The sequence below is a fragment of the Lagenorhynchus albirostris genome, chromosome 1 (assembly GCF_949774975.1).
Source record: "Lagenorhynchus albirostris chromosome 1, mLagAlb1.1, whole genome shotgun sequence".
NCBI classification, from domain to species: Eukaryota; Metazoa; Chordata; class Mammalia; order Artiodactyla; family Delphinidae; genus Lagenorhynchus; species Lagenorhynchus albirostris.
In genome coordinates, this window is record NC_083095.1 from 48,533,217 (window position 1) to 48,790,369 (window position 257,153).

A 257,153-nucleotide genomic window follows, 5' to 3' on the forward strand; every position below is an offset into this window, starting at 1 on the left:
GCAGCCAGAATCTTGAAGCCAGAAACCTGGACTTATCCTTTACTCCCTCTTACTGAAGTTACAACATCCACTAGTTCATTGATTTCTGCTGTTCTCTCTCATGTCTCTCTCAAATCCCTCATCTTCTCCCAACCCCAATGATGCTGCCTCAAATCAGGCCCTCATCATTTTTGCTTACTCTGATTGTCTGATTTCTTAGGTCCAGTCTTGCCTTCTCCAATCCATTCCCCCACACAGCAATGATACTGATTTTCTAAAACAAAAACCTGTCCATAACAGTTTAATGCTTAGAATCTTTTAGTGGGTCCTCGTTGCCTTCTAGTAGTAATCAAAACTTTTATTTAACACCCTTTCGGATCCAGTCCCATCTGCTTTCAGACACTGGAGAGACAACAGTGAGCAAGACAGACCAAGCTTCTATTTTCATGAAGTTTAAAAGGCCCTTGAGGGAAAACAAGCAATAAACAGACACACAGACACACTCTTTTGCAGTCAAAAGGGTAACTTGTTTTGAGGGAAGAGGATGTACAAAGGGAAGGAGTGAGCAGCAGCACGGCCCAGAGGGGCTAGAGCTTATGGGAGCTGGAGGGTAGGAGAGAATGACAGCTGATGAGACTTGGACAGAGGCAAGGACCCGATCAAGAAAGACCTTTCATGCCACACTAAGGTAAAAAGTGGGGGAAAGCAGCTTTTCAATTTTATTTTCTGGAATTGACTCTTTAGTGCAAAAAACTAAGTTGTTTGCTCCTAACCATGTCTATTTCAGGCCCAAAGTTATGAGCCACTTGAAACTCTGGTCATCACCACCAGGTGTGAGAAGATTGGAAGAGGATTCAGGCACAGAGAAGGCTGCAGGGACCCCCAGACTCGAGCAGGGGTTAAAGCTAATTTTGGAAAAGACGTATAGCAGATTATAAGCATTCAACTCCTTTTTTATTTACAAACCATTTTGTCTTTTTTTCCTGCATTTGGCCTACCTTGAATGAAGTGTCCAACAAGAAGTGAATCTTAGACAATTCCATTTCTGAAGACCGAGCCCTCTATGTATTTACGTCAAGAAGGGGAAGTAGGGGCTTCCCTGGTGGCGCAGTGGTTGAGAGTCCGCCTGCCGATGCAGGGGACACAGGTTCGTGCCCCGGTCTGGGAGGATCCCACATGCCGCGGAGCAGTTGGGCCCGTGAGCCATGGCCGCTGAGCCTGTGCGTCTGGAGCCTGTGCTCCGCAACAAGAGAGGCCACAACAGTGACAGGCCCGCGTGCCGCAAAAAAAAAAAAAAAAAAAGAAGGGGAAGTCGACTTTTATTATCAGATGACCTGAACTCCAATCTAATAGTTGAGCAGGGGGTTGATAGGTCATTAATCCATCTGTTTAATTATTCAACAAAGTTGTTCAATATTGTCTGTGTGCCAGGCAGTCTTCTAGGCATTTTGGATGCACCTGTGAACTTTTACACAGAAACCTCTGCCCTCGGAGAGCTTGCCATCTGGCAAGGGAAGATGAGCAATATAATTATAAATAAGTAAATTATTTCATATTTTAGAAGGCAGTAAGTCCTATGGGAAAGTCATAAGATAAGAGGAATAGGAGGGGAGGTGGGGACAGTGGAGGCAGTGGGAAACGATGCAGCTTGCAGTTTTCAACAGGATGGTCAGGTTAGGCCTCATTGAGAAGGTAAATGTAGAGACGTAAGGAGGTAAGGGAGTTACCCACATGAATAAATGGGGGAAGACAGTTCTAGTAGAGTACTCAGTGTAAACGAGAGATGGGGAAGGTTTATATATTTTTAAATAATTGAAAAATCAAAAGAATATTTCAGGACACATGACAATTATATGAAATTCAAATTTTGTGTCCCTAAATAAAGTGGTATTGGAACATAGCCACACCCATTTGCTTACTGACTGCTCTGGTGCTATAAGCGTAGAGCTGAATGGCTATGACAGAGACACATGGCTCACAGAGCCTAGAATAGTTGCAAGAGTTCATATGGTTTCAGAAATGCAGAGGAGGCAATGTCAACATTATTACCAGGCCAACGCATTATCAAGTCAGACAACAAATCAGAGATACGGGTTGCTCTTTGAGGTTATTTTCACAACTTGCAACATTTTTTTAAAGTCTTAGCAGTTTTTACTAGACCCCTTTGTTCAAATTATTCTTCCGAAGACAACAGAATAAGTTGGTAACAAGTCTCTATCACATAGAAAGACAAGTTTGATATTCTAATGAATGCTGTCAATTTAATGCCCCATTAAATCAGATCTTTTTTAACAAGATGTAAATGCAGAGAGGTCTTTATTCTTCCTTGGGAGAGAACATCTCCTTCATCTCTTTCTGAGACTCTTCTGTTAATTATGAAGACTTGCACCTTTTTTTTTTAGGTCAGGCTCTGGAATTTCATGATTTAACATTAAAAGCAAAAAGCAGGCCAGTGAATCTCAATTTTAATGGTAGAAATGGAATAGGAATGAATAGGAATTTCCTTAGTCCTATACAGGGAGCATGAAGGATTCACCTTCCATACTTGATACTCAGGAGAAAAGCTTTCCTAACAATGAAAGCAACACAAAGAAAACAGAGCCAAGAGGTAGAAAAAGATAATTCCTGAAAATGTCTTGCTTTTCAGATATGTGAGCCCATAAATTCCTTTGGGTGCTTGATCCAGGTTGGGTTAGGGTTTTGTCGCTTATGATTGAAATAGTCTTAACATGAGGACAGAGGCCAGAGAGAGTCAAAAGAAACAATCCAGAGCTGATGGGACTCATCATGGGATAAGCCGAGGATGGCTTAAAGGTGACCTCGGGAATGTCACACATCAGAGAATTGAAGAATGGTGGATGCAGGCATAGAAGCAGGAGCATCGGTACAAATGACCCAGCTGGGGAACATGAGGAATCACGTTCAGGACCTACTGAGTTTGAGGTGATGGTTGATGTAAATGTGAAGGAAACCAGAATATGTCACCGCCAAATAGGTGTACCTCTGTGACATAAAAATTATTTTGAGCTGAAGGCAATTGAGAAGCAACAAACCCAGAAAAAGCTCCCCTTTTTTTGCCTAAAGGCAGGTTATAAATTCTCCTTTTACTAGAGGTAGACTCTCATCAGCCCAGAGATGCAACAGAGAAATCTGCAAACAAACCTTACTCCATTAGTTTCCTCCCATGTATTTATCTTCCCTCCTTAGCTGGCTACCCTTGGAAGACTAAAACTGCTCTGTCCTGTTATTTCTCTACAAATGTACTGTTCTCTGTCGAAAATGCGCTGTAAGCTGGAATTCTAAGCTGCCATTTTGAGTTATTTTTGGTTTAGGTTCTCCTGCATGATGCGTGCCGCACATGTTAATAGCTGGATTGGTTTTCTCTGGTTAACCTGTTTTTGTTGTTGTTGTTGTTACAGGGGTTTCAGCCAAGAACTCAGAGGACAGAGGGAGAACTATGATGTTTCTTCGCTTACACCCGTGAACACTCCTGAGATTCAGGAGTGAGCTTGAGTGAGTGGTCCAGGCTAGAGATGTCAACTGAGGAGCTGTCGGTATAAAGCTGTAGTTGAACCGTGAGGATGGGCTCCCTGAGAAACCACGGAAAGAATAGAGGGTGCTGGTGACTGCATCCTAGGAAAACCCGGTATTCATAGTTAAGTGGGAGTAAGAGAGAAAGTCACAGAAAAGTGAATTTCATGAGAAAAATGGTTGGAAGGAGAAAGAAAACCAGGAATATGTCACGTCCCAAAAGGCAGCGAGGAAAGGGTTTGGAGAGGCAGGGTTTGGAGAGGAAGCGTTGGGAGCAGGGCAATGGAGATCAACATTTGCGTTGACAGAATTTTGACAAAGCTTCCCCTAAACATTATAGAAGAGCCGATTCTGAATGCTTGAAAGCAGGTAATGAATAAGGCAGAGCTTATGATCTCATAGATTAACATATAAATTTAAATAATCTGCTTTCCAGATCTCCTGTGGACACTGTTATTCCCTCTTTCCTCTCCTCGGCACCCCAGTGAACCCTCAGGTAGATTTGCTAACTCTCTGAATCACCCACAAAGGCGTAGTCATTTCCCTTTTTTCTAATTTTTTTTTTTTTTTTTTGCGGTACACGGGCCTCTCACTGCTGTGGCCTCTCCCGTTGCGGAGCACAGGCTCCGGACGCGCAGGCTCAGAGGCCATGGCTCACGGGCCCAGCCGCTCCGCAGCATGTGGGATCTTCCCGGACCGGGGCACGAACCCGTGTCCCCTGCATCGGCAGGTGGACTCTCAACCACTGCGCCACCAGGGAAGCCCCCTTTAATATTTTTTAATTATTATTATTTTATTGAGGTATAGTTGAACTACAATATTATATGTTTCAGATGTACAACATAGTGATTCACATTTTTTAAAGATTATACTACATTTATAGCTATTATTTAATATAGGCTGTATTCTCTGTGATGTACACTATATCCTTGTAGCTTATTTATTTTATACACAGTAGTTTGTACCTTTTAATCCCCTACCCCTATCTTGCCTTTCCCTTCTTCCCTCTCCCCACTGGTAACCACTGGTTTGTTCTCTATGAGTCTGTTTCTGTTTTGTTATATTCACTAGTTTATTTTTTTAGATTCCACATCTAAGTGATATCATACAATATTTGTCTGTCTCTGACTTATTTCACTAAGCATAGTACTGGCTAAATCGTCCTTTTTTCAAATTTCTGAGAACTGGTCTTTCTCCAGGATACTAGGAGTTGGGCAGGGGCTGCCACTACAGGGCTCCCTATGGTTTTGGGAAGTCAGGTTTCTCAAAGGCCCTTTGACCATCTTGTAAAGGGCATTGTCCTGACAAGTGGGCTCCAAATGCAGGCTTCACATTGGAGCCAGACTTCCCAGGATTCCTCTCTGCAAACCACAGCACTGGAGCTCAGCCTGCAGGCTGCAAAGAAGGGAGGAGATGGGGAACTCCTCCAGACTTGCCCTAATCCTACACTTGCTCTCAGATACGAGGACATTTTATGTAAAATTTTATTTTGGTGCAGGAACACAGGATTCTCTACCTTGTACTTCAAAGTCTCGCAGAACTATTCTGTGCTCAAATGACAGGTAAACCCCAAGTAACTCACAGTGGGTCAATCTAGGAGGAAGTCAGACCTGGGTGAGGGTGGAGAGCATTCATTCATTCATTCATTCACCAGATATTTATTGAGCATCTGTTCTGTACCATGCTAGATACTTGAGATATACTGATGATAAAGACAGATCTGATCTTTATCATCATGGAACTTATAGCCCAACAGGGAGACAGAAAACGGCAACAAGGCAAAGGAGATAGAGACAAACAGAAAGGTCTCTGATTTAGACAGGGTAGTCAGAAGAGGTCTCTTGAAGGTGGTGACCTTTGGGCTGAGTCATAAAGGATGAGCTATTACTGGATGTTCAAATGAGAAAAAAGGCAGAGAAAATAGTATGAGCCAAAAATCTCTTTGGCAGGAAGGACATGATACTGTGGAACCGAAGACAGAGCAGGGTGGAGGAGGGCGTGAGCAAGGTGGGTGGTGGGTATGTTTGTGTTAAGTGGGGAGGGAGTGATGGTAGGGAAAGGGCAGGTGATAAAGATTCTCTTCTCAGCCTACCTTGAGCCAGGCTCCTCGGAGCCCTCTCCTCGACTAGGTCTCAAGCTTGATCTATAAAGACTTGAACAAACACTAACATATTTTCTAACAGCTCAAGGCCACATCCCTAAGATAACCCTAGCCTCCCGCCCCCCTGCTTAAAGTACCTACCTAAGAAAACTCAAGGCTGTCAAAAAATTTGCTGTCTGTTCTGGCCATGACCTGAGGATAAGGCCTCTGTCTCTCAGTCTCTATTGGAAGATAGTATCCTAACTTCCATAGTGGCCAGCCAACAGACACAGCCAGTCTAATTGCACTTATACTGACTAGCGCTTTGTAATCTTGCACTTCCTTGGCAAATCCAGGTTGAGTTCCGTTCATGGTGGACTCTTTCTTGTTGCAAACTGTATTGCTGATTAAAATCTGTCCTTACCACTTTAACTAGCGTCTGGCTTTGTTTATCTTTGACACAGGTCAGCAGGGCCTTGGAGGCCAAGTAATCTGGATTTTCTTCTAAGTGCAAAAGAAAGCCATTGATGGTATTAAACAGAGGGTGACAAGCTGCGACTTGGGCTTTATGATCCTCCTGGCTGCCGGGTGGGTGGAGAACAGAAAGTAGCTGGTAACGCATAAGAAACTGGGAGGCCTGTTAGGAGGCTGCTGCAATGATTAGGGAACAGGGGCGAATTTCAGGGCAGGCTGTCTGGTATATTTTCATGTATATGAGAGGGGATTAGCTATTGCAAATTACCCTTTCCCCTCTTTTCAGCCATGTTTATGGATGATGGAGTGTCATCCCTATAAACTATTCACCCTCATAACTCCTGTTTATTACTCAGCATTGCTGGAAGAGCTGGAGAGACATTTGGATAATTTTTCCTTTATAGTAAAATACATTCTAAACAGCAAGAGCACATTAGATAGAAAAGGAGAAATACAGCCCCTGTCAGTCAAGACGTATTTCTCAGCTCTCCCATTTTGACTCTTAATTCAAACAGATTTTCCTATTTTCCAGTGAGATGCAGGCCCCAATTCCTCTCCTCGGCTCAGGAAAAGCTTTTTCTTTTGAAAAGCTCCCTGGAAAATATGGTAAATGTGCTACTACATTGAGGCTTAATAATAGAGGAAAAGTTTTGCTCTTCACTCTCATCCCCACTTGAACACTGTTTCTCTTTATTTTTCATGTTTGCTGCATCATTCTTACTTAGCTTTGGCCAATGAGAGCAGCAGCAGCAGCCTCCTGGGAACTCCATGTTCAGTGCCTAACATCCCATGCTGGGCACGGGTGTTAGCCTCCGGGACCGGCATTCTCTCTCATCCTTTCCTCTCCAGCTGTCATCACGAAATCTCCCCAATGGTGGTGTTGGAACCTGAGACCTGACCTCACTGGTCCCACTAATGACTATGCAGGAATAAATAATTTAGATTGTTAATGAGGGTTTGAGCTATTTCCCCAATGAACCCAACTTTCTGGCAGCCCTAGTCTTCAGAGTTCAGCAGAGTGTGTGTCTTTAAAAGTGCTGCCTTTTTCACACTCTTTCCTCACAGGCAGGAAGTATTTGGGATTTTTGCTTGTTTTTATAAATTTTATTTATTTATTTTTGGCTCCGTTGGGTCTTCGTTGCTGTGCGCAGGCTTTCTCTAGTTGGCGGCGAGTGGGGGCTACTCTTCGTTGCGGTGCGTGGGCTTCTCATTGCGGTGGCTTCTCTTGTTGTGGAGCACGGGCTCTAGAGTGCAGGCTCAGTAGTTGTGGTGCATGGGCTTAGTTGCTCCGCGGCATGTGGGATCTTCCTGGACCAGGGCCCGAACCTGTGTCCCCTGCGTTGGCAGGCGGACTCTTAACCACTGCACCACCAGAGAAGCCCTGGGATTTTATTTTTTTTTTAAAGTACAGATCTGCTTCTGACCATGGGCCTCTTTGATAGCACTCATGGGAAATAAAGTAGGTGCCAGCCTGTCCAATCCAAGCATTGCTGGAGAAAGTGAAATAAAACAGTTCACAAATGTGAACCGAATTTCTGCTTGAACCTCCTTTCCACTTGTGGTAGAAGCTCAATCACAGTCAACTTATGATATGGTGAGTCCATTATGATCTCGTTTCCAAAGGTTATGCCTAAATTTGGGGGACACTCAGAAATGCCAAGGAGTGGGTGGTGGATCAGTGCCCTCACAGACCACCCCCAGTACCCCAGGATGTTCTCATTTCTGCCCAGTCTTTGGTTGTTGGTGCACAAGTCACTGCTGGCCCCCTTCCTGCCCACAGCCAAGTCTCTAGGTTCCCTGTGCTGTACTGCCCTCAGTTGTTCTGGAACATCTCACTGCTCTTGCACCATCTAAGTGACAGAACTCCACTTCCATGGCCTCTGGGACCCAGGGGACTGCAGCGCTGATCCTCTGCTGCTGCCTGTTTAACTGAGTAACTCAGCCCCATCTGCCTATGTCAGACTGCAAACCAGTGGCCCACACGTGGTCCTCAGATATGTTTTGTTTCATCTGAACTACTACAAAATTACAATTAGATCCAACACTTAGAAGTCAGAAGATTTCACATATTTCAGATCCTCCTCCCATCCTTTCCTGTCTCCTTGCCTTCTCTGAGCCCACCAATAGACTTATATCACCTTTAAAAAGCCATCCCCTTCAATATGCCTCAAAATACCACTTCAAGCTTACTTTTTCCAGTTCTGCTTCACATTCGACACTGTATGGAGCTAGAGACTTGACATTCCCTGAACCCCAGTGCTTCTTAAACTATTTGTGGCGAAGGACCAATTTAAAAATTTCCAATTGATTGCAATAGTTAAAGATAAAAGAGTTTAACAGTAAATGAAAAATGAAATAAAAGGACATAAACACAAGCTCAATTTTTTAAAAAGTATTAGTTTGAGCAGAAAATTACTCCTTCAAATTACTATATAAATTTTTAAAATGCTTACTCTCAGTTTCTCTACTTAACTCATTGTAGATCAGTAGCAGTTGTCAGCACGGCCCTGAACAACTCCCAGATTTCTTTGCTTCTGTGCCTTTTCTTATGCTGTCCCTCCACCTTGAATGCTGTGCCCATTGCTGTCCACCCTCCCTGCCTTCCCTGGCCTTCAGTACCATGCTCTTCTTCTCAAGACCTCCTGATCTTCCAAGGCCCTTTCAAATGCCATCTCTGCTAGGAGGCATCTTTCCTGCTCTTTGAGCCCCCATGGAACACAGATTGACTGTCATCCTTTGGGCATTGTATTATGATCATGGTGTACTGGTGTCATTATACCCTGGCCTGATATTCCACTTCCTAAGCTTGAGGACTTTCTTTCCCATAGTACTAACACAGAGCCTTGTATCTAGTAAGCTGTCAACACATGCTTGCTGATTTGATACTTCAGTTAAAAAAAATAAAGATACCAGGACTTCCCTGGTGGCTCAGTGGTTAAAAATCTGCCTGCCAAAGCAGGGGACATGGGTTCGATCCCTGGTCCAGGAAGATCCCACATGCCGTGGAGCAACTAAGCCCATGTGCCACAACTACTGAGCCTGCGAGCCACAACTACTGAGCCCACGCACCTAGAGCCCATGCTCCGCAACAAGAGAAGCCACCGCAATGAGAAGCCCGCGCACCGCAACAAAGAGTAGCCCCCACTTGCCGCAACTAGAGAAAGCCTGCACGTAGCAACGAAGACCCAATGCAGCCAAAAATAAATAAAATAAAATTAATTAATTAAAAAACAAAAGAAAAAAACAAAGATCCACTGGGTTGCTCACATAGCATTAGTGGCAGAGGTGGGAACAAAACTCAGGCTCTTAGTTTCATTCTCAAGAATTCTCAAAAATATAGCCTTAAAACTTGAGATCTCTATTATAGAGGATCACAGAAAAATCTGATGAACAGAAGAAAACCATAGGTCTATTTATTATTGCCAAATGAAATTTGACAATCTGAATGTCTTACTGAATTTGAATGAAGGCTCAGGCACTTGAGGAAGCACATGAAAAGGCCCTGGAATTAGAATACACATGTTCACGTTCACCCAAGATTTGGTGTTCAAGAATCCACCTTGGTTCACGTTCACCCAAGATTTGGTCATTCCTGATTCTCTTTCCAGCTTAAAAAAAGGGGCGGGGGAGGGACTCCAGAGGACTGAGAAATCCAAAAGGGATATTACTAAGGGGGCTGCTGGCAGGAGTTCATCCAGCCTCAGAGAGACTGTTCTTGGAAAAGAACACCCTGGAGAGCTAGAACAATGAAGGAACCAGGCAGCTTGGGAGCGATAGCAAAGATGTGGAAAACCCTGCCTACCCTTTCAGGGCCTCTTTGAAGTTGAGGGAGGTCAGACTATTTCTAGTTTTTGAGGTTTTAGGTATGTTTTTAAAATCAAGGACCACGAAACCTTGTAAAAATTGTGGTATACATTAAATGTTTAATGTACAGCAAATTAACACTTTTTGCACACACACACACACACACACACACACACTCTCTCTCTCTCTCTCTCTCTCTCTCTCTCTCTCTCTCTCTCTCTCTCTCACACACACAGATAAGAAGATTGCATATGTAGCCTCATGTGGAAATTTAGCTCAATGTCTGTATGTAAGGCTGTTTGTGAGTATGAGGCCTGGGATGGGGGTTGAGGTTGGTGGTAGGAAGACCCACTTCTGATGGTTTATGACTGATTTCCCCTCCTTTCTGCCCCAAAGAGTTCAGATATTTGCCTCCTATTCTACCTTGGGAACCATTTGCAGCCATTTTCTCTCTCCATTCAAACATTCCCTGACAATCTCATTCATTCTTAGGGTTCGAACTGCCATGTTTGCCGACTGTCAGATCTATATCCTCAGGTCTGGCCTCTCTCCTGAAGCCCAGATTCTTGTATACAGTCTTTGTACCCAATGTCCACTGGACATTTCCATCCCTCTTGACACCTCAAACTCAGTGTTTCCAAAAATAAAGCCCACTCTCTCTTCCTTTTCCTTTCGTATTCCCCAATCTCTGATTCTGTGCTCCAGATCCAGTTGACGATGACAAGACCCAGCCTGGAACTTCCTCTCACCTTTCCCCGCCATTCCCCTTTGCCCAGTTCCTGCCTATGCAGCCCTAAGATGGCATTTCCCTTACTCCGGAAAGCTGCCACTAACTCCTTGGAACAGGCTGGGCCCCTGGACACACACTTTCATCCAACTGACTTGCTATTCTGTTTACTTACCACCATGGTGAGAAGTTAATTAATTGTGGACTTTTTCTTTTTATGACTGTTCCCACTGATAGCAGATAAGCCCCTTGACTGTATGTATCGTTTCTACCTTGTTTGCTGCTCTATTGCCAGGGTCTGGTATATGGTACCCAGAATGCTGTAGGCACTTAATAATTATGTATTGACCGACTGACTGAATAAATGAATCCTGTCTCTCCTCTGCTTAAAACACTTCAAGCTGGCAGTCTTAAAGTCCCATCCGTTCAGCATGGGGTCTGAGGCCCTATATGTCTGAAGCCTGTCTACATTCCTTCCCACCCTCATTCTGTTGGTCCTGGGTCCTGTATAGTCTAGTGGGTAAGAGTTCAAGTTTTATAATCTGATGGCCTGGGTTCAGGGATCCCAGCTGTGCCACTTACTAATAATTTTCCTTGGAATATTACTAATAATTTTACTACTAATATTTTTTCTACTTACTAATTATTTTCCCTGGGAAAATTATTAAAGCTTTCTGTGCCTCAGTCTCCTGTCTTTTTAAAATTATTAATTAATTAATTTTAATCAATTTATTTATTTTTGGCTGTGTTGGGTCTTTGTTGCTGTGTGCGGGTTTTCTCTAATTGCAGTGAGCAAGGTCTACTCTTTGTTGTGGTGCGTGGGCTTCTCATTGCAGTGGCTTCTCTTGTTGCGGAGCACGGGCTCTAGGCACACGGGCTTCAGTAGTTGTGGCACAAGGGCTCAGTAGCTGTAGCTCGCAGGCTCTAGAGTGCATGCTGACTAGTTGTGGCACACGGGCTGAGTTGCTCTGAGGCATGTGGGATCTTCCCGGACCAGGGCTCGAACCCGTGCCCCCTGCATTGGCAGGCGGGTTCTTAACCACTGCGCCACCAGGGAAGTCCCAGTTTCCTGTCCTTTAAATGAGATTAGTAATAGTACTTACCTGGTAGGCTGTGAAGATTAAAATTATCTTTATTCATCAACACATTACATATATGATACAGATATACACATGTGTATATGAATTTATATGTATCAACATATAATGCACACACATCGCATATATGTGTATGATATGTGCATATGTTAATAATATGTATACATGTATATTAATTCATTTGTGCATGTATGTGTATATATGACTTGATATGCAAAGAGTGTGTGTGTGTGTGTGTGTGTGTGTGTGTGTGTGTACACAGTGCTTGCAGCAGTGCCTGGCACTAAGCACACGCTGTGCTAATTTCCTATCACGCCCTCCCACACTCAGTGCTTGAACCACACTGAACCAATGTTGCTTCCGCAGTGCACCATGACCTCTCTTCTCTGCCCCTTTGCACTTGCTCCCCTCTCAGCCTGGAATAGCCTAGTATCCTTCCTCTACTTGGGGAAGTCCTCCTGGCCTTCACGACCCCGGTCAGGTCACCACCTTTGGGGTGCCTTGGACCACCCTCTTTCCACCTGGTGGTGTGCAACTTCCCTCAGTGCATCATGACTCCGTGTAATCATTTCTAGTCTGCTGCCATCAGTGACTGTGAGCTCCTTGAGGGTAGGGTTTGTGTTTCATTGTTTTGTATCCTGCATCTAGCACAGTGTCCTGGCTCCAGCAGTGCTCTAGAAATATTTGTTGAAAAGTGTAAACAATTAAAATGACTTATAGGCAGGACTTGTATATACATGTGTACACATGGGCCAGTGGAGGGCCTGTGGAGGCCTGGGTCATCCATAGGAGAGGAAGGAGGGCCCAGTGTAGGGCCATGGCACGAAGGAAGAAGCCCCTCTATTTCTGGGGGTGGAGGTTGTGTGGAAGGAACAGCATTAACACAGGAGTATGTCCAGCTTCGCATGTGAATATCCTGGGCACATTCTGCTGTTCTTACCTCTGCAGTGCTCTATATGCTCTTGTTGTAGCTTTGCTCCTAATTTGACTGTGATCTTGGGAAACAAATTCTCGAAACTTCAGTTCTCTCATCTATCAAACAGAGACCCAATCAACTGCCCTGACTGGGTTGATATTTATCTGCAGTCCCTTCTACGGCAGAACTGACTGCTTTGGACCATGTCTGTTCTGACTGTGCCGTGTCCATGCCTTTCTATTTGTTAATTTTTGAATATTCACCCTGACCCCTAACTACATAGTAAGTATAAATGTATGGTCACTTCCTTCTGATGTTCATGTTTACTAAATATTAGTCATCTGCGTACCACTTTCTGATTTACCCTGTATTCTCACTTTACCTACACTACTTTTTTGGCTAAGTATTTTTATTTAAATTTGACTCACTTTTTGCTTATACCCACTTTAGCCTTGTTCTAAACCAGAATATTCTTAAAATCATGAATTTTATAGGCACGTAGTACTTTTTAAATACACACGAAAATATATACACAACTGTTTCAGTGTGTAACATTCCCCTATATACTGTCTACCATCATCTTGGGTAAAGGTATGCACACTACCCTTTGGGGATTTCATAGACCAGTGGTTCTCAAAGAGTGATCCCTGAACCAGTAACATCAGCATCCCCTGGGAACTCGGTAGAAATGCACGTTCTCCAGCCCCACCCCAGACATACTGAATGCGAGTCTCGGAGGGTGAGGCTAGCAATCTGTGTATTGACAAGCCCGCCAGGTGATGTGCTCAAGATTGAGAACAGCTGTTGGAGATGTTTCTGGGCCGTCATGAGCTGACCGCTTCTACACAGGAGTCCCTCACTCAGACCCTTTCCTAAGCCTTGGCTCAGCCCTGCCTCCTTCAGGGCTATTCATCTGTCCCCGTTCAACAACTGCGACTGGAACAACCATGAGAGCACACACCTGCTTTTCCTGCAGCTCACACGGCTGGATCCCCACAGAGGCAGCTTCTTTTGGTACAATTTCCTTCCCACTTCTATTGTTTCCCAACCTTTCAAGCACTGAGTTGATCAACTTCAGGGGAAGAAACAGGTCACATCCTCTGTTCCATAAAAACTAATTACCTTCTCTGTCCTCCTCGTTCTGTCCTGTGAGATGTGGGAGTCCTTGTTCCTCTTTGACCCAGCTTGGTCCTCCATGTGGTTGATGGCCTTCTCACCACTGGGCAGGTGGTAGGAGGCCCCCAGATGTCCACAGATGCTCTAAGACACTTTCTTGTCCTTTGACAAGAGCCTCCGTCCCTGGAGGGAGAAGCATAGGACCTTATAAGGATCTGGCTTTGCTCAGCTCCTAACACTACAGCAGAGGTACCACTGTTTCCTTCAGGGTTTTTTCACTTCTGTTCTCCACTTGCACTCTCTGCTTTGCTGACTTCAGCTATTTTGTAGCTTCAGTTGTGAAGCCTAAACCTGTCTGTCCAATCCCCACCTCTCAGATAAGCTCTAATTCTGCATTTCCCAGGCTAGCCCTATCCTCTGCACCTCATAGCCAGCAACTGCAAAGCTGAACATTTCACCTTTGTGGGGAAAGAGAAAACCTCTTCCCTCTAGCCTTCTAAATTCTCAGCTGGGGCCCCGTTACAAAAGAGATTGATTAATGAGAGAAACACAAACAAGTTTATTCACAGGTATACCTCGTGTATACGTATATGGGAGACACCCAGGAAAAACTGAGTAACTCTCCAAGAGGTGGCTTAGAATTCAGGCTGAAATACCATCTTCGCTAAAAACAAAAAACCGGTGTGGGGAAGGCCAGTCACGGGGGCAATGACCAGGAAAAGCACGGTGGTTTGTTACGCAGATTTAAGTCCCTGCCTTCTCCATGGATAAGAGTGTCTTGTGATTTCGGGTCACCCTTCTCTTCCTGGTACAGAGAGGGAGACACCTTTACAAATGGAGAGTTCCTTTATAAATATAAACTTCCCATACGAAAGGGTAACTTGTCCTCTACTTTCAGAGCTTATCTGCTGTCTGCTGTTTTAAAAAACAATCAGCTCAAAATAATCCATATACCAAAGGGGCACTGTCTGCGATGAATCCACCTGTTCTCTTGCATTTTCCATCTCAGCTTACGGAACCAAAGTCTACTGTATCATCCAAGCTAGAAAACCTTCTCTCTTCCTCACTCCCACATTTAAGGGGTCTTCAAGGCATGGTGATTCTACCTCTTCATCCTGAATCTTGCCTCCTCTCCATCCTGAAGCCACTTTCTTAGTGAAGGCCCTCAATATGTTATTGCTATTTTGCAGGCTGGAGTGGAATTCTAAATAACAAGTAAAATCGCTATCTTATTTAGCACTTTGCTGCTAAAGCTTTTTCAGGGGCTCCGTACCACCTCCAGGGTCAACTTCAACACCTTTGCAAATAAGGCCCTCAAGCACCCGGCCCCAGACTTCTTTTCCTACCTTGATCCCAAAGCACACTGGACATGCTGGGAACTTTCTGGCCTCCTGGTCTGGGAGACTTTCCCGAAGCCTCTCCTTTCCCACCATCCCTGGAATCCCAGCTCTCATGTCAACCCTGTGCAGGTTCCTTGACTTTTCCCTGCATCCAGCCAAGCCTGGGCCCTGTCCTCGGCACCATCAGGATCTCTTCAGTGAGGGCAGGCCTTCTGCAGAGGGGTGGTCTCTCACTCACCCTGGCCCCCGCAGGGCCCAATGCATATACTCCTGTGAAACCAGCACTCAGCAGCCTACAGAGACCAACCCTCTTCCTGACAGGTGCTAGGAAGGAGAAAGCGTTCCTTCAGCCTCTTAGGGTCCCTGAATGGGTCTAAAAATTAAACTGACAAAGGCAGATTAACAGGAGAAAAGCATATGAATTAAAAAAAATTTTTTACATGTATGTAAGATTCCTCACAAGAGGATGAAGACTCAAAGAAGTGACCAGAGCAGGAAGATTTTATATTTCTTAGACAAAGAAACAATACATTTGTGAAGAATTGACAAGACAAAGGAGTTTGGGCTAGGGATGGTTCAACTAGGCCAAGGTAGTCCTTATCTCCCTCAACCCTCATCTTCCTTAATAAGGATAAGTGTTAGTTTAATTAGGTTTGTTTACAGATTCCTCCGGTGTCATCTCTGGGCTGATAAGAGTCTATCTCCAGTAAAAGGAGAATTTATTTCCTGCCTTTAGGCAAAAAAAGGGAGAGCTTTTCCTGGGTTTGCTGCTTCTTAATTGCCTTCAGCTCAAAATAATTTTTATGTCAGAGAGGCATAGTTTGGGGTGACATAGTCTGGTTTCTCTCACCAGCTCCCCTATAGATGCAGAGTGCCCACATCCAAACACGCAGAGTTATTAACACAGTTCCATTCACCCCAAACAAAACTGGAAGTCCAGAGCAGGCCCAACATTTTGTCTGAAGTCACCAGGGCACTAAGCCCACCTCCCATCCACACTAGACCTCTTAGACAACACTGACCATCTTAAGAAGTGTGAATGAAAAATGCCACCCGCCATATCAGTAAATGAAGACTGTGGCAGGCATCAAGCCAATATAGCCCCCCCAAAAGGGATCCCTGAGGGGACTCAGGATGGGAAAGAATAGGTTAGTGGCCCTACATAGCTAAGGTGCATATCAAAGGAATGATTTCAATGAGCCCAGACTCTCACATGTTCCCATACATAGAAAAGTGCTAAATTCATTAACTTGAGATATCTGGGTTTTTTTTGTTTTTTGGGTTTTTTTTTTTTGCGGTACAAGGGCCTCTCACTGTTGTGGCCTCTCCCGTTGCGGAGCACAGGCTCCGGACGCGCAGGCTCAGCGGCCATGGCTCACGGGCCCAGCCGCTCCGCGGCATGTGGGCTCTTCCCGGACCGGGGCACGAACCCGTGTCCCCTACATCAGCAGGCGGACTCTCAACCACTGCGCCACCAGGGAAGCCCCTGGTTGTTTTTATACTAACAATAATCTTTTGAAGTTCCAACTGCCTGGTCTTTGTTGCAAAAACTTATCCTGGCTTCTCCCTTACCTCTTTGGAGCAGTCCCTTAGAGCTATCTGAGAGGCTGCGTCCTGGGCTTAAGTCCTCAGTTTTGTCAGCCAAGTAAAACATAATTCTTAACTTTTAGGTTATTCACTGAACTTTTAGGTTCAGTCGACAGAACCTAGAACCCAAACTGGCGTCCCTTCTAACCTCCACAGCTTCCTGTCTACATTATGTCACTTTAATTCGCATAACTTTACTAGTCCAGAGACCCTTACCTTGGAAAAGCAGGTTGCAAATCTTTGTTTCATTGTAGAAATTTCTGGCAGGTCTCAAGTCATCAGTAGACAGTTTGCATTCCTCGACTCACCTTACCCTGTTGTATCCTCCAATCCTAAGCTGTTATACCACAATCCTCTCCCCATTCTAATTAGGCCTCTCTGATCTGCCTTAAACTAGACCTCAAAGTCTTAATAAATCAGACCTTGCCCTTCCCTTATCAAGACACTATCAGCCTTCCTTAGGGTGGCAAACAATGAACACAGCTTTGCCATAGTAACGGGTGGTTTGAAAGCCGGCATTCATTCAACAAGGCTGTGTGTACTCTCCTGCCTAACTAGGGATTGTTCGTTTGCATTCAACGAGAGTTTTGTTCCCTCACCAAGTTCAACGATGAATAAGTTCTATATCTTCAGATGCTAATGCCCATGTACTGTGAAAAACTTGCCCAGGCATGGAGACAGTAACCAAAATGCTTTTGTCTCTAGATCAAAACCCGCCTTTGGCTTCTTCCTGGCATCAAAACCCACCTGCAGCTGTAAACGTGATGATAAGGTGCCTTCTGAGAACTGACCAGCAGAGGGTGCTCTTGAGAAAGAAGAATCCTTCGGAAGCGTCTTCCTGTCAGGGACTGGAAAATTCCCACACAGGAGGCACCACTTAATTTTAATTATTGTAATTCACGGTGAATGCAAGCAGAGCTTCCTCAGGACATAAACCAGAACAGCCACGGAGTGATAGAGGTGCCAAAGGCGCGAAACCCAGCAGAAGAACCTACCCAAAGTGGTACTCAGATGAGAATTTGAAGCCTCCAGTAGGGTTTTGCCTCCTTAAAGATTCCTGCAATAACAGGATTTCCTCCCAAGTAATTCTGAAACCTGCCACATTTAGGTCATGCCACGCTGAAGTCCTTCGGAACTACTTACTCTGGGTTCCTGAGAAATTATTCTCAATATTCAAGCAGAAAGTCACTCTGAACCGAGAGCTGGCAAACTTTTTCTGGTACTAATAGGCGTTTTCACTTTTGCAGGCCATATAGTTTCTGTCACAACTTCTCAAATCTGCTGTTGTAGCTCACAAGCCGGTACAGAAAATACAAAGTGAGTCGGCGTGGCTGTATTCTAATGAAACCTAATTTAGGGACCCTGAAATTTGGATTTTATATAATTTTCACAGGTCACAATTTTTCTTTTGTTTTTTTCCAACCATTTAAAAATGCAAAAATTATTTTTAGCTTATAGGCCATACAAAACCCAGCCGGGTTTATCCCATGGACTGCAGTTTGCCAACTCCCACTCTAAGCTATCTCTCGACACAAACTTTTAACTCCATCTGTAATTTCTATATCTCTTTGAGAGAATATCCTTGTAAATTTTTCTCTCTGGGACCATCTAGAAATATTCAGCCTCCAAGAAAGATGAAGGAACCAAACATCTCTTTGAGGTCCTGCTATGTCTATTACTGAGCAAAGAGCTGTTGAAAATTCAGAAGTTATTAAAAACACATGATTCTCAAGGGTCACCACAACTACTTTTTCTGGTGTGAAATGGATTGTAAGAGCCTTTTGAGAGCAGGGTACACACCAAGTTCATCTTTTTCTTACTCAGTTTAGCTCAGTGCTTGGCATCCAAGGGGATCTCAGTTGTAGGGAAAAACCTGTGCTTCAGGGGAAAGTACACTCCTCTGAGTTATTCAGTTCTAGTTCCTGGGGGCTCTGTCCCTTTCCTTGCCTTTGAGCTACTGTATGACTGTGAGTTGTAGATAACTGATAGCACTGTGAAATAGCTCTTGGCTAGACAAGCAACTATGTTCTGTCTAGTGAAGGTTCAATTCGCTTCTCTCCCTCTTTGTGAAAGAGGCTAGTTTTACATCCATTTGCAAATCCACTTCAGTATTCCTGATCTGTAAATGTCTCTGCTGTTTGACTTTTTCTTTGTACCTATTGTAACACTTGCCTGGTTTCCTTATCAACAATGAGTTAAATCAAATCTTTGATATGTGTTTATTTTACACCTGTGTGAGAATCATGATTCTACTGTTTTTTTTGTTTTTTTTTTTTTTTTTGGTGGAAAATTATCTCCTAACATGCTGTTTAATTGTGAAATTGAATTCAGGAATGTTTTCCTAGAAGACATTTGAGCAGCATCCAAGGGGACAACCTAAAACACTTCTATCTTCCCCTTTCGAATCAAATCATCTTCTCTCCTCAAATTCTACTCACGACTCTGCCACAAAATATCTGCATGGTTTTAAATGCCGCTTAAATTTTCCCACCTGCCAAAGAAGGGGTTGGACTAGAAAACTATTGATAAAGCAGTATTTCTCAAACTTTATGGTCTAAGGACTCCTTTTCACTTTTAAAAATTATGGATAACCTCTTTGAATTATGAAGACTGGTTTAGGTGGATTGTATCTATTCTACTTACCATATTAGGAATTAAAACTGAAAATTTTTCTTAACATATGCATCTATTAATTCATGGAAAATAACAATAACAAACCCATTACACGCTAACATACATAACTATGTTGTCCAAAACGAAAAATGTATATAATGAGAAGAGTGGCTTTGTTTTACAATTTTGCAAATCTTTTTAGTGATCAGCTTAACAGAGGGCTGCTGAATTCTCATGCGTGTTTGCATTCGATCTGGTGTGACATCGATATCATTGTAGCCTCTCAAATCTCCACTCTACACACTCATGAATGAAAGCAGAAGGGGCAACTAACAACCTAGTATTATTATAAAAATAATTTTGACCTAGCAGACCCCCTGAAAGGATCTCAGGGACCCTTGGGAATTCCCGGAACACTCTTGGAGACCTGCTGTTGTAAAGTAAATGGAGATAACCTGCAGGTGGGAGTAGTGATGGGATGTACCAGTACCTCATGCTGACCCCTTTGTTAGGGTGCCAGTTTGCTTTTGCAGGCGCTCTGGAGCAGTAAGCTTTTCCTCCCGTGTGCGTGCATCGGATGCCAGTGCAGGGCAGCGACACCCGTTGATCTGTGCTGGGATTCTGCACTCCGAGCTTGAGTGGGATACTGCATATTCTTGGAGTAGGGACAGGAAGTGGGTTGGGGGTGGGGGAAGGAAATGAGCACCATTCTCATCCTTTCCCAAAGATGGACTGGGTGAGACCTTGAAGCTACATTTGCAAGAGCCTTTTTCCTGGGCTTCTTCCCTGACCCTTTTCGCCATTGAAACCCCTGGAAGCCTCCACTGCCACTCAGACTCTGCTTCTGACCCTCGGAGGGTTACTGGGCTCTGAGATCGCAGGGGAGCAGTTGCTAGAAAGGGAAGGGATTTTCCCCTCCCGAAAGTCCTGAAGGAAAAGAAACGCTCCGACCTTCCCTGTTAAAATCACCCTTCTTGCTTCTCCTTGCTCAGGCTTCTCGATACCAGGATATGTTTTCTGTGCCAGGTGAATACTTTCTAGGTACTAAATGACTACAGTGAAGAAAAGCTAAGTACTGACAAGAAAGAATTCACTGATTTCTTCATTCCAGAGAAGTGATTCGGAGGCTTGAAGTTTACAAACACTCTGCTTATTCTGTAGATAAGAGCAGATTCAGAATTTTTTTAATCACCTCCCTCTGATGCACTTGCATTCTAATTTATAAGATAGTAATTGGGAGTTAAGTTTTTAGAATCAACGCAGATTTAGGTTCATGTCCTCGATTTCCCACTTAATAGCAGTGGGAACTTGGGGGAAATGTCAGACGTTCTAAGTTTCAAATTCCTCGTCTATAAAATGGGGGTGAATTCGTTTGAGTCCCCTAATGCAGAGCCTGTATCAAGGACTTGGATGCAGGTAATTCATTGGGGCTGGTGATCTCAGAAAGCAGAAATGTAGGAGTAAAGAAAATGAAACAGATCCGGAGGAAAAAACCAATGTCATGTGTTATTGGCCTGGTTTTTATTCTGGTCGATTAAGACTCAGGCCTGCCAGAGACTATCCGAGAACCCCTACAAAACGCACCCCTAAATCAGACTCTGCAAGGCGGGCGCCTCATCCCTCATTGGTTGGGGATTGTCCCTGAGGGTATTCATTCTCCCCTCCCCCCCTCCCCCCTCTGGACAAGAATGAGTCTCTGCTGCCGCTATGGCTGAAATCAGAAGTGGGTCACCAGATGTGACATGAGGCAACAAAGATGTTTGCTACGCGAGAGCAGTAACATCCATGTCATAGAGTTACTGTGAGAATTAAATGCAATGACGTCTATGCAATGTTTAGCATCAGGCTTGACACATAGTTAAGTGCTTAATAAGTGTTCACTTTACTGTTGCTGCTGCTGTTATTATTATCATCATCATCATGATTATTATCACTGCACTTTCTTGAATGAGAGAGACAGGGGTAAGTTTACGGTTTAGAGGACTCTAGGAATGAACATAATCTACAGCCTGTCTCTTTCATACCGTCATTTACCATGACCTATGGCCCGTTGTTATGGTTATCATGGATTATTACAGTATTTTTACTTTCTCCCTTTGTGTGTGTATGTGTGTGTGTGTGTTGTCAAAATGTGGGTACAAGGAAAAGGCATATTCTCTCAGTTGTGTGGGATGGAAAAAAGTTGCTAACCATTGCTCTGGAGTAGCACTTGCCAATAGAACTTCCTGAATGATGGGAATGTCCTATGTCTCTGCTGTCCAATACACTAGTCACTAGCTGCACGTGGCTACTGGACACTTAAACTATGGTTAGTGTGGTATGTATAACCAAATCACTTTGCTCTACACTTGAAACCAACACAACATTGTAAATCAACTATACTTCAATTTTTTTTCAAAAGCCACATGTAGACACAGTGGAGGGCAATTAGAGAAAGTGTTCTCAGTGGAGAGTGGAATGGACCCCTCCCCGGGGCTAAAATTAAGGCGATGCAGTTAGCAGTGTTTCCTCTGGCCCCTGGGCCCACAGAGGCCCCCAAATCTCACTTCCAGGTTGGGAAGTGGTGGTATCTTCTAGACCAAGGGGCTGCTAGCTAAAGAGAATGAAGTCGTGGGGACATGGAGCTGGCACCAGCTAGAGAGGAGAGGCCACAGGCACCCTGAGACTTGGTCCATCACTCTGTGCACAGAGCCCGCTGCTGACCATTGCGGGGGGGGGGGGGCAGCTGGGGGCGGGGCTTCATTCTCAGGCTCACAAGACGGCTTTTATAGTTATGCCTCTTCCTTGTCCCATTTCTCTGCAGGCATTTGCCCTGTGCTCAATGCATCAATGATCATTGCTGAGTACCTCCTGTGTCCTCAAGTGCTGTGCTACACACTGAGGAGGATTAAAGAGAGGCCTGCTCAGCTGGTGTTCTCTGCTCCCTAGAAAATGACAGTTTACCCTGGGAGACAAGATTCTCATATAAGAAGTCATTAACTCCAACGTCACCTCCTCTGGCTGGCGATCCACCTCTGCTCTCCTCTGCCCCTCGGCTTCCTGTGTCCTAGAACTTCTCACCGTGACTGATAATTACTGTCTACTTGCATACTTCCTCCACTAAACCAGGAGCTCCACAAAGGCAGGGCCCATGGTGTCCACCTTAGCACAATGCCTCAGACTCAGTCAGATACTAGATTTTTTGGTGCCGATGACAAGGGCAACAGCAGTTGAACGAGGAAAGAGATGAGTATTCCCTGAAGTCATTCACAGACAGCGTGGAATTCAGACTGGGCTAGAAACCTAGCGACATTTGTTTACTTGAGGAGCTGAGTAATGGCATTCCCGAGGGGGTAACATCATAGGCAAAGGCATAGAGGTAGGGTTGAAGATCTTACATTTACAGGAGACAGGATGAATCAGAGGAGAGTTTAGAAAACAAAGTAGGAATAGTCGGGTGGGTTTGCCTCTCCAGGGCCTTGCCAGCCAGGCAGCTGCGTGTGGACCTGATGGGTTGATAAGAGCTCCGTGAGCCAGATTACCCTGGGTGGCTGCATGTGGGGAGGTCTGGGTTACATCAATACGTCAGGCAGGATGTGGTTGGCACCAGTTATTTTTGCCTTTAACCTTCAATCTCTGATCCTCTAGTACAAGTACTTCAACTTCCTTGGAACCACTGTCCTGCCCGTGTGGCAGAGTGATCTCTATGCCCAGGTTCAGGGATGGGTGGGCACATGAACCAGATCCAGCCAATAAGAGTCTTAGGAAGTGTTTCGGGGATACAGCCGGGGACTTTTGCTGGAGCTGCCATTATCTTTCTTCTGTGATGGCTAAACTGGTGGGATGTAAGCCTGGAGCTGCAGATACCATCCTGCTGCTGCAGGGGAAGAGTCTGTCTGAGAATTAAACCAGCACAAAAAAAAGCAGAGCCGAGGAAATGAGAGAGACATCTGATGACATCATCTGAGCACCTGGATCCAGCTGAGGCTGAATGGGCATCTGTTTCTGAGCTCTTCGGTTATTAGCCAGTTTCAGCTAGATTTCTGCCACTTGCCTCCAGAGGACTCCTGACTAATGAATGCTCGGGGGTAAGTGGCATGACTTAGAGTGGGAGGAGATGAGAGAGTGGCTACACCAGTGGGTGGACATGAGGCATTGAGGGTCTGAACCACAGAGCCCTGGGGTAGAGAGAAAAGGCAGTGAGTCAAAAGGCAAGAAGGAATGATCTGGATTTTTCCTCTCTTCGAAAGTTGTGCAAGCAGGGTCTAGTGATTCTTTATCACCTCTTCCTTCACGATGCACTTTACCTACTCTCTTTCATTTGGCTTAGACAACTGTGTGAGGCAAGTGAATCAGGTACACTGTCCCCATTTTATAGCATGGAGAGGTTAAAGGACTTGGCCAAGGTCACATGGAACTCTGGGGCCTTGTTCCTGTTCTCCAGCTCATGCTGGCTGGGCTCTTGCTTGCCTACAGTGTGAACTGAGGTCACCAGGCACCATCTGTCTGTCACCTTGGTGTGGAGGTACACCCCGCCTCTGGGCTTCTTTTATTATGGACATGGAGAAGCAGTAGGAGTTCTTACTGAGGAAGGCCCGGGAGCCCGTGACCCCCTTCATTAAAAATAAATTCTGCCTGAGTCTCCTGGTTCTAAATAGAAGAGAATGTAGATTTGGGGCAGAACCGAAGGGAAAGGGATTTCCCTTGGCAAATTATTTGCAATTTGTGGATTGGAGCTGACCCAGCTCCAATTCCCACGTCATTGTGCTGTGTAAAATGTTAGCAGCTTATTAAAGAACCAGAGCTGGAGGCAATCCTCCCCTGGGGGCTCAACAGAACAGGAGCAGAGTTAAAACCCACCAGCTTCCTCCTCTCTGCGTCGCACGTCTGGGAGCTGCCGAGATTCTCAGTCGCGGGTCACGTGTTCACTCCAGGGCAGCTACTTCCTGCAGCTGTGGGAATAAGAGCCAGCGTGTTGTCAATTAGTTTGTGCCTTTCGTGAGGCGTGATGAAAAGCCAGCAACGGAGTGCACGGTCTTAAGCACCATTGCTAGCAATTCTGAGTTAGTGGGGGGCCCAATGCCTGCCTTTTTCATCGGCATTCCAGGTGATTCTGAAGCAGGTGATCCAGGGATCACAGTCTGAGAAACAATGATGTAAGTGGACAAATGCACAAACTCCAAGTGGCCCCTTCACTGGAAGTTTAAAGATGCTTTTGTCGCAGGCACGAATCCTGGGAGATCCAGCATCTCCTTACTAACAGGCTCTGTTACTCACTGGCATAATTTGAAGGACATACAGAAGGGTATCTTGACTGAGAAATCTCCAAGAAGCTGTGAATCTAGAGTTCTAAGCCTTTATCTTCTCTAGTCCTCCTTTTAAATCATGAGCAGCTTATGGAGAACAGCATGTTTTCTGTTCAATGTTTTCTTTTTGTAGAGGAGGAATCCCCGTGTGGCATACCCATACCATGTTCAAGTGTGAATGCACCTCAGGTATCTTCACGGTCCAGCCTGCCAGAGCCTGGACTCTTCCCCATCACCTTTCTCTGTCCCCAGGCACTGTCCCCAGGGAGAAAGGCTTTTAAAGAGCCTCATGTGAGATGTTCCCTCCTTAGGTGCCTCTATTAACAAACCCCTAAAGAAAAGTCACGAATTCCTGTTTCCTCATCCATCTTGTTACGTGTCATCATCCTTCTCAAATTAACCATAGAATCGATGGGCGAGGTGGTCCACGGGCTTTCGCAATAAAATCGATTGCATATGAAATGAATCTGAAAATTCCATTTATTAAAACAAATACATTGTCCATGGGGGGATGAAAATGTACACATCACATTCAGGTTTTTCTGCTTTAACATTTCTGCATTTCCCTCTCTTTGAAAGATACACTCCATAGATCTTATATAGGAAAAATGTGAACAGTTCTAGGGCTGGGAAAACATTAATGTATACGTAACAATTCACCATTGCCAGGAGCAGCTAGAAGCAAATATTAAAAAAAAAAAGTACAAAAATCCCTTAAGACAGCATGCTTCTCAAAATGTCTTTTGTAAATATGAGTATATGGAGAAATGGTTTAAAACTTTTCCTTGGTGAGCAATCTCTTTCAAATATTATTAGCAAAATTAGCCTCAGTTCAAAGTACTTATTCACACACTCTGACTTAAATAGCACTTGGTTTAATATGGAAAGAAAAGAAAACAGATTTAATATTGAGGATGAGGCAAGATTGGTTTTTTTTCTTAATAGAGTTTGCATTCTAAATATGAGCTTTATTATTACTGTTTAAAGAATTCCATGGCAGATTTTCATTACTACCCAATATATTATATATGTAAATTAGGGCCTTGAATAATTAAGCTAAGTTTTCCTATTAGTATACCCCTTAAGATAAAATTATGCTGGTGAAAATGATTGTTAAATTTCTAAAAGAATTAAAACTCTTTAGAGGCATAAGTAATCAAAAGATTAGTTCCCCCTTAACAAGTAAAAATACCAATAAGTCAAAACTCATAGAAAAACTCTGGGATTATAATTCCCTTCTGTAGCACATGAAATTATGAAAAAGTCAAACATTTTTCTTAAATTTAATTTCAGGTGGGCTGTGTATTTTCTGCCTTCTTTCTCCTTTGATAAACAAGGTCACATGAAGTTTGGAACTTCCTTAACTTTTAATTACCAGAGCTGTATTCCTAAAAGTTTTAATTACATTTTAATTGCTCCAAAGACCTAGCTTTACATGAAAATATAGAGTCCTTCTGAGAAAAGTAAATGGTGTGGATTATGAAAAGCATCAGGGTCTTATAATGACGCCTTAATCACCACCAAAGAGTGTTTTATTCACAGTTGTTTTCATGTGACCACATATTCAATTCATATTTCTGCTCATTTAAAAATGTGGTTGGGTTTTAGCTGATTCCACAGTATTACTAAGCCAATGGTACAATACTGTAGTTTAATACATACTCTGCCAGGGTTTTTCCCCTCTAAATCTTCTTCAGTGTCCCACTGACTGTAGCAAAATCCTAAGGTTTGAACAGAAGTATCTGGTTATAGGAGTGCATTCATACACTTCACAATGTCTTAATATTCTCCTCCCCCTCCCCAGGCATGAGTTTTAACTGGATGTATTTATTCTTTTACCATCATGCCCATACAAGGAGCTAAGGAGAATGTTTATCAAGTCTGTTTCAAGATCTGTCCTTGGCATATTACATCTTTTTATCTTCTTTTTTCCCTTGCTTTCCATCTTCTTTTTTTTTTTTAGTGGGAGGAAGAGAATGGAAAGAGAATAAAATTAATTCAGAAATGGTCTTTCGGGATTTCAAAGCAAATAAGGAATTGTAAGAGAGCCCACACCTGCCTGGGAATGACACAGAAAGAAATGAGACAGACTTCCAGACCTCCCGTTACTGGTGGAGCCACAAAGAAAAATCACTTTCGACATCATTTCTTGGGAAGAGAGAGCCCGAGCTGCAAGGAAGGTTGTAAATAAGACTCTAACAAACAAAGCAGAGAACAAAAACAAAGAAAAGATTCTATTGAAAATTTTGGTGGGTAAAAAACAAAGGTGATTTCAGGGGCAAAAAGAGCCAGAACCCTTTCTGGTGGAGCTGCTGGGGGCAGCAGCTGCCCCCTTCTCCCTAGCCCCTGAGCAGCCAGGTTCTGAGAGTGGGTCTGGTCTGGAGTTGTGGGTTTATTTCTCCTGATACTTAAACAAACAAGGGCCACGTTTTTTCTTGTTAAGAACAGCACAGAAAGGCTTCTTTCAATCTAGAGTTTCTGTGATTCAGGGAAAAAGGGAATTTGCTCTGACTCTTCGATTAAAGCACTTCCCAACTCAGGGTGAATCCTTGCCTCTGTCACTTGGCCCTCCCTGTGCTGTCCTGGGTCCTGGATCAAACCAAAATGCTTTGGAAAATATGTGGAAGAGGTGTGGATGCCACTGTTAACTAGGAGGTATTTTAGGCATGGCTAAGGCTCTGAAGTCATCTCAATTTTCAAGATACTGAGTTTTTTCCTCCCCAGCTTCCTTTCTCTTTCATTCTTTTTCTAAAGTTTATAGTAAAACTTTTTCTTTACTGTATAGTAAAACTGAATGGATGTAACATGGGGACATTTTCATGCAGTATTACTCAAAAATTGTCACAAATATATGAAAGCACCAGTCACAACACATGATCTACTTTTACTTGCAGAATCAAAGCTACCATGTACAAATGTTAGGAACAGTGATAAAAGAATACAGACAACCGGCATTTGTTGTTGTTGTTGTTGTTACCATGAGGATAAACCACGGGGAACATCTCCTTAAACCCTTTGGGTGCTCATCCTTTGAGTTCAATCTTACAGACAAATCCAGCCTTATCTCTTTACTACTCTAATGGGGAGGGGTGGAAGGAGGGGTAGGGGAGAAGGGAAAAAGAAAAAGAAAGGCACAAAGACGAAATATCAACGCCATTAAACCGAACCGCACCTACACTGGACGACTCAGCTCATCAAAGGGTATTCTAAAGGCAATATTCATTCCAAGAAGGTCATACATATCTGAGCTCAGTACAGCTGTCTGTTTTATTTTTTAAATATGAAGCAGAAACATAAGGTTTGGGAGGGATAGCAGGAAAGAAATGACACCGATTTTATCTTTACATACTCCCCTCCTCCAGGCAATTCTGCAGACATCAGATCTCTTAACTCGGGGGTGTGGATCAGCTCTCATTCTCATAAAGGGGACCAGTTCTTTAAACATGCATAGCCTGGAGTCTCCAGGATGGTTCTCCTCCCTCTCTTTAAATGCTGTGGACTAGAAAGGCGCCCACTTTGCTAAAAACTCTACATCAGTGTCCCTGGAGCCCCGAGGCTCCTCAGGTTCCTCTTGAAGACTTAAAGGATAGCACAGAAAAACTTCTTCTCCCTAAATGGGTTCTCTGAAGCCGGAACAGGCGTCAGGAGGGGATCTTCCTTGGCATGCGCTTCACAGTAGGCCATCAAGTCTGCAGCTGCCTTGGACACCTGGAAAAGACGACAAAAACAACCAAAACTTGAGATGGGGCGTCGACGAAGGCATTGATGCAGGCGCAACGAGTCAAGGCTAAGGCCTGGGTGTCCAAACTGCCTGGGTTCAAGTGAAGCAAGATACTCATGCCCCATAAGCCTCTGTTTCCTCATCTGCGAAGAAAGGAGCTGATGATCTTGACCTTACAGGACTGTTACAAGCAGGTCCGGGATTAGGGTGAGGTGAGGCTCTGAGGGTACAACACTGAAGGAGGCGTTCAGGGTCATGCAAATATCAACCTTGTATTTGTCCAGCCCTGAGAGTGGGTGTCTCCTCAAATTCTGTGCCCCAGGTAGGTTGCTTCCCTCGTCCTAGTCCCAGCCCTGGCTGCAAGGATTAAGTGAGGTAATTCACATAAATCTTTTAGTGCCTGGAACATAGGAAGATTTCCACATAGGCTGGCCATCATTATCATTCTGTAGTCGTGTCTCTCTGCTTCAGAAATTGTGCTAGGGATGCCTAAAGCCATGTTGATTTCCTTTTTTAACAAACACATAGGAGATATTATATACTTATACATACACACATAACCTTATACGTTATGCATTTTTATATTTTATATATATTATGTACGATAAGATATTAATATGTTATCATTTATTACACATTATATATATTCCTTCAATCAAGCATTGCACCTTTTAGGGAGTCCCACTGGGAGGCTGGTCAGTGATCTCATCTCAGTGATGCCGTTGTTTCATAACACTTCTCACAACACTTCTGTAGCTCCTTGTTGGTAGTCTTCTGGAGTACCTTCCTTTGATCAGCTTTGACAGTGGCAAATTTTCACTACTTGAGAGGGGATTTAATTGGGGGTAGTGAACTAGAAGTTATTCGTAACCACAAATGATCCATCTGGGGAATGCCACTGGGGGTCAAAAATCATAAAGTCAAGAGTCAATTTCTTATGCGACCTCATACGTTTGCTCTGGAAATCACTCCAAACATTCTCCACATCACTGTACTACTAAAATAGCCTCTCAAAGTGACTACTGAAAGGATAATCCTCTGTAAGGGTGGGGAGATTGCAGTATTTCTGAAAAGATTTACTGCCCCTCCTATATGTGGGTTATACATACCCATACAATGGCATCAGACTTGCTCTGGCCAATGAGACGTGAGTAGAAGTGATGTGAGTCACTCTGGGGCAGAAGCTTCAAGAACCAATGCATAGTTTGCCTCTGCCATTTTGTCTGACTGAAATCATTTACTGTAAACCACCTTAATTGATTCAGAGGTTTTAGTAAAACATGGTGGCCCTACTCTTGATTTGTTCCTTGTCCCAGGATTGAGTTGATTAGAACTTTGTCACTTAAAGGCTTTTCAATATTATAGTTTACAGGTTGGAAATGAGAATCAATTTCATCTTCTAATCCCATAAATCTTTGAATGTTTGGACTCTATCTTCCATGTTTCTCATACCAGATAGAGGCAATATTCCAAGTAGAGGTTGCTTGAAGGTAACATGGTGTGGAGTGGCAGCTATCTGTGATGACATGTGGGTGAGAAGAAGAATGAAAAGTATATCTTTGCTATTGTAGCCTCTAAGAATCAGAGGAGAGAGTCTTTTTTTACTGCAACAAAACCGAGTCTATGCTGACTGATACAAAGAGGTATAGGTACTGATATGTGTGTTAGTTTCCTCTTTCTGGCTAAAGAAAACCCAATCAGGGTGGCTTAAAATAACAGTAATTTACTCCCTCAGTCAGTGCTAGAGGCTAGAAGGTTGAGATCAAAGTGTCTGCAGGCTTGGTCCCTACTGGAGCCTCTGATGGAGAAGCATCTGTTCCATGCTTCTCAATCAGTGTCTGGTGGTCGCTGGCACTTGGAGTACCCTGGCTTGTAGATGCATCATTCCACTTTCTGCCTCCACCTTCACATGGTATTCTCTCCTGTGTGTCTCTGTCCTCGCATGGCATTCTTCTCTTTGCCTATGTCCAAATATCCTACCCACCAGTCATCAGATTAGGCCCACCCTAATCCAGTATGACCTCCACTTAACTTGATTACATCTACAAACACCCTACTTCCAAATAAGATCATATTCTAAGGTTCTAGGTGGGCATCAATTTTAGGGGATGCTCTTCAACCCAGCATATTTGTGTAAAAGTCAGTCTCACTATTTTTAAATTGTAAATAATTTTTTATTTATCTTTATTCCAGCTCCACTGAGATATAATTCACATATAATGTTGTGTGAGTTTAAGGTATACGGTGTAATCATTTGATACACTTCTATATTGTGAAATGATTACCACAATATGGTTAGTTAACACCCCTAACACATCACATATTTGCCTTTTTCTTTAATTGTGGTGAGAACATTTAAGAGTTACTTTCTTAGCAACTTCAAGTATGTAATTCATATTGTTAACTACAGTCACCACATTGTACATTAGCTCCCCAGAACTTATTCTTCTTATAACTGGAAGTTTGTATCCTTTGACTGACATCTCCCCATATCCCTCACCACCCCCAGCCCCTGACAACCACCATTCTACTCTGTTTCTCTGAGTTCAGGTTTTTTAGATTCCACATATAAGTGACGATATTCATCTTTCTCTGTCTGACGTGTCTCACTAACATAATGCCCTCCAAGTCCACCCAAATGGCAGAATATCCTTCTTTCTCATGGCTGAATAATACTCCACTGTAAATATATAATACATGATACATCTTCTTTCTTTATTCATCTGCAGATGGACTTAGGCTGTTTCCATGACTTGGCTATTGTGAATAGGGCTGCCATGAATATGCAAGTGCAGATACCTCTTTGAGATGTTGATTGGATATATATATATATATATATATATATATATATATATATATATATATCAGAAGTAGGATTGCTAGATCCTATGATAGTTCTATTTTTAATTTTTTGAGGAACCTCTGTACTGTTTTCCATAGTGGCTGTACCAATTTATGTTCCCATCAGTAGTACACAAGGGTTCCCTTTTCTCCACATCCTTGCCAACACTTGTTATTGCTCGTCTTTTTTGGTAATAGCCATTCTAACAAGTGTAAAGTGATATCTCATTGTGGTTTTAATTTGTGCTTCCCTGATTAGTGATATTGAGCATCGTTTCACACATTCATTGGACATTTATATCTTCTTTGGAATAATGTCTATTCAGTTCCTCTGTCCATTTTTTTTTTTTTTTTTGGTGGTACACGGGTCTCCCACTGTTGTGGCCTCTCCTGTTGCAGAGCACAGGCTCCGGATGCACAGGCTCAGCGGCCATGGCTCATGGGCCCAGCTGCTCCGCGGCATGTGGGATCTTCCCAGACCGGGGCATGAACCCATGTCCCCTGCATCGGCAGGTGGACTCTCAACCACTGTGCCACCAGGGAAGCCCTGTCCATTTTTAAATCAGATTGCTTGTTTGCTATTAAGTTGTATGAATTCTTTACATTAACCCTTTATCAGATACAAGGTTTGACATTTTTCTCCCATTCCATAGTTTGCTTTTTCATTTTGTTGACTCTTTCTTTTAATGTGTGGAAGCTTTTTAGTTTCATGTACTTGCACTTATTTATTTTTGCTTTTCTTGCATGTACTTTTGGTGTCATATCCAAGAAATCATTGCCAAGATCAATGTCAAGGAGTTTACCCTCTCTATGTTTTCTTCTAGGAGTTTAACAGTTTTAGATCTTATATTGAAGTCTTTGATCCATTTTGAGTTAACTTTTGTGAGTAGGATAAGGCAGGGGTCCAGGTTCACTTTGCTGCATGTGATTATCCATTTTTCCCAACACCCCTATTGAAGAGACTATCATTTTCCCATCAAGCACTCTGGTTCCTTCGTCAAATATTAGTTGATGGTACATGCTAGGGTTTATTTCTGGGTTCTTGATTCTGTTTCATTGTTTCATGTGTCTATTTTTTATGCCATACTGATTTTATTACTATAGCTTTGTAATATAGTTTGAAAACAGGGAGTGTAATGCCTCCAGCTTTGTTCCTCTTTCTCAGAATTGCTTTGACTATTTGGAGTCTTTTGTGGTTCCATATGAATTTTTATGATTTATTTTTTTATTTCTGTGAAAACTTCCATTGGAATTTTGATAGAGATTGCACTGAATCTATAGATGGCTTTGGGTAATATGGACATTTTACAGATGTAGGGAAGAAACATATGGACACCAAGGGGGGAAAGCCATGGGGGGGTGGTGGTGGTGGTGTGATGAAATGGGCAATTCGGATTGACATGTATACACTGATGTGTATAAAATTGATGACTAATAAGAACCTGCTGTATAAAAAAATAAATAAAATAAAATTAAAAAATTAAAAAAAATTAATTCTTCTGACCCATGAACACAGGATATCTTTCCATTTATTTATGTCTTAATCTCTTTCATCAGAGTCTTATAATTTTTAGTGTACAGATCTTTCAACTCCTTGAGGAAATTTATTCCTAAGTATTTTATTTTTGAAGCTATTGTGAATGGGATTTTCTTTATTTCTTTTTCAGTTATTTCATTGTTAGTGTACAGAAACACAATTGATTTTTGTATGTTGATTTTTTATCCGGCTACTTTACTGAGTTCATTGATTAGCTCTAACAGGATTTTGTGGGGTTTTTTGGTGAAATTTTTAGGGTTTTCTCTATATAAGATCATCATCTACAAACAGAGACAATTTTACTTTTTTTGTTTCTATTTAAATATCTTTTATTTTTTCTTCCCTGATTGTTCTGGCTAGGACTTCCAGTACTATGTTAAATAGAGTCATGAGAGTGGGTAACCTTGTCCTATTTCTGATCTTACAGGAAAAGCTTTTAATCTTTTACCATTGAGTATGATGTCAGCTGTGGGCTTGATATATATATGGACTTTATTATGTTGAAGTACATTCCTTCTATACCCAATTTGTTGAGAGTTTTTATCATGAAATGGTGTTGTATTTTGTTAAATTTTCTTTCTGCATCTAAATGAGATGATCATATGATTTTTATCTTTCATTCTATTAATGTGATATATCACATTTATTGACATGCATACATTGCACTATCCTTGTATCACAGGAATAAATCCCACTCGTTTGTGGTATATGATCCTTTTAATGTGCTGTTGAATTCGGTTTGCTAATATTTTGTTGAGAATTTTAGCATTCATATTCATCAGGGATATTGGTTTACAGTTTTCTTTTCTTGTAATGTCCTTATCTGGCTTTGGTATCAGGGTAATGCTGGCTTGTAAAATAGTTTGGAAGTGTTCCCTACTCTTCAATTTTTTGGAAGAATTTGAGAAGAACTGGCATTAATTTTTTAAATGTTTGGTAGAATTCACCAGGAAAGCCATCTGGTCCTGAGATTTTCTTTATTGGGAAATTTTTGATTACTGATTCAATTCCTTACTAGTAATTTGTCTGTTCAGATTTTCTATTTCTTTCTTTTTTTAAAATAATTTTAGTTATTTATTTTTTATTTTTGGCTGCATTGGGTCTTCACTGCTGTGTGTGTGGGCTTCCTTTAGTTGTGGAGAGTGGGAGCTACACTTCATTGTGGTGCATGGACTTCTCACTGTGGTGGCTTCTCTTTGTTGCAGAGCATGGGCTCTAGGCACACGGGCTTCAGTAGTTGTGGCTCACGGGCTCTAGAGCACAGGCTCAGCAGTTGTGGTGCACGGGATTAGTTGCTCTGTGGCATGTGGGATCTTCCCAGATCAGGGCTTGAACCCATGTCTCCTGCATTAGCAGGTGGATTCTTAACCACTGCACCACAAGGGAAGTCCCCAGATTTTTTATTTCTTAATGATTCAGTCTTGGTAGGTTATGTATTTCTAAAAACTTATCCATGTCTTTTAGGTTATCCAATTTGTTTCATGTGATTGTTCATAAGTAGTCTCAGGATCCTTTGTATTTCTGTGATATCAGTTGTAATGTCTCTTCTTTCATTTCCAATTTTACTTATTTGAGTCTTTTCTTTTTTTCTTAGTCTAGCTAAAGGTTTGTCAATTTTGTTCCATCTTTTCAAAAAACACAGCCCTTATGTTTGCTGATTTTTTCTGTTGTTTTTCTGGTCTCTATTTCATTTATTTCTGCTCTTTGTGTTTGCTTCCTTCTGGTAATTTTGTGCTTAAGCTATTTTTTTCTAGTTCCTTGAGGTATACAGTTAGGTTGTTTATTTGAAATCATTTTTAGTTTTTTCTTAATGTAGGTGTTTATCACTATAAACTTCCCTCTTAGAACTGCTTTTGCTGCATCCCATACATTTTGGTATGTTTTGTTTCCTCTTTTTGTTTGTTTCAAGATTTAAAAAAAATTATTTTTTGTATTTCTTCTTTGATCCATTGCTGATTATTCACAAGTGTTTTGTTTAATTTCTGCATATTGGTGAACTTCTCAGTTTTACTCCTGTTATTGATTTCTAGTTTCATACAATTGTGATTGGAAAAGATTTTTGGTATGACTTCAAGCTTCTTAAATTTGCCAAGACTTGTTTTATGACCTATCATTTGACCTATCCTAGAGAATGTTCCATGTGCACTTAAGAAGAATGTATATTCTGTGGCTGTTGGATGCGATGTTCTGTATATGTTTGTTAGGTTAACTTGGTCTAAAGTATAGTTCAAGTTCAACATTTCCATATTGATTTTCTGTCTGGATGATCTATCCATTGTTGAAAGTGAGGTATTAAAGTTCCCAGCTATGACTGTATTGTCTATTTCTCCCTTTAGGTCTGTTAATATTTTCTTAATGGTACTAATGGTTAATATTTGCTAAATAGGTACTCTGATTTTGGGTGTGTATATATTTATGATTATTGTAACCTTTTAATAAATTAACCTAGTTATTATATAATGACTTTCTTTGTCTCTTGTTACAAGTTTTGACTTAAATTCTCACTCTTTAATAGGTATTACATTGCTTATAAAAATATTTTTATTGTGTTTCTATTTTGTTCCAGACATTGTTTTCTTTATTGATCTACAAAATAATCCTGAGATAGGAACTATTTTCCTCCTTTTTTTTTTTTTTTTTTTGCGGTATGCGGGCCTCTCACTGCTGCGGCCTCTCCTGCCACGGAGCACAGGCTCCGGATGCACAGACTCAGCAGCCATTGCTCATGGGCCCAGACGCTCTGAGGCAATAGCGGGATCCTCCTGGAGTAGGGCACGAACCCGTGTGCCCTGCATTGGCAGGCGGACTCCCAACCACTGCGCCACCAGAGAAGCCCTATCTTCCTTTTTTTTTTTTTTTTGCGGTACGCGGGGCTCTCACTGTTGTGGCCTCTCCGTTGCGGAGCCCAGGCTCCGGTAGCGCAAGCTCAGCGGCCATGGCTCACGGGCCCAGCCGCTCCGCGGCATGCGGGATCTTCCCAGACCGGGGCACAAACCCGTGTCCCCTGCATCGGCAGGCGGACTCTCAACCACTGTGCCACCAGGGAAGCCCTATCCTCCTTTTATAGATGAAAAATTTAGGCTCAGTACATTGCATGAGTGGTTCAATGTCATATAGCAAAGTACACAGCAGAAGAAGAACTTGAATGTTAAATGTTTTGCCATTAAGCCACAGCCATCTACATACAAACTACTCAAATGCAGGGGTAGTTCCAAAGGTTGATTGAAATTTTTTGTGCATCTTTATGAAATGGTATTATGACAGAACAAAAGGAAACAGCCTGTTCTTGTCTTAGCTCCTGTAAATGAAAGCAAAGAACAGACTTTCAGAATCTCAATTACCTCTTTTTTGTTTTGTTTTGTTTTTAATTGTTTGAGCTGTAGTCATTATTATGCCAAATGGGAGCTTAGCTGCAAGCAGCAGACACTGGACAATAGTAATATGTAAAACTTACTTGTTAACAAGAGATCCAACAGTATCCCTACTCATCTGCAATGCTCACATACAAATATGTGGCAGAAACTCTCAAAATCTTTTTATGGTACAGGAAGTACTATACTGGGCAAAATTTAATAGCTTAGAGTTGCTCATATCTTGTATTTGAACACTTGACTCTGAACAATTTCCTTCTAAAAATATATCATGTGTTTTATCATGTTTCCTCAACTAGATTGCAACCTCCTGTGGGTGATGGTCCAATACAATGTCAGAATCCTAGCAGTAATTAGAACAATTGCTAATATTTATCTGCCCTTGCTACATGTCAGAACTGTGCTGACCACTTTACATACAGTATTTTATTTAATCCTTACAACAACATTATGGGTCACAAGCTATTATTATTATCCTCATTTTTAATATGTGAAGCTGAGGCTTCATTAGGTAAACATTTGCCCTAGTTCTCACAGCTCGTGAGTACCTGAGTCATGAGTCTCAGTGTTCTTGATTTATTCTTTATGAATGCTCTTTCTTTCGAACCCATAGCTTCATCCTTGTTCCTTACTTTTCAGTGAGCCACAGCAATAGTCTGCCTGGCAAATCTTCTTGCTTTCTAACTATCCTTGCTAACATTGTGCATACAGATTCTTTTACGTTTCACATTCCTAGGCCTAGTTCTTCCATGAAGATTTCACCAGTAACTTTAGGTAATCTCTCCCTTTTCCATCCTGTTGATTCTTCCTACAAAAATATCTCAAATTTGGGAGGTGATCAAGATGGCAGAGTAGGAGGACCTGGAACTTACCTCCCCCCACAAATATAACAAAAAAACCACCTAAATGTGGAACAATTCTCACTGAAACCTAACTGGAAACTGGCAGAAAACTCCTGAACAACCAAGGCTGAAAGAAAGATGTACACGGAATTGGGTAGGAAGGGAAGAGAAGCAATCAGGTCAGGACATGTGGCCCAGGGAGGGAACTCAGAAGAAAAGGGAGATTATAGGGGTAGAGATCCTCCCTGGGGAGTGAATGGTTCGAGCTACCTATTGTAGGCTCCAGTCCTGGGGTCTGGCACAGAGAAGACAATTGGAGGGCTGATTGGAGGGCTGGGGGGGGGACTAACACAAGGGCTGTGGGAAGCCCGGACTCTGTCTGCTCGTGAGGAATGCACATGCGTGCTTGATTTCTCCTGAGGCAGAGCGGAGAGGGCTGACAAACTGCGTGGGTGGCTGGCTGGTTTCCCATGTCTGCCTGGTGCTCTCCAGCTTGAGGAGTGAATGCTCCAGCCCTGTTTACTTCATGTCGTAGCTCCACACTGGAGTGAGCGCTGCCATGACAGAAAGAACTCAGCTAAGAGACACAGAGGTGGCTCAGACCTGAAGCACTGTGTGAGCAGGGTGGGGGCAGCCATTACTGGCACTCACACAGGCAATGCATCAGAAGCAGCCTGGGACTCTCTGGCTGGACCACTGCAGCTTGTACCCTGTCAGACGCTGAGAGATCAAGTGGGCCCCTCTTGCTCCAGCACTGCTTCCAAGGGTGCTGGTGCCGGGAGAGGGGAGAGTTCACACTTAAAGGGAACAGAGCCAGCTCAAACCTGACCCTCAGAGCTTCTGCTCCAGCAACTTGGGACCTGCCCGCACCCCAATTAGGGCAGTAACAGCCACTGAGCAGACAGGAAGCCCTGGCTCGCACCTGGCTCTGGCCCTAGCCTCTCCACCTCCAGCCCCACCTCCTACCAAGGTGATAGCTGCCAGCACACCCTGAGGAAAGACATGACTTGTGTTCACGTCAAATCCAGCTCTCCCACCAAAGCCATTGAGTACATGCAGACTGTATAGGGATGCTCCCAGAAAAATATCTCAAATTTGTCCCCTTATTGTCACCTCTCTTGCAACTACCCTGGTCCAAGCCTCCATCTTCTTTTCCCACAATTACTGAAATAACCTCTTAAATAAAAAATTCCAAGGGATATTTTATAGACTGAATGTTTATTTCCCCCCCCACCCCCAATTCATATGTTGAAATCTAATCCCCAGTGTGATGGTGTTTGGAGTTGGGACCTTTGTAGGGTGACTAGGTCATGAGAGTAGAGCCCTCATGAATGGAATTAGTACTCTTATAAAAGAGACCCTGGGGAACTCCCTTGCCCCTTTAACCATGTGAGGTCACAGAGAGAAGGTAGCCTTCTACAAATCAGGAAGCAGGCCCTTACTAGACACCACATATACTGACACCTTGATCTTGGACTTCTAGTCTCAGAACTGTGAGAAATAAATATCTGTTGTTCATAAGCCACCTAGTGTATGGCATTCTGTTATAGTAGCTCAAATGGACTAAGACAGGACCCATGAATAGAATGCAGGGTGTGGTCTGTTAAGTTCAATGATTTAAAAAAAATTACATCTTTATTTTCACTAACCTGAAATGGAAATCTAACATTTCTTTCCATTATAGATGTAGACAACACAATTAGCATTAACAGTTTCTGTGACTTAGTCACCAATAAAAATCAGATCTTTTCCATCACATTACAGTTACTGCAGATATCTCAACATTTATTTATGTTCTTTTGCTTTATAAGTATAGACCCACTATTACATCCTATATAATCAGTTAATAAAGAAGTATATATATTTAGCTGTACCACAAATGTTTTCTGATAAACTATATTTTAATATAATTCATTTCCTTTGTAATTTAAAAGCATTATTCTGAGAAGGAGACCATATGCTTCGGCAGACAGCCAAACAGGTCTGGGGCACAAAAGATTTTAAGAATCTCAGTTGTAAATAACTTCTCTACTTTTACAATTGTGCCAGGAGTAGTACTCTCTGTACTACAGCTAGAAAGATATTTTAAAAATATAAATTGGCTCATATCACTCCTCTATTTAAAACTTTCAAGAGCTTCCCATTGTACTTTGTGGAAAGCCAAGACATCATAAAAACAGCCTGTGGGTCCTGCTTGCTTTGGGCCTGCCATCTCTCCAATTTCATGTTGTAGCATTTTTTTCCTCCCACACAGGTCTCCTCTCTCTAAGTTCGTCAAAGTTCCAAGTTCTTTTCTGCCTCAGAGCTTCACATATACAATTCCCTGGAACGGTCTTCTCCCCATCTCCTCACCAGGCTGGCTCCTTCTCTTCCTTCAGGGGTGAACTAGCATTCTTTGCAGAGTCTTTACTGACTACCTCATCCAATAATGACTTTCATTTTAGTCTCTTTCAGAGCATCCCATTCTTTTCCTTCACAGAAAAACATTTATTAAAATTTATAATTACAACCATTGTTTGTTTATTTGATGTTTGATGTTTCCCTTTTGGCATTCTGCTCTACGAAGGCAACAATCATATCTATTTTATTCACGACTGTGTCATCAGTGCCAGCACATAGGAAACACTCAAATAATTGCTGAAGAAGTTCTCAAATACAAGCTTAATCAACAAATATTCCATTCACCTAATATTTACTGAGTACCTAACTGACAGTCACAGTTCTGGGGGATTGGCATAATCAGGAACAAAATAAACAAGGCTTCCTGTCCTTGTGGAACTTATGCAGTATTCTAGACTTCCAATTCTGATGATGATGGAGGAACAGTAACCAATTAAACCCTCCTGCTTTAACTTAAAAACTGAAAAAAAAAATATGTGAACAAATGTTTTTTAAATAGTAGAGAACAGGCAGCAGAGGACAGTGATCCCTGAGAGAAGGAAGGCAAGAAAAGCCCCAAGAATGTTTCAGCAGTACTGCTTGAAAATGGTTTCTAGGCCACAGCACAGGGAGGAGCTACCCAAACAGATTTCATGAACCTCCTTGAGTTGAGGAGAGAGAGACAGAGAAGAAAGAGCTACACACTTACACAAACAAAGAGAAAGAGAGAGAGAGAGAGAGAGAGAGAGAGTGAGAGAGCAATCTGGAGGCCTCCAGAGGATTCCTTTTGAGTCTTTAGCTAATTACTGATCAGCACATATGTGGGAGAAAACTTCTTGAGGCTGTGCAAAGAATTTCAGAAAGGATCAAGTGAAATAATCCCTGGTGATCACACAGGGATGGAATAGTTTGTGTTTCTACTGGCTAGAGTACATAGATCACATAACACATAGGGGATTAAGTAGAGTCTTAAAAAGGGTGTGTTCAGTAGTGGTGCCAAGTAGGCCTTGGTTAAAGGCTGTTGTGGACCCACCTATCAAAGTTTAAAAGTAAGCCTTGAATAGATCAAAATGTTTCCAAATAACTTAATTGGACCACAGAACAAAACCCCCAAATATTTAAAGAAACAAGAAATTTCAGTTTGCCACAAAATAAAATTCACAATGTCTGGAATCCAAAAAAAAAAAAAAAAAATCCAGACATACAAATAAGTAGGGGGAATAAATCTATCCCATAATGAGGAGAAAAATTAATCCAAATTGATTAATCTCATAATGAGGAGAAAAAGACCCAGAACTGACATAGATGATAAAATTACTAGATAAGGATGCTGTTAAAACAGCTATTGTAAATATTTTCTATATAATCAAGAAAATAGAGGAAAGCAAAATAGGATTAAAAGAGACATGGAAGATATTAAAATGACCCAAATCAAATTTCTAGAGATAAAAAACACACTGAATGGAATTAGCACCTGATTAGACATTGCAGAAGAAAAGATTAGTGAACTTGAAGACAATAATGGGAACTCTCCAAAGTGAAGCACAGAGAGAAAACAGACTGAAAACAACAACAACCCCCCCCAATACAAAAAACAACCCCCTGCAAAAAAATCCCAGAACACACTGAGCTAGGAGACAACTTCAAGTGGCCTAATATATATATAATTGGAGTCTCTGAGGAGAGGAGAAAGATGGTGTATGGATGAGAGGAAAGAAAAAATATTTGAAGACTTAATAACTGAAAATTTCCAAATTTGATAAAAACTACAAACCCACAGGTTTAAGTAACTCAACAAAATCCAAATGAAAAAATATGAATCAAACTACACCAATGCACAGCGTAATCAAATTGCTTATATAGTATTTGAGTAGGAGGATGGAGAGAAGAAAATGAAACATAATAAATAGCTATAGAGAATGTTAGATGGTAGTAAGTTTTATAAGAAAATGAAAAGGAGAGAAGGGTAAAAGGGATTAAGAGTGTATATACGGGTGGGGGTCAAGGAAGACAGGTTGCAATAGTTAGGCTTAATTGAGAAGGTAATCAATCTTTGAGTAAAAACTTATACAATAAAGCTTATGGTAAGAGAAATGGGGAGCCATTGACGTATTTTAAAGAAGCATTCTTGATGCTGCTGTTGAGAATAGGACTCTATGGGAGTAAGGGTAGAAGTGGAGATTCCTGGAGACTATTGCTGTAATCTAAGTGAGAGGTGACAGTGGTTCAGAACAGAGAAATAGCAGCAGAGGTGGTGATGAGAAGTATAATTCTGGATAAACAGCATTTGAATCTAGAATCACAGGATTTTATGATGGATTAGAGATAGTGTGTGAATAAAAAATAAGAACTAAGGATAACTCTAAGTTTTTGGACTGATCTAATGGAAAGATGGAGTTGCCATCATTTCAGCTGCAGGGAGAGAAGATTTGGGGAGGAAGACTGGGAATTCAGTTTTAGAAAGGTTGAAATTGAAACATTTGTTAATGAGATATACAATGCTGGAGTTAGAAGCAAGATTTAGACTAGAGACATAAATTTGGGACTTGAGGCCATACAGATGGTACATAAAGCCTTGGGAATGAGCAAGATCACCAAAGGAGTACATTTAGATAGAAAAGAGAGGAACAAGGATTGAACCTGGAACAACTTCAGTGTAAGAAGTTGGGGAGCCTAAGAGGAACAGCAAAGGAAATTTAAAAGGAGTAGCTTGTGACAGTGGGGAGTACTGAGAGCCAAATGAAGAAAGTGCTTCAAGGCATAAGGAATCATCAACCATGTCAATAGGTCAAGTGAGATGAAAACTGAGAACTGACTACTAGATTTAGCAATTTGAAGTCATTGGTGACCTTGATGAGAGAAGTTTCAGTGGAATGGTGGAGTGAAATGGGTGTAGAGCAAATGGGGCCTCCTCCTCCTTCTTCTTTATGAACAATTCAATCTTAAAGGCTTAGGGTAGGACCAAGCAAGGTATTATAGTTTCTACAGTAGGTCAGGGGCCCGTGGTGGGATGTCAGAGCTGGAGCAATGTGAGGAGAGCATCTGTGCAGGGGGCAGCCTGGTGAGGCGTATGGGAGCCCAAGTGGGATGTGAAGGTATCTGCATCAGGCAGAGAGGTTATGGAGCGGGAGCTTGGTTCCATACATGGGAGTTGATCAAATAAGGATAACGGGAGCCAGGTTTCTCACCAACAGTGAGGGGAGTTACAAATATGGAAAGTAGAAAGCTGGAATGAACCCTGTGGTGTAGGATAGGACCCCATGGTGTCGATGTGAACTCATGGTTACCTATACACATATGTACAGATAAAGAAATATAGATATAAAAGTGTGTGTGTGTGTGTGTGCGCACACATGTCCTTGTGTGCATGTGTGTATGAATTCTCTAGCTCTGTCCACTGAGAGGACCCAGGAGCAGCAACTCTTCAACAATGAGCACACTTAGCATTGAGATCTTGATTTCTAAATACCATTCTCAAGGGAACTAGTGCTCTTGGAGAAAAGAATGATTCCAGGGCTGGGCCAGGGAAATAACAAGAGGACCCTAGAGAATCTTGTTGTGCTGAAAACTAAGGAAGAACTCAAAGAATGAGGGAGACATTTCAAAGGACACAGTAGCCAATGATTTAGCCTGTGCCAATTTAAACATAAAAAAATTAATGATGACAGTATCAGATTATAAATCATTCAATAAAAGAGGAAACCACAAGTGCATAATAAATTTAAAAAAATAGAATGTTTGATGAGGAATGGGATAGTTATATAGCCTCAAGATCCTTCCCTCAAATTCCAAATATTTCTTAACTACAAAGGAAAAAAGAATACCTTTACATGGAGAGACCTGGAAGACACCACCTTAATCAAGTGCTTAAGGTTAATATCACCAGTGACAATTTGAAATCATGTGCCACTGATAGAATGCAGTGAGATGGACACCCCATCAGTTCTCTGCTATTAATGTTTTGTTACTTTAATTAAATCATAAAGAAACAGCAGACAAACCTAAATGGAGTGACATTCTATAAAATAATGGCCTATAATCTTAAAAACTGTCAAGGTCATAAGAGTCAAGGAAGTCTACGGAACTGTGCCTGACAGGACAGCTAAATGCAACCCATGATTCTGAACTGGGTTCTTTTGCTCAAAGGGACATTATTAGGATGATTTGCAATACTTAAATGGGGTCTGAGGAGTAGAAGGTAGTGATGTATCAATGTTAATTATGCATGATGACTATATTATGATTACGTAGAAGAATGTTTTTACTTGTAGGAAATATTAAAGTATCCAGAGGTGATAGGGCACCTGTTAACAACTTTTCTCAAATGGTTCAGGGAAAAACAAAATTCTTTGCCTTGTATTTGAAACTCTTCTGTACCTTTGAGGTTATTTCTGGAGTAAAAATATTTTTTCTAAAGAAAGGGAAAAGAGATATTAGAAACAGTGAATATGGACAACTTTCTCAAGAAGTTACGTTGCAAAGCAGAGCAAACAAATGAGGCAGTTGCTGGAGAAGGAAACGGGAGGTTCAAGAGAAGAAATTTAAATTTTATTTAAGATGGAGAAATAACACTATGTTTGAATGTTGTTGGAAAGGATGAAATAGAGAACCCAAACTGGTGATTCAGAATGGGCAGTGAACTGCTGGAGCGCGTTCCTGATGAGGGAGATGAGATCTGATGTGCAGTGAAGGAATTTACTTTTGATAAGAGCAAGGATCTCCCTGGATTGACAACTGCTGAAACCCAGCTACCCAGCAACCTCACCAAACTAGACTGGGGCTGAGAACCAGGGAGTAAGGGGAGGGGGCCTCTAGACAGTCCCAATAAAAGCCACCAGATTGTGATTTTAGGTTCTGAAAAAATAGGAACCCATTCTAGGCAAATGCCCTGACAGCTTTAAGAAGAAGTAGTTGCCAGTAAGGATAAAAACCAGACCCAAGAATTTAACTGGTGAGTAAGTCTATAGCTCCGTCTTCATTACACCCTGAAATTGAAACACATCTTAAAATTAATGTTGCAAAATGCTTGCAAGCCACCAGACCAACAAGCACTGATAGGTCGTCACTGCCTATGCACGTGGGAAGTTGCCTGTGTGTTAAGGGTATCACTCCTTCAGTTGAGTTGCCTGCACTAATGGAGCCATCAAGGGTTGACAACTTTAAATTGATGCTTAAAAGGACTTGAAAGATCACGCTGGGACGGAGGCTTAGAATGAGAAGTTATTGTGAACATCGAACATTGCCTGCCACAAGCCTGGCAAGATAGCTGAAGGCAAAAGAAACTGCCACACCTCTGGGAAGAGATCATAAGATTTTCACACTAGGAGCGATTGACCTGATATTTGTCTAGAAAGATCTTTTTACTCAGGTCAAAAGCTGCTGGTTACTTTAAAGTCTTTGTTTTTCTTTGAATCATTAATATGTAATTCAAGTAAGGGAAAATTAAAACATCTAGTTTGATCCTTAGTAAATGCAGATGAAACATCCGTATTCTTTGCTATGCCTTGGAATTATACTGAAAATACAACAGGTGGAATGGTCAGCAAGATTAGTCATGCCAGAAATGGAAAGCACCATATCACCATGATGTCCTACATCACCAGGTGCCCGTATCACTGCTGGCGGCCAAAGGTGAGCCTAAAGGATCTCTCCACTATGACTGTGAAAAGCACCCAGGATCAAACTTTGACTGTGATATAGAGAAAGTATAATTGTATGGATAAATATCTACTATTTTAAATTTATAAAATAAAGTGAATATTCTAAATTATCTTGCCCTCCCTGTTCCTCCAAGGAGATATTAAACTGATGATACACATCAATAGGATTTTTTTAAAAAAGGAAATAGAAGAATTAATTTTCAAAACACGCATCAAGAAAAGTACATGATGGGCTTCCCTGGTGGCGCAGTGGTTGGGAGTCCGCCTGCCGATGCAGGGGACACGGGTTCGTGCCCCAGTCCGGGAGGATCCCACATGCCGCGGAGCAGCTGGGCCCGTGGGCCATGGCTGCTGAGCCTGCGCGTCCGGAGCTTGAGCGTCCGGAGCCTGCGCGTCCGGAGCCTGTGCTCCGCAACGGGAGAGGCCACAGCGGTGGGGGGCCCGCGTACCGCAACCACAACAAAAAAGTACATGATATTTAATTGATAAATCTCAATAAAGAAAAGACATGCAAAATTATCATCCAAAATCGTTATGTTTTTTAAGAAGGGAGAACTTTATCTGGCCTGAAAACTAGGCTATTCAGAAAACTACATTTCCTAGGGATTTTGAATTTTCAAGCTTTAACAGTACTGCTTCTCTAGCTCCTAGGTATAATGCACAAGGCTAAGAATATACTTGGTGCTTAACAAATATCTACTGAATTTTAAAAATTATATCAACCCTCATAAAAATGAAGTTTTATGCTCAATTATTAATGTATGCCTGGGTTCAAATCAAATTTTTTGCTCCACTTTCAGCAAATCAAATGAATTAGGACTGGATATCTTTGAACACAGCCTTTTCCTCTATAAATCCTAGACATACTATACCTATTTTATTAACCCTGAAAATACTCTCAATTGGCCTATAAGGAAGGTTGAATCTTACTGTTTCTAATAAGTTGAATGCAAGCATTTTAGGGAAGAGATGTTAAAACTTTCAATTCAAATGCTGGAAAAGTATTTGAAAAGTCCCAAACCTAAGATGTCTGTCCACTCTCTAGAATGAAGCATGATGTCTACCTGGCTTGTTTCTCACTACAGCTTTCCCTGAAGTTCAGTTCCAATGTATTATGAGTCAATTGTCAGAAAGATGATTTACTTATTAGAAACGTTTTTATTTGGTTCCATAATTACACATATTTGTCAGTTACGAAAATCGGTCTGTTCTTTTTATGTTGAACTGTTTTCGAAAGAAGGTATACTATAAATGCTGGCTACTTATAATCATACATTTGACATGAAACAATTTACTGTCTTAAAATGATCAATTATGCCCTTCTTTTTGGTATTTCACTGAATTTTATCCTGTTACAATGAGTTTTATTTGGCCAGTGACATCATGCTTGGAATTTCCCAAACTATAAATGTAATTGGAAATGTCATGCAAAATATAGTTCCTAATGTCTTGTTATATGACACTCTTAGTCTGTGAACTTAAAGCTATCCACTAACAAAAATGTTTTCTGACTGCCTGCATATCTCATCACCAAGAAGTAGACAACAATGTCTTCGACACTGAGGACTGTGTAGTCTAGTTTGAAAAATTATCTGATGAAGGTAAAATTATTTAGTAAATTGACTAGTAAGTAGGATCAGAATGGAAAAGGAGGTTCATGAACAAGTGGGGATTTAAGCTGACCTGTAAGAGAGGAGTAAGATTTGGATAATGCCCTAGTCTAGCTGGGCTGCCGTAATAAAATACCAAAAATGGGTGGATTGTAAACAACAGAAATTGATTTCTCAGAGCTCTGGAGGATGTAACGTCTAAGATCAAGTTGCCAGCAGATTTAGTGTCTGTTGAGGGTCTTGCTTCCTGGTTCATGGATGCCCGTGTTCTTGCTGTAACCTCACATGGTAGACGGGGCAAGGGAGTTCTCTGAGTCTTTATAAGGGCACTAATTCCATTCCGGAGGGCTCTGCCTTCATGACCCAATCACTTCCCAAAGGCCCCACCTCCAAATACTATTCCATCGGGTGTTAGGATTTAACATATGAATTTTGGGAGGGACACAAACATTAGGTCTATAGGACATAGGAAAAGAATAAGAGGGAGGGTGTTCTCAGTGAGGGATCCAGAATAACCAGAGAGATGGGAATCTGCAAAGCATATTCTTGAGATAGTGAGAAGAGCCAGTTGGAAAGGTCCATTGGAACCATTTGGGAGAAATGAGAAATAAATTTGACATTTTTATGTGCAATTTAAAGAGCATCCAACTAGATAAGAAGCAATCATTTCACCCAGGCTCCTGGCCTTGGCTTTCTTTTGCACTTACATCTACATTATTCATGATGTCAACAACACCCTCTGTTAAAGGGCATTCTTCTAGCTTACAATGATTCTCACTCCTCCTTAACTATCTGTCCCCTCCCCAACCATATGGGTGGGTTAGTTCCTAGGAGCCATGTTTGTGCAACGTGGTTCAATTCTAGCGTCAGTTGATTGAGGCCGCATGGCTCATCCTTGGTAGAACAAATATACCACTCTAGGAATATGGGAGTGAGACTAAAAGGGTTGACATGAATCTATCTCTTTCTTCATGGAGCTGAAAGTATGACATGTGATCCTCAGAGCCATGGGCAGCCACCTTGTGTCTGCCATATGGAATAGGCAGCTGAGAAATCTATTCCTCTCAGGAAAAGAAAGAGGCAGCTATACAGGGAGAAACAGAGGCATATCACAGAGCACTTGCAGTTCCCGCTGGCCTTCCAGCTCTCACTCCCCCTGCTTAATCAACTACATTTCTGCTCTTAGATTCTGAGACGCCCTGTATCTTTTATAATCGAGCCCTTCTTTCTGCTTAAGTCAGCTTGGGTTAGGTTTCTCTTATTAGAAACCCAGAGTCCTAACATAATGATGAATAAATAGATTTAACTGAAGTCCTACTGTCCTTTGCTTTTACACACGCTCTCTCAACTTGCGCTCTCAGGACAAGCTTTCTTTCACTGGCCTTTGCTCGACAGCAGTGTATCTTGTTGTTTTGTACATCTGAGTGTCACAGTGTCCACAACCTCTCTCTGCTCCTTTCCCCAGAGCCCTTCCCAGCTTTCTTTGGTTTCTCTTTCCTTTCTCTCCTTGAATGAAATGCTAACAAAGAAACACAGAGAGGCTGGGAGTATCATTTATATATGCCTGAGGCTTATGAACAGATAATGGGTTCATTAGTCCAAATCTCTCAGGATCTGTGATGCAAAGGGGTAGGAAACAAGAAGGTTTAAAAATGAATGTGTTATTCAGACCCTCTCAAGGTAGGGCCTCTCCAGGTTATTCTGGAGGCCACAGGAGGGATAAGGCCACCCCCTGCTTAAGGGACCTTTGACAGCTCCAGTGTCAGCTGTGTCCCCTTTTCCTTGTTCCTTTTTTAAAAAAAAATTATTTATTTATTTATTTTGGCTGCACTGAGTCTTACTTGTGGCACATGGGATCTTTAGCTGTGGACCTCTTCTTTGTGACATGTGGACTCTTAGTTGCGGCATGCATGCAGGATCTAGTTCCCCAACCAGGGATAGACCCTGGGCCCCCTGCATTGGGAGCACAGAGTCTTACCCACTGGACTACCAGGGAGGGCCCTCCTTTTCCTTGTTCCTTGTTGCCTCAGCTGTACTAGGCTCTGCCAGATGGACATAAAGCCACTGCCACCTTTATAGCTTGAAGAGGTCACTACTCTAATTGGAAAATCAGAAACCTGAGATCTTCAGAGAGAAGCCCCTTCTTGCTGACGGGATCACGTACCAAAAGTAGGTGGAGAAGCCTGACCACTCAGAAGCCTGGAAGGGACTCCAAAAGGCAAGCCCTAAACCAGCTGGCTGCCAACAGTGTCAACACAGTCGCAGTTTTACCCAAGAGCTAAACTAAAAATAATCTGACACTTCACCACAGCATGCCTGCCTGGCTCTGATGCGCAGAACAAATGCTGAGATACAGGCTGCCACTGCATTTCCAACAATTTCAGGTCTAATGACGTCAAGAGGAATTCAGAGATATGAAAGTGACGACCATGTAGGAAGGCAGTCACTCATTGTTCAGCTCATTAGGCTAATGCTTTGTCGCTCTAGAACAGATAGTGATTTATTTGGTGTCTTCAGAAGCAGTATTCAAAGGGAATCAGGGTGTGGTGTTGACCTCTTTCTCATGGTATTTGGTAATTATGCTTTTTGGATATCTTATTTGTGTTAATAATAGGTCTTGTTCATTTTTTGGGCAACCTCTTACCAGACTAGGAGATCCTTGAGAGCAAGAATCGTGTCTTCTTTTTCATCTAGCTCTATACCTCTATAGAGCTATAGAGATCTGACAAGGCCTGGCGATTTAGAAAGCTCTCAATAAAATATTTATTGGTTAAAGGAATAAATGAATAACCGAAAAAGAGCAAAAATCCAACCTAATGATGAAGGTTTGGGAAAGTGTCTTAAAGGATATAATGACTGAGTCTTCAAGGAGTCACTGGAGTTGGTAAAGCAGAAACGTAGAGAGGAGCAGAGTGAATGTTAAAGGCATTTGAAATAGCCATCAAGGGAATAAAAATGTTTCAGTATAGCATGTGGGTGAGAGGAAGGGGATGAAGCCGAAAAGTGGGGCAGGGGCTTTGCTATCGAGTTTGAATTTCATTTTCCAGGTGATGGGAATCATGAAAAGATCTTCAGTAAGAGAGGAACTTAATGAGGTTTTCTTGTAGAAAGCTGTCTGTGGCCACATGGAGAGTAAGCGACGGCAGGGATGGAGATGGGGTTGAGACGGGATTGCAAAGAGCAGCTAAGAGCACCTTTCAATCAGTAATTCAGGTGAGAGGTGATGAAGGTCTGACCTATGGCTGAAAAGGTTTGGTTTTTTCCTGATCTTCCCACTGTCAGCTTTTCATCACCACCAACACCATCACACCCTCCTTCAGGATGTGGGCCTGGGGATGCTGAGTAGTGACAGAAAATGCCAAACACGGCAGTGCTTTTCAAACACTTTTTTCTTTGTTGGGCCACGCCAAAAGGCAAGGTGGCATTTTCCAGAAGGTCCATGGGCAGAACCAAAAACAAACAAAGAACCGAATGACTCTTTTTGGTGCCACAATCTTTGGGCCACCTCACTTCTCTCAGCAGGTACTGTGCGCACTTGCCATATTATACTTTTTTTAAGAAAGGAAATAAAAAAAGAAGAGGCAAAAAAGGAGAAGAGCAAGGTAAAAAAAGCACAAGACAGATGGTGAAGACCCTTTATCATATTCATAAATAAAGAATTAAAGTTATTGCAAGAAAGAAGCTGTTTACATTTTGTGGTCCATTACCAGGACTTGAATTTTACAAAGCAGATTCAGGATAGATGGAAATTTGCTCAGTTTACTTATGGAGGAAGACCAGCTCTCCCTTCACACTCTAGCCCAGACCTGATGGGAGTTGTAAGGAGTAAACCCCTTCCTATAGGACCACGGTTCCCAACCTTAACTATACATTGAAATTAACTGATAATTAAAAGAAATACTGCTGCCTGAATCATACCCTAATAGACTCTAATTTAATTGGTCTACAGTGTGGTCTTAGAATTGGTCCTTTTATAAAATTCCCTGGGTGATATGAATATACAGGTGGGCTGAGAACCACGGCTATACACCAGTGGTCAGCAAAGTTTTTCTCTAAAAGGCCAGAGAGTAAAAATTTTAGGCTTTGTGGGCCACAGGGTCTCTGCTGCAACTACTCTACCCTGCTGTAGTGTGAAAGTAGCCACAGACAGTATGTAAACGAATGGGTGGGGCTGTGTTCTAATAAAGCTTTATTGAGAAAAACAGTCATTGGGCTGGACTTGGCTCGTGAGCCATAATTTATTGACCCTTGTTTTAGAAGCACATTCCAAAGGATGGCTGGATTGTTCAGATTGCTAAGTCAGGTATGGACGAATCTTCCAGTTTAAAAAAGGTATCTGAAAGAATGTTCTAATTTTAGTAAAATGAGATATGTTGCTGAGTTCCATTTCATAAAATGCTCAGGTCTTCTGGGAAAGTGAAGCTTTGATAGTTGACATAAATTTACTTTACTACCCTACAGTAGCTATCTGTGTGGGTTAATTTACATTGAAAATCTGCCAACAAAAGGTTTAAAGTCCTGGCTTAATATGTTAGGTCCAACTTAAGGCAAAGCTGTCAGGTTAGATCTGGGGAGTGAGAGAAAGAAAGAAGTGGAGTATTAAGTTCCATGAAACCTCTATGCTGTTTGACTTCTCAGGGAGACCACATGTGGTTTTTGTGTTCTGAAGAAAAAAACTCCAGTAAGGTATAAAGAAGAAAAAAAATAACATGCAGTGGTGGATAGAAGGATTAGACATGAAGATAGACACTAAAAATTAGAACCGACATAAGGGCAGAAAAAATTAAACCCAAGTGAGAAGAGGGTCTTGTACAAGGTCAGAGAAATGAACTGGTAGATTTCTATGTTTTATGGGTTTTCCAAATCCCTTGACTAGAATTCAGCCATGAGCCGAAGTTTTGTTTTGACATCCACATAGAGAACCAGTTTTAATTTATACTATCATTTTATTCTTGAGAAATCCAGAAGAGGCAAAGACACATTAGAAAAATGAACTTCTGCCTAACCATTAAGTTTCTCTTCCACCATCACTGGTTTCATCACTCTCTATAGAAAAGTAGCCAAATGACACGTGGCTGCAAGTCATGCTCCTGACAATCAAGGCTCGCTGGGCTGTGTGGGTTACGCCATCCTTACCTTTATCCTATCGATGTTGGCTTCCATCTTCAGCTGTTCTACCAGTTTCCTGGCTTGAGCTATGCTGGCGGTGTTGTTGCTGGCCATTGGAATGCTGGGTGGGTTTTTCAGACACACTGGGAAAGAAAACAAGGAGGAAAAATGCATCAGAGAATTCTCCAGCTGCCAAATGTGCAGATTCATTATAGCTGGGGGATCCCCCCAAAATGGCTATAGTCAGGCCAGGCTCCTCCAGCCATCTACATCCCCTATCCAGCACTGAGTTTGAGTGGCAGGCAGGCCAGAAGATGAGGTTTGCTTTTCCAACTCCCTACCTCTGCCCTTCCATCCTTCTTTGGGGGGAAAAAAAAAAGAAGAAAGTTCATCAAATCAGATAAGATATGCTGCCACATTAAGAAAGTTATTAAATTTATGTCAATTTATGAAATAAGTTCAAAATGGTAAGGGTGACAGTATGCATAATTACGGTTGTTATTTATTGGGTACTGCCATTGTTAGATACTGTGTTAAGTGCCCTCAGAGGATGAGGAATGAAAGGTGAGCAGAGGCAGGAATGGTAAATTATATAATCCCTAAGGACTAAAAACACTATGTTTACAATGTTCTCTTGATGGGCTCAAATGCTGACTCTCTGGTTAACTGTAAGCACCTCAGTCTATTATACGGCAGAGACAATGCAACAGAACTTGTGGCTTTTTTGTGTTATTTATCCAGCACAGTCTATTTGAAATATGGCTTGATTCACAACCAATTACTTTACTCATAATTCTTCAGGAACAAACTATAATGTCAAGGGGTAGGCGTTGCTATGTCTAAATTGTTACTTGCATCGATGAGTAGACCAGTGGTATTCTAAATTAAGTACAACAGACTTAATACTTTTATGAATATGGAATGGAACATAAATGTTTAGAGAGTGGAGTTCTGTACCTATGTAGATGGTGAGATGGTTTCTTTGTCTCTGGCTCTACCAGACCCACTCCCATCCTTGTCCCCCAATCCCTTCAAGTCCTATCCCAATTTCATTTCTCTTCTAATGATTTTTTGACCCACCATCTCACTTTATTCTTGTTGTTCATCTCAGAAAGTATCCTATTTATTTTGAGTACCCATTTCCCCCACATTCTCATCAGGTCTTGCTCCATGTCAAGGTGCCATATACTATTTCAGGGCCGTCGATGTAAATTTGCCCCTTGAGGTCTCTGACACCCAATAGTGAAGGAATGTCTGAGAGCTGCAATTTAACCAGAGTGCACGACCCAAGAAATGAGAAACATTAAACACTGCTTCAGTCACCACCAGTCATATCTTGTTCTGAAGATATTATATTAAAAACCGTGACTTCTAGTAGTTTTGGGAAATATTTTTATCGAGGGATAAAGCAGGATCAGGCTACTATGTCAAAAAGGAAAGAGGACACATAGAAAACCTACAGAAAGAAAAATAACCCATAATAAGTTCAGTACATAGGTTTTTACATATCCATGAAAATCAAGAAACAATTTTTATTTTAATTACTAAAAAAGCAAAAGTCTATAAATTATCTTCTTTGGTTCTTATTTCTTGACATTTAACTCTCTGTAACCAAAGAGGTCCCTTCATGGATAGTGTTATTTTATAAAGAATACTGCAAAAGCCAGCCCAACAACATTTATAGTATAAATTGGAGGATAGTAAACTGTTCCCTCAATTTATTTTCAAAGGGTTTGGAGACAATAAAATGGGAAGGAAGACTGAAAGAATTTTGAAGCCACAAAGATCTCTGAACTCTACTTTCAGATGCTTGAAGATCAAGGGAGGGATCCTGCATGCAAAAACAAACAAACAAAAAAGGAGGCTTTAACAACAACTGCGATTTCATCAGCATGGTTAGGGACCTAATCATCTTAGCCCCACAGGGAAATTATGTGCCCCCAAATCAAATGGACATCCACCAGCCTTGCAAAACTTCACAGGGCCAAGATGGAGTATTGACTTATCCAGTAGAGTAGCCTAACTCTTCCAGTGATCCAAGGTGGAAGGAGCCCTGGTCTACAGGCCTCTGGACACTGTTCTGTAAAGTTCATGTTTCCTCCAAACTAGAATTTATCACACTAGAATACAGACTATCACAGAATTTCCAAATCCTCATTGGGCCTGAGGGACCTCTGAGAGTCTGGTCAGCTATTCTTCTGCCCTTGAATCTAAACCAGATAACATAGTAACCTGTGGCAGAGACCACTGCTTGCTCCCAATACCCCTTTTCCTCTTCTTCATTAGTGATAACAATTTTTCTTTTCTTTTTAACAGAGACCACAAGAACCTTGAATTTTAGTTGGGGACATTTTGCTGAAAGATGCATTCTCAGGCTCCTTTGCAGCTAGGTGTCCTGATATGACTAAGTTTGGCCAATGAGACATAAGCAGAAGTGTCGTGAAGGGAAGGGGTGTGCCCTTTGCCTCCCCTTCTTCCTGTTACTGGCCTAGAAGATAGTCATATTGACCACAGAGCTCCATCTTGAACATCTGGGCTACACTCCAGGAGGAGCAGGAAGGATCTGGGTCCTTACTGATACTGTAGAGACACCATGCCAGCTGTGAACTGGCTGCCATCTATGTGAAGAGAAATAAGCACCTATCTTGTTTACGCCACTATTATTAAGGGTTTCTCTACTGTTGGCTCACAGGTCTGCCATTAACTGATTAAATAACCCATTATTTTTATTTGAGTATCCAGGAAAGTCTATGTCCTAATGCCTGTTAATGTTCCCTGGAAAAAGCTGTAGCTGTCCTGAGGAGGCTGAGATGGAAAGTGTATGAGTTTTCTATTGCTGCTGTAACACCTTACTACAAGTTTAGTAGCTTAAAGAATATAAATATATCTTAATAGTTCTGGAGGTTAGAAGTCTGAAAGAGATCCCACTGGGCTAAAGTCAAGATATTGGCAGGGCTTCATTCCTTCTGGAGGTCTAAAGGAAAATGTCTCCTTTCCTCACATAGCTTCTAAAGGTTGCCGGCATTCCTGGGCTCTTGGCTTTTTTCTTCATCTTCAAAACCAACAAAGGTGAGTTGACTCCTTCTCACTCTACATCACTCTAACCTCTTCAGTAGTCACCTCTCTCTCTGATTCTCCTCTGCCTCCTTCTTCCACTTTTAGGAACCATTGTAACCACACTGGGTCCACTCTGATAATACAGGTTAATCTCTGTATCTTTAGGTCAACTGATTAGCAACCTTAATTCCATTTGCAACCTTAATTCCCTTTGCCATGTAACATAACAATCTGCAGGTTCCAGGTCTGGGGACATGGACATCTTTGGGGGCCTTTATTCTACTTACAATGGAAGGAGACCTCTGTGCAGGTAGAGAAGGAAAGTGGAAAGGTGGGATGTTGAGGTGGGAAAGAAGAGGGATGGGGCAGGACGTAAGATTAGAAATGCTGGAGAGAGAACAAATAAAACCTAAATGGACTTAAGAAAAAAAAGTAGACAAAGACTTTGGTTTGTGCTTCTAGCTTTAGGAAGATCCTGTATGTTTTTCTTTCACCATATGACCCAACAAAATCTAGGGCCACTTTCAGAATCACTTAGTGCATTTTCCTCTTTTTCACATCCGGCTGCTTTCCCGTAAAAGCAATGAAGAAATCCCCCTCCTGAAAACTGAAAGAACTGTAGAGTCCTAGACCAGTGTTCCAAAGAAGTATGTGATATTGAGATTTATAAGAAATATATATATTTGGTCTTTGACCTATTCTTGGCACAGAGCTCCTAAAACCCTCGGAATCTCCTGTGGTAAGACCAATAAAGGTCTTTAGTTATGTTAATGAGGTGACTTTTGGAAAGCCCTTAGGCAACCTGAGGATGGGGGAGCTGTTTGCCACGAGAACCAACCATGTGATTAGAGGGTTGAAACTTTCAGAACTCACCCCCAACCCCAACCTCCTGAAAGGAAAAAAGGGCTGAAGGTTGAATCAGTTGCCAGTGGCCAATGATTTAATTAATCACGACTATGTAAAGAAGGCTCCATAAAAACCCAAAAGGACAGGGTTTGGAGAGCTTCCAGGTTGGTGACCGCATGGAGATGCTGGAAGAGTGGCCCACCCAGAGAGGGTATGGGAGCTCTGCACCCTTTCTCCGTACCTTGCCCTTTGCATCTCTTCCATCTGGTTGTTCCTGAGTTACATTCCTTTATAATAAACGGGTAACCTAGTATGTAAAATGTTTCTCTGAGTTCTGTAATAGTAAATTAATCAAAACCAAGGAAGAGGTCATGGGAATCTCTGATTTATAGCCAGTCAGTCAGAAGTACAGGTAACAACCTGGGCTTGCAATGGGGGGCCTGAATTGTGTTGGTGGGTAGGGGGAGGAGAAGGCAGTCTTGTAAGATCAACCCTTAACCTGTGGAACCTGATGCTATCCCTGGGTAGGCAGTGTCAGAATTAAGTTAAATTGTAGGACACTCAACTGGTGTCAGAGGATTGTTTATTGGTGTGAAGGGAACTGCCCCCCTCCACACACTGGGATTGGGTCCTGGAGCCCTACTGAAGTATGTATTTTCCTAAAAAGTGACTATGGTAAATAAGAAAAAGTTAGCTTATCTTCTAAGCTTGAAGCATTTGGACAATGCATCACACACACTCACTCACTCACACACACACACACACACACACACACACACACACACACACACCTCTTTTCATCTTACAAATCTGAAACTCTGTACCCATTAAACAATAACACCCATTCCTTTCTCCCCCAGCCTGGGAAACCACCATTCCACTTTCTGTCTCTATGATTTTGATTACTCTAGGTACCTCACAGAAGTGGAATCATACAGTATTTGTCTTTACATGACTGTCCTGTTTCACTTAGCATAATGTCCTCAAGGTTCATTCATGTTGTAGCATGTGTCAGAATTTCCTTCCTTTTTAAGGCTGAATAATATTACATTCTATGTATACACCATATTTTATCAATTCATCTGTTGAGGGACACTTGGGATGCTTTCACGTTCTAGCTACTGTGAGTAATGTTGCTGTGAATATGGGAGTACACATATCTCTTCAAGACTCTGCTTTCAGTTCTTTTGAGTATATACCCAGAAATGGAGTTGTTGGATCATATAGGGTAAGTCTATTTTTAATTTTTTGAGGGACAGCAATACTGTTTTCCGTAGCAGCTGTACCATTTTACATTATCACTAAAAGTGCACAAGGGTTCCAGTTTCTCTTCATCCTCATGAACACATTCTTTTTTTTTTCTTTTTTTAAAATAGTAGCCATCCTAATGGGTGTGAGGTGGTACCTCATTATAGTTCAATTTGCATTTCCCAAATGAGTAGTGATATGACTTTTCATGTGTTCATTGGCCATTTGGATATCTTTTTTTGGAGAAATGTCTATTCAAGCCTTTTAAAATCAGGTTTGTTGTTGAGTTTTAGGAATTTTCTATATATTCTGGATACCAATCTCTAATCAGATATATGGTTTGCAAATATTTTCTCCCATTCCACGGATTACCTTGTCACTCTGTTGATAGTGTACTTTGATGCATAAAAGTTTTTAATTTTCAGGAAGTCAAATTTTTCTATTATTTTCTTTGGCTGCCTATGCCTTTGGTGTTAGAGCCGGGAAATGACTGCCAAAACTAAAGTTGTGAATGTTATGCTCCATTATTTGGAAGGAGAAAAGAATATGCCACTCCAAGATATGTCACTATGGCATACTGGTTATTTTGAATTGAAGTTAGTTAAGAAAATAGCCAGTGCAAGAAGAATACCCTCACTCTCTTTGTCCCCCTGAAAGCAGGAAGTAAATCTCCTGTGTGAAGGCACCCTCCCTCTACCAGGAAGGTAGAAGGCATCCTTATTGCCAGAGACAGGAAATTCAGAGCCCAGAAGGCTGTATCGATAAACCTTGTTACTTCTTCAGTAATTTGCTATCCCAAGCCCAGGTCCATTCATCTTGTTGATTCCTCACAAACTTATTGTTTCCCTGTCTAAAAGGTATAAAAGCTGCCTGCTTTGGTCACTTCTTTGAGTCTCATTTCTTTATGGGCTTATGTATATGTACAAAATTAAATTTGTTTTTCTCCTGTTAATCTTTTTTTTTTTTTTTTTTTTTTTTTGCGGTACACGGGCTTTTCACTGTTGTGGCCTCTCCCGTTGCGGAGCACAGGCTCCGGACGCGCAGGCTCAGCGGCCATGGCTCACGGGCCCAGCCGCTGCGCGGCATGTGGGATCTTCTCGGACCGGGGCACGAACCCTTGTCCCCTGCATCGGCAGGCGGACTCTCAACCACTACGCCACCAGGAAAGCCCTTGTGTTCTCTTTTTAATTTGGTCTTTCCATAGGTACCAGTAAGACAGTCGTTTAGAATGAGAGCGCTCTTAAAAACTCTCTTTCTTTCAAATATTGCCAGTTCAAAGGATCCTTTGGCCATTGATGAGTAGGAAATAGAGAGGCATGTGGAAACACTTCCTTTAAAAGGCACAATAAACAGGAAGCAACTACAACTGGAATTAATTGCTTGGGTGGAAACTTCGTTCAATAAGTGAGCTAACATGGTTCCCTTTGTTTTTTTTTTTTTTTTTTGCGGTACGCGGGCCTCTCACTGTTGTGGCCTCTCCCGTTGCGGAGCACAGGCTCCGGACGCGCAGGCTCAGCGGCCATGGCTCACGGGCCCAGCCGCTCCGCGGCATGTGGGATCTTCCCGGACCGGGGCACGAACCTGCGTCCCCTGCATCGGCAGGCGGACTCTCAACCGTTGCGCCACCAGGGAAGCCCTCTCCTGTTAATCTTATGTCAATTTAATTATTAGACAAGCCAAAGAATCAAGAATGGAAGAAGGGGAAAGTTTTCCTCCTCTCCAGTTTTGGTGCCTGTACACAGTTCACTCTCGGGCTGCGGCAGCTGAGAGACCCTGGGAGCTCTGGTGGGTGCTGGCAGAAGGAAAGAATTCGTACCAAATCAGTCTCCCAGGTCTCTGCCTGCAAGGTCTCGTAGAAGTGAGAATGGTAAGAATCCTTTTCTTTTTCTAAATTCAGATTAGTAGGAGAAAATATTTTTATGAATTAGTTCCTTGGGTATGGCGACTTGTAAAGATACGTTGTGAGTACTCTTGTTATCTATTTATTCCTTTTCTCCCAGAGATGGTCATTGTTTTCCTTTTTCTCTGCCTTTTGTGTCATTTCTCATAAGGAGAAGAACCATAGGGCAGAACACAGGCATAGGTTCTAGAAGCCTGTTGTCTGATCTGGTTTCACACACTGGTGAGTTCACGGTTCTCAAGAGACTGGGAGCTATTTAGACAAACTTTGCTCTGGGTCCTCTAATGTAAAAACTGGGTGAAGTTTTCCTTTTATCTTGTTCTATGTCCTGAAAGCATAACTCTATGAGCAGTAAGAATATTCTCTGGTTTCTGCTAGCCGGAGAATGCAAGTAATAGTTTGCACTTGGTGGCCAGTTGAATAGACTGGATTCCAAGACATGAAGTCACAAGCAATGTTCTCTTTGTCCAACTGTGCTAGCTTTCAGGGAAGTTTGTCATAAGGGGCCTTTGTCATCTCAGCCTTCGTTGTCTTGCTAGTGCTGGAAAAGTCTCATTATATTAATGCCTGCCTGGTGTCATAGATTAGTAGGTCTGTGACTAGAGTGGCCTCATGCTCTTGTGAGAGACCAGAGACACTGTTTGCACTATACCGTTCTTACTACCTATGAAAACTTTGCTTTCTTAGGTTAAATATGGAATGAAGTCTCTGGATCTTCTGAGGACTATGTCTTTTGTACTGTCCTTTGTGATGCCTCTTGCGTCCATGGTTAAACTGTAAAAAGACTTACTGGTTTGAGTCTCTATTGAGATTAATGTAAGTTCCTACTCATCAATGGCCAAAGGATCCTTTGAACTGGCAATATTTGAAAGAAAGAGAGTTTTTAAGAGCGCTCTCATTCTAAACGACTGTCTTACTGGTACCTATGGAAAGACCAAATTAAAAAGAGAACACAAGGGCTTCCCTGGTGGCGTAGTGGTTGAGAGTCCGCCTGCCGATGCAGGGGACACGGGTTCATGCCCCGGTCCGGGAAGATCCCACATGCCGCGGAGCGGGTAGGCCCATGAGCCATAGCCGCTGAGCCTGCGCGTCCGGAGCCTGTGCTCCGCAATGGGAGAGGCTACAACAGTGAGAAGCCCGCGAACCGCAAAAAAAGAAAAAAAGAGAACACAAAGGAATATAATGTCTAGCCTTAGGGGCCTCTTAACAAGATGAAAGAAGAGACATTTGACTTAGAAAAAAAATTAAAGACCACATCCAACATAAATTCCCTTAGCTCCTCAAACTCCTCCACCTTCCCCTTAAACACCCAGCTGCCTGTTTTAACTTCCCATTCCCTAAAAGATTTATAGAGAGCACTCTGATCTCTAGGCCTCAAGTATACAGGTTACTCATGCAAATGCCGAAAGCTGGGAAGTAAATTTAACAGACGTATCCAGGATGGAGAGTAAGGCCTTCTTGGCTATTCCTTACAACTCCTCCTACTTTCCAGGGCTCCATAATCAGGCTCTGCCAGCTTCAGGTCTTTCTATACAATGTCCTTTGTAGATGTATCCTGGACCCCTCCACCCAACACCACTAAGAATTCATATCCCCTGGAAAGCAACAGACCTTTTAAATGACAAAGCCCTTTACCTCCACTTTCAGAAGATCCTACCAAATTTAAAGATGTATTTAAAAGAGTATTGGCCATTTACAGCCCTTCTCCCAGAGGAAACAGATGACCAGAATTTCTCCCAGGCCCTCCTATAAAATGGTCAGGAAATGGACCAGCTGAAGGCTGATGTTTAGCAAATATTACATTATATTATATATTAAATATTATATATGATATGCAAAGGTAGAGGCTTTCCCGCCCAAGGTGAATTGGTCTAAGGTTAAATTGTACACTCAGAAAAAGGAGAACATCCAAAGGCCTTTATAAAATGCTTTCAAGGGATACTGCATTAAGCCCTGAAGCCCCAGAATACAGAAATCTTTTAATTTCTTCCTTAATATGAAATTTTCTCCTAAATTTAAAAAGGCAAATTCAAAATAGTGTGCCTGGGTGAACTAATCAACCTCTAAGCATTATGATGGAAGCAGGTACCCAATTCTTTGAAGACAGATTGCAGGAGAAAAAAAGGAACTATAATCAACAATACTTGATTTGCAACTTGAATCTTCAGAAAAACAAAAGCAGAGCTCTGAGAGCAGCTCAAAGTCCACTCAGACCCTTTCCCATTTGCCTTCAGGTATTTGCAGATATAATTAAAAAATCAAGACATTGGAAGTACAATTGTTCTGACTTAAGAAAAAGAAGGAAAAAATTAAATAGTAATTACCTTAGACTTCTGATAATAGATATACTCCCAAATTCCTACATTCTTTCCCTGTCCCTTGAAGATGTAAATCTTATGTATTTATAAAGCAAACAGCTCAAGAGGTAAATAGAACACTGCTCACAATTGCCTGAGACAAAGATAAAAAAAGGAGGGGGGAGACTTTCAAAAATACAAACTACTATAAACTCACTGGCCTAAATCTAGTCCACAGCGTTCATAGGATTACTTGTCAAGGACAAACACAAATCTTAAAAGTCTCCTGCACAAACATTAGTAAAAAGCTTTAGCCATTTAAGAGAGTAAGCTTAACTTGTTCTGTCCTACAGAGATATAATTTGAATTCAACTGTTATTTATAAACTAGTGAGTGTTATTTTATTGTACCTCATTCATGGCTAAAGTTTTAGAACAAAAGCTATAAAGTCTCTGTGTCTGTCTGTGTGTTTACATATGTCTATAAATCTATGTTATGTATATGTGATATTTTTCTACCTCTGTATGGTATTGCCAAAATCATTTTGTAAATGAGCTCTATTTAACTGGCTTAAACTTAAGCTCTTATGAATTAAGCATTCCTAAAACTCAGAAACATAGAAACTAACTCAAATGTTTTTCAAGTTCATGTGATGTGGGATACCCTTCGCTAAATAAATGCTAGTTTAAGTTCGTTAAAATAGACATGTCTTCAGAGTTACCAGCATTAAATATAATGCAGACATGCAACTTTTATTCTACCTGGGTTTACTAGTCAAGTAAGCTCATGTTATCTCTGTTGCAAAATTTGTAAACAAGAAAAATAACTCAAAATGATGGCTGGCCACTTTGATGTCTTAGGAAATTTTCATGAGTGATCTAGATATGACTGTTGGGAACAAGTGAATTAAATAAATGTAAGTGGGCTAAAAATTTTTAAGTTAACCTTTCAATAATAATTATGTTTTATGATATATACTTAAATAGTTTCCCAACTCCCTTTGGTAACTTATACCCTTAGAGTTTTGCTAAGTTAAATTAAATGATAGAAATTTATGGAATATCTAGATAATTTCCAAATAAGATAAGACACAGAAACATTAATTATTGAACATGGGTTTATCCACTTTTGGTTTCTGATTACAGAGAAACTAAAGATATTTGGGTCTATTAGGAAATATTATGTACCACATTGAAAGGTTACAATACAAAGAAACATATGCTTTTAGAAATTATAAAATGTATTCATAAATTTGCCAATCCAAGAATGCTGGTATAATGTACAATTCACAACTGCTTACTTCTTGGTTTTTACTAGAGTTTAAGGTTTCTACAAATTAAAAATTCTAATTAATAAATGCAATTGGAACTACCAAAAATAATAAGAAAAACATTTCTGTGTAAGAAAAGTAGGTTGTGTTTAGGGTTAAAAAAGGTATGAGGGGGATTCAGGAGAAGATGGCAGAAGAGTAGGACGCGGAGATCACCTTCCTCCCCACAGATACATCAGAAATACTTCTACATGTGGAACAACTCCTATAGAACACCCACTGAACGCTGGCAGAAGACCTCAGACCTCCCAAAAGGCAAGAAACTCCCCACGTACCTGGGCAGGGCAAAAGAAAAAAGAATAAACAGAGACAAAAGAATAGGGACGGGCCCTGCACAAGTGCGAGGGAGCTGTGAAGGAGGAAAGGTTTCCACAAACTAGGAAGCCCCTTTGAGGGCGGAGACTGCGGGTGGCGGAGAGGGGACGCTTCGGCACCGCGGAGGAGAGCGCAGCCACCCGGGTGCGGAGGGCAAAGCGGAGAGATTCCCGCACAGAGGATCGGTGCCGACCGGCACTCACCAGCCCGAGAGGCTTGTCTGCTCACCCGCCGGGGCGGGCGGGGGCTGGGAGCTGAGGCTCAGGCTTCGGTCGGAGCGCCGGAGCGCCGGGAGAGGACTGGGGTTGGCGGCGTGAACACAGCCTGAAGGGGGCTAGTGCGCCACGGCTAGCCAGAAAGGAGTCTGGGAAAACGTCTGGACCTGCCGAAAAGGCAAGAGACTTTTTCTTGCCTCTTTGTTTCCTGGTGCGCGAGGAGAGGGGATTAAGAGCGCTGCTTAAAGGAGCTCCAGAGACGGCGCGACCCGCAGCTATCAGCGCAGACCCCAGAGACAGGCATGAGACGCTAAGGCTGCTGCTGCCACCATCAAGAAGCCTGTGTGCGAGCACAGGTCACTATCCCCACCGCCCCTCCCAAGAGCCTGCACAGCCCACCACTGCCAGGGTCCTGTGATCCAGGGACAACTTCCCCGGGAGAACGCACGGCGCGCCTCAGGCTGGTGCAACATCCCGCTGGCCTCTGCCGCTGCAGGCTCGCCCCTCATCCGTACCCTTCCCTCCCCCTGGCCTGAGTGAGCCAGAGCCCCCGAATCAGCAGTTCCTTTAACCCTGTCCTGTCTGAGCAAAGAACAGATGCCCTCAGGCGACCTACACGCAGAGGCGGGGCCCAATCCAAAGCTGAACCCCGGGAGCCCTGCGAACAAAGCAGAGAAAGGGAAATTTCTCCCAGCAGCCTCAGGAGCAGCAGATTAAATCTCCACAATCAACTTGATGTACCCTGCATCTGTGGAATACCTGAATAGACAACGAATCATCCCAAATTGAGGTGGACTTTGGGAGCAAGATAGATGATTTTTTCCCCTTTTCCTCTTTTTGTGAGCGTGTATGTGTATGCTTCTGTGTGAGTTTTTGTCTGTGTAGCTTTGCTGTCACCATTTGTCCTAGGGTTCTGTTCGTCCGTTTTTTGTTTGTTTTTACTTTTTAAAATTTTCTTCTTAATTATTTTTTAATATTTTAATAACTTTATTTTATCTTTATTTTATTTTATCCTCTTTCTTTCTATTTTTTCTCCCTTTTATTCTGAGCCATGTGGAGGACAGTCTCTTGGTGCTCCAGCCAGGCGTCAGGGCTTGCCACTGAGGTTGGAGAGCCAACTTCAGGACACTGGTCCACAAGAGACCTCCCAGCTCCACGTAATATCAAACGGCGAAAATCTCCCAGAGATCGCCATCTCAACAACAACACCCAGCTTCACTCAACGACCAGTAAGCTACAGTGCTGCACACCCTATGCCAAACAACTAGCAAGACAGACACAGCTTTATCCATTAGCAGAGAGGCTACCTAAAATCATAATAAGGCCATAGACACTCCACAACACACCACCAGACGTGGACCTGTCCACCAGAAAGACAAGATCCAGCCTCATCCACCAGAACACAAGCACTAGTCCCCTCCACCAGGAAACCTACACAACCCACTGAACCAACCTTAGCCACTGGGGACAGACACCAAAAACAATGGGAACTACGAACCTGCAGCCTACGAAAAGGAGACCCCAAACACAGTAAGATAGGCAAAATGAAAAGACAGAAAAACACACAGCAGATGAAGGAGCAAGGTAACACCCACCAGACCTAACAAATGAAGAGGAAATAGGCAGTCTACTTGAAAAAGAATTCAGAATAATGACAGTAAAGATGATCCAAAATCTTGGAAATAGAATAGACAAAATGCAAGAAACATTTAACAAGGGCCTAGAAGAACTAAAGATGAAACAAACAATGATGAACAACACAATAAATGAAATGAAAAATACTCTAGAAGGGATCAATAGCAGAATAACTGAGGCAGAAGAACGGATAAGTGACCTGGAAGATAAAATTGTCTACTGCAATATCTACTGCAGAGCAGAATAAAGAAAAAAGAATGAAAAGAACTGAGGACAGTCTCAGAGACGTCTGGGACAACATTAAATGCACCAACATTCGAATTGAAGGGGTCCCAGAAGAAGAAGAGAAAAAGAAAGGGACTGAGAAAATATTTGAAAAGACTATAGTTGAAAACTTCCCTAATATGGGAAAGGAAATAGTTAATCAAGTCCAGGAAGCACAGAGAGTCCCATACAGGATAAATCCAAGGAGAAACACACCAAGACACATATTAATCAAACTATCAAAAATTAAATACAAAGAAAATATATTAGAAGCAGCAATGGAAAAACAACACACAGGGGAATCCCCTTAAGATTAACAGCTGATCTTTCAGCAGAAACTCTGCAAGCCAGAAGGGAGTGGCAGGACATATTTAAAGTAATGAAGGAGAAAAACCTACAAACAAGATTACTCTACCCAGCAAGGATCTCATTCAGATTTGATAGAGAAATTAAAACCTTTACAGACAAGCAAAAGCTGAGAGAGTTCAGCACCACCAAACCAGCTTTACAACAAATGCTAAAGGAACTTCTCTAGGCAAGAAACACAAGAGGAGGAAAAGACCTACAGTAACAAACCCAAAACAATTAACAAAATGGGAATAGGAACATACATATCAATAATTACCTTAAATGTAAATGGATTAAATGCTCCCACCAAAAGACACAGACTGGCTAAATGGATACAAAAACAAGACCTGTATATATGCTGCCTACAAGAGACCCACTTCAGACCTAGGGACACATACAGACTGAAAGTGAGGGGATGGAAAAAGATATTCCATGCAAATGCAAATCAGAAGAAAGCTGGGGTAGCAATTCTCATATCAGACAAAATAGACTTTAAAATAAAGACTTTTACAAAAGACAAAGAAGGACACTACATAATGATCAAGAGATCGATCCAAGAAGAAGATATAACAATTGTAAATATTTATGCACCCAACATAGGAGCACCTCAATACATAAGGCAAATACTAACAGCCATAAAAGGGGAAATCAACAGTAACACAATCATGGGAGGGGACTTTAACACCCCACTTTCACCAATGGAGAGATCAACCAAAATGAAAATAAATAAGGAAACACAGGCTTTAAATGATGCATTAAACAAGATGGACTTAATTGATATTTATAGAGCATTCCATCCAAAAACAACAGAATACACGTTTTTCTCAAGTGCTCATGGAACATTCTCCAGGATAGATCATATCTTGGGTCACAAATCAAGCCTTGGTAAATTTAAGAAAATTGAAATCATATCAAGTATCTTTTCTGACCACAATGCCATGAGACTAGATATCAATTACAGGAAAAGGTCTGTAAAAAATACAAACACATGGAGGCTAAACAATACACTACTTAATAACGAAGTGATCACTGAAGAAATCAAAGAGGAAATCAAAAAATACCTAGAAACAAATGACAATGGAGACACGATGACCCAAAACCTATGGGATGCAGCAAAAGCAGTTCTAAGAGGGAAGTTTATAGCAATACAATCCTACCTTAAGAAACAAGAAACATCTCAAATAAACCACCTAACCTTTCCCCTAAAGCAATTAGAGAAGGAAACCAAAAAACCCCAAAGTTAGCTGACGGAAAGAAATCATAAAGATCAGATCAGAAATAAATGAAAAAGAAATGAAGGAAATGATAGCAAAGATCAATTAAAGTAAAAGTTGGTTCTTTGAGAAGGTAAACAAAATTGATAAACCATTAGCCAGACTCATCAAGAAAAAAAGGGAGAAGACTCAAATCAATAGAATTAGAAATGATAAAGGAGAAGTAACAACTGACAGAACAGAAATACAAAGGATCATGAGAGATTACTACAAGCAACTGTATGCCAATAAAATGGACAATCTGGAAGAAATGGACAAATTCTTAGAAATGCACAACCTGCTGAGACTGAACCAGAAAGAAATAGAAAAATGAACAGACCAATCACAAGCACTGAAATAGAAACTGTGATTAAAAATCTTCCAACAAACAAAAGCCCAGGACCAGATGGCTTCACAGGCGAATTCTAGCAAACATTTAGAGAAGAGCGAACACCTCTCCTTCTCAAACTCTTCCAAAATATAACAGAGGGAGGAACACTCCCAAACTCATTCTACCATCACCCTGATACCAAAACCAGAAAAAGATGCCACAAAGAAAGAAAACTGCAGGCTAATATCACTGATGAACATAGATGCAAAAATCCTCAAGAAAATACTAGCAACAGAATCCAACAGCACATTAAAAGGATCATACACCATGACCAAGTGGGGTTTATCCCAGGAATGCAAGGATTCTTCAATATAGGCAAATCAATCAATGTGATACACCATATTAACAAATTGAAGGAGAAAAACCATATGAGTATCTCAATAGATGAAGAGAAAGCTTTCGACAAAACTCAACACCCATTTATGATAAAAACCCTGCAGAAAGTAGGCATAGAGGGAACTTTCCTCAACATAATAAAGGCCATATATGACAAACCCACAGCCAACATCGTCCTCAATGGTGAAAATCTGAAACCATTTCCACTAAGATCAGGAAGAAGACAAGGTTGCCCACTCTCACCACTCTTATTCAACATAGTTTTGGAAGTTTTAGCCACAGCAATCAGAGAAGAAAAGGAAATAAAAGGAATCCAAATCATAAAAGAAGTAAATCTGTCACTGTTTGCAGATGACATGATACTCTACATAGAGAATCCTAAAGATGCTACCAGAAAACTACTAGAGGTAATCAATGAATCTGGTAAAGCAGCAGGATACAAAATTAATGCACAGAAATCTGTCTTTCATATACACTAGTGATGAAAAATCTGAAAGTGAAATCAAGAAAACACTCCCATTTACCATTGCAACAAAAAGAATAAAATATCTAGGAATAAACCTACCTAAGGAGACAAAAGACCTGTGTGCAGAAAATTATAAGACACTGATGAAAGAAATTAAAGATGATACAAATAGATGGAGAGATATACCATGTCCTTGGATTGGATGAATCAACATTGTGAAAATGACTCTACTACCCAAAGCAATCTACAGATTCAATGCAATCCCTATCAAACTACCAGTGGCATTTTTCACAGAACTAGAACAAAAAATTTCACAATTTGTATGGAAACACAAAAGACCCCGAAAAGCCAAAGCAATCTTGGGAAAGAAAAATGGAGCTGGAGGAATCAGGCTCCCTGACTTCAGACTATACTACAAAGCTACAGTAATCAAGACAGTATGGTACTGGCACAAAAACAGAAATATAGATCAATGGAACAGGTTAGAAAGCTCAGCGATAAACCCATGCACATATGGTCACCTTATCTTTGATAAAGGAGGCAATAATATACAGTGGAGAAAAGACAGCCTCTTCAGTAAGTGGTGCTGGGAAAACTGGACAGCTACATGTAAAGGAATGAAATTAGAACACTCCTCAACACCATACACAAAAATAAACTCAAAATGGATTAAAGACCTAAATATAAGGCCAGACACTATCAAACTCTTAGAGGAAAACATAGGCAGAACACTCTATGACATAAATCACAGCAAGATCCTTTTTGACCCACCTCCTAGAGAAATGGAAATAAAAACAAAAATAAACAAATGGAACCTAATGAAACTTCAAAGCTTTTGCACAGCAAAGGAAACCATAAAGAAGACAAAAAGACAACCAGGATTAGTCTCCAAAATTTACAAGCAGCTCATGCAGCTCAATAGCAAAAAAACGAACAACCCAATCCAAAAATGGGCAGAAGACCTAAACAGACATTTCTCCAAAGAAGATATACAGACTGCCAACAAACACATGAAATGATGCTCAACATCACTAATCATTACAGAAATGCAAATCCAAGCTATAATAAGGTATCATCTCACACCAGTCAGAATGGCCACCATCAAAAAATCTAGAAACAATAAATGCTGGAGAGGGTGTGGAGAAAAGGGAACACTCTTGCACTGTTGGTGGGAATGTAAATTGATACAGTCACTATGGAGAACAGTATGGAGGTTCCTTAAAAAACTAAAAATAGAACTACCATACGACACAGCAATCCCACTACTGGGCGTATACCCTGAGAAAACCATAATTCAAAAAGAGTCATGTACCAAAATGTTCATTGCAGCTCTATTTACAATAGCCAGGACATGGAAGCAACCTAAGTGTCCATCAACAGATGAATGGATAAAGAAGATGTGGCACATATATACAATGGAATATTACTCAGCCATAAAAAGAAACGAAATTGAGTTATTTGTAGTGAGGTGGATGGACGTAGAGTCTGTCATACAGAGTGAAGTAAGTCAGAAAGAGAAAAACAAATACCGTATGCTAACACATATATATGGAATCTAAGAGAAAAAAAAAGGTCATGGGATAGGGATAAGACAGGAATAAAGACACAGACCTACTAGAGCATGGACTTGAGGATATGGGGAGGGGGAATGGTAAGCTGTGACAAAGTGAGAGAGTGGCATGGACATATATACACTACCAAACGTAAAATAGATTGCTAGTGGGAAGTATCTGCATAGCACAGGGAGATCAGCTACGTGGTCCTAGAGGGGTGGGATAGGGAGGGTGGGAGGGAGGGAGACGCAAGAGGGAAGAGATATGGGAACATATGTATATGTATAACTGATTCACTTTGTTATAAAGCAGAAACTAACACGCCATTGTAAAGCAATTATACTCCAATAAAGATGTTAAAAAAAAAAGGTATGAGGTATGAAGATGCATTTTTCTTAAGGGAAATGAAGGTAACTTTATCTTAAAGTAAGGCTTGTTATTCACAATGGGAAAAAGAGAAACAAAGGACAAACTAAATGAAAATAGAAAGTTGGGAAGTGAGAGAGAAAGAGAGACTTTTACCTTGGGTAATGGAGCTGGCTAAAACGAATTGTTAATATAAGGGTTTAAAAATAAGCTTTAATATCAAGAGTGTGCTTATGTAAAACTAAAGTTTAATTTTCTGCTTAAAAGAGCAAGTTTTATTGAACTCTTGGTCTGCTCCTGATAAGAGATTGTGAAAGATTTTTCTTTATCTTGTAAGTAATCTGCCTAGGAAGCAAAGATTTTATGTTTTACTAAAATAATTTTCTGTGCTTCATGTTGTCTTTATCAGGTCTTTGATTACCTAAGTGAGCCTTAATAATAAGAGCTAAATTTTGCTTAAAACTATGTAACCTTCTGTATTTGCCTTTAAAATCTGTTATCATTTTAATTAAATAATTATTGTTTCATAATTATCTGTGATCTTATTTAGTCAAGTGTCCAAACCCTTTGATATTTTTGACAAACTTCCCCAAATCAAATTCTAAATGAAGTCTTTTGATCTGGAAGTAACTTGGGATTTTCCAGAGGTTCCCTGGAACATCTCAAAAGGTTTGTTCTCTCTACTTATTAAAAAAAAGGGAGATGTTTAACTAATTAGGCTTATTTGATATGTTAAATTACATGGGAAGCATTGTCAAATTATAAGTTAATACAGGCCTGCTTTATGTTATACTTGTATAGGTATATAAGTGTTCCAGAAATTATATGAAATTCCTAGAAATCTGATATGTCCAGGTATAATGTTATTACTAGTTATTATCTTAGAATGTATGTCACAGAAATAACTAAATTTCCTTGTTAATAGCATTGTAATGAGCTTTCATTAGATCTTTAACCCTGGACATTTTACAGTCTTTTGTCATTTATACTTTTTGTTTTACTTTGATGACTTTTGCAAATGTGTTTCATCTTCGGAGAAATTCATGGAAAGGACTCTGAGAAGTCCTGTGGAATACAGACTTCTGATAACTTTTAGATCATACCACTGAACTGGGTAAGGATTTATAGAACTCTAAGGAAAACTGGATTCACAAAACTGCTAACAAAAGACCAAGATCAACAAGAATTCATTATTATACATGGAATGCAATGAACTGAAGAGGATGATTATAATTTTTATGACTTTTCATTTGAAACACTGCTGGTTCTTTAATGTTTTGTTTTTCCAGATTTAACGAAAAATTTTTCCCTTTTCTCTTAAGCTACCCATGACTTAGAGCAATTTGGTAAATTATACCTCTGTGGACAAAGATGAAACATTTACTTTTTCTCCCTACTTTGTCCCTCAGGAATTAAGAAACTCTCAATGAGTATTCTTATTTTCATGGCAATATAATTATTTGCATAAGTTCAATAAGAATCTGTTTTCCTTGTAACAGGACACAATTGGAAACATTGGTCCAAGGCTTTGACTGGAATGTTGTATTTGAGAGAGACAAACATAGACTCAGATATGATCAGAAAGCTTTAAGGAACTAAAGCTGACTTTATGGAGCCAATAAAACGCCTTGGAAAAATCAGCCAACCCTGTTTACAGGGTTCCTGGCAGCCTTACCAGGTGAGTAAAGAACGTCACCTCCTGGCAGGTCTGGGAGCCTTAGGATATTTTGCTGATTTCAAAAAGAGAAAAATGCATCCAAATCTATAGGTACTGCAAGCAAAGTCTGACAGCAAATTCTCTGCTTCTCTTCCTAGCCTAGAGAGGCTTTTAAGAGTTTAATCTGAGATTTCTTATAAAAAGTTCCAGCAAAGCAAACTTTGAAAGAGTCTCTATGGTTAATCACTAAATAATCAGGCCAAGTTTATTGAAATTAGACTTAATTTGTGAACAAGTTAGTCTTATTGTGGTTATCTTTGTTAGAAATGCAGGTAATTATAGCAAAAAGTTTTCCTCTGTTACATTTTCTTCTAAGAGTTTTATAGTTTTAGCCCTTATATTTATGTCTTTGATCCATTTTGAGTTAATTTTTGTGTATGGTGTGAGGTAAGGGTCCAACTCTATTATTATTATTATTATTGCATGTGGATATCTAGTTTTCCCAGCACCAGTTGTTGAAAAGATTGTTCATTCTCTATTGAATGGTCTCATCACTGTTGTTGAAAATCATTCGACTATATATGCGAGGGTTTATTTCTGGGCTCTCTACTCTATTCCATTGGTCTATGTCTATCTTTATGCCTGTATCATAATTTTTTATTACTGTAGCTTTGTAGTGAGTTTTGAAATTATGAAGTGTGAGTCCTCCAACTTCTTCTTTTTCAAGATTCTTTTTGGCTATTCAGGGCCCTTGACCTTCCACACAAATTTTAGGATGGATTTTTCTATTTCTGCAAAAATTATTGCTGGAATTTTAATACAGATTACATTGAATCTGTAGATTGCTTTGAGTAATACTGATATTTTAACAATATTAATTCTTCCAATCTATGAACATGGGATGTCTTTCTGTTTATTTATGTCTTCTTAAATTTCTTTCAGCAATGTTTTGAAGTTTTTATTGTACAATTCTTTTACCTCCTTAGTTAATTCCTAAGTATTTTATTCTTTTTCGTGATATCAGAAATGGAATTGTGTTCTTAATTTCCTTTCCAGCTTGTTTATCATTAGTGTATAGAAATGCTAGACCACTGATTCTTAATGGGGAAGAGGAAACCTTTTGCCTTCCGCCCCTTGCCTGAGTTGAGAGTAATTGCACGCAGTGAGAAGTGCTGTTGAGGAGAGGGCACTGTACCTTGTGAACATAATGGGGCCAAGATAAAGTGTTGACAGAATCCTGTTAGATGCACAGGCTGTTTCAACAGGCAAGCACAGATACTCTTTGCTAATGTTTCTGTTTCATTTTACATGTAACCCAAATTGGGCTGAAATTATTTTTCTAAGAGGGAAGGAAATGGTTTAAATACACTGACAACTGAAATAGCTAAAAGAAAAAGTAAAATTCTCCGAAAAGATCATGTAGACAAAGCTTTAAAATACACACACATGCAGATACAACTCTCTTAAAAATAAACAAACCAAAAACACCCCTTTTAGTTAATAAGAAAGGGTGATTAATTTATGGACACCACTCCCCCTCGCCCCATCAGCCTAGTCTTTAGCCTGCTTTGCGATGCCCTGGAGTTTACCTTTGCAGTGGCCCAGACTGACAACCAAGTTACGGCACAGACTATGAGTGGTTATACATCTCTGAATTTGAATCAGGAGGTATAATGCTGCAGGTTAATTCTTTCAGAATCCTACAGCCAATATCTCATTTTAAAATTCTAAAGTCTACTCTCTGGAAATTCCAAATGGGGTTCAATTTATTCTCCAAGCCCCACACTAGAACCACCGGCAGCAGTTCTCAGCCAGGGGAGATATCACCCAATAGGAACCATTTGGAAATGTGCGGGGGTGGACTGAGTTATGACAATAACTAGGGGGCTACTGACATTTAGCGAGCAGAGGCAGGAACTCTAATGCCCTGCAGAATGCCAGGCAACAATGAATCATGCTGTTCCAAAGGTCCACAGTACCCTCAGTGAGAAAGGACACTGAAAAAATAGCCATAGAGCCATGAATGAAAAATCTGCTCAAAGAAAGTACTCCATAAGAAAAGGTTCAACACACTGGGCTTTTGTGCTTATGTCTTATGATCCCTATTACCTTCCCAGTGATGAATAAGTGTAAGTGCTCCTAATTCTCATTAGCATTATTACGCTTTATGGTTGCTTAGTCCATGTTCATTTAAAAAAAGGGCATAGTCTCTTTCTTGCAATGCACTGGTAGAATGAGATTATGCTGAGTTATATCTGCCAGCGAGGAAAAAAAAATTACAAACAACAGAAACCCCTAGAATAATCACAGAGCTTTTGTGTTAGAGATTGATGGAAGAATGTCCTAATTATCCCACCAATTCCAACCCATGAATAATAACAGAAGACATTTTATTATTTTCAACTGATGAGACTTGTTCCCCATCCCCCAGAATGAGGGACAGGCCTGTTATAACCATCAGATGAGTTTTCTTTTTCTAAAAATACATCCCGTATTTTAATTTCTTTCAGGAGGAACTTTTCTGTTAAGAAACCATACATTTTCTTGTCATTTAGTGTTGGGAATCAATACACAACCCCTTATTTCTGTGGCACAAAGATAAAGAAATGTTTTGATTGAGGGATCTTTGCCTTAGAGACTGTAGGTTAATTGTGGCGGATTCCATTCTTTTCATACTTTAATGGTGTTTTTAAAGTGTGGATTCAGGCAGGTTTCCCTATGGCCTTTCATTTTAATTACAACTGTGTGTTTCTCTGAACTACATTTTGATATTTGCAGTAGGTGCTGAGGGGGGTTGATTTATTTGTTTTGTATATTTCCAGGTTAGGATTACATTGGCAATAAAACAAACAATTTCTAGGTCTAGAAAACAAATTCGAGGTTTAGTTTCCCAGTCACTTGATATCTTTATTATTCTCATTTGTCAGTTAGCCCTAGCATAGCTGATTGGTTAGTAGCTCCTTTTATATTAGAGGACTAATTCCAAACTATTCCAATTTAGGATTCTTCAGAGTTTCTACAATTAGTCACCTGGAAAAATGACTTTGTTAACTGTTCAGACACACAACCCAAGTTTGAGCTTGGCCATTCTGCCACTCATTTTTTGATCCCCACTCTAATTTATTCTGCAACAAGTAAATACATCATCATCAAATGGATTAGATTCTATATAGGGAGGACATTTAATATCCTTTCCTGTGAAGGGCTTTCAGAGTCAGAACACTAGTAAATTTATGAACAGTGGCTACACTGTGAATCAAATAGGAATTGTAAAATAGCCTGCTAGCTTTCAGGGTTGTTTTTTTGTCAGGCATTATCCTCTAATACCAGTTGGCCATTTTGACTTGAAAATCCCAAAATAGCACATTGCAATCTCTACTCCTCAGCAAACATGAATTTCCTTTTGGTTCTCCAGCCACTAGGGATGTTTAAAATCCATAAGGGATTTATTTGTGAAGCTCGTTGCTTTTCCCTCAACACTTTCAAGGCGCAGGGCATCAGGGGTGGAATTCATCTTGTTCACTCACTTTTTTCCCAATCATGTGTTTCAACAATTGGAGACGTCACAAAGGTTTCTTTTGGGTGTCACAATGTCGTGGTTTCCTCGCTTGCCTTTGCTCATCTTTGAGGAGCCGTGTAGAGGTTAGAGATGGAGAATAAAATGGAGAGATGGGAATAAAATGGAGGAATGGAGAGCAAGTTGGGGGAATAGGCAGGGGGTAGGGTAGGGTATGTGCACATAGGCTTAGGAATGGAAGGGCTTGCATAGGATGGAGGCTGTGGAATGATCCAGGAGTCTAGGAGGCACTGGTGAGCATAGCAAGAGGGAGGGGAGCAGGGAAGGAGGCACGGGAAGGTATCCTCCCCAGGGAGCCTCAGGGAGCTCACGGGGGGGCCAAGAGGATGCAGACAGCCAGACACCACCACCATGCAGGCTAAGGTGACGAATTTGTAAACAAAACCAAACAGGAGCCTTCCAAGTGACTTTCCCCTCCTCCTATCTCCCCTCCACATCTTTGAGTGTTTCCCATTTCCCAGAACTCGATTTTCCAGGCCTAAAGCTCTGTTCTTTCAGCAGAGGACCAGGAACTCAGACTAAAAATGAATATTAGCTTATAAATCAAAGGCTTGCCATGTGTCAGGAACTGGGCCAAGCACTTTAAAGAATTATCCTATTTAATCCTCACAACAGTTCTAGAGAATTAAGCACCGCATCCCCGGTTGGAGGAGACTTAGATTAAGTCAGAATGTGAGCGAGAAGGCTGTTTCTGAAGCCAGGTCCCCAGGGAAAGATTTTTTCCTTTAGCCCACCTCAATTCATGTTTTTAGAGGCAGCAGACTGACCCTAACCTGGAGACTATGGCACAGGTTGGCCATTTTCACAAACATAATAGCACTTTTCACTGTCCGTACAGCTACAGGGAGAGCTAAGGCGAACGAGGGCTGACGTGGAAGCTGTACCAACCAAAAGTGCTCTGGGGCCAAGAGGGAGCAGAATGCACAAGGGGGCAATCAATCCATTCTGTACTATTTCCATGTGGTTTGCTGGGATGGTGCCACTTGCCAAATGGGAGAAAGACAAGATGATGTCTGACTTCCTCAACTCAGCATGGGGGCCGTCTAGGCTGTGTAGGTGGAGAGTAAGACACAACAAGCCTCCCTGTCTCACTTGCTGCCAGAAACCATTCGTCGAAATGACAGCTCTCCGCTTTCCAGCAAACGGTTGTTTTCAAAACAACACATCTCCACAGATACAGCTTCCTCTTGGAAGAAGGATCCTCAGTTAGCCGCTTTTAAAGACCTTGACAAACACATAACCCTGGAAAAATGTTGACTCAAAGTCATGGATTTCACGGATTTTGTAAAATGCCGCAGGAGTGAATAGGCCATGTTGCAGCTTAAGAAATGACATGTAAGCTTTTAGTTCTTATCTGAGCCTTGGACAAGGAAATGGCTTGTGTCCACAAATGGGAGCTGGCATTTTTAGATGTTAGATGGGCTTTGTTCACTCCAAGGAAACAAGATGATTATTTTATATGGCATATGTTGGGTTTTCTTTTTTTTAATATGGAAGCCCAGACCACGAATCAGTAGGGTTCCAACAAAAGAAAAATAATGAGCCTGTTTCCACAGAAATGGCTCTGTGAACCTACTGATGTCTAATACTCCACAACAAGAGGCGAGGCAGATCTGACAGGCAGCAGCCCTCTGCCTCTCTGTAGGAAATTACCTATCGGTTAATTAATTTCTTTAAAAAAACCCCACAGCCTTAATCCTAAATCCTTGGTGGATCTCAAGCCTTAGGCAGCCCCTGGAGTCCAGGAAGACTCACCTGCCCAAGCTGCCTCACCACTGCTCAGATGGCTCCTTAGGTTTACAAAATGGTAACACCAGAAGTCCCTTGGCTAAGCTCCCCAATACAGTCCCCCCAATAAGAATCGGACGTCCTCCATTCAGGTTAGTTTTTAATCACTGTGTTGTCTGGGGATATTCCCAGTGATGCAACTGAGAGACAGTACAAAAGTGGAAAAACAGGTACTAGGAGAAGACCTGGATTCTAGTCCGGGCTGATACTCCCAGCTGTTTACAGCGGGGAAATCATTTAATCGTTCTGGGACTCAGTGGCTCAGTTGTCGAGTGGGAATGACAACTCCCAGACTGCACATGTGTGTCTAACATTTGTAACAGTGTTTTGTAAATTCTGGAGTGCTATACAAGGAGCAGGCATGAATAGAGAATGACCACCACCATTTATTGAGCAACTACTAAGCACTGTAACCTGGAAGGAACATGGAAAGGGAATCAGGGACTAAGAAAGGCAAAGGGGAAAATCTACGATTATGACTAACTGTGACTATTAATCAAGACCTTAATAATAAGCAAGAACTCAATAAACAATCCAAAGAGTGGGGGAACCTTTTTTTGGGGAGGAGGGAGGATGGGTAATCTTTACCCATCTTTACCTCCAATTTTGAAATTTCCAATTTGTGTTGATAACCTTAAAGAGATTTGAATTTTTTGAAAATCAACTGTGATACAAAATTAGTTAACAAGGATTTATTGAACGTTTAGTGTGTGTGGCCCAGAAGCATGTGCACTTGTTACACATAGTAAGTTTCTAAGGAAACCGGCCACTGGGCGGATGTGAGCACGCTGTGGGCCACCTCAATAATTCTAGGACGGCACTTTGTTTCATTGGGATCTTCTGGAAGGAAAGGCCCACATCCACATACAGTGTTTGAAAGGTTCTCTGTGGTCACAGAATTAAACTTGCAAGCCTAGTATCTGAGGCCGACAGGCTTCTGCCTCCGCCTCAGGATGATTTAATTTCCTGTATGCAAAGCCAGCAGGTGTCCGTGCACACATAGCAACAATTTCCATCAAAATCTCCCCTGCCTGCTGCTCCTCCACATCACCAGCCCTAATCTTCAGCCAAATCAGCCTGTTCTCTGTTCTCCAAACACAGCTCATCCCTCAGCAGCCATGGCTTTGCCATCTCTCTCGTCCCTCACACCCATCTATATTGTATAGCCCAGCTCAAGCCTCTTTTCTGCCAAGGAATGTTCCTCGGCGACTATAGCACCCTCCTCAGCCCCTCAAGGCCACACCAGCCTACGAGCCTGTGCTATAATAATGCAAGCCAGGGCTTCCCTGGTGGCGCAGTGGTTGAGAGTCCGGCTGCCGATGCAGGGGACACAGGTTCGTGCCCCGGTCCGGGAAGATCCCACATGCCGCGGAGTGGCTGGGCCTGTGAGACATGGCCGCTGAGCTTGCGCGTCCGGAGCCTGTGCTCCGCAATGGGAGAGGCCACAACAGTGAGAGGCCCGCGTACTGCAAATAATAATAATAATAATAATGCAAGCCATTTCTCTGGCTTTAGAAAGTACAGCATGCTGACTGGTGTTATTAATTATCTTTATTTTATCCAGCCATTGTTCTCATAAGTATTTATTAAACCTGCTATTCTAGCTCCAAAATTGCTCTAAATCTGTCTGTCTTTACTGGTTAAACAGACTCAGCTAGGTTTCATCAAGGGGCCCTTGTACTTGCTGTCTCCCCTGTTTGCAATGCTGCAAGGCCCCCGGGTGGTGCGACCCATAGCTATTACTTTCTCCTTCTGGCCTATATTCAAACACCAAGTCTCCTCTTGATCACACTACCTAAAGGACCCCTGTCCAGCCCCTGTCATTCTCCTGCACATCACCCTGTTTATTTTCTTCAATGTATTAAAATAATCTGGAATTATCAAATTAATTTATTGATGATCAGCCTCTCTCCTCCTCTAGATGTAAGCTCAGAGCAAAGACCTCGTCTGTCGTGTTCATAGTAGGTGCTCAAGAAATAACTCTTAAAAGAATGAACGTCCTCCATAGCACCCCCAGCACCCCGTAGATCCTCAGTAAACGTTTGCTGCTTCTGAGGATGAGTACCTGGCACGCAGCATCATCCATGCCCCTCACCACAGCCCCACCAAACAGATGCTCCTGGATACAGATTGCTTACACTGGCTTTCGTTTGGTAGCAAATGGGCTTACAAAGTGTGTTCCCTGAAATGGCGCCTCCCAGACTCTTAGCTATATCTCATCTGATCTTCAAGTATCCCCACATTCTTGGGCCAAAAGAGAAGCTTGAGACCGGTGCACATCCTTCCCTCTCACCATTATTTGGTTGTTTTGGGCAACATCTACATCATCAATAACTTTTCCCAGGTGCAAAGTTACACACAAACGCAGTTTGGAAGCGTAAACATCAGTCTGATACGGAGCACTCCTTTGTAGCACTGGCCCCTTGACCAATCTGTGACCACTCATCTCAGACAGAATCCCACAGTCCTGAGAACATAAACCAGGAGGGCTCATCTCCTTTTAATTAGTTGAGTTTCAGGGACGGCAGGGAGCAATTCACTTTTTTAAATGTATTTTTTTCTTATAAAAGAAATACATAGCCATCATTGGAAGGCTGAAAAAAACAAAGATTCAGAAAACAAAAATTTCCTATAATCCTACCACCGAAAGACAACCAAGTTCACCTTCACAGTAATTTTCAAGTGCCTTTCTCCCACTTGAAGTGTTTATTTTTGGTGTGTAATATCATGCTGGGAAGATAATATTAACTAATATACATAATCATTTGGTGGGTCCTGCGTAAATGCTGACCTTCTGAGATGTTTTCTCATTATCCATTCTGCAAGATTTATCCTTTCCCTCTGCCCTCATTTCCCTCTTTCCCTCATTCTTAAGAAAATGAAGTTATTTTAATGTTTCCCCATTACTCAAGTGTCAAATTTTATATCACATCTTTTAAGGCTATTACACAGCTCTGATACATAGTACAGAGTCATTTTTTCTTCTTTTAATCAATATTGTTCTTAGAACTACTGCCCTAGGTGCATAAAATAAATTTCCATACCAACATCCCTTTGATTATATGGAGTGAATAGAAGAAAAATGTAAGAAATTAAAGAGAAAGGGACAAGTTTTCTTTTACTTTGTCATAAAGTAAGGACAGCTATTGCCCACACTGCTTCAGAAATACCCTGGGCTGGTGGGGAGCAGAATCAAGAAAGGGACTCTTCTCCCCAGGACAGCTATTTATTTGCCATCTCCAAAGGGTGAAAGGAACTGTCTGAAATGTTGACTTGGGAACCAGTCATCTTATAGATACTATTTTTTTTTAAGTCAGATTTATCAAGGGATAATTTATACACATTAAAATTCACCCTTCTTGCATGTGCTGATAAAAGGTTTTGACAATTGTGTATATATAGTCCTGAAACCACTTCAACGGTAGATACTATTTTTAGGAGCTATTTAACTACCTTGACCACTCACTTTATTCCTTTTCTAGCCTGCCCTCAGAATGAACACTGTTGAGACCAGTCCCCAGGTACTGAGAGCAGTTCTGCGAAAGGAAAGGCTGTGAACTTAACTCGCCTTACTTAATATACCATGGAGTTCATGGTGTTATTAAATCTCAGAGTTCAGCAGGACCCAGAAGCTACCTTGCAGAACCCTCTACCCAAAACAGAAATCTGTTTTATAACCACTGAATTAATACACTTTAATCACTGGTGACACATGTTAAGAAAATATCTATAAACATGTGGAACCCGAGCGGCCCTATGCTTTATTTAACAAGTTTGGTCCAGCTTTGGCAGGTCCTGGGGGCTCATAAAAAGGAAGGCCTCTTCAGAATTAGGGTTGAGGATTTTTCTAGGAATGAGCAAGTTAGAAAATGGCTCTTCTGCAAATTTGTGCCACTAACCCTTAAAGACAAGCTAAATATGAGACATTTGAAACCCTCTAAACCAAGACTCTAACTTCACAGATAAAAACAAAACAAAACTTAAGGGCTAGAGTGATTAAATGAATTGCCTTAGAAAAGGTGGCTACAACCCAGTGTCAGAATCAAGGACTTAAATCTGGGTTTAAGATACCTGGTTAGATGCACTTTTCACTGTTTCTTGAGTATTTCTAACATTTTGTTACCCCCTAAATTGGAAGCATTATTAAGGTTCAGATTTCTTACTAAATTCCCCACCTACCCCACATACCCTCCCATGTGTGGTCACCGTTAGAGAAACCGTATTAGGAGAATGTGGGAGGGGTCAATGAAATAAAAATGATATCCTACTCTCTCTCCTGACCCTTCAATACCCTGTGGTGATCACTACCCAGCAGTGAGACATTTTAATTGATTTAGACTAGAGGAACTGGGCTTGATTTTTCCACCTTAGTTATTTTTTGTACTATTTTTGCAAAGAACCTAAATAGCCAGCAAATGCCATACAAGGGTTCCTTGATTAGTGAGTGAATAGTATTTGCTAAGCAGATCTCTACATTTTAATAGAATAGGTTTAATGTTATGTGGAAGGAGAAAGAGATAATTGTGTAGATTTCCAAGGAATTTTTTAGAAGCTCTCTTGCTTTAGTAAATGTGTGGTGTCTTTTGATGAAAATCTGAAGGGAAAAACAAAGGGGCATGGAGGTAGCAGAGCCACAAGGATGCTTAATGAGCTGTCAGTCATAGCTCTCCAAGGTACTGAACTGCCGTTCATGAAGAAACTGTGAGGATCAGTGGAGGCTATTAAAGAGAGCTGTCGGTTCTGAGGCTGGAGGTCTGGATTCGAGTTTCAACTTGGCTGAGTAATCATAAACAAGTCCTTTCACCCCTCTGGGCCTCAGTTTCCTTTTCTGTAAAATGAGAGGATTGGGGTGGAGGACTGCTTGATTCCTTTCTAGCTTTTTTGCTTGTTGCTCAAGAGATAATAATGTAGCTTCACTCTTGTCACTCTATCATTAAATCCCACAGCTCTGGGACTCTCTCAATGTAGTTAAGTTTCAGCCCCAATTCCAAAATTAAATGTCCAAGGGAAGTAGATAAATATGAAGAAAAGCCCTGTGACCAGCTGGTTGAGAGAACGGTTTCAAGCTTCCCATTCTCTCATGTTCATTTCCTGTCTTTCCAGATTACTCCCACTGCACCCTGATTCTAAGAATTCAGGACACCAATCCATTGAGTCTGCTGCCTTTTCACTCTCTCTCAAGACCCTCATGTCCTCGTGTGCCACCTCACCTGGCTTATCTCCCACAGTCCATCATGTGGCCACTCCCCTTAAACAAACAGCAACTCTGCCTCTTTCTCCCTCCATCACACCAGCTGCTAAAATCCCCAACCCTGGTTGAATCCAACTCGCAATCTACCCTTGAGCAGCTAAGAGTGTTGAGTAAACATATAAGCACAAATTCACAGATATTAACTTCAAGTGGGTCCTTAGTGCTGTCCACTAAATGCTGTCCACATTTCCTTAGTCAACTTCCACTGACTTTTCTCACATCTTCTCCTTTCTCCTTGAGCCTCTAATACCTCTTCTCTCTCTCCATCGTCATTCTTAGCTGGTGGCCTTACTTCTTATTTCATTGAAAAGTGAGCAGCACCTAGAAGAGAACGCCCATATTCTACCATGACCAATCCCACCAACCTATGTGCATGTGCACTTCTATGCTCATAAACTCCGCCTTCTCTTCTCTTGTGATGAGGAACTGCTTGTGCCCTGTTGTTTCCTCTGTCTTGGTGAGGAGTCCCTTCACTTCAGCCTGGGATCCCATATTTTCTTATCTATTAAAGGACTTGATCCTTGCCCTTTTTTTCTCATTTTCTCCTGCATCACCAGTTTTCCTCTCCTCTTTATTGGAACAATCCCATCAGCATACAAATATGCTAAAATATCTCCCATCTTAAGAAAAACAACAACAACAAAACCTGTCCCTTGACTCTGCACGCCCTCCCCAGCAAGAAACCCATTTCTCGGCTTTCCCTTACAGATGGCCTGGAAAGCTTGTCTGGCCTCGCTGCATCCATTTCTCTTCCTGCAGTTCCTTCCTGTGCTCACTGCAAATAGCCTTTCCCCCACCACTCTATAGAAACTACATTTGTCTTGGTCACCAGCAGGTCCAGCTCCCAGCTTGCCGAGTCCAATGGGCATTTCTCGGTCCTCATCTTACTTGACCTTGGTCTTAGTTTGCTATGGTTGCTGTAACAAATTAGTTTGCTATGGTTGCTGTAACAAATTACTACCAACTTCATGGCTTAAAACAGCAGAAATTTACTCTCTCCCAGTTCTGGAAGCTAGAAGTTCAAAATCAGTGCCACTAAGTGGAAATCAGGGCCATGATTTACCCTGGACTTTCCAGGAAAGAATCCATTTCTTGCCTCTTTCAGCTTCTGGTGGCTGCTGGCATTCCTTGACTTGTGGCCAAATTACCCCAATGTCTGCCTCTGTGGTCGCAATTCCTCCTCCTCTTCTGTGAGTCACCTTCCTCTGCCTCTGTCTTGTAAAGATACTTATTGAATTTAGGACCCACCAGGATAATCTAGGACGATGACTTCATGTCAAGAACCTTAACTTAATCACATCTGCAAAGACTCTTTACCCTTATAAGGTAATATTTGCAGATTCCAGGGATTAGGACTTGATATCTTTGGGGGCCATTATTCAGCAACTATAACCTTCTAGCAGCGTTTAACGCAGTGCTTTGCTTCCTTTTCCTAAACACTTTCTTCATTTGACTTCAGGGATGCTGCCCTTTCTTTCCTGATTGATTCATTCAGAATGGTGGTAAAGGGCACATAACAAAATCTACCATTGTAACCATCTTTAAGTGTACAGTTTAGTAGTGTTAACTATATTCGCATTGTTGTACAACAGATCCCTAGAACTTTTTCATCTTGCAAAACTGCAACTCTATGCCCACTGAACAACTCATTTCCCCCGCCCACTACCCCTTGGCAACCACAATTTTACTTTCTGTTTCTATGAGTTTGACTACTTTAGACACCGATGTAAGTGAAATCATATAGTATTTGTCTTTTTGTGACCAGCTTATCTCATTTAGCATAATGTCCTCAAGGTTCATCTATATTGCAGCATGTGGTGGAATTTCTACCTGTTTTAAGGCTAAGTAATATATCATTGTATGTTTATATCACATTTTGTTTATCCATTCATCCATTGATGAACACTGGGGTTGCTTCCACCTCTTGGCTATTGTGAATAATGCCGTTATGAACATGGAAGTACAAATACCTCTTCAAGATCCTGCTTTCAATATGCCCAGAAGTGGGACTGCTGGATCATATGTTAATCCTATTTTTAAAAAAATTTTTTAAGGGACAATACTTTATTTTTAAATTATTTATTTTATTTAGTTTTGAACATCTTTATTGGAGTATAATTGCTTTACAATGGTGTGTTAGTTTCTGCTTTATAACAAAGGGAACCAGTTATACCTATACATATGTTCCCATATCTCTTCCCTCTTGCGTCTCCCTCCCTCCCACACTCCCTATCCCACCCCTCTAGGTGGTCACAAAGCCCCGAGCTGATCTCCCTGTGCTATGCGGCTGCTTCTCCATACTGTTTTCTATAGCAGATGTACTATTTTACATTCCCACCACCAGTGCAGTGCACAAGGGTTTCAATCTCTCCACCTCCTTGCCAACACTTGTTATTTTCTTTCTTTTTTTAAAAATTTTAAAGTCTTTTTGGAATTTGTTACAATATTGCTTGTTTTATGGGTTTTTTTGGTTTCTTGGCTGTGAGGCATGTGGGATCTTAGCTCCCAGATCAGAGATCGAACCCGCATGCCCTGCATTGGAAGGTGAAGTCTTAACCACTGGACTGCCAGGCAAATCCCATTTTCTGTCTTTCTTGATTCTTATTTTACTTTACTGTCAGTTCCATCTCAGTCTCCCTTCTTGGCTTTATTCATCTCCTCAATCCCCAGGTCTCAGTATGTTTGCACTTTCTATGTTTACATTCAATAGCCATCGCCACCCTGCCCTGCTAATCTCATTCAGACCCATGGTTGTATCATTGTATCATTGTTTTGCTTACACCTCTCAAATCTGTATCTCAATTACTAGTTTTGCTCCTGAACTACAGACTCATATATCCAACTACCTACTCAATCTCTCTACTTGAATGGGCATCTCAGGCTTGATATGTCCCAAACCAAATTCTTTTTTTGTTTTGTTTTGTTTTGGTTTTTTTGCGGCACGCGGGCCTCCCACTGCTGTGGCCTCTCCCATTGCGGAGCACAGGCTCCGGACGCGCAGGCTCAGTGGCTATGGCTCACGGGCCCAGCCGCTCTGCGGCATGTGGGATCTTCCCGGACCAGGGCACGAACCCGTGTCCCCTGCATCGGCAGGTGGACTCTCAACCACTGCACCACAAGGGAAGCCCCCCACACCAAATTTTTAATTTTTCTCCCCCGAGACCTGTTCCTCCCACAGTGTTCCTCACGCAGTCAATGGCAGTTCCATTCTTCTGGTTGCTCAGATTAAAAACTTCTAGGACATTCTTGTTGCTTCTTTGTTTCACATCTGACCTCCAATCTCCCAGCAAATTCCTGAACTGTTCCTTCAAAGTATATCCAGAATCACCCCTCTCTCCTCCCTCCCACTTCTACCATACTGGCTTAGCCACCTTTATTTGCTGCTTGAACATTTCAATATCATCCTGTCTTCCCTGATTTTGCCCTTACTCCTTTCAGTCTTCTCTTCATGTAGCGACCAGAGTGTTTGTTAATAAAAGGTATGTCAGAAGGATGTCAGTCCTCTGCCTGTAACTCTCCAATGGCTTCCCACCTCATTCAGAGTAAAGAAGCTCAGTCCTTTACATGGTCTACAAGAGATGAATAATAAGCTCCATGGGCATGTCTCTGATTTCATCTTTTCACTCTAATACAGCTACAGTGTCTCCTTGCTGTTTCTTGAACATGGCAAGCCTACTCCTGTCCCAGGGCCTTTGCACCTCCTGACCCCTCTGGAATGCTCTTCTTATAGTTCACCTCCTCACTTTATTCAGGTGTCTGCTCAAATACCAACTTATCAGAGGCCTTCCCTGGCCTTCCTGTCTGAAAAATCACCCCTCCTTCTTACACCTCTCATCCCCCTTACCCAGTTTTATGTTCTTTCTTAGCACTTATCACCATCTGACATATTTTATCTTTATTTATTTCTATGGCTTGTATTGCTTACTAAAATATAAGCTCCTTGAGCATAGAGAATTCATCTGTTTTGATCACTGCTGAATCACTGGTGCCTAGAACAGCGCCTGGCTCACAGCAGGCTTTAAATAACTATTTGTAGAATGAATGAATGAATGAGGCACCTATAATACCTTTGTCCAAAAAAGTCGTTTCCCAGAAGGGGGTTTGCTTTTACTGATCATTTATAGATGGGCTTTGAGAGCTTTGGTATTTTGGAACTTAAAAAAAAAAATTACAGGAAGTTAGCTTTAAAGCACGTTTCCTGATGGACGCTCTAAACGTTGCCCTTACCTGAAGGTTAGGGGATTTGATACTAACTTCTAGGTGATATTCCTGAGGCTTATTTGTTCCATTTAATTTTAGGACATCAATATAGAATGATAAGTACAATAGTGGAAGCTTACCTTCAAGAACTCATATTGTATTTTCCACTGTTTGGGGGAAACACCTCTGAGGCAAACCAGAACCAGATTTGCAGATGAAGAAATAAAGAGATCAGGTGACCTGACGAAGGTCACAGATGGTGACTACGAGCCATTTCTTACGTCTCCGAGAACTAGTACTTTCACTAGAAAACCCCAGAAAATAGAATCCCTTTTCTTACTAGGTCTTTCCTATGAAAATGACTAGTTTCTTCCATGAAGCAGGGCCAAGGATGGAGCTCACATCCAGAACATTTTGCTTATGGTGGTGATGGATGGGTCAGGCTCATGGCTACTGTGTCCCCCATCACCAAGGTACAGACAGGACAGGGCTGATCAAGCAGTCTGTGGTCCTGAAATAAAGCAAAGCTGATTCTGCCGCAGAGGAATGAAAGTGTTCAGACCGTATTTGTACAGTGTGCTAACCAAATACATCAAAGGAAGTACGCACAGAAGAGTCAGAAGAGAAATGCATGCCCAGTAGAGCATTATTGTCTCGGCTAAGGGTTATTTACACTGTCATGCAGGTTGAGGCTAAGATAAATGGGCCACTTCACAGACAGGGGTGGTGATTAGTCATCTGTATAGAAACATATTCTGGAATTTCTAGAGATAAATGCTTTCATCACTGGTGAGTTTAAAACTAGGATGACACATTTACTTCCGGCTGGAGAGAACAGATAATATCATCCTAGCAAATAGTTTTCCAGAGGCACTGAAAATCTGCTATGAAAACTTTCATTTATCTGTCAAAGTGGCATCAGAGCAACCTACTTCAATTACTACTGCCAGCCTCATCTCTCAAAACCAGCCTCATATATATGGAATCTAAGAAAAAAAAAAAAAGGTCATGAAGAACCTAGGGGTAAGACGGGAATAAAGACACAGACCTACTAGCGAATGGACTTGAGGATATGGGGAGGGGGAAGGGTAAGCTGGGACAAAGTGAGAGAGAGGCATGGACATATATACACCACCAAACGTAAAATAGATAGCTAGTGGGAAGCAGCCACATAGTACGGGGAGATCAGCTCAGGGCTTTGTGACCACCTAGAGGGGTGGGATAGGGAGGGTGGGAGGGAGGGAGACGCAAGAGGGAAGAGATATGGGGATATATGTATATGTATAACTGATTCACTTTGTTATAAGGCAGAAAGTAACACACCATTGTAAAGCAATTATACTCCAATAAAGATGTTAAAAAAAAAAACAAAAAAAAACAGCCTCACCTCCTCCTTGTGTTTTCCACCCTACCAAGCATAGAAAGATCAAGGGATTTGGTCTTCTCTCATCCTAAAGAATATTTCCATGGGGCTTCCCTGGTGGCGCAGTGGTTGAGAGTCCACCTGCCGATGCAGGGGACACGGGTTCGTGCCCCGGTCTGGGAAGATCCCACATGCCGCAGAGCGGTTGGGCCCATGAGCCACGGCCACTGAGCCTGTGTGTCCGGAGCCTGTGCTCCGCAACGGGAGAGGCAACAGTGAGAGGCCCGCGTACCGCAAACAACAAAAAAGAATATTTCCATGAAAATCACACCAAAACTGAGAGAAAAGAGAGGTAGGCGTACTTGTAGCTGCAACATGTGGCTGTTCATTAACCCCACCCACATGCAATTACTTTGGGCGGTAGCACACAAGGCTTATATTTAGGACTAATGCCTGTGTATTCTTTCTTTACTTTTTGTCTTGCTTGGAGAAACAAATTCTGCCAGAGCTCCTAGAGAATTCTGTGGTTTATGGTTACTCATTTTCAGAAAGCCTGTGTGTCCTGAAAGGCTGCTTAGTGAGTGACTCTGGACTCAGCATCCTCACACCTTTTCACGTCTTCGGCAAATGTTAAATGGGTCCTGCGGATGTGCGCTGCATGCACCATTGGGGAGTAGACCGGAATGGGATGAACAGAAGCAGTCAACGGCCCCGTTAGAGCAGCTATTTCAAATAGCTGGAAAAGAAACAACAACTAGCCCTGTATCTACGCCAGTTTGCTTGCTGGGCCGTCATTCAGGTGACCCCTGATTAGGCAAATGAGCCCAATTCATTTTACAGAGGTCTAATTAATACTCTGGCATTACAGATTCATTGGAAATCCCTGGGATTTGGTCCCCCAAACCCTAATATCAGTAATCCCACTTGCTTGTAAAATGCTTCTTATTGTAAATAAAAGTCTGTAAAAGTGACTAGAGTTATGGTCTGGTAAGAACAAAGAGAGTACATAAATTATATGAGACTGTGGTTCAGTTCCTACCGTTTACTGTGATGGTTCAAAGGCTGGCAAAAGCCAAACACCCAGCAGGGACTTCAGAGAAGACTTGGTATTTCCATGAAGTGTTTTGGTATCATGACAAAACCTTATGAATCCAGTTACACAAGGGGATCGGTTCATTATTTGCTGAGAACGCCGGAAGGTGTAGTTTCAAAAACATTGTCTTCGTTTAAGTAACATATCATTCTTTCTCAGCATCTGGGTGGCCTTATTTAACGTAACTGGGCAACTAAACAGAAATCTTGCCGGCCCTCTGGCACTACTTTCCTTTCAAATCTCAGTATAATCAAGAGATTTCGAGCTTGCCTACTTAACGTGTCAGGCAGTACTGGGAGCCAGGGGTAGAACAGAGAAGCAGACGCAACCCCAGTTTACAAGAAGCCCACACTATAGGTAAAAGAGACCACAAATAGGTAGCTTCAACATGGTGTCTTGTGTGCTAAGCTAGGAGGAAGCCCAGGGTATAACGAAAGCATCTAGGAAGGGCACCTAACCCATTTCTTTTCCAGAGAGAGAAAGAAAAAAAAATTAGAGTTTACAGTACTACTGTGAAATATAGTGATGTGTTAAGTAAGAATTTCTCTCTAAATAGTAAGATGGTGTTTGCCAGGGGTTGGGAGTGAGGGATATGGGGAGAGGTCAGTCAAAGGGTACAAACGTCCAGCTACAAGATGAATAAGTTCTGGGAATCTAATGTACAGCATGGTGAATATAGTTCTATAGTTAACAATACTGTATTATATACTTGAAAGTTGCTAAGAGAGCAGAACTTACATGTTCTTAGTGCCTACATACACACAAAAAAGCTAAGTATGTGAGGCAATGGATATGTTAACTAACATTATTTTGGTAATTATTTCTAAATACATTGCATCACACATCTTGAACTTATACAATGTTACATACTAATTATATCTCAATAAAGCTGGAAAAAAAAAGAGACTCTGATACATAAAGGGTTCCCCTGGAAACAAAATAAGTACTAATATAAACTTGTTTTGTAATACCTGTGTAAGGAACATTATGATTCAATCTTGAATAATGGAACATTGAAGTCCAAAAAATAATAATTTTTCTCTAGCTAATAAATGCAAAGCACTTGAGGGCATGCTCAGTACAGAAGTATATAATTGGTCCAAGTCATATACTTAAAGGTGAACGAAACGGTCCAAGTGACAGTGAGAAAGGCAAGGAGCTTAATTTAAGTATGTGACAGAAGCTGACAACAGAAGCAGTAAAGAAAGATGCCAACAGTCTTCTCCAGCTTTGGACATGAATTGATATTTGATCCTTGGCCACATACATGATCAAGACAAACTGAACCAGTGGAATTGCAATTTGAGCCAATGACACAAAGAATCCGACCCGCCTGACTTCAGAGGCCTGATACAGTTCACTGTTATTCATCCCACGGCAGCTGGGTCTTAATTGAACTAGAGACCCTGACTTACAAAAGAAAATCTGAATATGAGGAATTTTAATGCTGTTAAATTGGGAAAAGGGATCAGAGGAAAGAAGAGTGGTGATTATGATTCAACATGACCTCAGCTCCAGATAAGCAATAGACATTTGATCCCAGACAAAATTATTTCCCATGTTGCTGGACTGACTATTCACTCAGATAGAATTATCTTACCAAATGGAACCGCTAATGGTCAGGGGGGACAAAAAATGAGAAGGCCAGCACAGCCCAGGCAGGAGGGAAGACTCTTCTCTTCATGAAAAGCCCAAGAAAAGGAATCATTGAAGTACGTTTGGCAACCTGCCCCAATTCAGACAGTCGTTATCTGCCCCAACTGGCTGCCTCTTTCTGACTGGAGAAGAGCTTATGAAAGGTGCCCACACATTGAGTTATTGATTGGGCCATGAGTGAAATGAATGAGGCTGAAAATAAAGAAATATAAACATCTGGCGCCTATATCCAAGGGTTTCCTCAAACTGATTACTGTCTTTTGGTGACTTTTAATACCTAGACTATTATAAATGTTAGTCTATTTTTTATTGACTTAATAATAGTTGGTGAAGGATAACAAAAGTAATCTTTCAAAAAATTAGAAATCTCTGATAGGGAGCAGCATTGGAGCCACCATGCTCCTGTGTCAATGGTCATTTTGGGTCGGTCATGCACTAGAACATGAAACTTTGGCCTACATTTCTGCACACTGCACCCCCTCCCCCAAATTAGTCCAAAGCTCACTCTAGAGACAGATATAAACCCTCTGTTGTTTTCCTAACATAAGGATCTACTCTTGCCTGTAATTTCTATGATTTGCTTAGAAGGGAAGAGATGGGACATTGTTAAAAGTTAAGATCTAAAATCCACTATTTTGCTTTGCTCTTCATGACTTTTCTCTAAATAAACTTAAGTGCGTCTCGGTGAAGCAGGGAGTTAGAAGCAAACATAATGTCAAATTGAGGGATTTCAGAAGATTTGGAAGACAGCAAAACAAGCCAGTGTCAAGAGCAGACCTGAGAGCTCACTAAATACGAACAGATCACTTTTTAAAAAATGGACATTTTCATTCCCTAAATCTCTGTTCTTCTCAAATCCTTATTCAACTTTGAAAACAGAAGCACAACTGGTCACTTCCTTGGAGACTCTCCCTTTCTGGCTCTACTCTGTCCTCACCTCTCCAAGTATATTTAAGGCTTCAATGTCAAGTCTTGAAGAAGAGAACTTGAGCACCAGGTCCCCAAGAAGGGCACGTCCTCTGGTTTTCAGAGGAGCAGACTGCGAGAGCTTCCTGTCTTCTGCACTTGGTCTGCAATGGCTATGCCATCGGTTGGGAGGAAGTACAGGGAGACACAGAATCTATCCAGTTCTATAGTTATACTACCGCCATTCGGTGGGACCTTCTGCCCTATACGAACTGGTCAAGTTTCTTAAACACTCGGCTTCAGTTTTGTCAACTGTAAAATGGTAATATTAAAGTATCTAGTTCTTCGGGTTGCTGTGTGGTTAAAATAAGATAAGTCATGCATGCACCGTGCTGGAATAGTGCCCCATACATAGCACATGCTTAGAAACCGCTGGCTGTCATGAGGAGGATGACCACCAGGGAGGAGACACAGGCTGCACCAGACAAGAGCATTGCTTATTTTGAAAGCTAAGTGGGACCAGTGTTGACCTATTGGCACTTTGGGCAGATCCTTGCTTTGAGAAATACTATACTTAGAACTCCACAGTCTGTGTCTTGGGGGCTGCCTAACAACTGAAGATAAATGTCATCTATGGACTTTTTCCTTTAGAGCAACTTGGGTCATCAGGGGCTGTTTTGACCTCAAGTTCCCTGTGCTGAACCACACAGCAGAACTTTGTTCTGGCATTTACTCACCTCTTTCTTCTTCCTTCTCTCCCCTGACCTGTGATACTTTCACATACTGAAATCCTTCACTGAAGTAACGCTGTCGGTCTGATCTTCCTAGATGTCTATTGGGAGGGCCAAAAAATTAGTTCCGCTTTCTCCTGTTACAGGAAAAACCCGAACGAACTTTTTGGCCAAGGCAATACTTCAAAATTACCTCTCCCGACACCATTCTTCTTCATCTGCTGACTAATACATTAGTAAAATGCATTATTAAGCATGATAATGTGCCACTAATCTCAACTAAAATGATTCAGAGGGATGACATATTTACTTTATCATTTACTAGAGGTCTTCCATGTACATTATGTCATTTGGACTCCATAGCTGTTCTCTGATGGCAAAGCAGGTGCTATCATGCCTATTTTCATTTAGGAAACTGGGGCTCAAGTGAATGAACTGATTTGCTCTAGTCCACAAAATTGTTAAGGGACCGTACATTAGGAACTCACGGCTTCTGATTTGGTCTGTGAAGCTAATCAGAACGGAAAGCCAGCTGTTTAAAGTAATTCAACTTAGCAAAACTAAGATGTGAAGGACCAACAGCGTAAATCAAGAGACATATGCTTTTAAAAAGAGAGACCTGAGAAGGCTACTGAATTTACAATTACAGAATGAAGGTAGCGGTGGGGGATTTAACTATCTTTGATCAGAGAATCTTTCTGATTTTTGCTGCCCAGTGTCTCAGGGTATCTGCTGAGGCTGAGAGAGGAGAGGAAATCTGTGCCCCTAGGGAATCTGAGCCTTTCCTTCCACAAGCAATGGTTACATCCCATTTTTGTCTTAAATCCATATCCATTTTGCATTATATTCCCTGTTTAACGTAAAATTTTTCAAAATAAGAAAGAGTGAAACTTTTACCATATTAATCCTGGTACATGGTGCAGTCTCCATTTATAAAGATGCTATGAAATTCATTTAGAGTCCCACATACAAATTTCTTTTCATTTAAATCTAAATCATATATACATAATATATAAATATATATTTTAAATATTTGCATATTTATATATTAGAAAATTTATATAAAAATATAAAATATATTTATATAGTTTAAATATGTATACAAAATATATATATTTACCAATTCAGAATGGAAAAATGAAAATGTGTATACATATGTATTGTATATGCATGGGGAAAACTGAAACTAACCATTTGATTTCACAGCTTCAAAAAAAAGTTGTGCATCACTAAACCGACCCTCTCTTTACCTCCACAGTTCCAATTCAAGGTGCGGACTGTGTGATGACTTCTATGTAATTCTAAGCTAAGACCGGAGACCGAGAGGGAACTCTCAGAATAGCTCCGCCTCTCCGTGGGCACCACCCTGATGGTTGCAACAGGAAACGCCGCAGGCTGGCTTACCAGGGTACCACTTTGCAGGCCTGCCACAGAAAGAAACCTTAGGTTCCAACCATTTTCTACTTAATGCCTATTATTTTCTCTGCTCAGTTGTTATTTTTAAGTAAGGGCATTTCGTGAAAAATAAAACCACCCTGTACATGGCAAACCATAAAGAAAGTTATTTGGTAGAAAGGACCGCCCTGCTCAGGAAATGTGCTTTGGTCTGTTTAAAGGCAGAGCTGGTGGCTCTGGGTGACCTGGGAGAGCGTCTACAGGGCCACGAGCACCCTTTCCTCCCCCTCCCCCTCTCCTCCCCCGCGCAGCCTTGGATGGAAATCAGCAGTTGCAGCCTGTGACTGGGCTCCATTGAGCCGTCCCACCCGCGGCTGCTCAGGAAGCACAGACCAGCAAACAGAATGAAAGGGGCCTTTATAAACAGGAGTCGGTTATTTCTTAAGCAGACTCCCACATAAAGACATTTTTGTTTCTTACTCTTTAGGAAAAACTGAGCTCCTTCTGAACAGTTTTTGGAGAGGGACGAGAAACCAAAGACGGGGAGAGGCTCCACAGAGATGCTACACGACTGGGGACGACAGAGGGGCAGTGGGAAGCAGCAGAGACTTTTCTGAGTAAAAGGTCCCGGGTTTGGTGGATGATTGGGAGTAAGGTCTGGCTGTGTGCTCAGGGCTAAGAGGTGCTGGCTCTCACAACCACTTGGGGTCTTCTCCCCCAGAAAGGGATCGATCTACGCAAGGACCATTTAGAAGGAATCCTAGTGTCCTGGTCTCCAGAAAAATGTCAGGGAACTATGTTTTCTCTAAGTAGACTTAATTTCTTTTCTCTTTTTTCTCCTTTTCTTTTTATCTAAAAAGCTATATATATTTTTTTCTTGCCACGCCATGTGGCATGCGCGATCTTAGTTCCCAACCAGGGGTGGAACCTGTGCCCCCTACAGTGGAAGCGTGCAATCGTAACCACCGGACCTCTCCGGAAGTCTCTTAAAAGCTACATTTTATATTTTGCAAGATTCACAAACAATTTTCTTCCCATCATACTATCCTAGTTTGTCTCTCTTTTACTAAAGAAGCATAATCTTCTAAACTATTTGAGATATTCCCGCAATCTAAGGAGTATGTAGGAAGAGGCTAGAGTTTTACAGTTTGACTTATTTGGCTGTCACATGATTATACACACAAGCACACAGGAAAAAAAAAAAAAGAAGAAGAAGAAGATATAAAGTAAAGTCTCAATTTATTCTTTATTAAACATTTAATAAAAATTCAGGTACCAACTGAATCCAGGGAGTACCATTTATGAAGAAAGTGCTAAGGAAACTACTACAAAGAAAAAATGACAGGGTTTTAGAGATTTGGATGCATGAAGGAATGAAGAGAAAATGATGCTACAATTCTTCATTAGCTTCATTAAAACAGAGTCTCTGCAATAGACAGAAGGTAATGCTTATAATATTTTAATAAATTTTTTCATGATTTCAAAACTCCTTCCCAAGTTTAATTTATGAGGTCTCATTATGTTGCTTAAAAAGAACAAAAACTCATTGCCTTAAGAGAATCCACATCTCAGCACCTTTGGTCACGGCATTTATCTCTGCTGCTTTGTGGTCCTGGCTGCAGGTGTGAGAGCATTATGAAGTAAGCACTAGTTTCATATCCTGTACACACCTCATACCCAGAGGCTTAATTACTTGCCTATGTCCTAAGGAAGAGGAGAGTCCCTGTAGGTATCCAATAGAGCATTCTATGGTTGTAGCTCCTCTTCCAGCAATAAGAAGTTGCCCCTTTAAACCATGCTGAAACAAAGGGAAGTGTGACAGGAATTGTGGAAATGTAAATCTTGGTTCCTACACACTGTTCTGTTTATATGTTCGCTCCAGTGTCTTGAGCATTCTGCCTCTATTGGAGTCCCATCCTTTAAGAAGGTAACTTCCTTTCAGAGGATATTAATAATAGTAACACTTAAGTACTTACTATGAGGCAGGCAGTGTTTTAAGTTCTTTAATTCATTGAATTCTCACAACACTATGAGGTGGGTACTAATATTATCCTCCATTTTACATTTTTGGAAATGAATGCACAGAGAAGTTAAGAAGCTTACTCTAGGTCATGCAGCCAGTAGGTGACAAAGCTTACAATCTGGTTTCAGAGTCTGTACTTTTTAATCACTATACTATACAGTCCTTCAGGACTTTGGATCTAAAAGGACCTCAGAAATCATCTCATTTCAATTCTCTCATTTTATAGAAGAAAGAATGAGATTCAATGAAGTTAGAAGACTCATCTTGGGACATACAGCAAGTTCTTGGCAAAGTCCAGAGCAGAACCAACATCACTCTAATCCTAATGAAATATGTAAATATTGTCCTCTTCTCTCCCCACCCTGCTCCGTGACCCTTAGAAGAATTCAGGTCTTCCTGAGGAGATCGGTACTCTTTTCAAGATTCCACATTGCCTTCCACGTTTCCATGACCCCAATGATTGCAATTTATCAGGCCTCTGTAAATTCATTATATCTTGGTTAAGAAAGATCAATATTGGCAGTAACACAGGAAAAATTCATGGTTGGGGCATTCTTGTTATCTTCCATTGTCTAAAAAGGATGAAAGGGAAGGAGAGACTAAGAACCATTCAATGGAGACTATTCTAAGAGCTCAAAATCCCTAATGTTCACCTGGACCCTTCCATTTATAAGTTCTATCCAAAGTAAGTCTTCCTACTGTATCTCATGGCAGCCTGTTCCTATCCTTCCGAATACTTCTGTATAATAATTTGTAAATATATATATATATAGTTGTGTGTTTACTTCCTGTCTCCCCAGCTAGACTGTAAGCTCGGTGAGGACAGGGGTCATATCTTTTTTATTTGCCTATAAATATCTAGAACCTGGTACATAATAGGTACTCAATTAATATCTGTTAAATGAACTCACATCAAAAACTCAACAACACAGTGTTAAAAGATAATCTTAGGCTGCTCCATATTTTGCCTAATGGACATCTATGCTTCAGTGCCCATTACCTTTACACAGTCAATGGACCATATCCATTACCAGGGCAGAACATGTTCTAACAGCCAAAGTCTCAAGCAGCAGAAGCCTAGTTGGTTTACAAATCTACCTTTCATTCAGGGTCCAGGAACCCACTGAGTGGGGCTGGCTATACTGTCAAACCTCAATTATCAAACTAAGTAGAAGGAAAAAACAGTCTAAAACATCTAAATTATGGGATATATTGGGAGGAAATGTACGGCTGACCCTTGAACAGCTCGGGGGTGGGGGCACCACCCCTCCTCGCAGTTGAAAAATCCAAGTATAACTTATAGTCACCCCTCCATATACATGGTATCCGCTGCTCCGAATCCGAGGATTCAACCAACTACGGATCGTGTAGTCCTGTATTATTTACTATCGAAAAGAATCTGCTTATAAGTGGACCCATGCAGTTTCAACCCGCATTGTTCAAGGGTCAACTGTATTACTTTTAAGTTCCAGGGTAACTTAAAGTACATGAGCAGAGTTTTCTGCTAGATGCTTCTCTGAAGACCTGCTTAAAAGACCACATAAGCGGGCTTCCCTGGTGGCGCAGTGGTTGAGAATCTGCCTGCTAATGCAGGGGACACGGGTTCGAGCCCTGGTCTGGGAGGATCCCACATGCCGCAGAGCAGCTGGGCCCGTGAGCCACAACTACTGAGCCTGCGCGTCTGGAGCCTGTGCTCCGCAACAAGAGAGGCCGCGATAGTGAGAGGCCCGCGCACCACGATGAAGAGTAGCCCCCGCTTGCCACAACTAGAGAAAGCCCTCGCACAGAAACGAAGACCCAACACAGCAAAATTAATTAATTAATTAATAAACTCCTACCCACAACATCTTCTTTAAAAGAAAAAGAAAAGACCACATAAAATAATTTGTGTTTGGTATGTTCATTCTTTATATGTAAAGGGCTATTTCAAAAGACCGTAAGGATCTTCAAAAACAAATTATTCTTTTACTATTTTAAACATTACTCTTACAAGCTTGTTTACACATTACTGCATTATAATCACTTGCATTATTATCCACAAAGAAGAGGTTTGCTAAGTAAAATTAAATGTCAATCCAGTCACTACCTGAAACAAAACAAACTGGGAATTAATAGAATTTAAATTAACAAAGCTTTTACTCTAGCTGAATTATAAAAAGTTTTCTAACTTCTATTTTCTTAATGATGATATATAAAAATGTCTCCAAAAAATAACACCTTGTCTTTTAACACTTTCAAAATGAAGAAAACAGATTCAAACCAGTAGCATTGATTTTGTGCCTAAGTAACTAATCTGCTTTAGTTTCTGTTCTATAGCTGAATCCAAGTAAAAGCTGTCTTATTTTTGTGCTATATATGTTAGTGCATTTATTTATTTACTTACTTATTTTGAAAAGCATAAATTATTGGCAAGAGAGACTGCAAAACACAAGGTGAAGTGCTCTCTCATGGTGACCCTGTCAAAGATGAAGAGTTGCTCTTTTATTTTTAGAAAATACCTCTGATTTGCTGTACAGCAGAAACTAACACAACACTGTAAAGCAACTATACTCCAATAAAAATTAATTTTAAAAAATTTTAAAAATTAAAAAAATACCTTTCCGTAAGTTGGGATTAGTTATTTTAAAAATTTAGATTCAACCCTTAGCCTTATCTCATCCAGGTGAAACTGAAAAATCCGCTCTCTTTTTAAAATGAAGATATAAGTCACCTTTGTATTTTTAAAAGTGCTCTCTCTTGGGACTAATGTCTACATAGGAACCATGGCCGAAAACTGCTCTGCGCAGTGCAGAGATAGTGCAGCTCTTTATCAATGTGCACGACTACATCTCCATGACGTGGCTAAATCTTATTAGGTCTCAACCTTGGCAGCTGCCTTTGACGCTGTCAAATAAACAGGCTTTGGGGATCGTTCCTATCCCACTGTCTCCCGCTGTTTTCCCCCATCACTTCTGGTTCATTACCCTGTAGCTTCAGTCTTTTTCCCTTTTCTGGAGAGAAAAGTGGGGCTTGTTTGTTCATTTTGAATATAATATAGTGTGTCTGATGATTAATAAGTGATCAAAGAGGGTTCCCTTTTCTCTCTCCAGCATTTGTACCACAATGTTAATTGCAGCACTATTTACAATAGCTAGGACATGGAAGCAACCTAAGTGTCCATCGACAGATGAATGGATAAAGAAGATGTGGCACATATATACAATGGAATATTACTCAGCCATAAAAAGAAACGAAATTGAGTTATTTGTAGTGAGGTGGATGGACCTAGAGTCTGTCATACAGAATGAAGTAAGTCAGAAAGAGAAAAACAGATATACCTTATGCTAACACATATGTGTGGAATCTAAAAAAAAAAAAAGATTCTGATGAACCTAGGGGCAGGACAGGAATAAAGGCGCAGACATAGAGAATGGACTTGAGGACACGGGGAGGGGGAAGGGGAAGCTGGGATGAAGTGAAAGAGTAGCATTGACATATATACACTACCAAATGTAAAATAGCCAGTGGGAAGCAGCTGAATAACACAGGGAGATCAGCTCGGTGCTTTGTGACCACCTAGAGGGGTGGGATAGGGAGGGTGGGAGGGAGACGGAAGAGGGAGGGGATATAGGGATATATGTATATGTATAGCTGATTCACTTTGTTATACTGCAGAAACTAACAGAACATTGTAAAGCAACTATACTCCAATAAAAATTAATTTAAAAAATTTTAAAAATTAAGAAAAAATACCTTTCAGTAAGTTGGGATGGATAGATGTTTTAAAAATTTAGATTCAACCCATAGCCTCATCTCATCCAGGTGAAACTGAAAAATCTGCAATTATACTCCAATTAGGATGTTAATAAATAAATAAATAAATAAATAAAGAGATTTACTTTTGTGATTGAAATAAACATGCCTAAATAGCTCAATGGTATGGTTTTTATTTTTGTTTTAAAGCCTGATTTTTACTTTCAGGGAACAAGAAAACACCCTTGATTAATCCTAGCTACCTTTAATTAGAGGACATCAGTATGTGCAGGATTTATACCATTTGCCGGATATTAAGTAATAAAAAGACATGGCTCTAATAACCGGGGCACCAGGTTAAGTTTCTGGCTCTAACCCCCTAGAGGATGTTGAATCCTGCAGGAAGATTCCAGAGGAGATTGCAGTACGAAGGAAACCAATCACATCATTGCCGTCTGACAAATGGGATGCAATTTTCTTGTGTTTTCCTCCTGGGGCTTAGCAAGTACATCTATGGAAAAATCACCCCTTCTCCATCGCTCTTCCTGGCAGTGGCTGGGTTTCGCTGGGAAGTGTTTTACTGCTGGTATTTTGACTCCAGAGCATTTGGGGACTGTTTTCACTTTTTTTTTTTTCCTTTTCACCGTGCCTCACAGCATACGGGATCTTACTCCCCCTACCAGGGATCAAACCCGTGCCCCCTGCAGTCTTAACCACTGGACCGCCAGGAAAGTCCCAGGACTGTTTTCACTTTGGATGGAAGAAATTTCAGAAAGGCGATATCATTCTGAAAGGGAGAGGGATCAGCTGAAGTTGCACTCGCATGCCTAAGGACTACCAAAGGTTTAGGGAAAGTCTGTTAGGCCAAGTCTTCCCTAGCCCGTCCCTCCTCCTTTCCAGCTACCAGCTGGTTTTTGATTTTTAGAAAATACCTTTGTATAAGTTGGGATGGATAGATATTTTAAAAATCTGCCTTACTTTCGGCAGACTCTGCCCACCTGGTACCCAAGCAGCCCTGGACAAACCTAGCAGTGTATATAAAATCAGATCTCCAGCAATGGGTAAGGTCTGAAATAGATTTTGCTTCTTAAGCCTTATGGCCAGGGAACTGGGGAACACCTGGGCACCCAGGTAATGTTCCCTGCATCCTGCCCATTTAGTTGGGCATTCTGCCAGGCCTCAACCCCCGATGGCCAGACCTTCCTTCCTGAATCTTAATAAATGCTATTAGAAGGCAGCATCGAAGCTGGCAGATGAAACCCTGACTCTATTCACTACCTGACATCCTCTGTCCATCACACGGCACCTGGGATACTTACACCAACCCGAGTGTGATCCCAGGCACCCTGCGTTGTCCCCACTGCCCTGCAGGCAGCTGGGTCTCCCTGGGTCGCACTCTTCTGCTCCTGGCTTCCTCCCCTCTTACCGACCACCGCTGACGCCGCACCAGCTACAAATTCTGTTCTCCCAGGAGAATGTGTTTAATTTCATTAATTTCCATTTCTTTTTTTTTTCAGAATTATTTTGGTGGTGAAATTTAAGCACTTTAAGATGTTATAACATTGGTATCCTAGAGACTGAAATATGAAATAGCAGCACAAAATAGGTCCTTGTGGGAAGCAAATGTGCAAATTTTCCCACCATGTTCTGCCATTGGTGCACTATTCTCAACCACTCCATACATCTTCAGGGGGCAATTAATGGAGATGTTCCAGCACCCACTCAATCTCTGTATTTTCTTCTGGCTAAAATAACACTAGATCTAAAACATGACTTTCTATCTAAAATTAGCCCTTGGTTAGACACTATCAGCTACCACTCAACACAAGGAACTTTCATACAGAAATAAAATGATTATGTAGATAGAACGATGCCTGATTTTGTTAATTGAATCAATCATTCTTTACTCATTTGGTGCCTACTCTATGTAGCATGTTGTAAAGTAGGGAACAAAGAAACAAGAAGAGGTCCTGTTCTCAAGGAATTTATCTTTAAGGTTGACTTTTATAACAGTCCCACTATATCCTTTGTATTTCTAATGCCTCCCTCTCTGAAAAATGACAGTAATTATAGGTTATTCTTACAATAAATATTGTTGTCACTTGTCACCTACTGTCACACTCCCAGGAGAATGAAAAAGCCCAAAGGTGGTATTCTGCAGTGTGCTTCTACCTGAGAAAAGAGTATACTATTTATTTCCAAAGTTCTAAGTACATGACCTTTAATTTACATATGTAGGCAAAAATGATTATTCCATGCTAAGTACGTGCACCTTTCAAAGAACTAATTCAGAGCAATGCTACTTTTTTAAAAAATAGCATTTTGTCACAAAAATTTTAGAAAAACATCATTTTTTTTGTTCAGGAGAAATTATTTTAAGGGCCTAACATTCATAGAAGAAGTTTTGTTTTTTTTTTTTCAATAGAAGGTCACTTTAATCTTACTGGGGAAAGGTGTTGGCAAGGATTGGGGTTTGCTTGAAGGGTGGCGTGAGCCCCACTGCATACTGACAAGTCTACTACAGAAGAGAACAGGCAGCTGTTAATATATCATATTTACCCATTTCCCCCTAATTTTCCATTTATCCCAAGTTTAATTCGTTTTCCTGCTGCTTCTCTAAATCCTCCCATATCCTGGGAGCAGCTTAGGTGTCTTTTATGAATTAATTTATGCTCTCTGTTCTTTTCATTTTATTTGAGGCAGTAACAGTTTACAAGGAACAAAACACATTATATTATAAATCAGTCATAATTATTACACTCAAACACTTCCTTTTCTCTCATTAATGGAACAAAGGCACATTAAGATAGAACATAAATTTCTCTACCAAAATTTGCCATTCTTATCCATAAGCTAGTTAATGGCCTCGATAGGGCTCTTTTCCTGTAAGGGTGATGCCCTTATTCTAAGAAAAGAACAAAGATGAAAGGAAGCATAGGGAACAGATAACTGAACTGATTAATATACTCAATTGCTAAACATGGCCAAAGTTTCTGAATAGCAGAGGCACAACAGTGAGTACTTTGGGTTACGTCATTTTCTGACAAGGTAAAAGCAAAGCAAACTCACAAGTAGAAAGAAATGCCCCTGAAGTTAAACCCAAGGGGGAACTCATGAAGTGGCAGGCTCTTTGGCCCTTCTTGATGGCAGAGGGCAAGGCAGTAAGCCACAACAGGAAGCCATGTATATCTTTTCTCCATTTCCCCTGTCTTATTGAAAGAGCTCCCCATCATATTATCTTCAGGTTTCTTCGAAGACTTATGAATATGTGAGTGACTCAGGTCAATATTAAACACCTATTCGAACCTGTATTACACTTTAAAAAAAAAAAAACACATTGTTCAAATAAAGTGTGATCAAGCTAACTAGCCCATGGGAATCTGTCCAACAAGTTTCATCGGCCAAGAGTAACATCTCTCTCTGTTACTGGACCCACCAGATCATAGCTGCAAAGGAGCTCCCTTAAACTCCTTCAGTTAGGTATTTCACTTACAAATGAATGAATGAATTAGCGGTAAGCACCCGAAGTACATTACGCACATGGTGTCTTTAAAGCTTTAACTAGATAAAAACTGAGGCCATCTCATTACTCTCAGATAGTGTTGCATGGGGCTTAGCACCCAAGATGATTTACCAAACTTCCTGTCAAAACAGTTTCCATTTATTCTAATTTCTTCTTCACTCTGCACCCTTAGCAGGAAGGATTTTCCAAGAAGATTCAGGGAGAAAGGATTAAGCAGGAGTTATAGTCACTGTGGTCATGTTTCTTTGGGTCTACCAAAGCTGCCCAAGATGGCAGTCCTCTCCCATTTTCCCTTGGTCTGATATCTATTTCTTGTTGCCCAGTGACCCCTATGCAATGATGCTGCCATGTCTGGCAGCCTCTAGCTGGAATAAAAGTAGAGACAGATACAAAGAAGAGCAAAAATGGAACGACTACATCCTCAAGAAACAGAAGATGGTCACAACTTAAGTACCTTCTGCAAAAGTATATAAAAAGGCAAACAAGTGGACTTCCCTGGTGGTGCAGTGGTTGAGAGTCTGCCTGCCGATGTGGGGGACGCGGGTTCGTGCCCCGGTCCGGGAAGACCCCACATGCCGCGTAACGGCTGGGCCCGTGAGCCATGGCCGCTGAGCCTGCGCGTCCAGAGCCTGTGCTCCGCAACGGGAGAGGCCACAAGCAAGCAAACAAAAAACCTTGAACTTTATACTCGATACAGTGACTCCCAGTATTAAGCACGTATCTGGAAATTCCTACCTAAACATGGTTCAAATAGACCTACTAAATATGGCAAATTGGGTAAAAATTTGAAATTAGGGCAGAAAGAATTTTGTGAGTCCTTTATAAAATTCATTCATGCAAATTAAAAAAAAAAGCATTTGGTTATTTGTAGACATAATATGGGCCTACGGATGAAAATATGTTTGTCAAGAAACTAAATGAATTATTGACATTGGTCTTTATTGAGGAAACCACTGGGGAGATTCTGATCTGAAAATAATCTTGGGAAAGCGAAATGTCTGAGCAATTAAGTCAAACAGTGGTCAATGCACATAACATCCTCGACCAGACTGACTGCCATCTAGAGAAGTTATCAGGCCAAGATGTTTTTGCTCCAGAGTTTTGTTTGTTTGTTTGTTTTTTGCGGTACGCGGGCCTCTCACTGTTGTGGCCTCCCCCGTTGCGGAGCACAGGCTCCGGACGCGCAGGCTCAGCAGCCATGGCTCACGGGCCCAGCCCCTCCGCGGCATATGGGATCTTCCCGGACCGGGGCACGAATCCATGTCCCCTGCATCGGCAGGCGGACTCTCAACCACTGCGCCACCAGGGAAGCCCGCTCAAGAGTTTTAAAGAAAGTAAGGTTGAAATTGTGGAGGTACTGGCCAAAGCACTGTTAAAAATCAGTAAATGTGAAAAACTCCTCAAAATTGGGCAAATTATTAAGGTGGTCAAGACTCATAATATTAAAAGTATGAAGAAAGCCATCAAACGTTTATTTATTAACTCCTTTTAAGACATAGGGCAGACTCTCTGGAAATTTCTCACTTTAATTTCTAAATAAAAGAAATACATCCCATTCAATGTGGTAGTTAATAGTGATAAGTATAGAAAACAAGTTACATAGAGATACTACCTATACGACATTTATTTTTCATATAATACTGACTTTTTCCTGATTATAAAATAATATGTGTCACTTGAAAAAAATCTGGAAAATTCAGAGAGGTAATATGAAAAATATAAAAAGCATCTGTAATCCCACCATGTAGAGAGAAATTTTTAATGAGGTTCTTTTCATTATTTTTCATATATGTGAAATGAAACACATCAAGGAAAAAATATTTCATATATATGTGCAACATTTTTGTTGATGTTGCTGCATCAGTTTCAAGGGAAAATAGGGAGGACCTTGATCTTAACATTAGAGTTAAAAATATAACTTAAAGGTTGTAAACTTCACTCCCGCAGTAACTTAGAGTTCTGAAGCAGTATTAACAGCCGTGGGACTTATTTCTTTATCTGGAGCACCCCTTTTCCTTCTGTTGCCCCTGCCACACACAACCTCTCCAGGTCTCTGCTGGTCCTGTGAATGATGACATGGGAGAAAAGGCCACCAATAGTACAGACCCCACCAATAGTAACTGTGTTTTTTAACTCTTCCCCATAAACCTTATTTTTTTAATATGTTTATTTTTCCCCAACTTATTGTTTTTAAATTGAAGTATAGTTGCTTTACAATTTTATGTTAGTTTCAGGTATACAGCAGAGTGATTCAGTTATATCTTTTTTTCCAGATTCTTTTCCCTTATAGATTATTAAAAAAATATTGATATAGTTCCCTTTGCTATACAGCAGGTCCTTGTTCATTATCTATTTTATATATGGTAGTGTGCATACCATATGTTAATCCCAAACTCCTATTTATCACTCCCCCCCTTTCCCCTTTGGTAACCATAAGTCTGTTTTCTATGTCTGTGAGTCTATTTCTGTTTTGTGTGTAAGTTCATTTGTATCATTTTTTTAAGATTCTACATATAAGCAATATCATATGATATCCCCAACTTATTTTTTAAAATTGGAAACATACAGAAAAGTTGAAAGAATAAAACCATATACCATCCACCTGGATTTAACAACTGTCACTTCTGCTTTCTCTGTGTCCCCACCCACCGTTCAAAACTAGATAGCAGACATCAGTAGGCTCCGCGTCTGAACATTTCAGCAGTAGCATCCTTTTGAAAGCAAAACTATAAGATTACAGGTTAAGCTAACTCCCAGCAGAGTTAATGAACTTTAGCAGTTTTACCTAAATATTTATTTTAGCCTTTCCTAGGCAATCTCCCACCTCAAGGAAATGAAACAAAACCAAGCCAGGCAACTGAGATATGGATTGCAGCATAATATCTGGAGTAAGGATTTTAGAAAGGACTGCTCACATGATGTTCCCCTGTGTGGTGACTTTGGCCTTATATTAGAATTATTGACATATTAGAAGAAAGAATCTAGGCTGTAACCCTGGAGGGAATAACTCTTCTCTAGAATGTCAGATTTGGTCAATCATACAATTCTGTTCTGAGAATTTCACCCCCAGGGAACTTCTTCTGGTCGGAAGAAGCCCATCAGTAATGAAAGTGGACAGGACTCAACCCACAAGAGGGGCTCTGCCCCGGCCATGGTTGCAGGTACCCCTGGACAGACCCTTGGCAGCCTTCACTAACCTGGGCAGCTGTAGCAAGAGCAGGAAGTGACAGTCTCTCCCTCACCTAAGCGGGCTCAGGAGGTTTCAGTGAGGGTGTAACACTCTCAGGTCACACTCTGTATTTAGTCTGACTCACTGAAATTAAGGGATTGGGGGGTAGAGGGTGAAAAGGGCAAGAGGTGAGGGGGTGGAGAGCAGAGAGTCTCACAGTCCTGCCCAAGGTACAGGGAATTCAGCACTCTCATCTTCCTCTCCTGGCCATTTCTACCATATTCCCCCATCCGTTCTTCCCTTTCTCCCAATAATAACGAAAGCTAACATGTATGCATGGCTGAGACGCAGTGCGGGAAAGCGGTTAAGAGCTTGGACCCTGAGCAGTGGTGCCAGGATCTGAGCTCAGATGGTGGATCTCCCAGGCCACTTTCTTAGCCTTTCAGCTCTGTGGCTTCCCAGGTCAGGACACAGGGACACCAAGGTAATGCTCAGGGACTAGTCCATTCTCCAGGGCTGGGGAGCATTCCGTTCTCTGCCCCATAACAGAATTTGCTCATTCACTGTCCCCATCCCAAATACACACACAGGCACAGTTTTTATAAAGACTGACATTAGAGGCATGACACCATGAAAGCAGCACACCAAGCCATAGGATACTCTTTGTTTTGCATGCTTGCAAAAGCTGAAGCTGAGCAGCTTGGAAGCTGACAGGCCCCTGGCCCAGTTCCCAAGCGCCTGACCACATTCCCTCCTCACCCCTCAACCGCACCGCCGGACCAACCCTGAAGCTAGGAGCTCTCAACCCTACGTCTCTTTGTTAAATAACGACTCAGAACTGACTTCAGCGGCAGCAACGCACTTCAGAAGTTCAAACACTAGAGGCCAAAGGGAGGGAAAGTAGGTTGTTCTGGAAGCTCTGCCAGCTAATTCCATGCAGGCAGGTGACCCATATTATGTCAATTAAGTGCCGCTTTGGAGGCACGCTGCGCTGGGCTTTTTAAAACATGGAATGTTCTAAGGTAACGTGGAGTTGGATTAAGGTTTGCTGAATGCACTAGGGCCTTTCCTCTGTAATTCAATTAATAGAATCAGAGATGGACTTTTGTTGGAATCCTCCCAGGCGGCTGAAAGGCAAAGTGGGGCACGGACTTTTAAGTCCATGAGGGTAGGAAGGTGGGCCCTGGCAACGCTGCTCCACCCCTAGAGTGAGTGCCAAATGTAGAGCAGGTCCCAACCCGACAGTGCTCTGCCCACGAAACCCAGGTAGACAATGAGGGGAAGGACAGACGTGGCTAAGGGAGCTGCTGGGGCCTTCTTACCCAGCCGACATCTCTCCCTTCCAGACCAATGTCCATCACTTCCCCCTCCCCTCCCTATCTGCCCCTTTGAACATTTCCAGATATGTAGGCCCTGTATGACCTGGCCCCAGGCCCCTTCTCCAGCCTCATCCCCCTGACTATGCCTTCTGCTGGCCACACTGGCTTTCTACAGTTTCTCAGAACAGCCCAACGCCTTCCCACCTCCAAGCCTTTGCAAGCATGCTATTTGTTGCTTTGTTTCCTGCCTAGCAGAGTCTCCCCTACTGATCTCAACTCATCCTTTAGATTTCCAGTGTCCTGGCTCATACCTAGACAGAATTAGTTTGTAACTATATTGGGAATTATTTGATCACTGTCCGTCTCCTCCACTAGACTGACGACTCCATGTTGATGCCTGTTTTGGGTGACGATTATATACCCAGGGCCTATGATAGCATCTGGCCCTCAGTGGGTACCCAATCGGCATCTGTTGAATGAACCCGTGAACGAGTGAATGAATGGCCTCTTCGACTAATGTGAAATGTTAATCTCGGCTTACACATTAGTGGCTGATATCAATGCATTACTTTTCTCAGACAGTTTGTATGCTGTTTAAAGGATCTTGAGTCCAAGGTGTCAGGCAAAGCAACAGTGAGGTTTTCAGCAGGAATGGTGCCAGGCTGTTGGGGAGAACTGGCGAAGCTGCTTTCTACAACCCCCTTATCCTCTCGTCTATTCTATTACTGCCCTCACCGATGCACGGACAGACACCTGAAGACATCAGAGTTATCTCGTTAAGGGATACACAACCCCAGTGTTCATACGCAAAGCGGAGAAGCCAAATTTGGGCTCTGGATCTATGTGCAGAAGGGCTTCTGCTACCTGGGGACCAGCCACTCACGGGCTCCTTTTCACTCTCCCTGATGGTTGCCCTGATCTCACCGCAGACCTTTTCTCCCCTTCTTTTTGTCAGGTTTCTCTGCCAAGTGCAACACCATATGCCTTCCTCAAAATCACAGCAAGTAGCAAAGGGAAATAATGCTGACATTAGAAGGCAGGTGTTTTCAGTGCTTTTGTCACCACTGGAAAGAGTGTAAGTACACTATTTTTAGCAGACAACTCAGTGATATCTAGTAAATTTTTAATGCGCATACCTTGTTTACTCAAGAATTCACTTTGAAAATTTACCCTGAAGAATTCTCAAACAGCATGCAAAGATATGTGTACAAATACGATTCTTATTTTGTCAAAAAATGGGGAAAAACTCAACTGTCCGACAGTAGAAAGTGGTTAGATAATCCTGATACAGTTATCCTATTTGGTACAATCATTCAATAGAATATTATGCAGCTAGTAAAAAGAATGAATTTATATCCTGACATTGAAAGAGATCTACAATATACTATTTAGGGAAAAAAGTTTAAATAATTTTTATAGTGATATTTAAATGTATTTTATTAACTGTGGTTTAGAGTGTTGTATAAATATGTATTGTTAACTGTAGTTTTTAGAATAAATATGTTTTTATAGTGATATATAAATATATATTAACTGTGGTTATAAGGAGTTTACATGAAACTTTAAACTTCTATATTGTACACTATTATCTATTATTTACAGGCTTTATAACCATATTTTACTTAACTATAATAAAAATCAAGTTTACATTTTAAGCCTAGATATAAAATTTGTTTTCACAATATGATAGATCATTATTATTAATTTGATCAAGCAGGTATCCAATCACGGTTTCTAGAAAAGCTGGTCATTTGGACCTGTGGTAGCCAGCCTCCATGAGGACCTGCCTGCAATAATTCCTGCCTCCTGGTATTCACACCCTTGTGAGACCAACAGAGTGTGGCAGAAATGATGATATGTTACTTCTAAAATCAGGTTCTAAACGACTATAGCTTAAGTCTTGGGGCTTTCTTTCTCCCAGATCTCTTGCTCCAGGGGAAACCATGTCACGAGCAATTGTACAGAGAGGCCCCTGGGGTGAGGAACTGAGGCCTCCTGCCAACACCCACATGAATGATCCTGGAACCAGATGCTCCCGTCCAGTCAAGCCTCAGATGACTGCAGTCCCAGCTGACACCTTAATTGCAGCTTCCTGAGAGCACCTGAGCCACACACACCCAGCTAAGCCACTCCCAGATGCCTGACTCACAGAAAGTGTTAGACAAGAAACGTTTGTTGTTTAAAGACACTGTGTTTGGGTTAATTTGTTACGTAGTCATAGATAACTAATACAGGACCTGAACTATGTAATTTTTAGTGCCTGTTTCTCAATCTACACATAGAGCCTTTTAAATTACCATCTTTATGCTCTAAACTTAGTCTCACATTGGTTCCCACTTTGCACCAACCTCAAATTGGTAACGACTGGCAACTGAAGTCAGTATCGGGCATTTTGCTCTGTCCTTGGGAGGTCTCCACAATGATGAGGGGAGGGGGACTGAATCCAAGAGAGGTCACCGGAGCCTGGAACTGACTTGGTCTCAAAACTTCAAGTTAAAATCCTGTGCTTTTAAAAAGATTTCTGCCTTTTCAAACCATTACTTTATTGACTCAGGCAGTAATTCAAATGAAATGTCACAAGAGGACACTCCCAACAAAGAGAAAAGGACAGAACAGCTGAAAGAGCTGTCCATTATTTTCTTGTAAGTGAGGGTCTCTGATGAAAGAAATGAACTCCTTTCATACGTGGGTTTAATTCTCCTCAATGTCCAGTGCAGTGAGGGAAATGAGCTTTCACTGCTGTAGTCTTTTCTGCTTTTATTGTTGGTGTGTTTCCACTCAAGACCCTTATTTTCAATGGTTTTTAATCCAGTCATAAGCATCTGTTTAAGTTGTTCTAGGAATGGCTTTTATTTTCTGTTTTTAAATGGTTTGCACTTTTATTGTGTGTTTCTGCATAACTGAAAAAAAACATGTGTATGAACCACCACCTCAAAAATCAATGAGAGGTTGGGAAGCATGGCCAGCATGTTCAGGGGGAACCAATCTCTCCCAAGGCACCATCAATTCGCTGCCAGCTTGGGCCAAGGAGACTTGGCAGTGGACACCAGCCTGAGTACAATCCAGGAACTGTCATGCCCGTGCCTCTAGTGTGGCTTAGTAACAAAGTCATGGAGTCCTGCAAGGGGTTCTCCGACAGGCTGCACGTAAAATATATTCTACACATATGTGTTCTTCCATTTTCACAAATATACGTAGATGACAGTGTGATACATCAAATGCAAATTCATTTAAAAGTACTCTTCAATTAAGAGCTTTCTTAACGGACATTAAAAGTATACCTTCTATTATATAATATACTGAGATTTGTAAAATTTTATTTAAAAGAAGACTTTTTCAGTTGACATGTTGAGAATCATTGTTCTAGAAATGCTACAGGGAGATAAAAAAATTCTTGGTCTCCACTGAAATGTAACTGTATTCTAATTGTTTCACCCACTGCCTGAATGTGAAAATCTGGTACACTGATTGAAGCAAATCATGCTCCATGCATACATTTACATTTACAGAATACACATTTTAGAAAAGAAGAGAAGTTTCATTATAAAGGATGGTATATAAAATGTACCATCATAATGTCATGATTCCTACTGGGTAAAAAAAATTTGTATGAAATTGTAAAATAAAGAAGGAAAGGGGAGGAAAGAAGAAACAGAGCAAGGCCTTTGAGGGCCAGGTATAGGAAAGGCAGGGAGTAGAAACTTCTGCCTCATATGGAAGATTCTAGAAACTTCAGTGGACCAGTGACAGCAATAATCCCTTTGCGTGTACTGGCTTAGAAGGTGAAGGAAAATGTGTCTGTACCAGGTCTCTGTCGTATATGATGTCACCCCCTCTGTAGTTATGGGTGACCCATTTCCATGGCAAGTTCGGCTTCCCTTCTTTCTGAGCTTGTCTATGGTTCAAAATGAAAAAGTAATTTAAGTGAATCCAATTTCTCTAAATTTATTTTTATTTTATACTTTTAATCTAAAGGTGTGTTCAGAAAAACTCAGCTAAACCATGTAGACGAGGAATTTAGGGTGAAAATTTGATCGCAGTTTTAACCCAGATAACTAACATTTTTATTTTCGAGCTACCTACCCACTATTGTTTTCAATTATATGGTAAATACCCAGAAATGACAACCACAGCTGTGTTAGTAAAAATAGTTAAAAATTGTTCTGCCAAGAAAACTCTTTAAAATGAAATATTATTGAATCTCAAATCTCTAGAAAACAATACCAGAGTTTCCTAAAGATGGGGCCACAGCAAAAGGTAAATAATTATTTTGGACCAACTACTTCCAGTCCCTGGATGATGGAGTGCCAGAAATCACAGAGAGCACAGCCTGCCTACCCCTGCACCCCTTCACACTCATGTAACAAGGAATTTATAGTGAAAGATAGTAAATAAGATGGCAAAAGAAAAACATATAGATGCAGATGTATTTGCTAGCAAGGTCTATCCAAACCATGGTGTTCTGTGTGTCCCCAGCTATCTGGGCAATCAGGCAGATGTAGAAACTGTTTGAAGATGTCTTCTATTATCAATGGGTACAAAGTGCCTTCTGAAGAATAACTTTTTAAAGAAATAAAGCTGATCAAAAACTCGCCAAGGGGCTTCCCTGGTGGCGCAGTGGCTGAGAATCTGCCTGCTAATGCAGGGGACACGGGTTCGAGCCCTGGTCTGGGAGGATCCCACATGCCGCGGAGCAACTAGGCCCATGAGCCACAACTACTGAGCCTGTGTGTCTGGAGCCTGTGCTCCGCAACAAGAGGCCACAACAGTGAGAGGCCCGCGCACCGCGATGAAGAGTGGCCCCCGCTCGTCACAACTAGAGAAAGCCCTCTCACAGAAACAAAGACCCAACACAGCCAAAAATTAATTAATTAATTAATAAACTCCTACCCCCAACATCTTCTTTAAAAAAAAAAAAATCAACTTGCCAAGACACAAATATGGCCCTGAAAATCGTATCTGAATCTCACAATGGATGCAGAGGTAGAGCCTTTTAGAGCCTGGATTTTGGGCATCATTTGGGAACAGGCATGAGTCAAAAGGCTTGAGATTTGTTTGGTTGTTCTCTAAAAGTGATTTTTTTTAATCCCCCTCTCTCTCCTAACAGTAGAGTGAAAGGGGGATGTACACAGAGCAGTTGCAGCAGTCCGGCAGCCCAGGCACCCACATGGATCATGCTGGAATACAACTGTGGACCAGACAGTGGATAGAGGTGGGAACAGAACACAGTTCTCTGAGCTCTGAGTCATCATTATATCCAGCATGGGCCATCTGATTAGGAGTCAGGTCACAGTCACCCTGTCACTACCTGAGTTCTTCCCAACCATAGAATTGGTTGTAGTTGTCAGTTTCTGATCTCAGAAGCATCTGTTTAAGGTTGCGTGACTGTCAATATCATGGTGAAGTCACTGATGTGGTACTTCTATGGTTTGAACAGGGGCATCACTTATCTAGGTGACAGAAAGAAAATAGCAAATGAAAAAACTGATTAAAGAAGTAAATATAGTCATAAAGGGGACAAAGAAAAATATTGGATACATCTTCTAAGGTTCTTGCCATCTCCTTAGGATTTATTATGCAGGTCTATGTTACTCAAATAAAAATATTCTTGTTGATCTTAGAGGGAAAAAAAGGGAATAAGAAAAACTCTACAGGGCTTCCCTGGTGGCGCAGTGGTTGAGAATCCACCTGCCAATTCAGGGGACACGGGTTCAAGCCCTGGTCCGGGAAGATCCCACATGCCGTGGAGCAACTAAGCCTGTGCACCACAACTACTGAGCCTGCGCTCTAGAGCCCGTGAGCCACAACTACTGAGCCCGTGTGCTGCAACTACTGGAGCCCGTGCACCCTAGAGCCCGTGCTCCGCAGCGAGAGGCCACCGCAATGAGAAGCCTGGACACCTCAACAAAAAGTAGCCCATGCTCTCCACAACTAGAGAAAGTGCGTGCACAGCAGCGAAGACCCAACACAGCCAAAAATAAATACATAAAATAAATAAATTCAAAACAAAACAAAAAAAAACCCCCATAAACATTGGTGGTGTTAAGCTCCTTTTAAAACAAAGAAAAGAAAAAAGAAAAACTCTACAAACAACTAAAAGCCATGGAGGTCTGGAAAGGTGTGTGCCCACTGCCATGGGGCAGTAAAGATTACAATAACCTAAAAACAGATGTCTTTTTCCATCTTGCCCAAGATTGTGAATATCACTGATGATATCTGACCAGATGTGAACATGTAAGTCTATGCTCCCACTAGAACCACATACAGTCAATTCTTATTATTCACGGCAGTGTGTTCTCTAAGTTGCCACAAACGATCAATGAGCAAACACTGAAGCATTGCATCCAGGGGAAATATAGGGTTAGGTTCCTGGGAGCCTCTGGTCACACTAGTGGTCAATCGATCAACACATAACCTTGTTTTATGTGTGTTTCTGTTTATTAAGATGCCTTATCTAATATATATTGTTGATTCATTCACATTGAACTCAGGGTCAACAACAGTACAACTCATGACTGAAGGAAGCTTATCTAACACATGTATTTTCTCCATAAGGCACATCACAGACTTCTTCCGCTTAGGAATGCCAGACAGCACGTCAGCACTATGCTTTGGGGAACATTTTAAATAGTATAATCACCACCAACAAAAAAAAAGGGCACAATAATGTGAAAAACATGGCACTAAATAGACCATGAAAAGAACACTTTGTTTAAAGTATGAGAGCTGAAACAAAAAGGCAGAGCGCCGCTTCGGTTTGGCCTAAGCTGGGAACATATTATACACGCTGAGCAACACAGACTTTTCCTTCCTCTGCTTATGTCTGTGAATGACTGTGAAAGTGCCGTTGAGTTTCGATTGGGGGATTACAAATAAATTTTAGTAAGTAGGCCAATTCACAAATATGGAATTTGCAAATAGAGGAACAACTGTATACTTCGTTCAGAGAAATATTCCTGCGTACCATGAAACTGCTTTTGAACACTGTTATTACACACCATCCTTTCGAATTTATCTGTCATGAATCTGCGAGGAGCAATATAAATTGCAAAGAGAAAACAATCTTCAGTTTTGAGAAAATTAATTTGGGGTTAAACTTTAATGTGCTAAGAACGATCTGTAGTGATTTCTACATTAGCAATCTATAAGGGAGGTAAATGGTTCTTTAAAATTTCTTGTTCATTCATTAGCAAAGCAGCTTAATAAAAATTACATCCCAACAGCTTTCCATCTAGATGCTCTCCGCTGCCCCTCAAATTTTCATTCGATAGATGATGTTTTGTTTTTAAACATGGTTGCAAACAGAATACGCATATTAGTTAACATTTCTTCTAAACTTCTATATGTAATATTCACGTGTATCATTTCAAATGAGTGCACAATATTCCACTGAGCTGTCGGACGTTTTGATTGCTTCCAAGTTTTGCTATTTTAAACAGCTCTACAATAAACATTTTTCAAGAAAACTTTTTCATTTTTTTAAAAACATTGTTTTCTGAGGATAGCTCCCTAAAATGGGTGAAGAAAGTGAGCATCCCTGATTACTAGTAACTATAAATGAACTAAGTCCTTTCAGAAAGTGGTGACAAGCTTTCCTGTTTCCCCAATGGTTCTTCCGTATTGGTTTTATTCCTTTAATTTGCTAAATTAATTGCTGTGAAATTGTATCTCATGATTGTTTTAGTTTGTATTTACTTAATCACTGGTGAGGATGAAGAGCTTTTTCATATACTGATAAAGTTATTCATTTAGTCAATTAACATTTATCAAGTCCCTACCTGACACAAGGCTTATGTCAGATACTATCCCTGCCCTTGGTGAAACTCCCCTCTGCCTGTCTTTACTTTTATACAAAGTTCCTATTAAAATTCAGCCATCTGACTATTAGAGGCTGTGTCATCTTTTAAGCTTTGAATAAACACTTTACTTATTTAAATTCAGACAATAAATCTTTACCTATTATAATGCCAATATCCTCTCAATTAATTTTTTCCTTAGTTTTGATGGTTGAGTTGAATAATTTTAATTTTTAAATAGCCAGAAATGAGTCATATTCAAAATATTTAACAACTGGCAAGATAAAATATTAATACATAACATAATAACTCAAAAATATTTAACCAAAACATATTTAACATTCCTTTTAGTTGCTGAATTAACTACATCCTAAAATATTCATAAATGATATGCTACAGAGAAAATGACTCACCAAAATATTCTAGAAATTTCCAAATCAATTGTTGACTTTTACAAATTGTTGTGGTGATCTTAAGTTGATGTAGCTGTCACCTAGATAAGCGATGCCCCTGTTCAAACCGTAGAAGTACCACATCAATGACTTCACCATGATATCGACAGTCACGCAACCTCTGGTATCTTTGTTGCAGCTGAACATACTGCAGGCCCTTCACAACAGGCATAGACCAGGATGCCAATGCCTCCCAGAGGGCCTGGGCCAGCTCTGCCACCCTTGCAACTCTAGGCAGCCCTGGCCCAGAGGGAGGACCCCATGCACACCTCCATTATTGCCTTCCAGACCACTCAGTGGCTTCTGCAGCCACCAGCCTCTAGTTGGCACTCCTCCCAGGTCCATTACCACCTCCATGGCCACTGGTGGGTGACATCATTACATACCTTATAATCTTAATCAAGAGATAATTTCTCTGTACTGATATGAAAACACTGTAGTATATTAACACTCAATGCAGCTCTACCACAATGTACCAGCTGATGGTTAGCCCTGGCTACCCCATAAGAAATGTTTTACGTGAAATTATTATTCAGAAATATAATTCCTGCAGATTTGACACCTGCTTAGATAACAGATCCTAAACGTTCCCAAATACTCTAGACGGTCAACTTGGCAGGATGTAGGAACACATTGGAATCGTCCTTAAATGCTCCACATTTGAACTCTGCATGCGCTGGCTGACTATCTAACCCAAATGAACCAAACCCAAAGTCAGCTGACAAGAGCATTTAAATGCCAGGAGGAACATTTACACCATCACTTTTATTCAACTGTGAATACTGAGTTCCTCTTTCTGGCATTCAGACAACCAATAGGTCCAAATCTCTTTAAGGCCAAGTCCCTCTGGCTGGGAAGAACTTAGAACAGTGAAAGTTAAGTGACTGAGAAGTTTCTCTCTGTTCTCCCCTAGACGATCTCCACCCTCTTCCAGAGAACCTGGAAAGAAGGAAACAGGATTGCTCTCTGAGACTAAAACTATTAAGTCTGTTAAGAAAAATCTTCTAAAACTCAGAAATAAGGCAGAATGATTACTGTGTACCCTTCAATGTCGCACAAGAGCACTGTCTAACAAACTCATCCAGCTCCATCTGACACTGCAGGAGGACAGTTTTTTGACTCACTATTGATTAGGGCCTGACTCTGTAAAGCTAGACATTCACGTGTAGAAGCTTGATAAATTACAAATGATTTTTTTCTGGTAGACATGCAAATTAGTTGATTGAAAAAATAACCCCAAAGGTTATTTCTTTATTGCCCTATAGGACATTAACCAGTTTCATATATAACTTGGTAACATTATTTCAGCATTCTTTCTCTCATTGACTGTATTTACTTCTTTAATCAGTTTTTTCATTTGCTATTTCCTTTAATGAGTTAATTAAATCTTCGACATGTGATCACTATGTATTTGGATGAGACTCATGTTTTTAACTTTTTCAAAATTGACTTTGACAATCATAATTTAATGGGTTGCAATGGAGATTTGCAAAGACATCATCAAAGAGACAGAATTACGTACTTCCAGACAGATCTGACTAGATTGATGGCAGTGACTCAACTGAATTAATTTCATCAGCTGTCAGTTAGGAAGGGGAAATGGGTGGACCAGCAGTGGAAGCTTTGTAAGTAAATGTCCACCCATCTAAGCACTGCCCAAGGGAATGTGGGCCACCTGGCAGGTACATCCCTATGTCTTCAGTAGGTAACCAGCCTGATGCCACTAACATACAAACCATATATCGAGCTCCCTTCTTTCCATTTTCAAGCTCACTGAGTAACCTATTATAGGATGGTTCCTCAGGCAGGGAAATGACTCACTGGTCAGGCCAGCATGAGTAACCCAGCCAGACTGTAGTTTCATTTTTCACTGTAAATTAATAAATTGTCATTGGCATGTGGTTTCAGATTCCAGTTCTTTGTGGAACCTGACAGCGTGTATCTGTGTTGTGACTTCAATCAACCCTGGTTCGTCAACTAGATCGAGTTTCTAGGCCTGCAAGCTGTGGCCTACCCCAGACCACGTGATCCCACCAAGGGAAATGCCAGTTGGTCAGAACTCTGGTGACAGTGCTTCTCAAACTATCTGTGGTTCTGGAGACGTTTTTCGTTCATTTTTTTTTTTTTTTTGATTTCCAGTCCCTGCGGACCAATACTTTTATAAAATTTAATAAAAATACATTACCAGGAAGATGCAATTTTTCATTTTTCTTTTTTTTTTTTTGCGGTACGCGGGCCTCTCACTGTCGCGGCCTCTCCCGCTGCGGAGCACTGGCCCCGGAGGCGCAGGCTTAGCGGCCATGGCTCATGGGCCTAGCTGCTCCGCGGCATGTGGGATCTTCCTGGACCGGGGCACGAACCTGTGTCCCCTGCATCGGCAGGCGGACTCTCAACCACTGCGCCACCAGGGAAGCCCGAAGATGCAATTTTTAAAAAGCCATAGAAAATGAAGGCCCAATTTTTTTTTAATCACTAGATTCAATAAAATCCAAATTACTCTTCAATATAAAAGTTCCTTTTAAAAGTAGAAAAGTTTCTCAATTTGTGTACTTATCTCAGGTCCAGGGATTTTACTTCATTTGGGAATTTGTTAGAAATGCAAATTCTTGGGCCTCATCCCAGATTTGCTGAAGCAAAAACTCTGGGGTGGTGCCCAGCCATCTGTGTTTTAACAAGACCTGAGGTGACTGTGATGCCTGCTCATTTTTACGAGACTCACTCACCTAGAATGAACACACACCAGAAATCACAAGCCTAAATGGCAAAGCGGCCAGGCAGGGACAAAAATGAAATTTTGACAAGATGAGGATTATAAGGAAATGTAGAGTCTCTGGCAAACTGTAGCCCTGATGTCCCACACAGAAGCATTCAAATTCAGACACACAGACACACACAGATACACACACACACACACACACACCGCCCTGGTCAAACGAAACTTCTACTGGTAAGTGTCAGACCCCTGTCTATTACCTTTTCTACATGTGGATTTATAGTAATCTCAGCCTTGACAAAATGATGAGTTGCTTTTTCCCAATAACTGTTTACACTCAGAGTATTTGATAGTAAATCCTACATATATGAAGCCTTGTTCTTGAGGTCTTTTCTGTCACAACAATCTACGTTTCCATTTTTAATTCTATATCACACCATTTTGAATTGTGAGACATTAATATGTTTTAAATCATCCTTGACTATTTTTCTTTGATAGTTTGAAAATTAATTCTCACCAATTAGTTTTAAAATAATTTTGTTATAGTCCATAAAGTGTCCTGTCAACATGTCAACTGAAAGTGTTAACTTGGTTAACTATTAGTTAACTATTAGTTCACTTGGTGATGGGTTAGAAAAAAACAGGCTTTGGGCTCCCATCCCAGCTCTGCTGCTCTGTAACTCTGCGGCTTTAGGCAAGATACTGAGCCTTAGCCTATGAAATGGCAACAGCAATGCCTCCCTCAGAGTCTGCTATAAGAAATTAATAAAACAACATATGCAAACCACCTGCCAATTTGCAGATGCTCCAGAATGTCACTGCCTTTTCCCTTCTTCCTATTCTCAAATATGGTAGCCCCCTTCTCTTTCCTATCTGATTAACAGTTTTCTTTATTCCACAGAAGAAAGAAACAAAGAATAAACAAGTCTGAAAGTGACAGATTTCTCCCTTTGTATTGCCTGTCTATGACCTAATTATTTTATACATAGTATTTTTACTACAAATATTTTTGGGTGAGTTGTACTATGGTCATAAAATATGACATATAAGTTCTAATTTTTTGTTCTTATTGAAAGTTTCTATGTGTTCAAGTAAATAATACATTTTTATAACTCCCCGTATATCTGAGAGAAAAAATATGTATTTTCCACTGCCAACAAAAATAAAAATAGATAAATTGGAATACATCAAAATTTAAAACTTCTGTGCAGCAAAGGACACGATCAACAGAGCAAACAGGCAACACCTAAAGTGGAAGAAGACATTTGCAAATCATATAAGGGGTTAATAGCCAGAATACATAAAGAACTCCTATAACTCAATAATAACTAACAACCCAACTAAGAAATGGGCAAATGACTTAATATACCTTTCTCCAAAGAAGATAGAGAAATGGTCAACAAGTACATGAAAGGGTGCTCAGTGTCACTAATATTTGCTTTTGCTTGTGTACTTTTACTGAGAATATAAAATGGTACAGCTGCTGTGGAAAACAGTATGGCTGTTTCACAAAAAATTTAAAATAGATATACCATATGATCCAGCAATTCCACTTCTAAGTATATACCCCAAAGAATTGAAAGTAGAGTCTTGAAGAGATATTTGTACACCCATGCTCATATCAGCCTTATTTACAATAGCCAAGAAGTAGAAGCAAACCAAGTGTCCATCAGTATATGAATGGATAAACAAATTGTGATACACACACACACACACACACACACACACACACACAATGGAATATTATTCATACTTAAAAAGAAATTCTGACATGCTACAACATGGATAAACTTTGAGGACATTATGCTAAGTGAAATAAGGCAGTCACAAAAAGACAAATACTGTATATAAATACTCTGTATATAAATTCTTATATGAGGTACCTAGGATAGTCAAGTTCCTAGAAAAGAAAGTAGAATGGGGGTTGCCAGGGGCTGGGGGCAGGGAGGCATGGAACATTACTGTTTAATGGGTACAGAGCTTCAGTTTTGCAAGATGAAAAGAGTTCTGGAGGTGGATGGTGGTGATGACTGCACAATGAGAATGTGCTTAATATCACTGAACTGTACATTTAAAAATGGTTAAGATGGTAAATTTTATGTTATGTGTATTTTACCACAGTTTCAAAACAAGAAACCTCAAAAAAACCCCAAGATGTGTATTTTCCTTTCTCTACCCTTAATTTTGTCATAAATCATAATAATTCTGCCTTACTGTTGGTACCATTCTTGCTTTAGTTCCAGCTGAGGCCTGGACTGAGCATGGCCCAAGCCCCAGGGAAGGGGCTGGTTCAGAGTCTGTGGGTTCAGCCAGAGAATGGCTGGACCTTAGCTGAGGCAAGGCCAAGCAAGAGCTGATGGGCAGAAGTGTGCTGGGAGAGGGAAAAACAGTGAGTTCCCCCCAAAGAGCCTAGAAGCAAACTCTTATTTGTCAGCAAGGTGTCAGGGTCAGAACTATGCTACAAGACAGAGGAAAGTTTCATAAACAACCTAGTCCTTGAAGATTGATTCTAGAGTAGAGACAGGTTTCCAAAAACCTGACAAGGCACTGACAGAGATGGAGATTTTATCACAGCTACCCTTCCTCCTCTTTCTTTTCCATCTTTCCTCACAGCTGCTGAAGAATCTTAAGGTCTTTCTTAATTAGTAGTCTGGATCACCCTACCTATTTTATTTTCACCAAATCCTCATGATATCGCAGCTAGAACCTAGAAGGCAGAGTTGACAGTGTCTAAGTGCTGTAGTGGACTACCAAAGAAGGTAGGGGGAGGGTCCTCAAAAAATTAAAAATAGAAGTATCATATGATCCAGCAATTCCACTTGTGGATATTTACCTGAAGGAAACAAAATACCAACTTGAAAAGATATCTGCACCCCCATGGTCATAGCAGCATTACTTACGATAGCAAAGACATGCAAACAACCTAAATGACCATCAGTGAAGAGATAAAGAAAATGTGATACACACACACACACACACACACACACACAAGCACGTGTATACAATGGAATATTACTCAGCCATAAAGAAGAAGGAAATCTTGCTATTTACGCCATCATGAATGGACCCCAAGGGCATAATTGAAACAAGTCAGACAGAGAAGACAAATACCATATGCTCTGGCTTATACATGGAATCTTAAAACAAACAAAACAAAACAACCCCCCCCGCCCCCGCACCACCAAATTTATAGATGGAACAGACTGGTGATTGCCAGAGGCAGTGGGGTGGGGGGACACTGTGAAATGGGTGAAAATGGTCAAAAGGTACAAACTTCCAGTTATAGGATAAATAAGTCCTGGGGATGTAATGTATAGCATGGTGACTACAGTTAACAATACTGCATCGTGTATTTGACAGTTTTTTTAATAAATAAATTGATTAACTTATTTATTTATTCATTTTTGGCTGTGCTGGGTCTTTGCTGCTGTACGCGGGCTTCTCTAGTTGCAGCGAGTGGGGGCTACTCTTCGTTGCGGTGTGTGGGCTTCTTATTGTGGTGGCTTCTCTTGCTGTGGAGCACGGGCTCTAGGCTTCAGTAGTTGTGGCACGTGGGCACAGTAGTTGTGGCTCGTGGGCTCTAGAGCACAGGCTCAGTCGTTGTGGTGCACGGGCTTAGGTGCTCCGCAGCATGTGGGATCCTTCTGGACCAGGGCTTGAAATCCTGTCCCCTGCATTGGCAGGCAGATTCCTGTGCCACCAGGGAAGTCCCTATTTGACATTGCTAAAGAGTAGATCTTGGGCTTCCTTGGTGGCGCAGTGGTTGAGAGTCCGCCTGCCGATGCAGGGGACACGGGTTCGTGCCCCAGTCCGGGAAGATCCCACATGCCGCAGAGCAGCTGGGCCTGTGAGCCATGGCCGCTGAGCCTGCGCGTCCGGAGCCTGTGCTCCGCAACGGGAGAGGCCACAACAGTAAGAGGCCCGCGTACCGAAAAAAAAAAAAAAAAAGAGTAGATCTTAAAAGTTCTCATCCCAAGAAAAATGAATTTGTAACTGTGTGGTGATGGATATAAACTAGACTTATCATGGTGAAAATTTTGCAATATATACACATATTGAATCATTATGTTGTATGTTGTACACACAAAACCAGTGTGTTATATATTAATTATATCTCAATTTAAATAAAAAGAAAAGAAAGCAAGGGACAGTGACTTGGCCCTAGCAACACTTGTCTGGGAAGTGCTTCCCTGTAGTGGCAGGGACTGCAAAGTTACAGAGCTGAAGGACTCTGCAATGAAACAAACATTTGTATTCAATGCACCTCCTACCATTTTTTGGTTGTTGTTATTTTAAATTCATACAAAGAACTTTTCCTGGTCCTTTGTGGCTATTTTGTTTGTTCCATTGGGCTTTTGTTAGAGCTATTATTTTCACAGTTTTTTCTTTCTTTGTTTTTTGGCCACGCCACGCAGCATATGGGATCTTAGTTCCCTGACCAGGGATTGAACCCATGTCCCCTGCAGTGGAAGCACAGAGTCCTAACCACTGGACCGCCAGGGTAGTCCCCTCTTTCTTTTTTTAATGAGTGATCTTTTCAGTTTTGTTTCATGTTACTTTCTTGTATTTTTCACTTTTATTAAACAGGAATGAGGAAGTAAGGAAAGAACTCTGAGGACAATCCTTATTCCTGGCCAGGTCTGTGGTGTTCCTTCCTATACTTACACCAACACACGTCTACATTAGACCCAGAAAAACCTAAATGCAGGGCTCTTTCTACCCTTAAAATTGTTCATGCAAGTCATTCAAAAGAACCACTAAGAAAGAAAGAAATTCTCTGTCCTTTCCTGTATAATTTAAATATTTCACAATCATTTGTAAGCAATAATATTAGCCTCAAAGGTTGGAATAATACCACTCGAAATTTTTCAGAATATGAGATGTATAAACGAGAATCTGTGGTCTCTAACATAGGTAACCACAGTTCAGAGACAATTCACTTGAGAAACCAGGGCCTTGGAGGGAAAACAAAATAAATGGAAAACAATACCCTGAGAGAAAGAACCTTCTAGAGAACACTCAGAGTGTTAAATCCACAGTCAAAGGATTGAGCTCCTTTCATAGTGACCTGCCTCCCAACAACCTCATTTCAAGGCAGGACTTGGAAAGACTATTACTATTATGCAGATATTTCCCATGGTCTTCCTTTAAAACATTATTCCTTCAATACATTGTAGGACATGTGGCTGTTATAACCCTGTGGGACCCTGGCCTCAAACCTGGCAGGGCCAAGGACATGTTCTGTCTACCTGGCCCCAGTCAGCTCCATCTAGCCTTTCACCAAAGGAGTTCCCTGCCCTCCCAAAACGAGATAAGATGAGCAGGGCCCCAGACTATTTGGTAATCTCCTCAGGGAAATACAGGCCATATTACAGACAGGCTTATGTCCCTGGAAAGCAAATTTGATCACTGATTCCCCCACCCAATAAATTTTTCATCAAACTTCTCAATCCATCTCTCCTTCTTGAAGTGACCACTAGAGTTCTGATTCAATTGCAAACTTGGTTCCATCTGTATAACCTGCTCAACTGATACCTCTCAATTCTAACATTATCCTTTTTACATCACAGCTTCATGCTCACAACTTTCCCTGGAGTTGTGAGTGACATAACCCTGCCACATCTATCCTCATTCTTGTTAGCTATAGGAGCCATCAGCTGCATGGCCTCAGGAAGTCTCTTTCCTCCTCAAGACGATCAAGCCAAGGAAACTTACACATTTCCTAACTATAAGTGAATGAATGGTTTGACTCAACTATATCCACTCCAGATTAGGTCGGATGGTCCAACTCTACTCAGTGTTAGTAAACCAGGAGGTATACAACACTTACTCCCAAATTTCAAAAGGCCAAAGCTTTTCCCTGGCCCTGAGGGCTCCTGGAATATACCCTATGATGTCAACCTTCACTCTTGGAAGTGAGGTTTTCCCCCAAGGAGAAAACTCACTCTAATATCACCACTTGTACATTTTACCATTATTCGCTTCTTCCTTTTGTTTCTAACGGTTTCCCCCTTTATCCATTTTGTTGTGATATTCTCAGATATTATTATTCTCCCTTTCCTTATAATTTGCTTAATTAATGTATCATAGTCCTGACTTGTATTTTAATATATAATCTTTTGTTTTAACTACATCTGTTTTATGTGGCATAATTAAATTTATATCTGTTATGATTGTTATATTTGGACCATCAGCTATCATTCTTTATTTCATCTTATTTTTGCTATTTCTTATTTATGCTTAATACATGCCATTGGTATTAATTAAACACTGTATATATACTCCTTTCTCCTTTCTTATTTTTTTTTTTTTTTTTTTTTTTTTTTTGCGGTACGCGGGCCTCTCACTGTTGTGGCCTCTCCCTCTGCGGAGCACAGGCCCCGGACGCGCAGGCCCAGTGGCCACGGCTCACGGGCCCAGCCGCTCCGCGGCATGTGGGATCCTCCCGGACGGGGGCACGAACCCGCGTCCCCTGCATCGGCAGGCGGACTCCCAACCACTGCACCACCAGGGAAGCCCTCTCCTTTCTTTTGAAATATGTTCGGAAGAAAACATTGACTAAAACTATTTTCACTTAAATCTGTACACCAACACACACACAACCATGTCGACAATCATCAAATTCATTTTTCTGTTGTTTTCTAGTTATAGCCATGATAATAAACATCATATCCTTAGGCTTTTTCTTTTTTTATATGAGTAAAAAATATATATGAGTTATTGGCTTCAGCTCTTCCCTATCTTATCTAATTCTTAGTTTTTGGACTGTTATTCTGAAACTTCTACTTTTCTTGGGGGTTCAGAAAGACATGAATTCAAATTCTAACTCTACTACTTACCAAAGGGAGTTCCTTAACTTCTCTGAGACTGTTTTTTCATCTGAAACCAGGGGATCATACCATTAGGGTTTTTTGAAGATTAAATGAAACAATGTATAGTAAAGAACTTGATACACAGCAGTTGCTCCCTAAATATTAGTTCCCTTCCTCTCTTCCTTTTACACTTTAGATCACAATCCCATTCTGAAATGGGATGATATGGTCAGAAGCATTGATCCCTCCTAGTTGATGTTTTTAGTCTCCCATCTTGAGTTAAGGCAGCCACAATATGAAGAAGTTCTTGTTTTGGATCCAAACTGTCAGTGACAATTTGGGGTTGGTGGGATATGTGAAAATCTTTCTTTACGCTTTCCCAAATGAATGACATCTTGCCTGGATCTTTTTTTTTTTTTTTTTTCCTTAAAAAGAGCTACAGATGTTGTTTCATTTCCTTGGGGAGTTCATGGTCTCAATTGTGGCTGCATCTGAAATCATTATTTGAATATTATCTGGACTTTCTTTCCAGATGTTTTAAAATTTCTTCCTCACTAAAGACTGAAGATGTTATAAGTAGTAAATATCTTGATATCTTTCTCTGGGTGTTCATTTCCATCTAGAGACCAAGTCTTTAATCAATTCTGAAAACACTTTTACCTTAAATTGTTGATTCTTCAAAATTTATTTATTTTATTGGCTCAAGTACTTACTCTATTATTTTTAAGTTAAAATACTATGCTCAATTTTCTAGAAATGAGTCATTTTGATCCACCACTATTTATACACGTTTACTTAAGCCATCTAATTTTGGATTTCATTCAGTAGTTAATAAGCATACTACCCTAATTAATTATTTAGCAGTTATCAATGTAAACTCTTCACTACTTCTAGAAATGTCCTTATTTATGGTATTGCAATTTCACTACATGGCTTTTGCTTCATGGCCTTATATCTTCTTTCTTATCATTTAGAGTATATTTGAGTCATCTTTTTTTCTTTTACAAATTTTTTTTATTTACTTATTTATTTGTTTTTGGCTGCGTTGGGTCTTTGTTGCTGCGCATGGGCTTTCTCTAGTTGCGGTGAGCAGGGGTTACTCTTCATTGCAGTGTGCGGGCTTCTCAGTGCGGTGGCCTCTCTTGCTGTGGAGCACAGGCTCTAGGTGCACAAACTTCAGTAGTTGTGGCACATGGGCTCAGTAGCTGTAGCTCGCGGGCTCTAGAGTGCAGGCTCAGTAGTTGTAGTGCATGGGCTTAGTTGCTCTGAGGCATGTGGGATCTTCCTGGACCAGAGCTCGTACCCGTGTCCCCTGCATTGGCAGGTGGATTCTTAACCACTGTGCCACCAGGGAAGTCCCTATTTGAGACATTTTTTGAACTCTGAGACTTTTTGGTTGTTCTGTATCAGACAATTTTAAAGTTTATTGTTCTTTTGTAATTTTGTTCTTTGGAATTGCAACATTTAAAATTTAGTTGGGTTATTTTGAAAATTCTTCTTTGATTTGCTTTTTGAATACTGAGGTTATGCTATTAAAGATGTTTGCTTGAGACATTTTCATTGGCATTTTAATGGGTTTAATATGAAGAAGGCTGTCTACACTGCTACTTAGGCTATTGGTTTCCAAGAGGTAAAAATATTTCTACTTGTAAATTCTAGTCTTTAAAAGTAAATACCGGAGCACCATAGATATTTTTTAAACAGATGATAAATCATTATCCAATAAGTAATAGTCCTCATCTATTTCATATCTTGAAGTTTTATCTTCAAATAAGCCTCTATACAGATAAAATTATGCTTCAAAGAAAACTAAAATGTAAATATAGTAATTAGTTTCTTCTAAGATCCCACCTTTAAATAAGTCATGTCTAATCCAGAACTAAGAGAAGAAATGACATGCCTAACGACACAAAGCTCACAGTGCAGCCTTCGCCTGCCCCACATTAGCAAAGTTAGAATGAGGTCAAGTAGCACAGAGCTTTTTCCTTTTTTGGCCATGTTGGGTCTTTGTGGCTATGTGCAGTCTTTCTCTAGCTGTGGTGAGCAGGGGCTACTCTTCGTTGCAGTGTGCGGGCTTCCCATGTCATGGGTTCTCTTGTTGCAGAGCATGGGCTCTAGGCACGCGGGCTTCAGTAGTTGTGGCACATGTGCTGAGTAGTTGTGGCTTGTGGGCTCTAGAGCACAGGCTCAGTAGTTGTGGCGCACAGGCTTAGTTGTTCCACAGCATATGGGATCTTCCTGGGCCAGGGATCAAACCCGTGCCCCCTGCATTGGCAGGCGGACTCTTAACCACTGCACCACCAGGGAAGCCCCACAAAGCTCTTCTTTAACAGTCTTTAAGTCAGCTTATCACATCTGTCCCGGGGGACGGGACCTAGGGACTCTTCTGTATTTTAGCCTGAGAACAAGTTTTACCCGTAAGAGAAGGAAAGCAATTTATATTTATCTTTTATCTAGCCATTTAACCAAATTTCCAATTCCGAAAGAAAACAAAAACTCTTATATACTGAGGAATACATTTTAAAAGAAAGCTCAGTATTTATTTGGAAACCATTATAAAGTGTTTTTAAAAGATATAAAACAAGACTTGAACAGAGAGACTTCCTGGATGGAAAAAACTGAATGTAAAAAAGTTGATCCTTTCCAAATTAATATATAATTTTTTTTTTTTTTCGGTACATGGGTCTCTCACTGTTGTGGCTCTCCCATTGCGGAGCACAGGCTCTGGACGTGCAGGCTTAGCGGCCATGGCTCACGGGTGCAGCCGCTCCGTGGCATGTGGGATCTTCCCGGACCGGTGCATGAACCTGTGTCCCCTGCATCGGCAGGTGGACTCTCAACCACTGCGCCACCAGGGAAGCCCTAATATATAATTTTAATGCAGTTTTAATCAGAATCTCCACTGAGATTTTAGATTGTAACAAAATGAATCTAAAATTTATTGGGAAAAAATGCCAAACAACACCAAGAAATATTTTAAAAGAAGAGTAAAATGGGACTCAGTTGCTTTTCTATATACTAAAACCTAAACTATAACTACTATAATCAAGATAGTATCATATTTATACAGGAATGGAAAATAGACTCAGGAAATATAATACAAGGTATAGAAATTGATAGAAGTATATGTGGAACAATATATGACTAAGGCAGCATCTCAATTCACAAATAAAGTACATGGTGTCATCAAACTGGTTATACATTTGAAAGAACATAAATTTACATTCATATCTCATACCATATACAAAATATATTCTAGATGAATTTAATATATGTATTTTTAAAATAAATCAATCAAAATATTAGAAGAAGAGTTAAAAGGATACTGGTTTGGATAGATGAAGCCTTCCTAAGAGAGAAACCATAAAGGAAAAGATAGATATATGTGACTAAATTTTGGGTTGGTCCAAAAGTTCATACCTTACAGAAAAACCCAAATGAACTTTTTGGCCAGCCCAATATAAAAAAAGTTTGTATGGCAAAAGAGAATATAAACAAAATCAAAGACAAATAGTAGACTGGGAAATATAGAACTGTATCATGTAGAACAAACAAAATATTACTATCATTAATAAACTAAGAGCTCCCTACAAATTGAGGCGTCAAATCACCTTCAAGAGGCATGAGAAAAGGATATGAAAACAATTCACAGAAGAAATGCAAAAGAACAATAAAACGTGAAAATATGCTCAACCTCACCAAAATTCAAGAGAATATAAATGAAAATAGAATATACCATTTTTTACCTAGTAGAGTAACAATACTCAATGATGACTACAACATAGAAAACAAGCCATCTCACACTTGCTAATGGAAGCCTGAACTGGTACGGCTTTGGAAAGGAATCTGGCAACATACTTTAAAATTTGAGATGCATGTGTCCTTTGACTCAACCCCTTGTCCCCTCCCCTTCCCCACTTTTGGGATTCAACCAGAGTGAAGCACTGGTATATAAAGAGAGGTTAGTTACAGGAAACACAAGCACAACCAAGGGAGACAATGTTAATTTCTCTCCACAGGGGTCAGTGGAGTGAACACAATGCAATCATTAACATGAGTGAGTTACAGCCAAACCTATGAGCTGGGTGAATGTCTGTGACATTTATCATGAAAACATAGCTGCATGGGAACGCTTACATTTGAAAAATCCTCAAAGATAGGATATGTGTGATTGAACTGTACAAAATTGCTGATATTCAACTCTTTTTGATCTAATAAAATGGCAGTCTCATAAATCACAATATAACATAAATTTTTACATATTTATGAGCATGAAAAAAATGTAGACTGATACACCCCAAGCATTAACACTGGTAACCTGCTTGGGGGGGGCGGGTAAGGGAGGAAAGGAGAAATGAACAACTTCTTCATACATCTTTGCACTGTTTTACTTGTTAAAAATTTTGCAAATTAAACATCTAATAAATAAAAATGTAAAGAAAAAACAGAAAAGAAACAAGACTCTCAGGCTGGCTATTACCTGAAAATATATCTAGGGGCAGCATCTATAGCAATGGTCCATTTAACTTTATCGAATGTAGTGAACAAAAACCAATTTATTTCCTTGTTTCTTTCAACAAGATGGTTCAAAATAAAAACCCAACCAATTATTTGTTACCTAAAACAAATTTCAGAATTTGCAGTAAGATTAGGAAAAACAAAGATTCAGAGAACATTAAGTATTGACAGGTGCAGCAAGAGGACCACTTTTACACTGCTAATGAAGAGTAAATTGATGTAATCACTTTCAAACAACTTGGCATTACCTAATAAAGTTGAGCATTGCATATTCTATGACCTAGCAACTGAATGCCAAAGTATATGTCCTAGAAAAACTCCTGGATAGGACTAGGACATATGTACAGAGTGTACTGTGCAGCATTTTCACAAGAGCAAAAAGCTCGAAGCAACCCAAATGCCCCAAATGGGTAGAATGGATAAATAAAGTATGGTATATTTCACACAGAGGAAGAAGAATACTGATGTACTAGTTAATACTAGACAGCAGTGAAAATGAGTGAACTTTAGCTGCACACATCCACCTAGGTAATCTCAAAATAAAATGTTGGGTAAAAATCTAAGCCAGAGATAAAGTATGATTCCATTTCCAAAAGAGGTGACGCTAAACAATTTAAGAAAAAGCAGGGAAATGACAAATAAAAAGTCCAGATTACAGCTTTATAGGAAGAGGCAGAAGGAAGAATGGGTCTGGGAGAAGAAAACAGGAGTCTTTAAAAGTGGTACTCATCATGGGGCTTCCCCGGTGGTTCAGTGGTAAGGAATCGCCCGTCTTCCAGTGCAGGGGATGCAGGTTCGATCCCTGGTCGGGGAATTAAGATTCCACATGCTGCTGGACACCTAAGCCCCTGCACCTCAACTAGAGAGAGAAAGGCAGCATGCCACAACTAGAGAGAAGTCTGCGCACTGCAATGAATATCCCGAGTGCCGGAACTAAGGCCCATCGCGGCCAAAAATTTTTTAAATCAATCAATCAATAAAATAAATATTTAAAAAGTGGTACTCATCAATAAAGCTAGAGGGAAAAAAGACAGGGAATGTATGTATGTTTGTTTTACTAACAGTCTTTAATGTGTATATGTGTGTATACATGCATATATTCTTTGGATGTATGGTATGTTTCACTCACACACACGTGTGCACACACAGAAAGAATCTAGGGCAATGCCTGCTCGTGCCTACAAAGCCTATCCTAGCACTGGAGAAGTCACTTAACCATCCTGCAGGTATGCTTTGCATTGTAAGTGCTTAATATATAAATGAATGGATATATTTTAGAGTAATACTCAAAGGAACAACCCTGGAAGCCATGTTCTTCCAGGGCCAGGGTAAAGTGGAAATTTCTCCCATGCAATTTTTTTGTAGTGTACCAGAAGCCGGAGAGAGTATAACAGAAAAATCCAAGATGAACACACACACAGACATACAATTTTTCAAGTCACCTTGGGAAAACTGTATTTGTTAAGTTGCAGCACAAAACAAAGGTAACATTTCTGGGTAGAGTTACATGGGTTTTACTTTCACCCCGGGTTATCCTTTTCATCCACTTTATGATTCAAACTAAATGACACCAAAACTCAAACCTTGGCTGGTAAGATTTTCAAAAGCAGGGGGAAAAAATGCTTTTTCTCGGTTACAAATTGTGAGTACCTATGAAATACTGATTTATTGGGAGTAGACCAGATGGTGCTCTGTTTCCAGATATTACAATGTTGGTCCTGATTCACTGCAGTGGAGCAGCTAAAAGCCTTCTATATAAGGCAGTGTTTCACCAGGTGAAGGAAGAAAATTAGAAAGGGAGGAAGTCTGTCCTTACTCTCATCCTCCACAGCTGTTGGAAACCAAAGTTGTTCCTCTAATTGAATCACTACTAATTCTAAGCTACTGGCTTCTTTCCTTTCCCAAGGATTATTTTGAATATTTGGACGTCTACTTTACTCTGTTCTGTCTACTGCTGTTAGGAGTTTGGTAAATAATCTGATTTAGCTAAGATGCTTTACTGACAGGATATCCTGTAGATGGTTAACTAAGGCTAGAGGAAAGAGTGATTAGACAATCTGAATGCACACTATTTTTAAAAGGAAAGGAAAAGACAAAAAAGTTAAAGTGGCTACAGGCCCTTCATCGTCTCAAGTAAACCAAAACAATATGATGCCAAACTACCTCCCCAAATATGAGTTATTTACAGATGTGACATGTTTACTTCCTCATGCTAGAAAGTTCCATTTTGTGCTCATGACCTGGAAATGCAGGTGCAGCATAATCAACGAGGCTCTAAGTTTTCTCTTTAGCAAATGAAAAATGGGAAATTAAATTAATTGCTGTCCTTGAATGCTTTTCCCTAAGCAAAGGTGCAGATTGCTTTTTTAAATATGAGCTTTATTGAAATATAATGCACATAAAATTTTACCCTTTTAAAGTATACACAATTCAGTGATTTTTAGAAAATTCAAAATTGTGCATCCAGGGGCTTCCCTGGTGGCACAGTGGTTGAGGGTCCGCCTGCCGATGCAGGGGACATGGGTTCGTGCCCCGGTCCGGGAGGATCCCACATGCCGCGGAGCGGCTGGGCCCATGAGCCATGGCCTCTGGGCCTGTGCGTCCAGAGACTGTGCTCCGCAACGGGAGAGGCCACAACAGTGAGAGGCCCGCATACCACAAAAAAAAAAAAAAAAAATTGTGCGTCCATCACCATGAATTCCAGAGCATTTTCATCACCCCAAAAAGAAAATCCATAGTTTTTAGCAGTCACTCCCCATTTTCCCCTCCCCACTCCACCCAGCTCCTGCAACCATAAATCTACTCCCTATTTCTATGGATTTTCCTGTTCTGGACATTTCAATAAATGGAACCATATATCACATAGCCTGTTGTGCCTGGTTTCTTTCACTTAGGATAATGTTTTCAAGGTTCATCCACATTGTAGTATTGAATCAGTACTTCCTTTTTATGGCAAATAATATTCCATTGTATAGATATACCATAATTTTATCCATGCGTCAGTCGATGGGCATTTGGCTTGATCATTAATGATAAAGAACCAAAGAAAGTCTAGAAAGCAGAAGGAAGTGGCCCTCAGCTCAGAAACTCAACCTAAGCCCCAGACTAAGAGACAGTTACTGTGATACCTGCATTTATACCCCGTTCTTGTAAACCACACTATTCCTAGAGATTGTTACTAGAAATATCAACTGTGGTAACACGGATAAGAAATTTTTTTTCTTATACTATTAGTGAGGGAAGAAGAAGGGAAACAGAATTAAAACATAATTGAGTAATATCCTTCAATAGGTGAGCAGATAAACAAATTGTGGCATACCAATATTCTAGAATACTACTCAGTAATAAAAGGAATGACATATTGGTACATACACCATGGAGGCATCTCCATGTAATTCTGCTGAGCAAAAGAAGCCAGACAAAAGTGAATACATAATATATAACTGCATTTACATAAAACCCTAGAAAATGCAAACTCTTCTAGACTGACAGAGAGCAGATCAGTGGTTGTCTGAAGATGGGAAAGGGGAAGAAGAGACTGTTACTCGGCACGAGGAAACCTTTGGATGGGTTTGTTCATTATTTTGATTGTGGCTATGCTGTCACGGATGTATGCAGCCAATATTCATCAACATCATATACCTATCATTTATTGTATGTCCATTATATTTTATGTCAATTATATCTCAATAGAGCTGTAAAGAAACACTGTTTTTTAAAAAGTAAGTATACCTCCCCCCCAAAAAGCGTTTGAATATGTGGAAAACACTGCCTTTATTTTGCATATATGGTTTCAATTAATTTTGTAACAAGTTAAATTACTCTCTTTTTACACACAAGGAAATTTGAGATTGAGAAAGCACAGAAATTTGCCAAGATGGTCACAGTCAGTACCAGGCTGAGATCTCAAAGTCCATGCCCTTTTCACTACACCACACTGCCTCTCACTGTTTCTGTTATAGACCCAACTCTTCTGGAATCCTTGGGTCCCAGCATTTCCCAAGTCAGGGAGTTTTCTGGTCCACAGAAGTTTATGCTTTAGGGTGGTATTCCAAGTTTGTTTTCTTTTGCCTATCATTTTATGTTGCCACAAATGCCTCTCTAATTATGGGGATTTATCCGATTCAATTGATTGATTCATTCTCAGTGGATCAAAGTAGTTAATCTGGATTAGATCAAGGCAAGTAATCCTGGTCCCTAGGTCAAAGGAGTGAAAATAATTTGTCTGTGATTAAAAGCAAGCTGGACAAAACCAAAAACTGGCTACTCAACCCACCAGAAGTGGACATTGTACTTCTCTGGGACAATAGTCATTCCTTTGATTACGGGAGGCCCACAAATGTGGACTATTCAGAGTTGCTCTGAGGTATCTAATTACTTTTTACCACCCCTTCCCCTAAACTTGAACTTCAAGTCTAGGTTGCCATCCAAGTCTGAGCAGGACAAGCACGAGGGTGGTTTCGTCACCTCTGTACCTCCTCCAGATCGTGCTTCATCACACAAACAAGGGAATGTTCTCCAAATGCTACCAATCGCATTTGGGTCCATTTGAATAATATGGACCATGAACTTGATTAAATACAATTAATGAAAAAGTGAAAGTTGGTTAAAACAATTTTTTTCTTTTTGATAAGACAGCTAGATTTGGGAGAGAAAGGGGTACTATTTCTTTCATGCAAGACTTTCACAATGAAGGTTAACTGTGCTGGATACCTTTCATTTGCCCCTCCAAACCCATTCTCCATCCTGTTCTACCCGGCTCTACACCCTAGGAGACTGAACTACAGACTCAGAGTCAGGCTTCCTTGTCTTCCAGTTAGGTTTGGTCAATGGGGAGCATAAGCAGATAGAAGGAAAGAGGAGAAGCATTTCAGGGTATTTGTTTCCTGGCATCCCTGCCTGCAGGGTCATTATAAGCTGGCTACAGCCCTTTCCTGGAGGTCACAGCTCCACTCAGGAGGATTCTCTTCTCCCAGCTCTCATCCTTTCCAGTCTACGGGTAGCAAAGGAGCCCTGAAAAGGTACACTCTCCCTTGCAGTTTCCCTATACTCTGCTCATGTCCTTGTAAATATTCTCTTTATTAAGCTCTCCTAAAATTAATTGATTTGAAGATGCCAACTGTTTTCAGTACAGTTGACATTTTCTGAGGGTTAAGAGCATGCTTATTCAGAAAATGAACTTATTGCAAGTCCTCAATTTATATGAAAACACTGACATTCATGGGGTTGATATCAAGCCCAGACAAAGATAAACAATGGCTAGGTGAAGTGTGGAGTGGGGTGGTCAAACAGCACTGATTCAACCTTCCTGCCTTGGTGATTTTGTAAGGCAAAGGTTTAGATTTGCAAGAACAGTGAAAGTGGTAGATATATTTCTCAGATTTTAAAATGTGAGACATGTAAGACATTCAGGTTGCTATATCATGCTTCTTTATGCTTACAGACCATGTTTCCATGGTGACTTTGACCTTTTTGCACATGCTATTCTACTTAGATTGAGACTTTAAACCACTTTTTTTTTTGGCTTTAATGATCAAATTTAAAGAAAGATATGTTTGCTACAATAAAAACTGCCTAAATGGCAAATCTAAGAAAGAGAACAAATTTGTTCTGTGCCATCTGTTTTCTCTCACTGAGAGATATTATCATATATAGTGAAAAACGCTGTAGAAGTGAAGTGATGCTTCCTGTGTCATGCATAAGATGTAATTTCAAGTAGATTTTGATTACTTATAGTTTATATATCAAAGACGTAAGTCCCTTAAGGTAAAAGATGGATTTTGATCCTATCTAAGCCCAAAATAGCTAACCTCCCATCCCAAGAATCGCCTCAACTGTATCATTCCCAAATGAAGTACTAAAAATAGAATAGCCACTTTAAGGTTGATTTTCTTTGATGATGCCAAAATGTCATTTATAAATCTGTAAAGTTCTTTTAAGTGAAAAAGCTAAAATGTTGAAATATTAATATGATGTGTTTATTTTTGTTTGGTTTCTGTTATTGTGTGTATGTTTACCGTAGATTAGGACAGGAGATAGAAAAAGGAAACTCATTGAATTAACCTGAGCCAGTGAGGTAAGATCTATTCCTGTATTTATGATGGGTACCTATTAGAACTTAAGAGTGTATGAAAGGGGATCCCCAAAGAAAATCTGGCAGCTTCCATTGACTTCGGCACAATACCAGATGGCTCTTGCAAAGCTCTCACTTCCTATTTTCCAAATGAGCGGTAATTTCATTCTTTCAACTTTTCCTAGTTCAATGCAACATATTAATGAATAATACCATCTTGCATTTGTACAGTGTTTTACAATGTACAAAGTACTTTCCTATTCATTATCTCAACTCATCTTTACAGTAGTTCAGATATACAGTACTTCAGGGAAAATATTAAAACCCCCATTTTACAGATGAGGAAACTAAGGCCCGAAGATATCACACAGGATTCCTTTAGTAGCAACTTGACTTAGGTTAGGTAAAAAATGGGAATGTATTGGCTCACATCAACTGGATTGATGGACTCCAATTCTCACTGGGCTATCTCTTTCCTTCTCTTTATCGCTCTGTCTCTCTCTCTCTTTTGCTCCCCCTTTGTGCGTCAGACTTTACTCTCTCAACAGACTGAAACATGGCCTTACATGATTCTTACTACCTTGAGACTAGAAAGGATAGGACCTCTCCTCCCTCAACTTGAGTTGGAAAATTCCAGAGAAAGAATCTATTGTCCCTTGCTGGGTTGCATGCCCACCCTTCAGACCAACTCCTGTAGCATGGTGATGAAATACTATGGCATCCCCAGCTTGGGTCAAGTCCGCAACCCTCTGGCCAGTACCACCCAAACAAACAGAACAGGAATAGACATAGCCAGTGAGGAAACTGTGAGGAGGGCATACGGACTGCATTAAACAACTTGTCCAAGGAGCAGAGTCAGAACAACTTCTAACTGGATCTTCAGACTGCAAGCCTCCCCTTCACTTCCAGCCTCCCACTACAGGGACCACAATGGTGTCACCGAGCCCCTCTCTTCCTCATGGTTGCCAGTGTGGTCTGGTTCAAGGCTAAAACTTGGAAAAGACTCGATCCTCGTCCCAATCCTGTCACTCGTCAGCTGTGTTCATGGGCAAGTTACCTAACCTCTGGGAACCACAGCTTCCTCCTTTGTAAAATAAACAACTTTTGTGTCACAGGGTCATCAAAAGGATGAAGGGAGATAACGTACTCCAGATGACTTTGAAAATGATGAAGAACTACCTTAAGGTTTATTACTTACATTCTGTATGTAAATCTTACAGAGGCTAGAATTCACAGTAACAGTCTTCAGTTGTCACCCTCCCTACCACCAGCCCTCTGTTGGCATCATTTTGGTTCTGACATTTTTACTCTTTCAGTTTTAAAAAAGCACATTTCAAAAAAAAGCATCAAATGGTGTCTCAAAATGAAGAGATTTGGTCCAGAAGAGAAATTTACGAACAGACGGTTTAATGGCACTCTTCATACTCACATTTCAATACAGATTAACCAGGAGATGGAAAATTTCTGGAGGGCACACACGATACTATTAACAGTGGTTATCTCTAGGGAGTGGGCTAGGAGTTGATGTGTGGAAAGAAACTTCTCTTTTTCATTTATTCCTGTGTCTACTACTTGAATTTTTAAAAATCTCACATATACATTCCTTTCATAATTAAAAAAACTAATTAAAAAATTAAAAGCTTAGTTATCACAGAAAAGGAATATGGTATATACCTAGAATAGTGTCTGACACTTAAAAAGCTTTCAATACATTCTGGCTTATTAATCAAAGTAGGCATTTCTAGTTACCACCTATCCAGCAAAGTAAAATCAACTTCACTGGAATAAAGGCCACCTCTCATCTCTGTGAACGTACATTTTCCATGAATCACATTGTGAGAAATGCTCATTACCACCTGCTGAGGATATGGTTTTAAACTCTTACACCTTCACACACCAAAACTGAAACCTACCTTCTTAACGCCCAATTATAAAACACAGTAATTGGGCTACCTCTTGACTCTATTACCACTGCTCTTGTAAGCACACTGATTAACATCACACAGAGCATGCTGGGGTTCTAGGAACCATTCTATCTTACAGCTGGGGGTTTGCACGATATTTTCTAAGAAATTAAAGGTTACATGGCAGCATATGCCAAAGCTAAAAGACAGATTTAAACAGCATTTAAAAAATGATGCAATGGCTATGAAGTTTGGATGCTGTGCACCAGTTAAGTGCTATACTGGTTGCCTAGTTACATCTCTGCAAAAGGCCAAAAAAGTTGTCTCTAAATCTAGAAGTAATTAAAAACCTTAAAGTTTCACCATTAAACCAATGATTATGTGTGAAACCCTATGCAGTCATCCCTTAAAATAAGTGCCCGTCAGACTTTGATCAGGTGGTAGCCCTTGGGAATGTCCAAGGAGATATTTTAATAAAAGACATTTCTATATACGAAATTTTTTACCATTCTCACATTTCATTAAAGTTACCACATCTGGACTCTTCCTGTTTTGTCATATCCAATTGCAGTCCGCTACTATAGGATATTAAAAAACTTTCTAACCTAGTTGATATAACTTCTATCCCGTGAGAGGTGGAAAAAAGTCCAGTGTTTTAAATTGTTAAACTTTAAAAAAAATTTTTTATTGCAATCAGCTTTGCAAATTATAGGCCAGTTTATAATCCAGTAACAAAAACTATGCATCTTAATACTAACAGCTAGTGTCTTAACTCTATGAATTTCCTGATCGGTTCTGCCTGACAGACACTTTTAAGTCCAAATATCTTCTCCCAGTAATGGGACAGGATGAACAACAATTTTGGTCTAGAAATTTAAAAACATGAGTGTATTAAAATGGATGTGACTTCCTCCAGAATTTGAAGATAGGGAGAAACAGTCTTTTTTTTTCTTCCTCTTGAAGTTCAACATTTCTTTTTGAGGTAAAATTCACAAAACATGAAATTAATCATTAACCACTTTAAAGTGTACAATTCAACAGCATTTCGTACATTTACGATGTCACGTAGCCATCATCCCTATTTAGTTCCAAGACATTTCTATTACCCCCAAAGAAACCCTGCACCAGAGTAGCTTGGATCATTTGGATCTCCTATTTACATTTACTCTGTAATTTCTCTTTGGAAAGGAATAAAAGAATCTGAGTTTAAACAACAGCATAAGGATTTCATCTCCTTTCATTTCTTCTGGAGCTTGTTTGATTCACCAAAAAAAAAACAGCTGAGGCTCAAAGCTGAAAGGAGGCTAGTCTTCACAAAATGAAACCAGGCAGGATTGAGAGTCTTAGAAGGAAGGAAACCCAAAAAGGGATTGACAAGAATATCAGAATAACTCACAATCTATCCAATCTATCCTCATCAGAAACCCAGATCTTACCTCCAAGACTGATAGTGTTCAATCTTTTTTTTGGAAGAAAAAAAAAAAAGAATTGAAAGAGAATTCCTTGTACCTACCAACTATAACAGTTTAGAAGACAGTAAACAAACATTAAAAAACAAAAATATTGCCACCTCCTCAAAGTCAAAGCCTGTTCTAGGGAAGCTAATGTACTGCCCTTCCAAGTACGCTTACAAACTCTTTGTCCCAGTGGCTTAGAGAATAAAAATCTCCAAATGAAGGTCACAGAAATGTAAGAAATGAGGCTCCTTCTGTATTCCTGTTTTCCTGGTCTGGCTTTGCTGTGGGTGAGGGCAGGGCAGAGCGTTATGGAAGCATGGAGGAAGGGCTGAGTAAGAATCTTCACCCAGACGCAGACAGTTACTTACATCAGGGTAAGTAGCTCATGCTCTACCACTGGGAGTCAGGGAGCACCGATGTCTTAGAGCTGGATAAGACTCCAAGACATGATCCTCTCCAATCCCCTCCCCTTGGGCATCAAGATAGTATTCCTAATACTTATCTATTCTTGAACGTTCTGTGCTGTCTCTTAGAGGGGAAAAGTTCAATTTTGTTATACAAAAGGCACAATTCAAACGAAGACAGCACCATGAGGCTTTGGCAAACTTGTAATTTCCATACATGCTGACATGCTGAAAAAGATTCAATGAGGTTCTGTGGTCTCCTCAATAAGAAAGCTATTAAAGCTGTGATCATCAGAGACGCCAGTAACACTGGGGAATTAAAAGAGTGGGCCATGAAATCTAATAACATTTTATAAATGTTGCTGGTTCTTCGGAGTTGGTTTCGGGCAAACATGTATATGTGGATACAGATTTTTCCAGAGTTAGATTCACCCTTACCCTCAGCCCAGACCCTTGAGGTTACTGTCATTATTTCATTCAATCAGATTTTCTATTTTCACAATTCATCGGCATGACAGTCACTCTCCACTAGAGCTGTTTTTAGACAGCTAGGCACCCAACTGTCCCAAATTACCCAGAACTCCAGGAGTTTTAGCACTGAAGCTCCCAAGTCCCAGGTAGCCCCCCAGTCTTGGACAAATCAGGATGGTTCGTTACTCTACAGCTAGCCCTAAGTTTGGCCTTCAGATCTGTATTGCTGACCTGTCTTGAAGTGGATAAAAAGGGGACTCGCTACAAAAATAGCTGCAACATTTAAAATCTCCATCAAAAATCTCTGGCTAGGGACCTCCCTGGTGGCACCGTGGTTGAGAATCCGCCTGCCAATGCAGGGGACACGGGTTCGAGCCCTGGTCTGGGAAGATCCCACATGCCGCGGAACAACTAAGCCCGTGCGCCACAACTACTGAGCCTGCGTTCTAGAGCCCACGAGCCACAACTACTGAGTCCGTGTGCCACAACTACTGAAGCCCGTGCACCTAAAGCCCGTGCTCCACCACAAGAGAAGCCACCGCAATGAGAAGCCCGCGCACCGCAACGAAGAGTAGCCCCTGCTCACCGCAACTAGAGAAAGCCCGCGGGCAGCAATGAAGACCCAATGCAGCCAAAAATAAATAAATAAAATATAAATAAAATTTTAAAAAATTCTGGCTATATTCTACCCTGGAGATGGTTTTTAAAAAATAACCCAGTGATCCATTTCATTCACTAGGTGAGCAATGGTTTCTTACTTTGTGGGGATGACTTACCTAATGTATGGTGGAAATTAAACCATACTTAGAAATTAGCTATAATAAATACCACTACAGTAAGGTTCTAAAATATTATGTTATTTTTTCCTCCAACTTCCACATGTTAGAGCCTAATAAATAAAGCACAATGTGACAGGCAGACATAACAGCATAAAATAAAAATCTCACATTTCTTTGGTGCCATTCAAAGACCTTGGAACCTGCACACTGTAGGCAAACTCTCCAGAGTTGGAGAAATGCCAAAAGCAGCACGCTTTCCAGAGGCCACACCCATAGTACCAGAAAGTCTGGCCAAGGAAGGAGCCATTGGACTTCAACCTGTCCACTTGATCCAATGCCAAATACTCCAAGAAAACTAAAAGCCTCAGTGCCTGTATTTACAAACAGGTTTTGCAGAGTCAAGACAAGAACTTGCTTCATCAACTTGGGAACCCTAAACCTTCTCAACTCTATACAATGAAATGTAAGATAATCCTATCTCTGCTACCTGAGGCATTTCTACCTTTCGGAACAATTAATCTCTTTTACTTTGTAGTAGGCAGAATAATAGCCCCCAAATAGGTCCATGCCCTAATCCCTGGAACCTGTGAATATATAAACTTACATGGAAAAAGGGACTTTGAAGATATGATTAAATTAAGGACCTTGGGATGGGGAGAGTATCTTGTATTATCTAGGTGTGCCAAATCTTATCACATGGGTCCTTAAAGTCAAAGAACATTTCCTGGCTCAGTTCAGAGGAATGAGTATGGTGGAAAGACATACGGAGATGGAAGGCTGTTGGCTTTGAAAATGGAGGAAAGGGGACTCTAGAATTCTTCCCTAGAGCCTCCAGAAAGGAACACAGCTCTGTCAGTACTTTGCCTTTAGACCAGTGAGATCTCTACAGAACCTAACTTGCAGAACTGTAAGATAACATATTTGTATTTGGTGGATTTGTTTTAATCCACCAAGTTTGTTACAATTTGTTACAGCAGCAAACAAGAGAGGAATACATCCTTCATCACTGCTGTTCAATTTGCATAATGCCTTAGTAGTATTTTGCTTTAAATCTCAATATTTGACCATTTCTTGCCTAGTGTTTAATTTGCTTCTCTGTACAGACATAAAAAATAGATTTGGTACTAGAACAAATATGCTCAAAATCCCTCCAACAGTGCAAAACAATATTTCCTTTTACATGCCTATTTTGTTTAGTTTCTTTCTTTAGTTTGTTAGCACAGAGACCACTTATATAAGGAACTACTTTGCATAACTGAAACCAGTAATTTTGCATGAAGCAAAAATGCTTGTAGGTAAGAGTGACATGACAAACAACCTCTTTAAAGGTGTGTAACGACACAGTAGTTCTCAATGTCTCCTTAGGGCACTCTGGATACCCCAATGGCTGGAAGATGCCACTGGCCTTTTGGGAGCCAAGGACAGGGATACCAAAGAATACGAGGAAGAATTGCCCCATTCAACGTGTCAGCAACCCGCACCGAGAAACTCTGCTTGGATTGATTTGAAACATTTAAATACAGTGATTAGTATGAAAGAAATCAACACCAACATCAGACAGAGAACATGAAAAACTTATTTTAAAAGCCTTCATTATTAATAATATTTGGTAGAGTGTAGGGATGGCTTAGCCCTCACCTGAAGATATTAAGTACTTAACGCCAAAAGAACCTCATTATGGGGTTGCAAAAGCTATACATGGCATTAAAAGCACACATACACACAGGCCTTCCTTCTAATAAGCTCTAGACCAGAGATTCTCAGTCGTGACTACACATTGTAATCACCTGGGGAGATCTTATAAACTACAGATGTTCAGACCCCTCCCCAAGGGATTCTGACTCAAGTGGTCTGGGTAGGGTTTACATATCAGTGCTTTCAAACACTTCCCTGGAGATTCTGATGTGCACCCAGGACTGAGAATCACTGCTCTGTACCATCCATGAGCAGTCTATTGGACATATCCATCTGCATGTGGCCACTCCACAGATTTGAATCTGTTCCTCTCTTCCTGTATCTGTAGCCCAGTTATCATCACTCACTGAATTTCCCAAAAGACAAATTGGGGAGTTTTTCTAAATGTCCTCCTCTCCTTCATCTTCAATCAGCAATTTCATCAGTTCTCCCATATCCAGCCCATCATTTGCAAATCCAAGAAGTCTACTGGTCTCCCTTCCATTAGCTTTTCTCTATTTTTTCTCTTAAGAAGGTTTTGATACTAGTAAATACTAAATATTGGCTGAATGAGTACATGGATAAATGGCTACCTTCAGCAAAGTAAGTTAGGTTAAAAGCAGGTTTTATTTTTTATTTGCATTTTGCTATAGCCACTAAATAGTTGTATAAACAATTAAAAATCCAACAGCCAAATTCAAGCCATCATCATATAATCCAATGCTCCAATGGGAAAAGAAGAGAAGGAGTAGAGGTATAGATAAAACAATACTGGTCATGAGTTATAATTGTTAAAACTGAGTGATAGGGATATAGAAGTTCATTATATTATCCTCTCTACTTGGTATATGCTTGAAATTTATCAGAATGAAGTTAATTTTAAAGTGGGGGGGGGAGGACTTCCCTGGTGGTGCAGTGGTTAAGAATCCACCTGCCAATGCAGGGGACATGGGTTCGAGCCCTGGTCTGGGAATATCCCACACACCGTGGAGAAACTAAGCCCATGCGCCACAATCACTGAGCCTGCGCTCTAGAACCCATGAGCCACAACTACTGAGCCCTCATGCCACAACTACTGAAGCCCACGTGCCTAGAGCCCGTGCTCCACAACAAGAGAAGCCACCGCAATGAGAAGTCCATGCACCACAACGAAGAGTAGCTCCCACTTGCCGCAACTAGAGAAAGCTCATGTGCAGCAACGAAGACCCAACGCAGCCAAAAAATAAATAAATTTATAAATAAATAAATAAAATTAAATAAAATAAAATGGGGGGAAGTCCATGTCAGGACTAAAGGAAACTGCATCTCAGTTGGGGAGAGAAAACACATTATCACCTGTCTCAGCAATATGGTGACCTTTCAAGTCTACAGCTAGATTCAAATGGCTTTACTCAGTTTCAAAAGCCAAGTCAGTTTCTTCAAGAAGAAACCCCACCAGTATTAAATTGACCTTTTATTGTGACTGTTGCTGCTGCTGAAAAAGCCCTTATAATGTCTACAACCAATCTGTTAAGAACAGGGTTTACACTTCTCTGGGCTAATCTACTCTGACATCTGTCTTTCACTATCCTCAATGACTGCCACCAATTAATCATGTTCGGTGCCACAGAGACACAATTTGTTAAGGCAGTGACCTCAAAGGCTTCCAAACTCAGGTTTTTAGAAGAAAATGGGTGAAACCTGAGTGAGAAATCTGATTGTTTTGTTTTGTTTTGTTTGCGTTATGCGGGCCTCTCACTGTTGTGGCCTCTCCCATTGCGGAGCACAGGCTCCGGACGCGCAGGCTCAGCGGCCATGGCTCACGGGCCCAGCCGCTCCGCGACATGTGGGATCCTCCCGGACCAGGGCACAAACCCGTGTCCCCTGCATTGGCAGGCGGACTCTCAACCACTGCGCCACCAGGGAAGCCCCGAGAAATCTGATTTTTAACTATCATTAAGGAGAGCCATTTTTTTTCCCTTTAAATCCTAAAGTCATGTCAACATTGCTAAAGACTATGAATGTTTCTTTTTGATCAACATCACATGTTAAATGCTTTCATCTCTAGGCTTAAGATTTTTCTTTAACTCTTGAAGTTCTGATTAGATTTAAGGTCCTAGAAGAAAATATTTCAGAATTCTTACCTCTTCAGTTCCCAAAGCCTGAAGCTCACTGGCAGATCTGGCTGTTGAGAAAGCAGAGTGAAGAATGTATTGATTTTTTTTTTTTAAAAAAATAAAAGAGAAATAACATGATACATAAAAGCTGAACAAGCAAATAAATGTTTCTGTAAATAGGGTTTGGTGGTGATGGCTGAATAGCTCAAGGGGCAGAGGGGCTCACAGGTCTACCTTTCTGAGCCAAGAAACAAACATTTTGTTAACTCTTTTTCTTTGAAGAAACAGATTTGTGAAAATAGGAGTCCCTTTCTTTGTGAACTTCCCTAACCTGAAAGAAAACATGAAAATACCAAGTCGGCTTGGGAACCTAGGGCAAGCACAGTTCTTGGTGACAGAGGCTGTGTACCGCTGAGATGAATAAGAACAAGCTTTCCTCCTGACCTAACTTGATTAGCTCCCAGCAGGACCAAAGTCCCAGATACACTCTTTCTCCAGGTGTTAGGGACAGGGGTGGGGCTCCATTCGTGTATATCTAACCCTTTAAGAGGGTAGGTTGGACAAGTTAATGGTTAAAAAACATCGTTAGCATCCAAAGCTGAAGGCTGTTTAGAAGTAGAAACACCTATACCCTTAGCCACTCATGATCTCTGGGATGCTGGGCAGAGTCGGCCTAATTCCGCCTTGTGTGAGTGTGGTTCCTATCTAAGAAAGTTCCTGTCTTTACTTCTGAAAAGATATCCAGCAGCCAGCTCAAAGGGAACTGCCTAAGCCTCAGGGAATGCTTTACCATTCATATTTTGCTGTGTCTCAGAACTAAGAGTTACTTAGCATCTAGAGCATTATGACTGGGAGTGTAAATCAGATTCATGTTGGGTCCTGAGACCAAATGAACAGCAGTGTCTCTAGAGATCTCCCATTGCCTAAGACTGGCATGTGTGCTAAAATCTCAGCCCAACTGATTATATTCCCAGATGACTATACGGGACCATATGTTTTTAAATGAGCCAACATTATTAGAAAACCATTATCTCATGATTAATGACAGCAAAGGAAACAAAAACAAGCCAAGGGCAGAAAACAACCTATTTTCAGAGAATAAACCCTAGGGATAACAATGATTAGTGGGACTTGCAAAATAAGCCTCGAAGGGAGCTCTGAGTCCAGCACTCTCATACGTTCTTGGGAGAGCATAAATCAACACAATCTCTCTGGAAAGCAGTTGGGCAATATTTATCAAGATTCCAAATATGTTCTCACCCATTGTCTTGGTGATGTCACTCCTTGACTTGATCCAAAAAATGCAAAGTACAGACAAAGAAGTATTACCAAGGTGTTAGAAATAGCCTAAATATGAATAACATAACCCATTAAGTAAAACAGAAAAATTCCACACGATGGAACTTGGAAACAATATATACAAAAAATTTAAGTGATGAGGAAGAATACACACAGAATAAAGTTATGCGAAAAGAGAATACAACATTATATATAGAGTATGACCTCAGCTAATTTTCTACTATCTATATATTATATATATGCATTTTTGAATACATTTTCATATTTTTAATATTCTATCACATACAATATTTTTTAGTAAATATTATACATATCTTTCTGATACATATTTTTCTAGAAAAAAGATTGGAAGAAGGTATGTCAAAATGTTAACAGTGTATTATCCCTTTTGTATAGAAAATGGAAGTACCAGAAATTGCTAGATATGCCCCAGTATCTGCTTTCCCCTTCTTCCATGCTTGTGATAGAATCTAAGCTAGGCACATACATGTCAAGTATAACTGCTTTTCCCAGCCTCCCTTGTTGCTAGGTGTGTGGCCATGTGACAAAGTTCAAGGGGACTGCTGCAGCAGTGATGGGTGCAACTTCTGGGTCATGCCATCCCCTTTCCAACTTTCTCCCTTCCTACTGGCTATAGTGAGGTCCTTATGGTAGGAAGCCACTTTAGACCATAAAGCAAGGAAAATATGCTTGGAATGATGTACCAGTATGATAGAAGGAGACTGGATACCTGGATGATCTTGTGGAGGAGAGTTACCTCACCAGCCCTGGACCACACACCTCTGGATTGTTATGTGAGAGAGAAATAACTTCTCACTTCTGTAAGCCACTGTGAAATCAGGTCTCTGTTCTATGTGGTTCAACCAAAAACCTAATTAATGGAAGGGGTCAGTCTTAATTTTTTTTTTACACTTTAAGTATTTTCCAAATTTTCAATGATCACCATGAATTACTTTCACCATCAGAAAAAGTTTAAGTTAAGTATTGTTTACTAATCTTAAAAAGATTAAGACAGCATAGAATGAAGTTTGGGTAACATGTGCCTTCTTCCCACATATGAGAGGAAAAATGAAATCCACAGTTTTAAGAAATAGTTTTTACACCATATGCCAGGGCAAAATCACACACAAACTCCCTGCATTTGCATGACCCTTTAATCAAACTCCACGGCACTTTATTTCAAGACTTTTGAAAAATAGTTTTAATAAGGAAAAGTTGTAGAAATAAAATCTGCATGAGGAATACTCTAAAAAAATCTCTAGTCAATGTATTATCCATTTAAGAGGATACCTAGGCTTCTTAAAGTAAATCTTAAATCATTCTTAAAAACCAGTTTTGTAGGTGCACTATCTCATACCTTTAACTTAAGGGTGTTGATTGTTCTCCATACAGAAGCATAATGAATCACTCCTCAGTAATCCCACTTTGTTGACTGTCCATTAAAAAAGCATGTATGTTGGGATTTCCCTGGTGGTGCAGCGGTTAAGAATCTATCTGCCAATGCAGGGGACACAGGTTTGAGCCCTGGTCCAGGAAGATCTCACATGCTGTGGAGCAACTAAGCCCGTGCACCACTATGCCACTATGCCACAGTAGCCCGAATGCTACTGAACCTGTGCTCTAGAGCCCGCGAGCCACAACTGCTGAGCCCGCACGCCACAACTACTGAAGCCTGCGCACCTGGAGCCCATGCTCCACCACAAGAGAAGCCACTGCAATGAGAGGCCTGAGCACAGCAATGAAGAGTAGCCCCTGTTCACCACAGCTAGAGAAAGCCCATGTGCAGCAACGAAGATCCAACGCAGCCAAAAAATAAATAAATAAATGGGGGGGGGGAAAGCACGTATGTTGATTTTACTTTCCCCTGGTGTGATGACAGATTTGGCAGAGTTCACATAACCTCCTTGGTCTCCTCTGTGATCCAGGGACCTATATTATAAGATGACTGTCCAAGATAAAGGAGTCATATCTACTCCATAAAATAGAGAAGAGACCTGGTCTACTTGGGGATCAGATCTGAAACAATGGCCTCACTAAAACCCGTCTCTAACTGTATTAGAATAATGCACTGAGGAGCGTTTAAATCTGTAATAATATTATGCCAGTGGCATTTTGGCACCTTTTAGAGACTCACTAAAGCCCTGTGCACCTTCACACCAGACACTTACCGGGTAGATCTGAGAGACTTATATGTAATTATATAGCAGATAAAGGACCAATTTACCCCCCTTCTTCCTGAGAGAATGCCAAATGGCCCTTTTCTCTCCTGTGAATCACAACACCCAACAGTAAAATGGCTAACTTACATTCAGTAACAAAGGGAGGATGCCAGAGTTTCTTTAATTCCCTCTCAGGACAACTGTGACAGTACATTTTCAAGAAATCCTACACTCTCTTGTGATAGTCAAATTGAAGCTGATAGTCAACGCTCTGAATTCTCAGTTTCTCTCCGCCTCTTCCCTTTACAGGAACATAAGCAACCCAACTCCACAGGCCTAATTACCATGGTAACACCATGCACCGTGATTATGAGTGTGTTTGTTTTTTAAAATGACTCACAGATTGTTCCCCCAGAAACCCCAGACACACAGGTTTCTGGCTGGTTTATAAAATCTATCCAAAGTTTTCTTGCAAATGTCTTGCTCTTCATAGCACAACTGGTGTGACAGCAAGAGAGTCATCAAATCAATATGCCCATCTCCTTAAGGATGAAAAAACCCCACTTGGTTTTTTAAACACTCCAAGATTAATCAATTTAAAACTCGGGTTAATAATGAAATTAATTTGGGTTTGTACACTGGAGAAAAGTAATCTGTTTCTAATTTAAATAATTAAGGTAGTTCATAATGTAGTTTTAGGGACCCAAATAAAATTATCAGGTGAAATAAAATCAACAGTAAAAATTATCAAATAAAATAGCCTACATCGGTGCATACATGGGCGATCATATGTAAAGTGTTTTAAAAGAATAAATGTAAGTCCTTTTTTAAAATTAAAAATGCATTTTCTTTTCCTTAACACTGTCTGATCGTAACAATATAACTTGATTCTAGGGTAAATGTAAGTCTTAATGCCGAGATGTTTTTAAACTAAGGTCTAAAATAAAGAGATTTATTTTTAAAAAGCAAACATGAAAGAGTCCAGATATTTGGAAGAACTGTGGACTACTTCCATCTATTTATCAATACATATTATTTAAGACCCTCTATGTACTAAGCACCACTGTTTATAACTGAACATTGTAATAGGACTTAGGGAAGACTATTTTCTTACTGAAGACAAAGGTCATGGGCATGGCTGAGTCCTTCATCTTCTCTCAGAAGATCCTTTGTGTCACAAGGCACCATTCTGGATGAGCTTTTAGTGAGAGGGATCATGACCCAGTGATCACATCAGGCCTAGAATTCAGAGTCCTGACGTGGGCATCATGGGTGGCTCTCTCCAAAAAAAATAGATGTTGGTAATTTTGGTATATTGATTTTCCTCTGTACGAAATGGAAATAAACCCTATTTTAAAAGAAATTTAGGCTTCCCTGGTGGTGCAGTGTTTGAGAGTCTGCCTGCCAATGCAGGGGACACGGGTTCGAGCCCTGGTCTGGGAAGATCCTGCATGCCGCGGAGCAGCTGGGCCCGTGAGCCACAATTACTGAGCCTGCGCGTCTGGAGCCTGTGCTTTGCAACAAGAGAGGCCGCGATAGTGAGAGTCCTGCGCACCACAATGAAGAGTGGCCCCCACTTGCCACAACTAGAGAAAGCCCTCGCACAGAAACGAAGACCCAACTCAGCAAAAAAAATAAATTAATTAAAAAAAAGAAATTTAAATGAAAAATTTTATATAAATCTATATAAATTAAAATGCGAAGTACCCTGATATTTACTTATGGTACAACATCTGATAAGCAGACACACACACATACACAATTCATTAAAAATGACTATCTCCAGGACTCTGGGAGGGCTCATGACAAGGAGTACCTCCCAGAACTTCTGCTGCCAGTGTACTTGTCCTCACAGTGAGACACAGCCACACCCTGCCTCTGCAGGAGACCCTCCAACACTAGCAGGGCTGAGGGCAGACAGCAGAAGCAAGAAGAACTACAATCCTGCAGCCTGTGGAACAAAAACCACATTCACAGAAAGATAGACAAGATGAAAAGGCAGAGGGCTATGTACCAGATGAAGGAACAAGACAAAACCCCAGAAAAACAACTAAATGAAGGGGAGTTAGGCAACCTTCCAGAAAAAGAATTCAGAATAGTGATAGTGAAGATGACCCAGGACCTCGGAAAAAGAATGGAGGCAAAGATCAAGAAGATGCAAGAAATGTTTAACAAAGACCTAGAAGAATTAAAGAACAAATAAACAGAGATGAACAGTACAATAACTGAAATGAAAACTACACTAGATGGAATCAATAGCAGAATTACTGAGGCAGAAGAAAGGATAAGTAACCTGGAAGACAGAATGGTAGAATTCACTGCTGTGGAACAGAACAAGAAAAAGAATGAAAAGAAATGAAGACAGCCTAAGAGACCTCTGGGACAACATTAAATGCAACAACATTCGCATTATAGGGGTCCCAGAAGGAGAAGAGAGAGAGAAAGGACCAGAGAAAATATTTGAAGACATTATAATTGAAAACTTCCCTAACATGGGAAGTAGCCACCCAAGTCCAGGAAGTGCAGTGAGTTCCATACAGGATAAACCCAAGGAGAAACACGTCAAGACATATAGTAATCAAACTGGCAAAAATTAAAGACAAAGAAAAATTATTGAAAGCAGCAAGAGAAAAATGACAAATAATATACAAGGGAACTCCCATAAGGTTAACAGCTGATTTCTCAGCAGAAACTCTACAAGCCAGAAGGGAGTGGCATGATATACTTAAAGTGATGAAAGCAAAGAACGTACAGCCAAGATTACTCTACCTGGCAAGGATCTCATTCAGATTTGATGGAGAAATCAAAAGCTTTACAGACAAGCAAAAGCTAAGAGAATTCAGCACCACAAAACCAGCTCTACAACAAATGCTAAAGGAACTTCGCTAAGTGGGAAACACAAGAGGAGAAAAGGACCTACAAAAACAAACCCAAAACAATTAAGAAAATGGTCATAGGAACATACATATTGATAATTGCCTTAAACGTGAATGGATTAAATGTTCCAACCAAAAGAACCAGACTTCCTGAATGGATACAAAACAAGACTCATGTATATGCTGTCTACAAGAGACCCACTTCAGACCTAGCGACACATACAGACTGAAAGTGAGGGGATGGAAAAAGATATTCCATGCAAATGGAAATCAAAAGAAAGCTGGAGTAGAAATACTCATATCAGATAAAATAGACTTTAAAATAAAGAATGTTACAAGAGACAAGGAAGGACACTACATAATGATCAAGGGATCAATCAAAGAAGAAGATATAGCAATTATAAATATATATGCACCCAACATAGGAGCACCTCAATACATAAGGCAACAGCTAAGAGCTATAAAAGAGGAAATCAACAGTAACACAGTAATAGTGGGGGACTTTAACACCTCACTTACACCAATGGACAGATCATCCAAAATGAAAATAAATAAGGAAACACAAGCTTTAAATGACATGATAGACCAGATAGATTTAATTCATATTTATAGGACATTCCATCCAAAAACAGCAGATTACACTTTCTTCTCAAGTGCGCACGGAATATTCTCCAGGATAGATCACATCTTGGGTTACAAATCAAGCCTCAGTAAATTTAAGAAAATTGAAATCATATCAAGCATCTTTTCTGACCAAAAAGCTATGAGATTAGAAATCAATTACAGGCAAAAACCGTAAAAAACACAAACACATGGAGGCTAAACAATATGTTATTAAACAACCAAGAGATCACTGAAGAAATCAAAGAGGAAATCAAAAAATACTTAGAGACAAATGACAATGAAAACAGGACGATCCAAAATCTATGGGATGCAGCAAAAGCAGTTCTAATAGGGAAGGTTATAGCTATACAAGCCTACCTCAAGAAACAAGAAAAATCTCAAATAAACAATCTAACCTTACACCTAAAGGAACTAGAGAAAGAAGAACAAACAAAACACAAAGTTAGCAGAAGGAAAGAAATCGTGAAGATCAGAGAAGAAATAAATGAAATAGAAACAAAGAAAACAATAGCAAAGATCAATAAAACTAAAAGCTGGTTCTTTGAGAAGATAAACAAAATTGATAAACCATTAGCCAGACTTATCAAAAAAAGGGAGAGGACTCAAATCAATAAAATTAGAAATGAAAAAGGAGAAGTTACAACAGACACTGCAGAAATGCAAAGCATCCTAAGAGACTACTACAAGCAACTATATGCCAACAAAATGGACAAGCTGGAAGAAATGGACAAATTCTTAGAAAGGTATAACCTTCCAAGACTGAACCAGGAAGAAATAGAAAATATGAACAGACCAATCACAAGTAATGAAATTGAGACTGCGATTAAAAATCTTCCAACAAACAAAAGTCCAGGACCAGATGGCTTCACAGGTGAATTCTATCAAACATTTAGAAAAGAGCTAACACACATCCTTCTCAAACGCTTCCAAAATATTGCAGATGAAGGAACACTCCCAAACTCATTCTATGAGGCCGCCATCACCCTGATAACAAAACCAAATATACTACAAGAAAAGAAAATTACAGACCAATATCACTGATGAATATAGAGGCAAAAATCCTCAACAAAATACTAGCAAACAGAATCCAAAAACACATTAAAAGGATCATACACCATGATCAAGTGGGATTTATCCCAGAGATGCAAGGATTCTTCAATATACACAAATCAATATGATACACCATATTAACAAATTGAAGAATAAAAATCATATGATCATCTCAATAGATGCAGAAAAAGCTTTTGACAAAATTCAACAACCATTTACGATAAAAACTCTCCAGAATGTGGGCATAGAGGGAACCTACCTCAAAATAATAAAGGCCATATATGACAAACCCACAGCAAACATCGTCCTCAATGGTGAAAACTGAAAGCATTTCCTCTAAGATCAGGAACAAGACCAGGTTGCCCACTCTCACCACTATTATTCAACATAGTTTTGGAAGTCCTAGCACCAGCAATCAGAGAAGAAAAAGAAATAAAAGGAATACAAATTGGAAAAGAAGAAGTAAAGCTGTCACTGTTTGCAGATGACATGATACTATACATAGAGAATCCTAAAGATGTCACCAGAAAACTACTAGAGCTAATCAATGAATTTGGTAAAGTTGCAGGATACAAAATTAATGCACAGAAATCTCTTACATTCCTATACACTAATGATGAAAAATCTGAAAGAGAAATTAAGGAAACACTCCCATTTACCACTGCAACAAAAAGAACAAAACACCTAGGAATAAACCTACCTAGGGAGACAAAAGACCTGTATGCAGAAAACTTTAAGACACTGATGAAAGAAATTAAAGATGATACCAACAGATGGAGAGATATACCACATTCTTGGATTGGAAGAATCAATATTGTGAAAATGACTATACTACCCAAAGCAATCTACAGAGTCAATGCAATCACTACCAAATTACCAATGGCATTTTTTACGGAACTAGAACAAAAAACCTTAAAATTTGTATGGAGACACAAAAGACCCCAAATAGCCAAAGCAGTCTTGAGGGAAAAAAATGGAGCTGGAAGAATCAGACTCCCTGACTTCAGACTATACTACAAAGCTACAGTAATCAAGACAATATGGTACTGGCACAAAAACAGAAACATAGATCAATGGAACAAGGTAGAAAGCCCAGAGATAAACCCATGCACCTATGGTCAACTAATCTATGACAAAGGTGGCAAGGATATACAATGGAGAAAAGACAGTCTCTTCAATAAGTGGTGCTGGGAAAACTGGACAGCTACATGTAAAAGAATGAAATTAGAACACTCCCTAACACCATACACAAAAATAAACTCAAAATGGATTAGAGACCTGCTCTAGACCTCCTAGAGTAATGGAAATAAAAACAAAAATAAACAAATGGGACCTAATGAAACTTCAAAGCTTTTACACAGCAAAGGAAACCATAAACAAGATGAAAAGACAACCCTCAGAATGGGAGAAAATATTTGCCAACGAATCAATGGACAAAGGATGAACCTCCAAAATATATAAACAGCTCATGCAGCTCAACATTAAAAAAGAACAAACAACCCAATCCAAAAATGGGCAGAAGACCTACATAGACATTTCTCCAAAGAAGACTTACAGATGGCCAAGAAGCAAATGAAAAGCTGCTCAACATCACTAGTTATTAGAGACATGCACATCAAAACTACTATGAGGTATCACCTCACACCAGTTAGAATGGGCATCATCAGAAAATCTACAAACAACAAATGCTGGAGAGGGTGTGGAGAAAAGAGAACCCTCTTGCACTGTTGGTGGGAATCTAAATTGATACAGCCACTGTGGAGAACAGTATGGAGGTTCCTTAAAAAATTAAAAATAGAACTACCATATGATCCAGCAATCCCACTACTGGGCATATACCCAGAGAAAACCATAATTCAAAAAGACACATACACCCCAATGTTCATTGCAGCACTATTTACAATAGCTAGGTCATGGAAGCAACCTAAATGCCCATTGACAGACGAATGGATAAAGAAGATGTGGTACATATATACAATGGAATATTACTCAGCCATAAAAAGGAACGATATTGGGTCATTTGTTGAGACGTGAATGGATCTAGAGACTGTCATACAGAGTGAAGTTAGTCAGAAAGAGAAAAACAAATATTGTATATTAACGCATATATGTGGAACCTAGAAAAATGGTACAGATGAACCAGTTTGCAGGGCGGAAATTGAGACACAGATGTAGAGAACAAACATATGGACACCAAGGGGGGAAAGCGGCGGGGGAGTGGGGGTGGTGGTGTGATGAATTAGGTGATTGGGACTGACATGTATACACTGATGTGTATAAAATTGATGACTAATAAGAATCTGCTGTATAAAAAAATAAATTAAATTTAAAAATTTTTTAGAAAACGACTATCTCTAAATTGCTATATATTTTATGTATTGTTACCAATAATATTTTTTTCTCTAGAGCTTGAAGGGATAACCAGAGCCTATCAGTCAGGATAGGCTAAGGTTATACTGTGGAAACAACCCCCAAATCTTTTAAGACAGAAAAACTCATTTTTCACTCTCACTATGTGTCCATTGCAGGTCAGTGGAGAGACCATCTCTGTGTTGTCTTTATTCTAAGACCCAGGCTTAAGAGCTCAGCCACTGTCCCTGTGTTTCCACCACTCTCAATTGCCAAGGAATGTGCTCACATTCTGGTCATTATAAGCTTCCTCCTAGAGGTGAACATCACTTCTGCTTTCACTTCACTGGTCAATGCAAGACACAGGGCTACACCTAACTAAAGCAGATGGAGACCTGTAAGCCTATCATGAGTTGGGAAGGAAAACCAGAAATATTTTTGCCTAATCACATGCATTGGTGAACAAATAGTGCAAGCCTGAGACTGTCACTTAACTAAGTCACAACACTGACGTCTGACTATGCCGAGGAAGCAGGCTTCCTCAGGTGATTCCTTACTTCAAGTTCTGAGCACCTGTGGTTCATGTTGGGCCATAATCATTTCTGCTAAAACTGGCTGAGAACCCCATGGCTGGAACTAAAGATCCTCTACTCCATCTTTGTGGTAACAATAATAATTATACTAATAATAGCTACAATTCTGAATAGTTAGTTACTATATGTCAGGCACTATGACATGTAAAATAAACATTTTACATACATTATATAATTTTCCCCTGACAATTTTGTGAAGTAGGTATTGTCATTATATCCCAATCTATAGATAAGGAAACAGAGGCACAGATAGTTTAAGCAACTTGTCCAGGACATTCTGATTCCAAACCAATGTTCTTTAACTACTATGCTCTCCTGTGTATTAAACCTTAGAATATTATTTTTGTATACTGTAGTATTTTCAGATTATTTTAAAACATAATAAAAAATCAATTTTTTTTTGCTTAGAAATTTTCTTTTTTTTTAACTTAAATTTTTTATTAGTTTAATTTTAAAAAAAATGTGGGGACTGTTTGATATCAAGTTTTCTTTTCCCCCAATGGAAAAAAAATAATAAAACTGTTAGCAAAATTACTTTAATGCCTATATACAGTAATGTTCTCTAAACACAGCCATCATTCATGAAGTTTAAAAAATAATGGCAAAGGACCCATTCAATTCTCCAAAGAAAGACTAGACTAAAAGGACTGTTAATTTTTTTTTCTGTGTAAATTTTTTCACAATTTTTCTCATATGGTTCTGTGCAGATCAGATAAATACCCTTCTTAAACACAGCTCTGTTGGCAAAGCTTAGAAATGAACTTTTACTTTCCTGTTTAAAGATGCAAATATACGAGTAGGGAGCATTCAATCATTTATTACAGAGAAGGTATTCCTACCATTAACACTTAATCTGTTACGAAGAGAATGCACAGAAATACACCTAGAGGCAAGCAGTAAAAACACTGTAATGACGGCAGCTTCACTGCAATTTCCCTTTTTCACTCCTGCTGCCTCACAAACCTAGCCTCTGAAATGAAATATCAGAATGAAAAATAGGAACCATGAAGACAATGCAACAATAATAGAACTGCATGTTGCCTCTGCAGTTGGAAAGTGGAAAACTATTTTCAAAATAACTCGTAATCAGAAATTTCAGAGAGCATTCTTGCTTCTCTTACATGTGCTGTAATCCACAAAATGCATACCTCTCTAGAGAAAACAGTGTTTTCCGTTAAGTCTGATAGACATCATAAACAGAACCCTTGGCCTCTCTTGCTCATTTCTTGGCCCAGAGTGGATTTTATTTAGATCAAATTGATTTAAATGACGAGTCAGGAAGACTCAATTTAATTATATATATGTGTATTTTACAATGCAGAAATGCAGGGCTAGTTGTCTAAATTAAATGCCATTCTTATCACTTACTAGGACCTGATGTAATTTCTTCTGGAATCATTTGTTTAGAAGGTGATTCTTTGCTTCATCTCACAGGAGCCATTTTGTATTTTCTTCCAGGACTCTTTCTCTAGTCTACCTAGATCATCACCATCAACTAAAGCAAGCTTTTCATTTGTGTATGTTTGTTTTTCTGAAAGGAGAATGCATGGAAACACTGTTCAACTCAAAGTTGTATGATCTTGATAAGTTTAACCATTTGGGCCTTGATACCTTCATGTATAGGATGGAAACAATAATAGTGACAGACTCTGTTGAACACCCGATACCCATTCACCCCTTCTTCCTTGCTAATAGAGCTAGACCTTTTTCTGGAGTCTGGTGACCAGACCAGTTTTTCAGAGAGGCGGGGCTGCGCCATGGCCTCACAGGACACTTGAACTAGCCAATCACAGCAGCTCTGTCTGCCTCACTACTAATAGGGAAGGCACATGAGTTGTGAATATCATCTCAGAGAGGCCTTCAGGGATTACCCAACAAAGGTGAAATCCCCATGACCACACCATCATACACACAATCTCTATCATTCAATCTGTTTCTATTTTAATCCACCTCAGCACTTATCACTACCTGATATTTTCTTGTATTGTAATTTGTTTCTGTCAATGGGGTCCGATCCTGGCTAATTCTGATCTGATTAGTCTGGGTTGAGGCTGGGCCATAGGTGTTTTTTCAAAGTACCCCTCAGTGATTTCTAATGTGCAGCTAGATCTGTAAACCATTGGTTTATGTGTTTACCAGGTCTCTCTCAATAGAATGTAATTTCCAAGAAAACAAAGAACTGGCCTGTTTTGTTCATCCAAGTGTCCCTGGCCCCTTGAAGGACACATGGCACATTGCAGACATTCGGTTAAGACTTGTGGACAGACTGACTGTATTGTAGTTCTGTCAGTATTTGTCTGTTTTCCCAGTAGTTTATAAGCTCCTAGAATATCTAGTCCACTCTGCATAAAAAAATAAGTGACTCAAGAAAGTTCATTAAACGAATGATAAACAAACTGCATTTGTGAACCCAAATGTTCTCACCAAAAACAAACAAACAAACAAAACAAAAACAAAAATCCCACAAATATATGTGAGGTGATGTATGTGTTAATTAACTAGATGGGAGGAATCCTTTCACAGTATATATGTATATCCAATCACCATGATGAACACTTTAAATATCTTATAATTTTATCTGCCAATTACACTTCAATAAAACTGAAATTGAAAACAAACAAAAACCCAAGCTGTATTTGTGTGCTGTAAGGAAGACAAAGATGAAACTGGGTGTGGCTGCTGTCCTCAAAGAGCTTGCAAAAGAAAAAAAAAAAGCAGATTGCCATTATACACACGAGAATGCACTAATTGCTGTGATGAAAGAACGAAAGACTTCAGGGGAAGTAAAGATTGCTTTTTATTGGGAAAGGAAGAAACCAAGGAAGACTTCATGGAAGAGACAGCATTTGAACTGAGCCTCACAGGATGAATGGAATTTGGCTACGCAGAGAAGCAAGACTACAGGGGTGAAGTGTGGAAGGAGAAGCAGGAAAGTTCTTCCAGGGAGAGGGAAGAACACAAACAACAAATCAGCCCAGCTAGAGGTCAGGAGGGCTAGAACGAAGACACTGGCTATCAACATGGGAAAGATTAGATGGTGTCAAGATACGTTTCCAGTGACAATGCAAAGGTCTGAACAACTGACTCCAACTTGGTTGTTTGGTGAGGAAAATAATGAAACTGGGTTTTCCTAATTGAGGGACTGAGAATGGGGTGTCATTAATAGTCGTGGAATCAGGTGAGGAGCTGGTTTTGAGTGGGGAAGGGCAATGGCAAGCACTGATTTGGAGTCTCAGTTTCAGTGGGTTGGATGTTCTGGCAAGTTTGCAGGGTGCTCGATGTGCACGTTTAGAGTAGGTGAGAGATCAGGATGGAGAATCAGATTTGGAACTGCCCCCCACCCCAGTGACAATGACAGAAATCATAGAAAAGGGTTTGATAAAGGAAGAGGGAGAAATTTAGTGGCAGAAGAATCAAATCTTGAGAACACTCATATTTGGGGAGCAGAACTTGGAGTTAATGGAGATGTTGGGAGCCTTCAGAGAGGCATGAAGGGTGGCAGAATATGCCACTCCAAAATATGCCTGTTTGGCATAAGAATTATTTCAGGCAGATTATCGTGGAAACAGGAGACACTGGAGAAATTATGAAAACATACTAGAGGTTACATTTTTGTAAGGGAAATGTACATTATAAAGGAAATCTCGTTTAAGGGTGCCTCCCTCTCTGTTCCAGGAAAAGAAGGAGTGGAACCAACTTAAATATGTATATCAAATCTTACTCTTATTTACCACACTTTTCCTGGCCGCCTCCCCATAACTGCCCTCCTCCACTCCTCCTTAATTTTGTCTTTAGCTCAAGATGGTATTTAAGCCTGAGTTCTAAACCACTTCTGAGAGCTCCTCATTTTTCCCTGGTATCTCCCATGTACACATGAGGTATACAAGTTAATAAATGTCCATTTGTTTTTCTCTTATCAATCTGTCTTTTGTTACAGGCTTCTCAGCACTGAGAAAGGTGGAGGGAAAACTATTTTTCCTCCGCTACAGGTAGGAAGAAAACAAAGTTAGTAGAGGTTACCAAAGTCAAGGGGAAGCTTTGTTGGCAACTGGTTTGTTTAAATTTATATGTGTAAACTAAGCATGTTTGCAGGCAAAGAGGCAAGGGCCAATAAAAAGAAGCAGCCCAATGTGTAAGGAGATAGAATTATTGTCAGAACATAGTCCCCTAGAAAGTAAAAGGAAATAAGAGTCCAAGTCCAGGCTTGAAAGAAAAGCTGTGCTAATCTGACCTAGGAAGGGAGGAGAAGAAAATGAATGAAGACATGAGAAATTGTGAGGTGGTAAAGAATGAGGTTGAGGAATTCCATAATATATGCCTTCTCCAAATAACAGGAGGTGAGGTCACCTGTAATGAATAAAGGGAGTGGGGGCTTGGGTTTAATGGTTTTCATTGAAAATGCAGAGGGGATAGTAAAAAGTGAAATTAAAAAAAAAAAAAAAGGATTTCCTAAGAACAGCAATGGCCCTGCTCATGTTGCAAGGAATCTGGAGTAGAGCCCATCACTCCAGTTTCCAGACCCTCTCCTTCAGCTCTATTGCCAGATGCCTGGGGCAGAGGATAATGGGAAGGTCTGATCCTGACAACCAGACTGGCAGGGGGACAAGGGAAGGCCAAAGAAATAGGGAGGAAGGGTCAGGTGACTGGCTTTACTAAGTCTTTCCATTAAGAGCTTGACTGTATAACAAGAGATAAAAGGGCTGACCCTGTCTTATATCTTCACTTCTAAGAAACATGTTATCTCTAGAGTTTGAGAATTGAGCTCCCTCTTTTCTAATGTTTAAGGAAGTCCTCTAGAGATTCTGAACATTGTCTGAACATTGACTCCCATTAACTATAATTGATTTTCTTTAACGTAAGAGTTTTAAGGAACCACATATATCTCTAACGCTCTTACCTGAAAATCTGACTTTCAATTCCACATTGGCATCTTTACATTTGAACAAATTTGAACACAGAAACATAGCATATTAACTTTAAACATTACCCTCTTCTTTTTAAACAAAAGAATATGGTCTTCCAAACAATTTTTAAAGTGACAAAGTATAATGACTTTCTCTATCCATTTGCCCTACTGTGGATGGAAGTAAAATGGAAATTGAATTGGGAGGTGAGGTATTAATCAACTGTGCAGCTCTAGAAAGGTAACAAATTCTGGTCCTATTTTATTATCCGTCATGGAGGGGTTGATACAGGCTAGGTTTGTTCCCAGGTCATTTTTAGCTCTGCAATTCCATGATGTCATAGGCTGGGACAAAGTCTTAACCCAGCTCTGTTCCCCTCTCCCACCTGGGTCTAGTAAAGCCAGTCATGGGTCTTCCCAGTAACTACAGAACCAACAGATTGGCAAATTTTAAAAAGTTGGAGGTCATTATCCAACCTCCTAGTACACACACAGAGTGCATTACAAAAAATTAACACACAGTTTTTCAGGAGCTCTTCAAACCATTCAAGGTCAACATCTGCACCCACACCATAAACCTCAGGTATCACTGCTGTTCAAGAGTCTTCCCTAATCTTTCTGCCCAGATCACCTCAGCCCCATCCATAACCTGCCTCACTGGTTTTGGAATGGAGAGTGAAATCTGTGGTGGAAAGTGAAACACAGGATTCTTATTTTCAAACGTGAAATTTAGACTAGAATCACATTGCATTAGTAGAAACTTCTCTCAGAATCTATTGTTGTTTAACTACTATAGCCCCTTTCCAAGGTTAATCCTCTCCATTATAAAGAGTTTGAGAACAATTTAGCATGTAGTTTCTCCTCTCTTTTTCTGAACTTGCTACCTATTGGGCACTTTTTCTCCTGCAGCTAATGAGTAGAGACTAGAAAGACACTGAAGTGATGGCCCCCTCCTGGGGGGGCCTGGCCTGCACCTGACCAGCAGGATCACTGGTCTACAATTAGGGTTTGAATTTCACTATCAGGTTCTTGATATCACTAATTATCAGGATCTACGCAGATTTTCTTTCTCCTCTTGCGTTTAAAAGTTACTTTTGAGAGATGTATTTCACTTGGGCAGGGATAATACTGGTGTATGCAAGAGACTGAATACAAATATTATAATCATGATCTTTCTGACACACTATGTTAAGAGATGCCGCCATTTCAAAACGTCTCCTCGAAAACAACCCAATTAAAAAATGGGTAAAGGACTTGAATAGACATTTCTCTAAAGGAGACATACAAATCGCCAACAGGCACGTGAAAAGATATGCAACGTCACTAATCCTCAGGGAAATGCAAATTGAAACCACAAAGAGATACCAATTCACACCCACTGGGATAGTTACTGTCAAAAACAAACAAACAAAAAACCCCAGGAAATAACAAATGTTGGTGAGGATTTGGAGAAATTGGGACCCTCGTGTACTGCTGTGGGAATAGAAAATGGTGTGTAGTGGCTATGGAAAACAGTATGGCCATTCTTCAAAAAATTAAACACAGTTACCATATAATACAGCAATTACACTTCTGGGTACCCCAAAAGAAGTGAAAGCAGGGATATTTGTACACCCATGATCTATTCACAATAGCTAAAACATGGAAGCGACCCAAGTGTCCATCAACAGATTAATGGATAAAAAACTATAGTATATACATACAATGGAATAGTATTCAGCCTAAAAAAGGAAGGAAATTCCAACATATGCCGTAACATGGATGAACCTTGAAGACATTTTGGTAAGTGAAACAAGCCAGTCACAAAAGGACAAATAGTGTATGATTCCACTTACGTGAGGTACCTAGAGTCGTCATAGACAGAAGGTAGAATGGTGGTGCCAGGGGCTGGGGGGAGGAGGGAATGGGGCGTTACTGTTTAATGGGAACAGATTTTCAGTTTGAAAAGATGAAAAAGCTCTGGAGATGGATGGTAGTGACAGTTGCACAGCAGTGTCAGTATACTTAATGCCACAGAATGGCACACTTACAAATAGTTAAAATGGGAACTTTTATGTTATATATATTTCACTACAGTTAAAAAAAAAAATGTCTCCTGAATCTTTGAGATAGTGGCAAAGATCAAGAATACGCTAACTTTTCCCGACGCAGAAGAAAAAATGACATCTGAGTACCTACTAGGTACCAGGCAGGCACTCACAAATCACACGCAAAAGCAAAAACCAAATAAAACACAACAAATAAACAATAACAAAAAATACCCTGATTATGTACTATTAACCCTTTTTTACAGTGAAGAAAGCAAGGTTCATAACAACGTACCAGCTGAAGGAGTGAGAACCAGTGGTAGGATTCAAAGGCAGATCTGCCTGACTCTTGAAGCCTGCATTCTTTTCACTCCACCATGCTGTTTTCTGCTACCCACAGTTGTCTCTGAAGAGGCTTTGTGCTTTGACTATAGAGCTTTTATACTTAAAAGTTGAGCCTGCCTTCTGAAGTAGGCTAAAAAAGTCAGCCGACCAAATGCATTCACTACGAGCCCACCATGAGGCCCAGGACCAACCAGGAGTCGTGTTTCCACTCTGCCGTTGGCCATATGGCAGAAAAACACACACACACACACACACACACACACACACACACACACAATTAAAATTTCAGTGTTGGTTGACTCCCTCAAAAGCCTCCGAACACTGTGGACAAAAGTAGTATGTCTTTTAATATTCCATTTGGCCAGAAGAAGAGGAAATAGTCCCATTTTACAGGACAGGAACTTTTTCGTCTTTTTCTTAAACCTCCTGCCATCGTAGTTACGGATCTGCTGTTACTCATTCATGTTGTGCTTCAAGCTGGAATTTCATAATTAAGGGAATGTTTGGGGCTGTGCAGAAAATAGGCATCTCTTGTTTGATGTTTTCTGAAAGAGAGCAGGGGGCCTCTGGACTCCCCTGTGCCTATGAGTCAAGGTTTCATTTTCTGACTCTTTTGTGAAACACACAGTGAGGAGTAAAGCAGATTGTCTACACATCCTCACACAAAGCAGGGTGTTGGCATTATCTAGTGAATCCAGCCCGTAGCTGAGTAAGTACCAGAGCGTGAGCCCCATCCTCATTCATACAGCCCGGACTCCCAACTTTCCATTTCATTTAATGACAGGTAGCTTGATCACAGAGATCCAGTTAGGGGCATTCGGGATCCAAGATGCACCCGAGATCTCCTCTCTGGGAAGATGATCTTTACATATGGTTCCAGTTCCCGTATGTCTCCCAGACATACGGGAACTGGAACCATGGAATATGTGGCATGACTTGTTTTGCCCACAGGTTTGATTAAATTCAATGGATTTGTCAGAGGGGCTCTATGGTTTCAATACCAGCACTATTTCGCCTCTTAGTCATCACACAGGTTTAGTTTCATAAGTATGCTCAGAAAATTTGACTTTTTTTTCTTTAGTACCTAAAGATTCTTATCTCTGAAAATGCACTGCTACCCCACACATTTTGAGAAGACAAATCAATTTCATAAGGTGACATTAAAAAAAAAACAAAACTAGAGCTCTTCACAATTGAGAATAATGATAAATGAGGAAGCATATACACTTTCCATGGCATATTTAGTGTTTAAAACCTACACTTTAAGAATGAGTGTCTAAATATGACCTTTTTATTATTTTTACTCGACTATAATCAGTTCTTTCTTTTGAAAATTATCTCCTTTCATTGTAAAAATGCAAGACAAAATCTTTTATCAACGATCACTTATTGCTTAACCACATTTTCTGTTGGAGACACAGCTTAATTTTTAAATCAGGCTATGCTAGGATATTAAACCCTCCTACATATCCTGCCAAAGAAATCTCACAATCTCATTTCTAATCCGTTAGACCTATTTACTGCACTTGTATGTATCATTCACAAATATGAACAAGCCATGGCCATAGACTCTAATAAGAGGACCCATTGCTCAAGAAAATCAAAGAATAAAAATCAAGTTCTGATTTCACTATTTCGTCCATCCACAGCATAGGCAGGTAAGGAAACAACCTGGCAACACTTTTACATGTTGTCCATCACTGAGGCTAATATGCACCTTGACCTATAGATGAATAAAATCTATATAAACATAAAATCCATATATACACTGCTATCCGAGTCTAGACAAGTTAAACCCGCCACACTCTTTTGAGAAAGAATGCAACTTTAGGATAAGACCCACTGGTAAATGATAGCTGTTTCTGAGGTTATCCTGAAAGCAGCTGCACAGAGCAGAGGGAGGAAGACACCTTTTTTTTTTAATGGTAAATACTGCCCCTCACATACGCAATTCCAGCCTTTGTTGGCAAATTCTGAGTACAAAAGGATTTAACCCCCCAAACAAACAAACAAAGAGCCAAATCACAGTCCTTATGCTGCAAGATAGAAGCTACCCCAGTGCAATGTGTAAGAAAGATAATGCAATTAACATTTTACACTCCTCAAACAAGACTGCAACGTTCGGATGATCAGCCCACAGCTTCACAGCCCCAATTGATTTCCACTGGGCTCTGCTTTCCTTCCAAGAGAACTGCAAACAGCTTCTTAACATTTAGCGTGTTTTCCTGATGAGTCACCGAAGCTAAGCACTAATGAGGATTATTTTTTTTCAAATCAAGGTGTCACGAATTTGGTCCTTCTCAAAAATCCCTGCTAACACAACCCATCCTGACCATTTCCCCCCATCCCCGGAACAATGTGTCTTTCTTCCCCCTCGAAATCTGCCCTTACAACCGCAGGCGAGGGTCATTTTTCTCTTAGCGAGGAGCAACACGAAAAGTGTTTCCTTTACCTTGGCTCCCGAGGCTGGTCCGAGACGAGTGGCTTTCCTCCTCCCTCCGAGCCGCTGTGTGCAGGCGAGCTCCGGCGCAGCCCGCCCAGCCCAGCCCAGCCCAGCCCCGCAGTAGTAGGAGCTGCCCACGGCGCGGCAGCCGCTGTGTGTATGTGTAGCAGCGGCTCCTGCAGCCCAGGGACTAGTCCCCACCCAGCTTTGTCTTCAGTCATCGGTCTTTCTACAGGAAGCAGCGCATCTCCCACTTCCTCCTCTTGCTTGCTGTGAGCTGCTTACTTCTTTCCCTCTCCTTCCATTTCAGGGCTCACGGGAGCCCTTTCCTCTTCTCTTGGGCTACCGACACCAATGTGACTACAATCCCCTTTTCCCCTTTGTTCCAAGACCCTTTGGGGGCCGTCTGTTCCTTCCTTCCCCTTACTCCCTCATTCTCTCGGCCCCCTTCCCCACAGAGTCTGCCTTCTCAGCCTGAACTTGGTCTGCTGTTGTTTTGGGGGGTCCCCAGCCCCTGGCTAGGCTCTGCCCCTGAGGTCCAGCCCCAGCCTCCACGGCACCTCCTGATTTACCGTGGCCCCTATCAAGGCAGCGAGCTGAGAGCTTGCAGCTTCCTGCTGCAGCATTTTTCTCTGTGGCCAACATTCCCGATGCTTCATTTCTCCAAGGTTCCACTACCACTGAGATCTCGCTTAACCCACGTGCTCAGAAAAGAATGGCCCTGATAAGTATTCTTGTGGGGCATAGGAGCTAAACCAAGTCCTGCAATGCTACCCGTGGCCTAACAGTGAAGCCATATTCCCTGAAAGATTCTCAGTGGTGGGGAGTAGCAAGGTAGAGCTGAACGCTGGATCTTCTCACCCCAGAAACAGAGCCCTCTCCCCCTCCACCCCACACTCGCAGGGCTAAAAGAACCCTCGTCATCTTCTTGTCCTTTCCCTTCACTTTAGGAGGTGGTGCAGTGTTAGGAATAAGGGTAGAGACTGAAGGCCAATCTGCCCACCAGTATTTGAGTCCCAGCGGTCATTACGGATTTATGAACTTGGGCAAATTAACTTCTACATGCCTCGATTTCCTCATCTGCAAAATGGAGGCGATTATAGTCATACCCCATAGCAGAACTCTGAGGATGAAATGAAATGGTGCACAAAATGATAATAATCATTCCTGAAACACAGGATTCGTTCGATACATATTAGCGCCTATTATTTTTAGAGGACATCGACGCTCAGAGACGGTGAGTGACTCTCGCAGTCAGCAGCCAAAGCAGGACCAGTACTTGGTTTCCCGATTCCCCACAGTAGGATATTCACCACTAAACCTCAATGCTTTCGGGACTCTGAATTTATTCAGCCTGTGAGTCATTCTTCCCCACTATGAACACAAGGTGCTTTGGGGCAGCTACAGATTAAACCCAGGCTGAGGGTGGGGCTCGGGGGAATCCTTCTTGTGACCAGGCAACACCATTAAGAAACCTCTCCTCAAGAATCAGTGCCTGGAAAGCTGATCTTCCTGGGCAACAGTTAATTCCCAGCTCTATTTTTTTAATCCAGGCTTGCCTTACCCCTCCAGCAAGTAAACTAACAAGAAATGTTGGAAATCTAAGGCAGATGCAGGATAACTCTATCGTCAGGGAAGTCACCAGGTGAGCCTTCCTAACCCACCTTGAGGACTACATCACATTAGCCTGGAAGGTACAGAATTTAATTTCTATGGAATGTTCTGAGACAGTCCCCAGGATACTCTTTGTTTCGATTTGATGTTCCATAAACAGAGCTTGCTTATTTCTTCCTAGAAATCTTTTATCAAAAAGGACCCTGGGGGCTTCCCTGGTGGCGCCGTGGTTAAGAATCCTCCTGCCAATGCAGGGGACACGGGTTCGAGCCCTGGCCCAGGAAGATCCCACATGCCGCGGAGTAACTAAGCCCGTGCGCCACAACTACTGAAGCTGCGCTCTAGAGCCCGTGAGCCACAACTACTGAGCCCGCATGCCACAACTACTGAAGCCTGCGCACCTAGAGCCCGTGCTCCGCAACGAGAGAAGCCACCGCAATGAGAAGCCTGTGCACCGTAACCAAGAGTAGCCCCCGCTCGCCACAACTAGAGAAAGCCCGCGCGCAGCAAAGACCCAACACAGACAAAAATAAATAAATAAAATAAATTTTAAAAAAAGGACCCTGATGTTAACTCACTAACATCAAAAAATTACAAAGTGGATTGATTCAAGATTTAAAATGAGAAGCTACTTTTGAACCACCAGTAAATAGAACTGTAGTCATGAAAGAGGATTGGATAACGTTCCCACAACCTCCTACAACCCAATGAAGATCAGACATGGATGACCTCCAAATCAGGAATCTTGGTGCCAAAGGTTACTGGAAGCTTTTAAATGAACATTTAAATATATATGAAATCAAGTCTAAGAAAAATGAGAAGCACAATTATGAATGGTTGGAAAGGTTTTGGAAACAAATCTTTGGTTAATTTTAAACTAGTGGCAGATTCTGGCATGAACTCGGGATTCAAACAGGTCCTTTCTGTTGTTTAAATCCTCTCTCCCTCCCTTCTCTCTCCCTCAACCATCAGAGAGGGGCTGGTACTTATCTTTATGTCTACATAGGGAAATCTCTTTCAGACACTAAAATCTCTAGGAATTTGGTCTGCTGCCTTCTGATCTGTTCTTCCATATCTGGCCCTTATAAAACTCTCAGTAGGGGCTTCCCTGGTGGCGCAGTGATTGAGAGTCCGCCTGCCGATGCAGGGGACATGGGTTCGTGCCCCAGTCCGGGAAGATCCCACATGTCGCGGAGCGGCTGGGCCCTTGAGCCATGGCCTCTGAGCCTGCGCGTCCGGAGCCTGGAGCCTGTGCTCCGCGATGGGAGAGGCCACAATGGTGAGAGGCCCGTGTACCGCAAAAAAAAAAAAACTCTCAGTAGGTTAACCTGCCCATTGCTGGGAAATGTCAACCAACCTCTCTTCAAAGCTAAAAGCTAGATTTTAAAGTGTCCATTTCTTAGGAGATATAATTACATCTCACCATGAACCATTCATGCCATCAGTAACTAAACATGAGCCTATACATAAAACAGAAGCCTGTAAAATGCTTCAACAGTCATCAGTGGCCCTGTTTGTAGGCACTGATACCTGTACTTCTTACATCTCCCTGGCAGAGGAGGTCGATGGTAATAGGGAGGCCAGGATTTTGGTCTGTTATCTCTCCTGCGTTATTGAGCATCCTAGCTGGATGTTCCTTGGAGTTCTTTGATATCAACAGTCCCCAAATTATACATATTGACTTATCCAAAGCTTGTTCTCCTGTTTTCTGAATTTTATTGAGTGAGGAATACAGCAAACCAGTTGCCTAGAGCAGGAATATAAGAATATCAGAATCATCTGTCTTTGTTACCCCATGTCTGATTTAAAGTTCCTCATCCATGGGGCTTCCCTGGTGGCGCAGTGGTTGAGAGTCCTCCTGCCGATGCAGGGGACACGGGTTCGTGCCCTAGTCCGGGAAGATCCCACATGCCGTGGAGCAGCTGGGCCCGTGAGCCATGGCCGCTGGGCCTGCGCGTCCGGAGCCTGTGCTCCGCAACGGGAGAGGCCACAGCAGTGAGAGGCCCGCATACCGCAAAAAAAAAAAATGTTCCTCATCCTTCATACCCGCCATGAAATTATCTCTTCCACCAAACTCTTCCTCTCTATTACCGTGGCCATGGTCTTATTCCAACAATACTTTGGTTTTCCCTAGATGACTGCAATACTTTCTACTTTGTCCTCCTACCTCAGTCTCTCTTCTAAGCCATGCCCACTAGAAGTCCATCTCTAAAATGAAGAGGTGAGCAAATCACTGCCCTGATTATAATTTTTCAGAATCTCCCTTCCTCATTGCTTGCAGGATACAAGTCTTAACTCCTTTGCATGGCATACAAGGCCTTCTGTAACACCACCCACCTACATCCTAAACTTCTTAGCTAACCTGTTGCAACCCTACATCTACCCGTTCTACACCCACCTTCATGGTGTCTCCTGGGGCCATGCTCTTTTCTCCTCTGCATCTTGGCATATGCTCTTCCTTTTGCCAGAAACGCCCTTATTCTTTCCTACATTTTTCTGCTGGTGACCCCCACTTATCCCTTCAGACTCAGCTTCTCTCAAAAACCTCCCCTGACCATGCAAACAGAGGCAGGTCTTCCTTGCCCCATGAGTGCACAGTGCCTTGCCTCTGTCTCCATAGAGGCACTAACTGCAGTGTTTTAACAAGTTGTTAATATGTCCACCTCACTCATCAGTATCAGCCCTTAAGGCTAGGGCCAGGTTCCATTCATCTTTACTTGTCACATAGCAGGCCTTAACAGAAGTCTGTGTAACGAAAAAGCATCATTGGCAGAAATTCCAAAACTGCTGTTGTTTTCCTTTGGGTGCCTGGGGAAGGGAAAAAAAGGAAGTTTCTGATATGAGAAGTTGGTCATGGGGTAAGGAACAATGATCCCTCTATTTTTTTTTTTTTTCAAATCGCCTGCAGAAAGCCATGGTACATACATACCAAATTCTGAATATTTGTTCTCTAGGTAACCCTAAACAATCCTGGGGCAACTCCTGGTTTCATTTCTGCACTGAATTGCTTATAAACAAGCACAGTCTGGCAACAAAAAGTTATTCAGAAAATAAATTTTTAAAAGAAACAGGAAAAAACAAAAAAAGGAAAGAAAGCTATTTACTTGCATTTCCAGATGCAAGGAGACTTAAAGTACACTAATTTATAAGCCAGAGACTAATCCATAAGCCAGAAACTAATTAATAAGCCAGAAACCCTTTTCACATCCCCTCGGGTTTTTGCCACCCCACAATTCTCGGGTTTTTGCCACCTCACAGCTGTCCCAGAGCCTCTCATGTCAAATCCCCAGACTCTTCCTCTAATCTTGTTAAATACTGTTCCTCCCTCTGTCCTCCCCCCTTGCCTTGCTCAGCTATTTCTTTACTGTTTTGATTGACTTGCCTTCTCTGGCTAAGCCCTCCCTGCTTTTCCGCCCACATCTCAGTATGGAGTATGGGTCTCTCTCTCCCCTTCCTTATTCTATTGTCTCCGGAAGGAGCCAGCAACTAACCAGCACTGCAGCTCCTTGAGGGCATGTGTGGGCTGCGCTGGAGACAGAAGGGTGAAATGAGAATAAGAAGGTGAATTCGTATATTAATAAATCCTGTCCACTCATATGCATGAATGATACATTTAATGGCTTGCTTAACTGTTGTGCCAAATAGTCATCAAGAATAAATAAATGGAGGCTTTCCTGGTGGCACAGTGGTTAAGAATCCACCTGCCAATGCAGGGGACATGGGTTCGAGCCCTGGTCCGGGAAGATCCCACATGCCGTAGAGCAACTAAGCCTGTGCGCCACAACTACCGAGCCTGGGCTCTAGAGCCTGCAAGCCACAACTACTGAGCCCGTGTGCCACAACTACTGAGCCTGCACTCTAGAGCCCGCATGCCATGACTACTGAAGCCACAACTACTGAAGCCCATGTGCCTAGAGCCCGTGCTCTGCAACAAGAGAAGCCACCTCAATGAAAAGCCCGCGCACTGCAACGAAGAGCAGCCCCCACTCACTGCAAATAGAGAAAGCCCGTGCAGTAACAAAGACCCAACACAGCCAAAAATAAAATAAATTTAATAAATTTTAAAAAAGGAATAAATAAATGAATCATTGAGCTGTTATCTTATCACAGAAAATCCAGAATTCCGGGCATTTCTTGGATCAACTAAAAGGAATGGAAGTCTCTTTAAAGACTTCTTTTGAAAAAGAGGCATAGTCATGATCTGATCTCTGTGTCAGCACGATCATTCCCTCCCCCGAGACATCTGAGCCTACCCCCAGCTGTTAGGGAGCCAAGGAGACTGAATCATATTTGGTTTAAAGAGAGTCAGGGGTCAGGGTGGATAGAACTAATCCTTCTTGAGAGAGAGAGAGAGAGAGAGAGAGAGAGAGCGAGCCGCTGACCCTCACAAATGGGAAATGTCAGTCTCTGCTGCATAGCTCAGCACAAAAGTTAATAGGACAAGGGGTTTGCCAAGCCATGGCCACCTCTTCCTCCAGAGAAGCATGAGTTCTCCTTTCCCTTTGCCTGGGCGGGGCTAACGAGGGGGCTAACTGGATAGTGTGAAGTTCCCCGGATTCTTCCCTCACATTGCCTGAAATGTCACCACGACTGAACTCATTTGGGTTGTTAACCCAAGTGTATATATGTTTGTACTACATACATAAAGCCCTGGGGAAGTTGCCAATGATCAATGAGTTCAAGAAATTTGCTTTCCTAACAAATACAAGAGTTGCTGGGAAGGGAAGGAGGGAGGGTGTGGGCTCAGAGACAAAGGGTAGATGGAAGCCGAGGGGTGCTGGAGGAGGGCTAGTCATGAAGTGGGAGGTCTTGGTGAAGAGACACCGGGTATGGAGGGACACAGAAAGGACGCACACAGGAGCTGGGGAAGGCAGTTGAATCAGAGCTGGAGACAGGCAAGAAAGAGCCATAGAGGCCTGGCTGTGGGTCCAAACAGCTGTGCACAGGGAGGGTTTGGCCAGCTTAAGTAGGAACAAAGGCCAGACACTCCCTGAGTGGACACTGCCTGCTTCATATCTGAAGTTCTGGTCTTCCCAGAAAATGTTTCAAACCCTCCTCCAGTGGAAGGTAGGGCTGGACTGTCCACTAGGGTAATGAAAGAGTTTAATGAAAGAGTTCTTACCATAAAAACAAAGAGCAATTCTGCAAAATACAACTTGTCCCCTCTAAAAGTCTCAGAAGATGCATACAGAAAAGCAGGGACAACAGGAAACAAGCAACAAGATCAAGAAGAGGGAGTCAGCAATGAAGTTTGGCAGAGGTTAGAGAACATTGTACACAAGCAAAGTCTGGGAAAAGCAATCCTTTGAAAAGAACGTCAGAATTAAAGGATACGAATCAGTGAGATTAACATCACAGGAGTAAATCATTTTGAAATGTCTTGAAAGAAAAGCTATACGATAATAACTCCAGTAATTGGCAGGCAAGGCAGAAAGGCAAGATTTGATTTCCTCTGCCAAATACATTCCCAGAAAGGGTGATCTATTTTGATGGTAAATAAGGTGGCAAAAGGCTGGGCAATAAAAGATGTTTGGGGACCTTCTGTCATCGTGTCTTTGGTGATTTCCCTACTGTAAAGAATATTCGTAGGTTTGCTTATGACCTCGATCTCCCCAGCTCTAGTTTTCTCATAAGTCTTAAGTTTCTCGCTTTGGATTTTCCTGTGATAGAATTTCAGAAACAGAACCATAGGCGCTGGGGAGGGAATTGTGATGTTGAGTGTTGGGTGGTGAATCTGTCTCTACTCCCAAGTCCGCTGGAGTCTAACTAGACTGAGTGCTGTCTGAGGGCAGGGCTGTACCTCTGGTCTCTGTATGCTGTGTGTGCGCAGTACATGTTTGTTAACTTTAGGGGAATCTGAACCATTAGGTCCCGTGGAAGAAAGTTATGAGTACTACTGACCACTTTGAAGATAAAAGAGCATACATTTTACAGAATATTAAGAGAAGGAGCAAACAAACCACCAAGGCTGCTTAAAATATGACCCAAAATGTTTTAGGAATCAGAAAATGAGAAGAGAAGGAAAATGTGCTATTGATGCTGAAACAGGAAATATCTTGAAATGCCAACCAAGTAAGAATATTAAACCGAGAGGCAAAATTTGTTATTTACTTAGATGGTAATGAAGGCCCAGTATATGTAGAAAGCTCTTGTGAAGGTTTGTCAGTTGATGGTTGTCTTCACTATCTGTAAACTTGGAAAGTGCATTTTCAGTTATGTGAAATATTTGCTATAACTTCCCATGAAATGTTACAAAAATGATTCAAGTTACTTTTGTAAGAAGTTATTCAACATTCTTTAAGTATTACTTGTATGATTACACAGGGTAATTTCAGCAGAGAAGATTCGCCGGTGTATAGTAAATGTGAAAATCTCAAATGACTGATTTGGCAAACGTCGTCAATAAATAAGATTTCTTAGCAAATTGCTACTTTCACTTGTACAGTTTTCTCAAAGGAAATGGCTGGTTAGTTGTTACCCCTGCTCCTCCACAAATCACCTATTCTTATCCTGATTATAGCTCTTATCACACTGTATTGTCCTTGTGTGTTTCCCTTTCTCCATCCTCTACCACCTGTAGAATTCTAGAACACATAGGTCATGTCCTACTCGATGCTGTATCTCTGGTACAGTGTGCAGTGGACAGCACATAGTAGGTGTGCAATAAATATTTGTTGCATGTATGAATGAAGGCAAAAGCATTTCAAGTGAGGTACAGAGATTAATTTTAGGAGGAAGATTATAAACCAAACATCTGTAGATTTATTTATGATTTTAAAAAATTACATCCTACAGTATCACGTTAGGAAGCAAGTCTGTCATTAGTTATACATTGTCATTAATGGCTTTGTTTTCAAATGAAAAGAATGGGTTACTTGCTCAAGACCAGTGATTGTCACTGATTCTTTCCCAGCTCAAAATACTGAAATTCACCCAGACCACAGCCAAGCCATTTGTTTGTTATTAAATATTAACAGACATTCCCCCTAACTCCCCACCACCAAATTTTTGCATCTAGAAAGTCGAGTTATACTAGCTGAAAACTGACAGCATAAATATGACTTAAAAACAAAATCCATTTAAACACACTTGGTGCTCCGATATAAGCATGGGAAACTACATGACCTGAATCCTTACTTAAGGATTACATACATCAATGGTTTTATACCTGAAGAAGGTGGCAACAATAACCTCAAATAATGCAGTCAAGAGGGAAAAAAGTTGTACTTGCCCATAACTGAGAGGACACCACTAGAGAAAAATAAGATTTCAAGGAAGAAACTAAAGTGTTCAGAATGACTGGATTTGCTTAATCGTTAGTGGGACAGACTCCCATTTTATTCTGTAATAATAGTCCAGGGAAATTCTTCAAAGACCCGCCACTTACAACAATCATCAGATGGGAAAAGAAAAACACCTTTCTACCCCTAAATTTCTAGGAAGATAACTGTGTGCTCAACTTGATTAGCCAGGGTCTTGATGGTGCCTGATACGTAGTAAGCACTCACTAAATCTTTGTTAAATGAAGGAGTGAACTTTACAAGAATTACTCATTATTCACATTTATGATACATGTAAATGATGAAGGTTATGAAGTAGCACCACACTCTAACCAACTGAGCTGATGGCCAGGATTAGGTTAGTATTAACAAAAGATAAAAGCCGCTGGCTCCAGTACGGATGGTGAAACTAGGTGTACCACATTACAAAAAGCAGTTACAATGACTGCTTCTGTGCAGATGTTGTGTGAAATGATAGGTATGCACACGGGGCATCAAGTCATGTCATCTCACTACTCTGACAACCAGCTTGTCTCCTCCACTCCGAGGGAAGCTGCTTCATAACATAAGGGATCAGTTTCTCCCACTTTGTATCTGGAAAGGTGTTAATGATGCACCCTCTAGGGCTGCTGGAGGAGAAAAGGCATCCTCCGCCCACTCTAGATTCGGGTACAGATGCTCCTGGGGCAGCCTTCTTCTTCTCACGGTCAGTCAATAGGGAGGACATCGTGAACGTGGGCTCCACGAGCAATGTTCTCTGCTTGCAATCTGTTCTCTTCTGACCCTCAGTAACCAGAGGTCAGCAATCTCTTTAGCCTCACAGGTGCCACAGAAGTCCCCCCAGTTGCCCTTGGCAGGTTTTAGGAAAAAATAGAAGAGGGGAAATAAGGGGGAAGATTAAAAGGGAAGGGTTCATTTTTCTCATGAAAGCCATTGTTTTAAATAAGACCTCTGGGGACTTCCCTGGTGGTGCAGTGGTTAAGAATCCGCCTGCCAATGCAGGTTTGAGCCCTGGTCGGGGAAGATCCCACATGCCGCGGAGCAACAAAGCCCGTGCACCAGAACTACTGAGCCTGTGCTCTACAACCCGCGAGCCACAACTACTGAGCCCATGTGCCACAACTACTGAAGCCCGCATGCCTAGAGCCTGTGCTCCGCAACAAGAGAGGCCACCATAGTGAGAAGTCTGCGCACTGCAGCAAAGAGTAGCCCCCGCTCACCACAACTGGAGAAAGCCCGCGCACAGCGACAAAGACCCAACACAGCCAAAAATAAATAAATTAAATAAATCAATTTATAAAAAATAAATAAGACCTCTGAAAACAGAACTCAACTGAGAGCCAAATAAACAAGAGGCAATGTAACTTACTTTATTTTAAGAGGATAAAAATGAGAACTTGACCTTAAAATGAAGGGAAAAATACCACCACCACCATATGAAGAGGAAGAAAAGACCAAGAGAAAACTGTGTTGCTTGTAAAACTCCCAGAGGCAAATTCTAATTCACTGAGTAGTAGTATTCTTTTGGGGGCAAAATAAACTTTCAGTTTAAAAAAGTGGGGATATCACTGGATTGGTCATTTAAAAGCATTTACTTTTTATCTAAAATTGGGTATAATTTATACATTCAGCTACACAATTATTTATTGGAAGCTTATTAGATGCCAGCGGAAAACAAAATAGTTGAAGGCTCTTATCTGAAGGAGTTTATATGATGGTAGGGGAATCAAAAATAAAATAGTTAACAAATAGATACTTGTTATGTCAAGCAGCATTAAGTCTTGAGAAGAAAAATAAAGGAGAACAGAGTGGCATACAGTATTTTAAGTAGGATGGTCAGGAAGGCTACTGGTTACTCCCTGATTTCCACCTTTTGCCCACTCTTTTCAATTAATTCTCCACCCTCTTTGGTTTGCTCTGGGCCTGATGGTATCTCCAAGATGGCCTCCAATTATTCTTGCCTTCTGCTATTCACAGCTTGTGTGGTCTCATATCCTAGATGGATCTATATGACTAGTAGAATGCAGCCAAGGTGACAGTGTGTGATTTCCAAGGCTGGTTCATAAAAGACCCTATAGCTTCCACCTGGGTTCTTGGATCACTCGCTCTGGGGGGAAGCCGGGTACCATGTTGTATGGACACTCACGTAGCCCTGTGGAGGCCCACCTGGGGGCAGGATTTTAGGCCTCCTACCAAAAACCAGCAACAGCTTGCCAACCATGTTAAGTGAGCCAACTTGGAAATGAGTCTTCCACCCCTTCAAAAAAACTGACATCTTGACTGCTATCTTATGTGAGACCTGGGGCCGGAAACGTCAAGATAAGCTGCTTCCGAATTCCTGACCCACAGAAACTGTAAGAGACAATAAATGTTTATTGTTTCAAGCCGCTGTTTTTTGTTTTGTTTTGTTTTTGTTTTTTTGTTTTGTTTTGCGGTACGCAGGCCTCTCACTGTTGTGGCCTCTCCCGTTGCGGAGCACAGGCTCCGGACGCGCAGGCTCAGTGGCCATGGCTCACGGGCCCAGCCACTCCGTGGCACGTGGGATCCTCCTGGACTGGGGCACACACCCATGTCCCCTGCATCGGCAGGCAGACTCTCAACCACTGCGCCACCAGGGAAGTCCCAAGCCGTTGTGTTTTGGGGTAATTTGTGATGCAACAACAGAGAACATGTACAGTACTCAACTGCCTTGGACTCAGGTTTCCAGCTGTGTTTGGCCAACACACCAAAAGTGAGGTCAGTGTGTTTATTCCTACACATTCTGCTCTGGCCTTGGTCTCCTCCCCGCAGTTACCACAGCTCCCTCTGGGCAGCCCCATGAGTCTCCAGGGCTGCAGCTTTCTCAGCGCTCCTGCAACGCTATTTCTTCCTTTTGCCCCTTCAAGCCTAGACGTGGCATCAAATCTTGCTGTTGCTTTCCTTAACCATGCACACACCTCTGTAACAAGTCCCTTCATTCTTGTAAGAAATGTGTGTCTTCTATTTCCTACCAAGACTCGGGCTGATACAAAGACCTTCTTGTAGGAGCCAACATTTGGAGACTTGAAGGAAGTGATGTCAGGAAGAACATTCCCACAAATGCAAAGACCCTGGGATGAGGGAATGCTTGATGTATTCAAAGAACAGCAAAGAGGTCAGCATGGGTAGAGGAGAATGCATGAACAGGAAAGTGAAGGGGAGAGGCAGTCAGGGGCCATGTCAGGCAGCATTCTGTGGGTCATGGTTGCGTTCTGAGTGTTAGGTACAGCTGTGGGTGGGTGGAGAGTGGTCTGAACAGGGGCGTGGCATGATCTGACTTTCATTATGAGACCAGGATGTAAGTAGATATAATAGAAACTCAGAGACCAGTCAGGAGACTCTTTTAGAATTTACAAAGATAAGGAGGCTTGGGTATGATGAATAAAGGTTGTGAGAAAAGATTGAATTCAGGATATATTTTGAAACCAGACCTGTAAGAATTTGCTGCTAAATTGAATGTGGGAGAAGGAAGAGTAAGAAAGACTCTAAAGTGAATGATGAAGGCTGGAGCTATTTACTGAGATGAACACAAGGGAGAGTGAGAGTGTGAGAGTGTGAGAGAGAGAGAGAGAGAGAGAGAGAGAGAGAGAGAGAGAGAGAGAGAGAGAGTGTGTGTGTGTGGTGGGGGAGGGGCAATTTGGAGGAAGGAGAGGTGGAAATCAAGAGTTTGCTCATTTCATCTTCAAAAGAGGAAAATAGTAACATTCTGCTGTTAAAAAAGAAAAAGGAAGATGAGAGATTTTTTTCCTCCCTTTGCGAAGAAAAGGATCTACATTCATAGAGTAACCTTCTTATCTCCTGGCCTATGAGGATATTGCCCTTAGAAGACTTTTAAGATCAAGTAGTGCATTCTCAACTTTAGTTAAAAATGTGATTGGTTATAGGTCATTTCTGGCTCCCAAAGATCAGACTAGATAAATATAGGAACCAAGTCTGTTCCTGGACTCCAGGGCCCCTGTTGTCTATTATAAAACATAATCTGCCTATTGATTAAGGATTCTAATTATCATGCTTGTAAAAGATAACGTTATTGGTTAACCTCACATGACTTTTTTAAAAAATTTGAAATATGACGACCTTCAGCTCCAGAAGCAGATGTGGCAGGAAACAACTTAGCAGACACTTCCGTTTTTCTTGGGACAGCACCTCCTGCCCCACTTCCTCAGTTTGGGGCTCCTTTTACCATAAAAGCGGAGCTGTGTTTCCCACCCACACCGAGATACTCACTGTCCTGCACAACATTGGTTACCTGCTTTTACTTTGCAGACCTGAAGCTTTAAAGAGAAGCTTGGGCAATTCAGTGTGGAGCTGGTGCTCACAGACCTCCCTCTACAGATTTACTAGGCGACCAGGTCAGCACCCTGAGCTCTGAGGGGAGAAGGCAACGTCCTTGGCCTCCTTGCGATGTCTGCCTCACGCTCACCCACACCCTCCTACGCAGGATGTTTTGTGATGCCAGGACACAGCTGTCTTGATGCCAAAAAGTATTTTTTTGTTATTGTTGTGTTCATAATGACCTCTGTCTAAAAATTCTGTAGTGTTCCAGGAAGGGACACAGCCGACTGTGATCAAATGCACTTCTCCTCCCTGCCCCCCTCTGGTTACCATGGTAACTGTGAATGACTGATTTCCTGGTTGCCATGTAAATGCAATGGGATCCCAGCCACTGCACCACACAAAGACGTCGGTAAGAATAGTGAGAAAACAAAAATCATATCTAAAAAGACAAAGGATTTCATCTCAAGCCTTTCTCTCACACAAAGTAGAGGAAAGGAACCAATTGTAATGAGAAATGGTGCTCTTCCTGAGGTAGGAGCCTGTCTCTCCCTCATTGGAGGGAAGACCGGAAAAAAAAGGGGAAATCCCTCATTTGTCGCCCAAGGAGTTGGCACAGTGACAGGAAGACAGATGCCATTCTCAGGTGCTAGAACCCTTCAGTAATAAGCCTGAATCCCACTGCGAGGAAATCTGAAATATTTAACTGGGGTGGAAGAATTAAGTTAGATTGAAAACAAAACAGAAAAAACAGGTTTCATGGACATTTTTTAGAACTACTCTTATTTGTATAGTTTCATAATTTTAAAATTGAGATTCTAAATGCTCTAATTTATAATATTTGTTGGATTAATTTTTATTTCTATCTAATAACCTTGGAGAAATACAAAATAGTTATTTTTTCTCTTTTTTAATTTGTAACACCCTGATAAAACCACATTCCAAAAACTGATTAATCCAGATTTCTATGGTTTTCATAGCCTGGGTGTTATCTGTGTTTAGTAATATCTAAAAAGAGCACTAGCATATTACAAAACACATAAAATATATTTTATACAAAAACTAAAATTGTTTACAAAACTAAAATTGTTGATAACTTACTTCCTTGACTTTTATCATATCTTAGATTCAAATGGTTTAAAATTAATCTGTTGTTCTTTTTAAAACAAATTTTTTTCTGCTTTTGACAAATGCTTCATATAAAGGTTTTAAAAACCTAATCAGGCAGAATTTTCATGGGTTTGCTGAACACACACAGAGAGCTACTGGTGCTTTACTATTAGTTTTCAGCAGCTGAACCATCGAAATCATTTTCTTTTTCTATTTTTAGCCATAAAAAGGCACGAAATCATTTCTGAATGCCTATCTTTCCGAAGGTTAGAGCTGCAATGAGCTGAAGCATGCCATGTTTTACAGATGCCAGAGAAGTAACACCGAGGGGGTTCCGGGATACAAAGCAGACAGATCCAGGCCCAGTAACTGCCATTTCTTAATACTCTTTCTGGCATTCAACTCTGCCTCACCACAAAAGCCAGTAGGTTCCAAACTGGGTCAATAGGTGTCACACAGGTTAAAAAGTTGGGGCAGGAAATTCAGAGCACAAATAATTTTGCAAAATCTTAGGTTCAATAATGTTAAACAGGTTCATTTACTGCAGAACTTCTCAGAGCTTTTGATATGCCAATATTGATGGTGACTCTGGAGAAAATAAATAGAATATAGAATAGGAGGGGGCTCTAGAGAATATGATGTTTCCCAAATGTATTTGACCACTGAGCCATGTCTTCACAGAACATCTCTGAGTTCTTCAGAGCATACTTTGAGAAATGCTGGGCCTAATTTCTCTAATTGTAATTTAAGGATATATGGATTTTTAGGATTTAAAATTACAAGGTTTAAAAAAGTGATTGGCTCCATATGATTATCTAATGTAGCCTGTAGCCAGATTCCTAAGAGAGCAAAGAGAAAGAAAGAAAAAAAAAAAAAGAATTGAAAAAGGATCTACAATAAATTAGGTGACCTTCAGAATATTTACTTTAAACTTGAGCACAGAGCACATATTTTCCTTCTCAAGATTTTATTGTAGCTTCCATAGGTCTACCAGGTGAAATTCTCTAACAATAAACCCCACAACAGCTCCCAATTGTTTCAGCAAGTTTGTGTCGAAAGACAAAGAGAAAGACAAATACCGTATGCTAACACATATATATGGAATTTAAGAAAAAAAAAATGTCATGAAGAACCTAGGGGTAAGACGGGAATAAAGACACAGACCTACTAGAGAATGGACTTGAGGATATGGGGAGGGGGAAGGGTAAGCTGTGACAAAGTGAGAGAGTGGCATGGACATATATACACTACCAAACGTAAGGTAGATAGCTAGTGGGAAGCAGCCGCATAGCACAGGGAGATCAGCTCGGTGCTTTGTGACCACCTAGAGGGGTGGGATAGGGAGGGTGGGAGGGAGGGAGACGCAAGAGGGAAGAGATATGGGGATATATGTATAACTGATTCACTTTGTTATAAAGCAGAAACTAACACACCATTGTAAAGCAATTATACTCCGATAAAGATGTAAAAAAAAAAAAAAAGACAAAGAGGAATGGACCTCAGAGTGACGTGAGTGATACCTCTAGAGGTGGGGAGTGGAGGGGGGATGGGGGGACAGCGGGGTCAGCTGGAAGTTGCTGTTGATTCACCTGGGAAGGAACTGCCAATGCTTAGGGTACCTTTTGGGGACTCAGTCCTCTTTAGTGGGATTTTTGGGCTTCCATCTGACCACACTGACTATACAATGATTCCCACCCACCAGCTGTGAGAAACAACAGAGTTGCCCACAACCTCACCACTGAAGCTAAGTGACAAAAGGAACCTTCTCCTGCTTCCCCTCACTCTGATACCTTATGTAAAAGGGGGACTGTGTCAGAGAGCAGATGCGCTCCCTGCCCTTGTCCAGCCTGCCCAGGGGAGATGGAGAAGTGACTGAAGGATTACAGGATAGAATGAAGTATAATTAAGGGAGCTTGCTGCCCAGAGGAAAGGAGAGCCGGCTGCAACAAAGTAGGTAGAAGCCATCTGAAAGATAAAACAGATCCATGTTTGTACCTCACCAACTTGAGTGTCTTCAGACTGGTTGAGTAGCTGGGACAGCCTTGTAAACACTGTTGGAACACTGATGGGGGAACCCGAGAAGAGGAAGCGTAGGGAAGAGTTGGATTTATTTTGCCTGGGTTTCCAGGAGAGTCTTTAGAACAGATGTAGCAATGGAGACGGTGCTGAGGGCTGAGTAAGAGAAAGGGGACTTTTCAGGCTGAGGTACCTGCCTGTTCAGAGGCGTGAGGGTGGGACCGAGCCATGATGGTTTGGTATCTGGGAGCAGATGGCCGAGGTGTGCTGGTGAAGCCTACTGTGGATTGCAGCAGTGGGCTGGGGTCGGTTTGGGAAGTACACCCATGACATTTCAACCACTCTGGGAGAAGGAGGAAGCATAGAAGGGTGTGGTCAGAGGACTGATACGATCAGGTTAGAATTTTGGTAAAGCCATGACAGTGCGGGGCAGGCTTTGAAAAGGGGTAGCGTGGAAGGCTAGAGTAGACACACAACACGTCTGAGTGGTTTCCATAGCAGTAAATGGTCAACTGTCTAGTAACATCTGGGAGGAGATAAGAGGGAGAGAAGGGCAAGAAAGAGGAGGTGGGGAGAACTCTCAAGTCCTCTTAGGGGTAAAAAACCAGAGTAGATGGATGTGCCTTCGTCTATCCGTTCAACAATTATTTGTCTGCATTAATATAAAAGAAGCATCTCCTCTGTCTTTGCCCTGAAGACCTTCCCTATGATTTGTGTAAGAATTGTGCTGATTGCAGCACCTGCTATAGTTCAGCTAATCCTAAGTTACTTGGGTTGTCGGCCTCTCCTGCTTTATAACAACATGGGTGGGCCTTTTACTGTAACATCTCACTTTGCTACTTCAGTGGCACCAAGATGAGCAGCAGAGATCTCCAGAGGAAGAGGAATTTTCTTTTCTGTCTTCAATTCTGGCAAATACCTGTGCTCTGTGAAAAAGGGTCACACGTGGGCCATCCCTCTGGCAACACAGGCCAAACTGCCATCTTGTTAAATTAAGTTTGGACCCTGAGCAGGTCCATGACTCCTCTGGTGGGAACTCAGGAAACGCCACTCCTGTGCTGGGATGGTGAGGGGCCGGCTTCTCAGCATTTCGTTTAGGGGCACAGTGCCCCAGGGATAGCTGCCAGAAAAAAAACCTGCCCACCAATCACAGGGTCAGTTACTGACTTTGACAGTGCTGGAGGATGTAGAGAGAAGGTAATTGTACCTTCTTTCGTGAGCCCCTATGTCTAGACTAGATATTATCAATACAACTGTCTCATATCTGAATAAGCTTTTAGTGTCGTGGCTCTGAAGAGGAGAGTTTTTTTTTTTTTACAAGGACCTCAATTTCATTACTGTTTAGGTCAGAAGAGGGCAAATAAGCATGACATCATAGATTAGACAAAAAAGGAGGGCTTTTAGGCAATGGGAACATAACATACAGTGGAATAAAAATTTCCTTAGGCAGAATGTTCAGAAATCAGCATGTTTCCCTTGATGGGACCTTCTGGGTGCTACGTGTGAAGAGTTAATTCATGTTCAGCATCATTCTTAAATATATTTGTCACTATTTCATGTAGAGTCTGCTAGAAATAATCTACTCTTTTTTTCGTGACAGAATTTGAATGATCTGGGGGCTGTCACTGAGACCACTGTTGTCCTTGTACTGCCCTGAAGAAAAGCATTTCACCAAATTTGTCCCTAGCTCTGCATGCTGGAAGGTGTGTCTGTTTCTCACAATCATTTCCTAATTCCTATAGAATGATGTTCTCATTTGCCTCTCACTTCTTCCTATTCTTTTTTTTCCATGGGCCTTAATGTTTTGCTTGAATAGTTCTGTTGAAATATTATCATGGTCTCTGAAGCCAGATTACCCAGGTTCAAATCCAGGCTCCACTGCTTATGAGCTGTGCCTCAGTGTTCTCATCTGTAAAATAGGGATAATACTAGTGCCTTCCTTATAGGAACCTTGTGAGAATTATATGAATTAGTATAAAACTTTGAGGGGCTCTTTCCTGGTGGAGCCTCTTAACATGGGGCTCCCAGACCTGGGCAAATGTCAGAATTCCCTGGGGAAATAGTTTAAAGTATAGATTCCTGGGCCCACTGCCACTGATTCCAGTTTAGTCCGTCTGGACAGGGGCCTGCCGCAGCTGATTCATACACTGGCATTTAAGAACCACTACTTAATTACAATTTTGGCTCCTGTGGTGCTGTCCTGGTCCTTCCCTCCTTTTCTCTTGAGCTTCCCCCATCTCATACTGTCTCCCGTGGCAAATCTCCGATTTTGTAGAGTTTGTTTGATTTGCCCACCAGTGGTGACCCTCTAGAGCAGGGGTCCCCAACCCCTGGGCCACGGACCAGTACCGGTCTATGGCCTGTTAGGAACCGGGCCGCACAGCAGGAGGTGAGCGGCGGGTGAGTGAGCGAAGCTTCATCCGTATTTACAGCCGCTCCCATCGCTCGCATTACCTCCTGAGTTCCGCGTTCTGTCAGATCAGCGGCGGCATTAGGTTCTCATAGCAGCGTGAACCCTACTGTGAACTGCGCATGTGAGGGATCTAGGTTGTGCGCTTGTTATGAGAATCTAATGCCTGATGATCTGAGGTAGAGCTGAGGTGGCGATGCTAGCGCTGGGGAGCGGCTGCAAATACAGATTATCATTAGCAGAGAGGTTTGACTGCACAGTGACCACAATAAATCGACTGCTTGCAGACTCATATCAAAGCCCTATCAGTGAGTGGCAAGTGAAAACAAGCTCAGGGCTCCCACTGATTCTGCATCATGGTGAGTTGTCTCATTATTTCATTATATATTACAATGTAATAATAATAGAAATAAAGTGCACAATAAAGGTAATGTGCTTGAATCATCCCAAAACCATCCCCGGTCTGTGGAAAAATTGTCTTCCACAAAACCAGTCCCTGGTGCCGAAAAGGTTGGGGACCGCTGCTCTAGAGAACCACCCATCTTCTTACTTCTTAAACTGGTTTCATATTATACATTTGTGATCCCTCCTCCCAGTCTGTCTGTGACCTCTAGGGGGAAAAAAAATGATACATGAGGGCTCTAATTCATCTACATTTGCTGCGGTGGGAGGTGATATGTTCTAGGAGTTACACACGTGTGTGACTGAACCTGGTCTCGGGGCTCCAAATACTGCAAATGGGAAAATCCTCAGGGACTCGTTTATATAATGTAACTTCTATAGAAGAAAGGGAGGTCTCACTTCTAGCTATAAGCACAGGAGTTGTGCTAAAAGGCAGTCATTTATAGTGGTGTGAAAAATCACACTGCTCTCCTGGACGCTTAACCTGGGGCAGAAGGGCTAACACGGCTTTCTTCTCTCTGCATCTACTCACTGGATCCAAAGCTCTGTTCAGCTCTATCCAGGAAAACTCACGGAATACGTGACAACCCAGGAACAAGGCTGAGGAGAAAAACTAAAGATGCAGAGTGTTTCAAGAGGTTGGGACACAAGTGGAAGGGGGAGGACAGAAGAGGGGCATCCGCGGAGGGGAAAAGTCCCTCAAGAGATTGGGAACTGGGCAGCTCCAGGGGTTGCATCCAGAGTGGGGAACCGAGACTGTGTCCAGTAAGGAGGGGCCACCGAACAGGCTCAAGGAGCTACTGATGAAGGTAGATTTAGTGTTGAAGGTAGACTTAGTAGACTTCTTGTTGAAGGCAGATTTTGTGTGGCACATTTATAGGTGTCATAGGGGACATGACTGGTGGAAAGATGCCAACACACAGTGCAGGAACTTGAAGTTTCTTAATGGTAAAATGATAAAAGATAAAGAAAGTCTGGAGTCAGTTTAAGCTGAAAACAACGTGGCATGCTCTCAGACTCAGCTCCGCCTTCCAAGTTCCTGGGCGACTTACCTATCAAATTTATTTTAACATGATTTTCCCGGTCCAGTATCTCATCCTGAAAATTTCAAGGCTGGACATTAATTCTTCCTTTAAGCACCCATCAGCAGCAAGACTAATAGTTACAGAGTGGTAGGAAAAAGAAAAATACAGTATTCTAGCTAAGATTTTCTACTTTGGTAAGCGTTTACATTTATTTCCAATTCTGAAAGGAAGACACTTTGGGAGCGTCATAAATTTGGGTCTTTCCCTTATTGGGAAGTTGCAGGTAGGGAGCAAGGGTTGATGATCCTATTTGTTTGCCTGAAAATAGTCCCCCCACCCCAGCCCATTCTCCAAAATGTTTTTGTTTAGGTACCTCTGCTTAAGTGTTTGCAGAGAGGCATGGAGCCCGGGGAAGATGACTGGGTTGATATGCCTGAATCATCCTATCTCAAACCACTGGTGGGTGATGCTCCAGAGCTGTGGGCAGGGAAGAGTCCAGCATAAAAACCCCTCTCATTTACCTATATAGCCTTGGACCTCTGAAATATTACACATAAAGAGAGCCAGGAGATACGGAGGTCTGAATATAAAAGTAATTTTCCTCCTTCCCAAGATAAAATAAATGAGGTCAGAAGTTAGATTTGGAGAGAATAAAAAACCTGAATGCCTAGTCTTTACTTCATATTTTCTGGGGTTTTACAACTCTTATCTGATATATTAGTTCAGTGTTCCTTCCTGCTTCCCATAAGTAATTACTGAATCTCGGTCTCAACTCTTCCCCTCAACTGAGCCCCAGGGCCATTAATAAACAACAGGTTAGCCTAGAAGCTTTACTCTTGTCTCTTTTGCTCCTTCCTCAGAGAGGGCATTAAAAAAAAAAAAAAAAGCTGAGTCTTGCTAATAATTCCAGGAGCGAAAGCCTAATTCTACAGAGTTGACCTTCTGTTAACTTGCACTCCACTACTTTGGTGAAGACCCTGCCGACCATCAGAGTTCCCAGCTCTTTTGAGCATGGAATGTATCCTTCCCTGCTTATATACAGTAGCAGGGTGGGCATTTAGGGTATCTTTAAACCAGGCATATAATAAAGAGTTGTATAAAACGGTTGTATACTCAGAGCATACAGGAAAATGGTTCTCTTTGGACATTGCAGAAATAAATGGAATGCCCTAACGGGAATGAAAAAGAAAATCTATTTCCAGAACATTTGCATTCTATTAATGAATACTGCAGGCCATGTACCCAATAACTGCCTTCATTACAGCCCTAGTTGTGTTCCCAGAACCCACTTAGGTGACATCCCTTATGCTTTTCTTCTTTCCCATGAAAAGGATGCTCCCAGAAAATTAAAGTGCCTTTAGCAACATCAGCATCGAGCAGCATGTGTTTTTCCTTACGCACCACCCAGCGGCACTGGCATCTACACAGCACACGAGTACAAAGCCTTCTACACAAGGCAGGGAAAGCTTTCTTCTGACTTGCTACCCTCTGGAGGGAGTCACATTAGCACCAAGCCAGCCTTTCATCTGCCACCTCTCCCAAGCAATTGACTTTTGTCTCCCAGCTGGTTGACAAGCTCTGTTGTCAGTCACCAGGGAAGGCCTGGCTTCCACATGGCTGTGACCTCAGCAGGGAGCCCAGGGCAGGGAGAAGCCAGGCAAGCCCTGGGATGGAGACCATTGCATTGCTGGGCAGTCCTGCACTGTTGTGCAAAATCTATATGCTGATGCCAGGCCGCCTCTGGAGGATTTTATACATATAGAAAAATACATATTTGCATCCTTCCAGCTAATAGAAAGACAAGAATCCTCTGAGGTAATTCCTGCTTTCCTTTCTCCTGTCAGCCCTTAAAACACCTTTCTTCTACCTTCTCCAAAAGTCTCAGTGTGTTATTTATTCAATACACTTTCTGAATGAAGTCAGCATTCTACAGATCTTTGTATCTGACAATTTTTTTTGTCTCTTCCAATAATTGTCCAGAGAGCAAGGCCATGTTTCTAACTCAGTTGGTATTGCATGATGAGGGGGTCTTAAAGGAATTCTGACACTCATGTTGAGTGGGACTCAAGCCAGCTACTGTAAGCCACTGAAACAGTGCATCCCATACTACCCACACGGCCACCAATCTCATTATTAAAAAGGGAAACAATGGCGGGGAAGTAGTGGCAGTACTCATGTGACGGCAATTTCATTCATCATCCCAGCAGAAGGCACACCGGAAGGATGCTGTGATGAACTGGTTATGGTGACAGGTGAGTGATATCCTGTAGAATGTGTGTTCCTGGGAGCTTTTCTAAAAATCAGTATTGCCATTCTTTATGCCCCTCAAATATCACAGACCTTGTCCCCTCTGCCTGAAATTCCACAAATAATGGTTTTCATTTTTTTGATTTAAGGCTTCCCAACTATTGCTAAAAATTCCTGAGGGAGGTACACATTAGGCTTCCTCAGTCATCTCCACCTTAGTGGAAAGAAGCAACGGCCTTTCCCTGAAAAGTAGGTTTTGAGGGAGTAAACCTTACTGTATTTATGTTCACAATCTTACCCTACTCTTGATTCTAAGAAGGACTCTTCCTGCCTCTTGCTATAGAGATTGTAGGTATCAAGAATTAGAAGACACCTGTAGAGGTTAAAATGATTTATATTAGAAAGACATTAGAAGAGATTCATGGGCCAAGAAGAGCTGGAGAAGAGTTTTGAGTGGGGAAAGAAGCAGCAGTGAAAGATGATGATGTTCAGGGAATGTGTAGAGGAAAAGAGAGATTTAGAGAGAAATTGTGGAAATTGCTATGAAGAGCGCCAGACATGTATTTTCCATGAAGTTTTCATTAGCAAAGGCTCATCCTAAGTCCCTGGGACCCAAGTACTGTGTTTACATGCCCATTTTATATTCTTCTACATACAGAGCATCCCTCCCCCCTCAAACTGTGTAAGCTTCAGAACTCATAAATCTGAACTTGGAGTGGGTCTACAGAGAAGTAAATGAGAGATGTTAAGAAAAATTTTCCAAACCTTGAAAGGCAAATGCCTTCCCTGTCATGCCAGGATCCTGTCTAATAAGCCTTCCTAAGGGTCATCTGAATTCAGAAGGCTGGAAAGTTGTTTGACTTACTAATTCCAATTATTTATTAGAACATTTTACAATTTTGTAAGGGTAGCCTTTAAACTTTGCAGAAACCTGCTAATGCAAATATTTTTGCCTACTGCTATGGAATGAATTGTCTCCACCACCCGCCCCCCCACACCAATTCATATGTTGAAACTCTAACCTCCAATATGATCATATTTGGAGATGGAACATTTGGTTATTATATTTAGATGAGGTCATGAGGGTGGGGCCCTCATTATGGGATTAGTGTCTTTATAAGAAGAGACACCAGAGAGTTCACTTTCTCTCTCTCTGCCATGTGAAGATGTAAGGAGAAAGTGGCCTCCTCAGGCCAGGAAGAGAGATCTCACACCAGAAACTAACCATGTTGACATGGTGAGCTTGGACTCCAGAACTATGAAAGAATAAACTTCTGTTGTTTAAGCTACCTAGTCTATGGTATATTGTTATGGCAGCCTGAGCTGACTAAGGCAGCTATAGAGAATAATTTTTGACCTGTAGAAATGCAAATTATTTCTGAAAGTAGAAAAGAGAACCTCAAAGATAATGGTTTATTGCCCTATGGTAAATAAATAGGTTTTGTATCTAACAGTCTTATTCTTACATTCGTTTTTGCTTTCACTAACTATATATACATTATATTCTCTTATCATCCTTGAACTGGCTTCATCATCATTTTAATGAGTTAAAATAAAAACTTTGACCCACAATCACTATGTATTTTTATGAGAATTATGTTTTTATTTAAATTTGAAAATAATACTTTTGACAGTGAAGAGAATCTTTAGGAATTATGCCACCTGTTGTATAACGTATTCTACTTTGGTATCTCTTTGTGAGATTTCAGTAAAAGATTTAAATTACTTTTTGGAGAAACAGTTCTACAATTCATATAGAACCACAGAAGACCCCAAATAGCCAAAGCAAGGCTCAGAAAGAGGAACAAAACTGGAGGCATCACACGTCTTGATTTCAAACTATATTACAAAGCTCTAGTAACCAAAACAGTATGGTACCAGCATAAAGACAGATATGGAGACCAATGGAACAAAATCAAGAGCCCAGAAATAAACCCATGCTTAAATGGTCACCTAATATTTGATAAGGGAACCAAGAATACTCAGTGAAGAAAAGGCAGTCTCTTCATAAATGGTGCTTGAAAAATTGGATGCTAACATTTAAAAGGATGAAACTAGACCCCTGTCTTACACCATTCACAAAAATTAACTCAAAATATATTAAAAAACTTAAATATAGGACCTGAAACCATAAAACTCCTAGGAGAAAACATAGGGGGTAAACTTTTTCACATTGGTGAATGATTTTTTAAATTTGCCACCTAATCACAAGCAACAAATAAAAAATAAACAAGTGGGACTACATCAAATTAAAAAGCTTCTGCACAGCCAAAGAAATGATCAACAAAATGAAGAGGCAACCTATGGAAAGGGAGAAAATATTTGCAATCATATATCTGATAAGGGGTTAATATCCAAAATATATTTTTAAAAACTCATACAACTCCATAGCAAAAAACCAAACAATCCAATTTTAAACACAAAGAATCTGAATAGATTTTTTCCAAAGAAGATATTCAAATGGCCAACAGGTACATGAAACAGTGCTGAACATCACTGTCATCGGGGAAATGCAAATCAAAACCACAATGAGCTATTACCGCCCACCTGTTAGGATGGCTATTAACAGCAAGACAAAAGTAAATCTTGAGGGTGTGGAGAAAGGGAACTTTTGTACACTGTTGGCGGAAATGTAAATTGTTGCAGCCATTATGGAAAACAGTAAGGAGGTTCCTCAAAAAATTAAAAATAGAACTATTATATGATCCAGCAATCCCACTTCTGGGTATATCTCTGAAGGAAATTAAATCACTATGTCAAAGAGATATCTGCACCCCTGAGTTCATAGCAGTATTGTTTATAATAACCAAGACATGGAAACAACCAAAATGTCCATCAACGGATAAGGAAAATGCAGTATATACACACACGTACACACACACACACACACACACACACACACAGAGAAAGGAAATCTTGCCATTTGTACAACATGAATAGATCTTGAGGACATTATGCTAAGTAAAATGTCAGAGAAAGACAAATACTGTATAATCTCACTTATATGTGGAATCTTAAGAAAAAATAAACTCATAGACATGGAGAACAGATTTGTGGTTACCAGAAGCGGGGTTGGGGGAGGGTGAATTGTATGAAGGTGGTTAAAAGGGACAAACTTCCAGTAATAAGATAAATAAATACTGGGGATGTAATGTACAACATGCTGACTAGTTAACACCACTGTATGGCATATTAGAAAGTTACTAAGAAAGTAGATCCTAAAAGTTCTCATCACAAAGAAAAAAAAATTTTTGGAACTATATGAGGTGATGGATGTTAACTGATCTTATTGTGGTGATCATTTTGCAATGTACACATATGTCAAACCATTGTGCTGTACACCTTACACAGTGTTGTATGTCAGTTATATCTCAACAAAACTGGAAGAAAAAAATTAATTACTTTTTGGATGTTAGATTGTGATTTCTTATGTATGTAGCACTGTGTTATCTTTGGCCATGAGGTAATTTGATTATATTAAGGCTTCTTCAGATTTTGTTAAATCTGAGTTTAGGGTAATGTTCAAAGTCCACCTCCCTACAGACCATGAGATGAGAAGGAAAAAGCACCAGGTAATATCTGACTGCTAGAAGGAAATTAGTTTCTCCTTTTTTTCTCTTAGGATTATTTGTTCATGCAACATATTACTCTTTTGTGACCCTTTTTACTGCAATACTTCTCCCTGTGGACTGTGGTTTCTGATACTGATAATCTATGTTTTATGCATCAAGGCTGCCCTTGCTGTCCTTCTCATCCATATTCATTCATTCACTCAGAGAATATTTATTAGGCACATAACATGTGTTAGAGACTGTTCAAAGGACAACACAGCAATCTAAACAGGTAACAATTCCTATCCTGTCCTCATGGAGATTATATTATATTGGGGAACACATGCAATAAATAAACAAATAACTACAGTATGTTGGATGGTGATTAGGTGCTGGGGGGAAAAAAATTAAAAGCAAAGAGGGATGGGAAGTGCCAGAAAAGAGGATGAGGGGGTGAGTTGAGATATTAAGTACAGTGGTTCCTGGGAGTGTGACATTAAAACTGTTGGAGTGAAACAATGTTTGGAGTTGGGGAACTAGCAAAGCAGAGGAAGTGCATTCCAGGCAGAGGGAATAGCAAGTGCAAAGGCCTTGAGGCTGGAACATGCCTGGGACATTTGAGGACTAGCAAGGAGGCCATCGTGTGGCATGAACATAAGGGAGAGTAGGAAGACATGGGTCAGAGGAGAAAAGGGGCAGAGAAACAGATGGTGTTGTGGAGCCTTGCCAGCATCAAAATTTTTAGTTTTTGCTTTGAATGAAATGGATACTTTGGGGAAGTTTTTTAGAAGGGAGCTTTGCCATCTAATGTTTGAAAAAAATCACTGCTATATTGAAACGACTGGAGGAGGGGCAAAAATGAAAGCAGGGAAACCAATTAAGAAGCTATTGCAATAATTCAGGTAAGAAACATTGTCAGCTTGTACCATAGTAGAAGTAACTGGAGTGATGAGAAGTGGTTAGCTTCTAGATATATATTGAAGTTTGCTGATGGATTAGACGTAGGGTCTGAGAGTGAAAGGAAGACATAGAGATGGCTCTATGATTTCTGTCTTGAGTAACTGGAAGGATAGAGTTGCTATTTACTGAGCTGCAAGAACTGTAGGAGGAACCACTGGAAGGTAAAAACAGGAGTTCCATTATGAACATGTTAAATATGAGATGCCTATTATCTATCAAGTGGAGATTTCCAATAGGCAGTTGGCATATGAGAGTGGAATACAGGTGAGAGGTCTTTGCTAGAAATATAAAATTGGGAATCATCGAGGCAAAGGTGGTATTTAAAGCCATGAGAAGAGATGAGCTCAGTCAGGGAGTGAGTGCAGATGGAGAAGAGAAGAGGTCCAACCACTGAGCCCTGAAGTATCTCACTATTTAGAAGTCAGTAAGATGAAAAAGAACCAGCAAAGGAATCTGAGAAGGAATGGCTCATGACAGAGGAGGGAAACCAGGAAAGTGTGAAATCCTGGAAGTCAAAAGAAGAAAATGCTTCAAGAAGAAGGGAGTGATCAGCTATGAAATGCTACCTATCCATCCAGTAAGATGAACGCTGAGAACTGACCACTGGATTTTACAGTGGATGTCTCTGGTGGTCCTGACGAGAGCAGAGTTGTTGGAATGGTGGAGGGGAAGTCCTGATAGGTGTGAGTTTAACAGAGAATGGGAGGAGAGATTGGAGACAGTGAAGATAGACAGCTCTTTCAAGGGATTTTACTATAAAGGGGAGGAGAGGAATGGGTCAGCGGCTAGAAGGTGGTGTGGGATCAAGGTAGGGTTTTGTTTTTAAGATGGTAGGAAACAGCGGCTATGCAAACATGAGTGTGCAGTATGTGACGAGCTGGATTTAACTAGGATGCCCCATGAGTACCCTGGAGTACGAGAGAGGCAAGGGGGATGAGAGTGTGAGGGAGTAATAATAATGACGAGCTATGGAATCTGAGCTAGATAAGAGGGAGGACTAGAGGGTTGGAGGGATAGAGAAAAAATGGTTGGATCAACAGCATGTAGGTGTGTCAAAGAGCTGTTGGAATTCAATTGTTTTTGGATTAGGGGAGATAAGTGGAAACTTTAGCAGAGAATGATTGAGTCGGAGAGGAGAAGGGGTCATTGTTGATGGTAATGACCAGCCCAGGATATACACACGGGATGGACAGCTGAGGCGGGAGAGGCCAAGGCCACTGCAGGGCTGAGAGGCTGGGCGGGCAGGATGCATCTCCGGGGCCAGCATGTACCTCGCTGCTTTCCTGAGGTATTTACAGCTGGCGTCTATTCCGACTCATCAATCAGTGCCTTTGCCCTGTGAGTCGTTACATATTTTGAGTATTAGTCCTGTGTCCAAGGAATTGCCTGGGGACTGTGATATTCCGAAGAACCGGACAGGGGTATTTGGGGAGCGCAACAGTGGGCTATGAGTCTCCGGGGAGGGAGGGTCTGTAATGACTGCCCATCAAAACATTAGGTAGAAGGAGGAGGTTGAAGCTCCACGCTGTCCCTCGCCCTGAGCCCCTGGGGATGTTCCTGAAGGGTGAGCACAGGACTACAGGGGGAGAAAAATCTGAGGAGAAGGATTTCCAGAGAAGGAAAACAGGCCCCAAAACGGAGTACAATCAGAAACAAGTTACGCCAGCTTCACAATTTAGCCTTGGACCAGCCCAAGCAATTGTATTGATCTGTAAACTAAGCTACATCTTGTGGCCGTTACAATGCCTGCTTCATACCTGGATATAATTCATTCCAGAATTCCCAGTGTGGCTGTGAGTCACACAGAAATCATAAGCCAAACTACTTAGCCCAGCAAAAAGGACCTGTTTTCTTCTGCTTTTGCTTGGAATCATCTCCTTGATTGATTCCTTCCTCCTTTTCTCCTCCTGCCTCACTTATCAGTCAGAGCCAGGATAAGTACTATCTAAAAGTTTTCAGGGTTCTCCTGGTCCTGCTTTCCTTTATGATAACAATTGCACCCTGGAACCATTTTCAGGCAGGCACATCCTGCTGGAGTGAACTTCCAGAGCTCTGGGGAGGGGGAAAGTTGCCCAGGTGAAAGAGCTCATCCCATAACAGGCCCCTCTACCCCGATCCACCTTGAGGCAGCTTCCCGAGGCCTATGGCTGCTCCGCCTGACACAAAGCAGCCTTGTGAAAGACTGCGGCTTTCACAAGGTGACTGAGCTCCCTGAGAGATGGGGAAAGGACTGCCTGGGGCCATCAACCACAGAGGCACCAAATAATTCACGTTGAGAAAGCCAGTCATTTCTCCCAAGTACTTTCATACCAATGATCCATGGCCACTGCCCCAAAGGCAAGCGGTACCTGCCCTCCTCCCCAGCGTTTTATGCCCAAACATCAAGCTTGTATTTACCTTTGGCAGCTTTATGCTCCCTTCTGTCCCTCCCACTCTCAGTCCCTCTCTCCAAACCCTTCACCCATTTCCATCATGCCCTCTGCAGCCACCATTTCAGACAATAAGTGTTTCAATATTTCCTTCTCTACAGTGTTCTTCCACCATCATCAACTGAAGCCTACCTTCTCCCAAAGGTGCGCGTTTCCTTGCTTCCGTCTCCAGTGGAGGCTGCCGTTTCTCCCACACACCCTGAGACAGGAAGCAGGGGTTGGGGTCAGGATTCACACGTCTCCCTGGTGCTGCTTTTCCATCCTGCGTAAACCCCATCAAAGCTTATGCCACTTGAGGTTACCGTTTTCTATCCTCTATAAACACTGAAGATCTAGACGTGTGCTGTAGATCATAAGTTTACTCACCATGCCAAATCCTGACATAATTCTGAGAGTTTAAACCTATCTGTGGATGACCATCCAACAGAGTAGTGTTTAGTTCCTTGAACTTTTCAAGTCTCAAAGCTGAGCTAGTTATGGTCTGGAAATGTTCAGCATCAAAGGACACCAGACCTTCAAGCTCCCTCACTATGCCTGCTCTTCAAGAGAAGACCAAGATTCCTTTCTTTTCTGCTAATTCAGTGTTTGTTAAGTTTTAACAAGCATCAAAATCACCTGGAAGACTTGTTAAGCCACCGCCTGCTGAACTCCAACCCCAGATTTTCTGATTCGGTGGGTATGGGGTAGGGCTCAGGAATCTGCATCTCTAACAAGTACCAGGGTGCTGTTGATGTTGCTGGTTTGGGGACCACGCTTTGAGAACCACTGTCCTAACGTATATGCCCAGTGGTTCCCAAATTATCTTCATGTTAGAATTACCTCGAGGAGCTTCAAAAAGTATGGACGTCTGTGCTTGCATCCCACGCCTCAGGATTGTGGTGCAATTCACCTGGAATGTGGCTTGGGCTTTGGAGTTTCTAAGAGATCCTCAGGTGATTCTAGGTACAGATAAGTTTGGCAATCACTGGTATCAACATCTTCGAGCCTCCCTGCCACTCCTACCCATCCTGGAAGATATGGTTAATCATCCAAACTATACTTCCCACCTGGATATTCCCTCTGTATCCTTGTGTCAGCCTTCTCCCCAAGGAACCTCAAACGTGTGTCAGTCCATTTTCCCGCTCCTCCTTAATACCATCCATAATCTGTGGCTGCAGAAAACCACACAGCCCTCTCGTTCTCTGGCTTATCCTAACTGTCCTCATTCATTGACCTTTTAACTTAACCTTGGTTCCCTCTAGTCTCCATCTCCCTCACCTGATACTCCCAAAATTTCAGGCGCTAATGCCCCTACTTGAACACTTCAGATGACTTCATCTCCTACTTCATCAAGTAAAATTGCTTTCGTCAGGCACAGTCTCTGTCCATTGTATACTCCACCCAAATGACACGTTTATCTGTAGCCATTTTCTTTTCATCCCTTCATCTCAGAGGATGATGCATTCCTACTCCAGTTCAAGGTCAATGCCTCCACCCTCCCACACAAATCGCCACATTTTGCTGGCATTTAGCACGATTAACAAGGTGCTCTTTCCATACACCTTCAACCATCCCCTTCTCTGCTGGCTCTGGACCCTCTGCTTCAACTCTTACTCTCTCCAGGCTCCGACTCTCCCTCTTTTCTTTGCTGCTCTCTCATACACAATCCCAGCTCCCATTCATCAGCTCTTGCTGCCCAGTAATGGCTGACTCAGGAAGAGGAGTAAATACTTCCAGATGCCTCCTGTAAAGGGTTTTGAATTTCATATTCAGAATTCTTTATTTTTCTTTTTTTCCTCCTGCCTTGCCATGTGAAAAGGGGACTCTGCTTGCACAGTCAACACCACACTTCTCTTTATTTCTGTAACTTAACTTCTTTGCTCAGTATCCTAGACACTAATGAGAAAGCTGCCTCAGAAGCATAAAGCATTATAGTAATGATACTTTTGCTTCCAGCATGTATTTAATGTTCAACAAAAGGCAGGCACATAGTTCCTGTTAGCACAAGGAAGAAACAAACCCAGCAACCCTTTGGGAAACCAATTCACATGGTGACAATTCCAGCAGAGGCAGGGGGCAGAAAATGAAGGAAAATGACAAAAACACACAAAGGAAGCACAGTCCAGGAAATCAACAAGGCAACAGAAGAGTGTCTGTATGTTTTGTTTGCTCTACGATCACAGTTAAGTCAAGCTGGGTTTAGGAAGTGTTCTTGCATTGGTACTGTGGCCCAGGTGACAGATTGGGGATCCAGGTCTGGGTGATACGCAGTGAATATCTCTCATTGTGGCTCTGAAAAACCTTAACACTAATTTATAACGGAGTACTATTATTGCTTCTATTCTAAATACAAAGCAGGTCAGGAGGGATAACAGAGAAATCTTTGGTACTAATTTCCCTCTTAACATATATTCGAAATAACGTTAAACATTATCTTTACATAAAATTACATATTTTGCATATAATGTTAAATATATTTATACAAAAATTTTAATTTTAACATAATATAAAAATGGTTGACATCAAAAGTATGATACTTAAAGAAAAAAATTGCTAAGTTAGACCTTATCAAAATTAAATACTTTTGTGTTTCAACAGACACCATTTAGAAAATGAAAAGATAGGCCATGGACTAGGAAAAAATATTTACAAATCATAGATCTGTAAAGGACTTGTAACCAGAATATGTAAAGAATTCTTATAATTCAATGATAAGAACATAATCCAATTTCTTTAAAGGGCAAAAGATTTAAATAGACATTTTATCAAAGAAGATGAATGAATGGAAATCAGAACATGAAAAGATGTTCAACATCATTGATCACAAGGGTAATGCAAATTTAAGCCAGAAAGAGATACAATTACAAACCCACTAGAATGACTAGAATCAAAAAGACAGACAATACCATGTGTTAGTATGGATGTGGAGAAATTGAAACTTTTATGCGTTGCTGGTGGGAATGTAAAATGATGCAGCCACGTTGGAAACCACTTTGGCAGTTCCTTAAAAAGTTAAACATAAATTTGCCATACAATCTAGCAATCCACTCCTGGGAATCTTCACAAGAGAAATGAAAACATGTGTCCACATAAAGACACAGATATGAATGTTCATAGGAGCATTATTCATAACCACCCAAACTGGAAACTTAAAATATCCATCAACTGGTGACTATGGTAAATATTCATGAACAAAATACGGTAAATCCATAAAATGGAATAATATTCAACAATTAAAATGAAAGAACTACTGATTCATGCTACAACATGGATGAACCTCGAAAACATTATTCTAAGTGATAGAGGCCAGACACAGAAGACTGTATATTGTATGTCTGATTCCATTTATATGAAGTGTTTAGAAAAGGCAAATTTATAGAAACAGAAACAGCTCTGTGGTTGCCTAGGGCTAGAGTTGGGAGCTGTGATGCCTGTAAATGGGCATGAGGAAACTTTTTTTTTTTTTTTTTGCGGTACCTTTTTTTTTTTTTTTTTTGGCGGGCCTTTCACTGTTGTGGCCTCTCCCGTTGTGGAGCACAGGCTCCGGATGCGCAGGCTCAGCGGCCATGGCTCACGGGCCCAGCCGCTCCGCGGCATGTGGGATCTTCCCAGACCGGGGCACGAACCCGTGTCCCCTGCATCGGCAGGCGGACTCTCAACCACTGCGCCACCAGGGAAGCCCGAGGAAACTTTTTGAGGTGATAGAAATGTTCAAAAACTAGATTATTTTAATTATACCTTGATAAAGCTAACTTTCAAAAAAGTTAACAATATATAATTCTTTAAATTACCAGTGAACCAAATTTTTATTTTTAATTCCTAGAAATAAAACATGAGTAAAGACTTTCAAAGATGGTATAAGAAACAATCAACCCTTCCCCCAACCCTTGATTGTCATTTACTACACACAGAGAAAAGACTTTCAAGAGCTGCGTTTGACCAGACTGATATGAGCAACTGGCATCTACACCCAGACTGAAAAGTCTTCATTCCTCTGTCCTCACTTCCCCTTACAAAGGAGAGGAGAGCCAGAGGCCCAGACAATCCACTACTTGGATCATCATTCTTGAATAATAAGGTAGCTAACTCATTTTTTGCCAGACGTCAGTTATTTTTGCCATCATCATATGTTAACTATGGTTAAAGCTTGTCTTGTTCATCCTTAAAGGCCATCAAACAACATGAGCTAGATGTACCAGAGGTATTTTCTTGTCTGGGATTGTGCCGAAAGGTGTAGGTGAAGCACCAGGACCATCTTCCACATGCCCTGAGCATCCTTCACGCACAAGACACTGGCGAGCCACACAACAAGGTGCAGCTTCTGCACTCCGAGAATCTGGAAGCTGGCTGGGAAAGAGAGCTAAGAAATAGTTATCAGTTAACAATTAGTAAATGATAAAGAGAATATTGTAAAACCAAGCTGAAAACCTCAAAATGTGAGACAAGGAAGTTGCACTCCTTCCTTGCTCCAACTTGAACATTCGACCACTTTTTTAGAGAAAAATCTGGATAGCTGGTATATAGGCTGTGGCTGGGTGACTTAAGGAGTTGCTGTGCTTCTGTGACAACTACTTATTTAATGATGGTTTGGGGTCTGTTTTTAAATTGTGTGAATGACAAAATTGTTTCATTTCCAAGCCAAGATCTCATCAGTAAAGCTGAGCCAGATGTGTATGTGTGTGTGTGTGTGTGTGTGTGTGTGTGTTTTTGCGTGCAGCTGCAAAATTTTCTTTCTGTCTCTTTTTTGCTGATGCACTCAGTTCTGCAAATTGACAATGTTGATATTATAAAGTATTTCTGTTATGATGACAAAAAGGGTCACAGGCAAATTTCCCAGTACTGTGCATGGGCACATTAGCTTACCTTGCCCTACTAAATCAACCAGAGGCCCTTTGTGCTAGATGCTGAACTTGAGCTTCTAACCAAAACCCAGATCTATAAACTGAAGGCAGACCACCATCATGTGTACTGAGCCTCTTGATCCACACTGTGGTGGAAGGAATGGCTTCGTGAGTGATTCATTTCTTATTGGAAAGTCACCCTGACTTTTGAATAAATATATGAATTGTACACATTAATGTTGGCAGCCTAGGTTTCTGCAGACCACTTTGCATTCCGCTTATATAGTGTTCCTATGGTCTTTAAAATATTTGGCAACTTGTGGAGATATGAGTCATTGTTTAACACAGGGTCAGGACTGAGGTTTGTATGAAGTGATGCAAATTAAAAATAATATCTTCTCCATCTGCTCTCTCTTCCTCCCATCTTATTGTATTCATAGACCTCTATAGAAATGGAAGTGGCAACATCATACCTAGGCATTACTAAACCAATACTTTGTGCATTGTGAATGCTCCTGGGGTTAGGGGGTCCATAAGCATATTCCTGCTTTTTCTATTTGCACATGCACCAGTCTAAAAGATACCCCCAGAAATGGGAGTCTTCCTTGTTTCCAAGACTTAACTCATACTTGGCCCTACCCTGCCCCTACCTCCTGGAATGTCATACACTTAACTCATGTTCCAAATTACATGATGAGGTTTATTTAATCAGAAACATTATCCAGACTTCCTTTTAGCAATCTTGTCCTGAAATGCAATACAATGCAAAATATAATCTTATTAAAAATTATGCTTACCCAACTGCTTAACTCTGAAGAGAAAAAGAGCAAGTTAGACCTTTATTTTACATGACATGCCAAAATAAATTCAAGTGGATAAAAGCATTAGACATAACAGTCCATCAAAACATAAAAATCCTAGAAGGAAAGATGGCTAAATATTTGTCTGAATTATGGATAGGAAAGCCCTTTCTAAGGTTGTAATCAGTTGAAGAAATCATAAAGGAAAATAGTGGATTGACTACATAGACAGCAAAATCTATATATAAGTAAAATTATTAATAAAATTAAAGAGTAAACAATATGACATATATATATATAATGGAATATTATTCAGTCATAAAAAAGAAAAATCCTGCCATTTGCAACAACATAGATGGATCTTGAGGGCATTATACTTAGTGAAATAAGTCAGACAGAGAAAGACAAATACCATTATGATCTCATCTATATGTAGAATCTGAAAGAGCCAAACTCATAAAAACAAAGTAGAATGGTGATTGCCAGGGGCTGGGGGAGTAGGGGAAGTGGTGAGATGTTGGTCAAAGGGTACAAACTTGCAGTTAGAAGATGAGTAAGTTCTGGAGATCTAATGTACAAAGACTTCAGTTAATAATACTGTATTGTACACTTGGAAGTTGCTAAGAGCATCTTAAATATTCTCACCACACACACAAAAAGATAATTATAAGGTAACAGAGGTGTTAACTATTATCGTGGTAATCGTTTCACAATACATATGTATATTAAATCATCATGTTGTATACCTTAAATTTACACGTCATATGTCAATTATATCTCAAGAAAGCTGGAAAAAATATTTAACAATATGAAAAATATATATTTGTAGTAGAAAAGCAGGATTCAAAATTACAAGTGCAGTATGATTATACTTAGGTAAAAATAAATCTTACCCATAGAAGTAAAGTTAAGAAAATATACCCAAGTGTGACTATAGTTCAGCTGGGTGATGGGACTGTCAGTGGCTTTTTTCTCTTCTTTTCTATGTGAACCAAAATGTATCAATGAACTTTTATAGTATAAAACTATACTATAGTTTTGTCAGCCTTTTGTTGAATAATTCATACACCAAACACTGATTTTGTAACTACTGTGTGCCAGGCCCTATGTACGCTGTTTGTTGGAGATTTCAAAACTGTTATGACACAGTCGTCCTGGAGGAAATCACAGCCTAGTATAGGAGAGGAAGAAGGAAACACATGATTAAAATATTTATTCATAAGTTCTACAGTAGAAGAAGGGGCTGAGGGCTATTGGTGCTATTGGGTCCCAGAGGCAGGGCAACTCACTCAGGCTGGCTTGGAGGGGAAGAGGCAGCAGGGCGTCTTTCACATGAGGGGTACCAAACAACGACACACTGTGATGGAAGGTTTGAAGAAAGGGTTAAGTATGTCACATATTCAGATGGCAACATCTTAATAATGGTGACTGTCACATAAGATGTATACCCAGAGGATTCTAGGATGACTTGCAGGTTTCTGGCTTATAGATGCTGGTGTTCTTTAGAAAGAGAGGAATCCCATTTGGAGCTTGTCCCCTGTCTTGGCCCCGTTGAGTTCAGTGTACCTGTGGGCTGGGCTGGTGGAGTTATATACTATGTGGAGTTTGGGAGAGAGAGCTGGGCTGGAGACAGAAGCAGAGGTTGTAGTTGTAAATTTGGATGAAGGACCCAGGCAGGACATGGAGAGTAAGAAATAAAGCAGAGAGCCCTGGACAGGGCTCGGAGGGAAACAGACATTTAAAGAGTCGCCTGAGAAGAATCGCTCAAGGAACCAAGTCCAGGAGAGAGTGAGTTCCAGAAGCCAAGGGAGAGAGAGCTGCAGTTCATGGTGCTGAGTGCTGTGGAAAGGTCTGGAGAATAAGATCTGAAGGGCCACTTCAGGAGTCAGAACGTCTATCCAATCTGTGTATGAAGGGGAAGCAAGGCAGGAGGAGAAGCTGGAGATGGGGAAGAAGATGAAATTTGGGGAGGGTGAGGGGGTAGTGGTGACATTAGGCCATTGTAAGATCCTGGAGTGTGTTCCTAAAGGCAAGAGGAAGCTCACATGAGCCAGAAGTTAGGGTAATGGCATAAAGGCAAGCAAGACATAGATTCCCTGTGCTTCCCGAATTTAAGATGTTATGGGGACACAGGCAACACCCAAGTGACTGACTAAAGAATAACTGCTTTTCTTAACCTTCTTCCAAACTTACCTCATGCTTACAGAATGTAATCTGTCAACTGGCTGGCTGCCAGCCAGAGGTGCCTGGCCATCTGAAACTTGAGCTGAGAGCCCACCCAAGCTCAGATAATGTCATCGCCAGAGGTCCTCGTCCCCTGCTACATGCAGCCACACCTCGACTGCTCTGCTGCCAGACCCATTAAATGTTCTCTCTCTCTTCCCAGCCACCCTGGACCCCTGCCAGGACAATACTGTCATCCAAGAGCCTCCGATACATTTATCTGTCTTCCCAACAGAAAAAGCAGTGTCCATTTAAAGGACAAGTAGACAGAGATCTGCTCACTTCAGGTGTGCAGGCCATGATTTCTGGAAGCTTGCCTGGAGCTGAAGCAAGGCCAGCAACACAGCAGGACTGCGACACGGTGGGCGGGGGCAACCAGATGTCGGGGGTGGGGCAGGCAGCCCTGATGCCCATTCAGTTGCTCCTGAAGAGTTGTTTGCATCCTTCTCTTGGTACTGACATTGTGTTGTGGTTCCTAAGGTGTGTTTTGTCTCCGTGTGTAAATTGTAGACCCTTGTAAGACAGGGCGATTAAATCTACTTTTTCATAAATTCCAGGACACAGTGCTTCTTACAGCCCATACCCTTTCCCCCCTTTCTCCCTGTATTGCATCCAGACTCGATGTATGGAACTTGAGTGGCCATCTTGGGGTCAAAAAGTTACAAACATGGGGGAGGAAAAGGTCAAGAGCATCACCCAGTTTCTATCCATGACATCACCAAGCTGCTGAATCAATGCCAGCAGCCAGCTAGTGCAGTCCTTTAAGTTATGAGAGAAAAACAATTTTTTGGCCTAAGTCCCTTGTAAGTTAGGTTTTCTGAAACTAAATGTAATTTATCCAGCATCCATTCCCCCACTTTCTCACTCAGAGACCCCCAACTTTGTTCAGATATCCATCCTTCCTCCACACAGCTAGGCGCCCCAGGTGATGCTGATTCCGTCTCCAGTTCCAGGGGTGGCATTCATTGGCCAAGTGTAGTCCCATTTCCCTTGCCAGTGTTGAGTTAAGGAGCCAATGAGACATGGGGGCTGAAATCTGTTGGGGCTTCTGGGGAAAGGCTCCCGTGATACAGCAGCAAGAAGATCTGTCTCTCTCTCCTTCCTGTGAATATTGCTATTGCTATGTCCAGGTTTTGTACCTGAACTGCTGTAATCACCTTGCCTCTCCCCTGAGGATGATGCCAACACAGAAGATGGTGAGTGAAGAGACAAAAATAACCTGGATTCTCATAGACATTGTTGCTCTGCTGAATCAACCGGCCTTGAAGGCTGCCTGACCCTTGCACTTCCTGTGCTGCCACAGTGTAATTCTTTATTCTTTAATGCAGTTTGAATTGGGGGTTTTGTTACTTACTCCAGAAAGCGTCTTTACAGATAATCAGGGTATTTTTAAAAGTTTTGTTTGTGATTATCTAACTCAAGCTTTTTATAAGAAAAGGTAGGTGAAGCATCAGCCTGTGTATTTAGCATTTTTCCAATGTTGAATATGATGATATTTCTTCCATCTTAAAGGTTTAGATACAGACAGTGGTTTAGATCAAAATGTATCCTGAAGCAATTGTTAATTGTATCCTGGTCAACCTGACTCAGCCAGAAGTATGCTCAGATTTATTAAACTTGTGTCCCTAACGAAGGTAGAGAAATTGAGCCAACAATAATAGATTATCTTCTTACTGGTGGGGCTTTAGGGAACAATGAGCCAATGAGAAATAACATGCTCACTTCTGTTGAGACTTGAGGAAGAGAGAACAGTGATTCGCTCCTCATAGGAGCTGGGACTACTGCAGTTGACATTTCCTTGATCCCCAATCCTCTCCCCATCACCTCTGGGACCATAAACATGGGGACCCCTGCGAATGATCTGTGGTTGGTACAATTAATACTTATCAATTAATACTAATAATTAATTCTGGATCTCAGAGTCATTTCATCCCAAGGAGAGGAATGCCTTGAGACCTGCCAGGTTAATATACTTCGCACAGTGCCTGGCACACAAAAGGCACTCAAAACTGTGTGTTTATTGGATGAGTGAGGGAGGCCAGGCAAGTGGTACCATTTCTATATCCTCCTCTCCCCGACCTGTTAATCCAATAAACTGTCTTCTCTTTGTTTAAATGTTCATTGCTAAATATAGTCGAACAATGCAGGTGGTTTAGGGAGACTTGGAGTAGCCTGTCTGAGGTCACTGAATTATTCCAGAAACATTCTGCAGTATAACGCCTCAACCCCTGAGCCAAAACTTTAAGCCAAGGACATTTTTAGAAGCTGTGAGCTAGAGCTATTTCTTCGGGACCCAGAATTTAAACACACAATGGTGGCTCTAGCCTCTAATCCTGTCATGCTCTCAGAGACGACTGCATGAGTCTCTCACCTTTGCCCTGACAAATCCTTCCAAAAGGAACTGGAAACATTTCAGGGACATAGCCATGTCCCTCCTGCTCGTGGTGAGATAGTCTGGAGAGTGTGGTCCCAGATAAAGCTACCAAATGCCCACCTTGCCTTTGAGGCTCTCTGCAAGAAGTGTTTTCTTAAAGGGCTTAAATCTTCCACTTATTCTAATTTGACACTTGCTTCATAAGCAGCATTTCCAGACATGTATTCCCACTTTCAACCCTGAACATCATCACGGGGGACTTGAACACTTTCTCCTTTTCTCAGATATGTTCACCTCCTCTGGATGCCCAGGATCCAGCACAGTGAAGCATAATAAAGTGCTCAGTACATGTTTGTGAAGTTAAAGAATAAATTGCATGGATAACTAGAGTGGGAGTAGACATAGGAGACTCCTAATACATAATTACCTCACACTTAAGGCGAGGTATCTGACAGAGATTCTAACTTACAAATTTGATTTAAAAAAATGCAATGCGAGGGAGGATCTGAAAGCTGAAACTGGGAGGATGTTTAATCTTCGATATATGATCATAAATATAAATACAGCTATTTGTTGTTTATTCTACATACTTGAATTGCTGGCATGGTATTAGGTGCTACATATATGGAATTGCATTTCATTCTTACAATGACCTTATATAGTAAATATTATTGTTGTAATTCCTGTTCTAAAGATGAGGAAATTTAGGACCCAGAGGATTAAGTAATTTTCCTCTGGTCATGCAGCTAGAACTGGTCTATGCATGCACTTGACTTCTTTATAACCCTGTTAGGGTGACCAGGGGTCACCTGTTAGGGTAACTCTAAGACCCTTATCAGATCTGAAAGAGGAAATAAGAGTAGAGGAAACTTGGAATCAGGTAGACGCTGAGAAGACTTCAAAGCTGTAAAAATCTCTTTAGGCACTATTGAAATCCACACGAGCATGGGTTTGGCTAACATTTTGTCCACTTTCCAATGAGAAGTTTTCAACTCTTTCCCTATTAAAAATACTTTTAATGCTTTGACCCAAGTCAATATAAATGATAGATATGTGTATGACAAAGAAGAAGGACAGAAGGTAACTGCTTCCCCTGCACTACAGTGCTATAATGAGAGCAAGCTTGTTTAATCTTCACACAGAAATACTCAACAGCTCAGCAGCTTCGCTCAATAGAACTTGTGTGTTCCGAATTTTGTGCTAGCATTTTGTCTTGCTCCCAGAATGTCCCTTAATCCCACCACCATCGGCCTAAATCCTGCTCTTCCATTAATGTTAGCTCAAATCCGATTCACCATTCTAGCTTGCAGTGATAATTCTAAGAGTTGGCATTTATTGAGCCCTTACTATATGCCAGAGCCTGTGCTAAACACTTTAATTATTACTTAATTGCCACAATAGTGCTGTGTAGGAGGAACTACTATTAACCTATAGACAAGAAAACTAAGTCACAAAGCAATTAAATAACATTCCCACCATCATATAACAAGGAATAAGTAGAAGAAGAGTCATCTCTTTTTATTTGTTGGTCAATCATATTTTTAAAAAATTGATTCCAATTCGGGGGCACTTAAAATAGATCCCTTGGTGTTTCATTTATCAGGTGGTTGTCTTAAAGACATGAAAGGTACCCAGATTCAAGGAAATTTATCCACTCACAGTAACTAGTACAGAAAAACTCACATGAATATATTGCCTTTTGGAAATTTCTGTTTTCAAGGGATGTCTTCATTTCATGGCATTATTACTTTTTTCATACTCAACTAATGCCCTAATTCCTCAGTGAAGCTTTATGATGCAGCTTAACAGCCGTGGAACAGTTTTAGTTTTATCACAATAGGTAGGTGTGATGCCCTGGGAAAGATTCAAACATTTTAAGACATAGTTTCTGGTACAAAAAGATTAAAATCATGATTTTGAAGACTATCTAATGACATGGATATAGTTGATTTAAAAAAAAGTACAGTACAAAATATACAGTATCAAGCCATAATTTAAATTTAAAATATCCACTTTAGATACATATTTTAAAAACCATGGAAATAAGTACAATAAATGTTAAGAGTGGTTAGTTCTAAATGGTGGAGTAATATGTGGTTTTCATTTTCTTTTTTTATACTTTCTTTTATTTTCTAATTTTTCTACAATGAGCATGTAGTGCTTTTATAACCAGAAAACAACAAAAAATCGCTTTCCAGTAAAAAGAACTAAGGTTCTTTGGGGGAAATGGCTGAGCCCATGTCCAAGGCAGGAAAAGTACAAGGTGAGCCTTGACACATTGTTGTTTCGGAAAGTAAGGAAACAGCTCAAAGACTAATGGGATTGTGTCAGAAGGTTCTAGGAAGGGGCTCAGAGGGCTCCCACTGGCTAAATTTAGAACAAAGAAAGTATCAAAAATAATGATGGGTGTAACTAATGGCAACACACTAAATGACTATGATAGAGGAAAAAAGGAAAGAAAACATGCTGGATAAGAAATGTTGATATAATGATAGTTAGAAAACCATTTTGCAACTCCTAATGTAATACTTGATTAAAGCAAGAACAATCAATGGATGATAAAACTATCAGGTGAAAGGTTGCTGAGAGACTAGATAATATCATTGTACAGACAGAGTATTTATTGCAAAGAAGATAAATGTTCCTTTAACGAGACATTTGGCAGATCTTACCTTAGCCAAGTAATCAAATTTAACATCAGTAAGAGCGTGGCAGTCTGACAGCATGTTCTCCTGATACGATGCAACATGAAGTTCACAACATCTCTGAAGTATTCTTGTCAGAAATATTTAACCTGAATCCAATCAAGCCTTGAGACCTAGCTTTTCTAGATCACAGGCAATTGAGGAGAAAGGGAAGTTAATAACATCATGAGCAAACAATAAGACAAATTCAGAATGCAATACACTCTATAAGGTAATTAATTTTCTCAGATTCTTCAAAAAGTCAAAGTAATAAAAAGAGCAGAAGTATTCTTTTTTTAATTTAGTATACTTTATTTTATAGAGAAGTTTTAGGTTTGCAGAAAATTTGAACAGAAAGCACAGAATTCCCATATACCCTCTTCCAATCCCTGTAATTTCTCCTATTATTAACATCTTGCATTAATTTTATATTTGTTACAATTGATGAACCCACACTAATACATTATTATTAACTAAAGGCTATAGTTTACATCAGGGTTTACTATTTTCATATTTGCATTGTACATTCTATGGGTTTTGACAAGTGTATAATACCATGTATCCAACATTACAGAAACATACCAAATAGTTTCACTGCCCCCCCCCAAATCCTCTGTGTTCCACCTATACATCCTTCCATCCACTCCCTAAACCCATGGCAACCACTGATCTTTTTACTGTCTCCATTTTTTTGCCTTTTCCAGAATGTCATAGAGTTGGAATCATACAGTATGTAGCCTTTTCACATTGATTGTTTTACTTAGCAATACGCACTTAAGGTGGATTACTCTTAAAAGTGACCAAATATAGTAATGCATGAACTTAGATTTGATCACGATTTTTTTTTTTTTTTTTTTTTTTTTTTTTGCTGTATGCGGGCCTCTCTCTGTTGTGGCCTCTCTCATTGCGGAGCACAGGCTCCGGACACGCAGGCTTAGCGGCCATGGCTCACGAGTCCAGCCGCTCCACAGCATGTGGGATCTTCCCGGACCGGGGCATGAACCCGTGTCCCCTGCATCGGCAGGCAGACTCTCAACCACTGCGCCACCAGGGAAGTCCTGATCACGATTTTTTAAATGAATATAAAAGACATTCTGGGGACAACTGGGGAATTTGAATATGAACAGGATATTAGAAAATATAAGAGAATTAGTAATAATTTCTCAGACATGATCATAGTGTTTTAGTTAGGTAGAAAAATGTCCTTAGTCTTAGGAGACGCTGCTGAAGTATTTAACATTAAGTATCATGATGTCTGCACTTACCTTCAAGTGCCACAGCAAATATATATGTGTTTGTATGTGGGGTGGGACGGGGGAGGCTGAGAGAGAAAATGAGAGAGAAAATATGGCAAAATATTACAATTACTGAAACTAGAAGGATATGCAGGTACTCAATGTAATATTACTTTGACTTTTGTATTTGTTTGAAATTTACCCCTTAAATATTATGCTAAAGATTCTGCTTGTCTTTGGTAAAGTCCCTTTTGGGTCAGTTCTACCAGAATCATTAACTGTGTTCCTCAATGTGACTCTAAGTTAAGGAGAGCTCCTCACTTAGTAAGGGTTCGATGTTCAGATAAGACGATTAGAAAAAACACACTGATAGTAGCCCCAGGGATTTCACAAATGTTACATTTTAGTATACTATATAAATCAATCCATGAAAATGTTGAATGAAACTGAGAATTTCTTTGGACTTAAATTAAGTTCCCCAATAAAATCTCCTACCTGTACAATTGCTAACCAGTTAGATTTAAAAAGCATCACATAAATGCCCCAAGTCACAATCTGACCCTTTATTTTTCTTCACAGCATTAACCTCACCTGCCATATTATATACTTATTTGCTTACTGTCTCTCTCTTCCCATTAGAATGTAAGCTTCTTGAGGTGTCAATAATCTTAATTCCTAAATTTAACTTTTCAGCAACCACTTTTGATATATCAACCACTATATTACCAATATTTGGGATGGTACCTAGTACATAAATAGCACTCAATAAGTATATTTGTGGATATTCAGTTGTTTCCAATTTCTCACTATTATAAAATAAGGTAGCAATAATAATTCTTGTGCATATGTTCTTAGGCATTTGTGTAAGAGTTTCTCTAACATATATTCCTATGAGTTGCATTGCTGGATGAAAGTTATGTACATCTTCAAACTTACTGGATATTGCCAAAGAGTTCTCTAGAGAAAGCTAATTTTCATCTCCTATTTCTTTTCCATCATTCATTCTTTCATGTATTTATTCATTCAATGAGCCTTTATTGAGTACCTACTATATCAGATACTATCACAGGTACTGAAGATAGAGTAGCAAACAAAACACAGCCTTCAATGAGCTTATGTTTTAAGAGTGGTAGTTCATCTTCTTTGGAGAAATGTCCATTTAGGTCTTTTGCCCATTTTTGGATTGGGTTGTTTGTTTTTTTGATATTGAGCTACATGAGCTGCTTGTATATTTTGGAGATTAATCCTTTGTCAGTTGCTTTGTTTGCAAATATTTTCTCCCATTCTGATAGACATTTCTCCAAAGAAGATATACAGATTGGCAACAAACACATGAAGGGATGCTCAACATCATTAAGCATTAGAGAAATCCAAATCAAAACTACAAGGAGGTATCACCTCACACCGGTCAGAATGGCCATCATCAAAAAATCTACAAACAGTAAATGCTGGAGAAGGTGTGGAGAAAAGGGAACCCTCTTGCACTGTTGGTGGGAATGTGAACTGGTACAGCCACTATGGAGAACAGTATGGAGGTGCCTTAAAAAACTAAAAATAGAACTACCATATGACCCAGCAATCCCACTACTGGACATATACCCAGAGAGAACCATAATTCAAAAGGAGTCATGTACCATAATGTTCACTGCAGCACTATTTACAATAGCCAGGACAGGGAAGCAACCTAAGTGTCCATCAACAGATGAATGGATAAAGAAGATGTGGCACATATATACAATGGAATATTACTCAACCATAAAAAGAAACGAAATTGAGTCATTTGTAATGAGGTGGATGGACCTAGAGTCTGTCATACAGAGTGAACTAAGTCAGAAAGAGAAAAACAAATACCATATGCTAACACATATAAATGGAATCTAAAAAAAAAAAAATGGTTCTGAAGAACCTAGGGGCAGGACAGGAATAAAGACACAGACATAGAGAATGGACTTAAGGACATGGGGAGGGGGAAGGGTAAGCTGGGACAAAGTGAGAGAGTGACATGGACATATATACACTACCAAATGTAAAATAGATAGCTAGTGGGAAGCAGCCGCATAGCACAGAGAGATCAGCTCAGTGCTTTGTGACCAACTAGAGGGGTGGGATAGGGAGGGTGGGAGGGAGACGCAAGAGGGAGGAGATATGGGGATATATGTATTCATAGAGCTGATTCACTTTGTTATACAGCAGAAAGTAACACACCATTGTAAAGCAATTATACTCCAATAAAGATGTTAAAAAAAAAAAAAGAGCGGTAGTTCAGGGAGGAGGAAGACAGACAATAAACAAATAAATATGTATGTCAGGTGGTTACAAGTATTACCAAGGAAGAGAAGGCAGGGTAAGACAGAAAGGGACTAGTAGTGCTAGTTTAGGTAGGCTGGTGTAATAATCTTGGCCCCAGAGCCAGAGCCACAGGCCCAAGTTGAGCCACAGATGCTTATTCCCAGGCCCTGAAAGCTAATGGAATGTGCTTTCCTGGATTTTATTATTGCTTAGGACATGTGATTCCTTTCTACCGTCTGTTTTCTCCCTTTTGTAGTAAATGTCTATAACCACTACCGTATGCCTGTCCCACCACTGGATTTTGGAAGCAGTTAACTATTCTTGTTTCACCAGTCTACATGGAGAGGAATTTTGTGCCAGGAATGATCGTCCCAGAGTCTCTCCCGTCCCTTTAGATAATTTAAATGATGAGATATAGGACTTCTGAGCTGAAAAAATTGAGATGAGATTTTGGCCTTGAACTGATGATTGAATGGGTTGAGACTTTCGTGAATATTGGAATGAGGTGAATGCAAGTCATAAACATAGTGATAGTATTGAACACCTTGGAACTGATTGAGATCAGTTAAGCAGTGGGTGAAGGTAAAGAGGAAAAGATGTCTAGAAACTCAGCCCTGAGATATGCCAACACTAGAGGTCATTAGGAAGAAGAGAAACTGGCAAAAAAAAAAAAAAAAAAAGGAAAAGCCAGTGAAGCAGGAAGAGAAGGAAGAGAAGTATTCTGAAATAAAAGACAAGGGACCAGTACCTGAACATGTCTCAGGAAAATGATTTTCAAACTGGAATTCTCCCTCTAGCTAACTTATGCATCAAATTTGAGGATAGATAAATCCTCAGAGATTTGCCTGTCTTCCACCCTTTCTCAGGAAGCTATTGGACAATCTGCAAGGGAGTTAACCATGAAAGAGGACAATAGGAAACCCAGGAAAAGGGGATTCATCACAGGAGAGAAGCAGAGGAAGTTCCTAAGATAACAGTGAAGGGAGAAGCTGGAAATCTCTGGGAGAAAGCTGTTTTCCATAGGGGAAAATGGAATTGACAGTTATCAGATACACTCGATCAGATTTAATTAGGGAAGTGAAAATGCATGTGTGTATGTGCTTCTGCGTGAGCATTTGGTGCAGGGGAGACGGGGGCATGAGCCAAATTTTCATCTTCTCTATTCTGCTGAGAAGTCAGGAGATAATATTAATTTAATATCAATTTAAAATTGATAAATCAAACAATAGCAATTTAAGAAGATTATTCACTTAAATATTGGAAGAAAGAGCTAAAGAGTTAAAAGTGGTTGCCACTGAGAAACAGGAATCAGGAGAGGTGAAGAATGGGACAATGGGCCTTAGTGTTTTATTTATAAGCCTTTAAGCGCTTATATATATACGTTATATATATATATTAGTAGTTATATATTCTTTTTCAGATTCTTTTCCATTATTACAAGATATTGAATATGGTTCCCTGTGCTATACAGTAGGTCCTAGTTGTTTATCTATTTTATATATAGTAGTGTGTATATGTTAATCCCAAACTCCTAATTTATCTCTTTTAAAAAGATAATTTAAAAAGGAACGAGATAAGTATTCTGTAGATCAAGTGAACAAAATTTCTTGAGAATAGTAAAATCAAGTTAGCTGAGGCCCGAGCATTGAACAGTGGGTTCCTCAAAGGGCAGGTTATCAGACATTGGTAAGTGTCGGTTTGGAAGAATAAGAGTAGGGGAAGCCTGAATAAAGTTCAAGAAAGAATGGGAGATCTACCTAGGGAAGATGGCGGAAGAGTAAGACGCGGAGATCACCTTCCTCTCCACAGATACACCAGAAGTACATCTACGCGTGGAATAACTCCTACGGAGCACCTACTGAACGCTGGCAGAAGACCTCAGACCTCCCAAAAGGCAAGGAACCCCCCACGTACCTGGTTAGGGCAAAAGAAAAAACTAAACAGAGACAAAAGGATAGGGACGGGTCCTGCACCAGCGGGAGAGAGCTGTGAAGGAGGAAAAGTGTCCACACACTAGGAAGCCCCTTCGCGGGTGGAGACTTCGGGAGGCGGAGTGGGGGAGCTTGGGAGCCGCGGAGGAGAACACAGCAACAGGGGTGCGGAGGGCAAAGCGGACAGATTCCAGCGCAGAGGATCGGGCCGACCGGCACTCACCAGCCGAGAGGCTTGTCTGCTCGCCCGCCGGGGCGGGCGGGACTGGGAGCTGAGGCTCCGGCTTTTGTCGGAGCGCCGGGAGAGGACTGAGGTTGGCGGCGTGAACACAGCCTGCACGGCGTTGGTGCGCCGCGGCTGGCCGGGAGAGAGTCCGGGGAGGGGTCTGGACCTGCCGAAGAGGCAAGAGACTTTTACGTCCCTCTTTGTTTCCTGGTGCACGAGGAGAGGGGATTAAGAGCGCTGCTTGAGAGGGCTCCAGGGACGGGCGCGAGCCGTGGCTAAGATTGCGGAGCCCAGAGACGGACATGGGACGCTGAGGCCGCTGCTGCTGCCGCCAGGAGGCCTGTGTGCGAGCACAGGTCACTAGCCACACGCCCTTCCGGGGAGCCTGTGCAGCCCGCCACTGCCAGGGTCCCGGGATCCAGGGACGGCTCCCCCGGGAGAGCGCACGGCGCCCTCAGGCTGCAGCGTCACGCCGGCCTCTGCCGCTGCAGGCCCGCCCCGAACTCCGTGACCCTCCCTACCCCCCCGGCCTGGGTGAGCCAGAGCCTCCGAATCAGCGGCTCCTTTAACCCCGTCCTGTCTGAGCAAAGAACAGACGCCCTCCGGCGACCTACACGCACAGGCGGGGCCAAATCCAAAGCTGAGCCCCTGGGAACTGTCAGAACAAAGAAGAGAAAGGGAAATCTCTCCCAGCAGCCTCAGAAGCAGCGGATTAAAGCTCCACAATCAACTTGATATACCCTGCATCTGTGGAATACCTGAATAGACAACGAATCATCCCAAATTAAGGAGCCCTGTGGATGAAAGGCTCTTGGTGCTGCAGCCAGGAGTCAGTGCTGTGCCTCTGAGGTGGGAGAGCCAACTTCAGGACACTGGTCCACAAGAGGCCTCCCAGCTGCACGTAATATCAAACAGCAAAAATCTCCGAGAGATCTCCATCTCAATGCCAGCACCCAGCTTCACTCAACGACCAGCAAGCTACAGTGCTGGACATCCTATGCCAAACAACTAGCAAGACAGGAACACAACCCCACCCATTAGCAGAGAGGCTGCCCAAAATCATAGTAAGTCTACAGACACCCCAAAACACACCACCAGACGTGGACCTGCCCACCAGAAAGACAAGATCCAGCCTCATACACCAGAACACAGGCACTAGTACCCTCCACCAGGAAGCCTACACAACCCACTGAACCAACCTTAGCCACTGGGGACAGACACAAAAAACAACAGGAACTACGAACCTTCAGCCTGCAAAAAAGGAGACCCCAAACACAGTAAGATAAGCAAAATGAAAAGACAGAAAAACACACAGCAGATGAAGGAGCAAGATAAAAACCCACCAGACCTAACAAATGAAGAGGAAATAGGCAGTCTACCTGAAAAAGAATTCAGAATAATGATAGTAAGGTTGATCCGAAATCTTGGAGATAGAATGGACAATAGAATGGACAAATTGCAAGAATCAGTTAACAAGGACCTAGAAGAACTAAAGATGAAACAAGCAATGATGAACAACACAATAAATGAAATTAAAAGTACTCTAGATGGGATCAATAGCAGAATAACTGAGGCAGAAGAACGGATAAGTGACCTGGAAGATAAAATAGTGGAAATAACTACTGCAGAGCAGAAAAAAGAAAAAAGAATGAAAAGAACTGAGGACAGTCTCAGACCTCTGGGACAACATTAAACGCACCAACATTCGAATTATAGGGGTTCCAGAAGAAGAAGAGAAAAAGAAAGGGACTGAGAAAATATTTGAAGAGATTATAGTTGAAAACTTCCCTAATATGGGAAAAGAAATAGTTAATCAAGTCCAGGAAGCACAGAGAGTCCCATACAGGATAAATCCAAGGAGAAATACGCCAAGACACATATTAATCAAACTGTCAAAAATTAAATACAAAGAAAACATATTAAAAGCAGCAAGGGAAAAACAACAAATAACACACAAGGGAATCCCCATAAGGTTAACAGCTGATCTTTCAGCAGAAACTCTGCAAGCCAGAAGGGAGTGGCAGGACATATTGAAAGTGTTGAAGGAGAAAAACCTGCAACCAAGATTACTTTACCCAGCAAGGATCTCATTCAGATTTGATGGAGAAATTAAAACCTTTACAGACAAGCAAAAGCTGAGAGAGTTCAGCACCACCAAACCAGCTCTACAACAACTGCTAAAGGAACTTCTCTAGGCAAGAAACACAAAAGAAGGAAAGGACCTACAATAATGAACCCAAAACAATTAAGAAAATGGGAATAGGAACACACATATCGATAATTACCTTAAATGTAAATGGACTAAATGCTCCCACCAAAAGACACAGATTGGCTGAATGGATACAAAAACAAGACCCATATATTTGCTGTCTACAAGAGACCCACTTCAGACCTAGAGACACATACAGACTGAAAGTAAGGGGATGGAAAAAGGTATTTCATGCAAATGGAAACCAAAAGAAAGCTGGAGTAGCAATTCTCCTATCAGACAAAATAGACTTTAAAACAAAGACTATTAGAAGAGACAAAGAAGGACACTACATAATGATCAAGGGATCGATCCAAGAGGAAGATATAACAATTGTAAATATTTATGCACCCAACTTAGGTGCACCTCAATACATAAGGCAAATACTGACAACCATAAAAGGGGAAATCGACAGTAACACATTCATAGTAGGGGACTTTAACACCCCACTTTCACCAATGGACAGATCATCCAAAATGAAAATAAATAAGGAAACACAAGCTTTAAATGATACATTAAATGAGATGGAGTTAATTGATATTTATAGGACATTCCATCCAAAAACAACAGAATACACATTTTTCTCAAGTGCTCATGGAACATTCTCCAGGATAGATCATATCTTGGGTCACAAATCAAGCCTTGGTAAATTTAAGAAAATTGAAATTGTATCAAGTATCTTTTCTGACCACAACGCCATGAGACTAGATATCAATTACAGGAAAAGATCTGTAAAAAATACAAACACATGGAGGCTAAACAATACACTACTTAATAATGAAGTGACCACTGAAGAAATCAAAGAGGAAATCAAAAAATACCTAGAAACAAACAACAATGGAGACACAACGACCCAAAACCTGTGGGATGCAGCAAAAGCAGTTCTAAGGGGGAAGTTTATAGCAATACAAGCCCACCTTAAGAAGCAGGAAACATCTCGAATAAACAACCTAACCTTGCACCTCAAGCAATTAGAGAAAGAAGAACAAAAAAACCCCAAAGCTAGCAGAAGGAAAGAAATCATAAAAATCAGATCAGAAATAAATGAAAAAGAAATGAAGGAAACAATAGCAAAGATCAATAAAACTAAAAGCTGGTTCTTTGAGAAGATAAACAAAATAGATAAACCACTAGCCAGACTTATCAAGAAAAAAAGGGAGAAGACTCAAATCAATAGAATTAGAAATGAAAAAGGAGAGGTAACAACTGACACTGCAGAAATAAAAGAGATCATGAGAGATTACTACAAGCAACTCTATGCCAATAAAATGGACAATCTGGAAGAAATGGACAAATTCTTGGAAACGCACAACCTGCCAAGACTGAATCAGGAAGAAATAGAAAATATGAACAGACCAATCACAAGCACTGAATTTGAAACTGTGATTAAAAATCTTCCAACAAAGAAAAGCCCAGGACCAGATGGCTTCACAGGCGAATTCTATCAAACATTTAGAGAAGAGCTAACACCTATCTTTCTCAAACTCTTCCAAAATATAGCAGAGGGAGGAACACTCCCAAACTCCTTCTACGAGGCCACCATCACCTTGATACCAAAACCAGACAAGGATGTCACAAAGAAAGAAAACTACAGGCCAATATCACTGATGAACATAGATGCAAAAATCCTCAACAAAATACTAGCAAACAGAATCCAACAGCACATTAAAAGGATCATACACCATGATCAAGTGGGGTTTATTCCAGGAATGCAAGGATTCTTCAATATACGCAAATCTATCAATGTGATAAACCATATTAACAAACTGAAGGAGAAAAACCATATGATCATCTCAATAGATGCAGAGAAAGCTTTTGACAAAATTCAACACCCATTTATGATAAAAACCCTGCAGAAAGTAGGCATAGAGGGAACTTTCCTCAACATAATAAAGGCCATATATGACAAGCCCACAGCAAACATCATCCTCAATGGTGAAAAACTGAAAGCATTTCCACTAAGATCAGGAACAAGACAAGGTTGCCCACTCTCACCACTATTATTCAACATAGTTTTGGAAGTTTTAGCCACAGCAATCAGAGAAGAAAAGGAAATAAAAGGAATCCAAATCGGAAAAGAAGAAGTAAAGCTGTCACTGTTTGCAGATGACATGATCCTATACATAGAGAACCCTAAAGATGCTACCAGAAAACTACTAGAGCTAATCAATGAATTTGGTAAAGTGGCAGGATACAAAATTAATGCACAGAAATCTCTGGCATTCCTATATACTAATGATGAAAAATCTGAAAGTGAAATCAAGAAAACAATCCCATTTACCATTGCCACAAAAAGAATAAAATACCGAGGAATAAACCTACCTAAGGAGACAAGAGACCTGTATGCAGAAAACTATAAGACACTGATGAAAGAAATTAAAGATGATACAAATAGATGGAGAGATATACCATGTTCTTGGATTGGAAGAATCAACATTGTGAAAATGACTCTACTACCCAAAGCAATCTACAGATTTAATGCAATCCCTATCAAGCTACCACTGGCATTTTTCACAGAATTAGAACAAAAAATTTCACAATTTGTATGGAAACACAAAAGACCCCGAAGAGCCAAAGCAATCTTGAGAACGAAAAATGGAGCTGGAGGAATCAGGCTCCCTGACTTCAGACTATACTACAAAGCTACAGTAATCAAGACAGTATGGTACTGGCACAAAAGCAGAAAGATAGATCAATGGAACAGGATAGAAAGCCCAGAGATAAACCCACGCACATATGGTCACCTTATCTTTGACAAAGGAGGCAGAAATGTACAGTGGAGAAAGGACAGCCTATTCAATAAGTGGTGCTGGGCAAACTGGACAGCTACATGTAAGGGTATGAAATTAGATCACTCCCTAACACCATACACAAAAATAAGCTCAAAATGGATTAAAGACCTAAAGGTAAGGCCAGAAACTATCAAACTCTTAGAGGAAAACATAGGCAGAACACTCTATGACATAAATCACAGCAAGGTCCTTTTTGACCCACCTCCTAGAGAAATGGAAATAAAAACAAGAGTAAACAAATGGGACCTAATGAAACTTAAAAGCTTTTGCGCAGCAAAGGAAACCATAAAGAAGACCAATAGACAACCCTCAGAATGGGAGAAAATATTTGCAAATGAAGCAACTGACAAAGGTTTGATCTCCAAAATTTATAAGCAGCTCATGCAGCTTAATAACAAAAAAACAAACAACCCAATCCAAAAATGGGCAGAAGACCTAAATAGACATTTCTCCAAAGAAGATATACAGAGTGCCAACAAACACATGAAAGAATGCTCAACATCACTAATCATGAGAGAAATGCAAATCAAAACTACAATGAGATATCATCTCACACCAGTCAGAATGGCCATCATCAAAAAATCTAGAAACAATAAATGCTGGAGAGGGTGTGGAGAAAAGGGAACCCTCTTACACTGTTGGTGGGAATGTAAATTGATACAGCCACTGTGGAGAACAGTATGGAGGTTCCTTAAAAAGCTACAAATAGAACTACCATATGACCCAGCAATCCCACTACTGGGCATATACCCTGAGAAAACCATAATTCAAAAAGAGTCATGTACCAAAATGTTCATTGCAGCTCTATTTACAATAGCCCGGAGATGGAAACAACCTAAGTGTCCATCATCGGATGAATGGATAAAGAAGATGTGGCACATATATACAATGGAATATTACTCAGCCATAAAAAGAGACGAAATTGAGCTATTTGTAATGAGGTGGATAGACCTAGAGTCTGTCATACAGAGTGAAGTAAGTCAGAAAGAGAGAGACAAATACCGTATGCTAACACATATATATGGAATTAAAAAAAAAATGTCATGAAAAACCTAGGGGTGAAAAAGGAATAAAGACACAGACTTACTAGAGAATGGACTTGAGGTTATGGGGAGGGGGAAGGCTAAACGGTGAGAAAGCGATAAAGAGGCATGGACATATATACACTACCAAACGTAAGGTAGATAGCTAGTGGGAAGCAGCCGCATAGCACAGGGAGATCAGCTCGGTGCTTTGTGACCGCCTGGAGGGGTGGGATAGGGAGGGTGGGAGGGAGGGAGACGCAAGCGGGAAGAGATATGGGAATATATGTATGTATATAACTGATTCATTTTGTTGTGAAGCTGAAGCTAACATACCATTGTAAAGCAATTATACTCCAATAAAGATGTTAAAAAAAATAAATAAAATAAAAAAAAATAAAAAAATAAAAATGTAAAATACCTGAAAAAAAAAAAAAAGAAAGAATGGGAGAAGAGGAAATGGACATGGCTTGTGTTTTTACAGTTTTAATGGGCTTTGATGCACAGAAGTTTTAATTCCAGTTCAAACTTACCCATTTCCTTTGCGGTTTGTACTTATTTTGTGTCCTTTTAAAGAAAGCATTCCTACATTTTCTTCCAAAAGTTATTGTCTGTGCTTTCTTATTACTTTAAAGGCATAAATTTATTAAAGTGAGAAACTTTATTTTAAAATAAAAAATGATGACACGAACTTTCTTTTCCCACAGTTTTCTAACTTCCTTGGACAAAAGGTCAAATCATTTTTTCTCAAAAAGAGGATAGCAACTAAATATTCCTCTTTGGGGGATGTCTCATGGCATAATTTGAAACAGCCCTCTAGCAAGTTTAAGATATAGAAGTGTTCGTTGTGTTTTTATGGGGAGATGGTTCCCTTGAAGGAAAGAACAAGAAAGTATATCAGTATAGATTATCAAAAATCTTTACCCATGGAACTACTAAATTGTAACGTAGTGTTGCAGAACTCAGTACAGTTGCTTTACCCCTTGCTACTTGAAGTGTGGTTCATGAACCAGTAGGTCAGCCTTGCCTGGGAGTTTGTTAGAAACACAGAATCTCAGGCCCCACCTCCAACCTGTTGAATTAGAGTCTGCGTGTTTTTTTAAATAAATTTATTTATCTTTTTATTTTTGGCTGCGTTGGGTCTTCGTTGCTGCACACAGGCTTTCTCTAGTTGCGGTGAGCGGGGGCTGGTGGCTTCTCTTGTTGCAGAGCACGGGCTCTAGGTGTGTGGGCTTCAGTAGTTGTGGCACATGGGCTCAGTAGTTGTGGCTCGCGGGCTCTAGAGTGCAGGCTCAGTAGTTGTGGCACACAGGCTTGGTTGCTCCGCGGCATGTGGGATATTCCCAGACCAGGGCTCGAACCCGTGTCCCCTGCATTGTCAGGTAGATTCTTAACCACTGCACCACCAGAGAAGTCCCAGAGTCTACATTTTAATAAGGACTCCAAGTGACTCCTATGCTCGTGGAAGCTTGAGAAGTGTGGTCTTAAACCATGAGACATAGAAGTGTGCAAAGATATATCTCCAATAATTTTCCTCTTCTGAGTGTGGTGGTTCTCAAACTTCCCTGAATGTTGAAATCACCTGGATTCCAGGTGATTTCACTGATCTGGTGCCTGAGTCCCACTCCCAGAAATTCTGATGTGACTGGTCTGGAGTACAGTCTGGACACTGAAATTTCTTAAAGCTCCCCAGGTGAGTCTAGCGTGCACACAAAGTTGAGAAGCATAGCCCCAGAGAACCTGTAATTTAGAAGTGCTTTTGGCTGCAAGTAATAGCAAGCCCGAGCAGTGGTGGCTTAAGCCAGTGGTTCTCAGACTTTGTTGCACATTAGAGTCACTTGAGGAGATATAAAAATCCTGATGCCCAGGCTACACCCCAAAAGATGCTGACTTAATTATCCTGGGTGCAGTCTGGTGGTAGATATTGTCAGGCTGGTTGAGTAGCTCAGTCAGGTTAACTAATACCCAGCTCTCTCTCCCCTCTCTCTTCCATTGAATAGAATTGTAGATGGGACTTGCCAGCCCTCTTTGTAGCCTGGGTAGCCACATGCCTGTGTTCTTGCCAATGGAATATGAGTAGAAGCATGTGTCACTTCTGGGTCGGCACCATACAACTTCCTAGATGTGCCCCTCCATGCTCATCCCCCTCCCTCCTGGTTGGAAAGGTCATGCCCAGAATAACCTTGGAAGGCATGTGTTGAAGATGGCTCTTACCAAGAGTTCCTACATGGAGATAGAAAGAGCCACCCACCCACCTGACACTCCCAACACAGACTGTTCTGTGAAGAGACACAGTCATCAGAGTCTTTGCATTATGTAGGCATTTTAGCTATCTACCAAAATCAGACATCATCTTTTCTTATCTTTGTAATACCCAAGTGCGGCAAGTATCACTATGCCCATTTTACATATGAGAAAGCTAAGACATAGTCACATAGCTAGAAGGTGGCAGAGAATAGGCTTCAAACCAAGTTTTTGTTAAACAAAACCCAGGCTCTCAATCGCACACCATATATTTTCCCATGGATTTCTAAAAGCAAGAACATTTAGAGTTGGAAACAATGAAGTCGATAGTCTGTAGTTAAAGCAGAAAACAGCTGTGCTTCAAAAACTGAATGATTGATTCTGCATTTGGTGACTTGTTGCTCAGTAATTTTGTGTGTGTGTGTGTGGTACGTGGGCCTCTCACTGTTGTGGCCTCTCCCGTTACGGAGCACAGGCTCCGGACGCGCAGGCTCCGTGGCATGTGGGATCCTCCCGGACTGGGGCATGAACCCGTGTCCCCTGCATCGGCAGGCGGACTCCCAACCACTGCGCCACCAGGGAAGCCCGCTCAGTAATTTTTAACTGCGTATTTTTGGCTCACCTATCCCATCCCCCTGGCTGCTTCTTTTTCACATGTGTTCTATATGTTCACGTGTCTGTTCTATATGCTGCCACTATGTTAGTCTCCCTAAAAAACGACCTTCTCATGTCACCTCCTTTCACTTCCATCTTCAGAACCTACCAGCCAAAGTTCAAATTCCTCATCCAGTCCTGACCATACTCCTCCTACATAGGCACTCTGCTCCAGCCACATTTGCCTATCTCACTTTACCAATTCACAAACTTTCATGGGAAGAAGGAGCTTTAAGGTCAGGTAATTCAACGACCACCTGCATCAGCTAACTATTGCTGTGCAACAAACCTAAAACTTAGTGCCTTAAAACAATGATTTCTTATTTCTCACCATTCTGTGAGTTGACCGTGTGGTTCTTCTGTTGGTCTCACTTGTGTTCACTCACATGATTCCATCTGGCTGGCAGCGAAGTTGGACTGGAAGTTCCTTAAGGCCTCTCTCACATGACTAGGGGCTGTGTGCTGTCAGCTAGGGCACCTCCAGGCGCCTCCATGTGGCCTCTACAACAGGATAATCTGGACTTCCTTATATCTGGCTTCCAACTGGAGAAAGGCAGAAACTACTGGACCTTTCCAAACTTAGGCCTGTATCCTACACAATGTCACTTCCGCTACATTCTATTGGTCAAAGCAAGTCATGGGGCAGCCCAGAGGGACTCCATCTCCTGAAGGGAAGAGTGGCAAAGAATCTGCGGCTATCTCTAATGCACTGTGCAGCCTCATTCCTTCTACATACCTCCTCCCCACCTCTACCCAATATTCCTTCTCAGCACAGCCACATTACAGTGTTTCAGGAGTGGGCCCCAGGGCTGGACTTGCCTATGTTTGAATCCCAACTCTACAACCTACCTACTCTGTGAACTTGAGCAAGTTACCACACCTCTCTGTGCCTCAGTTTGTTCAACCATAAATTTGGGAGGTAGGGTTGGGTGTGGATATAAATCCTACATTTAGGGTTGTTGTGAGAATTAAATGAGTGAATACAAAGTGCTAGAACAGTGCCTGGCTTTGGTAAGTGCTTCATAAATGTTATCTATTGCTAGTAGTTGGTTCATCTAGTTTTTCTTAGTTTGGTGCAGAACACAAAGGGGTCAGGCTGGGCCTGGGGTTTAGGCCAGGGCAGAGAGTGCTAGAGGAAGAGATATATACGATCTCTGAGGCACCATCCTTGCACCAAAATGCCTTGACTTCGTTGATTATGTGAGGAGTATTTTAGGCAGAGGAGGGCGTCTATGTACTTCTTTCTCAGCTTCTGAAAGTGCTCCCCTAAGATAGAATCCCTATGTCTGTAAAGCTGAACCACACATCTAACGCCCTAAAAAGTAACCTCAAAATCATCTAAAGTTCAGCTTTCCTGGTTGAATAGTGCTTCAACTTCATCCTAGCAAACTCTGGACACCCCCAGTACTTAAATACCTTGTTTTTCACAAGGGCACTTTTCAGATCCAAAGGAGAAGCCTACAGCAGAAGCTTGTCTGCAGGATTCGGGCTACTGGCAATTCCGATCTTGGCACACAGCACACTCAGCCCTGAGTAGCCATGATTTATAGCAGCAGAGTCTGGGCAGGAAATCCAGCAGCTCCCACTACACATGACAGAACACAGAGCCCAAAGCACACAGACCATGTGGCGAGGGGAGTGGGGCAGAGCTAGGGGAAGGAACTGGGAGCCCAGGGCAGACCTCTGTGGGCATTGCTAGCCCCTCTCTCTGACCATCAGTCATATTCTGTGCCTGTGAGTCTTATTTTTCCATTCCCATTCTTTCGCAAATGGGTTAATCATTGCTCTAAGAGAGAGAGGAGGGGAAAAAATGATTTAAATTCACTCAGAGGCTGAGGGTAATCATACTAATACATTAGTTCAGATGTTATTTCAGGACAAGACGGCTATTAGTCTGCCGTAATTCATCTGAAAGTTCTGTAATAAGCCTTCTTGCCATTATTATTTGTTTTACAGCACAAAATATGCAAAATGTAATCTGAGAGATGAAAATCATATACAAAGCTTAGGCCTAAAATTCTGAAATAAGTTTATTTTGCGTCCTTATTGTCTTCAAGCTATATTTTTGAAGCGTCAAGTACGGATATAGCACTGTGCTAGGCACTGGGAGGGGTGGGATACAGGAAAAGAGAATTAGATGTTTATTGAGTCCATAACTCTGGTTAAGCACCCTGACAATATTGGATTTCTAATGAGTCCTGGAAATCACAGGCTGTCCTCAACAGCTTATAATGTAGAAGTGGAGATGGCATGCACACACATGAATGATAACATATGCATGTTACTCGTATTTCTTTCCAGCTTTATAGAAACATAATTAACAAATGAAAAATTGTATGTATTTAAGGTCTACAACATGATGTTTTGACATATGTATACATTTTGAAATGTTTACTACAATCAAGCTAATTGACATATCCATCATTTCATAGTTACTTTTTTTTTGGTAATAATGATTAAAATCTACTCTCAGCAAATTTCCAGTATACAATACACTATTGTTAACTATAGTCGTGATGCAGTACATTAGCTTTCTATAACTCTTTCATCCTGCATATCTGAAACTTTCTATCCTTTGACCAGCATTTTCCCATATTCTCCATCCCTCAGTCCCTGGAAACCACCATTCTACTCTGCTTCTAAGAGTTTGACTTCTTTAGATTCTACATATAAGTGACATCATACAGTATTTGTCTTTCTGTGTCTGGCCTATTTCACTTAGCATAATGTCCACCAGGTTCATCCATGTTGTCACAAATGACAAGTGTTCCTTCTTTTTTTTTTTTTTTTTGCGGTACGCGGGCCTCTCACTGTTGTGGCCTCTCCCGTTGCAGAGCACAGGCTCCGGACGCGCAGGCTCAGCGGCCATGGCTCACGGGCCCAGCCGCTCCACGGCATGTGGGATCCTCCCAGACCGGGGCACGAACCCGTGTCCCCTGGATCGGCAGGTGGACTCTCAACCACTGCGCCACCAGGGAAGCCCCAAGTGCTCCTTCTTTTTAAAGGCTGAATAATATTAGATCATATATATATATACACACACAGCATTTTCTTTATCCATTCTTCCGTTGATAGTTACGTAGGTTGTTCCCATATCTCGGCATACTGAATAATGCTGCAATGAAATGGAAGTGCAGATATCTCTTCAAAATACTGATTTCATTTCCTTTGGATATATATCCAGAAGTAAAATTGCCGAATCTATGGCAGTTCTATTTTTAACTTTTTGAGGAACCTCCATACTGTTTTCCATAATGGCTGTACAAATGTCCATTCCTACCAAGAGTGCACAAAGGTTCCCTTTTCTCAACATCCTCAATACTTATCTTTTGCCTTGTTGATAATAGCTATCCTAACATGTGTATGGTGACATCTCATAATTTCAATTTGCATATCCCTGTTGATTAGCTATGTTGAGTAGTTTTCATGTACCTATTGTCCATTTGCATGTCTTCTTTTGAGAAATGTCTATCCAGGTCGTTTAACCATTTTTAAATCAGGTTATCTATTTCCTTGCTTTGAGTTGAGTTCCTTGTATATTTTGGATATTAACTCCTCAGCAGGTACAGTTTGCAATTATTTTCTCCCATTTTGTAGGTTTTCTCTTCATTCTGTTGATTATTTCCTTTGCTGTGTAGAAGCTTTTTAGTTTGATGCACTCCTATTTGTCTATTTTTGCTTTTGTTGCCTTTGCTTTTGGGATAATATCCAAAAAAATAACTGGTCAGACCAATGTCAAGAAGCTTTTTCCCTATGTTTTCTCCTAGTAGTTTTAGGTCTTGTGTTTAGGTCTTTAATCCATTTTGAGTTGACTTTTGCATATGGTGTAAGATAAGGGTATAGTTTCATTCTTCTCTATGTGGATATCCAGTTTTCCCAACACCATTTGTTGAAAAGATCATCCTTTCCCAATTGTGTATTCTTGGCACCTTTGTCAAAAATCAGTCAACTGTATATGCATGGATTTATTTCTGTGCTCCCTATTCTGTTTCAGCGGTCTAAATATCTGCTGTTATGCCTGTACCATACTGTTTTGATTACTATAGCTTTGTTGTATGTTTTGAAACCAGGGCATAGGATGCCTCCAGCTTTGTTCTTCCTGCTCAGGATTGCTTTGGTTTAAGGCAAGAGATTAACATAAAGAAATACTTTGAGACCAACTGAATATGGATTGTAAGTGTGAGCTCCTGTGGTCATGGGAGACTTTCTCAAGGAGCAGCACCATGCCCTTCAATCTCTAGATTATTAATCTAGAGGTTGAAGAGCATGAACTCAGAGTCCGGATTCAGGGTCTGCCTTTCCCATGTACCAGCCGTGTGAATCTGGCTAAGCTACTTGCCTCCTCTGTGTTTTGGTTTCTTCACCTGTAAAATGGACATGAGTTACATCTACCTCACAGAGTCGTTGTGAAAATTAAATGAAGATAAAATACTGAGACTAACCATATCAATAGTATCATCCAAGTGCTGGTTATTAGTATTTTTTTTAATTGTTTTGATGGGCAGAGGAGAAGGAGGTGAAATAATGTCAGTCTCATGGTAGAGGATGACATAAGCCATCTGCTATAGGACAAGAGTAATTAGCACAGTGTTGGCACGGTCTCTCTCACTCTCCATCCTTTTGCTTGCTTGGCTCTTAGAGTCAGAGAGTGTGGGAAATAGAAATGGAGGGGACACAGGATTTACTCTAGTCAATCTTGTGTATTCTCTTTGACATTTTTCAAGAGGTTGCATAGGGCTTGCAATGGCTTTTCAGCTACTTTTGCCCTCTGACTGCTCTTTGTTTAGATGTACCATGAGACAGAGACTGGCAAGAGGGGCTTCTGGTCATTTCCCCCTAATCTGAAGTGATCCAGCCACATCTGAACCCTGGGGGCACTTTGTCTGAACGACCAGTTTTGTGTTTTAACCCGTGCCTAGTCTGTACCATAGTGTGTTTACTTTTGCACATGTCACACGACCCTGATGAACCCCATGAGGGTTAAGGCTGGGCCTTACTTGCTTTGTATTCTGACCACAGTGCTTTAAACAGAATAGCTGCTATAAGTATTGCTGAAATAAGGAAAAGGTATATTCTAGGGTGTGTGATAAGCCCACTACTTGAAAAAAGGATTCCAACCTTAAATAGTGGAAGTTTTAAGAATTTCATAATCCCGATCTTGAACAAGATTTCTGTTCATTCCAGGAACTGGAACGGCATTTCAGTTTGAAGGTAAAATGTGACCACTTGTTTTCATGTCAGATACTGGCATCAGAGAGAAAAGCCTTGGTCAGCCTTGGGCATGGAACAACAGCACCGTGCTGGTTCCCTCCTGAAATACAGCACTTTATCAATAATGAGCCGGAGCTGGGGCTGTAATGCTATGAATGAAATTTGCATCCTAGTCAGATAGCTGTGAGCATAATTTGAAGGCAGAAACAGATATTTTAAGATCAATTGCACTTTCAGCCAATGATGCTAAGAAACCTCTTCACTGTACAATATTTAAAAGGAAACTCATCATCCATATTGCAGTTTAGAAAATAATCACAGGAGAGGAAAATATCCAGATAAATTTTGGTTTTCAGCTATCTCTTCCAGTGGTAGCACTGTATAAGAAATTCTTATAATTCAAAATAGAAGTTTAGAGAAGTAGTTGGATATTTACAGCATTTAATTCACTCCTTCCCACTAACCCCCAGGCCAGTGGGGATTAACACATGAGAAGGCAAGTTTCACTGGGGTCAACTGAAAGGATTTCAGAGAAATAAGAGGTACAAGGTAAATACCATCAACAAAGCAGAGTGTGACCTATTTGTTAAATGCTGTTTTGAGGGTGGAGGCTACAAAACAGTGGTTTTCAATCCTGGCTGTACATTAGAGTCATTATTTTTTTTTCCTGTTTGTTTTTATTTTTACTTTTTGTTGAGATATGACATATGTTCCATGAAGTGTACTAATCTTAAGTGGAACGCTTAATGAATTTTTACAAGGGCACCTACCTGTGTACACCATCAGATAGGATATAGAACATTTCTAGCACCCTAGAAGCCTCCCTCGGGGTAATCGCTCTCCTGACTTCTATCACCATGGACAAATTTTGCCCAATCTCAAACTTCATATAAATAAGATCATGCAATATACATTCTTATGCACTTTTTTTTTACTGAATATAATGTCTATGCGATTCATCAATGGTATGTATACTTATATGTTGTATGTATATTATATATGCTGTTTAGTGTTCTAATATATGAATATATCACAGTTTATTCTACTGCTTGACTTCTTTTCAGAGTAAAGCAAATGGATCTGTTTATACATGAATGGAATATCTCTGGAAAAAATTTAACAGTTCCTCTGGGAAGGGAAACTGAGTGACTACAGGGCAAGAAGGAGACAGAAATTCACTGTCTACATACAACTCTTTGTAGCTCTTGATCTTGTACAATGTATTTGCTATATATAATACATATAAATTAAACATTTATTTAAAATTAAGCCCTTCGGGACTTCCTTGGTGGCACAGTGGTTAAGAATCCACCTGCCAATGTAGGGGATATGGGTTTGAGCCCTGGTCCGGGAAGATCCCACATGCTGCAGAGCAACTAAGCCCATGCGCCACAACTACTGAGCCTGCGCACTAGAGCCGTGAGTCACAGCTATTGAGCCCACATGCCACAACTACTGAAGCCCACACACCTAGAACCCATGCTCTACAGCAAGAGAAGCCACCATAATGAGAAGCCTGTGCACCACAACGAAGAGTAACCCCTGCTCGCTGCAACTAGAGAAAGCCTGCGTGCAGCAACGAAGACCCAATGCAGCCAAAAGTAAATAAATAAATGAATAACTAAATAAATATTTTTTAAAAATAACAATAAAAAATAAAATTAAATTAAATATAAATTAAATTATAAATATAAAATATAAATTATATATTTATATAAAATATAAATTAAATATAAATTAAATATAAAATATAAAAAAAATTATATAAAATATAAATTAAAAATTTAAATTTTAATAAAATATTAATTTATATTAATATTTTAATAAAATATTTTAATAAAATATTTTATAAAATTTTTTATATTTAATAAATATTTTTAATGTATTTAATAAATATATTTAATAAATATATTTAATATATTTAATAAATATATAAAATAAATATTTAATAAAATATTTTATAAAAATTTATAAAATTTTTAATTTTATTAATTAAATTAATTAATTAATTAAATTAATTAATTAATTAATTTAATTAATTAATTAAATTTAATTTAAAATTTAAATTTAAAATTAAAAATTTAATTTAAAATTTATTTAATAAATATATTTATTAAATATATTTAATAAATATATTTAATATATTTAATAAATATATAAAATAAATATTTTATAAAAATTTATAAAATTTTTATAAAAATAAAATATTTTAATAAAATATTTTAATAAAATATTAATTTATATAAAATATAAATTAAATATAAAACATGATACCATAAAACTCCTAGAAGAGAACAGAGGCAAAACATTCTCTGACATAAATCATACCAATGTTTTCTTAGGTCAGTCTACCAAGGCAATAGAAATAAAAGCAAAAATAAACAAATGGGACCTAATCAAACTTATAAAGCTTTTGCACAGCAAAGGAAACCATAAACTAGACAAAAAGACAACCTATGGACTGGGAGAAGATATTTGGAAATGATGAGGCCGACAAGGGTTTAATTTCCAACATATACAGACAGCTCATACAACTCAATAACAAAAACAACAACAACAAAAACCCAAAAAACAAACAACCCCATCAAAAATTGGGCATAAGACCTAGATAGACATTTCTCCAAAGAAGACATATAGATGGCCAATAGGCAAATGAAAAGATGCTCAACGTCACAAATTGTTAGAGAAATGCAAATCAAAACTACAATGAGGTGCCACCTCACACAGGTCAGAATGGCCATCATTAAAGAGTCTACCAATAACAAATGCTGGAGAAGGTGTGGAGAAAAGGGAGCCCTCCTACACTATTGGTGAGAATGTAAATTGGTGTAGCCACTATGAAGAACAGTATGGAGGTTCCTCAAAAAACTAAAAATGGAGTTGCCAGATGATCCAGCAATCCCACTCCTGGGCATATATCTAGAGAAAACTGTAATTCGAAAAGATACACGTACCCCTATGTTCATAGCAGCACAATTTACAATAGCCAAGACATGGAAATAACCTAAATGTCCATAGACAGATGAATGGATAAAGAAGATGTGGTATTATATACAACAGAATATTACTCAGCCATAAAAAACAATTAAAGAATGCCATTTGCCACTACATGGAAGGACCCAGAGATTATCATACTAAACGAAGTAAGTTAGAAAGAGAAAGGCAAACACCACATGATATCGCTTATATGTGGAATCTAAAATATGACACAAATGGATTTATCTATGAAACAGAAACAGACTCACAGACAGAGAGAACAGACTTGTGGTTGCCAAGGGGGAAGGCGGTTGGTAGAGGGTTGGATCGGGAGTTTGGGACTAGCAGATGCAAATTATTGTATATAGAATGGATAAACAACAAGGTCCTATTGTATAGCACAGGGAACTATATTAAATATCCTGTAATAAACCATAATGGAAAAGAATATGAAAAAGAATATCTATATCCGTACCTGAATCACTTTGCTGTACACCAGAAGCTAACACAACACTGTAAGTTAAGTATACTTAAAAAAAAAAAAAAACTAAAAAAATTTAAGTGTTTCTTGTGTCTTGACTCTGGAAATTCATTCAACTATTGACAGACACTTGGATTGCTTCCAGTTTTTGCCTATTATGAAAAAAGCTTCTGTGAATAACCTTGTACATGTCTTTTGGTGCCAAATTCTCTTGGGCACATACCTAAGCGTGGAATTGCTGGGTCATAAGGAAAGTATATATTTAGCTTTAGTAGATACTGTCCAACATTTTCCAAGATGGCTATATTAATTTATATTCCTACCAGCACTGTATGAGAGTTCCAGTTGCTCTATGCCTTCTCTAGCAGTTGGTATTATCCAATTAAAAAAATTATAGCTTAGGGAGCATTATAAGGTACCATCCCCAGAGAGCCTTGTGTGATTCTTCTGGGGCAGGACTCATGCATTGGTACTTTTGGAAGTTCTCCCAGCTTATTCCAATGTTCAGCCAGGGCTGAGAACCACACACTAGAATGATGCCCTAAGGTGGCTGGATTTCACAATCAGCTGGAGAAATTTAAAAGGTGTAGGTTCTTGGGTCTTACCCCAGACCTACTGAATCAGATTTTCCAAAGGAGAACCTACGATTGTAACTAGTTCCTGGAGGTGATTTGGATGCAACTAGCCTTAAGTTAGGAAACCACAGATTTAAGACATGTTTATTAAAAATTTTAGGAACCATTTTTTTCCATTGAAAAAGTAAAAAGCAAACAAAAAATAAAAACAGTTCATTTATATAGACAATGGAAAGTAGGTCTTTCTTTCCTGACTTAGACTCCCAGTGATTCTCCATAGAGGCAACTGTATTGTTGAGTTTCATGTTTTGTGCGTATCATTCTAAAAATTTTCTGAACATATTGTATTTGTTAGGACCATTTATGTTGCAAGTGGTCAAAAACTCTTTGCATACTGGCTTAAATTTTAAAAAGAAAACTTGGAGAGAATTGCTGTGTATAACTGAATAGTCCAAACTTAGCCCTGGCTTCAGGTACAGTAAGATCCAGAGGCTCAAACTCTCAGTCTTGGTTTTTCACACGTTTTGGCTTTTTCTTTATCATCATGCCCATTCCCTTCATGGCAGCAAAGTGGCTACAGCAGTTTTTGACCTCAGAACTTCACTTCTATTCTGAATGGTCAGCATAAATCCTAGTAATCCCCCACTTAAGACTCACGAACTCTAAAACTGGAAGATTTGTATAAGCAATCCTAAAAACGGTTTCCTTCCTATTTCTATTTACCATTTGTGGCTGGCATAATAGATATTGTCTAAAACTAGAGCAGAAGTTTTACTAGTTTAAATGGATTAGTAAACAGTTTTTGGAGGGTGGTAACAATATTGGAAACTCGTGTATACCACAAACTTCCTTATGTACACTTTATATTACCTGCCCATTTTTGTATCATAATGCTTTTGACAGACGTAACTTATTCCAGCTGACTCTGCCACTACAACTATTACTATTATTATAAATTTGTTTAGTTTTTTTCTACCTTAACAGTGGGAATCCTCTTCTTTTTCTTTTCAAACACTAATCTAGAGCTTTCCAAAAGTATTCTTGCTTTCTGATAGTTTCAAAATGTTTTCAGCCTATCTTGCTTTCCTCCTTAGACAGGTTCCAACATCCTCCAAGGAACTCTGGCTCCTTTTAGTGGAAAAAAATGAGATGGGTCAGAAGGTGGAGTCAATGCTGCACTCTGGATGTGACTTCGACTTTGGCTGCAGGAGTGACAGCACCAAAGCAGCAACATACCATAGAGCATGGTTCTCAATGTGGGTGAATTTGTCCCCCAGGAGGCTTTTATCCAGGGACATTTTTACTTGTCATGACTTGACTGGCGCTGGGGGTGTTTACTACTGGCGTCTAATGAAACGAGGCCAGGGATGCTGCCAAATCTCCTCCAATACAGAGAACAGCCACCTCCACAGAGAATTATCTGGCTCCGAATGTCAATAGCGTTGAGGCTGAGAAACTTTGCCTAGAGCATTAGCTCATGTTGATGCTTTCAGTGTACCTGCCCTTGTTCCTTCCCTTTATTTTTCTAATATTTTGTTCCTACCTTTTGTATATACTTATATGTACAAAAGGTATATATACTTTTGTATATACTTATATGTACATACACATGATTTGTATATATTCCTATCAAATTTGACATTTTATGTTACATGGTATCACACCAAATCCTATATTTGAATTACAGTGCTGATGGCTTCATTTTAGGTTTTAGGGTGACTAATACGATTTACAAACAGAATACATAGGGGAAACTTCATGGGAAAGTGTGGTGGTCATGCTTTTCTTTTTCCTTCTTTCATCCTTCCTTCTTGACCTTCAGTTGAGATGTCCAGAAATTAAATCCAAACAGTGCAGAGTCTATGATCTACTGGTTGGTACTATCCAAGAGTAGCATCAGCTGTCAGAAAAGGAAAACAAAAGCCAACCTCTACTGCCCATGCTCCCGGGGCACCACGGTAATCGTTAGGGCTGGCAGCCCTAGAATGACAAGAAGAACCCTGTTATGGAACCCATTTTTATATTTTCCTGTTAATAGTGCTATTTTTTCATTCCCTCCTTATTTTTCAAACATTTTTTGAAATATACTATACATACAGGAGAGTGCACATAAGTGTGTAATTCAATGGACTTTAAAAACCTGATTACATCTATGCAGCTAGCACCTAGACTGAGACCATGACTAACAACCAGAAATCCCCTTGCATTCCCTTTCAGTCTCTACCCCACACCCCCAAGCAAGAGTCTAGTAACTTCTAACAGCATAGATAAGTTTTACCAATTTTTATAGTTTCAATAAATGCAATCATACAGGATGTACTCCTTTGTGTCTGGTTTCTGCCACCCAACATTATATTTGTGAATTCATTCACATTGTTGCTTGTTAGCTGATAGATCCCTCACTCTCGGTGCTGTATGAATATACCACACTATCCGTCCCACTGCTGAACATCTGTGCAGTTTCCACTTGGGGGCTACTTCAAATAGTGCTGTTATAAACATTTTTTTGGCTGTTGTTATAAACATTTTTGTAAATGTCTTTTGGTGAACATGTGTAACACATGTATGCATTGCTGTTGGCTCCTATGAGTGGAATTTCTGCATCATAAATAAGCATATGCTTCACTTCAGTATATAATGCCAAACAGGTTTCCAAAGCAGTTGTGCCAACTTACACACCCCTCATTAGTGTCAAAGAGTTCCATTTGCTCCCTATTATCACCAACACTTGATATTTTCCATCTTTTTCTTTTTAGCCATCATGGTGGGGTTATCGTGGTATTGCCACATGGTTTCGATTTGTATTTTCCTTATGATGAATGCAACTGGACATTTTTTCATATAGTGCTTGGCCACTTAGATATCATCTTCTGTAAGACGTCAATTCCCTATCTTTTATTTTAAAACTCTTACGGTGTTTTCTCCTTCATTCTTTTTTATTTTCCTTGCTGTAGAAAGACTTCCTCTTTCTTCCTGCTCTGACCCCTAGGGAGTCTTTATAACATCTGAATTTTTAGGGTAACATTCTTTCATTTTATTTTTGAGCCTGTACTAATTCACCCTTGGTTCCTTTTTTTTTTTTTTTTTAATGAGGAGTATTTTATTTTAATGATCAGTTGTTAGGGCACTAAAGATATAAGATAAAGGACTTCTTTTTTTCTTCAGAAACTTAAAATGTAGAAGTATGACCTACTAGGCAAAGCAAATTCTGCTCACAAGGTTTTCTTTTTGGCAGATAGATTAATTTGAAATGTGATAAAAGTGCATATAAAGATTTTTTAGTGAGTGCGTACAAGATTACGGAATACAAGGCTACTTTCTTACTCAGAAAGCTTACATAGAATGATAGACTCATAGAACAGATTAGTAGAGCTAGAGGTGTGGGGTAGGGAGGAGAAATAGATGAAAGGGGTCAAAAGGTACAAACCTCCAGTTAAAAGACAAATAACTTGGGCTTCCCTGGTGACGCAGTGGTTGAGAGTCCGCCTGCCGATGCAGGGGACACGGGTTCGTGCCCCGGTCCGGGAGGATCCCACGTGCTGCGGAGCGGTTGTGCCCGTGAGCCGTGGCCGCTGAGCCTGCGCGTCCGGAGCCTGTGCTCTGCAACGGGAGAGGCCACAACAGTGAGAGGCCCGCGTACCGCAAAAAAAAAAAAAAAAAAAAAAAAAAAGACAAATAACTTCTGGGAAATAAAGTACAAACATGATGAGTATAGCTAAAAACACTGAATTGTATTTGAAAGTTGCTAAGGAAGTAGATCTTAAAAGTCCTCATCACAAGAAAAAAACAAGTTGTAACTGTGTGTGGCAATGGATGTTAAACTTGTCTGTCTTAAACTAATACAATGTTACATGTCAATTACATCTCAGCTTAAAAAGAAAGAAAAGAAAATCTCTCAACTGAAATATGACAGATTTTTAAATTGTTAGAATATTTGTTTTTACTGACTTTTAATTTTTAAGTCAATAAAAGCTTCAAAATTACTTAGTGAATACATTCATTAAAAAAGAGAAACAAACGAAAAACACACACACACACACAAATAAAAAAGAGAAACAAACTGTTACTCTTCCCCTGCCCACATTATAGCCCATCAGGCAAAAGCACTGAGTTCAGGCCAAAAATCATAAAAACTTTCAATTAAACTAATAATTGCTGGCATGTTTCCGTTTAAATTTCCTTGTCTCATTATCTCTGATTGCTTTTCACACCGTTAGGTCACTAAAGCCTGCTTTTGAGACAAAAACTATTCATTCCCCAAAAGTCAGGGGAACAATTAATGATAAGGATGTAAGTTAATTAACACAATCATTTTGGCTTAATTATTTAAAGTCCAGTGTTATTCCTCCAGCACACCTGTCCCCTAGCTTTCAGAACCATACTGAGATCTGTAATTTTTCACTGATGAATTTATAGCTTTCACATACACAAAGAGAAGAAATAGAATCTTAAAGGCAATGCACACAAAAATTATTGTCAACACACACATGCCAACTTTTACACACACACAGCCCTACATATTTTTAAAAGATGTCTTCTTTAATATTAACAATGGGATTTTTGTTTCCAACTAAACAATTTTAGTAATTCTTTTGAGACACCTTTGCTATTCATTTTTTTAACTTTATACTCTTTGAATACTGTAATTTTGTTTTTACCATTTTAACCATTTTTAAGTGTACTACTCAGTGACATTAAGTACATTCACACTGCTGTGCGACCATTACCACCATCCATCTCCAGAATTTTTTCATCTTCCTAAACTAAAACTCTTTTCCCATTAAACAGTGACTCCCTAATACCTCCTTCTCCCACCATTCTATTCTACTTCTGTCTCTCTGTGTTTGACTACTCTATGTACCTCATATAAGTGGAATCATACAGTATTTGTCCTTTTGTAGCTGGCTTAATTCACTGAGCGTAATGTCTTCAAGTTTCAGTCCTGTTGTAGCGTGTGTCAGAGTTTCCTTCCTTTTTTAAGCTAATATTCCATTGGATGTATATACCACATTTTTTAATCCATTCATCTGTTGATGGACATTTAGATTGCCTCTACCTTTTGGCTATTGTGAATAATGTTGCTATGCACATGATGTACAAATATCTGTTTGAATCCCCGCTTTCATTTCTTTTGAGAGAAGTGAAAAGAATCCCGGAAGTGGAATTGCTGAATCCTATGGTAATACTATGTTTAATTTTTTTGAGGAACTGCCATGGTGTTTTCCACAGGGGCTAAACATTTTACATTCCTACCAGTAATGCACAAGGTAAACACTGTATTTTATTTGTATTTTAAATCTATGAACTCTGAATAGCTTTTGTACACATCCCATGACCCCAAGACCAGCATTTGTCTGTCTGTCTGTCGATCTATCTACATAGATATTTAGAACGGAAACATTAATTTGCAACTGGTGGAAGCACCCTGAGTCAAGAAGCAGTTTTGATTGGTGTACCTAACTGGGCCCTCTCTTGCTGGGGGTCTCTTATTCTTCTGGGTATCTGAGGGAGGTTGGGATGGGCAGACAGATTCCCCTACCCAGCTCCGTAGCCAGAGGGGCAAGTCCTGGTGACTTAATTGCCCTGGGTGACAGAGATCTGGTCTCTCCCAGAGGGCTTTTCTATGGGTTTATAACAGTATTCTAGAGGTGGTCTCCAAACAGCACTGCCCGGAATGGCTCTTTATTTGCAATTTACTTCATCTTTGACAATCTAGTTGAATTCTCCTATTTCTCCCCGTTTAGTTTCCTAATTAATTTAATCATTTGTCTTTTAGTATTTTTGCCAATACTTGTCTGGGAATTTGCCCACTGGGTTTCCTTGTACCCAGACCTTTTACACCCTAGGCAGGAAGCTGCTTTCTGAAAAACTTCCAGAAGGTGACCTGCATTTTGATGAGTATTTGTTAGTTATAATTGTTGTGCCCATGGGAATGGCAAGAGGGTTTTTTATACCTGAAATATATGGGCTGACAGACTTGCTTACGTTTGGTGTGTAGAACTGACTTTTGTCACTTGGGGTTGGGGAGAGGTGCAGGTGGCACAGTGGTTTATCTCACTGGAGGGAGCGGTTCTTTGGAGTCGAGCCCTCGTGTTTCTTTGAACTGCTACAGCCTAAGGATTCTCCTGTGGATGTTTCTCTAGCTTCCCTATACCTTCTGATAAGACCTTCTTCCAAATAGGACTGTGGCTTCTGTGAGGGATCCCCTTATTCACAGCCTCTAAATGGTTGGGGTCCCCTGGCACTCTTAGGCCTCTTCTCCGGTCCATTTACATTCATTCCCTAGGTGATTTCTACCAGGCCCATGCATTAAATAAATCTGTAGGCTAATAACTTCCAGATATATATCTCCAGTCTTGCCCTTTCCCCAAAACTCTAAATTTGTTTATCTAACTGCCTATATAGCATCTCAGATTGGTTGTCTGAGAACAATGTTGCTTTGAACATACCTAAAACCAAACTCTTTACTTTTTCCACCCAAGTAAATATTCACCTTCTTTCTTTTCTAGTTCAGTAAATGGTTCCATCTTTTATCCAGTCACTCAGGCCAAAAGTCTTGTTGTAATCTTTCACTCTCAACTGTTAGGTCGAATTCAATCTGCAAATCCTGCCACTTTTACTTTCAAAATACATCCTAAAGCCTACCACTTCCCCTTCTCGCCACCTTCACCGCTCACAACCTTTCCCTGTGGCCATCGGCTCCTTCCTGGATTCCTGCAATGGCCTTCTAACTGGTCACTCTGCTTCCATGCTTACCCCTCTATAGGCTAATTTCCGTAGGGTTCCCAAGATGGAACTTTAAAAAATAATATTCAGATCATACCACCTCTGCTCTCATACTTCTAAGGGCTTCTCATTTTATTCCCAGAATACAATTCAAAATCTTTGTCATGACCTGCAGGTCATGTAAGACCCTATGTGAATTGTCTCTGTCTCTGGCTGCCTCTGACATCTTACCTCTTACTGTTCTTTGCCTCCACACCTCTATTGGATCCACACTGGGCCTCTGGATGTTCCTGACACAGACCCAGCATCCCTCAAAATCTTGTAACTTGCTTTTCCCTTATAACTTCCCTTATAACCTCAAAATCTTGTAACTTGCTTTTCCGTTATAATTTTCTGGAACACTCTTCCCACGGTTTTTACATGGCTCGTTCCCTCACTGTGTCCTGGTTTCTACTCATATGTCAGCTTCTCTGAGAGGCCTTTTCTCACAACCTTATGTAGAATCTCACCCTCCCAACAGTACTGCAGATGGCACTATATGAAACTGCCCTTCTTGTAGGTCAAAAATGGCAGAATATTGTCAATTTCAATAATTTTAGTGCACACATATAACATTATTGTACTTACCTGTCATCCTTTATATATTTACAGGTTTATTGTTCATTTATTGGCTTGTTTATTTATTACACTTCCTCCCCAGAAGTGTAAGTATATGGAAGGCAGTGACTTGGGTTGCTCCTCTCTGGACAGTACCTGAAACAAAGAGGCGTTGACACATCGTCAGCTGTACGCTTCTTCCATCTTTTGCCCTTTGATATGTTAAGCTCATCAAACTGCTCTCCGTGCAGGCACACTGGTGTTTTTGGAGGCCAATCCCTTTCACTCCTCATCAAGAGCCACACTCTTACATCCTTAGAATTTTATTTTTGAGATCCTGTCATCCTCTTATACAGATTTCTCTTTCTGATTGTCTGGTTATGGGACTAGACTACACTTTCCTCTGAGCTTCTGAGAGCTGTATACTGACATTTAGGATTCATGTCAGAGCCTCTCCAGAATTGCTTTTCTTGGGCATTTTAATCCCCCATGTGAAAGACACTCCCTGATTCCCAGTCCTCTAGGTTCCTGTATTCCTGCTTCAATAACCAGTTCTTCCTGGGAGGTCAGAATTAAATCTAGGAGGAAAGTTCTTTTTGTTTCTTCCTCTTCCTCTGCAAAATGTAATTATCACCAAGACAAGGTCAAAAATATATCATATGTTCTGCTTTTATAGAAATGAGATTTCCAGTCAAAACTCAGAGCTGGTAAATTCCCATTCTGCTATGACTTGCAATGTGTCAATTCTGTGATCTTTTTAGGAACATATTAATCAGCGCTCCATCTTACTTAGCTGAGGCTATCATATTCACTTATGGTAGGAAAGGTGCTTTCCAAACCGCTTAACAGTGAGTGGAATCTTCAATAATCAACACAGTAATGTTTAGGACTTTCCCCAAAAAATGTACCCAAAGACTGTAACTTGAGTTCCTAGTTACACTTGATTCAAACTGATTTTCGAGTGTCCATGTTAATGAAAATAATATTTAATGACACTTGTTAAAGATGGTAAGGTAGGGCTTCCCTGGTGGCGCAGTGGTTGGGAGTCTGCCTGCCGATGCAGGGAACATGGGTTCGTGCCCCGGTCCGGGAAGATCCCACATGCTGCGGAGCGGCTGGGCCCGTGAGCCATGGCCACTGAGCCCGTGCGTCTGGAGCCTGTGCTCCACAACGGGAGAGGCCACAACAGTGAGAGGCCCACGTACCGCAAAAAAAAAAAAAGATGGTAAGGTAGACTTTATTCAGGACCATCATGAAGGTACAGGGACCATGGCAATGGGATTTTACAGTGGGAGAGAGAGACTGGGCTCAAGGCAAATGGGATTTGTAGCCAAGGAGCAGGAAGCAGCGGGTCAGTGGATGGAAAATTATCCCTAAGAGGAAGCATTAGGGATAAAGGGGGTTCTGGCTAAACTGACCTAACAGGATTCTTTCTGAAAGCAAGCCAGGGTGATCAGACATCACTTGGTGGGACATCACTGAACTGATCAGATATCCAGGGTGATCAGATATCAAGGGGAGTAGAGGAATCTGGTTAAACTAACTTAGCAGGGTTCTTGGTAAAACTAGGCAGTGCACTGATGGCCTAGGAGAAGTTTCAGGAGCTTGAATAAAGTTTGGTCAAGCAAAGAATCTTTGTCACCAGCTTGCAAATGGGGGTGGACATGGAGGGGAATAGCACAGAACAAAAATCAAGGGCCTGCATTTGGAGTCAGACATACTTGTTTCTGAATCTTATTGCTCCTATGTGTAGTAGTCAGAAACCAAACCAATAATTTTAACAGAAAAGAACTTAATAGTGGGAATTGGTTAAAAGGATGTCAAAGACCCGAAAAGGTAAAAGGAGATATTGGGGCACCAGAAAGATAGTAACTTTAGGAAGCAGTTCCCATCCCCAAGGCTAGTGGCACAAAGAGAAGAGGATAAGGTTATTAGAGCCCAGAAGCTCGGAGTAGAGGCCTTTATAACTGGAACCCAGACCTCTGGGAAGGGGGTGCCAGTTAACTGATGTTGGTATTTCTGAGGGGCTGGTTCTAGGAATGTGGAAAATTACTGCTGCTGAGGTGAAAAACCATTACTGGGGTGATGCTGACAGTACCAGGAAGCAAGCAGGGAGAAGAAAGTCCCATCTTCCTCGTCTAGCCTTAGACTGTCCTCACATGCCAAGAAAGAGCCACAGACAAAGCAGAAATGTGATTTGCAGAGTCCCAGCCTCAGCATCACAGAACAGAGCAGAGCAGAGAGGTTTTGAAACAGAGAGAAATTGCATAATCACGAGTTTAATGGTTTTAAAGAAATGACATAATCTCTCTTTTTTTTTTTTCTTGCGGTATGTGGGCCTCTCACCGTTGTGGCCTCTCCCATTGCGGAGCACAGGCTCCGGACACGCAGGCTCAGCGGCCATGGCTCACGGGCCCAGCCGCTCCGCGGCATGTGGGATCTTCCCAGACCGGGGCACGAATCCATGTCCCCTGCATCGGCAGGCGGACTCTCAACCACTGCGCCACCAGGGAAGCCAGACATGACCTCTTTAAGCCACAATTCCTCTACCTATGTAATGGGGAGATATGCCTCCTCTTAAGGTTCTTGTAAGGATTAAATGAGTGATGGATACAGATGACTCAAGTGCGTTGTCAGTAGCTTCAGATCTGGCTATGTCCCTGATGCCTCACCTTCAACCGTACTCCAGCATCCAGAGGGTGACAAGGAAAAGGAGAAGGAAAGATGGAAAGAGCAGAGAAGAAAGAAGATGAGAAAAGAAGAAGGGGGAGGGGAGGATGGCAGAAATGTGACCAGTTCGCTGGGCATGTTAGCCACTTGTACAAGTGGTTTACCACCACCAGAGAAGGGCCAAAGCCCTGTGGACCATCCCTGGGCTCCTTGGGAAGGCTTTTCCCACTTTGAACAAATTACATGCTCCAGAGCTTTTAATGATTCCTGGGGGTTGGTGTTATGATTTCTGCAAAATCATGGAAACTAATAACAGTAGCTGGAGGCATGTGATCATTTTCTAAAAAGTGAAGGCTTAGTGGCTTGGCAAAGGATGACAGCAGGAGGTCTTAATGAGTTAGACCACAAATTAATCCTGCCTTATTTTTCCTTTAACTGTTTTTTTTCCCACTGTGTCTTTGGTTAGCTCCAGCAGCTGTTCTAACTGTGTAATCAAGTCATTTCTAGGAAAGCTGAGCAGCTGGGTCAGTACTATATGTTCTAGTGATCATTGGCTGTCAGGTTGAAGCTTAAATTAATATTCTGAACAGTTATCGAATTTCGGCTGCCCCATCTTCACAGAAGCCAGCAACTGGAAATGTTACTGGTACTCAGGTTTCTACTTTCATCAACACATTCAAGGAGGGATGAAATCCAGAGCCAGCCTGATACTGCCAACAATATTTCTTAGAGTTGCTGTTGATGTGAAAAATAGATAATACTAAGTTGGGTCTAAGGAACTGAAAATGTTACCATTCACTATGTCTGCCCGAGCTGAACAGGACGACTGTCATCCCACCATGCTGAGCTGTCTCCCTTGCCTTTAGGTCTCGTTTCCTTCCTGGATAATAAACATAAAATCACTATAATGAGACCTAAATAGACATTTCTCCAAAGAAGATAATACAGATTGCCAAAAAACGCATGAAAGAATGCTCAACATCACTAATCAATAGAGAAATCCAAATCCAAACTACAATGACGTATCACCTCACACCGGTCAGAATGGCCATCATCAAAAAATCTACAAACAGTAACTGCTGGAGAGGGTGTGGAGAAAAGGGAAACCTCTTGCAGTGTTGGTGGGAATGTAAATTGATACAGCCACTATGGAGAACAGTATGGAGGTTCCTTAAAAAACTAAAAATAGGGGCTTCCCTGGTGGCGCAGTGGTTGAGAATCTGCCTGCCAATGCAGGGGACATGGGTTCGAGCCCTGGTCTGAGAAGATCCCACATGCAGCAGAGCAACTAGGCCCATGAGCCACAACTACTGAGCCTGTGCATCTGGAGCCTGTGCTCCGCAACGAGAGGCCACGATAGTGAGAGGCCCCCGCTTTCTGCAACTGGAGAAAGCCCTCACACAGAAACAAAGACCCAACACAGCCAAAAATAAATAAATAAATAATTAAACAAACAAAAACCTAAAAAAGAACTACCATACGACCCAGCAAGCCCACTACTGGGCATATATCCTGAGAAAACCATAATTCAAAAAGAGTCATGTACCATAATGTTCATTGCAGCTCTATTTACAACAGCCAGGACATGGAAGCAACCTAAGTGTCCATCAACAGATGAATGGATAAAGAAGATGTGGCACATATATACAATGGAATATTACTCAGCCATAAAAAGAAACAAAATTGAGTTATTTGTAGTGAGGTGGACGGACCTAGAGTCTGTCATACAGAGTGAAGTAAGTCAGAAAGAGAAAAACAAATACTGTATGCTAACATATATATATGGAATCTAAAAAAAGAAGAAAAAAAGGTTATGAAGAACCTAGGGGCAGGGTAAGCCGGGATGAAGTGAGAGTGGCATGGACTTATATATAGTATCAAATGTAAAATAGGTAGCTAGTGGGAAGCAGCCACATAGCACAGGGAGATCAGCTCAGTGCTTTGTGACCACATAGAGGGGTGGGATAGGGAGGGTGGGAGGGAGACACAAGAGAGAGGAGATATGGGGATATATGTATATGTATAGCTGATTTACTTTGTTATAAAGCAGAAACTAACACACCATTGCAAAGCAATTATACTCCAATAAAGATGTTTTTTAAAAAAATCCCTATAATGGGGACTTCCCTGGTGGCACAGTGGTTAAGAATCCACCTGACAATGCAGAGGACACAGGTTCGAGCCCTGGTCTGGGAAGATCCCACATGCGGCGGAGCAACTAAGCCCGTGCGCCACAACTACAGAGCCTGTGCTCTAGAGCCCATGAGCCACAACTACTGAGCCCACGTGCCACAACTACTGAAGCCCGTGCACCTAGAACCCATGCTCTGCAACAAGAGAAGCCACCGCAATGAGGAGCCCGTGCACTGCAACGAAGAGTTGCTGCCAGCACGCAGCAACAAAGACCCAATGCAGCCAAATAAATAAATTTATTTTTTTAAAGTAAGAAAAAAAATCCCTATAATGCAAAAGGACCACTTTCGGGAAGTGTAAATGGAAATATGCTGGCTGTATAAACTTGTGAAATTAGTTTTGCTGGTGGAAGAAATCTTAATTAAAGGGCTGCTTTGAAATAAGGAAGAGTAATAAAGCATTTTTCATTGTGTTCGCCTTGGCACCAGCCACATTCACTTTAATGATCTAATTTCCATTTTTCTTATTTAATGGATGACATTAGATTAGCTTTCCCAACACATTCATTTCCAAAAATTTAATGAAGTGAAGCTAAGTATATATGATAAATCATTAGTATTTCTGTTTAGAGCCACCAATATCCCACAGTCCTGGATTCTACTTTCTGTTTGCAGACAAGATTTATCAGAAAAATTTGTACTTCTCATACTAAATGGCTAATGTCCTCTATATTAGGAAATCAATGAAATATCAGAACTACAGAGGAAATAGTACCTTTTCCATCACCTCCAAATGAGTAAACTTGGCATGAGATTAATTTTTGTGACTTTCCATAATAAAGAACTGAACCAAAGTAATAGATTTAATGTATGAGAATCAAAACTTGGGAATTTAAACTTTGATGTATAGGAACCACACAACAGGGAGTGAGGGACAGGGTTTTAATCATTCATTGAAACAATTTTTCATGAAATCTGTTTTTTAAAGGTGAGATTTTACCCACTCTCTCTTACATCAGGCTTCTTAAGGAAAGAGCACAGCTTTGGGGGTCAAAGACCTTGGTTAGTTAGTCTGCCATTTCCAGTCAAGATGAAATAACAGAGACTAGATTTACAATTCCTGCCTAAAGCAACCAAAAAACTAGAAAAAAAAAAAAACCAGTGGTTTTCAAAATATGAACATTAGGAAACAAAGGGCTGTGACACTTGAGAGACAAACAATCCAATTTTTAAAATGGGCAAAAGATTTGAATAGACACCTCACTAAAGAAGATATACGAATGGCTAGTAAGCACATGAAAAGATATTTATCATCATTAGTCATCAAGGAAACGCAAGTTAAAACCACAATGAGCTATTACTACATACTTATCAGAATGTATAAAATGGGAGAGACCGACCATACCAAGTGTTGTCAAGGATGTGGAGAAACTGGAACTCTCATATGCTGCTGATCTGTAAAAATGTACAACCGCTCTGGAAAACAGTTTCCCTGCTTCTTAAAAACTTAAACATACACCTATCACAGAACCCAGATATTCCATTTCTGGGTATTTACCTAAAAGAAATGAAAGCCTATGTCCACTACAAGGACTGGCACGTCAATGTTCCCAGTGGCTTTATTCATAATAGCCCCCAAATAGAAATAATCCAAATTTCCATCACCAAGGGAATAGATTGTGGTATATCCATATAAGGGACTATTCTTCAACAATAAAAAAGAATGAACTAGTTAGTTTCAGACGTAGAGCAAAGTGATTCAGTTATACATATATACATTCTTTTTCAGATTTTTTTCCATTATAGATTATAGAATATTAATTATAGTTCCCTGTGCTATACAGTAGGTCCTTGTTATTTATCTATTTTATATATAGTATCAAACACATTTCTTAATCTCTCTGAACCCAAATTCCCTCAGGGATCAAATGGAGACTCTAACAACAAGCCCCTCGCAACCACAGGGAGTTGTATCAGGTGAGACCCTGTAGTGACAGCCCTTAGAGAAGCAGTAAGTACATCAGGCAGGGAGAGCGTCTTGTCCTCTCCTTAGAAGACTTCATTTTCTTATTAATCCCGCAGACAGTGTTCTCTCTTGAGGTCATATCTTTATCTTCAGTAATCAAAGGATATGTTTTTTGAAGCTAAGGTGGCTCAATCTCTCAAAACGCCTTTAGAAACAAAGTCAGATGGGGAGAAGTGAGAATACGTGGGGGATTAAAAAGTAACAGCCTAGCATCTGTAGCTTTGTCGAACACTCAGGTGGAAACTGGGCTTGCCCTGTTATCAAGGGACACAATATATTCAAGCTATCAGGCCTACGTGTGACCCTCCAACCCTGCCTCACATTCACATAACAACAATTATAAAAAGAAAATACATTTAAAATGTAAAGGCCATATGCTTTGGAGTCACACCTGACTCATCACTCCGTGGGCCTGTGACTCCCTCTTGCTAAGCCTCACTTTCCTCACATGTAGACCCACTATCCCACAGGATGACCGTGAGAAAGAAGTAGGAAAAGCACCTCGGCAGCACTGGACACAGGGGAGGTGCTCAGTCCAACAGTGTCCCCAGGGTAACACATTGGATTGTGGTAGCGCTTGAGTAGGAAGCTCCTGGCCCTCATTCCATTCCCTTTCCACCATTCTCTGTTGCTAGCTCGCCTGGCTGGTCTGTGATGGGGGGCGATTAGACACCAGGGGACTTAGCTCAGCCTGGGTTCTTGCCACTGTGCAAGAACACCATAATGGATCAGAATTCATTTATCAATTAGGGAAAATGGCACCAAAAGATAAAATCATATTGGTTGGGAGATCAGGAAAAATCTCTTTGGACCCTACTCCAATGCGATTCATGACCAGCTCAGCCCCCAGCGTCTTTCCACGGGTACATTCTCTGACTGCTATGGGCCCTGACCCAGAACCCTTTCCAGAGCCGTACATCTGGTAACCCCGGTGCCGGACTGGGCAGGATGCTGTGGGTGCATTATTGTTGCTGTGGCAGCCCTCTACCACAAGATGGCACACAACTCTCTTCTTTCAGAAGAGAAAGGCTAGCAAAGCAGTGGAAGTCTGAAACCAGGCATATTTCAAATCAGATGAAAATGCATTCATTTAAAAAAGTTGCCTCCCTCACCCTTAAAATGGTAAGGACAAACCAAAGAGCATGAAAGGAGTTCTGATAAGGCATGAAAGATGATGGGAGAAGGGGAGACTGCAGTGGGAGACCCAGGAGGGTTGCTTAGAAGCTGAAGGACTTGCCTTCTTGGTGTCTGTACTTGGTCTTGTCACCTCCCTTTTTGTCCATATTCTTGTCGAGCTCATAACTCCAAAATGGGCTATACTTGGGGTCTCCATCCTTGATCGAGGGTCTATTTGAGCCTTGACTAGACTTTAAAAATCCTGGATTCCTCTTCTACCCATACGAAGATGCAAGTGTTTCTTATTTCTTTTCCCATAATGACAAGGGCATGTTTTTCACATTTGCCCCCATGTTCTCTGCTGCTGCATATCTTTCACTTCAGACATTGTGCATTGTCGTTGTTATGCCGATACAGGGTTATGGGAGCCGATTTTAATCTCCAGCTCACCTTGGATACACCTGGCCAGGGCTGCAGTGGTCCCTCCTATCCTCCAAGCCACGGCTGTATGTCGCCCTCTGCTGGTAGGGCGATCATCTTTCCACGTCCTTCCTCCTCTCACAGCTTGTGAAAGGCATGTATGGAACCTAAAGCATTGTCCTACCTCCTCAGTAGCTCATACATCTCACTTAGCAAGCAAGAGAGTATTTTGATTGCTTAAAGTAATTCAAAGACCTGAACTTAAATCTGGTATCATCATCCCTCCTATTACATTTTGAGGAAACGTGCTATAGGCACATAGACAAATAACTGCAATGTAAACAGGAGGGGTGGAGAGGGTAGGTGAGAGATGGTTCCCAAAGACCGAGCAGGAGTAGCTAAGTCTAGATGGGTGGAGGAGTGGGGCTGGGATGAGGAAAGACACTCTCCTTGGACAGCACTGCCTGATGGGCGGGAGGGAGGCACAGCAAAGCACAAGCAACACCCACAGGCAGTCCTGTCATGCTGGAGAGTGAAATGCATTGAAAAACAGCCGCTGCCATAGGCAGCTGCTAGATAGAGGGGCCTGTGTGCCATGTTAAAAGGCTGGGGTTCTGCCTCTAAGTGATGGACTGAACCACTACAGAGTCTGATGAAGGCGGTTCATATTTTAAATAGATTGCTCCACGCTTAAGGTGGAGGACAGATTTAGGAAGGATTTCCCTGTGTGGAGGGAAACCAGTTCAGATGCTATGGCAGTAATTTAGGCAGGAGATTATGGTGCCCTGAACCAGGACGGTGGTAAAAGGTATAGAGATGAGCATTTAGGCCCACTCAAGAGGACCCCATCAACCAACTGAACGTGTGTGATCAAGGGTGATTCCTAAGTTTCTAGCTTATAGGAGGAAGAGTTGATCTAGAAGCAAGGTGATAAAGGTTTCGTGCACATTGATTCTGAAGTGCTCAGAGGACATTTGGGTGAGATGACCGCAGGCTGGTGGATAGACGTAGCCAAAGCTTGAGGGAGGGCCTAGGCTAGCGATACTGATTTGGGAGACAGCAACAGGTAAGTGCAGTTAAAACCAAGAGAGTGGATGAGATTGTTCTGGAATAGAGTGAAGAGGAAGAAAAGCAGCGGGTCAAGGAGTGGGTCAGTGTCAATCCCTTAACATCAATATTTAAGGGATAAGGAGCAGAAGACAACTATTGGAAAGAGAAGTCCACAAAGGAGACAGAGAAGGGATATTGGTCAGAGAGGCGTAAGGATGAGCAGAAAAGTGCACTACCATAGACACCAAATGATTAGAGACCACCCCCCACCCCCAAGGAGGGAGGATACAATGGTTTCAGAAGCAGCAGAAAGGCCCATACAGACTGCAAACTCTCCCCAGTATCTGGCAATGGGGAGGTTGCAGAAGTCACATGGCAAGGGACTGGGGAATGAATGGAAGGGGAGGATGTGGAGACGGTGAGGGCAGGTTACCTTCTGGATGGTCCTGGGTGAGAAGAGGAGGAGAGAGATGGGGTGATGGCGCATGGGCTGGGGACCCAGCAGGGCTGAACTGGATATAGGATAAAGGAAGCTTTGGGATTTTGTTTGTTTGTTTTTTAAGTACATATACTTTTAAAAAGTTTTTTTAGATTTAAAGAAAGTTGCAAAAACAGTACAGAGAGGTCCCATGTATCCATCATCCAGCTTCCCCCAGTAGTAATGTCTTACATTTCTGTAGTATATATTTTCAAAGCCAGGACATTGACATTGTTACAGGCTACAGACCTTATTCAAATTTCAACAGTTTATGCATGAACTCATACGTGTGTGTATGAATAGTTCTACACAACTTTATCATCTGCATGGATTTGTGTAACCACCACCACAGTTAAATGCAGAACTGTTCCATCACCAGAAAGAGCTCCCTCATGCCCCAACCCTTGGCGACATGCATCTGTTCACCATCCCTATAATTCTGTCATTTTGAAAACATTATACAAATGGTACCATATAGTGTGTAACATTTAAGCCTGGCTTTTTTTCATTCAGTTTTTTCCCCACGACATCAGAATTGCTGGAAGTATCAAGAGCTTGTTTCTCTTTATTACTGAGGAATATTCCATCATATGGATATACCACAGTTAGTTTAGCCATTCACTCCCTGAAACACATTAGGGTTGTTTCCAGTTTGGAGCTATTAGAAATAAAGCTTCAATGAACATCATGTAGACATTTTTGTGACATGAGTTCACATTTCTCTGGCATATATGCCTAGGAATGCAACTGCTATATCACCTGGTAAGCATATGTTTCATTTTCTAAGAAACTACCAAACTATTTTCCAGAAGACTGTACCATTTTGCATTTCCAACAGCAATTTACAAGAGATCCAGTTTTTCCATATTCTCACCAGCGTTTGGTATTGTCACTATTTTTTATTTGAGCTGTTCTAATAGGTGTATGATATAAGAAGCTTTTGTTGTGGTGTGTTTTATTTGTTTGTGGGTTTGTTTAGTGAAGGAGAGCCTTTGACATATTCATGGGTTGAGGGGAAGGAGCGAGCAGAGATGATGAATTGAGGGTGCAGGAGAAAGGAGGTGAGTGGACAGAGTCCTAAGGGCTGGAGGAGAAGGTGTAGAGTGATGAATGAGCTCCTATGGCTGCATGCCTTTTCCTTGGAGATGGGAGGAAAGGATGTTAGGGTGGGTGAGTGTGGAGAGATAAGTGTAAGTGAGATGTGAGAAGTGGACTCTAGCAAGAGAGCAGCAGAAACACGATTAGAGGTGGAGGCCTGGGAGGACACTGTCACCTGCTGGGTGACAACGAGTTCTGGAGTCAGGCTGATGCCAGCTCCCACAGTTTCCAGCTATTTGACCTTGGGCACGTTATCTAATCTAAGGACTCAGTTTCCTCATTTATAAAATGGGGATAATAATAAATACGGGTAGGATTATGGTGAGAATTAAATAAAATTCTATGCGCTCAGTGAATGAGAGTGACAGCAATGATGATCACGTAGTGAATCAAAGAGCTAAACATGCCAGATAAATTCGTAGTCCAAATAGTTTGATCAGTTTTGGCTTATGTGTCTTTCCACTGCCTTGTGCAAGACTGAAAATAACTTGAGGGTAGGAGCCAGATGTCTCATGTTTTTCTGTCTTCCTAGCACCCAGCTCAGTGCTTTCCTCACGGAGGGCTCTCAGTCATGTGTATTAAACACCTGAATAACTGGACTGCACGTGGTCAACCCCACAGCAGCTCAGGGTGCTGCCTCTCAGGCCACTTCCCTTCCACTGACTCTCTCGGTCGAAATTTCTCCTCTCTGCGTTTGCTCCCCTTGTTACACTAACTCACCTTGCTTTGCGGTCACTGGCTGAAAGAATCATAGCTCCCTGATTTGGGCTCTATATTTCCGTTCTGGAAACGCAAAGCACGTTATTATTCATCACTAAAGTCAGGTGATCTCTTTCTGTTGGTTATAAATGCCCAAGAATTAAAAAGGAAAAGGAGAGAGCAATATATCACTGGAGAGACTTCTTTAAATTACCTCTTTTTATGACCGCTTGCATCCTGGGCCTGAGCTTCAGCAAGTTGACGGGATCAGTGTCTGGACGCTGAGTGAGCCACTCCTAGACCCCGAGGGACAGAGGAAGGGCTGCCGCAGCGGTGCAGCCATTTTGCCGTCTCGCTCCATCCTCAGTGGGTTCAGGTGCGCCGGCCAGGTGAGAGGCAGAGTGGGACCTGGGCTAATGAGGAAAAGGCAGCGGCCCACATAATAGCAGCCACAGGCACACCTGTGTCTGGTTGTCAGTTTGCTAACCTTGGCCACGCCCCCAACCTTAAAAAGAAGAACGTACTGTGAAAACACCCAACTTCTTGTCTTTCTCCCCCTCTCCTCCCTCCACGGAGATGCAGAAATGCAGCTAAAATGCCGCCTAGAGATGTCTGGGGAGGGACACTGACAAGACGAGTCAACGATGGAGGCAAAACAAGGAATTTAGAAAATCCATAACCTGGCATCACCCCTCCTCAAATCATCCCAGTCTTGGCAATCCCACTTGCAAGCAGAGGTGGAGTTTGTTATAACTTTTCCTGGCATTGCAAATAGCCAAATGCTCCGGGTCCCTCCTACCAAACCCCTCGCTCTGACCACCAGGGGTCAGGCTGCAGCCAGGAGCAGACAGCGAACACCCCAGAGCCGAGCTCCGTTCAGTTCCCCCCAGGCCCTGCCCTGCCTGCCCGCCTAGGAGCTCACCAGAGCGCATCCAGCAGTGGCCTGTGAGATTCCGTTACCATTTGTAATCGAAGCTGCCTGGAGTTGGGATAGGTCCCCAGGTGAATCAGATCATTCCCTCATTTGCATTTGTTAAGTTTGAGAACCACTCACCTAAAGAATCCTGTTGGGGGGTGGGGGGCGGTGGGAGGGTCGGGGGGAGCTTATGAAAAAGCGGATTCCGGGGGCTGCTTCTGGAGGCCCATTCTGGGGTGGAGGGGTTGCCTCCCGAGCATCTGCCTATTATGCAAACTCTTTGATTGGTTCTGAAACAGACGCTGCAGAACCACACTTTGTCAGGGTGCTTGAAGCCGTTGTTCCAACCCAAGAAGTCCCTAAGTGGAGCCTTCACCTTTGTGCCATGCCCAGGACTCCAGCAGGCAGAGGACTGCCCACGTGCCCAGCCACCCCAGTGCTGTAGGCCATCACATGTATGGTCTCTGGTACACCTGAGGCGACACAGCTACTCCTGGCACATTAATAAACACCCAAGGTGGGATGAAGGCGGCAGGAGAGGAAGGACAGTTCATACTGCCCAGCACCTGAGGAACACCACTGCCAGCCCACCCTGCCCTCTCCCGATGCCCTTTCTGCTCTGCATTCCTTCCAGCTATTTCTCGGCACTGGTTTCCTTATTTTATGCCCTTTGATGTGCCTCCCTCCTCCTCATTGCTCAGCAAAAGCATCCTGGATTTAGAGGCAGCTAAGCTAGAGAGCTCAGGATAATGCTTGGTGTCCTTCATTGATGCTAAGACACGGTTTATAACATGAGCACCCTGATGTGCTAACAGCTTTTCAGGGAGGATGGGAGTAAACGGCAACATCACATACGTACATCGGTTGTAAGATGCAGCGCAGGTCCAGAATCAATAAAACGTGTGTCGTAGAACTGAGGAAAGTGTCTCTCTTGTTCTCATAATCTAATGCTGCTTTGTTCATTCGACTCGAATTCATGGAGTGCCTGCCTACTGGGCCAAGAACCTGTTCCAGGTGCTGTGGGTGGAGAGTTCAGCCGTGCTGATATTATGGTGTAGGAAGCATGTAATCAAATAAGAATAATAAACGAGTTAGGAAATCTGAGAGCTGGAGATCGTGACATTTGTTATTAGAGAACTAAATAGGGACAAGGGGTAGAGATGTAATGGAAAGGTCAACTTCAGATAGGGTGTTCAGGGACCATTTCTGAGGAGGGGTCATGGAGCTGAGGTTGGAATGAAGAGAAAGACCAGAGGAAGAACTTTCCAGGTGGAGAGGACTTTCATGTGGTTCTGCCAAGCCCACCTGGCACCCTGGCCCGTGGCTGCAGGCCTTCCACTCAATTGCTGAACTTGGCATTTATCAAGCACCTTTTCTATGCCAGGTGATGCTGGTCCCTCAGGCTGCAGTTGTGAGCAAGAAAGACGTGGTTTCCACCCTCAAGAAGTTTATAACTTGGTGCAGTTTATAAAGATAAGGTTCAGCTGACCCTGAATTTCTACATTTACCATTTATCTTCATCATAGAAAATCTATTTTAGATTTTGGATTAGGATGGCCTTGATGGGGAGGGCTTTGTGACCACAAACAACTAGAATCCAATGGGGAAACCATCAAGAGCCTGAACACAGCATCTGGTGGCTCAGATAAAACAATAAATCCAGCCACCATTCCCATTTGGGGCTCTTTGCTCTCAGTGTTCTCCTCATATTATCCCAGGACTGTGTGATCTGAGTGAGAAGACACGGGTTCCAAACGCAGAGCTCACATCTTCCAGAACTGAATTTAGCCCATTCCTGTACCATCTTTGTTTCCCCCTCTTGGTGCCGAGCACTACTCAGACCTTGGAGGCTGTCAAAGGGGAAAGAAATATTTGTCTCTGAACCTCTCAGTTGCCTTTCAGAGGTTCTCACTGAAGATGAATCATGGGAATAAAAATGGCGACAGTCTAAAGGAGAGCTTTGCTCCTGCGCCTCCCAGGAAGCACCTGCTTCTCCTATAGCACAAATTCATAACTGACAGATGCTGTCAAACCCCTGCAAAAAAGCAGATTCCCCCCCCCCCCGCCCCCCTGGGTTTCGGAGAGTTTCTTTTGCATCTGAACAGCTAGTAAAGGAGAAAGAAGAGAAACAGCTCAAATAGAGCGAGGACTGCCTTGGAGTCAGGGGCAGGAGTGGTCTGGAACCAGCTTGCACGTGGGCTCCCAGGGGTGGTAAGAAGAATGCATGTGTGCATCAAAATCCTGGGCCTTACCCCTGGAGGTTCTGATGAGCAGGTGTGATGTGAAGCCTGGAAATATATCTATCTTTCAAAAATGCCTCTTTGAGTCTTTCTGAGTATCACTGAGGTTCATGAGCCCTTGAACTAGGGAACAGATGGATCAACAGTCTCCTCATTAGCTCTCCTCCCATCCTGATATCCTCTGTGTCTCCCCGCCTCCCTCAAAACCAGGCCTCAGGTTCAATCTTCTGCCCCGCTTTCGGACATTAGCCCCCAGGGGCCTGTGGCTGAAACCTGAGTCAGCCCCAGCCCCCGGCCAGGGGGAGCAACTGACTTGGGCCTCTTCAGTAGAGGCTTTGGGTTACCAGACACCCATCTGCTGCCTGTTCTCACTAAGGAAATGGGAGCCAGATCACTTTCACTGGGCATCAACCCCACGCCTCCCAGTCTGCAGGGAGGAAGGGAGAACCACCAGCCTTCTGGTGCCTTCACTACAAACAGCTCCCATGTGACTCCCCCAAGCCATTTTCATTTACATCTCAACACCTCCCAGAATAGCCTGCATACTTTGTCAGGAAGAGCCCGTGTCTGAGAACAACGGTCCCCTCTCCCATTCCGCCTCCTGGGCTTCGCACCCAGGTCTCTGTTCATTCAAGACAAACTTATAGTCCAGTCCTCAAAACAAAGTGGTGTCCATTCGCCCCACTGGTGTCCATTTGCCAGTCCTGTACTCTTTAGGGTCTCTGGGAACCCAGGCTTCTATGCTAGTGACTGAAATTAGTTTTATCTCCTTAAAAAGAATGAAAAAGGAGGGCTTCCCTGGTGGCGCAGTGGTTGAGAGTCCACCTGCCCACGCAGGGGACGCGGGTTCGTGCCCCGGTCCGGGAAGATCCTACATGCCGCGGAGCGGCTGGGCCCGTGAGCCATGGCCTCTGACCCTGCCCATCCGGAGCCTGTGCTCTGCAACGGGAGAGGCCACAACAGTGAGAGGCCCGCGTACCGCAAAAAAAAAAAAAAAAAAAAGAATTAAAAAGGAATTTTAAAGTAATACATTTACATAATTTGACAGTCCAATGTACTATAAAGCCTCTAACAAAAAATAGCCAATGCAGGGGACACGGGTTCGAACCCTGGTCTGGGAGGATCCCACATGCCGCGGAGCAACTAGGCCCGTGAGCCACAATTACTGAGCCTGCGCGTCTGGAGCCTGTGCTCCGCAACAAGAGAGGCCGCGATAGTGAGAGGCCCGCGCACCGCGATGAAGAGTGGCCCCCGCTTGCCACAACTAGAGAAAGCCCTTGCACAGAAACGAAGACCCAGCACAGCCATAAATAAATAATAAATAAAAAATTGCAACCTCCCTAAAAAATAAATAAATAAATAGCCCCTCCTTCGCTCCCTAAATGCTAATACTTTCAACTCTTGAGGTGGTTTTAGAAGAAAAATATTTACCTTCATATTTCTAAGTAACATTCTTATAATACATGTATGCTGCTTTTCTAATTTGGAATATTATCTGTCAGCTTCCTATCGTGGAAGATAGGAGAAAGCACTTTTACACACATTCACTCTGTCCCACCACCCCACCTAGAATCTCCCTCTCCTCCCAATAGTTATGTCACATTTTTGGTTAAATCAATATTATACAATGTTTACTTTATGCTTATGCAAGTGTTAATTGTTAAGTCAGTTGTAGAATATTATGATGATATATTTTTCTTCAATATTTTTTTCTCAGAGTTAATTTCCTCTTTTTGTTTGCTCAGTTATTCTATATGTGTATCAAATTTTCCCACATTCCTCACAGAACTATGAAGTCCTGCTCAATATCCTGTTCTACTTGGTCAAATACACTGAGTGAGCCGTCAGTTTTATTTTCCCTCTGGAGACGCCTCTCCTAGAACCCTCCATTTTCCTGTTTCTACATGGACTGGTTGCTCCCTGAGTCTGCTGTATGGCTGAGAACCTATGCCTTCCCTTTGCTTCTCTCCTGTGCTGGGTCCCATGTTTCCTGGATCTTACATCTATCATCCTCTTAATTGACTCACTCCCCCATCCTGCGGGAGCACATCCTTCAGTAGCTTTCTGAGTATGAAGATAGGGGAGATAATCTTTAGAAGACTTTAATGTCTCTATTGCACTTTCATACTTGATTAATTTATTCTACAATTCTAGGTTGAAAAACATTTCCCTCAATTTTTAAAGTATTGTTCATTGTCTTCCAGTTTCCTGTTACTGTTGAAAACACTAATTCCATTCTGTGCCCTGATTCTTATATATGACTATTTTCTTTTTCTCTCTCTCTTGTTCTCTCCTTCCCCCTTTCTCCCTCCCTCCCTTTCTTCCTTCCATCCATCTTTCTTTCCATCCTTTTTCTTAAAAAATCTATAATGTGTGGGGGCAGAGGGTATATGGGAAATCTCGGTACCTTCCCCGTAATTTTTCTGTTAACCTAAAACTCCCCACTCCCCAAATAAAGTCTTAAAAAAAACTCAACCAGAGGTTAGGGAGGGAATATATGGATGCTTTTAGGATCTTTTCTTTATCCCTAGTTTTTAAAATGTTATGATGATATGTTCCTGGATTGGTCTTTATTACTTATTTTATGGGCATTCTTTGCATTTTTTCAAGTTTGGAAATGCATATCTTTCAGTTCTGAAAATTTTTCTTGTAAGATTTTCCCTTCATTTCATGTATGTACATAAGCTATCTATTGGTATGTATGCATGTATGTTAACATCTACCATTGCTGTTTTCGTTCTGTATTCTGAGAAATTTACTTTATCTTCCAACTTCCCCACTAGAACATTTATTTTGGCTATCATATTTTGAAGAGCTCTTGTAATTCTCTACATCTCTATCCATATAGCAGTTTTCTCCAATTGTCTGAGTGCACTATTTTCTATCTCTCTGAGAATATTAACAATAGGTTGTTTTTTCCAAAGTATTGTTTTTACTCCCTGCGATCTCTCTGTTTGTCTTTTCTAAGAAGAATATGGACTTAAAACAAACAAAAGAAGGTAAGTGCCCTTTCCTACCTTGCCTTTAATCACTCTCCTCTTCAGAGTTACCCATAGTTTAGTTTGTTAGATGTCCTTCAAGGTCATTTTTCATGCACTTACTTATGTTTAAACATACACATATAATTACATACCTTGTTTTTTTTGTGCTACACTAATGTGCTGCATTGTGCCTTTGTTTTTGTACTTAACAGCATATGCTGAAGATCTTTTAATGTCTGTACATCTAAACTACTTATTATTTTAACCTGCTGCATACTATGCCAAAATAAGACTGTGCCAGTATTTACTTGACATTTAGATCATATTACATGTTTCTCTTTTCAAATCAATACTCAAGACTTATTTTAAAATATGTGTTTATTTCTGTAGGATAAGCATCTAGAAATAAATGGCTGGGTTGTAAGTCAGTTTTATTCAAAATTGTCCTATAATGCTAGTTTATACTCCTGTAAAAAACTATGAAAGAATCTATTTCTTCACAGTTGTACAAACACTGGATATTATCAATTGTTTTATTTTTTGCCGATTTGGTTGGCCAATTTGCCAATAGGCAAAAAAAAAAAAATCTTAATGGTATATTAATGTTGGTTTACTTTGTTACTGGTGAAGTTGAACAGCTTTTCATGTATTTATTAGCTGTTTTTTAAAATTTCTCCTTCTGTGAATTGCCCAATAATATTTTCTCCCATATTTCTACTGTGTTGTTTGTATTTTTCTTATTGATTTACAGAAGCTCTTATATACTATAGATACCAATTATTTGTTTGTTTTAAAAGTTGCAGATATTTTCTCCCTGTGTGTCACCTACCTTTAGGTGACATCTACTTTTAGACAGTATACAGGAAAGTTTAAAAAATTTTTTGTACTCAAATTTATCAACTTTTTTTTTGTGACTTGTGACTATAGTGTTTACTTTAGGAAATGCTTCCCCCCACCCCAAGTTTATAAATACATTTTTCTTCACTGCCCTCTACTTTTATAGTTAAATTTTTAAATGTTTAGCTCTTTAATTAACTTATTTTTGTGAATGATACAAAGTTGATTCTAATTTTATTTTTCAAAAGAAACAAGCTAATTTTTCTTGCACTAACTGCTGAATAATCCACTCTTCCCCCTATAATTTGAAATGCCACCTATTTCATATACTATGTTCTTTTTTATATGTTGGTCTACTTCTGACCTCTTTGTCTATTACACTGTTCTAGATCAGGACTGGCAAACC

At 41.1% G+C, this 257,153-nt stretch overlaps 1 protein-coding gene across 1 annotated transcript; it reads right to left on the reverse strand.

Moving 5' to 3' along the window:
- Positions 1-25,011: 25,011 nt before the first annotated feature.
- GNG2 (G protein subunit gamma 2) lies at positions 25,012-164,791 on the reverse strand. The gene is made up of 4 exons (XM_060167236.1): positions 164,649-164,791; positions 143,999-144,039; positions 51,647-51,762; positions 25,012-28,257 (listed from the first exon to the last, which is right to left on the reverse strand). The coding sequence occupies exons 3-4, from the start codon at positions 51,731-51,733 to the stop codon at positions 28,129-28,131; spliced, it is 216 nt and encodes a 71-aa protein (XP_060023219.1). The 5' UTR covers positions 51,734-51,762; positions 143,999-144,039; positions 164,649-164,791; the 3' UTR covers positions 25,012-28,128.
- Positions 164,792-257,153: the final 92,362 nt, after the last annotated feature.

Coding starts and splice junctions, on each gene's coding strand:
- GNG2 (XM_060167236.1), bottom strand. CDS start 51,733: ATGGCCAGCAACAACACCGCCAGCATAGCTCAAGCCAGGAAACTGGTA. Junction 28,258..51,646: donor CCAACATCGATAGGATAAAG/GTAAGGATGGCG, acceptor CGTCTTTTCCAG/GTGTCCAAGGCAGCTGCAGA.